The 253,399-nt window shown below is 43.6% G+C and overlaps 4 protein-coding genes and 3 long non-coding RNA genes across 18 annotated transcripts; 2 read left to right on the top strand and 5 right to left on the bottom strand.

Annotated features, from left to right (window-relative positions):
* Positions 1–12,281: 12,281 nt before the first annotated feature.
* Positions 12,282–124,826, bottom strand: KIAA0319L (KIAA0319 like). Of its 8 annotated transcripts, none has more exons than XM_027109132.1 (21): positions 124,722–124,826; positions 120,667–120,833; positions 85,410–85,924; positions 56,650–56,893; positions 53,651–53,752; positions 51,237–51,334; positions 48,243–48,330; positions 47,678–47,770; positions 45,489–45,621; positions 42,216–42,444; positions 40,236–40,359; positions 39,394–39,526; positions 37,494–37,642; positions 35,925–36,076; positions 35,419–35,557; positions 33,715–33,874; positions 28,053–28,195; positions 27,080–27,202; positions 26,258–26,348; positions 23,678–23,769; positions 12,282–13,341 (listed from the first exon to the last, which is right to left on the bottom strand). In XM_027109132.1, exons 2-21 carry the CDS (start codon positions 120,803–120,805, stop codon positions 13,058–13,060), a joined length of 3,231 nt encoding a protein of 1,076 aa, XP_026964933.1. In that variant the 5' UTR covers positions 120,806–120,833; positions 124,722–124,826; the 3' UTR covers positions 12,282–13,057. The 8 variants fall into 8 exon arrangements, 7 of the variants coding, with proteins under 7 accessions (XP_026964933.1, XP_026964934.1, XP_026964932.1 ...); XM_027109133.1 differs by lacking the exon at positions 124,722–124,826 and adding an exon at positions 124,390–124,686 and having other exon boundaries at positions 35,925–36,016; XM_027109131.1 differs by lacking the exon at positions 124,722–124,826 and adding an exon at positions 124,390–124,682.
* Positions 84,761–85,403, bottom strand: LOC113621842 (uncharacterized). The gene is made up of 2 exons (XR_003433325.1): positions 85,138–85,403; positions 84,761–84,949 (listed from the first exon to the last, which is right to left on the bottom strand). It is a non-coding gene; the product is annotated as an uncharacterized LOC113621842 (long non-coding RNA).
* On the bottom strand, positions 112,994–113,377 carry LOC113621843 (uncharacterized). Its single transcript, XR_003433326.1, has 2 exons — positions 113,332–113,377; positions 112,994–113,290 (listed from the first exon to the last, which is right to left on the bottom strand). It is a non-coding gene; the product is annotated as an uncharacterized LOC113621843 (long non-coding RNA).
* A 133-nt stretch (positions 124,827–124,959) lies between the features above and the next one.
* NCDN (neurochondrin) lies at positions 124,960–134,024 on the top strand. Of its 4 annotated transcripts, XM_027109139.1 has the most exons (8): positions 124,960–125,056; positions 125,330–125,397; positions 126,273–126,413; positions 127,520–128,488; positions 129,697–129,938; positions 130,485–130,709; positions 131,113–131,255; positions 132,524–134,021. In XM_027109139.1, the coding sequence occupies exons 2-8, from the start codon at positions 125,365–125,367 to the stop codon at positions 132,958–132,960; spliced, it is 2,190 nt and encodes a 729-aa protein (XP_026964940.1). In that variant the 5' UTR covers positions 124,960–125,056; positions 125,330–125,364; the 3' UTR covers positions 132,961–134,021. The 4 variants fall into 4 exon arrangements, with proteins under 4 accessions (XP_026964940.1, XP_026964941.1, XP_026964943.1 ...); XM_027109140.1 differs by lacking the exon at positions 125,330–125,397 and having other exon boundaries at positions 124,969–125,056; positions 132,524–134,024; XM_027109138.1 differs by having other exon boundaries at positions 125,019–125,397; positions 126,243–126,413; positions 132,524–134,024.
* On the bottom strand, positions 133,663–136,241 carry LOC113621841 (uncharacterized). Its single transcript, XR_003433324.1, has 2 exons — positions 134,755–136,241; positions 133,663–134,418 (listed from the first exon to the last, which is right to left on the bottom strand). It is a non-coding gene; the product is annotated as an uncharacterized LOC113621841 (long non-coding RNA).
* Positions 136,242–140,649: 4,408 nt separating this feature from the next.
* On the top strand, positions 140,650–158,373 carry TFAP2E (transcription factor AP-2 epsilon). 2 transcript variants are annotated; one of them, XM_027109143.1, is made up of 7 exons: positions 140,650–140,931; positions 141,256–141,738; positions 142,328–142,379; positions 153,018–153,240; positions 154,607–154,725; positions 155,268–155,409; positions 157,196–158,373. In XM_027109143.1, exons 1-7 carry the CDS (start codon positions 140,905–140,907, stop codon positions 157,476–157,478), a joined length of 1,329 nt encoding a protein of 442 aa, XP_026964944.1. In that variant the 5' UTR covers positions 140,650–140,904; the 3' UTR covers positions 157,479–158,373. The 2 variants fall into 2 exon arrangements, with proteins under 2 accessions (XP_026964944.1, XP_026964945.1); XM_027109144.1 differs by lacking the exon at positions 153,018–153,240 and having other exon boundaries at positions 154,576–154,725.
* Positions 158,374–163,717: 5,344 nt separating this feature from the next.
* PSMB2 (proteasome 20S subunit beta 2) lies at positions 163,718–200,419 on the bottom strand. Its single transcript, XM_027109130.1, has 6 exons — positions 200,194–200,419; positions 195,692–195,814; positions 192,706–192,776; positions 167,839–168,001; positions 166,270–166,319; positions 163,718–163,952 (listed from the first exon to the last, which is right to left on the bottom strand). The coding sequence occupies exons 1-6, from the start codon at positions 200,282–200,284 to the stop codon at positions 163,845–163,847; spliced, it is 606 nt and encodes a 201-aa protein (XP_026964931.1). The 5' UTR covers positions 200,285–200,419; the 3' UTR covers positions 163,718–163,844.
* Positions 200,420–253,399: the final 52,980 nt, after the last annotated feature.

Here is a 253,399-nt window from a genome sequence, read left to right as displayed (position 1 = left end):
ATATATATATATATATATATATATATATATATATACACACACACACACACTATTGGATTAGATATATAATTTTTATCAAGTTAAGGATATTACCTTCGTAGTTTGCCATCAGTTTTTCTTTAAGTTATGTGTTAAACTTACAAATGCTTTTTTTTTTTGGATTTCTCTATATAGTCATCTTACTAATCTGTCTTTGTTAATGTTGTGAAGTGCATTGAATGGTTCTTGCATCCCTTGGATACACCTTTGTTAATATATATATATACTGATAGATTTGGCTTGCTAATATCTTACTTAGTTTTTGTTTTGTTTTTACATCTATAATCAAAAGTGAAAAATTTTCTTCCCTTGAATTCTCATCTGATTTTGGAATCATTGTTAGAAAAAGAAGTAGGTAAATTTTATCCTTTTTCCATTTTGTGGAACAATTTATATAAAACATATTCTGAAAGTGTAGTCAAACTATAAAACTTTTAATTCAGTTTATTTTTCAAAATTCCTCTAAGGGCATGTCTTTGCCATTTTGGTTTATGTAATGCTCATTGGTCTATTCAAGTTTTTGTTGTCAATTTGGATTTTTTATATTTCTCTATAATTTTCTCAGTTTCATCTGTATGTTCAGGTTTATTAGCATATGGTTCATAATTCCTTATTCCATTCTATATTTTTTGTTCTTCTGTGTTGTTTGCATTTTCTTTTTCCTGATCAGTCTTTTTTCTTTTTCTTTCTTTTTTTCTTCCTTCTTTTTAAATTTTTATTGGAGTGTAGTTGATTTACAATGTTCTGTTAGTTTCTGCTGTATAGCAAAGTGAATCAGTTAAACATATACATATATCCACTCTTTTAGATTCTTTCCCATATAGGTCATCACAGAGTATTGAGTAGAGTTCCCTGTACTATACAGTAGGTCCTTATTATCTATTTTATATATAGTAGTGTGTATATGTCAATCCCAATCTCCCAATTTATCCATCCCCCCCTTCCCCCCCCCCCGTAACTATAAGATTGTTTTCTACATCTGTGGCTCTCTTTCTGTTTTGTAAATAAGTTCATTTTTACCATTTTTTAAGATTTCGTAGATAAGCGATATCATATGGTATTTGTCTTTGTCTGATTTATTTCACTCAGTATAACAATCTCCAGGTCCATCCATGTTGCTGCAGATGGCATTATTTCATTCTTTTTTATGGCTGAGTAACATTCCATCGTATATATGTATCACATCTTCTTTATCCTTTCATCTGTCGGTGGACATCTAGGTTGCTTTCATGTCCTGGCTATTGTAAATAGTGCTGCAATGAACATTGGGGTGCATGTATCTTTTAGAATTATAGTTTTCTCTAGGTATATGCCCAGGAGTGGGATTGCTGGATCATATGTTAGCTCTATTTTTAGTTTTTTAAGGAACCTCCATACTTTTCTCCATAGTGGCTGTACCAATTTACATTCCCACCAACAGTGTAAAAGGGTTCCCTTTTCTTCACACCCTCTCCAGCATTTATCGTTTGTAGATTATTTTATGATGCCCATTCTGACCAGTGTGAGGTGATACCTCACTGTAGTTTTGATTTGCATTTCTCTAATAATTAGTGATGTTGAGCATCTTTTCATTTGCTTTTTAACCATCTGTATGTCTTCTTTGGAGAAATGTCTATTTAGATCTTCTGCCCATTTTTTGATTGGGTTGTTTGTCTTTTTGTTATTGAGCTGCATGAGCTCTTTGTATACTTTGGAGATTAATCCTTTGTCCGTTGATTCATTTGCAACTATTTTCTCCCATTCTGAGGGTTGTCTTTTCATCTTGTTTATGGTTTCCTTTGCTGTGCAAAAGCTTTTACGTTTCATTAGGCCCCATTTGTTTATTTTTGTTTTTATTTTCATTACTCTAGGAGGTGGATCAAAAAAGATCTTGCTTTGATTTATGTCAAAGAGTGTTCTGCCTATGTTTTCCTCTAAGAGTTTTTTTTTTTTTTTTTGGCAGTACGTGGGCCTCTCACTGTTGTGGCCTCTCCCCTTGCGGAGCACAGGCTCCGGACGCGCAGGCTCAGTGGCCATGGCTCACGGGCCCAGCCGCTCCGCGGCATGTGGGATCCTCCCAGACTGGGGCACGAACCCACATCCCCTGCATCAGCAGGCGGACTCTCAACCACTGCGCCACCAGGGAAGCCCCCTCTAAGAGTTTTATAGTGTCCGGCCTTACATTTAGGTCTTTGACCTATTTTGTGTTTATTTCAGTGTATGGTGTTGGTGAGAATTCTAATTTCATTCTTTTACATGTAGTTGTCCAGTTTTCCCAGCACCACTTACTAAACAGGCTGTCTTTTCTCCATTATATATCCTTGCCTCCTTTGTCATGGATTAGTTGACCATAGGTATATGGGTTTATCTCTGGACTTTCTATCCTGTTCCACTGATCTGTGTTTCTGATTTTGTGCCAGTATCATACTATTTTGATTACTGTAGCTTTGTAGTATAGTCTGAAGTCAGGGAGCCAGATTCCTCCAGCTCTGTTTCTCAGAATTGCTTTGGCTATTCGGGGTCTTCTATGTTTCCATACAAATTGTAAAAGTTTTTGTTCTAATTCTATGAAAAATGCTATTGGTAATTTGATAGTGATTGCATTGAATCTGTAGATTGCTTTGTGTATTATAGTCATTTTGATAATATTGATTCTTCCAATCCAAGAACATGGTATATCGCTCCATCTGTTTGTGTCATTTTGATTTTTTTCATTAGTGTTTTATAGTTTTCTGAGTATAGGTGTTTTGCCTCCTGAGGTAGGTTTATTCCTAGGTATTTTAATCTTTTTGTTGTGATGGTAAATAGGATTGTTTCCTTAATTTCTCTTTCTGATCTTTTGTCGTTAGTATATAGGAATGCAAGAGATTTCTGCGCATTAATTTTGTATCCTGCAACTTTACCAAATTCATTGATGAGCTCCAGTAGTTTTCGGGTGGCATCTTTAGGATTTTCTATGTACAGTATCATGTCATCTGCAAACATTGACAGTTTTACTTCTTCTTTTCTAATTTGGATTCCTTTTATTTCTTTATCTTCTCTGATTGCCATGGCTAGGACTTCCCAAACTATGTTGAATAAAAATGCTGAGAGGGGACATCCTTGTCTTGTTCCTGATCTTAGAGGAAATGCGTTCAGTTTTTCACCATTGATAATGGTTTGTCATATATGGCCTTTACTATGTTGAGGTAGGTTCCCTGTATGCCCACTTTCTGGAGAATTTTTTCATAAATCAGTGTTGAATTTTGTCAAAAGCTTTTTCTGCATCTATTGAGATGATCATATGGTTTTTATTTTTTAATTTGTTAACATGGTGTATCAAATTGATTGGCTTGCATATATTGAAAAGTCCTTGCATTCCTGGGATAAATCCCACTTGATCAGTGTGTATGATCTTTTGATGTGTTGTTGGATTTGTCTTGCCTGTATTTTGTTGAGTATTTTTGTGTTTATGTTCATCAGTTATATTGGCCTGTAACTTTCTTTTTTGTGGTATCTGTCTGGTTTTGGTATCCAGGTGATGGTGGCCTCATAGAATGAGCATGGGAGTGTTTCTTCCTCTGCAATTTTTTGAAGAGTTTGAGAAGGATGGGTGTTAATTCTTCTCTAAATGATAGAATTCGCCTGTGAAGCCATCTGCTCCTGGACTTTCGTTTGTTGGAAGTTTTTTTTTTTTTTTTTGCGGTACGCGGGCCTCTTATTGTTATGGCCTCTCCCGTTGCAGAGCACAGGCTCCGGATGCACAGGCTCAGCGGCCATGGCTCATGGGCCTAGCTGCTCTGTGGCATGTGGGATCTTCCCGGACCGGGGCATGAACCCATGTCCCCTGCATTGGCAGGCAGACTCTCAACCATTGCGCCACCAGGGAATCCCTGTTGGAAGTTTTTTAAATTACAGTTTCAATTTCAGTACTCGTTATGGGTCTGTTCATATTTTCTATTTCTTCCTGGTTCAGTCTTGGAAGATTGTACCTTTCTAAGAATTTGTCCATTTCTTCTAGGTTGTCCATTATATTGGTATATAGTTGCTTATAGTAGTCTCTTATCATCCTTTATATTTCTGTGGTGTCAGTTATAACTTCTCCTTTTTCACTTCTGATTTTATTGATTTGAGCCCTCTCCCTTTTTTCTTGATGAGTCTGGCTAAAAGTTTATCAATTTTGTTTATCTTTTTAAAGAACTAGCTTTTAGTTTCATTGATCTTTTCTGTTGTTATCTTCATCTCTAGTTCATTTATTTCTGCTCTGATCTTTATGATTTCTTTCCTTCTACTAACTTTGAGGTTTTTTTTTTTTCTTCTTCTCTAGTTGCTTTAGGTGTAAGGTTAGGTTGCTTATTTGAGACTTTTCTTGTTTCTTGAAGATTGTATTGCTATAAACTTCCCTCTTAGAACTGCTTTTGCTGCATCCCATAGGGTTTTTTTTTTTTTTAAATATTTATTTGGCTGCGCTGGATCTTAGTTGCAGCACTCAGGGTCTTCATCTCTGTTTGCAGGATGTTCGTTGCTGCATGCAGGATCTGTTTTTCTTTTCTTTTTTTTTTTTTAAGTTGTGGCATGTGGGATGTTTCAGTTGTGGCATGTGAGATCTTTAGTTGCAGCATTCAGGATTTAGTTCCCTGAGCAGGGATCGAACGCAGGCCCCCTGAGTTGGGAGCGCAGAGTGTTAAGCCATTGGACCCCCCGGGGAAGTCCCCCCACAGGTTTTTTATCGTGTTTTCATTGTCATTTGTCTCTTGGTATTTTTTGATTTCCTCTTTGATTTCTTCAATGATCCATTGGTTGTTTAATAACATATTGTTTAGTCTCCATGTGTTTGTGTTTTTTACAGTTTTTTTCCCCTGTAATTTATTTCTAATCTCATAGCATTGTGGTTGGAAAAGATGCTTGATATGATTTCAATTTTCTTAAATTTACCAAGCCTTGATTTGTGGCCCAATATGTGATGTATCCTGGAGAATGTTCCAATGTGCATTTGAGAAGAAAGTGTATTCTGCTGCTTTCAGATGGAATGTTCTGTAAATATTAATTAAGTCCATCAAGTCTAATGTGTCATTTAAGGCCTGTGTTTCCTTATTGATTTTCTGTCCAGATGATCTGTCCATTGGTATAAGCAGGGTGTTAAAGTCCCCCACTATTATTGTGTCACTGTCAATCTCCCCTCTTATGGCTGTTAGCATTTGGCTTATATATTGAGGTGCTCCTATGTTGGGTGCATATATATTTACAGTTGTTATATCTTCTTGGATTGATCCCTTGATCATTATGTAGTGTCCTTCCTTGTCTCTTGTAACAGTCCTTTTTTTAAAAAATAAATTTATTTATTTATTTAATCTTTGGCTGTGTTGGGTGTTCGTTGCTGTGCATGGGCTTTCTCTGGTTGAGGCAAGTGGGGGCTACTCTTCGTTGTGGTGCACAGGCTTTTCTCATTGTGGTGGCTTCTCTTGTTGTGGAGCATGGGCTCTAGGTTCACGGGCTTCAGTAGTTGTGGCACGTGGGCTCAGTAGTTGTGGTTCATGGGCTCTAGAGTGCAGGCTCAGTAGTTTTGGCACATGGGCTTAGTTGCTCCACGGCATGTGGGATCTTCCCGGACCAGGGCTCAAACCCGTGTCCCCTGCATTGGCAGGCGGATTCTTAACCACTGCGCCACCAAGGAAGCCCTAACAGTGTTTATTTTAATCTATTTTGTCTGAGTATTGCTACTCCAGCTTTCTTTTGGTTTCCATTTGCATGGAATACCTTTTTCCATTACCTCATTTTCAGTCTGTATGTGGGTCTCTTGTAGACAGCATATATATGGGTCTTGTTTTTGTATCTATTCAGCCAGTCTGTGTCTTTTGGTTGGAGCATTTCATCCATTTACATTTAAGGTAATTATCAATACGTATGTTCCCATTGACATTTCCTTAATTGTTTTCAATTTGTTTTTGTAGGTCTTTTTTCTTCCCTTCCTCTTTTGTTTCCTTTGTGATTTGAATGACTATCTTTGGTGTTTTGTTTGGGTTGCTTTTTCTTTTGTGTGTGTGTATCTCTTGTAGTTTTTTGGTTTGCTGTTCCCATGAGGTTTTTATATAGCCGTCTCTATATATAGAAGGTTGTTTTAAGTTGCTGGTCTCTTTCCTGCCTAGAGAAGTTCCTTTAGCATTTGTTGTAAAGCTGGTTTGGTTGTGCTGAATTCTCTTAGCTTTTGCCTGTCTGTAAAGCTTTTGATTTCTCCATCGAATAGGAATGAGAGCCTTGCTGGGTACAGTATTCTTGGTTGTAGGTTCTTCCATTTCATCACTTTAAATATCGTGCCACTCCCTTCTAGCCTGCAGAGTTTCTGCTGAAAAATCAGCTGATAACCTTATCGGGATTCCCTTGTGTGTTATTTGTTGCTTTTTGATCAGTCTTATCTATCTTAAAATCTTTTTAAAGAACCATCATTTGGTTTTGTCAGTCTTCTCTTTTCCATCTCTGATTTTATGACTGTTTTTCCTCTCTTTTCTTGTTTTTTTCCCCTGTTGTTTATTCTTTTTTTCCATCATTGTTGCCCTAAATTGCTGTTTTTTTTTAAAAAGAATTCATATTGGGTCTTTTAAATTTTTTATACATTTATGTATAGCAGTATAGAGTCATAGATTCCTATTTCATTTATTAGGTTATAATTCAATACTCATTTATTTTGATACTCAAATTGTCCTAGATTTAATCAATGGAAGCCACTTCTGGCTGGCTTCTTCGTCCTTCTGACATGTCCCCATTATTTTTTCAGCATTTAGTTACTCAAAACCAAATGTTCCAGCATTATTTTGTACTTTCCCTTCCCCAGTCTTAGACTCAGCCATGAAGCCCTAATGCCTGAGCAATTGGTACGCTTGTTGCTACTAAGATAAAATTGTTCCTATGCCCTGTCAGTGGATAGACTCAATCCATAAGCAAATATATACACGTTTATATAACTATATACAACTCTACCATCTATCTGCCTATCTGTCATCTATCTATCATCTATCTATCATTTATCTATCATCTGTCTATCATCTATCATCTATCTATCATCTATCATCTATCTGTCTATCTATCTATCTATCAATCATCTGTCATCTATCTGAACCTGTGAGTTCATACCAGTTCTTCCAATTTGAGTTCAATACCTCGGGAGAAAGACTTCTCCCTTTCCATGTTCATAAATCCTTTCTTAAACACTGAGAAATCTGTCTCCCATTATCCTCAATATATATAGTTATTTTCTCAATCAGTTAATGTATTTGCACAACGTAATCAGTCTCCTATTCCAGTCACCCACTGTCTCACTTGCCCTGTTGCTGGGCTGCTTCACTGTGGCCCCCTTCACCAGTGGGCTTCCGTGGGCTCCAGGCCCACCAGTTACTCCCTTTACATGCATTTACTTCCTCAAACACTAATGTCCATTCAGGGAGGGCAAGTGAAGATGGAAAAGAAGGGGTGAGTCTGTCTTCAGTTAAGTTTAAGATGTTTACATTCATTTTAACCACTGCTATTAAACCACATTTCTGCTGTTATTTCACAATTTCTACTTAGTGTACTTTTTTCCCCCTTGCTTTCCACTGAGTAGCAATGGAAAATTTTCTTCTACCTGTTTAAAAGTAATACATTCTACTTTTTTATTGATGTTAATACTAAACATGTGCGTTTACCCCTATTGGTTTCTTTTAACTGTCATCTAAATCTTCTTCCTGGTAAGATTTTGGTCTTCCCAATCCTACCATGTGGATATTGTTTAGAATTTTGGCTCTAGGTTGTTAATTACTTCATTGTTTTCCTTTCCTTCCCCTTCCTCTCTTCTCTTCCCCCTTCCTCTTCTCTCCTCCCCAGTTCCTCTTCTTTCCTTCTAGCTGTTTCAGACTACAGATCTTCCTCAACTTATGATGGTGTTATGTCCCAATAAACCCATCATAAGTTGAAAATATTGTAAGTTAAAAATGCGTTTAATGGGACTTCCCTGGTGGCGCAGTGGTTAGGAATCCGCCTGCCAATGCAGGGGACATGGGTTCAAGCCCTGGTCTGGGAAGATCCCACATGCCACGGAGCAACTAAGCCCGTGCACCACAACTACTGAGCCTGCACTCTAGAGCCTGCAAGCCACAACTACTGAGCCTGTGTGCTACAACTACTGAAGCCTATGCACCTAGAGCCCGTGCTCCGGAACAAGAGAAGCCACCACAATGAGAAGCCCGTGCACTGCAATGAAGAGTAGCCCCCGCTCACCTCAACTAGAGAAAGCCCGCTTGCAGCAATGAAGACCCAATGCAGCCAATAAATAAATTAATTAATTTTAAAAAATGCATTTAACACACCTAACCTGAACATCATAGCTTAGCCTAGCCTACCTTAAAGGTGCCCAGAACACTTAAATTAGCCTGCATTAACATTAATTGGGCAATACCATCTTACACAAAGCCTGTTCTATAATAGTGTTGAATATCTCATGTAATTTATTGAAAATGGTACTGAAAGTGAAAAACAGATGGGTTATATGGATACAAAATAGTTGTGTCGGTGTTTTACCCTTGTGATCGTGTGGCTGACTGGGAGCTGTGGCAGCTGCCACTGCCCAGCATCACGAGAAGGTGTCCTTCCACACACATACTGCTAGCTTAGGAAACGATTAAAATTCAAAATTCAAAAGATGGTTTCTACTGAATCTGTATGACTTTCACACCACCATGAAGTTGAAAAATCTTAAACCATCGTAAGTTGGGGACCATCTGTACAAACTTTGCCAAAGTATTTATTTGCTCACCCTTACTTCCTATATGTCTTCCCATGTCTAAATTTATTTTTCATATTTAACCACTTCTAAGTATATTTTAGGTGGATCTATTGTGAAAAAATTCTGAAGCTTTGTATCCCTGAGAATATTTTTTATTCTACTTTCATCTTTAAATGGGTTTGTTTTGATATAAACTTTGAGTTCAAAATTCTTTCCCTTCGGCATTTTGAAAACGTGATTCCTTTGTTTTCTTTCATCTAAGGATACTGTTAGGAAACCTGATGTCAGTCTGATTCTTGCTCCTTTGTAATTGATCTGCTATTTCTCTCTGGGAGCTTTCAGAATTTTTCATTTTCTTAGGTGGTCTTAAATCTCTTACTACAGTGTTTCTGGTTGTACGTTTTCCTTAATCATCCCTGAGTTCCTTCATCTTTCTTTAATTCTGATCAACCTATTCTCATTATTTCTTCAAATATTTCCTCCTTTTTTCTCTTGTCTTTTTGGACTCCCATTTATTCAGATGTTGGCACTTCTACTCTACTGCTGGACTGCTGTGTGTGTGTGTGTGTCTGTGTGTGTGTCTTCTGACCATTTCCTGCTTCCTTTTGGTAAAGGACCTTGAGATGATGCTCCAACTAATTGGTTTTGACCTGTATCTGTCCCTGTATCCCATTCATTATATTTTTCATAACATTTTCACTTGGTTCTTGTTCCTGCTTCATATTGCTAATATTTTCCTGTATTTTTATTTTGCTTTATTTTCAGTTCTTGGTTAGAGAGTATATGTTTAGTTTGCTGTCTTCGGGGGCCAGAGGTTGTATTCTGGTTATTTTGGCCTGTGAGCTCATGTCCCTCCAGAGCATTAGCTTTTCTGTCTGGTAGTATTTATTGGTGAAAGGTCAAGGCCAAGCTCTGTGCTGTCCCTTTCAATTAAGAAGGGGAAGGTAATGACCTCTGGGTACCTCACAGTCACTGTCAACCACTCTCCCAGTAACTGCTCAAAGATTTACTTTCAGAGCCTTAGGAAGAAGCAGCAATTCCTAATTGTCATCTACCAGGCCTGGGGCTTTGGAGGGGGGAAAGGTTTTAATCCCAAGAGCAGCTGCCTGGCCCACCCCCTCTTTTTACCCCAGCAGAGATTTTGGGCTGACTCGGTAGTGTCCCTCTGACGCCAGTGACTTGACTGTGTGTCTCATGTTCAGCAAGCGTAAACTCACTGATGTCCTACCTGCCCCTACAGTTTCTGATGACCTTCAGTGTCCTAGGGGTTCTTAACAGGATTGGGGGAGATTTCTTGTCAGTTTGGTTTTTGGTGGTGGTTCCTCAGATGTATGCTATTTCCTAAGGTGTATTGTTTTCCTAGGGTTAATTTTTGAGGAAGGGAGCCAGTAGTCTATGCTACTTCATTGTCTTAATAGGAACCAAAACCCCCAGTATATCTTTGCTGTCCTTTTATTTTCAATCTCTGTATGCTATATTTTAGGTGTCTCTTGTGAATATAGTTTTACAGGTATATCCCATCTGTTAACTTCTGTTTGGAGGTGGTAGTGGTAGTTTTAATATCCAATCTAACAACTTCTGCCTATTAAGTGATCAAATTTTTTTTTTTTTTTTTTTGCGGTACGCGGGCCTCTCACTGTTGTGGCCTCTCCTGTTGTGGAGCACAGGCTCCGGACGCGCAGGCTCAGCGGCCATGGCTCACAGGCCCAGCCGCTCCGCGGCATGTGGGATCTTCCCAGACCGGGGCACGAACCCGCGTCCCCTGCATCGGCAGGCGGACTCTCAACCACTACGCTACCAGGGAAGCCCAGTGATCAAATTTTTAATGCTGCGGTTTTACCTCTATTCCTGCTTTCTGTTTGGTTGATTGAAGTATTTTAATTTTTTTTCCTCTTCTGGTTTAGATATTCTAGTTCTGAATTTTTAGTGGCTTACTCAGTATTTATAACAAGAACACCTGACTTCAACTCTAAAGTTAATCAGCATTTTTACTGTCCTTCTATGAAAGGAGCTTAGATTACTTTCATTTCAATTACCACCCTACCTCTATCTTAAATGGCATTCATTGTTTAGTGTTTTAATTCCATCTTTTTATTCTCCCCCTCAAGTAGCACTACCTGGGAGCTTATTCGGCCAGGTTACCTTGGAGTGTCAGCTCAGCGGTGACCAGATCCTCTTCCCTCTTCAGCTGGCGTGTTTTGAGAAGCCAACTCTTCTGCATCCCTGGCTTGGTCAGTCTGTGCTAGGCTCTGTGTTCATCCTAGGCATGCTTTCAAGTGCATGCCAGCCACCATAAGATGACATGGGCACTTTTGGAATGCTGAAGTTGACACTGCTTTTCCAAACAAGAATATGGCATTTTGGGGCTTCCCTGGTGGCTCAGTGGTTAAGAATCCACCTGCCAATGCAGGGGACACGGGTTCGAGCCCTGGTCCGGGAAGATCCCACATGCCGCGGACCAACTAAGCCCGTGTGCCGCAACTACTGAGCCCACATGTCACAACTACTGAAGCCCACGTGCCTAGAGCCCGTGCTCCACAACAAGAGAAGCCACCGCAATAAGCCCATGCACCGCAACGAAGAGTAGTCCCTGCTCACCGCAACTAAAGAAAGCCCGCAGGCAGCAACAAAGACCCAACACAGCCAAAAATAAATAATTAATTAATTTTTAAAAAAAAAGAATATGGCACTTAATAGATCCAAAGAGTACCACATTTAAAAGCGCTTCATGCTTTTGATAGAGATAGCTTGGGATTTTTGAGCGAAGGTAGGGATAGAGTGGTGTCTGTGCTTTCTCCAGAGCTGCCTGTTGTTGGCATTAATCACTGATGAGCACGTGCAGATTATAGGCAGCATGACAGGAACCCTCTTTGTCTGACGCACGGGTGTTTGAGACTTGTGGCTTGTCTCCATGTAACCCACCAGAATCAGAAGAGTGTTATAAAACACGAGATGGCTCCACAGCCTCATGAACCTGTAAGCAAGTAGGAGGCAGGAGGTTGAGTGCTCTATAGAGTGTAGAGGCACATGAGTCACTGTAGCCCCAGATGCAGCCCCGGGTTTTAGAGGAGAGAGATTCTAGGCTGCTAGGAGGCAGCCTACTTGAATCTAGTCTACTTGAAGCCCGGAGGGCATTGCCTGGGGGAAAGCTTAAACTGCTCCAAGGGCGTGGCACTTTATCTGCTTCCATTTATTCAGCCAACTAATAAACGCCAAGAAAAAGCATGTGACTCAGATATTCCCATGATTCAATTCCCCATTTTGGGCTCTACAGTTCAAACTGGGAGCCCAGGTCTGGCTCCAAGTGTATCTTGACATTGTGTTTCTTAAGGGCACTGGACTCCTTCAGAGATTCAGGGTGTGTGTGGTTACCTGCAGATTACAAAGATAATGACTTTCCTCCCTGTAGCCATATTTCCAGTTGAATACTAAAATGCTGTAGTCATTTACAGCACAAAGTTTGAATTAAACACTTTTTGCACTGGATTTGTCCTGGCTCTTCCTTTAAGCTTTTTAAATTTTATTATTATTATTTTTTAATCATAGAAATGGGTGTTTGAAAATCTTCAGTCTTCTGGGCTACAAGATATAGCAACAATTGAGATACCGCCTCTCAACAGATTGGAAGTTCCCACACACCCAGATCTAGTTTAAGTTTCAGATTGCTGCTGATTATTCCTCTCCAAGCCCTCAAATTCCCAAACCACACACCACAGGTAATCATACCCCCGAGGATCCCTAGGCATGTTGCCCTTATCCTAAGGGAGGATCTGAGTTATTACTGTCTGCTCTTCAGAAAACATACAAAGGGCACGTGACCTAGAACTGTATGGCCGCCCCTCCTGCAGCCCACGTGGCTGTCACAGAGCCCTGGGCTGAGGCATCTTTGTCAACCCTGCTAGCTTACTTGGGCCCAGGGAGGCCTGTCAAAGGAGAGCCTGGGCCCACAATCTTAACACCAGCCATTAGTTCGCTTGTTTTTTGGCCGCGCCGCACGTCATGTGGGATCTTAGTTCCCTGACCAGGGATCGAACCCATGCCCCTTGCATTGGGAGTGCAGAGTCTTAACCACTGGACAGCCAGGGAAGCCCCCTACTTTTTTTAAAACAATGCATTGGTTAGTACAATAAAGTTCATTTCTCTCATCACAATCCAACGGTCATTCTGGTAGAGCAGCTCTCTTCTAAACGGTGGATTAGGAACTGGGCTCCCTCCACCATGCATGTCTCTCCCATGGCCTCAGAGTCCCCCGAGTGCTCCTCTGCATCTGGCCAGCAGATGGAGGAGGGGGGCGTCACACAGAAGTTTCTAATGGGTCAGGGCTGAAGATGGAACACCTCTCTTCTGCCCATATTGTGCAGAAGGCTGGAGATGAAGTGATTTGTGTCCCGGAAAAGCACTCTGGTTTGGCAAGCAGCTGATCTCTGCCACACCCAACTTCAAGGGCTTCTCCCTGAGGTGGTTAAGAGGAACTGGGTTGGGTACTTTCCCTCTTTGTCTCCAAATCCAGCTGGTTTGCAAGTCTTTTGGAGCTGAGCTGCTAAGGGCCGTTTTCTCCCTTGTCAAGGGTATGGTATGGGTGCACAAATATTCTGAGGAATTAATAAAAGATCAGTTAAATCACAATAACCTATGGGGTGTGGGTTCCAGGCATCAGTATGTTTTAAAAGTTGGGCAGGTGATTCTAACGTGCAGCCAGTGTGAGAACCACTGATGTCAATACACAAGAACGTGATTTGTTAGAAGTGGGGACCGGGACCTATAGCGTAGCTCAGAAGGTGAGACTAGGGCACGGCAATAACCTGCCAGCCAGCGTTTTGTATCTGCACTGAGAACTGGACAGGAGGCTGGCCTTCCCATGAAAGGTAACTTTAGTTTTCTTCCTTGTGACCAAAGAAGCCTGATCAATACCCTCCAATGGCAAACCCCAGCAACTCAGAGAGGCCCCCGGGGTGGGGGGTTGACCTGTTCGGCAGCACTTGGACACAGAGGCACACACCCCACCTGGGCCTTCGTGGGGAGGCACGAGAGTGGACAGCCCCAGCCCTGGCACTGGAAATCCTGGATATTAAGTAGGCACCACCAGCACCAACCACAAACTGGAGGGTTACGTAGGTGAAAGGGGTCATAATGGTGGCCTGGGTTTTTTGGGTTTTTAAACATTTTTATTTTATTTATTTATTTTGGCTGCGTTGGGTCTTCGTTGCTGCGTGCGGGCTTTCTCTAGTTGTGGTGAGCGGGGGCTACTCTTCGTTGCGGCGCGCGGGCTTCTCACTGCAGTGGCTTCTCATTGTTGCGGAGCACGGGCTCTAGGTGCGCAGGCTCAGTAGTTGTGGCTCACGGGCTTAGTTGCTCCGCGGCACGTGGGATCTTCCCGGACCAGGGCTTGAACCCGTGTCCCCTGCATTGGCAGGCGGATTCTCAACGACTGCGCCACCAGGGAAGCCCGGTGGCCTGGGTTTGACCAGAGACTAAATAGGGGCCTTTAAACCTCAACACAAATTCCACAAAGGAGTCAAGGGCCTGATCCATGCTCCTCAAACCCTCCTTCCCAGGGGCTCACGGCTCCTGACTGCACGCACCTTCTTTCCATACCTGTTTGTTCTCAGAGAACAACTCTCAGTGTGTGTGGCCACCTGTGCTGGCTCCCTTCACTGATCAGATAGGCCAAAGGGAAGCTGGAAGAACAAGATTCAGAGCCTCCCCCACCTTTGCTCCCACAGAAGGAAGGCCGTGCTGCAGCCTTCCAGCCCGAGGGGTTTTCTTTGAGCGTTGCTTCCTGGTGACTAAGTCTCCTCTCCACACATAGCACCTGTGGGCTTCAAGAAATGCGAGGATGCCCTCTACTGGCCTTCCCTCTGGCCATTCTAGAAAACGAAAGATGGAGGCCTTTGAGGGTGGAGGAGTGTTTAGCTAGGTTTGGTCAAGGCAGGGGCTCCCAGGCTCCTGAAATTCAGGATTATTTCAGAAGGGTTCCTTTGGGGTGACAGGGATATATGGAAGTAGCCTAGCTCTCCCTAAGCAAGCCCAAGGATTTCTGGCTCTTTCATGAGTCAGGCAAGAATAGGGACACGGCAGTCTTCTCGATGCAAGACCCCAAGCCAGGAAAGCAGCACTGGTTTCTGGGTTTTGTCCCTTTTTTGGTGGGAGGAGTAGGGGATGAAAAATTCTTTTATTCATCTGAGACTGAGATAAAAATATATCCTTCAATGAGCTGTGGCTGAGATAAGATATAGGAACGAGGCCCAAAGAACACAGAAGAAACCTACAAAGCCAGTAAGTTATCAAGTCCTGTAGCTCCTTCATGGATCCTTCAAAGTTCTTCCAATACACCAACCTCACTAAGTCCCGATCGCCTGCCCACCAGCTGCTCTGGGGCAGCCTGGCCTGCACACCCGAGAACACACGCGGCCCTAGCCCACAGCGCGCCCCGGGCACATTCAAGCTCCCACTCCTCTTGAGCTTCCTGCACCCTCGCTCGGGACGGGTCAGCTGCTGCCTCCTATTCATGACACACTGAATGTGCACTTCTAGACCAGCGGTTCTCAAGAGTGTGGTCCCCAGACCAGCAGAAGAGCATCTCTGGGCACTTATCAGAAAGGCAAATTCTCGTGTTTCGTCACAGTCCTACTCAATCAGAAACACAGAGGTGGGGCCCAGCAACCCATTTTTAAAGGTGGTTTTGATCCAGACCACGCACAGGCTCTGCTGGGCCCGAGTTCTAATTCCGTCATTTACGGTGTGTGGACCGAGTTACTTCTCGTATGCCTCGTTTCTGTTCCTGTAAAAACAGAACCAATACCGCCCACCCTCAGCTGCTTTTTGTGCACAGGGCCTTGGGGAAAGAATGAGTTCCACAGTCCTTCTCTCCCCTCCCTTTCCTGGGAGTCCAAGACCGAACAGCAGCCCTCCTTGTATCCCACAAGCTCAGCAGGCTGTCCCTCCAACACTGCACAGTGTTCTGGGGGCCCGGGCCAAGCCCTACTGCTTTGGAGACCCCAAAGAGAAGGGCAGGGCCCATAAAGGCCAACCTGGGCACTGGGACACGCTGTATCCCCAGCTTGTCCACGGGGTAAGGGTAGGGGTGAGAGGGGGTGGTGGTGTTTGTGTGCGTATGCATCAATTTTGTGTTCACAGAAGGTCGAAGGAAGGACAGAAAACTCCCCTCCCTAAAAGCCACAAGGAGCAGCTGGCCAGCAGGGGCCAGGGCGGTGACTCCTCCATCAACAGCCACTGAGGCAGGGTCCCAGCACCACACATGCTGATGCCAGGCCCATGATCTCCCTGCCGGAGGCCATCATGTCACAGGGACATACAGGTGCCTGGACCCGTGGTAGAGGCCAGCAATGGAGCACAAAGCGGCACACCCAGCAGGCACATGTACAATTAAATAGCATGTTTAATCATCTCACAACAGACTGTAGTGCAGTAGTATAAACTGTAAGTTTCTTTTTAAAAAGCCGCTCCCCCAAAGCTCCCATTCCTCAACACCCAGAAACCATGGCTGAGGAACCAGTGACAGGGCCGGAGGGATTCAGGAAGTCTCTGTTCCATGAAGCTGAAAGTCTTTCCAGGTCAAGGTTGCCTTATGAGTAGCCAAGAGCCCTAGGAGGAGCTGATGCACACACACTCACTCTAACACACACACACACGCAAGGGACACAGAGAGAAGACACTCGGACAGACGGACACAGAGGAGACCGCTGTGGGGCAGTCACACACGTGCACTCTCATGCCATAACATTCCAGTCTGTTTGTGGCTCTCTCCTCTGGGCACAGGGGGTGGTGGCCTGATCCCTGAAGCAGCCAGGGTGGTCAGGAGGAAGAGGGTGGCAGTCTGTTTCCGGCCTGCCTACTCTGACACAACAGTCCAGCAGCCAGAGGGGCCCCTCTGCGTTCCTGAAACAGCCAGCCCTCCCCTAGCCCAGCAGCAGCGGTGAGGAGGGGCACCACTTCCTCTGGGCCTAGCAAGAGGGCGCTCCGCCCCAAAGCCGAGAACAAAGAACGTGCCTGCAGGCAGGCTTTTGGAGCCAGGGGGCTGGCGGTGCTTGTTTCTGTACCCAGGGGTGGAGGACACAGCCAGGCCTCGCTGTGCAGATGCCCCGGAAGCAGCAACCCTGCCAGCAAAGAGCTGGAGAGGAGGCCAGGAGCTGCCAGTGTCCATCCTCGGAGCAGAGGAGGGGTTCCAGAAAAGGAGGCCCTGAGGTGAGGAGGACCTACCAGACAGGTTTAAAGAGGAAACCTCTTCATTCACAGCTTCATTCAGGGGTTCCCGGAGAAGGTCTCTGGATTCAAGTACCAGCAGCTCTAGTTGAGGGTATTAGGGTGGAGTGACCAGCAGACGCTGGGAGAACAGCTGCCCTCAGACATGGGAGGTATGAGAACCAGCCTGGCAATGCCCTGCACCCTAGCACTGCCAACCCCTAACCTGAGGAGACAGACCAGGCGGCTACAAGATCTCCTCCCGTGGGCTCCTGGCCTTAAGCGGGGTCTGCCCGTTGGGCACGGAGCCGTTCTGACCATGCAGGAGTTTGCCCTTCTCTCGGTCTGGCCATGTGAAGATGGCGTCGTCACTGTCCAGCTCCGACTCCGAGTGCATCAGGCTGCTGCTCAGCACCGGGCCTTTGTGTCTGACGCCTGCAAGGGAGTCAAGGGACCCAGCGTCAGAAGCACAAATCTCTTCCTTGAGCCACACCCTGCACCCTCCTCCCAGCCTGAACAGAAGCAGAGGGACAGGGCCAGTCATGGTCCCTCTCCTGAAAAGGAGGCTTCCCAAGTCCTCCCAGCCCTGGCTAGACGGGACAGTCCATCAGGGAAGCCTCAGAGAGCGACCGATCAGGTTCCAATGCGGATTCTTTATTTTCAGCATCTATTAGCTTTGGTTAGTGCCACCCAACGACATTCTCTTTTCTCTCTCTTTTAAATGTAGAATGTTTTATCTCCCTTTATGCAGAGGGTGGAGTTCTGTGGGGGGCAGGAAATACAAGGAACAAGAACTTAGGCTCTAGAGAATGAGTTTTGTCACTGTACCCTGGCTCAGTATGGATGTAAAGTGCCTGCCAGAGGTGCTGACACTGAGTGAGGACACAATTTCATTCTACGCAGACGTTTACCCTGGCTTCGCTGAGAGGGTACAAGGGGTGGGAGAGCAGGCATGTGGCCTGGAGAGGCCTCTGCTGCAGAGCCTGACTGAAGCGGGGACTGTCCCAAGCCGTCAGCTGGTCAGAACACACAAACGAGGACCCATAAGAAGCACCTGAGGTCAGAAAAGATGCCTGAGATTTTTTCTTTTTAATAAATTTATTTATTTCTTTATATTTATTTTTGGCTGTGCTGGGTCTTCGTTGCAGTGTACGGGCTTCCTCTAGTTGCGGTGAGCGGGGGCTACTCTTCGTTGCGGTGCGCGGGCCTCTTATTGCGGTGGCTTCTCTTGTTGTGGAGCATGGGCTCTAGGTGCGCAGGCTTCAGTAGTTGTGGCTCACAGGCTCAGTAGTTGTGGCACACTGGCTTAGTTGCTCCATGGAACTTGGATGTGGAATCTTCCCGGACCAGGGCTCGAACCCGTGTCCCCTGCATTGGCAGGCGGATTCTTACCCACTGTGCCACCAGGGAAGTCCCAAGATGCCTGAGATTCTATAAGTCACTGTAGTTTCCTTCACTATTCATCCTTATGGCTGCAGAGGCCAGACCACACCACAAGGTCTGGTAATAGTTTTAGGGCAGATCCCATCCAACAGCAAGATGGCTGCCCGCTGGCTGGTACAAATACTACTCCAGAGTAAGCAAAAGGTAGGCTGAGACAGCAGAACTAGAAGTGGGAATTGCCAACATCAAGAACCCAGCTTGGGGCTTCCCTCGTGGCGCAGTGGTTGGGAGTCCGCCTGCCGATGCAGGGGACAGGGGTTCGTGCCCCGGTCTGGGAAGATCCCACATGCCACGGAGCGGCTGGGCCCGTGAGCCATGGCCACTGAGCCTGCGCGTCCAGAGCCTGTGCTCCGCGACGAAGAGTAGCCCTCGCTCACTGCAACCAGAGAAAAGCCTGCATGCAGCAACGAAGACACAACACAGCCCGAAATAAATAAATAATAAATAAATCAGTTAAAAAAAAAAAAAGGTGACCAGTCAGGTGAGCTGTGTTTGAACCCTCATCCTCCAACAATCACTCTCCCTCCCCCTGGTCCCATCCAGGTCCCCAATAAACACTGAAAGAAGGTCCTGGGATGATTCTCAGGCATTCTGCCCTTTCCTGGCCAGACATGACTTCAGGCTGTGAACGATGAGGGCATCTAGACTCTGACTGCACCTGTCACTCGGCAACCACAGCCCCACAGACCTTGCCCGTGTGCTGGTCATCTGCGCAGTGTGCTCTGGGGCCCAGCTTGTCCATCTCAGGGGCACGGTTCTGGGACATGACTGTGGACAGCCACAACTCCCACTGATTCTCAGGACTGCAGAGCAGCAGGGCCAGAGAAGAACACCAGCTTCCCAGGCTTTTCCAATGTGGTAGGGGACAGTGGCAACATAAGAAGCGTCAAGACCAGGGGAGCGTCAACGTTCTCAAAACCTCTGTTTTGCCCCTATAGATGAAATACCCTTTGAGGGCTTTCTCCTCCAGCATCCAAGCACTTGAAGCTTCCCTTGTTCCCTAAAGCCCTTCTGGGCCATAGGTGTGGAGGACAGGAGCTTAAGGGGGGACGTGTTGCTGGCTCCAAAGTACACAGCACTCACCCGGGCCCTCCTACCTCTAGCTCCGGCTCTGCTTGAAGAACTGAGTGGGATTCATCCACTAAGCAATACAAGCTAGGAAGCTGGTTATATCAGTGGGTGCTGAACACATACATCTCTGACTCAGCAATCCCGTTCCTAGGTCTACACCTAACAGAAATCCATACACGTGTCCGCCAAAGGACATGGGCAAGAACGTTTACAGCAGCACTCCCCATCACAGCCCCAAATGGAAAGAGCTCAGCTGCCCATCAACAGTATACCTGACAAATAAATATATTCCTACGAGGGAAATTACGCGGCAATGGGAACGGCCGAACGATTGCTCTACCTAACAACACGGATGGATGTCCTAAATGTAATGTTGAGGGACAGGCGCCAAGCCCAATGATTCCATTTATATAAACTACTCCAAGATATTAGAAGTAAATTGGGGGGAGGCAGGCAGTGACTGGGAAGAAGCACAAAGGGGGCGCTTCTGGGGGGCCGATTACATGGGTACATTCACTTATGAAATGTGCTTATGATTTTCTGTACACATTAGACTGAATCACAGAAAACTGCTATTTTTATAGGTCAAAAGTCAATTATCAGTAATCTTATATGGTTCAATCTAATAGACTTCAATAGAAAGTCTTGAAAAAAAGTCAACAGAACAGCAAAACCAAACCAAAGCAAAACCCACAACTGCTGAATGTAAACCACGTCTCCTGAGGGTGGGCACGTGTCCCACTCCGCCTGCTGGCCTTCGGTGCCAGCGGCTCCGAGCTCACTCGGGTGGGCGCACACCACGTCCAGGTCCCCCTCCTCCCGGCGGCATCCACCTCGGCTCACTTCCGCACACGTCACGCTCCACTAAACTCACTCTTCTTCCGGCTGAACTTCAGTTCCACACCTTGTACAGTTTGGTCCTGAATCCCATTCTCCTCATCCTACTGGTGACTCCGCTCTGGGTTGCACCCACGAATCCACTGCAGAGCCCAGAACAAGAGCCGGGACTTCTGGCCTGGTCAGACCCACACCAGATGCAAGGCGACTCTCACCGCCTCCTCACGTGGACACTGTGCACAGAAGGGCCTGCCAACCCTCATCTAGTCTCATCTTGGTTACCTGGGAGCAGCTGGCCACCTGCAGCCCTCCCCACTCCCTCCCTTTCCCCACAAGTCTGCCTTCCCATCCTGCCGTCACCCACCCGCCTGCCTCAGAAGAGGCATCTTAAGCCCTTTACCCACTCCTCCCTCCTCCCTGCCCAGGACCCTCCCCTCTGTCTTCTGCGTCTCTGCCTGCAAACGCGCTCCTGAACCCCATCCACCCTGTCCTGAATCTCCACTTACTGTCGCTCAGCTTCTAAAAGGACTTTTAAGTATTTAGGGCCTCCATTTTCTCACCACCTACATACTTCCTAAATAAACTGCACTTTGACTTCTGCCATCTATCACTCACCATCTACTCCATTTTGTTAGGTGACCAGAAACTTCTCCAGTGTCGTGACTGCCGTCATCACCAATTCTTACCCTTTTCTTCCGCAGCAGCAAGCACGCTGACTGCTCCCTGGTGACACCCCTCCTCCCTCACCTCAGCTCCTTAGCCCTGGACTCTTCTTTTGTCCCTCGACACTCTCCCCAGAAGGGATGTGATCTACTTTTGCGGAGCCGACCGTCACCAGCATACAGAAGATTCCTATCCAGTCCTGTTCTGCTGAGTTCAATTTAATTCGTCTCCTCTTACCCGAACTGCACCGACTGTCCTAATTCTGTCGTCAGGGCTATCAGTCTCTTGTCTCTCATGTCAGAAGGCAGCCTGGACCTTTCCTGTCCCTCCATCCCACTGACACCAAGCTGTCTGAGCCATCATCATCCCTCCTCGGACCGTCACAGAATCTCCTTGCTGGCCTCCACCTGTAATCTCGTCAATGAATGAAATGTTGTCACTAGACTAATTTTACCATGCCAGCATTTTCAAGATGTCACTTCTCATCACCATCAGAACAAATGCTTAACTCCTTAGGCTGATGTTCAAAACTCCCCATAATTTCACCCTCCAGCCTCATTTCCTCAACCCCACTCATAACTGTTCTAAACCAAACGATCCTCTCCAGCGCTGCTCTGCAGTCGTTTGCATCTAGGGTAATAAAAGCACCCAATCCACAGATGCTCAGGCGCCATCCTTTACTTCTCCTTCTCTCTCACCCCCCTTGGAAAACGTAGCATGAACTCAGCAAGCCTTCCCCCCAGATGGATCTGGAACCCGTCTGCCTCTCTCCATCTCATCATCTCTCCACCATAAGGGCATTCTATCTAATCTCCTCTCACCCACTTTTGCCTCTCCAATTCCTTCACATAGCAGCCACAGTTGTCTTTTTAAAATGTAAATCTAACTGCACCATGCACCTCCTTAAAAAAACTACCCATGGCTCCCCATTGCTCTTAGAAGGAACCCACAGCAAGGTCCCTGCTCACCTGTCCAGCCTTGTGCCACTCACCCCATGCTCACCATGTCTTCTTCAAATCCCCTCTGCTCATTCCAGCAGCTGGGCCATCACCAGCTTTGCCTGCAGTCCTATTTCCCAGAGTCTTCACGTGCCTTACTCTCCTTCTCGTCATCCCTTGGGTCTCAGCTTAAGTGTTATTCTTTATAAAGACTTCCATTATCACATTTTGTATATTTGGGAACTTGTTTGTTTATTGTCGGCCCGACATAAACTACACGAGAGCAACGTCTTTCTGTTTAGTTCACTGTAATATAACCAGTATCTGGCATAGGGCCTGGTACACAGTGGTATTAATCCATATTTACAGATGAATAAGGTACAGTCCCTACCTAGTAAGCGGACAATCAATAACATAACTGATATAATACAGTGAGAGAAATGCCAAAACAGACATGTGGGAGAAAGATAAGCACGATTTTAATTGGCAGGTTAAGGGAAGGACGAGAAAGTGCTTTCTGGACAGAAATATGAACCAACAAAATTGGTTTAGAAAAGAGAGATACCAGCAAGGAGGAGGATCTCAGAAAAGCACAGTGACGTAAGCTCACCAGGGCCATGTCTACCAGACCAAAAGTAAGTCGCGAATGACTTCAAGGAGGGGAAAAGCCTTGCCAGAGCAACATAAACACAACCTTGGCTACCCTGTGGACGGTGCTGTACAACGTTCTCCCCTCGAGGCCTCATCCTCAGTATCCTGTGTGCGCTCTGGCTGCGCTTCTGTGGTTCGCTAGGCCCCAGCCTCCAGGCACTGCCCCACAGCGTTCCCTAACCAAGCTGCCTGGGTGCTGACAGAGCCCAGGCTGCCTGTGAGCATTTATTCTCTTCTCATATGTCTTCTCCCTCACTACAGTGAAATTCTGACGGCAGAGCCTACGGTTTAGAACTCTCTATAGTCCCCTTACAGCCTCTCCTAATACGAAGCTTTAAGCATGAGAGATGTTTAATAAATACTTTGTATAAAAATAGTTCTACTAGCAGAGTGTTTAGGAATAGCTCTATATAGAGTCCAGCTCCCCTAAAGAGATGAGGCCTATCCTGTGGCGTCCATGATGAGTGGGAACCTCACCAATGACCTAGTCCAGACAAGGACGGAGGGCCTGCTACCCACCCTGGCCCTCCGAGCCCCATCACTGAAAGCCGTCTTAATGCTTGTGCAGCTGGAAATTCTTTGACAGATGAGCGCAGTGCACCTGGAGCCAGCAGGGGAGCTGCCCTCCACCTGCTCTAAGACAATGATGGAGGCTGGATCTACCTGACAAATACTGGAGAGAGGAAGATGGGAGAGGATGGCTGGCGGCAAGGAGGCCAGCTGGCAGACGCTGGCTTTGATCTCTTCGTGGCCTCACCTTGTCTGCCCAGAAAGGACAGACTGATCAGGAATAAGAGACCAAGGTCCCTGAGCCTGACTACAGGGACAGCTTGAAAAGCTGAACTCCAGGCAGGAATCCTGAGGGGAACGAGCAGGCAAAGGAAAGCAAGGGGCTGAGCCCCTCGGCACAGTCAAAGGACCACTAAGAAGTGAGCCCTGGAGTCTGAGCTTGTCCAGTAGGCAAAGCCGACCCTGAGCCCTCATCAGGGACGGGACAAGATGCTTTTCCAGCACAAAGAGCTGCCGACAAAAACACACTTAGGAGGGACTGTGATGGTGGCGGCTCTTCAGGGAGAGCGCACCAACCTAGACACCCCCGGTTCCCAGTTCCCGGGGCCACTACCTGCTCGGGAGGTTGGCTTCAGCTCCAGGCTTTCCTGATCCGTGGCATCCAGGATCCTGTACTTGCTTTTCCTCTTAGGTTTTCCTTTTTGTCTGAAAAACACAATCCCCCGCTCAGGAAGAGGTTCTCTGTGAGGCGCAGGTAGCCCACTGCAGGGCGGCAGCCAGACTGCAGGTAGAGCCCTGCCTGGGGGACGCTGCTTAACGGAAGGGATGCTTCTCCTTTTTCCTCAGCTGGGAAAGGCAGCAACTGGGATTTGTTATTCAAATAGTCCTCACCGATTTGGGAAAAGGTAAAGGAAACATTATCATTTTATCATGGACTCACCACTCCACAGCGGCAATGAAGGAAGGACAGATGGGTTAAAAATGTAAATAAAATGACGATCCTATGCTGGAAGGGTATAGGGTGGAGGAAAGCATTAAACCAGCAAAACCTTGTTAATGGTGGTTGTCTTAGGCTGGTGGGAATTTTAAAAAATTCTTTTAATTTTCTAAGTTTTATTGTGAGATTATATTGCAGGTTGAATCTCAGTTCTGCCACTTATTAACTGTGTGTCCATGGAAAATGTCATTTTCCTGAGAAAAGGTTGTTATGCATATTAAAAAAGATATTACCTATAAAATGTATAAAATGTTATACACATTTTATACATTTCTGCTTGGTACACAGTAAACATAGAAATGATACTTATTATTAATAATTAAAAACATAATAAATGTTACCATTAAATATTATAAGACTAGATAGGAAGACTAAATGAAAAAACCTGAAAGACTTAATCATGACTAACCTAAGTCTACAATTACGTAAAAACATATACACGTGAGAATCCCAAACTGAAAGGAAGGCAAACAAATTAAGAACCCATGTGCTACAGCTACATGTAAAAGAATGAAATCAGAACACTCCCTAACACCATACACAAAAATAAACTCAAAATGGATTAAACACCTAAATGTAAGACCAGACACTACAAAACTCTTAGAGAAAAACATAGGAAGAACACTCTTGGACATAAATCACAGCAAGATCTTTTTTGACCCACCTCCCAAAGTAATGAAAATGAAAACAAAAATAAACAGATGGGACCTAATGAAACTTAAAAGCTTTTGCAAAGCAAAGGAAACCATAAACAAGACAAAAAGACAACCCTCAGAATGGGAGAAAATATTTGCAAATGGAGCAACGGACAAAGGATTAATCTCCAAAATACACAAACGGCTCATGCAGCTCAATATCAAAAAAAAAAAAAAAAAACAACCCAATCAAAAAACTGGGCAGAAGACCTAAATAGACATTTCTCCAAAGAAGACATACAGATGGCCAAGAAGCACATGAAAAGATGCTCAACATCACTAGTCATTAGAGAAATGCAAATCAAAACTACAATGAGGTATCACCTCACACCAGTCAGAATGGGCATCATCAGAAAATCTACAAACAACAAATTCTGGAGAGGGTGTGGAGAAAGGGATCCTTCTTGCACTGTTGGTGGGAATGTAAATTGATACAGCCACTATGGAAAACAGTATGGAGGTTCCTTAAAAAACTAAAAATAGAATTACCATACAACCCAGCAATCCCACTACTGGGCATATACCCTGAGAAAACCATAATTCAAAAAGACACAGGCATTCCAATGTTCATTGCAGCTCTATTTACAACAGCCAGGTCATGGAAGCAACCTAAATGTCCAACGACAGATGAATGGATAAAGAAGATGTGGCACATATATACAATGGAATATTACTCAGCCATAAAAAGGAACCAAACTGGGTCATTTGTAGAGATGTGGATGGACCTAGAGACTGTCATACAGAGTGAGGTAAGTCAGAAAGAGAAAAACAAATATCGTATATTAACGCACATATGTGGAATTTAGAAAAATGGTACAGATGAACCTGTTTGCAAGGCAGAAATAGAGACACAGACGTAGAGAACAAACATATGGACACCAAGGGGGGAAAGGGGTGGTGGGATGAATTGGGAGATTGGGATCGACATATATACACTAATATGTATAAAACAGATAACTAATGAGAACCTGCTGTACAGCACAGGGAACTTTACTTAATGCTCTGTGGTGACCTAAACAGGAAGGAAATCCAGAAAAGAGGGGGTATATGTATTCATAAAGCTGATTCACTTCGCTGTACAGCAGAAACTAACACGACAATGTAAAGCAACTATACCCCAATTTAAAAAAAAAAGAACCCCTGTGCTAAGGTGGTGAGGCTGAGGTGTGGAGTATTAAAGGCCACACACCCTAGAGATAAGAGCCAGGTCCACACCCCAGGCCCTCCCACTCCCACTCCAGCCACAGCCACGTTTTCCAGGTGGCAAATCACTGCAGTGACAGCCACTCAGCCTACAGGAGTGTGCTTCTGCCCTCAGGAGTGTCAGAGGTAAGAAGAACTTTTCTGTGCATGCCGTGGGTGGGCCATGGCATGTAACAGCGATGGGAAGGGAAGAAACCCAGGACTCAGCGCCCTCAATACAGAAGGTGCCAGATACCTCTCTAATGAATAAATATGTAATTAGAAGCACGAACAAATTTCCAGGGAAAGTCCATCTTACCTCTTACAACAACAGATTACAGTCCAGGAGAGGATTCCCAAGGCAACAACAATGACAAAGGAAGCAATGATAACATATAACACGCTCCACTCTGCCAAGAGAAACAAAATATTAAGGGCAGTGAAAAAAGAGGCTAGAAGGGAGGTCTGGGCTGCCCACCTTGGGTAGGAGATGGCTTCGCTCTGTAAACAAGAAGGCCCCTCGGGCTGCCCAGGGAAGGTGAGACCTTGGAGTTAAAGGCAGCTGAAACTTTAAACCTTATGAATTGCCCCTGTTTTCTAGCTGGTGCTCTGAGATCCTGGGGAAGTGGGGCAGGCTGTAAGGAGCTTTAACAGAGGGAAAGGGGGGAATGGAAACCTACGGGCTTCCCTGGGGCCAGAGTACACAGGCACTCCAAAAAGACAGGAGGCCTTGCGGCTCGTCTGATTTAGGCTGCATTTTGTAGTTGGTCTGATTTAAGCTTGTTTCTTCTTAAACAACTACTTCAGGGGAGTTCCCTGGCAGTCCAGTGGTTAGGACTTGGCGCTTTCACTGCCAGGGCCCAGGTTCAATCCATGGTCGGGGAACTAAGCAACTAAGATCCCGCAAGCTGTGCTGGGAGGCCAAACAAAAACAAAACCAAAAACAAAAAACTGCTTCAGAGCTTTCCTCTAACCTTGAGCAAGTGTGGAGGAAGGAAGTAAACGTCCTCTGCAAACAGAAAATACACAAAGTTCTTCTCCTCGTTGCTCATCTGCCTTGGAAACACCAACACCCACCCACTCAACTCAGAGCCATACTCAACGCCAAACCAGCTGGCACAGTTCCAAGCAGAAAACTCACCACAGTTGCTATCTCCATCCCTCAGCTGCACCTTGATGAAATTCTCCATCCAAAAAGGGTCACAGATACAGCGTTTGGTGAATGAATCACAGTGGCCATGGTCAGAACAGTTCAACTGGCACGCTGAAAGTAGCAGGAAAGGGAAAAAAGTCAAGGGGCGTCAGAGCCGGGGGTTGACCAAATTCCAGTGCCCATGAAGATACGAAGGGATCCCCTGCTCAATGGCCTGTGACGACATTTCCTGGAGACCTGCCCCAAGAACCTTTATAGCTGGACACAGTGCCCATTATTATCATCATGGATAAAACTGGAGCAGTTAGAAAGGCTCCAGACTGTTTTTACTTGCTGTTTCTCCATATCAGCAGTTCTTAATCTTTCATGTCCCACAGACCCCCTTCTCTGAATAACTGCCGAAATAAAACACATAGTATTACAAAGGAAGGCAATTATACTATACATGTTTTTGAAGTATTTAAGAATACAGAACTTTAAAATAATATGTGCGTCTTTATTAAAATATTAAGTAACAAGATCTAGAAGTGTGTCTAACAACTGTCATAATTTTGAAGTGGTGATGAGTAAAAATGCTATTTCATTATGTAGTATGATACAAAATTATCTGAGATTTCTATTGCCTTAAAGTCACATGTTCTGTTAATACTAACTGTAGTTTCTTGCCTACCTTCATGATTGAGGAAAACAATAAATTTCAGTTAGAGGTTCGTGAAAATAAAGATGTAATTTTTTTCCCATTCAAACTCACAGCCCCTCTGAATGCTATCTCAGGGGCCCATGGAAGGTTAAGAAGCTCTGCAATGAGTGGAGACTCTTTCAAGAAAAACTGGTAGTTGAGGAAAGTGATTATCTCCTTGTTCCCAGAGAAGAGGAAATGAAGCCCAAGGACAGCAGGGACTGACAGGTGAGCTGTGGACACTGGGTGGACTCTCATTCCCAACTTCCCAGAATTACTCACTGACAGTATTGATTTCCAGGGCTCTGAATATCAGAAAGTCTGCCTTTTGCTTCCGCAGCTCACTCTTGAGCATCACTGCCACCTCATGGCCTTTGAAGATCTGGTGAGGAGGCTCATTTTGAACAAAAAATACCATCTTGGTGCTGCAGAGACATGGAACAGTATGAACGAGCTGAAGCTGTCAACACGATAGCAGCAGCTATCATTTGCTAAGTACCTTCTGTTTGTGCCAGACCCTGTGCTAAGTGTTATACACATTCACTCACAGGAAGCCCGTGAGAAAGGGGTTATCAGCATCATCTCCATTTTACAGAGGACAACACTGGGGCTCAGAGGGGTTAAGTAACTTGCCCAAGGTCACACAGTTAATTATGGCAGAGCCAGATCCCAACTGATATGTCTGACTCTAAAGGCTATGCTTTTAGAAAAGGCCTAAGCTGCCCCAACTAACAAGAAGACCTATTCCAAAAGCTAACTGGAGGCCAGAAAAATGGGGATTTGGTTATGGGTACATCCCTGCTGTCAGCCTTTTTTTTTTTTTTTTTTTTTTTTTTTTTGCAATACTTGAGCCCCTCACTGCCGTGGCCCCTCCCGCCGCGGAGCAACCGGCTCCGGACGCGCAGGCTCAGTGGCCATGGCTCACGGGCGCAGCCGCTCCACGGCACGGGGGATCCTCCCGGACCGAGGCACGAACCCGCGTCCCCCGCATCGGCAGGCGGACCCTCAACCACTGTGCCACCAGGGAAGCCCTGTCAGCCTTTTAACAGCTAAGAGTGTGGTGCTGTTGGGTTTGTGCCTGGGTTATCTATGAGACAAACCACAGTGCTTTGTAAAATATAAATTGTTGGACAGCATCAAAGCATTATCCGTAGGTCAAAACATAGCCAAAATGATCATTACTATGACAGCAACAATAAAGACCCCACACAATGGTGTGGCCAGTGCAAGATTACGTTATTCTAGGCCCAGAATCTCTTTGTTTTCTGACCGCCAACTTCTGGCCAAGGTAGACCATGTCTGAACTCACTTCTGGGTGGCACAAAATCTGTTCTCTCTGCCCTGGCCTCCATTTTTGGCAGCCTGCTTCGTGACTCCGTGTTAGTCTCACAAACTGAGCTTTCCCGATCAGTGGGTCACGTTGGGTTTATAGGTGAGCCCCAGGTATTGATCCCCACAGTACACAGGGTGGCTGGGTGGGACCTGGGTATCCCAGAGGCCCTGGACCAGCTGCTTCCAGTATAACTGTCTATTTATCCCCAAGTGCCATATAAACAGCATCATTTTCTCTGGGTGACCTGACATGAAAGTTTGGGAAGTCCTGTCCTAAAAGCCTTTTCAATGCTTGCTGCATAGTGAGGCTAACGATGGGGTATTATAAACTCCAGAATCAAGAAACAAACCTCTTCCATAAAAGATTTGTGGTCATTTCTCATACATATACTACTATATATAAAATAGATAACTAATGAGAACCTACTATATAGCACAGGGAACTCTACTCACTGTTCTGTGGTGACCTAAATGGGAAGGAAATCCAAAAAAGAGTGGATATATGTATATGTATAACTGCTTCACTTTGCTGTACAGCAGAAACTAACACAACATTGTAAAGCAACTATACTTCAATAAAAATTAATTTAAAGAAATCTGTGGTCATTTCTCATATTTTCTCCTAGTTACCTAATTCATGCTTACAGGTTTCAATTTCTGTCTATATACAAATAACCCTCAAATCTTTGTCTCCTCTCCCTATGTCCCTCCTGAGTGACCAAATCTGTATCTGCAAATGCTTGCTAGAATATCTATACCAGATCATCCACAGGCATCTCAAATCCAACATGTTCCAAAATAAACTTATAATAATCACTAACTCATTACGTGTTAGAGACTACACAAACATTATCTTATGTAACCTTCAACACCCCTATAACATGGGTGCTAGCATTTTTATAAGTGAAGAACGGGTTCGGAGAGGTGCAATAATCTGCCCACTGTCGCAAAGCTGCCACTAACAGAGCAGGGCTCAGAAGCCAGGACTGCCTGGTGTGAGGCCCATGCTCTTTCCCATTGTAATACACTATCTCCCTGCAATCACATCCTCCTCCTGAATTCCTCAGCTAAGCCAATCTAGGCCAAGCCAGAAACCCAGAGTCACTGTGATGCGTCTCTCTTCCTCGTGTCCCAGAGGCAGTGACGGCAAGTACGCAAGCAAACCCTTCCGCAATGCTCTTACCCGCACTCTCGCTAGTGTCTTCCACTGCTTTGTCCCAGCCAATTCCCACCAGCTTGATGGATCCCAGCAGCCACCTTCCCTTTTCCTATTCCCAGGCTGCTGAGCAGAGGTTAAAAAGAAAGTCCTAATCATCATGCTGTCTCTGACCCACTGAACCCTGACTGCATATTAGATTCACCTGGGGAGTTTTAAAATTTTAGGTGCCCAGACCTCACTCCAGACCAAATGAATCATAATCATAATCATAATCATGTGGGGGTGAGGCTTGGGTAACGGTATGTTCATAAAAGCTCCAGGTGACACTATTATGCAGCTGGAGTTGGGAATCGCTGCTCTCACCTCATGTCTCTAACCTTGGTTGAGACTCCAATATTGCTCAAAGCCAGCATCCTTTCCTGGAGCTGCTGTTCTCAACCTTTACCACTTTCCTCAGACTGCCCACCTCATTCTCACCTTCTCAAAGCAGATGGCCTTGCCTCCAGTTTCAGAGAAAAAACAGGACATTGGTACCAATACTCTCAAATTTCATCCTTCTCTACTTCTAAATTCACCCATAATAGCACATCTTCCCTCCTTTCCTCCTGCCTCCAGGGAAAGTGGTCTCCTGCTCTGCCCACAGCCAGCGCCCCAGACCTACCTCCATTTATAACCCGCCTCCCCAATCTCCACCATCTACCTTTCCTCTGCACCTTCCCCTCAGTCTATAAAAATGTTCAAATATTTCCTATCTTTAAAAGGTGTTCTTCTGAGCTTGTCTCCCATACTGTTTTCAACACCAGCCTCTTCAAAGAGGCATTATACTTACCATCTCTGTATCCTCAAACTATGAAAAAAATTTTCTCCCAGCATCTAAGTAAAATGATCTCACTATAGTTCTGATGATCTTACTAATTACAAACCCAAAAGCCTGTTTTGCGTGCTCACCACACCTGTCTCTATAGCACCTGAATCCTTTGGCAGCGCCCCTTACTGCCAGCTTGTCCCTTAACTTCCAGCAGACAGCTCCCACCTGGTTTTCCTCCCATCTCTCTGACGGCTGTTTCTTAGTTTCCTTTGCTGGCCCTTCTTTCCTTGCCTCCCCCTTAAATATTGATGTTCTCCAGAGCTCTCTCCTCAACCCTCTTGACACTCTCCAAGTGCGACTTATCCGTCCTCACGGCCTTAAAGCCTGCCTGTATGTAGTGACTCCCTATCTCAGGCCTTCCCTTCCACCTCAAGTTCCAGCCTATATGTGCTACTACCTGTCCCTATGTAACCCATAAGATATGCCAAATTCAACAGTCAGAACTGAACTCATTATCTTTTCTTTGAAACTGGATTCCTAATCTCAGTTAATGGCATTCACCATCTATCTAGGCATCCAAGCAAAAATCCTCATACTTGATGGCTCACTCACCTTCATTCCCCAAAGGTCACCGAGTCCTACTGATTTACCTCTGAATTTCTTTTAATTTCCTCTTCTCTTCTGCCATTTCCACCGCCACTACCTCAATTCAGGTGTTATCACCTTTTTTACTAGACTAGTCCAAAAGCATCCTGATTGGTCTCCCAGCCTTTGGTCTCTCCCTACTGTTTTTTTTTTTTGGCTGAGCCGTGCAGCCTGTGGGATCTTAGTTCCCCTCTGTGTGCCATGCGGGATCTTAGTTCCCAAGACCAGGGCCTGAACCTGCACTCCCTACAGTGGAAGCGCGGTGTCTTAACAAATGGACTGCAAGGGATGTCCTGATCTCTCCCTATTTTAGTCTAGCCTCCACACTACCGATCTCCCTAAGGAAAAGAAAAAATCTAACATCCTTGCTTCAAAAACAAAACAAAACAAAAAATTCACACATATAAAACCAACTAACTTGAGTCCTCCTATCCGAAGTATTAACACTAAACTGCTTGGCTTGCTTATGACTGTTCTCTACAGAACAGTCTACAGAGCCAGCCTTATTGTCCCCCATATCCTAGGGCCCGGTAAATGCTCTGAACCCAAGGACTTCTTCCAGAGGAAACTCCGTACTTTCATACCACAGGACCATTGCTCATGCTGTTCCCCTATTCTGAATTTCCTCCTAGTCCTTCTATGCTTCATCAGGGCAAGTTTTACTTCTGGAAAATCTTTGGACTACCTCAACCCTCCTGGAAGAATTAATCGCCCTTGCCTGTGTCTCCATGATTGTGTTACCTGAAAACTGGGTTCTCTACGTGGTGTTGAGCCAAAAGACACAACCAAGTCAAAAACTAGGAGAAGGAAGACTTTTATCACTTGTGGCAAGTAAGGAGAACACCGGGATCTTTCCCAAAGCAGTGTCTCCGCGAGCAGCAAAACTGCGGAAGCTTTAAGCTTAGGGTACGTGCATATTCGTGAAGGGGCTTGAGCAGAGGAGAATTCAGCATAGAATTGGGACAAAAGTCAACAGAGTCCAAGCTTTAGCTGAGGGTCATGAGGGTCAGAAAAGGTCGATATCATCATTCCTTAGGTTCCAGTTGATCTGGTTGTCAAGTGCTTCAGGCTACCTTTACCACTGAAACAGAACTGGGAGTCTTTACAACTGATTTACTATTTTTGCTATTGTTACTTCTCTTGCCTGAAAGAGTCATTTGCTCCTGCATTCCTTTTTGTTTTTTGTTTTGTTTTGGCCACACCATGCGGCTTGTGGGACCTCAGTTCCCCGACCAGGGATTGAACCCAGGCCAAGGCAGTGAAAGCCTGGAATCCTAACCACTAAGCCACCAGGGAACTCCCTGTTCCTGACTTCTTTTTTTCCCCTTAATATCATTCATTACCGAGACCTGTTCAAGGGCAAGTACTGTGGCCAGGCTTAGATCACAAAATGGCTTAGGCCAAAAATGGCTTTGCTTAGGTCAAGAAAGCCATGCCTGGTTCTCTTTCTCTGAGGACCCCCTACACTATCTGCTCACAATAGCACTTATTCTGTCAAATCCACCCTGTACTGATGCTATATGTTAACTTGATTATCTTCCCTACTAGACTATGGTCTTCAAACATCAGGCCTCTTCTGACCTTGCACCCTGCTGCAGTGTCTAGTACAGAGCCCATTACCTGTACTAGAAGAGTACATTTCTTCTTCATTAAAAAAATGAACACTGGGCTTCCCTGGTGGCGCAGTGGTTGAGAGTCCACCTGCCGATGCAGGAGACACGGGTTCGTGCCCCGGTCTGGGAAGATCCCACATGCCGCGGAGCGGCTGGGCCCGTGAGCCATGGCCGCTGAGCCTGCGCGTCCGGAGCCTGTGCTCCGCAACAGGAGAGGCCACAACAGTGAGAGCCCGTGTACCGCAAAAAAAAAAATGAACACCATGAGTGGTTCCTGGTCAGAGAGCCCACCCTTCTCTACCTACCCACACTATTTCTCAGCTCAGTGAAGAAGCCCAGGGGACCCCCTGGTCTTTCCTTTTCTCCCCCCATTCATTGCCCAGCTACCTCTGCTCCGTGTACGGCTGAATCTTTTGCACAATGATGTCGGAATCCAGCACCCCCAGGAGGACCCCAATCTGGCGGATGAACATCCCCTTCAGCCTCTCAGTTAGCTGACTGACGTTGACATCCAAGATGATCTCCACCAGGTTGTTTTTCCTGGGATCTGGAAAGCATGTGGATCAGTCATGGCTTTAGAAGTAGGAGAGTTAACATAGACCTGCCACTGTGCGTGTGCTTTGGCCCAGGAGAGAATGTGGTGAGAGCATTCAGAAATGCAACTGCCCTCCTTCAAAATAGAAAGGCACAATAGTGAATTCCCCATTGCTTTGTCCTGGTCCCCAGCAATCTGGGGCTGGCTTGGAGAGCTTCAGAAGCACTCCTGGTCTCTACACCAACCTGGCAATTACCACACATGTGCTGGGGACCAGGCCGAAGTGATGGGGTTTAGTGAAGGAAGTGGGGAACAGAGAAACACTTGAAGGTTTGTTTTAGAAGTCTCTGCCCAGTTGGCTTTGCTGAACTCTCCAGGCCAAGTGGCAGGTAGCTAGCGATCTCTCCTGATCCCATCTGATTTTCAGTAACTTGCTGTTCTTTGTTTACAACGATGGGAGGGAAATTTTCCATCTCAACAATCTTATGGGAGTGCATCTGCCCTACAGTGTTGAAAACCATAAACACAAAGGAAATACAGGCAGCCAAGAAACAAGGATTTCCTTAAAACAACATCACAGCCGGACGATGTTTTTACAACTCTAGAACTCTAAGACCACTGTGCTTTACGCTTTTGATTATGTCCTAAAGACTATTCTACACTTGCCAAGTTAAGAGTGACTATTCAGAATACCTCTTCACATACTTGGATGCACCACTTGCCTGTCCTGATGTCTAATTTATATAATTAGTAGACTATCTGTGATCTGATTTTAAACACAGAAGAGACTTTATAGTGTCTTGGCTGTTGTCCTTCAGAGGTAGGACAAGGACTGGAAGACCTGCCAAGATCCCTTCCCGTCTAAGACATCTGTACATTAGCTTGGCCTAGATAATAAAGAGTAGGTTTAAAGTTAATACCTTCTCATCAGTTGTTCAGGAATTTATAAAGCTCTACCCCACCCTGTACTCACTGCCTCCCTATTACCAAATTAGCCTTGATACAAAACAAAAACATGGTTCTATTTAAGAAAGAAATTTTATTTCTGCAAATCTTAAAAATGTAAAGGATGCCAGTTACTTTACCTTCCCTGGGGGTTGTCAGATAAAGCCTGAGGCTCAACTTACAAAAATAAATCATTTTCTGCAGCTGGGTGCTGATAAGACACCACGACTCAAGTTATTCCTGTGCTCAGATTCCCAAAGCACCCTGGGCCCTCTCTCATCAGTCACACGCAGAGGAGAAAGTGCTGGAGTAGGGGCCCAAAGGCCTGGCTCTGACACAACTGCTGTGTGAAGCTGAGCAAGCCCTGCCCTCTCTGAGTTTCTGTTTCTCCATCTGAGCTAAGTAGGGGGAGGTCCATATTTCTGCGTGGGTAGGAGAGGTCTTGTTGGAACAGAAAGTCTCTAAGGAGTTCTTAGCTTGGGGGGTTCTAGATTTTTTTAAAGCTGGATATGCCATCTGGCTCTGTCCATGCTGGGGGAAGGGTCTCAAGATCGAGGCCCTGCTAGGCTGATCCAGCAATTCCACCCCGACTCCTCAGTAAGTGAACTCACCAGGTTTCACCTCCACAGTGGTCCGGTCTGTGTCACTCTCACCCTTCGCATCAGTCACTTTCAGGTGAAATGCGTAGGTTCCCTCAACCAGGTTGGAAAGAAAGAGGACAGGGCGGTGGTCAGAGTGATTTAACACCTCCTGTGGGGTTGAACGACATGGCTATACGGCAGAACAAAACCACACTCCTTCCGTGGAGTCAGCTGTTGTGTCTGTCATAACGAAGTCCCCTCTGGGCTAGACGGCTTTGACTCGGGGCAGTTCCTGCTCTGTGATGGCACTACAGCCCACAGCAACCAGGATCAGGGAAAAGAATCACATTCTGTTCCACACTAGCTTGAGGGGTGACCCTAAGCACGTCATCTGACCTCCCTGGATTTCAGAGCACAATCCAGGTTTGACATAAGAGACCGCTTGGTTAAAACAGGTACTGGAGTGTTTAGCCCAGTCTCCTCTCCTCACCGCACCACCATGACCTGTGTAGCTCTCCAGCTGCTGGCACACTCACCCCTGCAGCTGGGCTCCCCTCGTCTCGAGTCCAGAGGTAACTGACTATTCCCTTGTCATCTGAGGACTTGGAGCCGTCCAGCTCTGCCGTGTCTGTGGGCAAGGTAATTACCACATTCCCAGTTATCTTGGCTATAGGTGGTTTGTTCATTTCTAAACAAAGAGAAACCATGGGAAAAAATGTAACATTCAGAAAAAGAAGAAATGCTTCTCGTGATGCTTATAAGGAAATTAAACTTCAAAATTATCTTAAATGGAGAACTGTTTTAAGTGCTTATCCATGCCCATGCCAGCAACTAACAGTGTAGAGCTAACGCCACCAGTGCCACAGGTCCTGAGGCTCCATTCCCACCCAGAGAAATGTTCCCCTGACACCAGTACAGTAGAGGGGACAAGTATAGTTTCCTCTTGCATTCTCATAGCAGCCTCCCGCAAAGGAATCCATTTCTCTGCTTGGGGAAATATGATGATTGGAAACGAAGGCCTAAAGTGGATTAAAGCCCTGAAGTTCAGGTTTCATCAGCTGATACCACAAATTATCTTCAAAATTTGGCTGAAAATGTTATTCCCTGAACATCTTTCTTGACTTCTTCCTTAGCACTTTAATAGAGAAAAAGAAGAGAGACCCTTTTCTTATTCTGGGCCCCACCTGCAGCTTTGTTTACTCAGTGTGTGCTCTCTACTCACTGAGTTCAGTATACTGTGTTTGGGGATCCCCTGCATATCTGATAGTTTTTCCTACCATCAGCTTATAGACCTCTCCTAAGACCATCACTGATCACTGTGCCTGCAAACCAGAGCAAGGCCAATCCACTTTTGCTCAAGTTGGCCTCAGCGTGCAGACTCCTAGGATGAGCATGGGAAACTCCAGTGCAGGGCAGTCATTCTAAGGTCTGACAGCAGGTGTCACTGTAGCTAGCAGGAGAGTCACAGAAACCCCAGCAGCAGAGGCAAAATAAAAATGCAGGGCTTCCCTGGTGGCGCAGTGGTTAAGAATCCGCCTACCAATGCAGGGGACGTGGGTTCGAGCCCTGGTCCGAGAAGATCTCACATGCCACAGAGCAACTAAACCCGTGCGCCACAACTACTGAGCCTGTGCTCTAGAGCCTGCGACCCAAAACTACTGAGCCCGAGTGCCACAACTACTGAAGCCCGCGTGCCAAGAGCCTGTGCTCCGCAGCAAGAGAAGCCACAGCAGTGAGAAGCCCACGCACTGCAACGAAGAGTAGCCCCCGCTGGCCACAACTAGAGAAAGCCTGCACGCAGCAACGAAGACCCATGGCAGCCAAAAATAAATTAATTTATTTATTTTTAAAAAAATACAAAGGAAAAAAACCTTAATTCTCTCCCTATTCAACTGAGAAGGAAGGGAGGGAAAGCAAGAAGTTAAAATTCACCTTAAAAGTCGCTCACTCAAAGGCTGTTGTAGAAAAGCAACTAAGAGCTACCCTAACCTCTAACTTCCTTCCCTACTTTGTCTCTAATCAGTTTCTGCAACCAAACAAGAGATGATGCATTCTTCAGTTATCTGGCCCAGAGGCTGCTGCACCAACCCAAGGCAGTGAGGTACCTTCTTTGACAATGACATTCACAGAGCTCTGGCTTTGCAGGTTCCTCTCATCCTTGACGGTCAAGGTGAACACGTAGGTTCCCACTTGCAGCCCAGTCACAGTGGCGACACTGCTGTTAGCATTCTCAAGCTGTACCCCGTCAGGTCCCCTGGACAAAGAGAGAAACCAGAGGGTGGAATTGTACCTGTCTACTGCTCTCCTGTCCCCGCAGGAGCAGACAATTATTGCCTCAGCTAAGACATGAACTACTGTTTCTCACACCTTGAGAGGGCATGTTTAAAAATATTCCATTTGGACAGAGTGTCATTTGGCCCCAAAATACATGCTACCTGCTGATCAGAAAATTCCATTCACCAGCTTTCAAACACATCTAGCCTTATCCTTTGTAAGAGCTTCTAGAACATTTAAACTCTTTGCTGCTCCAATAAAAGGAAGAAAGTGCTCTGAGCAGGTCTCTGATCAGAAGAATGATTTAAGAGTGATGTTTCTGAAAAGCATTTCTGGCCCAGTGGTTGGTTCAGTTCTTGCCAGAAAAGAAGCAAAATGCATTTCTTAGTCACATGCCAAACTCCCTCTTGCTGAAAAGTCAGGGAAAGGAAATGGGCCAAGGCTATAGAGGAACTCTCAGGGAAAAACCATCCTCTTCTTAGCAGTTCTACAGGCAAAACTCCCTCCAGCTCCTGGACAGGGGCCAGAGGAACCAGGATGCCCTGTATCTTTCCTTCTCCCCTGTGGCCTCACACTGCAGGTGAACGAGCTCTGAGCCAGCATGTAGGCACAACACTGCACATATACCAGACAGCCCTTCTGTTCAAGGGTCAAAATGCCTCAGAGCTTTCCTTAACACTGCAGGACAACCAGAGAAACCTGTAGACTCCCAGGTTTTGCTCTGTTTTGTTTTGCTGTTTAAATGTATAACCCTGACCCTAGCAGCCCCCCTTGAAACAGATTCTCCTCCAAGAAGCTATGCTAAGGATTATTTCTGCTGTAAACACTAATAAAACTCAACTAAAAGGTTTATCTGCTGTATCTTCAATAAACAGTTATAATTAAAACATGCTGGGTTGAGGAAAATTAGGTTCTCCAAAAGATAGAAACGAAAGCTACAGAAAATCATTTCTAGAATCCAACTCACTAATCGTAAGTCAAGTGCTTTTACAAGTCAACTTACAGCCCCTCCCCACCCATCTCTAACATCCTAGTCAAAAACAAAAGCAAAAACAAAAAACCCAGTCTGTCCTATGGCTGCTACCTTTGGAAATTGGGAATGCTTTTAACTCTTCCTTGGGATTGCTTCCTGTGGGATCCTGCATATAATCTGAGTTCCATTTGTTACGGTTTAAAGGAGCTGAAAGAAACTGTGAGAACCAGGAATGGTTCGATTAGGTAATTCCAATTTAATTAGTATTATTTTGGTTATTGCCTTTGGCCTCTGGCTAACATAAATGGTATATGGTATCTACAAGGAAACAATAACAGAGTAATGCTTTCATTTTGGAGATGAATTTTCAATTCCCCTTAAGAGCTGCTCTGTCCCATCCCTCCCGACAGCCTTACCCAGTTAATTTTGAGCAACAGTATTTTTCTGCTCCATTACCCCTTCCATTCTGCCTCTCAAGTGTAATTAAACTATGCATTTCAGCAAATGGATTGTACCTGTAAAAGCATCAGAACCACAAAGTACTACCTGGGGACAGCTAATGGTAAGCATTCTTTTTTTCCTTCTAACAAAAATTATATTTTTCTTAGAGTTGAAGTTTGGGATTGCAAACATTTCTTTCTCAGTAATCCCCCTTGGATAAACTAATAAGAGAAAGTAAACTCTTAAAAGCAAATAAAACCTTGCTCTTCAAAGGTCTGGAGCCCTTGCATACATAAGGATTTTGTGTCAATACTCACTGTGTTTTTTCCCAGAGATATGAGATAATTTTCTGATCATCGGAGCTTTTGCTGCCATCCAGGGTTGTGCTATCCATGGGAAGAGTCAGCTCTTTATCTGGACCTGCATCTGCCTGTGGAGGCTTGTTGTTTTCTAGAAGACAAGAGACTTGGGAGCTCAAAAGCAGGCAGTCCAGCTGGGAAAGGAGAGGAACCAATTGGGACATATGTTCTGGAAGCCTCAAGGACTCTGCCTCTCCACTCATAGAACTGTCAGATACTGTGTGAGGTAGGGGTATGGTCAGGGAGCTCGCATGAAGAATATAAGACTGAAACGTATAAAACAACTCTGAAAGAACATGGATTGAAGTATAATGCTATAGGAGATCAAATGAGAGGGTCTGAAAGATAAGGTAGGGCTTTCTTGAGGAAGTGGGCTTTAAGGTGGCCCTTAAAGCACATGGTGGGAGGAGTTCCCTGGTGGTCTAGTGGTTAGGATTCGGCGCTTTCACTGCTGTGGCTCAGGTTCAATCCCTGGTCGGGGAAGTGAGATCCTGCAAGCTGCAGCCAAAAATAAAATAGGACATGGTAAGATCTGGGCTGGCAGAGACTCTATCTGCTAGCTCCCCTTGAAGGCACAATAACTCGCCAAGAGCAAGGGCACAAGTGAGGCTGTGAAATACTCCTTCTCTCTAGCTATGAAGAAAGCACTAGGGGAATGAACAAGAGCAGCTGCCAGAGGCTTGGTGGATTGGTAACTCCCACTTCCACCCTCATGGAGCTCAGAACCCAAGCCCTCTTCTCCCCCCAAGGGTCAAGGGACCAGCCAACAGAAGAGCCTGCACCACAAGGTTAGAACTTACCAGGCTGCACAATAACAGTCACTTGAGCGGTGGCCTGCTGTCCTATTGTGTCAGTCACTGTGAGTTGGTAAGTATAGTCTCCTTCTTGCATGGCAGAGAGCTGCAGGGTCGGTGTTCTAACACCCTGGATATATAAATACAGACAAGTGGACTCCCGGAATCACATCATACAAGAAGTCCTACTCTGGTCTAAATGATTTACCCAGTTTTCTAAACCTAGGTTGGTAGTGGGCCATTACCTCCCAATTCAACATAATTGCTGAATGCTCAATCAGACACTGTGGGACATCTTGTTAAAAGTTTCACCCTTCAAGGAAATAACCCTCTGACACAGCAACAGTTTCAAATAAAGTCAGAGCTCTCACAAGGTGGACGAGTACAGGAAAATGTGCAGAGATAATCAAGATCAATTTCTATGACCCAAGCAGAAAGAAAACCATTAACATATAGTAAAATAACACAATTTACAAAACAATGTTCTTCCTACTGAAGCTACACAGCGTGACCCTAACAAAGCTGCCTCGATAAAACATGGCAGCAACGACTCAAGATGCTTTGTAATGCTGTGTGTGCCCTTACAGGTCTGTACAGATTCTGCAGCAGTGCAGAAACCTAACCTAACACCTTGCAGACATTTTATTTGGCCTTAGGGTTCTTAAAAGTTGGAAAATTTCACATAGAAGTCTAGGCTTCTGTCTTGTCTTGAAAAGCTGGAGGACCTAGCAACACTGGGACGATACTCCAGCGTGGCAACAACCAGCCTGACTGGAGGGCTGCTGACCCCTTTGGTCAGGGCTTACGCCCTCTGGTTTGCCACAGTCCCCATCCAGTTTTCTTCATTTACTTACGTTACCTACCTGGTGACAGATCTAGTCTCTTCTTAAATATCTCCAGAGAGAAGATGCTCACCATCTAGTCAGGCAATCTCCTCCAATTTGTAATAGAGCTCACTAAGATTTGCACCCTTCAGCAGAAACTAACACATTTTAAAGCAACTACACTCCAATAAAAATTATGGAAATATCTTGCTGCAAGTAGAAAAAGGCCTATGGCCCATTAACCAACTGAAAACTCAGAGAAAACCTCTGTTTGCCTCTGCCAGCAGTAAATCCTAAACACAGAATTGAGAGTTGAGAGCCGTCTTGAGCTTTAACTACTGTTTCCAAATGTTGCTGCTGCATAAATTTGTCATTATGTCATCCAGCCAGCTCCGAGCATGTCACCCGCCGGTGGCCGGAGACAAGGGGGGCTCGATACAAGGTGTTTCTAACATAGCAAGGGTTTGTGGGTTTTGTTTGTTTGTTTTGTTTGAGAAAAACGGAAAGGAAAATGCTGCAGCATCTGAAGCATTCAGATTGGACAACCTGCTTGAATTCTGATCAATGCTTCATTGTTAGCGTTTTGCACATGATTGCAATTTTTATGTCAAAAGAAGCCAAAACTTGCAATACTATTTTTAGCAGACAAGAAAATGAAAGAACTAAATGTAAAATGTACAAATATTTTTGACTTGAACATTTGGATGGCACTGGGTGCAAGGAGACCATTCATCCTTCGGACGGAATGTTTGGGAAAAAAGAGACTTTTGAAAAGGAGACGGTTGCTGTAAAGAGTCCATGGACGGGTTATGTAGTACTGTAACTCACGACTGTTAAAAATAAATCAATAAATTGTCCTCTGCTGTATAAAAAAAAAAAAAAAATTTGCATGCTTGTAGCTTCTAAAGAATTTTACTCCCTGAAATTATCCTAGAGCAGCTACCAGTCTTTTCCTCTAATACTAAACATTTAAGATAAAGTTTTTGCTAATGTGTTAACTAAAGGCCCCTTAATCTTTCTAGATTTTTAAAAAAATTCAAATGTTCTATTCACTAATCTGACTTTGGTTATTAAGATGGGGAAATATAAGCCTTGGATGGGTGACCCAGTCCAGCAGCTCTAATTCCCTGCGCAAGAAAAGACAGAAACTATTCCCTCCTACCTGCATCTCCATCACTTTCCCTTTGCTGTTTGGGCTGAGTGACCACTCATAGCTGGTGATGCCGTGATCATCAGTGCTCTGATTCCCAAAGAGGGTGATGGAGTTTTGGGGCAGGGTGATCACTTGGTTGGGGCCTGCATTGGCCACAGGGGGGTAATCCACAGCCTTGTTCACTGTCAGGCTTGCAGTGGTAGAGTTGGTAGCTCCATCAGAGTCTACTACAGTCAAGCTATCAGGAAAGAGAGAGGAATGCAATCAGGGATGGTCTTAAAGAAAGAGGAATAAACATGGAAGAACTGAAAATCAAGGCTAAAAAATACCAATGTGGCAGGATTACCAATCGGTAACCAATTCTAACGCATTCTTTTTGGAAAGTTAGAGTAATACTAGAAGCTAACACCGACTGAGGGTTTACTGTGTGCCAGGCACTGTTCTAAGCACTTTGTATCTCATTCAATCCTCACAACAGCTCTATAAAGTACTATCCCCATTTTACTCCTTATACATATGAGGCGACCGAGGCAAAAAGAGGTAAAGTAACTTGCCCAAGCTTGAAAGCTTGAAAACAGTGGAGTCAGGATCTAAATCTAGATAGTATATCTCCAGCACCATTTCACTCTGCTGCCTGCAAGTGTCTGTGGCTGGTACCTTTATAAGCATTGTCTGATCTGGCCCTCACAACAATCATATAGAATAGGTATCATCAACCTCACTATTATAGAAGCCTTAGAGAGGTAAGAAACCTGCCCAGAGCTAAATAGTGAGCCAACATGCAAGTCCAGTTCTCTGACTCCAAAGCCCAGAACCAAGTCTTAAGAAGCAATAATCCCTGGCCACTATTCCTATGGGGTTCAAAGACGCTACACTAAATGAAGCAAGCTCTGACTGCAGCAGGCTCTCCTCCCATCATCCTGTTTTGGCTGTGTACACAGCACAAGAATGGACTTCCTGGGCAGACAGCCTCTAGGATGGACCAGGGGGGCTAGCTCCAGTAAGATAGAAGCCTGAGATGGAAATGAATTCTCCTACGCAAGCGTCCCACAGTTTGTGCCAGTGTGAAAGAGAATTTGCAAGAGAAAAAAAAAATGTTCATTTGTAAGAGCAGGCTTCTACCTAAATGATGCCTTCCAGCTGAACAGCCTAAAGCTTCTCTTGCCACCTCAAAATGTGAGCATAAGCAAGCAAGGAGGTTTGGGCTGCTTCCATTTTGCTGACAGAAAGAGGAAAAGCATATAAAAGACATGTCGTTTGTTTAAATCTCACAACCAGCCACCGAAAGAGCCAGACATCTGTGGGGTTTTTAACCCACAATCTCACTTTTTACCTATGATCTTAAGGGGACTTCAGATATTACAGCTTTTAGAAAAAGAACACAAAAACATCAGACACACAGACATGTGCAAATCAGCAAACATCTGAAAAAGAAAAATCCACAGAAGTTTTCCTCTCTTTCCAGTTTCTCTGTTTTCAGTTTTTTTTTTTTTTTTTTAAACATGTCTTATTTGTCTCCTATTTCAGAACAAAAGCAAGCTATAGACAGATGGCAAAATGGCAGCTGCCCATTACGCTGACTTTCACCTCAGACAGTCCCTGGCTTGCACACAAAAGTTCTGGAACCAAACAGCAGCTGACCACAGGGCTGGGGAAAGAGGCCACTGCTGTGTAAAAGCAGGGGAGAGGAAAAGGTAAGTGCAATCAAACAGATTGGACCTTAATGCTAATCAAACCCAATCCCATCATTTCATGGACTGAGGCTTAGAAAAAAAAGAACTGCACCCAATATCCCATTCACCCAAAACACTCTAGGTTAACATTGTGGTTAAAAGCTCAGACTCTGGAATCAGACAACCTGTGTGACCTTGTGCAAGTTACTTAACCTCTCTGTGACAATATTTCCTAATCTGTAAAATAAGAACCATTATAATACCAGGTACAAGGGTTAAATGAGCTACTGCGTGCAAAGAGCTCAGAACAGTACTTAAAACAGAAAATGTTCAAGAAGCAGTAGCTATTATTGTTACTATTTCAAAAAGGATGAACATCGCCCAGGCTAAATTCCATAAATGTTAAAATTCCTATATTAGAAATCCAAGGCGAAAACCAACTCACATTTCCATTTTAACTCAGTGAGAAGGCTCCTACCTGTTGTAATAGCAGCTACCCTTCATTCACTTGAAGTCTTGAGTCAGTGAGAGTCAGAACTTGTATATTTATTTGTATGGTAGGTGCTGTGCTAGGACATTCCTTGCTGCATCTCTGGTAGTGTCTAAAACGTGGTTAATCTCAGATCCAGTGGGGAAGACAGATACCCATGAACAAGCCGTTGCACCATGGCAGGCACCACATAGAGGCACTGAGTGCAACAGGGAAAATGGAGGGACATACCCTCTCCTCTCTGGAGGGATCTCAGAGAGCCTCACAGAAAACTGAGGAGGTTCTTAAAGATAGGCGGAGTCCCAACAGATTGAGAAGGGCATTCAAGGAAGCATAAACAAAATACATATAGGCCAAGTCAAGGAGCAGAGTGGAATGAGTCCTGACTTGGGGATTAGAAAATCTGCATTTCAGCTCTAGCTGTGTGACCTCAGAGAAGTTAGTAAATACACCAAGCCTCATTTTTCTCAGATGTAAAATGAGGATGGTATAGTGTACATATGGTGTTTGCGTGACACTCACGTACGAGTGCTTCGTAGCCTACAGTGAATAATGCAAATATAAGGAGGATTACTCTAGGGTCAGCCTCACACTCATTAATCACAGTCTAGTATATCAACACTAGTTCCCAAAAGAACTATCTTTGAATCAAATTCTCTGAAAAGCCCCAACAGAGAAAGATGCTACAAATCATATTCAAATAAACCACTAAGTCAAAAGTAAAGATTTTGATATATCCTAAGTTGAGGAAGCATTTCCCAAAGGGGAGAGATGAGAGTAGATTCCTTCTAGATTTTTCCTGAGAAAAGACAAAGGAAGATGGGCCCTTTCACTTAATGACAGAAATTCTAAAAAAAGGTTTGGATATATGCCAAATAAGGCTCTGAGAAGGATTAGCTGTGTGGATCCTGATCTATTATGCAAGAACCTTTGCCCTAAAAAGTTATCACTATTGTGACCACAGTTACAACATGGCTCAAAGAACCAGTGGAACCAAAGGCTATATTATCAGCCAACTCTACAGGGAATTTGATATCTGTCAGAGTGACTCCTATAAGAATGTAAAACCCATAAGGGGAAAAAAATGGCCTATGGTAAACTTGAAGGATCCAAATTTACCTGAAAGTGTAGTTCCCAGGGACGAGCTTACTTAGTTTTAATATGGCCGTATCTTCAGAAATCTTCTCTTCTCTCAGAGGTCCCTTAAGTTCTTCCCAGTGGTACTGGACGATCTTATCATCATCCGTGCTTTCTTGACCATAAAGAAATATCAGTTACAGCATGAGAGCACTGGGTCTTAGCACTTATCCAGTTTATACAAACCAGGGCAACTACCCAGAGATTTGAGGCTAGGAAAACTTCATGAAATTACAGACTATCTCCCCAGAGTGTTTCTTCCCTCGGATTATTGGGTCATTCTGCCTCTCTATGAATATTCCACTGCGTAGTTTTCCAAGGACTCCAACACAGGCAACCTCTGGTTAAAACGCTACTGTATTAAGTATATGTATAAAAAAAGGAGAATCAAAAGGTCTTAAACACATGAAAAGATATTCAACCTCACTTAAAAAAGAAATGCAAATTTAAATTACACTTGAGATAGCATTTTTTAACCTCTCAAATTGGTAAACACCAAAGTTTCACAACACATTATGTGGGTAAAAAGTGTGGGGAAAGAGGCCCCCTCATAAGTCATGGTGGAAGCATAAATTGATACAACCTCTATAAGGAGCAATTTGGGAAAATTTATCTTTGTCCCTGCAATTCCTCTTCTAAGAATTTAATCCTTCAGATCTACTTGCACTTGTGTTGTGTATCTGTAGGACATTTAATATTTGTGTTAAATGTCATGCTTACAAGATTATTCACGATAATGTTATTTGTAATAGCAAGTCAAAAATAATCTAAATGGTCATCAATAGAGATTGAAAACAAGTACATATTCATACAATGAAATCATATATTCATATCATGGAAGGTTATATAATCATTAAAGGAAAAAAAGAATGAAGAAGTACTGCATGTATAATTCAGAAAAATTCTCCAACATATAGAAACAAGCACTGTATGTAACAGTGCACGTAATGTGTTGTCATAAGGACTGTATATGTATTTTCTTAAATACGCATCAAATATCTCTGGAAAGATACATAAGATAATACCATTGGTTGCCTGGAGGAAAACTGGACAGTTGGGAGACCGGGAGGGTAGTGATTCTTTTCACTGTGTACCTTTACATATTATTCAACTTTGATCGAATCAAAAATATAAAATAAAATGGTACTAAGTGAACCCTTTCTGCCATTCTCACAAGTGTTTCTTCCTATTCTGCCTCTTCCTCTTGGCCTGCTACTCTTCTGTCCTCCTCTTCTGGCCAGAATCACCTACATGAAAGGTTTAACCCGCTAGAGATCCCTCTGCTAAAGCAGCAGCTGCCTCTGCCACAAGCCCCTGTTGTGCCAAGACACTCAGGGGTGACAGGGCCTTAACGGGCCTCCAGAGAGACCAAGCCAATGCTGGAGGGCGACAGGCCCGAAACCTCTTGCACACACAGAGCCAAGGCCCAGAAATCGTCTCGTGTCACCCATCAGGTGACACTCCTCTGAAGGGTGACATGTTAACAATGGGCCCAGGCAGGGGTGTGTGCTCCATTCTGTGAGTCTCTCCAGGAGAAGGCTAACGAGAATCTTGCTAGGCAGTGATAGCTGAGTGAGAGCTCTTTGTCAAGGCTCTCAGTTACTTATCTTGTCATGATAGGAAGGAGCTTTGTTTCCATAGCTAAGGATGGCAACTCCAGGCAAGCGAATTTGAAAACCAGCAAGTTTCAACTAAAATAATGCTAAACACATGAACAATCCTACTTTCTTACCATCTCAGAGCAGAACTATTACTGCAGACAGGCCACACGGGGATTTTTTTTTTTTTTTTTGTGGTACGCGGGCCTCTCACTGCTGTGGCCTCTCCCGTTGCAGAGCACAGGCTCCGGACGCGCAGGCTCAGTGGCCATAGTTCGTGGGCCTAGCCGCTCTGCGGCATATGGGATCTTCCCAGACCGGGGCACGAACCCGTGTCCCCTGCATCGGCAGGCGGACACTCAACCACTGCGCCACCAGGGAAGCCCCACATGGGGATTTTAAACAGGGCCTGTCTGGTTTTTACTTCCTAATCAATTGCTTCAGATGGTTGGTCTTCACCTAACACGGCCAAGAGGACTGGCCTAAACAGTATGCAGACATAGTTGGCCCCAAACCTTCTACCAGTACACAGTGAAGGCTCTTCTAAAACATCATGCCTAGACAAGTACTCACGGCTGCCATCAATGACTGTAGAAGTGGTTGGCAGAGAGATCTCCTGGAACTGTGGTGACACAATGGCAACAGGAGGCCGATTCTTACGGGGCTCTGCAAGAACATGACCCACAAGAAATTGGAAGAGGGTCTTTATAAATTATAGGAGAAGCAGGCCATATCTGGGTGGAGCATAAGTCATTTTCCATTACATAAGTGAGAGCTGAGCATCACCAAATGGTAAAGTCACAGATCAGGCTGTCATTCTAACCTAAGACACCTGGGAGTGTTAAAGCCTCTTCTAAACCTGACGACTGCTAAGGCCATGCCCTGCGCATTCTTTCAATTTCTTTCAATGCTCATGTCCTATCTACTACATCAGAAGTACTACAGCAGCAACTTCCTGCTTTCAAGCAAGCTGAGTAGAGGTGGACAACAAACAAGCTTTGTGAACTAGGAATTGCCCAATACATAAATATATTACAAAAAAAGAATGAGAATTTAAAACCCCTAACATCAAATCTCCATCTCCTTGGGAATCCTGCAGAAGGAGCAGTGGAGACATGGCCAGGGCTGGGTAACATACCTGGTTTCACTGTCACATTCACATAGCCTTCCCCGTGGGCATTTTGACCATCTACAATCACTTTGAATTCATACAGGCCTGGAGTGAGCTGCAGAAGTGAGAGAAGATCTTTTAGACAACCACAAACAGCAGCATAATATTTAAAATAACACATATATCTGAATTTTCCAATGTTGTTTCTTGAATTCTCCTCTTCTTGCACCATTTCCAAAATGGAGAAAGTAAACTAGCTGAAGATATGAAACAATGAATTATAAACTAAAAAACCACAGCTTTTCATGTGAATCTTATTACTAGCTGACTCGGAACAACAGAAGGGATTTCAACATCTCTGTACTCCCATTTTCTTTTCAGAAGAACATTAAGGGCCCAACCATCCTACTTCACAGTTATGAAATTAAAACAATCATCTCTGCAAAGAAAAACATTTTGTAAAAAACACCAAATAGCTCTCAAATATCTGAATATTTCCCCCTCCTGATTTCCACTAACTGTATGAACATTAAAAAAAATCGCCCACAATCCCATTGTCCTAACACCCCAACTAATCACATTTTTCTTATTTCCTTCTAATCTTTTACCACATCCAAAAAAAGAGCTATAAACAGTATATCTGTCCAACAAACATGTATTGGGAATCAATTATATGTGGTCATTGTCCTAGGCCTGGGGTTTGGAGAGGAATTAGATAAGGTCCCTACCCTTGGGGAGCTCATATTTCAGTGGTATTCAGGGCCTAGCTAAAATCACGATATATCAAACTTTTTATTATTCTTTCTTCCATTCACTTAGCATGAACACTTTCCCCATTAGAACAGTCTCTTAAATAGTCATTTTAATGGCTGCAGAATAGTACATGAATAAATGTGACATGATTCACATAAGCATTTCACATTGTTGGATATTTGGGTTGTTTCCAAAATTTTACTATTATAACTAATGCTGTGGTGAACACCTTTCAGGTAAAATGATTTTTTTCTTTCTTCTGAATTATCTTCTTCGGGTAAACGCTAATTGAATGCATGGAGCATTTTTGACCACTTCCTTCTTCTTGTAATGCTCTCCTTCCTTGGCTTTCACTTCTAGGCCTACTCCTCATTTTCTTCCATCTTCTCTTCCTTCCATACATTTAATGACAGTGTTCCCCAGCATTCCAACTGCAATCCATTTATTACTTCACTCTACACCCTCTCTGGATGTTTTCATCTATTCATGGCTTCAGTTGTCAACTATTTGACGCTGGTGTACAAATTTATCTCTCCAGCCCAGACTTGCATCCTGATCTCTAGCCCCTTACCCCCAACTACTTATTGATCCCTCCACTCAAATGTTTCACAGGTACCTCAAACTCACTCTGTCCCAACATGGATTAATCATCTGAAAACCTCTTCCAAACCTGCTCCTCTATCTATGTTCCTCATTTCAGTGAAGATCACCACAAAGATACCAACATCCAATGAAGTGTCTAAGCCAAAAGGCTAAAATTATCCTGGACTTCTCTTCCTCAACACCTCCACCCAATTAATTGATCACCAAGTTGACCTCCATAATATTTCTCAAATCCACCCACTTCTCTCCATTCACACTGTCATCACCTTAGTTTTTAACCATTCATCATAGCACAGTTGTTAAGAGCATGGGCTTAGAGATGGAAAGTTCCAGTTCAAATCTACCATTTAATAGCTTTGTGCACTTTGGCCAAACCACTTTGTTTTTCTAATTTTTATTTTCGTCATTTGTAAAACAAATACTAATATTTACATCTTGGGGTTGTTAGGAAGATTAAATGAAATAACTGCATAAAATAATTCGCACTGTTTCTGACACACGGTAAGAGCTCAATAGGTGGTTTTTAAGTTTTATTTTATTTATTTAGTTTTTTTTTCACTCAAGACTATTATCATCTCACACCTACATTTTTCAACAGATTCCTCCCTGGTCTCCCTAGTTTGAGTCGTATCTCCTCCAACCTGCAGTCAGGGTGATCTTTCTAAACTGAAAATCTGAACATGTCATTCTCCTGCTTAAAACCTTTCAAAGGCACCATATTCCCTCTGGATAAGAGCCCAAGGCCTCACTCTGGCACACAAGGCTCTGTGCCATCTGGCACCTGCATCTCTCCAACTTACTTGTGCCACTGTTCCTCTCATACCATGGGGTCCCGTCAGGATGAACCACGTAAAATTCCCTTTTTCCCACATTTCTCTCTATTATTTGGCCCAGTGGACATATTGCTTCCTCTGCTTGGGGTATTACCACTCCACCCTTTACCCAGTAAGCCAGTCACCTTTCATGACCCAACTAGGTCAACTCTAAAACATCTACTCTAACTCCCCAGGGCTTCAATACCCCATGCACTGACCTAGTGGACTCCTGTTGTAATTACCTGCTTCTGGTCAGTAGCACCTACTAGACTGTATTTTCCTTAAATGTTAATATTATGATTAATTCACTAGTAAATCCCCAATACCTGCCACATAACTAGTGTACAATGAACAGTTGTTGAAAGAAAGAGAGGAAAGAAAGGAAGGAAGGATGGAAGGAAGGAAGGACGGCAGGGAGGGAGGAAGGAAGAAAGAAAGAAAGAAGGAAGGAAGGAAAAAGCAATTGCTTGGCCAAAGAATATGAACATTTTTATGGCTCTTAATAACTACACTGAATCCCAAAAAAAGACTGAGCCAATTTACACAGTCATGTGGCCACAAATAACCTAGCTTATCTCCCAAATTCTAAAATCCTTATGTTACCCTTAAAAGCTGTTTAGTGTGTATTTTCAGCTATCACCACTATGCTTATACAATATTCTCACCATAAATGAAAATTTGAGAATCATACACTAACAAATACTGGATGTCAGCCAGCCAGACTTTTGGAGGATTCGCTTCTGAAAGACTGTTCCTAAGTTAAGTGTGGACAGAAAATTCTATATTATACATGGTAGAAAATGGTCAGCACCTCTACCCCATCCCTGCAAATGACAGGAAGCAAATTCACCTTGGATAGTTTGAGGATCTGGGAATGTTTCCCTTCCATTTCTCCACTGTAGTCTTTAGGATGAGTAATCAGCTGCCAGTCGTAGGTGTAGGTTTCTCCTATAGAAGGGCAGTTACAAAAATCATGAAAACACACACCTACACACAAAGAGGGCAACCACATAGCCTGTGAATAACAAAATTTTTCTCAATCTTGACAAGACCTTAGTTTTCAAGATTTTACCCCAAAGCCAAAGGGAAACTAAACATTCTGTTGAAAGAAAAGGTGGATTCTGCTGACTCAACTATACTTAGGGCTTCTTCCAACTCTCTCCCAGCAATGCTCATTCCTGCCCCATACCCACGCTGCTTTGGGCCAATCCTCCCCTAAAATACCAGGTTGCTCATGGTATGGCATCCCAGTGAAAATACATGCCCTACAAACCACTATGGATGAACTCACTGGGAATAAAGGCCATTTTCTTGCAAAACTTCTTTTGCAACAAAGAACAGCAATGACTTCTAAATAACATGGTTCAAAAATACCTTTTTAAAGAGTGCTAACAATACTCGTCTCACTGAGGTCATCACACCCTGGTGAGTTAAAAGAGCTACTTCATTCCTGCTGAGCTAATAAATAACACACTGCAGAAGGTGGTAGGGGATGGCCCATTTAAAACAGGCCCCACTGAAATTAATTAAGATCAAATGAAGCATTAAATGGTCCTCAGTTGTAGCTCAGACTGTATCACTGGGTAGCGTGAGGATAGAATCCTGTTATCTAAATGGAATCCCTCCCCAGTTAAAGTTGTCTTAAATATTTTTTGGAACAAGATGCATTTATGGCTAGGAATGGGTGGGATTCAGTAGGAAGGTTTCATTTAATTTACTACCCAAAAAGGGAAAAATAAAAGGGAAAAAAAAAGAAGTCTCAAATGCTTACAGAGCATGGTCACCTTTTTCTTACTTCATGAGTTCAAAAGTTAACACACAGAACTTAATTCCAAACAGTCTTAAGACTAGATTTTACTTTATAAGCCTGAGATACAAGATCTATTACTCTTCCTTCCTCCAGAGAATACTAGCTTTGTTTTGGCCAGTTGTCAGCCCCAGGCAGCTCTCATAAATGTATCTGTAGAAACGTGAGGAGCAGGAAAGAAGAAGTAGAAGTAGGACTGGTGCTAAGACATGACATTTCTTGAACTGTAGTTAGAAATTTTTTTTCCCCACACAGAAAACAGACTCACACTAGCTTGGGAATTGACAATTTTATAACATCTAAGGCTAGCAACACAAATTTCAACAAATGACAATACTCTTAGAACAGAAAAGCTCAGGGGACGAATTATGCCTTACAGACAGGAATTTGCCTAAGGGTAGGAACAACTGAGTACAGGTCTGTTAGACAGAATGATGGTTTTAATGATTTAGGGCAGTGGTTTTCAAATCATGCCTCTGAACCCTAGAGGGATCCTGAGAGGTGCTGCAGGGGCTGCCATAGGAGATGAGAGGAATGAAGAACAGGCAGAGCTGGTCCTGCCTCATCGTCCCCAACCTTTGAAAGTTTGAAACCATCCATCTCATGTATCTGATTAAGACTGAAGAAACTGGGGAGCGGAGAGTTGAAAGAATCTGTTTTTGAACTGATGTGTTTTGGAATACTGATATACAAGGTGATATCAACTCACAGAAATGTATATGCAAATAGGGGTTAGAAAAGAAAATACATCAACATATGCTTCACTTCATGTCACAGATAATCTTAAGAGAATACGTGTTTATAAGTCAAACTTTGGTATATTAACATGTACTTCAAAGGTTAAAAGGATGCGCATATTACAAAAGTTTTCTTAAGTAATAAATTAATCATCCCCTAATTTATATATTTTATAAATTTGAATATTGTATATTACATTGGGCTTATCTTTTTTTTTACATGACAAATCTATATTAGTAGTAGTCTTGAATAACTTCTCTACAAGTTCTATATCTGCTACTTACTAGTTGTTTGGCCAAAATAAACAGGTTAACCTGAGTCCCAGTTTTAAATGGGCATAATAAAATCTACATTTAATGAGCATCAGCTATGTGCTAGGCACTGAGGTATATAGGTACGTTATACCATTTCATTTTGCTCTTAAAGTAACCTTATGAAGTAGGAATTATTATCCTCATTTTACTGAGAAAGAAATGGAAACTTAGAGAAGTTAAATAATTTGCTTAAAATCATTCAGCTAATGACTGACTGAGCTCAGATTTGAACCCAGCCTTGACATCAAAGCCCATGATCTCAAACATTATATTGCCTCTCATATCACATAAATATTTGTGCATGTTCAAGCTATATCTTATTCTCATAGGACTTTTACAGACAGTAAATGTATGTAGATTCCATTATGAATTAAAACATTAACCAAATATAAGTGGATGTTTTACCTGCATCTGGCTCTTGGAGAACATATGCATTTAACTGAACTTCATTCTTAGGCAAGGTAATCTGGACACTGTTTCCAGCAGATACCACCAGTTCCTTTATAACTGGAAGTGAAGAAAATACACAAGAGATAAGAAATTAGATCCAGACTATCTCATTTCTCTCCTTCCTTTTATGGCCAAATTTCTTCTATAAACAATATTCAGCTACTGCCTTCATTTCCTCATTATTTACCCACTCTCTAATCCCCTGAAACGTGACTGTGCCCCCACTTTTCCACCGAAAAGGATCCCTAGAGGTCATCAACAAACTGCTTCTTAGCAAATCTAATAGCTGTTTCTCAACCCTCATCCTTCACCTCTGTGGTATCTAATACTGCTGACTGCCTCCATCTTAAAACTCATGGTTATCATGACACCATATTATTCCACTTTCTTCCTTTCTCTCTGAGTTTTTCTCCACTGTATTTTAACTATGATCTTTCCCTAAGCCCTCTTTATATAGTACTTTCCACAGAATTCAATAAACAGAGTTCAACTCTGTTTCAAGGATCATCTTTATGCTGATACATAACTTTCTAATAAAATATATATATAAAGTTCCTAGAGGAAAAGGCAAGTGTTGGCCGCAAGGCCAGCCTTAATTTTCTTTCCATTTCAATTGATACAGCCATAGACTTAGATAATTCCAAGGATCTTAACTGGTCTTCCCTCTGCTAGCTCTCCCCATTCTAATCCATTCTGTCTCCCTAAAACACCCATCACCATGAATTTTTCTAAAATACTCACCCACCATGATAGTCTCCTACTTAAGACCCCCACTCCCACACCATGTTTCAGTCCAAATTCCTAACCTGGCATCAGAGATCCATCATCATCTGATCACATCATCTCACCCTTCCACCTGATTCTGCCTCTAGTTTTACTCATTTTCCCTCTTGTGCTCCATAGAAGTCTACTCTTGGGGACTTTGCTAAAGCTTTTTTCTTCAATTGGGGTGTGTGCTTACTTTATTATAAATACAGTACTTTGTTTCTAGCTTAAAAGCCAGGCTTCTCTCCAAAAAATCTTCCCAGACCATTTCAGTTCGAAGTGATCTACTTCCTGAACTACTTTAGCATTTTTGGAACATCCATCAGCTAATAGCTAGATACTATATTTCTGCTTTTCACCAGCTATTCCATACATGTCAAAGCTTCTCAACTATGGCACAACCAATTCTTTGGACCAATTCTCTGCACCACGACATTTTGGACCAATTCTTTGTGCGTGTTGGGGTTGGGATGGGGGGAGATTTTCCTGTGCACTCTAAGATGTTTAGTAGTATCCCTAGTCTCTACCCACTAGATGTCAGTAGCACCCCTCCTCCACGGTTGTAACAACGAAAAATGTTTACAGGCTGTTGAGAACCACTGATTATATAAATCTTATTTCTCTAACAATAATTGTTCACTTGGTATGAGACCTAGGAACTAGAGAGCTTAAAGCAAACAACTGGCTGGTTCACCCATATTCCAAGACTGGAAGGTGAAAAGGGTTTCCTAGACAAATAAGAAATTTGAGATTTATCTGTCTGCTTGGGAACACTGCACTTGGGGAGAAATGAAACCATCCATTATGGAAGCTTCAGCATTTAGACACTCCAGCAGGTGGAATAAGAATTGCTGCAGTAACTTTCAAAAAAAAGAAAAGAAAGAAAGAAGGAAATCACTATACTTAGAGAAAGTATAATGGTCAAAAATACAGCGCAGGGCTTCCCTGGTGGCGCAGTGGTCAAGAATCCGCCTGCCAATGCAGGGGACACGGGTTTGAGCCCTGGTCCGGGAAGATCCCACATGCCACGGAGCAACTAAGCCCGTGCACCACAACTACTGAGCCTGAGCTCTAGAGCCCGCGAGCCACAACAACTGAGCCTGCGTGCCACAACTACTGAAGCCTGTGTGCCTAGAGCCTGTGCTCTTCAACGAGAAGCCACTGCAATGAGAAGCCCGCGCACCACAATGAAGAGTAGCCCCCGCTCACCGCAACTAGAGAAAGCCCGCATGCAGCAACAAAGACCCAACACAGCCAAAAATAAATAAATAAATTTATTTTAAAAAATTATATATATACAGCGCAGCCCAAAACTTTCACAATTACACCAAAAATTACAACCATTCTGCCTGAATACAAAAATTACTTTAGTGCCTCAGGACTGAAACACTAAAATTTTATGTTATATTACCACTGAAGGAAACCTTAGGAAATTAAAAATTGGCAAAAATTCGTTTTCACTGGCTTTGCTTCACCCTGTTGACTTTTTCAGGGGATAAAGATCAACTTAGTTCCCTTGATTAAGCATTTCCTCCTAATACCTTAGAACAGAACTTATGAAGCAGACTTGTTGTTAAGGCAACACTCTGTATAAATCTCCTTCCTATGAGTTGCTTTAAAAATAAAAATGCAAAAAATAATAATAATAAAAAAAATAAAGATGCAGAATTCCCTGGCAGTCCAGTGGTTAGGACTCGGTGCTTTCATTGCTGTGGCCCCAGTTTGATCCCTGGCCAAGGAACTAAGATCCCATAAGCCACATGGCACGGCCTAAATAAATAAATAAATAAACATTTAAAAAATAAAAATAAAGATGCTATCGAAATCACAGACACAAATATCTGACCCACAACCACCCATTCAGAAGGCAAACAGTTATACAGATCCGACTCTTTCTTCCCAGTGGCCTCTGCTTGCTTGGCTCCTTGAACATTACTTAATTGAATCTAGGTACAGTGGAATTTGGCTCTGGAAAGAGCCTCAAAATACCCATAGGCCGGAGCTTATTGAAAAAAGGATTGAGAGACCAAGTCCTATGATTACAGGGACATTAACAGGATTATTATTTTTTTAACCTACAGTATTTAAAAGTCATGCCTCCCTCCTTTCTTTCCACGAACAGGGAACGCTTTGATCAAAATCTCTATTTCCCCATCCTATCTCCAAGGACAAGAAGAAAAGGGCCTCACCTGGGTATGGTGCTGAGGTGCTCTGGAAAGAGGCCTGAGGGGTAGGGGTGGCATAACTGTAGGAAGGAGCCACTGGCAGAGGGGTAGCAATCAGGATTTTCCCAGGGATTGTTACTTGCTGAATGCTAGGAGTAGCACCCGGGTCCTCTGATGCCTCAGGTTGAACTGATACATTTGACCAACCAGGAATCTTCGCAGTCAGATCTGTGGTTAAGGGATTAGAAATTGTATCTGTGTTGTGGACCTAGAGAAATGCAAAAATTCATTTGAATAGGCAAAAGTTATACAGCCAGTTTTTTTAGGTCATGTCTCATGAAATAACTGCATGTTAAATTTTTTTTTGAAAAATGCAAAACTGTCAAAAATATTAAAGAAACTAATCTTATCACCCAAAGTGGTGTTAAAATGTTGATATAAATCTTCCCAGTATTTTTTTTCTATGCGAAGAGTTTTGCTCAAAACAAAGTAGTAATAATTACACTATGTATACTTTTACCTTCTTTTCTTACTTAATATTTATATTCAATCTTTTTACAAATATGTATTAAGCAACTATTATAAAACAGGCCTGTGGATCCAAAATATAATTAAAACATAATCACTGTGCTCAACAAGCACACAATCTAGTGGGGAAGAAAGGACTAGAAACGTAATAAGCCAAAATGGTAAATATACCTATAAGAGCCATGACTGAACCAAAGAAACATAATCGGAGTACTTCTCTTTCTTGGAGAGAGGAAGCATGTGAAGAAGGATAGTTTAAATAAGTAAATAAAGACCTTCTGGAGGTGGAGAGTCCTGAGATGCATTTTAAAGGGTAAACTAGGGAAGAGGCTGAGGGGAGAGATGAGTATAAGCACAAGAAATGAGATTAACATGGCTAGTGTTGGGAAATGAGTCATAAGCAAAGTGAGAGGAAGGGAGTAATAGAAGATGAGCTGGGAAGACAGTGAGGGGTCAGACTAAAGAAGACATTAGATGCTACTTTAAGAAGCCAGGTGATGATGACAATTAAAGGGTTATATACAGGGAAGTGACAAGGTAGGTCAGGTTTTTGTTTTAAATGAATCATTCAGGTTGTTGCACAGTGTATGGGTTTGAAGGAGTGAGACAACAGCAGGAATACCCTTTAGGAGGTTACTGCATTCATCCAAATGAGAAATGATGAGTGGTTAAACAGGGTGGTTGTATGGATTTTTTTAAATCAACTAATTGAAGTATAATACACAAAATAAACTGCACACATTTAAAGTGTATAGGTCAATGAGTTTTGACAAGTGTATACACCCACGTAAACACAATCGAGAGAGAATATTTCTATCAGTCACAAAAATTGGTTCATGCCATAGACTAATTTCCAGTAATGAAATTATTAAATCAGTAATTTAAAAAACTCCCAGTGAACAAAAGTCCAGGACCAGACAGTTTCACAGGTGAATTCTACAAAACATTTAAAGAAGAAGTAACATGTATCCTTCTCAAAATATTCCCAAAAATTGAAGAGAAAGGAACACTTTTGAACTCATTCTAGAAGGCCAGTGTCACCCTGATACCAAAAACAGACAAAGCCACCACACAAAAAAAGAAAATTACAGACCAATATCACTGATGAACATAGATGCAAAAATTCTCAACAAAGTACTAGCGTACCAAATTCAACATTACATGAAAAGGATCATACACCACGAGCAAGTGGGATTTATCCCACAATGCAAAGATGATTCAATATCCACAAACCAATCAATGTGATATACCACATTAACAAACTGAAGACTAAAAATCATATGATCTCTCAATAGATGCAGAAAAAGCTTCTGACAAAAATTCAACATCCATTTATGACAAAAACTCTCTAAAACTGGCTATAGACAGAACATGCCTCAACATAATAAAGGCCATATATAACAAACCCACAGCCAACATCATACTCAACAAAAGACAAGGGTGCCCACTCACACTACTTTTATTCAACATAGCACTGGAAGTCCTAGCCACAGCAATCTGACAACAAAAGGAAATCAAAGGAATCCAAACTGGAAAAGAAGTAAAACTGTCACTGTTTGCAGATGATATGACACTATACATAGAAAATCCTAAAGATGCTACCAAAAAACTATTAAAACTAATAAATGAATTCAGTAAAGTTGCAGGATTCAAAATTAATATAGAGAAATCTGGTGCATTTCTATACACTCATAATGATCTATCAGAAAGATAAATTAAGGAAACAATCTCATTTACAACTGCATCAAAAATAATGTAATACCTAGGAATAAATATAACCAAAGAAGTAAAAGACTTATACTCTGAAAACTGTAAGACATTGATGAAAGAGAAAAGGGAGCCCTCATACACTGTTGGTGGGAAGGTAAACTGGGGCTACCACTGTATAAAACAGTATGGAGGTTTCTCAAAGAACTAAAAATAGAATTTCCATACCCAGCAATTCCACTCCTGGGTATATATCCATAAAAACAAAAACAAATTTGAAATGTTCAATGCAGCATTATTTACAATGGCCAAGACATGGAAGCAACCTAAGCGTCCATCAACAGATGAACAGATAAAGAAGATGCGGTATATATATACAATGGAATACTACTCAGCCATAAAAAAGAATGAAATTTTGCCATCTGCAACAACATGGACAGACTTGGAGGGTATTATGCTAAGTGAAATAAGTCAGACAGAGAAAGGCAAATATTGTATGATATCACTTATAAGTTTATGTGGAATCTAAAAAATAAAACAAACTAGTGAATATAACAAAAAATAAAGTCTCATAGATATAGAGAACAAACTAGTGGTTACCAGTGGGGAGAGGGAATGGGGGAGGAGCAAGATAGGGGTAGGGGATAAAGAGGTTCAAAATTCTATGTATTCTATGTATAAAATAAATAAGCTACAAGGATATATTGTACAACACAGGGAATATAGTCAATATTTTATAATAACTATAAATGGAGTATAACCTTTAAAAATTGTGAATCACCTGAAATTTATACAATACTGTACATCAACTATACCTCAATAATAAATAAATACATAAATAAATATTATGAGGATAAAAAAAAGACATTGATAGGAATTCCCTGGTGATTCAGTGGTTAAGATTCTGCACTTCCAGTGTAGGGGGCGTGGGTTCGATCCCTGATCAGGCAACTAAGATCCGACATGCAGCATGGTGTGGCCAAAAAAAAAAAAAAAAAGACATTGATGAAAGAAACTGAAGATGACAAACAAATGTAAAGATATCCCATGCTCATGGACTGGAAGAATTAATATTGTTAAAATAACCATACTACCCAGAACAATCTACAGATTCAATGCAATCCTTATCAAAACAGAACAAAACAAAAAACATTCATTTTTCATAGAACTAGAACAAATAATTCTAGTATTTGTACAGAAACACAAAGACCCTGGATAGCCAAAGCAATTTTGAGAAAGAAGAACAAAGCTGGAGGTATCATGCTCCCTGACTTAAAACTATACCACAAAGCTACAATAATCAAAACAATATGGTACTGGTGCAAAAACAGATACACAGATCAATGAAACAGAACAGAGAGCCCAGAAAAAAGCCCATGCTTATATGATCAATTAATCTACAACAAAGGAGGCAAGAATATACAATGGGGAAAAGACAGCCTTTTCAATAAATGGTGTTGGGAGAACTGGACAGCTAAACACAAAAGAATGAAACTGGACTACTTAATCACACCACATATAAAATTAAACTCAAAATGGATTAAAGACTTAAATGTAATACCTGAAACCATAAAACTCCCTGAAGAAAACACAGGCAGTCAGCTATCTGACCTCAGTCTTTTTTTTTTTTTTTTTAATTGGGGTATAGTTGGTTTACAATGTTGTGTAAGTTTCTGCTGTATAACAAAGTGAATCAGATATATATATATATATCCTCCCTCTTGGACTTCCCTCCCACCCCCTCATCCCACTCATCTAGGTCACCACAGAGCACTGAGCTGAGCTCTCTGTGCTATACAGCAGGTTCCAATAGCTATCTATTTTACACATGGTAGTGTATATATTGACATCAGTCTTAACATAATATTAATATTGATTTTTTTTTTGGATATGTCTCCGCAGGCAAGGGAAACAAAAGCAAAAATAAACAAATAGGACGACATCAAACTAAAAAGCTTTTGCACAGTAAAGGAAACTATCAACAAAATGAAAAGGCAGCCTACTGAATGGTAGAAAATATTTGCAAATGATATCTCTGATAAGGGGTTTACTACCCAAAATATACAAAGAACTCATACAACTCAATATAGAAAAAAAATCCAATTAAAAAGCGTACAGGGGGCTTCCCTGGTGGCGCAGTGGTTGGGGGTCCGCCTGCCGATGTAGGGGACGTGGGTTCGTGCCCCGGTCCGGGAGGATACCACATGCCATGGAGCAGCTGGGCCCGTGAGCCATGGTCGCTGAGCCTGCGCGTCCGGAGCCTGTGCTCTGCGGCGGGAGAGGCCACGACAGGGAGAGGCCCGCGTACCCCAAAAAAAAAAAAAAAAAAAAAATGTACAGAGGACATGAATAGACATTTTTTCCAAAAAAGACATACAGATGGCCAACAGACACATGAAAAGAGGCTCAACATCACTAATCATCAGAGAAATGCAAATCAAACTGCAATGAGATACCACCTCACAACTGTCAGAATGGCTATCATCAAAAAGACAACAAATAGCAGGTGTTGGTGAGGATGTGGAGAAAAGAGAATCTTTGTGCACTGTTGGTGGAATTGTAAATTGGTGCAGCCACTATGAAAACCAGTATGGAGGTTCCTCAAAAAATTGAAAATAGAACTGCCATATAATCCAGGAATTTCATTTCTGTGTATTTACCCAAAGAAAATTAAAACACTAATTTGTGCCAACAAACACATGAAAGGATGCTCAACATCATTAATCATTAGAGAAATGCAGATCAAAACTACAATGAGGTATCACCTCACACCGGTCAGAATGGCCATCATCAAAAAATCTACAAATAATAAATGCTGGAGAGGGTATGGAGAAAAGGGAACCCTCTTGCACTCTTGGTGGGAATGTAAATCGATACAGCCACTATGGAGAACAGTACGGAGGTTCCTTAAAAAACTAAAAACAGAACTACCATACGACCCAGCAATCCCACTACTGGGCATATACCCTGAGAAAACCATAATTCAAAAAGAGTCATGTACCACAATGTTCACTGCAGCTCTATTTACAATAGCCAGGACATGGAAGCAACCTAAGTATCCAACGACAGATGAAAAGATAAAGAAGATGTGGCACATATATACAATGGAATATTACTCAGCCATAAAAAGAAACGAAATTGAGTTATTTGTAGTGAGGTGGATGGACCTAGAGACTGTCATACAGAGTGAAGTAAGTCAGAAAGAGAAAAACAAATACCGAATGCTAACACATACATATAGAATCTGAAAAAAAAAAAAAAGGTTCTGAAGAACCTAGGTGCAGGACAGGAATAAAGATGCAGACGTAGAGAACGGACTTGAGGACACGGGGAGGGGAAAGGGTAAGCTGGGACGAAGTGAGAGAGTGGCATGGACATGTATACACTACCAAATGTAAAATAGATAGCTAGTGGGAAGCAGCCGCATAGCACAGGGAGATCAGCTCCATGCTTTGTGTCCACCTAGAGGGGTGGGATAGGGAGGGTGGGAGGGAGACGCAAGAGGGAGGAGATATGGGGATATATGTATACATATAGCTGATTCACTTTGTTATACAGCAACAACTAACACAACATTGTAAAGCAATTATATTCCAATAAAGATGTTAAAAAAAACCCACTAATTTGAAAAGACATATGCACACCAATGTTCACAGCAGCATTCCTTACAACAGCCAAGTTATGATAGCAACCTAAATGTCCATTGATAGATGAATGAATGAATGAAGAAGTGGTATTATATATACAACGAAATATTACTCGGCCATAAAAAATGACATCTTGCCATTTGTGATAACATGGATACATCTAGAGGGTATTACACTAAGTGAAATACGTCAGACAGAGAAAGGTAAGTATCATGTGACCTCATTTATATGTGGAATCTAAAAAACAAACAGATAAACAAACAAAACAAAGACAGATACAGAGAACAAACATATGGTTGCCAGAGGGAAGTGGGTTGAGGGGTGGGGGTGAAAAGGGTGAAAGGGATCAAGAGGTACAAACCTCCAGTTATAAAATAAATAAGCCATGGGGATGTAATATAAAGCATAAGGAATATGATCAATACTATTGTAATAACTTTGTATGGGGACAGTCTGTCACTAAACATATCATTTCATAAAGCACGCAAATGTCAAATCACTATGTAATACACCCAAAACTAACATAATACTGTATGTCAACTATATTAAAAAAAACAGTTGGTTCATGCCCCTTTGCAGTAAATTCCTGCCTCCAGCCCCAGGCCCAGACAACCACTGATTTGTTTTCTGTCACCATTAGTTAGTTTGGGCATTTTTTGTACTTCATATAAAACGAATCATATACAAACTATTTTTGTTTCTGGCTGCTTTCACTCAACATAACATTTTTAAGATTCATATCAGTATATCAATAGTTCACTCCTTGTTATTACCGAGTAGTATACCATTATACAGATATACCAAAATTTCTTTATCCATTCATCTACTGATGGAGATTTGTTTTCAGTTCTCAGCTCTTATAAATAAAGCTGCTATAAATGTTAGAATACAAAATGTTTCTGTAAACATATCTTATCTTGGGTAAATTCTTAGAAATATTTATTGCTAATTACATATATGTTTAACTTTATAAGAATCAGTTAACTATTGTCCAAAGAAGCTGCTGTACCATTTTGTATTTCCACAAGCAATGTATGAGAGCTCCAGTTGTGCCACAAGTTCACCAATACTTAGTATGCTTGGTCTTTTTTCTGTTTTCTTTTTTTTGTCATTCTCATGGTATCTCACTGAGATTTAACTTATACTTTCCTGATGACTAATGAGGTCAAAATTTTTCTCATATGTTTATTGGCCAGATATATATTTTCTTTGAAGTTTATTCAAATCTTTGTCCATTTTTTTACAACTTTATTAAGATATAATTGACATAGTAAACTGAACATATTTAAAGTATACAATTTGATAAAACTTGACATATGTGTACACTTATGAAACCATCACCACAATCAAAACAATAAACATATCCATCACTCCCAAAGATTCCTCATGCTCCACTGTAGTCACTTCTCCCCACTCTCACCTCCAAACAACTGCTGCTCTGTTTCTTGTCACTATAGATTAGTTTCCATTTTCTAGAATTTTTTATAAGTGGAATCACAAAATACACACTTTTTTTGTTGGTCTGGCTTCTTTCACTCAGCAAAATTATTTTGCTATTAATCTGTTACGGTGTGTACCAACAGTTCTTTCCTTACAATTGCTGAGTAACATTCTACTGAATGCTACAAGTGAATATACAAATATATTTATACAAATAAAATATACAAATATACAATATATTTGAATATACAAATACATGTATTCGTTCAGCAATGATGGACATTTGAGGTGATTCCAGTTTTTGGCTATGACAAATTGAGCTGCTATAGATATTCCTCTACAAGTCTCTGTATGAACATATCCTTTCATTTCTCTTGATTAAATATCTATAAGTAGAATGCTTGGTCATATGGAAGATGTACCTTTAACTTTTTAAAAAACTGCCAAACAATTTTCCAAAGTTGTGCCATTATATAGTCCTACCACCAGTGTGAGCATTCCAGTTGTTCTATAACCTTGCCAGAATTTGTTATAACTCTTTTAATTTTAGCCATTTTAATTTGCATTTTTCTAATGGTGAATGATGTTGAGCACCTTTTCATGTACTTACTGGACACCTGTATAACTTCTTTGGTAGACTATCTGTTGAAATCCTTTGTTTCATTATTAATTTTCTAACTGAGTTACAAGAGCTCTTTATATATTCTATAAACAAGTCCTGTTAGGTATTTAATTTGGAAATACATTTTCCCAGTCTGTTGCTTGCCTTTTCATTTTTCTTAATGGTGTCTTTTAAACAGCAAAAGCTTGTAATTTTGATGAGTTCCAATTTATCAGTTCTTACTTTTATGTTTCATAATGTTAGTGACTTATTTATTTATGTATTTATTGACAAGATCACAAAAATGTGTTCCAGTTTTCTTCTACAAGTTTTATAGTTTTAGCTCTTAAATTTAGGCCTACAATCCATTTTGCACTAGTTTTTCTGTATTGTATGAGGTAAGGGTCAAGGTTCATGTTTTTCCATATCACAATCCAATTGTTCCAGCACCATTTATTGAAAAGATTACCCTTTCCCACTGAATTGCCTGGCCATATTTGTGTGTGTCTTTCTCTGGAGTCTATTCTGTTTCACTGGTTTAGTCTACCTTTACACCAATGCCACTGTATTTTTCCTAGCAGGCAAGTAACTTATCTGGATTTAATCTGTAGAGTGCTTCCCCTGCAATGTGCAGCAACTGATATCTCTTTGTAATTCTTTTTTTTTGGCAGTACGCGGGCCTCTCACTGCTGTGGCCTCTCCCGTTGCGGGACACAGGCTCCGGACGTGCAGGCTCAGCGACCATGGCTCACGGGCCCACGGCATGTGGAATCCTCCCGGACCGGGGCACGGACCCGCATCCCCTGCATTGGCAGGCGGACTCTCAACCACTGCGCCACCAGGGAAGTCCCTCTTTGTAATTCTTGCAGCTACTTTTTTCAGCCCGGTCCCCTGTAGGTTTTCTTGTGAATCTGGTGATTGGCCAAGAATTTGGCCATAGATTATACTCACATTCAGGGCCTGTTCTGACTGAGATTACTCCCTAATTTTTCAGTCTTAGAGTCTGTCCTCTGATACCTCAAGTAAATAAGACATCAGATTTCTGCCACCTGAGTTACACATGGCTGGGTAATGAATTCAGTTAAAAAAAAGCAGCCAACTCACAGAGCTCACCTGGTTTAGGTTCTGTCTTTCAAAGACAGGACTCTGCCTCTCTGATCTCTGTATGCTTTTTCACCAGGCCCTCTGGAATTTCTCCATGTGGGTGTAGTTTAGAGGTTCAGCCAGGGGATTTTAGTGGGGTTTATAGTCAGGTTATGGGTTTCACGTTCTTCTGTGTTGTATTTTTTTAACTTTCAAGATCTCCTCCCCTTATGTTTCCAGGTAATTTTTCTACCCTGAACTCTGTTCTTTGCCACCATAAGAAAGTAAAACTGAGGTTTTCCACTGCCACTTTCCTCTGCTATGGGGGTTGATGAATGCCCTCAGGCAAAAATTTTAAAAAGCTGCAAACTCACAATTCGTATCATTTCCAGTTACTGTTTTTCAAGAGTAAACTCTCCTCTAGCTTCTTTCTGCTTTTGGATACTTTCCACTTTATTTAAATATATTTTTTACATATTTTATAATTATTATCTGTGGGAAGGTTCAAGAGACTGCTTTATTCTCCACCATTACTGGAAATTCCCCCTGTGGGATGGATTTTAAAATATTAAGAATCTAATATTTATGAAGCTGAAATGTATCTTGGGCTTCAGGAAAAAAATCTAAGGTGAATTCCACGTTTCTACAAGGATATTAAAATCATTATTATGATTGGATTCCATATGTTCAAAAAGCTTTAGGAAAGACTGCATATATTAAGTAGAGACATGGAAGATATATTTTTAAAAGACCCAAATAAAGCTTCTGGAGATGAATATTACAGTGTCTAAGGTGAAAAATACACTGTAAGAGATTTAATGGCAAAGTAGACAATGCAGAAGAAAACTCAAAGACATATCAACAGAAACTATTCAAAACAAAACACACAGAGAAAAAAAAAGACTGAAAAGAAATGAACAGAACATCAGCAAATTGTAGAACAAATTCAAGGGGCCAAAATGCTTCTCATTGAGTTCTCAAAGAAAGGAAGCACAGGGACTTCCCTGGTGGCGCAGTGGTTAAGAATCCGCCTGCCAGTGCAGGGGACACGGGTTCAATCCCTGGTCCAGGAAGATCCCACATGCTGTGGAGCAACTAAGCCCATGCACCACAACTACTGAGCCTGCGCTCTAGAGCCCATGAGCCACAACTACCGAGCCCGTGTGCCACAACTACTGAAGTCCATGCGCCTAGAGCCTGTGCTCCACAAGAAGAGAAGCCACCACGTTGAGAAGCCCGTGCATTGCAACAGAGTAGCCCCCACTCGCCGCAATTAGATGAAGCCCACACGCGGCAACAAAGACCCAACGCAGCCAAAAGTAAATTAATAAATTAAAAAAAATTTTTTTTAAAAAGGAAGTACAGAAAAATATTTGAAGAAATAATTTCCACATATGATAAAAACTATAAACCCACATTTGAACCCAGATTTTAGAAGTTCAACAAGTTCCAAGTACAAGAAACATAAAGAAAACTACAAGTAGTAATATAATCAAATTTCTTAAAACACTGATAAAGAGAAAATCTTAACAGGAGCAAGAGAAAAAAGACACACTATACATAGAGGAACAAATGTAAAAATTACAGCAGATTTCTCAATAAACACAAGCAAGAAGAGATTGCTATAATATAATATCTTTAAAGTACTGAAAGCAAAAAAAAAAAAAAAAAGGAACAGAGAACAACAAAAAATAACCCCACAAAAAACCAAAATCCCTGCCAACTTAGATTTACTTAAATAGTGAAAATATTTTTCAAAGACTAAAGTGAAATACTGAATTTTCAGATATACAAAAGTTGAAAGAATTTATCGCCACAAACCTACACTACTTGAAATGATAAGGGAAGTCCTTCAAGACGTAGAAAATTGATACCAGACGGAAACCTGAATCTATACAAAGTAATGAAGAGCACTGGTAATAGTAACTAACTAGGTGTATATTTTTCTTATTTTCAAATCACTTTAAAAGATAATTGACTGTTTAAAGCAAAAAAAGTAACAATATACTGTGGAGGCTACAGCATATATAGAAGTAAAATGTATGACGACAATAGCACAAAGGCCAGGAAGAGAGAACGGAAGCGTACTGTTGTAGGGTCTTTACACTATACACGAGCTAGTAAAGTATCAGTTGAAGTTAGGCCTTGATAAGCTAAAGATGCATGCTACAAACTTCACAGCAACCAGTAACACGATGTAAAGAATTATAACTATGTATTAATTTCTCTGTTGTTGCTGTAAAAAGTTACCACACACGTTAGCAGCTTAGACCACACAACTTTATCATCTTAGAGTTCTATAAGCGAGAAACCCAACAAATACAGACCTCACCGGGCTATACCAAGTGGCTGGCAGGGATGTGCTCCTTTTCGGAGGCTTTAGGACAGAATCCACTTCCTAGCCTTTTCCGGTTTCCAGAGGCCAGGCACTCTCCTTGGCTCAAGGTCCCTTTCCTCCATCTTCAAAGCAAGTAATGCTACATTTCTCTGTGTCCTCTACACATCTTCCTCTTCTACTTTTAGAAGAAGGACCCTTGTGACTAAAATGGGCCTACTCAGAAAATATGATAATCTCCCTATTTCAGAGTCAGCTGTTTGAAAACCTTAATTCTATCTGCAACCCTAATACCTCTTTGCCATGTAATGTGACATATTCACAGGTTCCTGGGATTAGGAAAGTGACATCCTTGGGGTGAGGGGCGGGGGGTCATTTTTTTGTTTTGTTTTGTTAATTAATTAATTTGGCTGTGTTGGGTCTTCGTGTTGCTGCACACAGGCTTTCTCTAGTTGTGGCGAGCAGGGGCTACTCTTCGTTTTGGTGCGTGGGCTTCTCATTGCGGTAGCTTCTCTTGTTGCGGAGCATGGGCTCTAGGTGCATGGGCTTCAGTAGTTGTGGCGCGTGGGCTCAGTAGCTGTGGCTCGCGGGCTCTAGAGCACAGGCTCAGTAGTTGTGGTGCACGCCCTTAGTTGCTCTGCGGCATGTGGGATCTTCCCGAACCAGGGCTTGAACCCGTGTACCCTGCATTGGCGGGTGGATTCTTAACCACTGAGGCACCAGGGAAGCCCGGGGGGTCATTTTTTAACTATCACAACTGATAAGTCAATAAAAAGAGGTAAAATGGAATGAAAAATAATTAATTCAAAGAAAAGCATAAAAATAGGGATAAATGAACAAAGAACACATGGGACAAACAGAAAACTAAGTAGGTAGATTTGAATCCCATCACATCAATAATCACATTAAATGGTCTAAACAATCCAAGTAATTGACAGAGATTGTCAGATTGGATAAAAAGCAACACCCAGCTCTACGAAACCTATAAGAAAGCCACCTTAAATATAAAGACACAAATAGGTTAAAGGTAAAAGCATGGGAAATGATATACCTTGCTAATACTAACCAAAGAAAGCCTGACTGGCTATATTAATATCAGACAAAACAGATTTCAGAGCAAATAATACTACCAGAGATAAACAGGATAAATTTTATCACGATAAAGGGGTTAGTTCATCAAGAAGACAAAACAATCCTAAACATTTATACATCAAATAATAGAACTTCAAAGTACATGAAGCAAAAGCTAATCTAACACTAAGGAAAAACATATATTTACCAATATAGTGTGGTATTTCATCACCTCTCTAAATAACTGATAGAAATTAATAGAAAATAAGCATATAGAAGATCTGAACAACACTAACCAATTTGATCTAATTGACATTTATATAACACTTGCCCAACAATAATAGGATACATATTCTTTTCAAGTACACTTGGAACATTCACAAAGATAGACCATATTCTCAGCATTGAAACAGGTCTCAATAAATTTAAAAGGATTCAAGTCATACAATGTTCACTGGCTACAATGGCATTAAATTTCCAATCAATAATACAATAACATCTGGAAAATCCCCCAAAACATTTGGAAACTACATAATATACTTCTAAATAATCCAAAAGTCAAAGAAGTAGTCAAAAGGGAAATTTAAAAGTATTTTGATCTGAATAAACTGTAAACACAATACCAAAATCTGTAGGATGTGGCTAAAACTATACTTAGAGGGAAATTTATAGCACTAAAATACCCATGTTAGAAAAGAAGCAAGTCTCAAATCAACAACCTCAGATTACACCTTAAGAAACTAGAAAAGAGCAAATGAAATCCAAATTAAACAGCAGAAATGAAACAATAAAAATTAGACAGAAATCAATAAAATAGAAAAGCAATAGAGAAAAAGAAATGAAACCAAAGATTGTCTTTGAGAAAACCTAGCCAGTCTGATCAGAAGGAGGGAGAGAATCCATTTCTTAGCCTTTTCTAGTTTCTATAGGCCATGTACTCTTCTTGGCTAATGGTCCCCTTCCTCCATCTTCTAAGCAAGCAATGTTACATCTCTCTGTGTCCTTCCATAATAGTTACATCTTCCTAAGATACAATAAGTAATTGTATTGCTATATACTAGCAACAAACAGAAACTGAATTTTTAAAAATATCAATTATAATAGTATCAAAAATGAAATACTTAGGGATAATTCTGACAAAAGATGCGTAAAATCTGTACCCTGAAACACATTGCTGAGAGAAGTTAAAGATGACTTAAACAAATGGAAAGATATACTGTGTTCATGGATCAGTAGACAGACTCACTATTATTATAAGGCTATGAATTCTCCCCAGATTGATCTACAGCCTTAACATAACCCCAATCAAAATCCCAGAAAGCTTTTTAAAAAGAAATTGACAAGATGATTCTAAAATGTATACGGAAATATAAAGGACTTAGAAGAGCCAAAACAATTTTGATAACAAAGAACAAAACTGTAAGATTTACATTATCTGATTTAAAGACTTATTACAAAGCTATAGCTAACAAGACAGTGTGGTATTGATGTCAATATAGACAAATAAATCAGTGGAACCAAAGAGTGTCCAGAAATAGATTCATAAACATATGGTTAACTGATTTTCAATAAAAGTGACAAGCAATTCACTTGCTTGAAAATGGATGGTAAAAATACAGTGCTAGCACAATTTGATACTCATATGCCAAAAAACAAAACAAAACCCTCCCATCCACAGCTCTCTCTGTGCACAAAAAAAATTCTAGACCTAAATTTAAAACCTAAAACTATAAAAGCTTTAGAAAACTTAGGAGAACTCTTTCTTAGATACAATATCAAAAGCATGATCCATAAAAAGAAATTGATACACTGGACATCATCAAAATTAATATCTGCTCCTCAAAAGACACTGCTTACAAAATGTCCATTGACAGATGAATGCATAAAGAAGATGTATACAATGGAATATTACTCAGCCATAAAAAGAACAAAATCATGCCATTTGTAGCAACATGGATACAACTAGAGAGTCTCATACTTAAGTGAAGCAAGTCAGAAAGAGAAAGACAAACACCAAATGATATCACTTACATGTGGAACCTAAAATATGGCAAAAATGAACCTATCTATAAAACAGAAACAGACTCACAGACATAGAGATCAGACTTGTGGTTGCCAAGAGGAAGGCACGGAGGGAGAGGGATGAACTGGGAGTTTGAGGTTGGTGATGCAAACTATTACATTTAGAATGGATAAACAAGGTTCTACTGTATAGCACAGGAAGCTATATCCAGTCTCCTGGGATAAACCATACTGGAAAAGAGTATTAAAAAAAGAATGTATCTATCTATATCTATAAATAGATAGATAGATAGATATGTATAACTGAGTCACTTTGCTGTAAAGCAGAGATTGGCACAACATTGTAAATCAACTATATTTCAATTTAAAAATCAATTTAAAAAAAGACACTGCTTACAGAATGAAAAGCAAGTCACAGACTGAGAGAGAATATTTGTAAATCCCTTATCTGATAAATGACTTACATGCAAAATATATATGTGTGTGTGTATATATATATATATATATATGAAAACAGCCCAATTTTTTTTAATGGGGGAAAACATGAACACTTTACCAAAAACATATGGATGGCAAATAAGCACATGAAAAGATGTTCAACATCATTAGTATTTAGGGAAATGCAAATCAAAATCATAATGAGAATATGGGGATATATGTATACATATAGCTGATTCACTTTGTTATACAGCAGGGACTAACACAAAACCGTAAAGCAATTATACTCCAATAAAGATGTTAAAAAATAAATAAATAAAATAAAATGGCACTATAGAGATACCACAAGGGAATAATGAAAGAAGCATTAAAGTACTAAAAAGCAAAGCTTAAAAAAAAAAAAAAAGAAAAAAAAAAAAAAACCTAAAAAAAAAAAAAAAAAAAAAAAAAAAAAAAAAAAAAGAGAGATACTATTACACACCTATTACAGTATCTAAAATGAGAAAGACTCACCATACCAAGTGATGGTGAGAATGCAGAGCAACTGGAACTTTCATACATTACTAATGGGAATGTAAAATGGTACAACTATTTGGGAAACAGTTTGGCAATTTCTTAAAATATTAAATATAGACCTATAAGACCCAGCTATTCCACTCCCAGGTATTTGACCAAGAGAAATTTAAACATATGTACAAACAAAGACCACAGAAATGTTCACAGCAGCTTAAAAACTCTGGAAACAACCCAAATGTCCATCAACAGGTGAACGGATAAACAAACTATGACATGTCCATACAATGGAACACTATTCAGTAATTAAAAGAACCAACTACTGACACATACTACAACAAGGATGAACATCAAGACATTATGCTAAGTGAAAGAAGCCAGACACAAAAGACTACATGTTGCATGGTTCCATTCACATGAAAAGTCCAGAAAAGGCAAAATTTACAGAGACAGCAGATTAGGGGATACCTGGGGTTGGGGGAGGGAGTAGGAATGGCACAAGGGAAGTTTTGGGCAAATGAGCACCAGGGAAGTTTTGGGGGTTATGGAAATGTTAACTAACTGGTTGTGGTTATGATATACAACTCTATACATTTACTAAAGTCACTGAATTGTACACTTAAAAGGAATGGGTTTTATGGTATGTAAATTATACCTCAATAAAATTGTTAAAAAGAAGAGTACATAGGGCTTCCCTGGTGGCACAGTGGTTAAGAATTCGCCTGCCAATGCAGGGGACATGGGTTCGAGCCCTGGTCTGGGAAGATCCCACATGCCGCAGAGCAACTAAGCCCGTGCGCCACAACTACTAAGCCTGCGCTCTAAAGCCTGTGAGCCACAACTACTGAGCCCGTGTGCCACAACTACTGAGCCCGCATGCCACAACTACTGAGCCCACGTGCCACAACTACCGAAGCCTGCACACCTAGAGCCCATGCTCTGCAACAAGAGAAGCCACCACAATGAGAAGCCCGCGCACCACAACGAAGAGTAGCCCGCGCTCGCTGCAACTAGAGGAAGCCTGTGCGCAGCAACGAAGACCCAAAGCAGCCAAAAGTAAATAAATAAAATAAATTTCTAAAAAAAAAAAGAGTACATAATGTAAATATGATTCTGTTTATTTAAAAATCCTAGAAAAAAAAGGAAAAAAAAAAGGAAAAAATAAAAAAAAATAAAAACCCTAGAAAATCTATAATAACCTAAAGCAGATCAGTGGTTGCCTAGGCATAAGGGAGGGAATGTGAAAGACATTACAAAGGAACAGGAGAAAATTTGGGGGTTAATGATATGTTCATTATCTTCCTTGTGGTGATGGTTTTATGGGTATATACATATGTCAAAAATAATCAAATTGTACACTTTAACATATACAGTTTAGGGAATTCTCTAGTGGTCCAGTGGTTAGGACTTTGTGCTTCCACTGCAGGAGGCACAGGTTTGATCCCTGGTCAGGGAACTAAGATCCCACAAGCTGCACAGTGTGGCCGATAAATAAACAAATAAACCATTAAAAAAAAAAAAAAAGGGGGCTTCCCTGGTGGCGCAGTGGTTGAGAGTCCGCCTGCCGATGCAGGGGACACAGGTTCGTGCCCTGGTGCGGGAAGATCCCACATGCCATGGAGCGGCTGGGCCCGTGAGCCATGGCCGCTGAGCCTGCGCGTCCGGAGCCTGTGCTCCGCAACGGGAGAGGCCACAACAGTGAGAGGCCCGCTTACCGATAAAAAAAAAAAAAAAAAAAAGTATGGTATCCACAGAAGACCAAACATTCCATTCAGTGTAGCTGGAGTGGAAAGTAGAAAGGAGTAACAAAAGAGCCATTCATGCAGCCAAAAATGTATTGTTAATGGCTGCACTATGTCACCTTCCCCTTATTAGATAGACTGCTTCCACTTTTTAATTAAATAAATACCAGCTCACCATTGTAAGTGAAGCTCCTTCTTTATTAAGGAATTACTGCTTTAGAATAAATTCTCGGAAGTAGACACATAGGAATATTTTTAAGTAAGGCAGGCAGATTTTTATTTTTAAAGAAAGTTTATTATTATTATTTAGTTATTTTTAAAGAAATAGGAAAAGGAGATATAGAGCAAATTATTTTACTTTAGAAACTATGAAGTAATACTGAAAATTTTCAGAAATGGTATAGGGTCAGGGAGACTTGGGTGGAATTTCCTTGGGACAATTTTTTCTGGCACTTGACAGAAATCATAAAAACTAATCCAATTGTGAACAAACCATAAGTCATAAATCATGCCCCAGATGGATACACCTGTTTTTTCTTCAAGGAAGCTTTATTCAGAATGATGAAAGGTTTCTATTCACATTCTTTTTCTCCATCTCTTCATTTCTCTCTCCCTCTTTCTCCCTCTTCCTCCTCTCTCCTTCTTCCCCGCCTCCACTCTGGGGCTACAAATACGGCAAGCCAGACCCAGTGATTAATACCATAATTCAAAATGACAAAAAATATCCTCCATCATGAGCTATTCTGTTTTGAGTAGGAGCCTGCAGGGCACACACAGGATGTTCATGCTTATCCAGGCAGTATCACCACAGACCAGGTAGGAGCCCTCCTTGGTAAGACACACGGTACACTAGTGCCTACTTAATATTAAAAAATGACTCACAAAATTTCAGCTTTCAACATATTTATATTTGAGACACAAAGGTATTAAAATAAAACAAGGGACTTTCCTGGTAGTGCAGTGGTTAAGAATCCACCTGCCAATGCAGGGAACACGGGTTTGATCCCTGGTCCAGGAAGATCCCACATGCCCATGCACCACAACTACTGAGCCTGCGCTCTAGAGCCCGCGAGCCACAACTACTGAAGCCCTCACACCCTAGAGCCTGCGCACCACAACTACTGAGCCCACGCGCTGCAACTACTGAAGCCTGTGCGCCTCTAGGGCCCGTGTGCCGCAACTACTGAGCCCGCGTGCTGCAACTACTGAAGCCCAAGCACCTAGAGTCCGTGCTCTGCAACAGGAGAAGCCACCACAATGAGAAACCCGCACACTGCAATGAAGAGTAGCCCCCACTCACTGCAACTAGAGAAAGCCTGCATGTGACATTGAAGACTCAATGCAGCCAAAAACAAAACTATTATGGTCACTAACAAAAATCCTACTAGAGGAAAGACAGTAACTTTCTGCGGTAGCAAAGCCAGTGGAGCTGAATGATACATCCCAACCCAATTCTCAGTAACATCCCAACCCATATTCTCAGAATATGGCAGGGTTTATTTTTGTAATAGTTAGTTACAAAGTTATGTCTTCTCAGAATCTCCTTGAGAAACTAAGACCACCCATGAAAGGAGAAAGGGGGAGGGATGACAAGAGTGTTAAATAAGATATGGCTGGTTTTGAGACTGTTTTTCCTGTGGCTCAAGTCCTGCCAATTAGCAAGGAACTGTTAATGGATCCACAACAAAACCCTCTTCACTTCATAACTTAACTTACAAAGTAGTCAACAAACACATTTTCAAATTCATTTCACACAGTAAAAAAACCAGATAATCACATCAACAAAAGACAAAAACCACATGATCATCTCAATAGATGCAGAAAAAGCATTTAATAAAATTCAACATCCATTCATGATAAAAACTCCTACCAAAGTGGATATAAAGGGAACATATCTCAACATAGTAAAAGCCACTTAAGACAAACCCACAGCCAACATAATACTAAACAGTAAAAAGCTGAAAGCCTTCTCATTAAATTCTGGAACAAGACAAGCATGCCCACTCTCATCACTCTATTCAAATAGTATTGGAAGTCCTAGCCACAGCAATCAGACAAGAAAAAGAAATAACACATATCCAAATTGGTAGGGAAGAGGTAAAATTGTTATTATATGCAGGTGACATGATACTCTATATAGAAAACCCTAAAGACTCCACACAAAAACTATTAGAGGGGCTTCCCTGGTGGCGCAGTCTGCCTGTCGAGGCAGGGGACATGGGTTCATGCCCCGGTCCGGGAAGATCCCTCATGCCACGGAGCGGCTGGGCCCGTGAGCCATGGCCTCTGAGCCTGCGCTTCTGGAGCCTGTGCTCCGCAATGGGAGAGGCCACAACAGTGAGAGGCCCGCGTACCGCAAAAAAAAAAAAAAAAAAACTATTAGAACTGATAAATGAATTCAGCAAGGTAGCAGGATACCAGATTAATATACAGAAACCTGTTGCATTTCTTTACACTAACAATGATATTATCAGAAACAGAAAGTTTTAAAAATCCCATTTAAAATCACATCATGTGAAGACCAGATACTATAAAACTCTTAGAGGAAAACATAGGCAGAACACTCTCTGACATAAATTGCAGCAAGATCTTTTTTGATCCACCTCCTAGAGTAATGGAAATAAAAATAAAAATAAACAAATGGGACCTAATGAAACTTAAAAGCTTTTGCATAGCAAAGGAAACCATAAACAAAGCGAAAAGACAACCCACAGAATGGGAGAAAATATTTGCAAATGAAGTGAACAACAAGGGATTAATCTCCAAAATATACAAACAGCTCATGCAGCTCAATATCAAAAAAAACAAACAACCCAATCAAAAAATGGGCGGAAGACCTGAATAGACACTTCTCCAAAGAAGACAAACAGATGGCCAACAGGCATATGAAAAGATGCTCCACATAGCTAATTATTAGAGAAATGCAAATCAAAACTACAATGAGGTATCACCTCACACCAGTCAGAATGGCCATCATCAAAAACTCTAAAATAATAAACGCTGGAGAGGGTGTGGAGAAAAGGGAACCCTCCTCCACTGTTGGTGGGGGGATGTAAATTGGTGCAGCCACTACAGACAGCAGTATGGAGGTTCCTTAAAAAACTAAAAATAGAACTACCATATGATATGATCCAGCAATCCCACTCCTGCGCAGATATCTGGAGAAAACCATAATTCAAAAAGATACATGCACCCCAGTGTTCACTGCAGCACTATTTACAATAGCCAGAACATGGAAGCAACCTAAATGTCCATCGATAGATGAATGGATAAAGAAGATGTGGTACATATATACAATGGAATATTACTCGGCCATTTGCAGCAACATGGATGGACCCAGAGATTGTCATACTGAGTGAAATAAGTCAGACACAGACAAATATCGTATGATGTCGTTTATATGTGGAATCTAAAAAAAAGGGTACGAATGAACTTACTTACAATACAGAAGTAAAGTCATGGATATAGAAAACAGACTTATGGTTACCAGGGGATGGGGAGGGGGATAAACTGGGAGACTGGGATTGACATATATACAACATCTTATAATAAACTATAATGGAAAAGAATTTTTTTTTTTTTTTTTGCGATATGTGGGCCTCTCACTGTTGCGGCCTCTCCCGTTGCGGAGCACAGGCTCCGGACGCGCAGACTCAGCAGCCATGGCTCACGGGCCTAGCCACTCTGCAGCATGTGGGATCTTCCCAGACCGTGGCACGAACCCACGTGTCCGGCAGGCGGACTCTCAACCACTGCGCCACCAGGGAAACCCCGGAAAAGAATTTTAAAAAGAATGTAGATACATTTATTTATACATATATATGTATAGATATATACATTTATACATAACCAACTCACTTTGCTGTACACCTGAAACTAACATGATAAATCAACAGTACTTCAATAAAAAAAAAAACCCCAGATAATCAGATAAAAGAGCCAGAAGATTTAGAAGATTAGAGGAGAAAGAGTGCAGGTATACCGAGAAAAAAATAAGGAAAAAGTATTATGGTTCAGGCACTAATACTTCCGAAAAAGGACACGTACAATAGCAGGGATTTTTGCATACCCACACACAACAAGGCTGCCCAGTTTTTCTCTTGATGCAACAAGCCACTCATGTAAGATCAGAATGGCGGGGGTTGCGGGGCGTTGAGGGGGCACTTAGTGAATATATGCACACAGTACAGGAAGGGTCTAGGTCAGTGAGGGATGAGAAACCCACAAAACTTGTCCAGGCCAGAGGGCTGGAAGGGGGTCTGGGGCTGAAAAATTTTTGGTGTCTGCTGCTCAGATAACTGAGAATGAGAATCTGGAGAAAACTAGGTCCTGAGAGATTCCAAATTTGTCAGGAAGTAATAGCCAGAAGAATAAATGAACCCTTGGTAAAAATTTCACAAGTCTAAAGGATTAAAGGAAAGATTTTAAAACAAAAACCAAAAGAAAGCAACCAAGCAAAAAACCTTAAAAAACAAACCAAAACAAAACAAAAATATGGATGAAGGGAAACAGAACTGCTTGGGTTTCTGTCCTTGGTTATGCAAGGCTCTTCTCTGTTGCTGCCCACACCCCACGCCTCTACCTTGGGATAAGAGCTAAGTAAGTTCCAACCTTCTGTAAAGTCAGCATAAGAGTTTTCCTTGGGGATAAAAGGCAGCAGAGAGGTGTCCAAGAGCTTGGCTCACTTATCCTTCTCAGTCATCTGTTCTACAGAAAGCCACCGGCTTGCAGGGGTTGAAATGCTGTAATATTGACTAGAAACGGGGAAATGGTGCCGGTAGAGAAAGGAGCACCTCAGTCTTTCTAAAGTCAAACCTTACATGTGGGGATACCTAATTGGACCTTCTTTCCCTGGGCTCAAAGAGAACACTCCTCCTTTCACAAAGCAGGACTGGCAGCAATTAATAACCAGTGGCTCAACTCCTCGTACTGTAAATGTGCCAGTACCCAATTAACAAGCCTTCATGCCCCTCCCGCCAACAATTCAGAGGTTCATGATCCAGAAAGGATGAAGTACTTCAACCAAGCAGTACAAGCCTCTCCTTCTCTAAGTTGAGAAAGGGGAATAAATTGATGACATTCCTTTCCACTTCTGGAATTGCTGAAGGTCCACAATACCTACTCTTGAATGCAATATATATATGTTTTCAAAAGAATGAAAAATACTACTGACAACCCCATGCGTTTGCAACTCTGCAAGCATTTCAGGCAAGACAAGAGTAATATATGATACAATTTCTTCCTCCTTTGGATGCAGACTTGCTTGACCTACCTTAGTGAAAACAGTACAAACTAAAATTTTAGTACAAACTACTGCTGCTAGTCAGTCATCCCTAATTAGAAGATCTGCAGTACATACATTTCTCTTACTCTCCCTAATGTATTGAGCAGAAGTTTGAACTCCAAGTCCTCTCCTAAAAGAAATGCCTAGCAATTAACTATTCTGAATGTACAAGAAGTTCCTACCACCCTTCCAGAGCTATCCATGGCCTTCAGCATGAGAATCAAGCTCCTAAGCATGGCATATAAGGTCAAATGTAACTTGTCTGGATCTGAAGACTTCACTTTGCCCCATTTTTCAGCAATGCTTGCAGTTCCCAACATGTGATGCGAAATGCCTATGTGCGACACTGCACAAAGCGCACTCCCACTCCTAGGGCTTCAAAGTTCAAGTTCAATATTCCTCCCCCCATGTCCACCCACTCTCCATGTTAGACCATAAAGCCTGAGACCCTGTTCACTAGCAGCAATTTATTGCCACTGCCTATGACTGGTGAACAACAAGAAAAAGAACTCCCCAGCCAACACAACTTCAGGATCCTCCCTCCAGCATATACCTGAATTTCGTAAGGCCTAAGTTTGAGTTTTTATCATTTTCCAGAAGACCGTCAGGCCTAAATCTACAAAAGTTCTAATTTTACTGGTCCAATTTTATTGATCATCATTATCCTGTGGTGTGCTAGAGCCAGGTCATATGCCGACTGTGTTCATCTCTGCCAACTCTGTGTTCATCTCTGCCAACTCTGTGTTCAGTGACTTCATGTTGGTAGCTTGAAATTGGTCACGGTGGTAGTATTTACACCATGAAAACTGGCAAAGTCTACAACTCAGGGCTTGACTTTGTTTTCTGGGGGAACACCCAGTTGTGAACCATTTACCACACCACACTGTTATCCCTACAATGATCTATATACTTCCTCTCCTTTAAAACCCAACCTCCTTTTCTTCCAAATATTCAGTTCAAATGATCAGAAAGTCACCTGTACACTCAATCATTTCATGTTTTGTTCCCTATACCTCCTGCAGGAGAGGGTATATAAATTTTCAGGATCTGGTGGAAAATGAAAATGTGGGCTTCCATATTCAAAAATTAAGAATTTCAAGATAACGAGAGCAGAGCATTAAATCAAGAACAAGGTCTTTCTAAGTGTGGGGACTGCACAGGTCACATGCCCATAAAGTGATCCCTGATCTCCTACCTTTTTGTTTTTGTTTTTGTTTTGGCCGTACCACATGGCACATGGGATCTTAGTTCCCCGAGCAGGGATCGAACCCAAGCCCCATGCATTGGAAGCTCGGAGTCTTAACCACTGGACTACCGGGGAAGTCCCTGACCTCCAATTTTTTTTTTTTTAAACATTCACAGAATTTTTTAAAATTAATTAATTTATTTTTTATATTTATTTTTGGCTGTGTTGGGTCTTCGTTTCTGTGCGAGGGCTTTCTCCAGTTGCGGCGAGCAGGGGCCACTCTTCATCGCGGTGCACGGGCCTCTCACTGTCGTGGCCTCTCCCGTTGCGGAGCACAGGCTCCAGACGCGCAGGCTCAGTAGTTGTGGTTCATGGGCCTAGCTGCTCTGTGGCATGTGGGATCTTCCCAGACCGGGGCACGAACCCGCGTCCCCTACACTGGCAGGCGGATTCTTAACCACTGCGCCACCAGGGAAGCCCTGACCTCCTATTCTTAAGTGTAAGCCTGCCCTCCCCTGAGGATACTGTTTCCCATTTATCTCTGCAATAGGATGGCTACTTATTCTCCCACACTTTAGGATTAAAGGTAGGTTGCTATTTATTTGCTCCCCTTCTCAATGCCTTTGCAAATCATTACTCTTCTATCTTCTTTGTAAAAACCTCTTCTCCTTTGCTATCTTGCTGCACAATACTTCAACTCTCATCATAGCTGTCATCTCTCAACTTACTCATTACTCCTCCTACTTTACTGATGGCTTTGACATCTGGATCTCAAAATTCCTCTTCACTGCAAGTCTTGCCTCAAGAGTAAGCAGATTAAGAGGACAGACTCCGGATAGAATCAGACTGCTGGGTTCAAGTCTTGGTACTACCACATATAGCTATGTTGCCATGTTCCTTAACCTTTCTTTTCCTGAGTTTCCTCATTTATAAAATAAAGATGGTAATAGTAATTCACAGGATTTGTTGCATAGATTAAAAGGGTTGATTCGTGTACAGGGTTCGAAATAGTACCTGACATAGTACTAAGTACATAGTACTTACTAATAGTAGTAAGTACTCAGTAAACATTAGCTACTACTGCTGTCATCATTATCATCATCCTTATTAAAGTCTATCTCAATGTCTACATGGATAACTCATTCAACATGTTCTATGAGTTCCCTGTCACCAATAAATTTCTTCTCTGCTCTACCCCAGCAACTCTCTTCCATAGCTTCACCCTAGATCCCCTAATCACCATATCTTCTCCACCTCCAGAATATTAAATTCAAATATCTCACTCTCTGATGACTACCTTCTGTCCTTCCAGCACATTTACCTGTCCCCCTATATCTGCTTCCCATCATCGAACCTCTGAATGCCAGACTCCTCTACTGAATCTCCTTCAGCTCCTCCTATTTTTGTCTCTTTTCCTTTCTTCTTACATCTCTCTTTCATCCACTCTCTTGACAACAACCTCAGTCTCAACGCCCCAATTTCCTTCTATACAAAATTGGCAAAGTTCTAATCTTGGAGGAATCAAACTATCAGGCTTTTCCTGACAGGGTTGCTGAGAGCTACTGAGGAGAATCATACAACTATAATTATAAATTCATGGTCTCCACCTTCAATGACACCCAGCAATCTTTCTATTTCCTTACCTAGTTTACAATCTCCTACCCCTCACAATGGCCATTTCAGGCCTTTACCACTCTCTCCAGACCTCTCATTTTCCTGCTTACTACCCACCTAACCCCACTCCACCTACCTCTGCTTCTACTTTCAATAAATGATCTATCCCACTTCAGAAAAAACAAGAATGAGATTAGAACTACCACAATTTCCTCCTATCAAACCTAAAAGTCCACCTTAGCCGCATCTATATCCACCCATCTCTTCCTTCCTATCACAATGAAGGAGATGTCTCTCCTCCTGCTTAAGGCTAATCTTGTGCTCTGGATTCTTTTTTGTTTTTTAATAAATTTATTTATTTATTTATTTTTGGCTGCATTGGGTCTTCATTGCTGTGCACAGGCTTTCTGTGTGTGTGCGTGTGTCAGGCACTGCCTTTTTAAAAACTTTTTATTTTGCAAAGTTGCAAACATAGTATAGAGTTCCTAAATACTCTTCACCTTGTTTCTCCTAAGGCTAACATCTTACATATATATTGAAGCCAGAAAATTAACATTCATATAGTACTGTTAACTAATCACCTTATTTGAATATTGCCTGTTTTCAGTGGAAAAAGTCTTTTTTCTTGTCCATGACTCATCCAGCATCCAACACTGCATTTAGTTGTATCTCCTTTGTTCCCTCCAGTCTATGACAGTTCTGTCTTTCTTTTTCATGATCTTGACATATTTGAAGACTACTAGTTTTGTAGAAGGTCCTTCCATTTGGGTTTTTTTTTTTAACATCTTTATTGGAGTATAATTACTTTACAATGGTGTGTTAGTTTCTGTTTTATAACAAAGTAAATCAGCTATACATACACATATATCCCCATATCTCCTCCCTCTTGTGTCTCCCTCCCACCCTCCCTATCCCACCCCTCTAGTTGGTCACAAAGCACCGCGCTGATCTCCCCATGCTATGTGGCTGCTTCCCACTATCCACTTTACATTTGGTAGTATATATAAGTCCCTGCCACTCTCTCACTTCGTCTCACCTTACCCTTCCCCCTCCCCGTGTCCTCAAGTTCATTCTCTACGTCTGAGTCTTTATTCCTGTTGCGCGGACTTTTTCTCTAGTTGCGGTGAGAGGGGGCTACTCTTCGTTGTGGTGCGGGGGCTTCTCCTTGTGGTGGCTTCTCTTGTTGCGGAGCACAGGCTCTAGGCACGCCAGCTTCAGTAGTTGTGGCTCGCGGGCTCTAGAGCACAGGCTCAGTAATTGTGGCACTCGGGATTAGCTACTCCACGGCACGTGGGATCTTCCCGGACCAGGGCTCAAACCCGTGTCCCCTGCATTGGCAGGCGGATTCTCAACCACTGCGCCACCAGGGAAGCCCTGTGCTCTGGATTCTAACCCACCTGCCTTATAAGGCATGGTTCTCAAAGTGTGGTTCCCAGACTAGCAGCATCAGCACTCTAGGAACTTGTTACAAATGCAAATTCTCAGGCCCCACTCTAAACCTACTGAATCAGAAACTTTGGAGCTTGGGCCCAGCTATCTGTTTTGAATGAGGCCTCCAAGTGATTCTGACACTTGTTAAAGTTTGAGAACCTCAGCTCTGAGGGAGTATTTATCATTTATCCCCTTTCGCGTATCTTCAACTGCCTTCTTTAGTGAGATGGTTCCCTTGCCTGAAGAGCCTCCTACTTGATTGTTCCATGTACATTCTTGCACTTCTCCAGTCTACTCACCACACAAAACATATCTGATCATTTCATTCCCTGCTTAAGATAAACTAATACTTTAAGAAGGCCTCAAGGTTCTGCACACCTCTGAAGCCTGTTCTTTCTCCACTAGCTCTCCTGCTCTGTCTGCCAAGCAAGACCAGTCTCTCCCAACTTCCCGATCTTCCAATTTTCTAGGGCACCTAACCAACTTTGAAACTGTTATTCCTTCTGCCTGAATTACTCTTTGCCTGTTTCTTTTCCGAATTCCTAGTTCTACTTTAAGTCTCAGCTTAAGCTTTCCTTACTTAGGGTGGCCTAACTTTACCCCTCAGTCTCAATTAGGTCTCTGTTAGATGCTCTTAGAGCACTCCACTTACCCTCTCATAATGTGCATCAAGCTTATAATTATTTATCATAAACGTCATGTCTATTTTCCTGGTCAGAGGGTAAGCTCCATTAGCGCAGGAATCATGATCTTATTTCCTATAATATTCCTAGTGCCTTGCTTTTAGTACAGGACCTTGCAGATAGTAAATGTGTAACCAAGCCTTTGCACACACTGGATCTCCCTCCAGAATGTTTTTTATTACCTTTAAACCCCTAGTGAAATCCTCCACATGCTTCAAGAAATAAGTTAAGCATCTCAGTGAAGTCTTCCCTGTACATACACATCACCTGCCTGCTCAGGAGGATCACGTCTTCTTTTGTGCTCCTACTGCTCGTAAATCAACTAATGCAATAATTATACACTATCATAAATACCCATCTTCATGCCTGAGTCTCCACTAGACTGTAAACTCCCTGAGGGACAGATCATGTCTTGTTTACCTTTATCTCTCTAGCGCTTCGAAAAGTACCTGACATTTATAATAAATGTCCATAAATGTTTATGGGCATGTTGAACCTAACACTGTATCTCTAATATTGCACTGAAAGGTTTTTCCTTAATATTAAATCTGGGTTCCAATTCTAACTTTGTTATTCATTAGCTGTATGATCAAATTGTTTAACCTCTTTGGGCCTCAGTTTCCTCACTAGTAAAACGGGGCTAATAATACATACTTGGAAATATTGCTATGAGAATTAAACAAAATGACAAAATATAACGATTAGCACACACAGTGCCTAGCATGCAGTAGCCTCCCTAGTATGGCTTCAACTTGATAGAGACAACTAGGACAAAACAAATACAAAAATAAGTCACAGCAATCAAGGGAGAACGAGCACAGAGTGAGTCATTCCTTTTAATCATTCGCCCAGGAAGATCAACAATGAAGAAACATAATAAGCAGAATAAACTCTACCGGTGGTATCTCCCTTGGCATACAAAGCTTGGTAAGAATTCACCCGACACCTCTTGGCTAATGGCCACATCCAGCTCCCCAGCCCGGCAGGTCAGGTCTTCATCTGTAATACCAGGCATGGTTACTTCAGAGTGGAATAGAAACTACCTCCTAAGGAATGTGTTTACAGGAGGGAGATGGGGGAGGAGGAGGAGAACTTGACTGCAACTACATCAATCAAGTGTTCTGCAATCTGGCAGAAAACACTGCAGAACTGTTGGTGGAGACTAACGCCCACACAACTGCACTCACCTGTAGCCAAGAGCCAGCTGAGACGAGATAATGAGCAGCTTTCTGCTTTTACCAAAACAGTGGTCAGACTTGCAGGGAAAGAACATCTCTGAGGTCAAATTACCTTGAACATCTGGGCAGCAGCACCTACTAAGATGACACCAAGCAGCTTTATACATACACTCCTCAGCCTAGGAGCACCGCCCACAAGCACCAGCTTCATAGCTCATGTATGTGCCAAATGTGAAAGCAGATTAAACAGCTTCTTTGCTCCTTATTCATAATATGCTTACCTCTGCAGAGCTAGTGGTATTCAGATCACCTCGCTCATTCATTTTAGAAGGCTGTGTCACTGTAGCTACTTCTTCACTGGGACTCTCTCTCTTCCGAAGCTTCCTGATGAAGCTCTGCTGGTCACTGGAAGATAAAGTAGGTCTGAGTGGAGTTCTGGGTGGGCTCTGCCTCCTCCAAGATACCCTGCTCCAAGCTAGCCCCAGAATATGTGGTACATCATCTTCAGGTAGAAAGTCCAGGTCATCTGCAGTTTGGAATTTTTTTAAAAACACCAGCACAGAATTGGAAGAGTCTGTCCTAAAAGCCTGGCAGCTCTGGGGCCTGCTGCAGTCTGCCTGAATGCACATCCCTTCTAACCACCAAAAGGCATGACAGGCGGAGTCCTGGCAGCAGGCAGCCCAACATGTCTGCAGAGAGGGGGTTCCTTCAAGAAGCCAGAGGTGATTTTCTCCCCCAGATCTCAGGCCAACTCCAAACTGTGTCTTCGCCTGCTGGCACCTGCTCTCCTTGGCATCTAAAAACAAAGAATGAAAACATTTAAAAATGAAATAAAAACAGAGACTACAGCTCTGTAAAGAGTCCTGAATTCTAACATTTGAGGCTGTTTTGAAGATTGGTTTTTAAGAGGGTGGGAAAGCTGTCTAGTAAGTGGAATAAAAGACACAAAAGAGAGAGTTTTTTGGCTCAGGATATTTTAGCTTGTAGAAGTACTGCTCCACATTCATCACTGGCTCCCCTCCTCAATGAGTCCCTTGCATGTAGACCTTTTAAACAGAACTCCAGTTCTTGAAACAGAAAAAACAAAACAAAAGAGCTCTTCTGATGGAAGTGTACTGAAGGATGGGGGCAGAGTCCCACCACTTGACCTCACATTCACCTCCAAGGCATTTCTCAGGGACAGTATGAAGATTATGGGACCAGAAGAGCAGCCAGCTGAAGAAGATAGTGTACTCTGCCCACTGAACTGGCAGCAACACAAACTGAGTACTCTTGATCTACTGCAGGATTCAGGTTCATCCATTCTCTAATCAATGGTTTACCAAAGTCAGGTGGTTTTGCATATCACAGCATCAACCAGAGCAGTAGTCAGTCAAGCTTACCAAAAATTTTAATCATGAGAGGTACTCTGCTAGAATGAACTTCTAAGTTCTAAGCCGTGTCATAATAAGAAATATTGGAGGCTAACACAACATTGTAAAGCAACCATAGTCCAATAAAAATTAATTAAAAAAAAGAAAAAGAATAAAGGAATAGAAGTACAACAGTGACGTACTGTGGTTAACCTAGATAACATGGTCCAAAATTCCGGCTAACGTCGCTTACAGATAAACTTTTGAGCCATTGAATGTTTTCAGGCATGGTATTGATTTTCCTGAAATATCACCTCATTTCTGTTTTCTTAGATGAAATAAAGTCAAAGCATGTTATGAATTAAAGTTTTTATACAGAGTTCATTTTAAGGTCTTAGTTATATAGGTGTCTGTAACCAACTATGGTCAGGGTTATACAAAGCCAGAACCAGGATGAGGCAAGAGAGATGCCTCAGGCACACTCTTAGAGTGCTCACTCTTAGAGTCATGAAGTACTCACTCTTAGAGTCATGTAAGTGCAGGGCTGGTCTACCCTCACCTTTTCTTTTTTTTAATATTTATTTATTTGGTTATGTTGGGTCTTAGTTGCAGCATGCGAACTCTTAGCTGCTGCATGTGGGATCTAGTTCCCTGACCAGGGATCGAACCCCGGCCCCCTGCATTGGGAGTGCAGAGTCTTAGCCAGTGGACCACCAGGGAAGTCCCAGCTTACCCCCATCTCGAGAGTGAGTGTTTCCTGAAATTTCATACCCTAGGTACCTCTTTCTTCACCCTAGCCCTAGCCCTGGGGTTATAATATAAAATTTTATTGTAGAATTACATATAGAAAATATGTAGTAGAATCAAACCACTGAATAGATGGATAGTCATGTCTGCATGTACACATAACTGAAAAAGGGCTATGACTGACTAAAGCAACAACTGGATAATCTGCCAAAGCCATCGTGACTCCCAGGAAACAATTACTAAATGTGGACACCAGTCAACTGAGAGATAAGAGAAAAACAGGCAGCCTTCTGGATTATGGAGTCAAGCACTATGGAAGCCAATCTGCCACTGTTCTTTCTTTCTTTCTTTTTTAAAATTTATTTATTTTTGGCTGCGTTGGGTCTTCATTGCTGCACGCAGGCTTTCTCTAGTCGCGGCGAGCGGGGGCTACTCCTTGTTGCAGTGTGCGTGCTTCTCACTGCGGTGGCTCCTCTTGTTGTAGAGCAAGGGCTCTAGGTGCATGGGCTTCAGTAGTTGTGGCATGTGGGCTCAGTAGCTGTGCTCGCAGGCTCTAGAGCACAGGCTCAGTAGTTGTGGTGCACAGGCTCAGCTGCTCTGTGGCATGTGGGATCTTCCCAGACCAAGGATCGAACCCGTGTCCCCTGCATTGGCAGGCGGATTCTTAACCACTGTGCCACCAGGGAAGTCCCTGCCATTGCTCGTTAAACAAAAAGAGAGAAACATGGGCACCAACCTAACATCAGACAAGACAATTTAGAGGCCAGAAAAAAACAGAACTTACTTAAGAAAAGATGAATAAATAGAAACTATGAAAAAAATGAAGTTACCAAGAGCTATGGAAATGCTCCTCATTTCCTCATCCACTTTCCTAAGCAATAACCAATGGTATGAATCTTGGTAACAGCTGAGTGTACAGAGTTTGTTGAAATCAGTAAATTGTTACATCAGTAACTACTTTCAGTTACCTTTATATCAACTTTCCATCATTCTTCTCAGAAAAAGTCTCTCATATTTAATATAGTGAAAAGGTCCACAAAGATGAAAATAGCTTGCAGTTTTCTGTAAGCCACTATTTTATTTAAATTTTTTTAATGTACTGTAACCTCCACTTCTGCCCTTGAAGGAGAAATTGCCATAGGACTTGCTTTTCTACCATGAGAAACTAGAAAACTAGACAAAATATATGAAAAAATTGTTTTTGGACACTGAACAACATGTGGTCTGGGACTGTGATCCCAGAGAGAAAGGAAATAAACAAGGGTGAGCCCTAGGACCACCTTGGTTTTCCGTTTACAGGATAGGCATGCTGCAGACTGTGTAACAGGAAGAACCCAAGCAGAGTAGGGTGGTCTTGCTGAGTTGAGGAAACAGAGTTCAGGGTGACTATGATAGCTAGAGACTACCGGAAAGGAGGAAGCTACACAGAGAAAGACCTCCAGACAGCTGGACAGTGGTTCCCTTGGTATAATACAAATTTACACCAAGTGTAGGTTAAAACTGCATGAAAGTTTAGAAAGTATTTTGAACTAAATGAAACTGAAAACAGAACATATTAAAATTAGTGGGATGCAGTTAAAGCAACGTTTAGAGGGACATTTATAGCTTTAAATGCTTATTTTGGAAAAGAAGAAAAGTCTAAAATCAATGATCTAGAAAGACACATAGGGAGAATGCCATGTGATGACAGAAGCGGAGATTGAAATGATACAGCTGCATGGCAAGGAAAGTCAAGGACTGACAGTGATCACCAGAAGCTAGGAAGAGTCAAAGAAGGATTCTACTCAGAGTCTCAGAAGGAACCAACCCTGCCAACACCTTGATTTTGGACTTCTAGCATCCAGAACTATTGGTCTAAGCAGTGTTCTCTGCCCTTGCATGGAAGAATACTTCAGAAGACAGATGGCTCCAAGACTACCAAGAGCCTGGATCTAGGGATCCTTGACATTTGGGGATGAGGCTATGGCCTCTACCCAGATTGAATGAAGATACCTGGATGCCATTCAATGGACATGTACAGAGATATGATGTTGGAAATCTATAGGAATCTGTTGTTATGGGGCTTTTCTCTCTTTCAAACCAAAATTAATAGCCCAACTGGAGCAAGGGGCAGAGCCCTGGATGGAAGTGTGAGAAGTTCCACCAGGTACCTGTGCAGTCCAGGTGTACTGGTTCGAAACAAAGATGTCAGCCCTAAAGCAAAATACTTCTGAACTGTCTGCTCTGAAAGGGCAAACAAAAAGTGTCATAGTTGATATAGGCCTGAAGTGGGAGGACAGAAGCTCCATAGAGAAGTAGTACTATAATGTAGGAAAGTCTTCAAATTCCTCCTTTATTAGACACCAGAGATATCATACTGGTAAGAAATCCCATAAACATAAACGATGTTTGATAGTCATTATGAGCAGCTCATTTCTTTTAATCATCATAAAATTCACATAAGAAAACAACTTTATAGATGTACTGAATGTGGGAAATTCTTCAAGAAGCACTCAACAATTATTAATCATTAGAGAATTCATTCTAGAGACAAACCCTATAAATGCAATGCATGTGGAAAAGCTTTCAGAAAGAACTCTATCCTTTTAGGTCATCAGAGAATTCAGACCAGTCAGAAATCCTTACAAATGTAAAGACTGCGAAAGTCTTTGCTCAGAAGGTAGCCCTTACTCATCATGAGAGAATATATAGTGGACAAAGGCCTTTTGTATGTAATGAATGTGGGAAAGCTTTCAGGGATAACGCAACTGTGTTGGAACATAAGAAAATCCATACTGATGAGAAACCATACTGGTATGATGAATGCAGAAAAGGCTTTAGGAAGAGCTCAACTCTTATTACTCATCAAAGATGCATACAGGAGATAAACCCTATAGCTGTAGTAAATGTGGAAAATCTTTCAGGTATACATCCTTTGCTGGACATCAGAAGACTCATAGTGGAAATAAACCCTACTGATGTAATGACTGTGGGAAAGCCCATATGAAGAGCTAGCTCAGTTTTTATTGGACATCAGAGAAGCCATACCAGAGAAAAGTCTTGTAAACAAAATTAATATAGGAAGAATTTTCCCCAAAGTTCAGTCCTTAAACAACATAAGATAATTCATAGCAAAGAAAGAGCCATGAAATGTAGTTATTGTGGTAAATCACATAGAAGTAGTTTATTCCTTCTGAGCATCAAAGAGAAGACATTCAATAAATTATACATCTAACAAAAATATTCTGTATACCTCTATCCTGGAGAACTTCCCACTTGTGAGGACTTCATTATAGTATAGTTTGTACTGTAAAATATTTGAAGAACCTAAATGTCTATCAATATAGAAATAGTTCCTACAGAATACTATACAGCAAGTGAAAAGAATTAGGTAGAGTTCTGTATACAGCCAAAGAAATATCCCCATGATACCTTGTTAAGTTAAAAAAGAAAGTTGCAGAAAATTTATATATTATGGTCTTATTTATATTCTTTAAAATGAAGCTTTTTTGTTTGTAGATATATGCATTCAAAAAGATCTGGAAAAATAAAGGCCAAACTTTAACAGGAAAAAAAACAATGATCTTATGCTTTCATCATAAAAGACAGAAAAAAAAAAAGAGTAAAATATATCCAAGATAAGCAGAGAAAGGTAAAGATAAGAGTAACCACTGAAACAGAAAACAAACAAAAAACAACAGAGAAAAATCAATGAAACCAAAATCTGGTTGTTTTTGAAAGGTCAATAAAACTGATAAAGCTCCAGTCAGACTGATGACAGAAAAAAAGAGAAAAGTTACAAATTGACAATATCAGGAATGAAAGAAGGGTTATCATTACTGATTTATTAAACCAGGGGAGCCAACTATGGCCCAAGGGCCAACTCCAGCTGCTGCCTATTATAGTAAATAAAGTTTCACTGGAACATAGTCACATTCATTTATTTATGTATTACCTATGGCTGCTTCTGTTCTAATGGCAGAGTTAAGTACCTGCAATAGAGTTATCTTAAGACCAGTAAAGCCTAAAATATTTACTATCTGGCCCTTTAAGAAAGTTTGCCAACCCCTGGTGTAAGAGAATATACTTTTGTTTGACTTACTATTTACTAATGAGTAGAGCCTAAATTTATATGTTAACTTATAGAAGAGATAAGTTCCAAATGACTTTGATTTTTATAGAGATACAAATTATTTCTGTCTGGTGTGAAAGATAACCTCAAAGCTTTAACTAATAAGGAGCCCTTACTTCCCATCTAGCTATTATCCTTATCTCCTTACTCATTCATCCATTCAAAAAAAATTTTTTTTTAGCTTTTTTTTGGCCGCACTGAGCAGCATGTGGGATCTTAGTTCCCTGACCAGGGATTGAACCCGAGCCCCCTGCAGTGGAAGTGCGGACCCTTAACCACTGGACCGCCAGGGAAATCCCCAACAAATATTATTGAGCACCTGTTCCATGCTAGGTATCTCTTTGATGGAGCTTATAATTTAGATGGGGGAGACAGTGATTAAACAGACATAATAAACATAGAACTACAAACTAATGGAGTGCTATGAAGGAAAGAAATTCAGTCTTTACAGAATAAAGGTAGCTAACTTTGGAACTTATTTATCAGATACATTATCATATATGTGACATGATATCAAAGATAGTTACTGTACATTGTTTGATGAAAAATATTGGAAATAACTTACACATCCCTCAACAGAGAACTGGTTAAACAAACTAAGGAAGATTTATGCAGTTGCTGGGATGAATAAGGCCACTCTCTATAGTCCTGATATGAAATGATGTCCAGGAAACATTAAAACATTATGTGGAAAAAGAAAGGTGCATAGCAGTGTGTACAGTATGCTACAATTTGTGTGTGGGGAAAAAAGAATACAATTTGTGTGTGTGTGTGTGTGTGTGTGTGTGTATGCATAGACTATTTTTGGAAGAATATTCAAGAAACTGGCATGGTTGCCTTTAGGAGGGGAAACTAGGTAGATGAGAGACTTGTTTGTTCACTAAATACCCTTTTATACCTTTTGAATTTGTACAATGTATATGTATTATATCTGGAAAAATAAATTTTAAAAATATTAAAATTTTCAACGGTTTCACTCCCTTGAATGAATCAAAATCCTTAACATAACCTAAAAAGATCTTGTATGATCTGGACCCTGCCTACCTTTCTACCCCCACCTTATATCATGCTCTCCCTCCTTCATCATGTTCCACCACCAGACTTCATTCATTCTTCAAATGGACCACGCTCCCTCTCCTAACTGGGCTTTGTACATGCTGCCCCCGCTATTTGGAATTTTCTTGCCTCCTTTCCTTAACCAGTTAACTCCTCATAGGAGGTTGCAGTTCAACCATCATTTCCTCAGAGAAGAAATGTTAAGACAGGTCTTAACTCCATGCTAAGACAGGTCTCTCTAGTACACCCTTTGGGTCCTGTTGCCTCTCTCCTTCAAAGTAATCATAGCACTTATAAAGTTACATGTATTTGTGTGATCATCTGTTCAATGTCCTTCCCCCACAGCTTCACTGTAAGCTCCAGGATGACAGGACCACATTTGGCTTTTCCCCCCCCACCACCACTGTATCTCCAATTCTAGCATAGGACTCGGCACATTACATTGTAGGTGATCAAAAACGCTTTTTGAATGAATGCGCAAATAAATGCATGTATGCATGAAGGAAGTATTGAAAGAATGAACAAAGGAACTGTCAGATGGCCAGGTACTGAGAGGGTCATACTGAAGACATCCAGGCTGATGGCAGGATTTATTTTTTATTATTATTATTTTTTTGGCTGATTGGGTCTTCGTTGCTACGTGCAGGCTTTCTCTAGTTGCAGCAAGCAGGGGCTGCTCTTCATTGTGGTGGCTTCTCTTGTTGTGGAGCATGGGCTCTAGGCGTGCAGGCTTCAGTAGTTGTGGCTTGCAGGCTCAGTATTTGTGGCACACGGGCTTAGCTGCTCTGCGGCATGTGAGATCTTCCTGGACCAGGGCTCGAACCCATGTCCCCTGGATTAGCAGGCAGATTCTTAACCACTGCGCCACCAGGGAAGCCCTGATGGCAGAACTTTGAAAAGAGACGAGGCCCATATGCCACAATAAATGAGAGAGGGTGAATGACAGTTGGTAGGTGAGTAATGATTAGGGGTAAGAAGTGTTATAAACCTCAAAAAGAAGAAGTTTTTACATGGAAGTGGAGGAGTAATGTTCAAGAAATGACAGTGAGGAGTCAGCTCCACCTCCAAACTCAGAGGTAAATGGGATATGGGAGAATGAGCAACCACTGCCTGCAGGCTAGAGAGAAATATGTATTTCCCCAAGAGAAAGCCAGGTCTCAGAACATTCTCTCTATCCAATGTCCTGACTGACGAATTAGAGTATAGAGAGGGTTTAGTAACTCAGTGGATTCTTGTCACAGTTAAAAAGTTAGGAAGGGAGGGGTGGTAAGTGCCAGTGAGTTGAAAAGCACAAATTTATATGGGAACGTCAAATCAGACTCACACAAATCGTAATGGTTAAGGCACTCCACAGCAAGAAAGAAAGAAGATGGAAAAATATGATGAGGAACTGATGACAGGAATGGCTGCCTATCCATCCTTGGTATAAAATGGTGAAAGCTTTCAGGCAAGTTACGGAGGATGTCTTACCAATGGAATGCGGGGGAGAGGGGAACATATTTAGACTCCAGGGAAATGGTCAAGGGGATTTATGGAGATTACAAGGTCGAAGAGAAGGTAGCAAAAAATTCTAATTTCCTAGTTGTTACTAGCAGCTCTGGTTAAATTAAGATCTTGAAAGAGGAGGAGATAAAAGCAGGTGGGGAGGACTTCTTTTGCTTCCACGGCTCCGCAAAGAATGTCGCATAAGCTATACAACTATCTGGTAGTATAAAAGAGAAATGTTTCATAACCCAAACATTCTCCCTGCTTTGTGAGGTGACCTGGAAGCCTCAGTTACAGATCTCATCCACCACTCTGGGCTGGAGAGAACATATTCAATGAGGGAAGGAACAACCTGCGGGTTCATACAGGATGTTCCAGACTCTCCCTACTTCACTTATACCTCTTGATTTCCATATTCTTAAAAGTATTACTGGGCTTCCCTGGTGGCGCAGTGGTTAAGAATCTGCCTGCGAATGCAGGGGACACGGGTTCGAGCCCTGGTCTGGGAAGATCCCACATGCCGCGGAGCAGCTGGGCCCTTGCACCACAACTACTGAAGCCCGCGCGCCTAGAGCCCGTGCTCCGCAACAGGAGAGGACACCGTAATGAGAAGCCTGCACACTGCAACGGAGAGTAGCCCCCGCTCGCCACAACTAGAGAAAGCCCGCACGTAGTAACGATGACCCAACACAGCCAAAAATAAAAATTAAAAAAAAGTATTAGTGGGCTTCCCTGGTGGCGCAGTGGTTGGGAGTCCACCTGCCGATGCAGGGGACATGGGTTCGTGCCCCGGTCCGGGAAGATCCCACATGCCACGGAGTGGCTAGGCCCATGAGCCATGGCCGCTGAGCCTGTGTGTCCGGAGCCTGTGCTCCGCAACGGGAGAGGCCACAACAGTGAGAGGCCCATGTACAGAAAAAAAAAAAAAAAAAAAAGTATTAGTAAAGCTTAGTAATGGGTAAGATCTCTGATTCTTATGAGTCTTATCTGACAATCTGATCCTTTGTATTAGCTCAAAGGAATAGAGCCTGGGAGAGAACAGATGATCAGAAGCACTTATATCTTCAACAGTGACCAGGAATAACTGATGAGGAACTGATGACAGGTAATGTCTGGGGGAGGTTAGCTGGCTTCAGTGTTGCTAAAAAAATTAATCCCAATAGTTCCCAATAAGGGGAGGAGGTACTCTGATCTGTTAGTTCATATGTTCAGTTAATGGGAATTTGAGGGTTTTTTTAAATTAAATGTTATTTAATGTTGCTCCATTATGTGTTCAATAACAAAAATGCGGGAGAGGGAGCAGTTCTTTTTCATCTATTCAGTGGATCATAATTCTTCCTCTTAGATTAAAAGACAAGGGTTCTAGTTTCAGCTCTAGATCTATCATTTACTAGTAATTTAACCTCTGAAAAGTAATTTAACTTCTCTGAGATTCAGTTTTCATTATTGTTACTCTTGAGAAAAAGGATGCATTAGAGGAGGAAGCAGGGAAGCAGTGGAAGAGTCAATATTGGATTCTACAAGTAACTTGGATAAAAGGTAAGATGAAAATAAGCTCCAGTTTTAGATCAGTTCCTCTCCTGCCCACACGGCCATAGCCTGGCTCTGCTCCCAGGGCCTAAACAAAAGTAATACTAAATCCTTATACCAAAAAGGGCTTACAGTTGGTAGAATCTTAGACTTTTCCTTTGGGGAAAGTCTAGAACTCACTGTTAGTAGGAGCACACAGAAAGCTTACCCAGGGTGAAAACGAAGGCAGAGCCAATCCCTTTCTTTCTAAAGTCTTGACAAAGCAGAGAATACAGGTCTCTCATATGAATTACCTGAAGGATCCCCAAAACAGGAGGCTCTGGAACTAACAATGCTTACTTAACATTACCACCTCTCAAAAGATAGAATTCTAATAATCTGGCACAAAATCTAGACCAGGTTTCATAATTCCAAGCAGCAGAGTAGAAAAGCCTATAGAATATAAGAATTACTGCCAGAAGGAAATTCATCAAATACTTTTAGAAAGCTGTGAACAACTCTGGAAATATTTAGACAGTGCTGTTGCCTCCAGCATTCTTAAATCTCAGGTAACAAGCTTGACTTCTCCAGCTAACTTGGAAACTGTGCTGGCTGGCAACCAAGAAGGAAGTAGAGACAGAATGCCTGCTATCTTAGGAACTATACAGTTAAGGTCATTTGGGAATTCATACTTTAACCAAATTCATCGAATGGTATCCCAGTGGGAGGTCTGAGATGGTGGGAATGGGAGTAGAGAGAATGCCCCACTGGTATTATCTGAAAAAAAAAAGCAGCTGACAAATCTCCTGGGAACTGGGGGTGGGGGGGTGCAGGGGGAACCAAGTTTCTGTGGAAAACTATACACGGTTAGGATATTTTATAGGCAAAATTTGCACGTACTTTTTTCTTGGGGGGGTGAATTGCATCTTTATTTTCAATTAAGGTATCAAAGCACTTCCACTGATTATGAATACAGGCAATAAATCACAGTAGTATCAGATGTGTGACTTTGTCACCAAGGGAAACCATAGATGTTCTCGTGTTCCAACTGTCACATCTCAAAATAACATTAAAATTACAGTAGTTATCAGACCTAAAGCTACATCTTTTTTGTTATTACTAGAGCACACATACTGCTGTATCACAAATTAGGCCTTTGAATATTATGCTAACTGTATATGACAAATTGGTTAATTTTCCGTTTTCATTAACTCTTTTTCTTTTATTGGAGTATAATTGCTTTACAATGTTGTGTTAGTTTCTGCTGTACAATGAAGTGAATCAGCTATATGTATACATATATCTCCTCCCTCTTGGACCTCCCTTCCACCCATCCCCCATCCCACCTATCCAGGTCATCAGTGCACCGAGCTGAGCTCCCTGTGCTATACAGCAGGTTCCCACTAGCCACCTATTTTACACATGGTAGTGTATATATGTCAGTCTTAATCTCCCAATTCGTCTACCCCCTCACCCCCCTGGTGTCCACATGTCTGTTCTCTATGTCTGCATCTCTATTCCTGCCCTAGAAATAGGTTCATCTGTACTATTTTTCTTTTTAAAAATTTCTCTGTCTACCTATCTATTTACTTATGGCTGCATTAGGTCTTTGTTGCTGCATGTGGGCTTTCTCTAGTTGCAGTGAGCAGGGGCTACTCTTCGTTGTGGTGCACCGTCTTCTCACTACGGTGGCTTCTTCCACTGCGGAGCACAGACTCTAGGAGTGCAGGCTTCCATAGTTGTGGCACGCAGGCTCAGTAGTTGTGGCTCGTGGGCTCTAGAGCGCAGGCTCAGTAGTTGTGGAACATGGGCTTAGTTGCTCTGCAGCATGTGGGATCTTCCCGGATCAGGGATCGAACCCATGTCCCTTGCATTGGCAGGCAGATTCTTAACCACTGCACCACCAGGGAAGTCCTGTACTATCTTCCTAGATTTCACATATATGCATTAATATACAATATTTGTTTTTCTCTTTCTGACTTACTTCACTCTGTATGACAGACTCTAGCTCCATCCACATCTCTACGAATAACCCAATTGTACTCCTTTTTATGGTTAATATTCCATTGCATATATGTACCACATCTTCTTTATCCATTCATCTGTCATTGGACATTTAGGTTGTTTCCATGTCTTGGCTATTGTAAATAGTGCTGCAGTGAACACAGGGGGTACATGTGTCATTCTGAATTATGGTTTTTCTCAGGGTATATGCCTAGTAGTGGGGTTGCTGGGTCATGTGGTAGATCTATTTTTAGTTTTTTAAGGAACCTCCATACTGTTCTCCATAGTGGCTGTATCAATTTACATTCCTACCAACTGTGCAAGAGGGTTCCCTTTTCTCCACACCCTCTCCAGCATCTACTGTTTGTAGATTTTTTGATGGTGGCCATTCTGACTGGTGTGAGGTGATACCTCATTGTAGTCTTGATTTGCATTTCTCTAATAATTAGTGATGCTGAGCGTCTTTTCATGTGTCTCTTGGCCATCTGTATGTCTTCTTTGCTGAAACGTCTATTTAGGTCTTCCGCCCATTTTTTGATTGAGTTGTTTATTTTTTTGATATTGAGTTCCATGAGCTGTTTGTATATTTTGGAGATTAATCCTTTGTCCGTTGCTTCATTTGCAAATATTTTCTCCCATTCTGAGGGTTGTCTTTTTGTCTTGTTTATGGTTTCCTTTGCTGTGCAAAAGCTTTTTTTTTTTGGTAGGTTCCCTCTATGCCCACTTTCTGGAGAGTTTTTACCATAATTGGGTATTGAATTTTGTCAAAAGCTTTTTCTGCATCTATTGAGATGATCACATGGTTTTTATTCTTCAATTTGTTAATATGGTGTATCACACTGATTGATTTGCGTATATTGAAGAATCCTTGCATCCCTGGGATAAATCCCACTGATCATGGTATATGATCCTTTTAATGTGTTGTTGGATTCTGTTTGCTAGTATTTTGTTGAGGATTTTTGAATCTATATTCATCAGTGATATTGGTCTGTAATTTTCTTTTTTTGTAGTATCTTTGTCTGGTTTTGGTATCAGGGTGATGGCGGCCTCATAGAATGAGTTTGGGAGTGTTCCTTCCTCTGCAATTTTTTGGAAGAGTTTGAGAAGGATAGGTGTTAGCTCTTCTCTAAATGTTCGATAGAATTCACCTGTGAAGCCATCTGGTCCTGGACTTCTGTTTGTTGGAAGATTTTTAATCACAGTTTCAATTTCATTACTTGTGATTAGTCTGTTCATATTTTCTATTTCTTCCTGGTTCAGTCTTGGAAGGTGATACCTTTCTAAGAATTTGTCCATTTCTTCCAGGTTGTCCATTTTATTGGCATAGAGTTGCTTGTAGTAGTCTTTTAGGATGCTTTGTATTTCTGCAGTGTCTGTTGTAACTTCTCCTTCTTCATTTCTAATTTTATTGATTTGAGTCCTCTCCCTCTTTTTCTTGATGAGTCTGGCTAATGGTTTATCAATTTTGTTTATCTTCTCAAAGAACCAGCTTTTAGTTTTATTGATCTTTGCTATTATTTTCTTTGTTTCTATTTCATTTATTTCTGCTCTGATCTTTATGATTTCTTTCCTTCTGCTAACTTTGGGTTTTGTTTGTTCTTCTTTCTCTAGTTCTTTTAGGTGTAAGGTTAGATTGTTTATTTGAGATTTTTCTTGTTTCTTGAGGTAGGCTTGTATAGCTATAAACTTCCCTCTTAGAACTGCTTTTGCTGCAACCCATAGGTTTTGGATTGTTGTGTTTTCATTGTCATTTGTCTCTAGGTATTTTTTGATTTCCTCTTTGATTTCTTCAGTGATCTCTTGGTTATTTAGTAATGTACTGTTTAGCCTCCATGTGTTTGTATTTTTTACGTTTTTTTCCCTGTAATTCATTTCTGATCTCACAGTGTTGTGGTCAGAAAAGATGCTTGATATGATTTCAATTTTGTTAAATTTACTGAGGCTTGATTTGTGACCCAAGATGTGATCTATCCTGGAGAATGTTCCATTCGCACTTGAGAAGAAAGTGTAATCTGTTGTTTTGGGATGGAATGTCCTATAAATATCAATTAAATCTATCTGGTCTATTTTGTCATTTAAAGCTTCTGTTTCCTTATTTACTTTCATTTTGGATGATGTCCATTGGTGTAAGTGAGGTGTTAAAGTCCCCCACTATTATTGTGTTACTGTCGATTTCCTCTTTTATAGCTGTTAGTGGTTGCCTTATGTATTGAGGTGCTCCTATGTTGGGTGCATATATATTTATAATTGTTATATCTTCTTCTTGGGCTGATCCCTTGATCATTATGTAGTTTCCTTCCTTGTCTCTTGTAACATTCTTCATTTTAAAGTCTATTTTACCTGATATGAGTATTGCTACTCCAGGTTTCTTTTGATTTCCATTTGCACGGAATACCTTTTTCCATCCCCTCACTTTCAGTCTGTATGTGTCCCTAGGTCTGAAGTGGGTCTCTTGTAGACAGCATATAGGTTGGTCTTGTTTTTGTATCCATTCAGCAAGCCTGTGTCTTTTGGTTGGAGCATTTAATCCATTCACGTTTAAGGTAATTAGCGATACATATGTTCCTATGACCATTTTCTTAATTGTTTTGGGTGGGGTTTTTTGTAGGTCCTTTTCTTCTCTTGTGTTTCCCACTTAGAGAAGTTCCTTTAGCATTTGTTGTAGAGCTGGTTTGGTGGTGCTGAATTCTCTTAGCTTTTGCTTGTCTGTAAAGCTTTTGATTTCTCCACCGAATCTGAATGAGATCCTTTCTGGGTAATCTTGGTTGTAGGTTCTTCCCTTTCATCACTTTAAGTATATCATGCCACTCCCTTCTGGCTTGTAGAGTTTCTGCTGAGAAATCAGCTGTTAACCTTATGGGAGTTCCCTTGTATGTTGTCATTTTTCCCTTGCTGCTTTCAATAATTTTTCTTTGTCTTTAATTTTTGCCAATTTGATTACCATGTGTCTCGGCGTGTTTCTCCTTGGGTTTCTCCTGTATGGGACTCGCTGAGCTTCCTGGACTTGGGTGACTATTTCCTTTCCCATGTTAGGGAAGTTTTCAACTGTAACCTCTTCAAATATTTTCTCTGGTCCTTTCTCCCTCTCTTCTCCTTCTGGGACCCCTATAATGTGAATGCTGTTGCGTTTAATGTTGTCCCTGAGGTCTCTTAGGCTGTCTTCATTTCTTTTCATTCTTTTTTCTTTATTTGTTCTGCAGCAGTGAATTCCCCCATTCTGTCTTCCAGGTCACTTATCCATTCTTCTGCCTGAGTTATTCTGCTATTGATTCCTTCTAGTGTAGTTTTCATTTCAGTTATTGTGTTGTTCATCTGTTTGTTTGTTCTTTAATTCTTCTAAGTCTTTGTTAAACATTTCTTGCATCTTCTCGATCTTTGCCTCCATTTTTTTTCCGAGGTCCTGGATCATCTTCACTATCATTATTCTGAATTCTTTTTCTGGAAGGTTGTCTATCTCCACTTCATTTAGTTGTTTTTCTGGGGTTTTATCTTGTTCCTTCATTTGGTACATAGCCCTCTGCCTTTTCATCTTGTCTATCTTTCTGTGAATGTGGTTTTTGTTCCACAGGCTGCAGGACTGTAGTTCTTGCTTCTGCTGTCTGCCCTTCTGTGGATGTGGCTTATTGCGTGCAAAAGCTTTTAAGTTTCATTAGGTCTCATTTATTTATTTTTCTTTTTATTTTCATTACTCTAGGAGATGGGTCAAAAAAGATCTTGCTGTGATTTCTGTCAAAGCATGTTTTTCCTATGTTTTCCTCTAAGAGTTTTATAGCATCCTGTCTTACATTTAGGCCTTTAATCCATTTTGAGTTTATTTCTGTGTATGGTGTTGGGAGTGTTCTAATTTCATTCTTTTACATGTAGCTGTCCAGTTTTCCCAGCACCACTTATTGAAGAGGTTGTCTTTTCTCCACTGTATATCCTTGCCTCCTTTGTCATAGATTAGGTGACCACAGGTGCGTTGGTTTATCTCTGGGCTTTCTATCCTGTACCATTGATCTATACTTCTGTTTTTGTTCCAGTACCACACTGTCTTGATTACTGTAGCTTTGTAGTATAGTCTGAATTCGGGGAGCCTGATTCCTCCAGCTCCCTTTTACTTTCTCAAGATTGATTTGGCTATTCAGGGTCTTTTGTGTTTCCATACAAATTGTAAAAATTTTTGTTCTAATTCTGTGAAGAATGCCACTGGTAATTTGATAATGACTGCACTGAACCTGTAGATTGCTTTGGGTATTATAGTCATTTTGATAATATTGATTCTTCCAATCCAAGAACATGGTATATATCTCCACCTGTTTGTGTCATCTTTGATTTCTTTCATCAGTGTTTTATAGTTTTCTGAGTATAGGTCTTTTGCCTCCTTAGGTAGGTTTATTCCTAGGTATTTTAATCTTTTTGTTGTGATGGTAAATGGGATTGTTTCCTTAATTTCTCTTTCTGATCTTCTGCTGTTAGTGTATAGGAATGCAAGAGATTTCTGCGCATTAATTTTGTATCCTGCAACTTTACCAAATTCATTGATGACTAGTTTTCTGGTGGCATCTTTAGGATTTTCTATGTACTGTATCATGTCATCCGCAAACAGTGACAGTTTTACTTCTTCTTTTCCAATTGGGATTCCTTTTATTTCTTTTTCTTCTCTGATTGCCATGGCTAGGACTTCCAAAAGTATGTTGAATAAGAGTGGTGAAAGGGGACATCCTTGTCTTGTTCCTGATCTTAGAGGAAATGCTTTCAGTTTTTCACCATTGAGAATGATGTTTGCTGTGGGTTTGTCGTATATGGCCTTTATTATGTTCAGATAGGTTCCCTCTATTCCCAGTTTCTGGAGAATTTTTTCATAAATCGGTGTTGAATTTTGTCGAAAGCTTTTTCTGCATCTATTGAGATGATCATATGGTTTTTATTTTTTAATTTGTTAACATGGTGTATCAAACTGATTGATTTGCGTATAATGAAGAATCCTTGCATTCCTGGGATAAATCCCACTTGATCATGGTGTATGATCCTTTTAATGTGTTGTTAGATTCTGTTTGCTAGCATTTTGTTGAGGATTTTTGCATCTATGTGCATCAGTGATATTGGTCTGTAATTTTCTTTTTTTGTGATATCTTTGTCTGGTTTTGGTATCAGGGTGATGGCGGCCTCATAGAATGAGTTTGGGAGTGTTCCCCCCTCCGCAATATTTTGGAAGAGTTTGAGAAGGATAGGTGTTAGCTCTTCTCTAAATTTTTGATAAAATTCGCCTGTGAAGCCATCTTGCACTTACTTTTAACATTCACTGAAACTAAAACTCTTTTCTTGAAATTTCACAATTTTACAATATGGTCAAGAATCCATTCAAAGCATTCCTTTGGTAATTATACCTGCAATGAATTATTACCAAGCAGCAAGGCAAAAGCTTTAAATTTGGTGCTTCAGGCAGTGACTGAACTATGGCTCCACACCACCTGTCTTCCTGAAGCTATCATCAGAAGTATGCATTCTCTCAGAAGCAGTAGGTCTCAGCCAATATGGATGCCATATGAAAATGAGACCAGCAGGCATATTATCCATCCCAAAAACAACTCACAGGAACTGTTCAAAAACAAACCACCTCAGGGGGCGGCCTCCACCTTCCTTTTGACTATCAGCATGTCTGTCACCTGCACACCCACTAATAAACAAAGACAAAAATGGTTCCATGTTACTCTCCACACCAGTTCTCTCCTGCAGGGGGTTAGCATATTCAGAAAGCAAGGCAGAGGGAGTAACTAAATCCTTTGAAGGGCACAATCAGGTATGAAGTTTGGAAAAAGCCAGGGTAATGACCATTCCCCTCTCTCTTCCTTTTCAAAAGGGCCAATACTTTTTTCCTCACTGCATACAAGTTAGATTGAAAGGTGGCAGTAGCCTCACAAAGCAGTCCTTAGAAAAGAAAATAATTCCTATCGCCTTTGCTGTGTGCCTAGCTTTGTTAAGAGCACAGTTTGTTAAATGTTATGGTTTAGGTGATTTGTTGGAACTAAACTACTGCTAAAGAAGAATCAGTAATCTTTAAGTCCATATTCTGACTCCTTTCCCTTGACTGGAAAGTTTCCATTTTTCCCAAAGACCATTCTGATCAAAGGCAAAGGCTCCGTGGAACTAGCTGCCCACCAGGTACCTTTCAGCCGCTATTCACATTAACTCTTGATTGTCTGCTAGGTGGAAAAACCAGCTTCCAAGGACTCGATCACAAAACCTGAGCCTTTTAGCACTTCTCTAGTTAAGAATACTTAGAAGAGTAAGCTCTCATCTATAAGACTGTCAATAAAGAAGCCTCAAAGATACTGGATTACAGCAAACTGCTGAGGTGAAAAACAGTACCTTAACGTCTCCTTAGAGGAGGGCAATATTTACAGGCAAAAGAGGGGGGAAATGTTCTTTTAATCTACCTATAACTGTACTTTACAGATTAAAGGAACTATGAAAACCACCCTCATTTAATCTTGGTTTAATAAGAAAATACATCCAGCCTCCAAAGTGAGGTTGGAGGTTCATACAGAACCCTCAGAAAATTACATTAAAAATTTTATATCCAGAAGATAATCCCATACCAAGATTAACACCCTTATTCCATCTCACCCCATATTCTGACCCCCACCCCACAAGTCTGGTTAAGACTTTGGCCTCTGAAATAAGACTGCCTGGGTTTTAATATCAATCCAATCAACTTACTAGCTGTGTCATCTTGGGTCAAATATCTTGTTTTCTTCATGTGTAAAAATAGGAATGATAACAGGTTCATAATAGATATAAAAGGAGATAAGCTATGCAAAGTACTTAACACAATGCCTGGCATGTAGTTAAAGCTCAGTAATTCTCAGCTGCCATTACTTTTTGTTGTCGTTACTGCACTTCATTTCAGCTCAGGCACCACTTCTTCCAGAAAGTCTTCCTTGAAACCTTCACCCAAGATTCCTCTCATCTGCATATCCTACATATACCTCTACCATGGCATTTCTCTCACTGGATCATATTCGTTTGTCTACCTCACACACTCTGCCCTCTTTAAGTGCTAGGGTTGTATCCTGTACCTCTGTATTTGTAGGCCCAGCAAAATGCTTGGCACATAGTAGGCATTCAAAGAATTATGTGTTAATTTTTAAAGTTTACCCAACATTTAAATTAATTTACATTTGTTTTTTTTTTAACTAACAAAATCTGGCAAAAGATGTCAGTTCTAATATGGAATTACTTAAGTTTTAGTCAGATTCTTACTGTTATTTCATTTCCTTGGCTAAAAGAAGGGAGGGACAGGAGAGAAAAGCAAAGTTCCCAGTTCACTAAGAAATGGGAAAGAGCTTTTTGAATCAAATTGGGGAGAGCAATGGGAGGTATGATGGGAGATGTGCAAAATGAGAAACTAACAAAAAGCCAAATGGATTAAAAAGAGATAAAGGAATCTAACATAACCAGCTAGGAAACAGCCTTTCCTGCCTAAACACTGAACTGAAAAATCTTTTCAAATCACAAAGCAATCTTTCCTCATGAAAGGACCAACCAAACTTTAGTTCCCTGAGCTATCTATTTCAGACCACTCCACTTCATCCAAAGGCAAGACAGGCTTTCACCATGGAACTTTCAGAACAAAGCAACAGTGGAGAATAGCTTCCCAGTTCACCCAGGCAAATATTCATCCATCACTGATGACATCTAGATCCATTCAATTTCCCTTCTCCTGAGTAATGAGGAAAAGTAAAAGAAAAAAACACATCTAAGTTCTGGTCACCTGGATGAAAAATGTAAACCAGTCTATCACAATTCTAATGCCTTTAATTTCTACCTGATACTTATTAGTAAATCAGAAGTTTGCCTTAATTGGATATGGTTGCTATAAAGTTTCAAAAGACCTATCTGTTAAGGTTTAGTCCAAAGCCATTTTCACAACCAAGTCATAAGTGAGAGTACTAATCGAAACACTGGTATAGCTGAAAATAGCTCTCCTACCATAAAGTCACCTGCTCAGAACTGAGCCAGTCATCAAGGGCTTTATAATATTTAAAAGCAGATTGAAGGCAAATGAGTAAACCATGTACTTAAAAAACAAAACAAAACAAAAAAAAACTGTGACTGGGGGTTACAATGCTGCATATAATATTCTCAGAATCTGCTGCTTTGCTTTTTCTCCCACCACTTTATGACTAAAAGACTGGAGAATCCTGTCAGCAAGGAGAGCACGCCTCCAAGCCACAGCATGAAGGAGCCCACACCTCTCTATGAAACACTGTCTTTGTACTTCAAAAAGCACAGGTATCAAATGATAACAGATAAACTTTGGCCTGTAAATAAAAGTGGTCCTAACAAGAAAGACTTTTTTTTTCTAAAGAGAAAAGCCCCAGGATAGGATGTCATTAATCTAGCAATTCCCTATATAGCCCACTTGTAGATATTATTGTTAAGAACCTGCAGTTGGGGGGCTTCCCTGGTGGTGCAGTGGTTGAGAGTCCGCCTGCCGAGGCAGGGGACACGGGTTCGTGCCCCGGTCCGGGAAGATTCCACATGCCGTGGAGCGGCTGGACCCGTGAGCCATGGCCGCTGAGCCTGCGCGTCCGGAGCCTGTGCTCCGCAACTGGAGAGGCCACAGCAGTGAGAGGCTCGCGTACCGCAAAAAAAAAAAAAAAAGAACCTGCAGTTGATTCCTGTCTCTGACTGCAGGGCTGATAAATTATTTGCATTCACAATCACACCAACCTTCTTTGTAAATCCACACAATAAACCTTGAAACAGAGCACTGTTTTGTTTCAGGAGAAGGTTTTTTGGGTTTTTGGTGGGGTATTCTTTTTTTTTGGTTTTCTTTTCTTTCCTTTCCTTTTCTTTTTTTTTGCTGGCTGGTTTTGTTGTTTCTAAAGAGAAGGTCATTTAGAGGGCTGAAGCAGAGATATGTAAATTAAATAAAACAGCAGTAAGCTTGAGAAGAAATAAGGAAATAATATAGCAAACCATGAAGTGTTACTTCAACAGATATGGCCAATAGAGGAAAATTTTATGTCAATTTATCCATTAAAAATCTCTCTTTTTGGAGTATTATGTAAGTCTCATAAAAAAAAAAAAAACCTGCAGTGGGCTGAACTGGGACATGCGAGGACTCAATACAACCAAGCTTCAGATACTTAAATATCTCATACCACTTTTTGCTTATAACAAATAAAATGCAGAGCTACAGATGCTTTCTCATCTGTGTGTAAATGAAAGCGAAACTGTACGAGTAGTTAGTATTCTTAGAATTTTTAAGAGCCAGTTTATTTAAATTAAATCAAAGCCAATCTGTATCTGTACAGAAATAAAAATAAAATTTTCTTAGGGCTCTTATTCTCTAGACTTTACAGAGCTGTATATACTCTTCCCTCCACCCCTCCCTCTGTGATAAAGAAATGAAAGAGCTCTGCAGGTTAAAAACCACTTCAAATGAATCCGAGAGAAGGAAGTTCAAAGGGATTAGAATATCACTTGTCTCACCAGTCTGCTATAGAGTAGGGTTCAGCTCTTCCCTGCCCCACTCTTTGTGCTCCCATAACACATCGTGGAGTTTATCATGCTTTTTTATGCTTCTACATCTATCTCTGCCTCCATAGCGTGAACACTCTGATAGCAGGAACTGGGTTTTATTTAGCCAGGGACAGTCCTTGTTGACAGGAATTGTATGTACATAACACCTAGATACTAATTATCATTAAGTGATTTGAATTAAGCATCCTAGAGAAGGTATTAAAAATGCGGTAAGCATATTTTAAGGCACTGAATATGGCCACACATATAAAGCACCAGAGATCACAAATATTAGAAAATTGTAATCTAGTTAGTCATCAACATAGCCTAGCACTGACATTCAGATAATTTGGCATTGTTTGGTTTATTTACTGCAGATGTGTGGCTTTCAATAACTTCATTTTTATGACATGTACACACACGCGCGCACACACACACACACACAATCATTCTTTCTCCTATACTTCCATCTTCAAGTTGATTGTAATTCACACATTCCACACAATGTGTGACAGAAATAAAAATCTTGGCAAAACGGTCAACAAACATTCCTTACTATCCAATTATCTAGTACAGACTCTGTCTAGCCACAGAGAAACTGCCCTTTCCTTATCCTCACCTGTAAAATGCCAATATTTCTCTGCTGCTTAAAAGTGACATTAATTCTAGGCAGGGCAACAAGGATGCCCAAATGCGCCTGGTCTCTCTGTCTCTCTCTCTCACACACACATACACACACCCCGCAAAGGCACACAGAGAAACCCCTAAAGACACACCACACACAGAGGGCCTTCATTCTTTGCCTCTCCCTCCCTCCTGACAGAGGCAGCCGCCGCCACGTGAGACACAAAGGAGTGGGGGCGGAAGAGCTCAATCAAAACAGCTTGGGGAAGGAAAGAAGGGTATGCTCATCAGCGAAAGTCTCCGTGGAAAAGCCAGAAAACCTTCCCTTCCGGCCTGACTATCCTGGGCAAATAACCTTGCTCAAGATCTACTTACTTGAGCTTAGAGGTCAAGCCCTCCCTTAAACCTTTCTGAGAAGGCGTAATATGAAAATTCACCCCATTATTTCAAAAGTGCATTATGAGAAATGTCAGGGTGCAGCTTATACACATACTCTGGGGAGCATAGCTGAGAGCAATTTTGAAAACCAAGCAGTTAGACAGGAAGAGCCAGGAGCTTCTGTCAGGCTGGGACAGGGCCTTTGCAAGAACAGAGTATCTCCCTTCTACCAGGTCCAGAGATGGCTGGTGCCACTGCGGCCTCCAGTAACTGAGCAGAGCAAGCAAGCTCTCACAAACAGAACTTCCTCAGCGATACGCCTGAAACTACAGCCTCAGGTTCACAGTGGTCATCTCTGGCAATGGGATTCGCAGGATGTAGTTATTTCTATCTGGAATAATCGTTTCCTAAACTTTCTACATTAAGCATGTGTGACTTTTAAAATCAAAAAAGAAAGGGTTAAAGAGTAAGGAAGGGACGGAGGGAGGGAGGGAGGGAGGGAGGAAGGAAGCAAGCTAGAGCAGCCAGAGAGACGGAAGAAGTAGAATGCACAGGCAGAAGAGAAGCTTGGCACTGCTTCAGCACAGGGGGCTGTTTTCCTTCAGGCCAAAAGCCACAGACTGACCCAGCAGGATGCAACTTTCTCAGGTGGAACCTAGCTCTTCAGCTTCTCTCTACAAGGTTGCTTCATTTATTCTGATTAAGACTCATTCATTCTACCAGGTCTATTTCCATAAGCTTCCAGCTGACTCAGGTTGCCCACAGTTAAGGACAATAAGCACTGAGTTGTATAAAAAAAACAAAAAACAAAAAACAAAACAAAAACAAAAAAAACAGAGGAACCCTTTCTTAATAGGCAGAATGGCAGTCCCTTTAAAATTTTAAACCTAAATCTGAAATTAGAGTACAGAAGTAAAATCAAATCAATACAAACTTCCCATCTCCCACGTCTGGTAATACGAGTGATTCCCTTTATTACCTAAAAGTGAGAGAATCCATAAGCTTTTACTTTAAATTGCTGCTCGATTAGAATCAAAGCGTAACGTTTAAGCCAGTTGGAAGAAAGAAAGCATTCCTAAAAATCCTGTCATTTGCTGGGAGAGTTTTAAAAGGAGAAATGGGATGAGCTACACTAGGCGTCCATCTTCAGGGGCAGAGTCTGCAGTTGGTGGAGCTGGATAGGCCTTGGCCAGCATTCCTCTCTGCTTTTGTTTCTCCTAGAACAGCGCCTGTGACAGTTAACTCATCATTCAGGGACATTCATAATTCCATCTCATCTCAGGGTATTTTACAGTTTCCTTTTGTGACTGACCAGAGAAGTTAAAAATTTATATAATTTGGTGCTTGCCTTGCACTGGAACTGTTCACCTGAGGGCCTAAAGTAACAAACCTGATGTAAAAAAGAGTTTCAAGAGCTGACTGACTGGGTATATCTAATACCCATGAAATCACCAGAGGACACACATATACTTCCAAATTGGGGCAAGGGCTGCAGCTGTCGCACTTTTTCCAAATCTCCAGATAACCACCCTCGCTGCTTATTCAGGGATGTGGGTTATTAATGGTGGCAAGAGTGGGCTGGATTGAAAGGAAAGCTGGATATACTGCATTAATAGACAGGGGACTCACCTACATAATTCTTAGCAGATGGTTACTCTATTGAGACCAGCTTGAGACATCAAATTCCCTAGTCTCTTAGGATTCTGCAAGTAAAACTGGGTCTCTCCTGTCATTGAATTACCTTGAGACTCTCAGTCTCTTTGAAGGGAACCTTGATACCAGTAACATCATCCCTCTTGAAGAGAACTTCTGTTCCCTAGTAATGGCTAAGGAATCACTAGACTGCAAGCCCCAAGAGGGCAGAGACCATGTCTGTCTTACCACTGCATTTCTAATGCCTAAGATAGTAGGCACCCAATAAATACATTTTGATGGAAGGAACTAACTCTGCAAGCTACTTCTGACATAAAATCCAAAAAATGCTATTGAAGTAGCCCCAGGCAAAACACTGCCCTGACTAAAAGACAAAGCCAATCTGGCCTAGCACAAGAGTTTGCCAAACATGGGCATATCATCAGTGTTGGGGGAAGTGAACCAGGGCTGAGGGCCAGATGGTGTCATGGCAGCAGAACAAAGTCCTCTTCCAGAGGAAAAGTATCCCTGGCTGAAGGAGGAAACAAGTAGCCAACAAGCAGTCGTGCTCCTTAGTGGCATGTTACAATTACAGGAGATGCACAACACAGCCCACACTGTCATGGGCTTCAACCAACCTCAGGCCTGAATGGAGGCCTACTTCTCCTGACAATGCAGAAAGGCCAGCTGCCTACAGTATACTTTAAAAAAATGTGGGGATTGACATCCCACTGGACAGAGGTTTAAGAAGCCAGCAGAGACCTCAAACCTACTGCCTACGGGGTCATCTTGGGATAAGACAAGAGTCTAACCAAACAGGATTTTATGTCATCACATCATAATGACTACTACTAACATTTGCTGAATTGTTATTTATGCACCTGGGAGTAGGCTAAACACTTTGTGTGAACATTTCATTTAATCTTCGTAACAATCCTATCAGAGGTACTGTCATTCTTGTTTTGTAGATGAGAAACCTGATGAGAGGTGGGTTTCAGTAATACCACCCAGTATATAATAGAACCAGGACTCAGATACAGGCGTGTCTGACTCCTGAGTCCATGCTCCATGCTCTTGGCCACTCTGCCTCCTGTTTCTTGCTCAGGTGATGAACTAGGTAGGTGGTCAAGACCAATTCTTACAACTTCTCTCTAAAACATATCCAGTAGTGTCTGGAATCAAAAGTGGTTAAAGGATCTTAACCACACAGGCTGACTTTTCTTACGGAAGCTCTTGGATGGAGGATCAGAAAGAAAGTTCAAAGGGCAGGCCCTCAAACCAAGAGCTGTGCATTTTAACCCAAACTGTTCAATACTACTCACCTGAGAATAGATGTCCAAAGAGTAACCACACACATAGTCTTGATCATGTTCCTGCTGATTTCACACAATGTCTGGACCAAGGCCTTGCTTTGGTCCTGCAATTATTCTGTTTTTATAAATTCCTCCACTACTGTATTATTTCCTCTCTGAGGAATTCCTAAGGAGAGTCAATTTAAGACAGCTTTTAAATTGAACTGGATTTACTGCCCAATTATGCCATTTTCTTAACCCTCTTCACTTTATCACACAAGTTAGGAAGTAAGTCTGTGTTTGCATAATGTTTCTAAAGGGCAAAAAGAACCCACCAAAATTACAGTTTTCCTAGCTAGAGAGAAGGACTTAAGATGATTATCTTTTACTGAAGAGTATTTAAGCAAGAGACAATTACTTCATTTCATTGGGAGAGAAGCTAACTTTAGATAATTCTGATTGGTCTTACCGAAGTCAATTAAATTGTGATATAAAAAGATCCCATAGATTTGCTCAACGCTAGCTGAATTTTAGAATCAAAAAGCTTGCATGGTTTATGTTAACGACCAGAAAACTCTACCTCCCCCAGCTGCGATGTACTCAAGTCATTATCACAATCTGAGGAGACAGATTTAGGATTAATAATTTATTACCTTCCTGTAGTGCAATGTAGTTAAGAATATAAGACAGTTTGGCAGGAGAAAGTTCCTGCGGAAGGCTCATCGCTATGAGGTGTATTCCATTAGTCATCCACCTTAAATGAGGTGCCCAGCAGATACAAGAAGAGCAGGGATATAATGCCACCCAAAAACTCTCTGGAAAATGCTTTTCTCCTAAAGATAAGACTGATGCATGTTCAAAATATATTATTCTCTTCAACGACAAAAGATACCACTTGGTCTGACTGGTACAACAGGGGCTACAGCCCTCGAAGTACAACTAAAAGGTGGGGGCAAAGGAAGAAAGTGAGTTCAGGTGCCTTCTGTCTGCCAGGGGCAAATGCGAGCAGTTGTAAGAACAAAATGAGAATGGCAACTAGTGGAGGAAGACCTCTTGCTAAGCCAGAAGCTGTCTCTGTCCCATCTGCAGTCTCTGTGGGGGCTGAGGGTGATAATTAATCTCTCCCATCCAGAGTTTAGGACTAATTAAAAAAATAAAACCTGGCAGTTAGAGGTAGATGGAGACCAAAATATTATCTTTATAAGTGTAAGGTGACTGGAGAACATAACTTAGATGTACAATCACAAATGGGCTTCCTAATACTCTCCTACACTGAATTACCAATTGGACAAATGCAGGCTGTCTTGGCATGGGCAGACCAGTTAGAGCATGGCAGGGTGAGAATACATGAAAATCCTGAAGACTAGCCATTCCACACAACAGAATTCTTTTCCAGTATCACCAAACAGAAAAATCGCTCTTCCATTCACAGAGAGAGTCAGAGAAAGGTGGGAAAAAAAGAACAAAAATTACCTTCCTGGGAAATGAAGTGGCCACTTAATTGGCCAATACTGAAAAACAGAGTATGAAAGATTGATTCTCCTTAACATGTATATTCCAAGGTGGTCCTATTTCTAGCATTATCTTTAGGTTAACCCAACAAACCTTTATTGCTACCTACTACATGCTATATGTTAGGTATGTAACTATGAGTAAAACAGTTTCATGAAGTAGACACATAAGCAAGTAATCATAGCAGACTTCTGCTCCCAGCCATGATGGAGTAACTGGTACCAGACTCACAATCTACCATAAATGACTATGAAACTGGACAGAATACTTAAGACAATTGTTTTCCATAAGAATATAATAGTCCGTGCAAGATTACAATCTCTGGGAGACGGGAAACTTGAAGTGAGCCCCATAATTGCCCAGTTCTCTTTTAAGGGACAGCTTCTCAACCACAGCACAGGAAACTGGAACCCAAACAGAACAGAGGGTTCTCACCAAGCCCAAGGAGCAGAGATCTGAATCTGGCTAGAATTTGAGTGGCAGGACACTGGAGAAGGAGCTGTGAAAAGAGTGGATCCCAAAAGGCTGAGGGCTGGGACATAAAGGCACAGGTTTGTCATATACTAGATGTTACATCGATGAGAAGGAAACAGGATCACTAGAGGTCAAGCAGTGCTGGGGTAGGAGGTAGGAGCATTTTAGAATTCCTGCTCTGCCAAAGTGAAGAAATCACATTAACAACACAGACCAGCAGACACTAGAAAGGCCTTCAGGAGTAAAGACCACATTCTAGGGCAAAACCTACTCTGAACCTCTCCTCACAAAGCCTAAAACTAACACAGTATGATACGGCAGAATAATAGAGAAATATATAGACGCTTTGAGAACACTAAAGAACAAGTTCAAATCAAGGCTTCAGGGAAAGCACCAGAAAGGAGCTTATGTTGACCTGAATCAGAAAACATCAGGCAGGGACTTCCCTGTTTGCACAGTGGTTAAGAATCCGCCTGCCAGGACTTCCCTGGTGGCGCAGTGGTTAAGAATTCACCTGCCAAAGAAGGGAACATGGGTTCGAGCCCTGGTCCAGGAAGATCCCACATGCCGCAGAGCAACTAAACCCGTGCGCCACAACTACTGAACCTGCGCTCTAGAGCCCGCGAGCCACAACTACTGAGCCCACGTGCCACAACTACTGAAGCCCACACGCCTAGAGCCCGTGCTCTGCAACAAGAAGCCACCACAGTGAGAAGCCCACGCACCACAATGAAGGGTAGCCCCAGCTTGCCGCAACTAGAGAAAGCCCGTGCCCAGCAAAGAAGACCCAACGCAGCCAAAATATATATATATATAAAATAAAATATTTTAAAAAGACCCAACGCAGCCAAAAATAAAAATAAATAAATAAATTTATTTTTTAAGAAAAAAATACATCAGAGAGAATGGTAATGTCATAGGCAGAGGAATGGAGTACTCTGTGGAAACATGAAACGGCACTCTATGAAAAGTGATTTGAATGTGGAAGAGAAAAAGGAGTATAGGATGCTTCAGGGATTTCTACCTAAGAATGTAAGTAGAGGTGATCTTCGCACCACTACAGGGAATAAAGGAGGAAGAAGGGTAAAAGATTGTGAGTTCAGTCTTGATATATTAAGTTGGAGGTAGCTGGGAGACATCCAGTTGGAGATGTGTGACATACAGGTGGCTATGTGGTCTGGGGCCCAGGAGAGAAGTGAATGAACACGTATAGACTTGGGAGTAGTGAGCACACAGGTTACAATTATGGGAAAGAATGAGATTGCCCAGGTAGAGCGCACAGTGTGAGACAAGAAAGGGTAGAAACAGAACCCTGAAGAACAAAACATTTAAGGGACAAGCTGAGAAGAAAGTGTGGGAAGAATTAGAAAGTGCGATGCATCAGCTGTAAGGGAGAGCAAAGAAAAGCATGCTGTAACTTAAGGCAACTGAGGAAAGGGTATCAAGAAAGTAGTCAAAGGTGTCAAATGCAGCAGAGATGTTAAGTAAGGTAAAAAGTAAAGGTGTCAAGCTAGGAAGTCATTGGTTACCTTGGTAAAAGCCAAGGTTTAGGCAGAAGCCAGACGTCACTGGATTCAGAAGAGGACAGAGGTGGGAGAACAGAGACAGCAAATGTGGTCTGCTCATTCAGAAAGCTTCCCTGACTGGGAAGGCTAAGCCAGGAACCTGGCTAGAGGTCCCTCACAAAGAACAGTGCCTGGCTCAATAAATATTTGTTGAATGAATAAGCAATAATAATAAAAATACAACAAATAAATAATCTGTACCCATCTGGTTATTTGACCAGTCCTTGTTTCTAATTGTATCAGTTTGTCTGTCTGCAAAGTGGATATGTATTAGGCCCAAGCCAAGTTCCATTTCCTTCACGAAGCCTTCCCTGATTCTTCTAACCTTCAACAACCTCCTCTATGACAATCAAAAAACAGACAGTAACAAGTGTTGGTGAGGACATGGAGAAATTGGAACCCTAATACATTGCTGGTGGAAATGTAAAACAGTGCAGCAGCTGTAGCAAACAGAAAGTTAAACAAAGAGTTACCATATGATCCAGCAATTCCACTCCTAGGTATAGATACAATGAAATATTATTCAGCTATGAAAAGGAATGAAGTACTGATACATGTTACAACATGAATGAATCTTGAAAACACTACCCTAAGTGAAAGCAGCTAGACATAAAAGGCCACATATTGTATGAATCCATTTATATTAAATGTCCAGAATAGGCAAATCCATAGAGTCCAAAAGTAGCTTAGTGGGGCTTCCCTAGTGGCACAGCGGTTGAGAATCTGCCTGCTAATGCAGGGGACACAGGTTTGAGCCCTGGTCTGGGAGGATCCCACATGCCGCGGAGCAACTAGGCCCGTGAGCCACAACTACTGAGACTGCACAGACGTCTGGAGCCTGTGCTCCGCAACAACAGAGGCTGCAATAGTGAGAGGCCCGCACACCGCGATGAAGAGTGGCCCCCACTTGCCACAACTAGAGAAAGCCCTAGCACAGAAACGAAGACCCAACACAGCAAAAATAAATAAATTAATTAATAAACAACTTTGAGGAACTAATTCATATTAAAAAAAAAAAAGAAAGTAGCTTAGTGGTTTCCAGAAGCTAGCAGAGGGAGAAAGAGGGAATGACTGCTGATGGGTATGAGGTTTCTTTTAGGTGAGTAAACTGTTCTGGAATTAAATAGTGGTATTACATCTCAATTAAAAAAATAAATAACCTCATCTAATCTCTTACTACAGAACTCCTAAATTCTACCCATCTACTTACCCCTAAATCTACTGATTTGCATTGAGTAAAATTACTCTCTCCAGTGAGAGAGAGGTTCCTTGAAGACACAGAGCCTCATCAATTTTCTCCTGGACTACTATTTCATTAGCTTTCTAACAGATATCCTTACATCTAGCCCTGACCTCCCTCCCCTTTCCATCTTTCTCCCATCCCCACCATTACCATTCTTTCATATTCCAGCAAAAATGTTCTAGAAATTTACCAGTATTACTCTTCTGCTTAAAGTTTTCAATAGCTCCCAATTTCCTAAGGCAATTCTCTCCAAAGTAGAGTTTTTGCTTACCAGAAGTGCACAAAACAAATCATTGGGATATGAAAAGAAAATATTAAAACTATTTATATTTGTTTGGGGCATCTCTCAGAAACATAAGACATTAGTACAATGGTGCTTATTATAATGTATAAACAAACAAAAACTGGGGCACATCTTCAACATTTTTTATGGATATAAGTACATAATCAAGAAAATTTGTAGACCATCTGCCTTAAAAGATTAAAAATCAAAGCTTCTTTCCATGGCATACAAGATCCTTCATCACCTGGCCACCATCTACCTCTTCAGGAATTGCCATTCCAGCTTTGCTCTTTGTATTTCAGCAGCACTAAACTGCGTATAGAGTTTCCTTTATTTACCAAGCTGTTTCATAATTTTGTGCTTTTGCTCTTGCAATCCCATTGCCTGGGAATACCCTTCGAATCCTTCAAATTCAACCTTCAAAATTCTGTTCAGGCATCAGCTTCTCTGGAGAGAATTCTTCAGTTCTCTCCCTTCATCTCTAAGCTAAATGCTTCTCTGGTTGCAGTAGCACTCAGGGCATGGTATCCCTCTGTCTTTTCACTTACCACATCGTAGTATTTATACATCTATCTCCCTCATTAAACTGGGAGTTCTTCCAGGGCAGGAATTGTGTTGTACTCATCTTTATTTTATTTTATTTTTAATTTTTATTTTTTTTTGCGGTACACGGGCCTCTCACCGCTGTGGCCTCTCCCGCCGCGGAGCACAGGCTCCAGACGCGCAGGCCCAGCGGCCATGGCTCACGGGCCTAGCATGTGGGATCTTCCCGGACCGGGGCACGAACCCGCAGCCCCTGCATCGGCAGGTGGACTCCCAACCACTGCGCCACCAGGGAAGCCCTGTACTCATCTTTATTACCCTCATGCTTAGCCCAGGACCAAACTCCTAATAAGTTCTCAAAAATTGGTTCTGAATTGGATTCTTTTTCTCTGTACTCAAAATACTTATTAACTAACTCTGTAATCTATTTCCCAGAAAAGCAAGGGAATAACAATAAAAGTTTTCATAGCCAATTGTTAGCTTCTGGAGTACATCAGCCTCAATGACCCTCCTTGGTTTAGGTTTCCAATGCTGGTTCCGGCCCTCTCCTGTGCATGCGCCATATATAACTCTTCAGATGCACACATTCTTTCTTTAGACGTTAAAATATTTGTGAATATTTTAATCAGATCTTGTTGTTCTCAAAGGCATTATGTCTCTTTAAAGTGCCTTCACATACCTTTGCCTCGATTGTGTTCATTTTAAGCTTTAACTCTCAAATGATAGATTGTGTTGATTTTAATTGTTGATTAAATTATTGTGTTATTAAATTATTATTTATTTAAATATTTATTTAAATTATTAAATTATTGTTGATTAAATTGTTGATAGATTGTTGTTGTTTCTCAAAGGATAATTCCCTTATTGCTAAATTATTATTCAATCAACAAATATTTTTATGGTGCATCTACTATAGGTCAAGCCCTTGGTACTTGCTAGGAATAGCTGGCGTGAGCAAGAGGCAAAATCTCTGCTCTCAAGAAGCTGACAATCTATAATAGGAATTTCCAAATTCTTGGGGTCACTTCATGTTTTTCTCCAGATACTGATAATCCCCAGGTCCAAAATGCTATTTTAAGCCATGTAACAATAACGTTAGACAAAAAAATAGTAATTCAATGGCTCACAAGGAAAACACACAGCATCTTTTATCAAATTGTAATCACTGCTTCCTAGCAGTGGGCTCCAGCACTGAACCCAAAGCTGAAATAAAAAATAAGCCCACTATACATAAGTCAGTGGGTACCTGGGGCTCTCCCAAAGATGGAGAAACTGCTAAGTGATAAACAGGAATGGGGATAATTGGAGAGCTGCTTTGTTTTGTTTAGTTTTTCAGGAATAATTTCTATAATCCATGAGCTAAAGACAACAGCAAACAATCAAGAATGTATTTTATCAGGGAAAACGTAAGAGCTCAGATAAAAACTAAACAAATTCATGAGTAGATAAATACTGACTCAGGCTACCAACAATAGGTTTTTGCTGCTGTTATTTTGTTGTTGCTTCTTCAGATAGGTTTTACCCCCCCACTTATAAAAAGAGTTAACATGTACCCTGGAAAACACAGAAAAGTATAAAGAGATAATAATTCCACTACTCAAAAAATGTATAAACATTTAGTTATATATCTTTTCTCAGACCTTCTATTACATAAAAATATTTTTTTCTTTTCACAAAATTGACACCAATTTTGAATATGAATATGCAACTGTATATCATGCTTTTTCATGCTTAACATTAGGAGCATTTCCCATGTACTTGTTCTTCTAAAATGTGAATTTTTTTTTAACATCTTTATTGGGGTATAATTGCTTTATAAAATGTGAATTTTTAAGTCAGGTAATATTCCACCATGTGGACATGCCATAATCTCACCACTCCTATTGTGGGGCAGGTTGTAGCAATGTTTTGCAACACAGAATAAATAAGCGTTGATGACAGCTCTCATTCACAACCATCTAAATATGTCCTTGAGGTAAATTCCTAAAGGGGGAATTACTAAGTCAAAGAATATGAACTTTTTAAGGATCTTGATTTATGCCAGAAAGTTCTCTGTTCAAACTCTCCAGCACAACAGGAGGGCAACCACATCACCCCTTGGCAGCATTAGATATTTTTACTTTGATTTTCATCAATATGATAGGTTATAAAGGATTTCTCATCTTAATCTGCAGCTCTTCCGTTAGTAATGAGAATGAACATTTTTTTTAATGTTTTATAAATCATTTAAATTTCTTATGATACTCTGCTTATGTCTCATTCATTTTTGCTATTAGGACACTGTGTTTTTTAAAAAATTGATGTAAAAGAGCTCTGATAAATTAAAATACATAAAAAATCTGTCTGTCATGTATTGCTTGCATGTTCCCTCAGTTTGAACACATATGGCTCTTGGTTCTTCCATGATAAAAGCTCCAAACTTTTCCAAAATGGAACTGGTACAATCTAATTCCCTTCAGAACCACTCCTACCAATACCACCTTTGCACCTTTATACTCAATCTGTTCCTTAGGGTGCTGTTTTGAAGCACCAGGCTCAAGGGATACTAAAGAATAGCCCAGTGAGACCACAGTGCCATGTTTAACCAACTAGCTTGGCAAACACAGAAACACTCAGCAATGCTTCTTCCTCCCCTATACTCAGAATCCCTCAAATAACAAGCTCATCCTCGTTCAGGGCAAAAAAACTGTCTTTGGTCCTCCAAAAGATCACCTGTGGTTGGAAGGCAGCATAGCAGAAGAAAAAAAGCATGAGCTCTAGAGTAGAAAAAGCTGCATTTAGATTCCTGGCTCTGTCATGTTCTTGCTGTATGACCTTGGTCAAGTCATTTTGCCTCCCTGGGCCTCAATTTCCTAACTACAAAATAAAACTATCTGTTTTCAGGTTATCATAAGGATTAAATGGAACATGTAATGTTTACAACCAGGGGTCTGGTATGTGGTAGGTGAACTCCAAAAAGTGTGGTTTTCCTACTCTGATGGTGCTAAATCAGTTACTTATTTAATTCAAATGATCTTACATAAAATGTTGGCTTGAAATAGTTAGCTGTCCCAGCAAAGCATCATCTGGGTAAAAAACATTTAGGTCAGCTTTCTGTCAACTGCAATTTCCACTGCTATAATTATGCAATCATCAACCACCACCGCAAAACAACAAAAACCCCAAAGCTGATGTTACTGAAATTGTTAAATACAGTAATTACTTGATTCTCAAGATCATGGCCACCAACTCCTTTTGGAAAGCAACAGAAACTTTTCTAATTATGGGGGCAAAAGACGGATTAGTCGTCCCAGACAGTGGTCTCTACAACAGAAGTCTTTCGGTCATTGCCCAGAACAGTAACATACTGAGAAGTCATTCTCAAATTGCTGTTTCCTCACATTTCATACTCTGAAAGGTACAATGTCAACAAAAGAATGAAAAGGAAAAAAAAAGACAGAAAAAAAGGATATTCTTTAGATTTAGCCTTTTTGGCACTTTTTCCTGGCAAGAGGTAACAGACTGGTGAAATAATCTCTAGGAGGAAAGCATACTTTATAAAATCTCTATCAGCATAACCCCATTCTACGGAAGAAGCAAGGAACACATTCTCCCTCTAAGTATAGAGTGTAGATTCCTTCAGGAAAGGAAAGAAAGCCAAGTATCACTTATGTTCAGAGAATTGTACTACACGCTTTAATTATATTATGTTTTAAGTCAAGTTATGAGGTAGAACTTATGTTTCCTTACAGACAATAGGTAACTTGCTCAATGTTTTATAGTTATTAAGTGGAAAGAAACATCCAGCTCCAGGACCCAGGTCCTTCTAACTTTGAAACCTTTTTCTTTTCATTACATCTTCATCAAATCTCAAAATGATCATGCCAATCCTCCTTTATGAGAAATAACCCAGGGACTTCCCTGGCGGTCCAGTGGTTAAGACTCCATGCTTCCACTGCATGGGGCACGGGTTCAATCCCTGGTGGGGGAACTAAGGATCCCACATGCTGAGTGGCAGCGGCCAAAAAAAAAAGAGAGAGAAAGAACCCAATTTAAATTTTGGCTTAAAACAAAACAGACAAATAAACCCAACAAACCAAGTTTCCACCTAAAGGATGACCACTTCTGTCAATTAGCAGGTTGCTTTTCTGGCTCCTACTAGTCTTTAAAATGAACTGAAAGACTCACACCGAGTACGCTTTTTTAAAAATCTTAAATATATAAAGAAAATGGTACCTGCTGACAGCCACAGAGCACTGAAGCAGAAGCAAATATAAAACAGGTACAAGCTTTTCAACCACTTCACAGATGTCTGCCAACAAAATCCTGATAAAATCCAAGAAACACGGCTTGGCTTGATTCCCAGCTTCTCCATGGCCTTCCAGACAGGCAGAACCAGTCCACTAGAAAGACAGAAAAAGAAGAAATTATATGCCAAGTAATTAATAATTGATTCCTCGAAATGCAGAGTGCTAGAGAGTGTGACAGATTAGGGAGAAGGGAATTTTCAAGTTTCTCTTTCACTGCTCATACCTGCCTATAAATTTCAAAGCTGAGCTTTGGCATAGCCTATAATTATCAGGATAAAAACATAGCCAGGGATATGAAATGAATCCACTGTAAAACTGAAACACTTTATATTCCATATTTTCTAATCTAACATCATCTATGTGGAACAATGGAAAGCGTACCAGACTGAAAAAAAAGATCTGAACTTCAGTTCCAGTTCTGCTACTAACAGCTTTGTGACTTTATACAAATATGCTTGCTTTTTTTTTTTTGCGGTACATGGGCCTCTCACTGTTGTGGCCTCTCCCATTGCGAAGCACAGGCTCCAGACGCGCAGGCTCAGCAGCCATGGCTCATGGGCCCAGCTGCTCCGCGGCATGTGGGATCCTCCCAGACCAGGGCACGAACCCGTGTCTCCTGCATCGGCAGGTGGACCCCCAACCACTGCGCCACCAGGAAAGCCCAATACAAATACGTTTTCTTACCCATGAAAAGAAGAGTTTGGAGCATCAGAGGTAAACTAATCTGAAGGCTTTTCTAGCCATGTTTTTGAAAAATTTTAATGTGATTGTCTTTAGGCAGGGCACGCACTCTCCAGTTTGCTACTGTCCCCACCACTCTTATCTTTAAATTCTATCCAGTTTACACTTTGATGTCACCTCCCTGATCCATAGAATCATTAGCAATTCCTGACTTAAATTCATATAGCCATTCAACAAGGATTTATACAGCCCCTATTTTGTACTAGGCATTGTGCTGGCTACTCCATAATCTAGAGACCGAATGATTTCGGTCCCTTCCAGAAGAAAAAATGACTTTCCATCAGTTTCTTCTCTCTTACACAACTTCCCTATATTGTATAGATTATTATATAAACCTTGGCAGTATTACAAGGATTGACTGAGTTCTGAAGAAGCAATTTAAAAATTGCTTCTGTCCCGGGCTTCCCTGGTGGCGCAGTGGTTGAGATCCGCCTGCCAATGCAGGGGACACAGGTTCGAGCCCTTGTCTGGGAGGATCCCACATGCCGCGGAGCAACTGGGCCCGTGAGCCACAACTACTGAGCCTGCGCGTCTGGAGCCTGTGCTCCGCAACAAGAGAGGCCACGATAGTGAGAGGCCCACGCACCGCGATGAAGAGTGGCCCCCACTCGCTGCACCTAGAGAAAGCCCTCGCACAGAAACACAGCAAAAATAGATAAATAAGTAAATAAATTTATTTTAAAAAAAAAACTTAAGCCGCAGTTTCCTCACAAATGTTTAAAAAAAAAAAATCTTCTGTCCCGGACTTCCCTGGCCACACAGTGGTTAAGAATCCGCCTGCCAATGCAGGGGACTCGGGTTCGAGCCCTGGTCCAGGAAGATCCCACATGCCATGGAGCAACTAAGCCTGTGCGCCACAACTACTGAGCCTGCATGCCACAACTACTGAAGCCCGTGCCTAGAGCACGTGCTCCGCAGGAAGAGAAGCCACCGCAATGAGAAGCCCACGCACTGCAATGAAGACTAGCCCCCCTGCTCGCCGCAACTAGAAAAAGCCCGCGCGCAGCAACGAAGACCTAAGGCAGACAAAAATAAATAAATAAAAATCTTCTGTCCTAAATATGCACCTGTCATCCACATCTGGAAAATGGCACAGACTGACAACCCCAGCCCCAGCCAGCACTGTATGGGTTGGATATCAATACTGATTAACACCAGGAAATAGACAAACACACACAGAACTGCAAAACTAAGGTAAAGCCCACCCAAGGAAAAGCTTTCACTGAGCCTTAAGCACCTGAAGGACTTCATCTTTCTCATTCACTTCCATCCATTCCTATTTCTAGCGGTTTGTCATTGTATGTTAGGGAGCAGGGGGCAGAAAGGAAATGTGCAGCTCAGACACATGCTCAAAAGATTATGAAATGGAGCCTAAGTTAGAAAGTATATCCTGCAACTTTTCCAGCCTCCCAAGATGGAATGAATGAGTGTGCATGTGTGCGTGTGTGCGCACGTGTGTGCATAAGAATCTTACCCAACACATTTCTGCCTACCACAAAAGGATTTTAAATTCAAGGTGACTCAACACCTGTCATCAATAGTGTGGCAGGTGGGCGATAGAAGCATAAAAGAAATGAATAGGTTTTGAAATGGGAGTAATAAACACTACTGGATTAGCAAGCTGATTAGAAGGGTAATGTCTCACAAACCATGCATGAGAGAGGCAGTTATTTTCATGTGAACTCCCAACCAGTCATTCCTCTGAAATCTACAATTGCCTAAGGGCACAAATCACTGCTAGGGTCCAGTCAAAGGCTTGCTGACCAGAGGCAGGAACAACACCACATCACCAAGATCCAAATGGCTTGTTATAGAATCAAAGGGAAACAGCCCAGGGAGAGAACACACACCTCCACAATACTTGACAAATGAAAATCTAGAAAAGCTTGCAAGAGTTCTGGCATTTAGGGCGTTACAAGTACACCCGAAATAAAAGCACTCTCTGTTACAGCAGCTGTTCAGACAGCGCAGGGGGTAATGTTTACTTAATGCTTCAGGTTGATGGGGGAATGTATCATAGTTCAGTCTGTCAGCTGCATATGTGGAACTCCATTTATGTACCCAGAGATAAGATATGTTTAAACGACAGAGCAAGTCTGAAACAGCCTATTCAGCTGGCATGAGTAATTAAGAATAAAGCTCTTAAAAAAAAAAGTCTCAGATATTTGGGAAAGTTACAGAACAGACTGCCATGAATAGCTTTGCTTATATTTGTAGACACTGTTTTCCAAATAGCTGGAAAAATGAACAGATTGTTCTGGGAGGTCGTGTTTCCAATTTGTTCCTAGCTTCCAGTCTGTTCATCAGATAAGAAAGCACAAGGAGAGTCAGCTAATACTCTTCACCAACGGCATCTATCTTCGATTGCGCACAACCACAGTAAGAGGAAAGAAAGCAAAGCTTTCCTGGAATCTCGCCTGAGGTCTTTTCTCTTGACTTCCTTTATTTCACCTTTGTGCTCACTGCAGCCACCACAGGACCCCTCGGTAGGGCATAATTTCCAAGTCCTGAATAAGGCAGGTTTCGCATCGTAATTTACTCGTAGTGCTCAGCCCCGCCCCCCTTATTCAGCATCAATTTGCTGTCCTGGTGGGGAGAACAAACACCAGAGACTGAAGCTAGGGGGTAGGGAGGAAGAAGGCCAGCAGCGTCTCGCGGCCGGTCTGTCTGTCTGGGGATGGAGGGAGCCGCAAGACCAGGCCCGGGCCCGAAAGAAGCGGGGGTCAGCCTGAGACTCGAGCTCCGCACCTACAAAGCCAGAAGCAGCTGGCTGCCCTAGCCGGGCCAGGAGCGCCACCTCCGGGTCCCAACACCCGGCCAGCGCACCCCCAGAAACAGCCCGTCCCGCTTGCCCCGCCCCTGAGCTCGTGGTACTCGGCCCGGCAGCCAGCCGCCCCCGGCCACCTACCGGGGCTCAAGGCCACAAAGCGGGGCCCCGGCTCTCGGCGGCCTCCGCCTCCTCCAGGTCCATGGGGTCGGGGCCCCAACCTTCGCTCCCCTCACCCGGGGGAGGAGGAAAAGGAAGAAGGCAATGCGGGCTCCCCACCCGAACAGCTCACTTTGGCCTCAGCCTCCCTGGACAGCGACGGCGGCCGGAAACGCCGCCCCCTCCCACCTCCCGGACTCAACCCGGAAACACACTCTTGATGCTAAACAAGCCCTCCTGTCCCCCCGGAAGCTCAATTCCAGCCGCGAGCCCGAGGGGGAGGAGGGGTAGTGCTGGGGGGTAGAACTACGCACGAGCGAAGGAACCTGCGTCCCCAGGCTGTCGCCTCCCGCTCTCCAGAAGCGGTCTGCACCTTCGCCCGCCCTGCGCGAGCCCCAGGCCCCAGACTCTGGCAATACCCACAAGCAAGATGGCGGCAACGGCAGCACCCCCTACGGCTTAGCGCCCAGCTGTGCCATTGGCTAGAGCCTGGAGTGAGGCCGCCGCGGATTGGCCGAGAGCGCTGCGGGGGTGGGGGTGGAGCTGCAGCAGCCTGGAGCCGGGAGTGGGCAACGCGGCGTGAGCAGCGGCCCCAGGCTCCCGGAGCACCGCGCTCGGAGAAGACTTCGCTGCTCGGGGCCGCAGCCTGGTGAGCTCAGCCCCCTTCAAGCCCTCCCTTACATCCCAGCCGGGGCCACTCCGAGCCGGCGCCTATCGATGCCGACACACCCCGGGGACCCTATCGCGACTCCATCGCGCCATATCGCGACATCATCGTGCCTTGTCGAGACTCCATTTTGCCACAGCCCTTCTCAATATATAGCTATATTTTTTTAAAAAATTTGCTCTGTCATCTTTGGGGGCTGTCCCATGTCGTGATTTTGCCGTGATCTCTCCGTGACATAACCGCGCCATCGTGAAGTGTGATCTCATCGCCGCCCTGTCGTGACTTCATCAATGTCGTGTTGTGACCTGGCTGCGGCGGGACAGGTGGTGACCGTCAGGAACCCTCCTTCCCTTCTCATCTCCCCATCTCAGCTGCCCCTCTTCGATTATCCGGCTTTTGGAGTCTCCGTTGTCCTGGGAGCTACCCGGGACCCCTTCTTGCTTCTCCAGCCCCTGCCGGCGTCCACAGGCTGGTAGCCGGGCGGGGAGGGTGAGGAGAGGGAGCGCAAGGGGTTAATTCTGCTGCTGCTTCTGCTGCTCCGCTGCTGCAGCTTCTGCCCGAGGGAGGGAAAGGAGAGGAGGCAAGGAGCCTGCGGGGGCGACTGAGAGCCCTGGCTGGAGGGATGGGGTCTCCAGAGGGCCCTCTGAGCTTTCCCGGGTTAGCACCTTGCTTCCTCCCTTCTGCTGAAGCTTGTCTCCTGTCTCTGCTGAAGAAGGGAGGGGAAAGGAAACCTAGGATGCCCTTTTCCCTCATGCTAGCCTGAGTCCGGATAATCGAACTTCACCCGTGTATGTCTCCATTCCTCCCTGTCTGTCCTCACCACTCCCTCCCTGTACGCCTGGTGGAGGGAAACAAAACCTGGCCTCTGGTGCCAGGGAGCAGCTGAGCAGTGGGGCCAGCCCCCTCCCACCCCCAGGAGACTGGTGAGGAGAGCTGTCCAGCTGAGCAGCAGGATGCATGGTCCTTCTTTCCCACTTTCCGGAGGTGACCTTGGACCAGGGTCCCTTCTTCATCCCTAAGGACTTGAGGGTCCAGCCCCTTAAAGGGGCTCCCCCAAGGGAGGTCAGTCCTGAGGAGTCCATCCCTTCTGATCCTCCCCTCCCTCTGTGCTAATCCCTCCCTCCCTCCCTCCTCCACTCCCTCCTCCACTCCCACCCCTCCTCTGCAGAGGGATGCTCAGTCCCTCTTGTGTTCACAGTTGGGCAAGGCGGGCATCATGGCCTCGGATTGCGAGCCAGCTCTGAACCAGGCAGAGGGCCGAAACCCCACCCTGGAGCGCTACCTGGGAGCCCTCCGTGAGGCCAAGAATGACAGCGAGCAGTTTGCAGCCCTGCTGCTAGTAAGGAACTGACTGACAGTTGGGAGGTGGGAAGGGCTGGGTGGTTGGGCTCCCTAGGAATGAGGTCAACAAGTCCCCAAGGATATATAGGTGGTGTTGGTAACCCTGGAGGCACCAAAGAAGGCCCAAGGCACCTACCTGTGGACTCATTTTTGCTCCGCTGCGTATGGGAGCAAAGGGGAGAATGGGGGTGAATAAAGCTTGTGGCCCTAAGAGCCTTGGAGGAAGCTGAGTGGGTCTGCTCTCTGGGGCGTCCCAGAGCAGATGGGAGCTGACTCATAGGGTTGCAGCAGCAGGTAGTAACTAGTGCAGAATACCTGAGGGCTGGGGATGTTTGTTCTGGAGGTGGAGAGAGTAGCAGACTGGAAGTGACTGGGAAGGGGTCCTAGGGGATGGCCAGGATGCGTATGTAGGTTGCGGGTGAAGGATCTGGTTCGGGGCTTAGCCCTGGAGGAACCCAAGCTGGGGACAGCAGAACAGGAGCTGCAGTGCTGGGAAGGGGTGGGGGGGGGGGGGGAAGGGAGGAGGGAGTACAGCCTGCTTGTTTGCCATGGCAACAGGGAGAAGGCTCCAGAGTCAAGGGCTCACACTGCAGCAGAGGAGGTGTTTAGGTGAAATGTAAGGGGAAATGTTTTGACAGGCAGAGCAGCGAGACACAGGAGCCATTTCCCCTGAGAAGGTGGCAGGAGTGGATCAGAGACTTCTTTGGAGAGAGCAATTAGGGAGAGACCCCAAATCCTTGGAGAATTTTAAACACTGAGTTCTAAGCCTCTTCCAACTCAGGATGTGTTGGACATCAGGAAGAATTTAGCTTAGACATCAGGAAGAACTTCCCAACTAACCAGGTAATGAAACAGTAGAGTGAGTAGTTGAGGAGGACCTGACCTCCCTTCCACAGGGATCACAGATGAGGGATCCCAGAGGTCACACCTGTCTGCCTCTGGGGAGAAGGAAGGAGCTGGATGAAGTGATCTCTGGGAGACCTCCTGACCCCAGAGTGAATCTTGTTATATAACCTAGTCCTGCTAATGGTCAACCCGCAGAGTGCGGGGACAGTCTTTGCCACCCCTTCCTTTCATCCTGCTGATAGCATATACCTCCCTTAGGTGACCAAGGCAGTCAAAGCAGGTGACATCGATGCCAAAACTAGGCGGCGGATCTTTGATGCTGTCGGCTTCACCTTCCCCAATCGTCTCCTGACTACCAAGGAGGCACCGGATGGCTGCCCCGACCATGTTCTCCGGGCCTTGGGTGTGGCCCTGCTGGCCTGCTTCTGCAGTGACCCTGAACTAGCTGCCCATCCCCAGGTCCTGAACAAGATCCCCATCCTTAGCACCTTCCTCACAGCCCGGGGGGACCCTGACGATGCTGCCCGCCGTTCCATGATTGATGACACCTACCAGTGCCTGACAGCTGTGGCAGGCACACCTCGTGGGCCCCGACACCTCATTGCCGGTGGTACCGTGTCTGCCCTGTGTCAGGCATACCTGGGGCATGGTTATGGCTTTGACCAGGCCCTGGCACTCCTGGTGGGGCTGTTGGCCGCTGCTGAGACACAGTGCTGGAAAGAGGGGGAGCCTGACCTGCTGGCTGTTTTGCGGGGCCTCAGCGAAGATTTCCAGAAAGCCGAGGATGCCAGCAAGTTTGAGCTCTGCCAGCTGCTGCCCCTCTTTCTGCCCCCAACAACTGTGCCCTCTGAATGCCTCCGGGATCTGCAGGCCGGGCTGGCACGGATCCTGGGCAGCAAGCTGAGCTCCTGGCAGCGCAACCCAGCACTGAAGCTGGCAGCCCGCCTGGCGCACGCCTGCGGCTCCGACTGGATCCCAGCGGGCAACTCCGGGAGCAAATTCCTGGCCCTGCTGGTGAATCTGGCATGCGTGGAGGTGCGGCTGGCACTGGAGGAGACAGGCACAGAGGTGAAAGAGGATGTGGTGACCGCTTGCTATGCCCTCATGGAGTTGGGGATCCAGGAGTGCACCCGCTGTGAGCAGTCACTGCTTAAGGAGCCACAGAAGGTGCAACTTGTGAGCGTCATGAAGGAGGCCATCGGGTCTGTCATCCACTACCTGCAGCAGGTGAGGGTGCAGTGCCCCACCCAGAGGGGGCCCAGTGTGGGAGGGGGAGCCAGAAGGCAAGGGAAAGGGGGAAGTGAAACCCTGAAGCTGGGTGTATGGGGAGACAGAGAAGACGTACCTACCTATCTACGGAGGGCTGATCCTGCAGCACTCCAGGGAGTAGTGTGTGGCCAAGCCTCCCTCTCCCTCCCTGAGCCTCCACACAAGCACTATACCACACGCCATATGTGCACTCCCATCACAGTACACACACGCACACACACAACACAGAAACCTCCTACTCACAACCCTCCCCCCGGTCCACACACACGAAAGTGAAGCAGTCTGTTCTGTTCAGTCTGCAGCATGGCCTTACACACATACACATACAAACTTGTAGCAGTACAGGGAAAAGGAGCAGGGCTGCCTGCTTCCTGTCCTCTGTGGAGGGTCTGCTAACTCCATTTGATCACCTGTCCCAACATCCCTCCTGCCTGAGAGTCCAGCTCTCCTGTCCTGCAGGGGTTCCTTCAGCACTCCGGTCTCTTTTTTTTTTTTTGCGGTACGCGGACCTCTCACTGTTGTGGTCTCTCCCGTTGCGGAGCCTGTGCTCTGGACGCGCAGGCTCAGCGGCCATGGCTCACGGGCCCAGCCGCTCTGCGGCATGTGGGATCTTCCTGGACTGGGGCACGAACAGTGTCCCCTGCATCAGCAGGCGGACTCTCAACCACTGCGCCACCAGGGAAGCCCAACACTCCGGTCTCTTTAGTAGCCTGCTCCAGCCGCATACCCCACACACCGTGCCAAGCTCCCATTGTCTCATTCTTTCTGATGTAACCCAAAGTGGGGCTTCTCTCCTGGCCTCCCACCCCAGGTCAGAGCCACTGTAGAGGGAGTGTTTTCTTAGCTTTGGACCTTAGCTTTGGAGACCTGTGGGTCTCCTTCTAGCCTTGAGATGCTTTAGAGGCTGAGTTCCAGCGAGTGCAGGGGCATGTTGTCTAAAGTCCAGTTCCCTCAGCAGGCATGCCCTGAGGGCCTGCTCTGTGCCAGCCCCCGGTTGAGTGTGTCCCAACCATGCGCTGGCTTCTGGGTACACAGGGCCTGCCTTTGCAGGGCTCACAGGCCAGCATTCCCTTCCACTTGTGTTATTCCTAGCCTGGCCGGCACGCTGGCCAGGCAGGGGAGATCCTCTGGTCCTGCTCCATCTCAGGGGAGCCCTTTGGCAACAGGTGGGGCCAGAGAAGCAGAAGGAGCCCTTTGTGTTTGCTTCCGTGCGGATCCTGGGTGCCTGGCTGGCCGAAGAGACCTCATCCCTGCGCAAGGAGGTCTGCCAGCTGCTGCCCTTCCTCGTCCGCTATGCCAAGACCCTCTACGAGGAGGCCGAGGAGGCCAATGACCTCTCCCAGCAGGTGGCCACCTTGGCCATCTCCCCCACCACCCCGGGGCCTACCTGGCCAGGGGATGCTCTCCGGTGAGTTTGTAGTTATGGTCTGTTCAGCCAGAATGTGCTAAAGGAAGGAGTAGCACGGATACCTCCCCTCTCCCCAAACTGGGCTGTGCCGGGCTTCCTGACGGGGGCCTGAGGTGTGGTAGTATTTCTGTTTGTTGGGGGTGGGGTGAGGGGTTGTTCCCTCAGGACACCTGGGCTTCCTAGTCCCACCTGCCAACCCCAGGTTACTCTGTAAAGAGAGAACTGCCATTGAGCATCTGCTGCCTGCCAGGCATTTTACTGTACCCTTTACCATTTTGATCTCATTTGGTCCACGCAGCAAATCTAGGACAGAAGTCTCATCCACATCTTCAGGATGAGGAAACTGAGACTAAAGGAGGTTAAAGTAACTTAGCCACACTCACAGCCCAAGTTTGAGCCCAGGCCTGTGCTCTTTCTGCAGTGCCTACAAAGATGTGTTTTCCTTCTCCTCTACTTCCCTTTCTCTTAGATGGGGTGCCCCCCCAAAAAGGGAATCCTGGTGCCTTCATTTCTCCCCACACACATCTGTCCCTTCTACACCCCCAGGCTCCTCCTGCCCGGCTGGTGCCACCTGACAGTCGAAGATGGGCCCCGGGAGATCCTGATCAAGGAGGGGGCCCCCTCACTTCTGTGCAAGTACTTCCTGCAGCAGTGGGAACTCACATCCCCTGGCCATGACACCTCAGTGCTGCCCGACAGCGTGGAGATCAGCCTGCAGACCTGCTGTCACATCTTCCTCAACCTTGTGGTCACTGCACCGGGGCTGATCAAGTGAGGCCGGGGAGGAATTGGAGGAAGCAGGGGTCCTGCTCAAACTTGCCCCAAATCTCGGTCTCCTGCTTTGCTTCCCTGTGCCCATGGGTTCCTATTAGTGTTAGAATGAAAGGGTCTCAGAATGGAAGAGAGAGCCACCCCACACAGGGATTTGGTATATGTGGATTTGGTATATGTGGAAGCCCTCTGGGCATGTATGTCTACCTGCTCCAGCCATAACCCAGTCTCTGCTCCCCAGATGCCACGGATGGGGCCCAAAGTTAACTGTTCACCCTGCTGCCTAATTTCTTGCCAAACCCTGGCCTGGTAAAGCTGGGAGCCCAGCATCCCAGCTTTCCTCAGGACTTGGTCTGGCTCCACTAATCTCCCGCCTCCCATCTTTCGCTCCCTTTCTCCCCAGGCGAGATGCCTGCTTCACTTCTCTAATGAACACCCTGATGGCGTCGCTGCCCGCGCTAGTACAGCAGCAGGGGAGGCTGCTTCTGGCTGCCAATGTGGCCACCCTGGGCCTCCTCATGGCCCGGCTCCTTAGCACCTCTCCAGGTAAGCCCTGGGGACCCAGTCCTAACAGATGGAAGCAGAAGACCTGGGTGGACCTGCTGTGTTCTGGGCATAAGTCATCCTTTTCTGAAATTCTGAACAGAATTTTCCAGTCAAGGAAATCTCTGAAGTGCGCCTCCCTCCCCCGCCCCACCCCACCCTTCTTCCCCAAATGATAACGTTTTCTTCCTTCTGAAGCCTTTTAAGGCAAGGTCTGGTGGGTGTAAGTACAGGCCCGCTCCGAGGCACAGGCTTAAGCACCTGGAATCCCCAGCAGCCCAAGGAATCTGAATTCTGTGTTTTCAAGGTGGAGCCGCCCCCTCCCAGGCCTTGAGTCAGAAACATGACTTTTCTCCATTGAGGTTTTTCTGTGCTCGGCACCGCACCTCGTGACAGGCTTCGGTGCTCCTGTGCGCTTACCTTCCCCACCTCCCACCTCACTCTGGCTGCATGCGGTAGGGAGGGGCATCCGCTTCAGCCCCCTGCCAGCCCTCTGTGTCTCCCACTTTGGCCGTGGGTGTCTGCTTGGGTCCCTCTGTCCCTGCCTGTTCCCTGTACCCCATCTGTCTGGTTGGAGGAGCGGCACAGATGCCTGGGAACAGGGTGTAATGAGCCTGTACCCTCAGCTGCCTCTGCTCCCTGTGTGTGGGGGCCCCAGTAGGGTACCTGGCAGCTGGAAGGGGAGCACGTCCCAGTAGACCAGGAGCTCCCCCTTCCCTCTAGCCCCCGAGCTCCCTCAGATCCAGGCTGCATGTCCACAGCCGCTGAGTAGAGCCACAGTGCTGGTTCACCCACAAATGCCACCAGGTTAGCCTAACAGCCTCGGGAAAGCATCTGCAGTGCAGGGGGCGAACCCCTGCAGCCGGGCGAGCCAAGCCTGGACCCCAGCCCATGGTCCCCTCTGGCACCCTCTTCTGGCCTGAGAATCAAATTGCTGCACCCTCCTCAGCCTATAAAGTGCTAGGCCCAGCGGAAGCTCCCATCACTACTCAGTCTACAGGAGGGTCCGACCACGAGGTAGTGTCCCAAGATTATTACATTTCATTCTCACCACAGAGTTCTAAGATTAGCACTATTGGCCCCATTTTACTAGTGAAGAAACAAGACCCAGAAAAGTGAATTAACCAAGGTCACACACTGAAGTCAGAGGGAGGGTTTGAACGCAGGCAGGCTGATTCCAGGCTATGCTTCGGCTCCTGAGTATGCCCACCAGGAAGGGAAGGGGCTGGTGAGGCAGCTCGTTCACGCCCCCCTCCCTCCTTGCCTTCCAGCTCTTCAGGGAACACCAGCGTCCCGAGGTTTCTTCGCAGCTGCCATCCTCTTCCTGTCGCAATCCCACGTAGCACGGGCCACGCCTGGCTCAGACCAGGCAGTGCTGGCCCTGTCCCCCGACTACGAGGGCATCTGGGCGGATCTCCAGGAGCTCTGGTTCCTGGGCATGCAGGCCTTCACAGGCTGCGTGCCCCTGCTGCCCTGGCTGGCCCCCGCCGCCCTGCGCTCCCGCTGGCCACAGGAGCTGCTCCAGCTGCTGGGCAGCGTCAGCCCCAACTCTGTCAAGCCTGAAATGGTAGCCGCCTATCAGGGTGTCCTGGTTGAGTTGGCACGGGCCAACCGGCTGTGCCGGGAGGCCATGAGGCTGCAGGCAGGCGAGGAGACGGCCAGCCACTACCACATGGCCGCCCTGGAGCAATGCCTGGCAGAGCCCTGAGGGGGCATCCACTGCGGACAGACCCGGGGGCGGGCGGCAAGGGAAGGAGGGAGGAGGCATCTCCCCTGAAGCCCCCAAGTTGGACCCTCTCCCCCAACTTCCCCCCGCTAAACATCCCAGCTTTCTGGCTTTTCCGAGGGTGAGGGCATGGTGCCCATCCTTCAAGTGTAAGGAACTGCGTCACGCCCCCTGGGCCCGCTCAGGGGCAGGGATTGGCTTGGAAATCAGCATGGCTGTTCCCGCCAGGCCGGGGGAGGTTGGAGCAGCCCGCAGGGAGGGCGGCACTAGGTGTCATTGTGCCCGATGTCTGGCTCCCTCGCAGGAGGGAGGCCCCCAGATGGGACAGGGCTGGCAGGAGCTGGCTGCTTCAGCCCATGTGCCCTGCCGGCCAGGGCGTGGGCTCCCCTAGACTGTGGTGCCCCTCTGGACTTCCAGGTCCACGTCCTTTAAATTGGCCGTTTGGTTTTTGCCCTTGGCCCCCTTGGGCAGAGAGCAGTCTCAGGCCGTTGACATCACAATTCTTCCTATCACTTCAGTGACCCAGGGTCTGAACTGCCCCAGCCTTCCAGGGCAACCTGGGGCAGACAGCCCTGGTGGGGGGGTCGGGAAGCCTTCCACCTGAGCTTCCTTGAGGGGACCCAGGAGCCCTTGGATCCTGGTCTCTAAGCTTTTGTGTTGTGTTGCAGCAGAGTGACCATGAGGGTTGGGGAGTTATTTATTTTGCCTGCCCTTTTCCCTGCTTGGACACCTGAGCATCTGATCCCTGTCCCCTTGGTGCCATATGGCCTGGCTGGAGACAGGAACCGAAGGGATGCTTACCCAGAATCCGCATGTTTCCCTAGTGACTGCACCCCATCACCATCCTAGTGCCTGGCTTTAACTCCCATCCCTGCTTGTGATTCCTCTCTGCAGAGAGACGCGACTGGCGGCTCCAGCAGGGACCACCTTTCTTATGAACCTGATCCCTTGCTTCCCTCTCCCCTTCCCTCCCCCAGTGCGTTCTGTGATCGCCCAGTTCAAAGCTGTGCACATGTGGACACTCAATAAATGTTCATTGGTGACAAGATGGCTTCTGTGTGGTCTGTCCTGCACCTTCTTCCTTCCAGGCCCCAGCAGCTCACAGCACACATGCCCTGCGAAACACACTTCACAAGTGTCCTCTCATTCAGCCCTCCCAAGTATCCAATGAAGCGAGCGTCATCCTGATTCTCCAGGTGAAGACACTCAAGCAGGGGTAGGTGATTTGTTCGAGGTGTTACAGCCAGTACGTGCCAGAGTCGAGGCTCCATGCGGGCCATCCAACTTCTCAGCCCACACGCTTCACTGCCAGGTCAGGTGACACACTCACATGTTGATGTGGCGAGGCCTCTGGGGGGGCGCTCGTGCTCCTGTGTACAAGTGAAGTTCCGCCCCTCCACGTCAGCAGACTCTGGCCAAGTGGCACTGCCACATCCTCCACTGTTTAAAGGGAAGTCAGAAATCTTAGTGTTTCTGTGAAATCTGATTTTGAGTGTGGATATTTTTAATTAAATCAGTACTACCCCAACAGAACAGCTGCAGGCCAAACGTGACTGTCAGGCCACCAGCTGTTTACTTCTGTTCTATGCCAAGTGAGAAGGGGAAGGATCTGAGAGCTTCGGTGGAGACTGGACCCAAGTACCCACGGCCTCACCAGGCCTGAACCAAAGCTGTAAGTCTGGAGGCAGACCAGCCTCTGGCCCAGGTTCTGCAGACTCTTTTCTACCTAGGCCCTCAAGCCTGCGAGCATTGGTTGAGCACATCCTAAGTGCCTACCTGTGGTTGGCTGTGCATAGACAGGAACATTCATTTATCTATTGGATGTACTGAAAGTCATGTCCTCGGCATGAAGTCCCTGAAATCCCTGAAAAATATGAAAAGACAAACCCTGCCTGTGGAGCAGCTTAAAATCTAGAGAGGAAACAGACAAGGCGAAGGACAGCTCCTAAAGATGTAAGCAGTTGCTTCCAGGGGGGTCTGAATAAAGTGTGGCTGGAGCATAAGAGCCCCTCAGCCTGGCTGAGTAAGTCCAGGAAAACTTGGAGGAAGTATTTGCGGCGAGACCTGAAGGGAGAAGGAGCTTGCCAGGTAGACAAGCCTAGAGACCGCAGCTTGGGAACTGCAAGTAGGTCATTACTGCTACAGTGGAGAGTGTGAAGTGGGGAGTGGTGGAAGATGAGGTTGGACCAGTGAGCAAGGACCAGATCTTACAGTTCCTGGTGTGCCAGGCTAAGCAGTTTGGATGTGGGGTCATGTTGAGACTGTGGATTTTTGAGCAGGTGGAATGTGATCCATTTGCATTTCAGAAAGATGACTTCGGCTGCAACAGGGATGACTGAGTCGGGGAGCTCGGAGAGGAGGTAGTAAGTCTGAATTGAGCCAGTGGCGGTGAGGGTGGAGAAAGTATAGGTCAGAGTTAGCTAATTGGGCTTGGTGATTAATTGGAAGTGAAGAGGGATACAGAGCGAAGGATGACTCCCAGGTTCCTGATCTGGGCCAGTGACTGGAGAGTGGGGCCACTCACTGTCACGGGGAACACTGAGAGAAAAACAGGTTTGTGTAAAATATAAGCTCATTTTGGTAAATGGTGAATGCGTATAGCTTATGTCCAGGAGGAAGTGGCTCTCTGCCGTCTGGAACTCAGAGAGAGACCTGGGCAAGTGACAGATTTAGGAGTTGTCAGTATAGGGGGTCCTTAAAGTCAGGGAAGCGACTGAGATCATCTGGGGAAGTGAAAAGAGAATAGAAGGGCCCCAAAGCCAAAGGCAACTACCCTTGGTCCTTGCTCTCAAAGTACTCTTCCTTGTGCGGTCAGGAAGAAAAACCCTGCATAAACCCTCAAAGTGCAAGGCAGACTGAGCTCTGTACTTTGGTGAGGGATGGTCAGAGAGTTCCCGGCTCTGGAATGGGGAGGGGACTAGGCTAGCAGGGTAAGACCAAGTTTGCTCCTGGTAATTCAGCAGCAAGGCAGAAAGGGGGACCTGAGCTGCAGTTGTGAGATCTAACCACGAGGTGGCGCCTCAGCATCTCCTTGTGCCTGATTTCCCCCATCCTGCAAACAGCCCGGCCCAGAGCAGAAGGTTGTCAAAGGCTGGGAGGAGTGGCTGTGTCAACACTAAAGGAGGCCGGCCTGAGCCTTTTCTTAACATAAAGTCCAAACGCAAACTCAGGGCTTTCCTGGTGGCACAGTGGTTAAGATCCCGCCTGCCAATGCAGGGGACACGGGTTTGAGCCCTGGTTCGGGAAGATCCCACATGCTGCGGGGCAACTAAGCCCGTGTGCCACAACTACTGAGCCTGCGCTCTAGAGCCCGCGAGCCACAACTACTGAGACCCGCGTGCCTAGAGTCCATGCTCTGCAACAAGAGAAGCCACTGCAATGAGAAGCCACTGCAATGAGAAGCCCGCTCTCCGCAACTAGAGAAAGCCCGCGCGCAGCAACAAAGACCCAATGCAGCCAAAAATATAGTTAATTAATTAATTTTTTAAAAAACCCCAAAAAACTATGCAAACTCACTTTTTGAAAAGAGAGGGGAAGATTTGAGCCTGGGAGAAGAGCAATAGGGCAAGTATGCCAAATGGGAGCCCATGTATGTTTGAATATGCGTACCTATGTGTCAATATATGTCCTGTGTTCCCATGTGTCCCATAAGTGTCTCTGTGCCCTCTGTGTCCAGGGGTGTCTGCACATGTACCTCTGTGCACATTCCAGGGCTCCACATGTGTGCATGTGTTCCAGAGAGTGGGCAACCAACAATGCCCACCTCCATGCCTCAGAAAGTGAGGAGCCCCTTGGTGAACAAGAAGGGCAATAGAGTCTGCAAGCATAGGACCCGGAAGCTTTGAGGAGCCCCCAAAGCAGCAGCAGACCATGCAGAACATCCATCTCCCTAGTAGCCATAAGTGAAATCATTCATTTATCAGGTGACCTCCCCAGATTATACCTGAGTTCTATGTCTAGCTACCCAGGGTCACGTTCACATGGAGGCTTCCTAAAGGATGCCTCAGTAGGCTGAGGGATTCATAAACTCATCCATTCATTCATTTGTCATTTATTTAATGAGCGTTTGCTGAGCACCTGCCATGTACCAAGCCCAGCACTAGACTAGACATATTTTCTCTTTCTCCTTTCATCTTCTTCTTGTGAACTGGTTCATGAGGCAGGAAAGGAAGATTAGGTTCAGCTGCAAGGAGCCTAAAATGCTGGTTACAGTGTTTAAAATTTTTCTCCCCAAAGATGAGCCATGAGGAGCCGCAGGAGAGTTTTTAGTCAGGAGGTAACATGGTCCAGTCATTTTTGTGGAAGAAGAGATATGAATGAAGGCAGGAGACCATCTGGGGGTGGGGGGTTGTTGCAATGGTCTAGGCAGTGGTATTCAGACTTGACTTTGCTTCTGAGCAACCTTACAGGCAATGGCTGGGCCCCACTCCCAGAGTTACTGATTCAGTGGGTCTGGGTGGGGTCCAAGAACTGGCAAGTTCTTCTAACAAGTTCCCAGATGTCGTAGGTGATGCTGATCCAGGGACCACACTTTGAGAACTACTGGTCTATGAGGAAGAGTATGGTAGCTTAAGATGCTGACAGAGGATGGAGAGAGACGTTTAAGGATTAGAAATGACAACACTCTATGAGGATTAGCTTATGGAGGTGAGGGAAAGGACAGAGGCTGGGATGGCTCTTCTTAATTTGAAGGATGGTGGTGCCACTTAAAGAACTATAGAACACAGGAGGAGAGGCAGGCTGGGGTTGGTGGTGGGGGTGGAGGAAATGTTGAGTTCAGTTTGGGCCTTGGAAAGTCTCAGATGGCTGCAACAAGGTGTCTGGAGGAAAGATCCAACTGGCAAGTGCATCTATGGGTCTGGATTTTTGGTGAGAGATACCGACTGGAGATAACAAGGTTGGGAGATAACAGCAGACAGGTAGTCATTAAAGTCTTGAGAGGGGATGAACTCACTAGTGAAGAGTGTAGATAGGAAGAAAAGGCAAGAGCTGCAACTCTGGGAATGAATAACTGACCTTAAGGATGTGAGTGAAAAGAGGGGAGATAGAAAAGGAGACTGAGGGACTTCCCTGATGGTCCAGTGGTTGAGAATCCACCTTCCAATGCAGGGGACGTGGGTTCGATCCCTGGTTGGGGAACTAAGATCCCACATGCTGCGGGGCAACTAAGCCCACGCTCCACAACTATTGAGCCTGTGCGCTCTGGAGCCCACGCCACAACTAGAGAGAAGCCCACATGCCTCAACGAAGATCCCACATGCCACAACTAAGACCCAAAGCAGCCAAATAAATATTTTTTTTAAAAAAAAAGAAGACTGAGAAATGGTCAGATTAGAAAGGAGGAGAAAGAAGCAAGAAGAGGTTGTCTTAAGCTGCAGGGAAGTAGGGTGAGGAACCCCAAGGAAGCCACTGGGCAGGCAGTTCTTCTGGCCTTCCCAAGCCTACTGGAGAGAGCAGGAGAGCCCCAGAGCTAGGCACAGGCATCATCAGCCTCGCTGCTCCTGGACGTCTCCCAAAGGGGTCCACCGAGCTGCATGCATTCAGTCACACACACACCTGTCCTGGAGCCTGATATCTAATGTCCTGTGGCTGAAGTTGAGGGTCGGGGGAAGAGGGGTCTCACCATTGACTCACATATCCACACATAGAGAGAGAGACACACACACACACACACACACACACACACACACACACACACATACTCCTGACCTCTGATCTGTCCTAGGCATGAGGTTGCAGAGCTGCCCAATTTTGCTTCGTCTACCACCCTAGCTGGTGGTTCCACCTTCTGGAAAGTTCTTAATGATGAAACCTTGCCTGCTTCTAGCCTCCTCATTCCCCCAAAGCCTCCCAGGCTGAGATGACCCAGACCTGAGTTCTGCACCTGCTGTGTGCCTTCTGGGATGCCCTCCTCAAGTCTCCTCCACATACCTCCCATGCGTTAATGGTGTCACCTCTATCTCCCTTTCTCCTCTAATTTAGCTCAATATTTTTACCTTTACTTTCTCATCTTCCACTTCATTAGAAAGGGGCCTAAGAAAACATCTAGTCCTCTCTTCCTTCCCGTACTTTTTTTTAAAAATAATTTAAAAAAAAATTTTGGCCATGCCGCACGGCGTGTGGGATCTTAGTTCCCTGGCCAGCGATTGAACCCACGCCCCTTGCATTGGAAGCACACAGTCTTAACCACTGGACCGCCAGGGAAGTCCCCCTCCCATACTTTTTTATTGTTGCTTGTTGTTGAAGTTGCAGAAACTGAGGTCAGAGGGGAAAAAGTTCTTGCCCAGAATCACACAGTCCATCGGAGTCAGGACTAAATTCTAGGCACCTGAGTCTAAGGCAATATAGAATAGTAATTCTGAACCCAGAAAGAGGCTAGAAGCAGACGACACCAGCTCTGCCACTTAACTAGCACCTTGATCTTGGGAAAGTCATGTCACCTCTCTGTGCCTCACTTGTCTCAACTGAGAATGGGGGTGATGAGGGTTTCTATCTCACAGAGCTGTTGCGAGAGTTAAATAACACTCATCGAATACTTAGCATAGAGTCTGGCACACTCTGTAATGTTTGCTGTGATTATTTCTACTCTGCCCTGGTCTGAGCATCTTCCCTTTTTTCATTTTTATTTTTATTACTTTCTTTTAGCACCTTCCATCTGCTTTCTTAATTCCCATTCCCCTTAGCATTCCTCTCATTTCCCTTTCTTTAATCCTTGTCCCTGTTCCTTAGGAAGGGAGGGTTGGGTTTTGAAGGAAAGAAAGATAGAGTGACTGCAGGAAGTGGAACATGCTTGAGAGCCAGCCAGTGCCTGCCATGGTAACACACAAACACACAGCCTGTGCATGTTAGTGTGATGAGAGCACACGGTCCACATGATGTCAGTTACACACAGCTTCACTCAACATCCTCTGGGAGCCCACACTCAGTCAGCCCAGGCCCTCATGGCTTCAGAAATATCTTGAGCCCTTCTCAGGCGGAACTCATGATGCCCAACCCCAGTGTCAGGCAACTCTCTCTGTCGGGCCAGTTTGTGTCTCCAACTTCCTCAGACCCTGGCTTGGCACTGGGAGTTACCAGCTGGGAGAAGCCTGAGTGAAGTAAGCACCCTCAGAGGGGCTTTGATCCAGAAACGTGCAGAGAGGCTGTGATGGCCCCCAACTCACACACACACACACACACACACAGGTACTAACAAATGTGTGCACATGAGCCAGCAGGCTTGAGTCTGCAGCTCACAAACTTCTTCCACCTTCAAGACTGCCCACCTCATCCATAATCCGGTGAGGCGGTTAGAGAAAGGACTGATACCCATTTTACAGACAGGGGAGCTGAGGCCGAGGAGGAGTAGTGCTTTGCTCAAAGGCAAAGGTGCAATAGAACCGATAGCAAACTAGGGCCCTTATGTCCCAGCCTCGAATCCTTCTCTGTTTCAAGGTGACTGGGAGCTTCGAGCCTAGAAAGCGATCAGACAAGCGCGGGTTGGAATCACAACCCTCTATCCTTCCCAGGGGGTTGCGCCAAAGCTACACCTCCTCTTGGGCTGTCGCTGGGGAGCTGGGAGAAAGCGGCCCTAGCGTATCTCTTTAATGCGCGCCCCCGGAGGCCCGGCGCGCCCCCGCCACTATAACTGGAGTGCATGGAGCAAGCTGCGTTCAGAGGAAGAAGGGCGGGCGCTGGGCGCCCGTTGACCGACTTTTCCAAGTGCGATCAGCGCCCGTCCGGCCTACATCCCGCCCCCATGGACCCGCCCGGGGGCGCCCACTGCTGAGAACCCGATGCCTATTGGGCTCCGGGCTAGGTTGCACCCCGCCACCGCAAAGTGACCCCCCGCGGGCCGTGCAGGCTCCCAGCACCTCTTCCCGCAGAGCTCGCCGTCGGGCGAGGGCTCCACCGCCGCCACGCCTCGCGCCCCGCGCTGCCCGCCCCATGCTGGTGCACACTTACTCCGCCATGGTGAGTAGTCTCGGGCCCGGGGACACCGGGGCGTACCGGGCCGGGGATCCGGGAATCTGAATGCTGGACCTTCCGAACCTCCTCCTCCAACGAAATTTCGGAGGGAGGGGGCCACAGCGACTCCGCCCGCTGAGAACTGTGCGCGCCGGAGACCGCTGTCCCCAGCCCAAGGCTCCCGCGCCCACGGGTCATTCAGAGATAGACCTCGGGCCTTGGGAAGCGGGCAGGACGGCAGCTGGCCCCTCGGGAGCTGAGGAGGGTCCTTTCGGGCCGGGTCCTTTCAGCTGCCAATGGGTCGCCTAACGCGCCCCTTTTCTTCCCCAGGAGCGCCCCGACGGGCTGGGCGCAGCGGCTAGCGGGGCCCGCCTGTCGTCGCTGCCCCAAGCGGCCTACGGGCCGGCGCCGCAGCTCTGCCACACGCCGACCGCCGCCGCCGCCGCTGACTTCCAGCCGCCCTACTTCCCGCCGCCCTACCCGCAGCCGCCACTGCCCTACGGCCAGGCGTCCGACGCCGCCGCCGCCTTTCCCCACCTGGCCGGAGACCCGTACGGTGGCCTGGCGCCCCTGGCACAGCCTCAGCCTCCGCAGGCTGCCTGGACCGCGCCCCGCGCCGCCGCCCGCGCCCACGACGAGCCGCCCGGCCTGCTGGCGCCTCCCGCCCGCGCCCTGGGCCTCGACCCGCGCCGCGACTACACCGCCGCTGTGCCGCGACTCCTGCACGGCCTGGCAGACGGCGCGCACAGCCTGGCCGACGCGCCCCTCGGCCTTCCCGGGCTGGCGGTGCCGCCGGGCCTGGAGGACCTGCAGGTGAGGCCCGAAGGGTCCGGGATGGGCCAGCATCCGCTGCGGTGACTTAGGACCTGGCTGGAGGCAAAGAGTGACCAATGCAGGAACCCGACTTTTCTCCCAGCCTGCCACTTCTTGCTCGTGACTCCCAGGATGCGTCCCACGTCCTGAGTTAGACGCTGCCTGGCCTTTCGGGCGGCCTGACGCTGAGTCCGTGAGCAGGTGCCTGGATGGCGGCGACCCTTCGCCGAGTAAATGGGCAGAGGCCGAACCACCTTTGTCCCTCTCCGCTGGGCAACGTAGGGAACCTATGCCCAGTCGCGGTCTACTGGAGCAGCCTGTACCTGGAGCGAAGCGAAGCGGAGGAGTTGCCTGTCTAAGGTTCCAAAATGCCCTTTTTGCACGGCATGGCGAGGCACCCAGGGCTCCAACTCAGCTGCAAATGGTGGAGCGCCGGTGAATCCTGGTCCCGCCCGTCGCCGGCCGCAGGCGACGGGTGGTGCGCGTTGGATGAGGCAGACAGGACAGGGACCGGGGACAGCAGGGGCTTGGGAAGCGAAAGGAGACTAGATCTACAAGCGCCCTTACCACCACCCTGTCCTATTTGCAGGCCATGGACGAGCCGGGAATGAGCCTCCTGGACCAGTCCGTGATCAAGAAAGGTAAGGAATGGCGTGCATCTGCCAGGGCAGACCCGGGCGAAATGGTGCAGGCCCCGACACACAGACCCAGTTTCTTCCCCTGTGGCGCGTCCCTCCTGTGCGTCGCCAAGCTCACTCTTTACCAAGGCAAGGGCACTCTTTTGGATCTGGAGTTAATTTGCAAAACGAGTTAAACCACTTCTCTGTTTCCTAAGAGGTGTTAATGGGAGTGCTATTCCCATGGATGTCGTTAAATGATTTCCACTTTACCAAGCCTTACCATTTCCTAGCCTGTCTGGTGCTTTCTGCCCCTCCCTTCCTAGCAGGGCCTTGGGGACCTTGAGGTTTCCCTAGGGAATTTTTTCTCCATTTGGGAGCCTCTTTCAGCAGTTTAGGAATAGGGGAGCTGGTGTGTGACTATTGTGTCGGGCTGTGTGCAGGAGGGTCAGGGCTTGGGCGTTGGTGTCTATGTGAGTTTGGGATCCTGTACATGTCTCTATGTTGCTTTCCCAGTATTTCTTGGTGTCTCTTGCTGTGAGTGTGTGACGTGTGTCTGTTATGTTGGTGTAATTTCCACGTGTTTGGGGGTCAGGGTCCCTGTTGTATCCCAGAATTTGTTCTTTGGCACTGAAGATCTTTAAGCATGTAGGGTTGCTCCCTGTGTATTTTCAGGATGTTTGTGTCTCTCTGCCCTTGGAAAAGCCAGGGGTTTGCCCTCCAGTGGATTTTCGGGCCTGTGAGTTCTGACTGTGACAGGGAAAGGTGAGAAAGACAGAGATTCAGAGAGGCCCAGGGATAAATTTGGGGCAGGTGCAGAGAGGAATATGGAGGCACAGACAAGCCCGCTGTACCCGGGGCAAGCGTTTGAGCCGGGATTGGCTCAAGTTGTTTTTCAAACGAGTGAATTCAAGCCTGGGCTCTGTTTGCCCTCCTTGAGTCCCGGGGAGGTGGGGTGGGGGGAGCTGGATTTCAAAAGTTGAGGCTGAGTTACCTGGGGCTGGGAGTTAGCTGGACCACCTGGTGTACCTGTGGGGAAGATGAGGAGACAGGCCTCCCAGAACTTGGGAGAAGGGAGCTCCGGGTATTGGGGCTGTTACCTGGAGCTGGGGGTTTGGGGAGGCTGCCTGCAGTCCGGGCAGGTGTACACTCAGAGCCAGCTCTTTGCTGGCGGCCACTGCCTTGCTTTAGTGGATTATTTGGAAACCGACAGAAGGGAGAGCTCGGTCTGCAGCGGCAAGAGCCTGCCGCTGTGCTGTCCACCCAGAGATTCAACCATGGTCTTGGTCCCCAGTTCTGACTCCTGCCCGGGCTCCACAGGCTACGGGGGCTCGGGCTCACTGACTCCCTCAGGGAGGCCAGGACCTTGCATTTTGGGAAGGAGCTTGGGGATTTCTGCCCTGGGGAAGGGTAGAAGGATCAGGTGGGGCTCTGAGTACCTTAAACCCCAATCCCCTGGCCAGAGCCAGGACAAAAGACTGACTACCAAGAAGGAACCAAAATTGCCTCGAGTTAGTTTCTCTCAAAGGACATCAGCTTTCATAAATCCCGGGTCCTAGGGGTGCGCCGGGATCCCCAAAGAACACAGTGAGTGCAGCCGGGACTGTCCCGAGTGCTGCACACGGGCTCCGGCGGGTGGGGGATGGATGTGGGCGCTGGTGCTGTTCGGGATGTCGCCGACGCGGGCGTGCACACCGGCCGGACACCAGTGTCAGCCCGTCGGTGGCCCAGTGGAGCCCGGCGACCTGAGCTGGGGACTGCGTCCTGGGGGCCCCAACCCGGACGTCGAGTCACAGCCCGGAGCAATGCAGCAAAGGGGGAGGGATGAGAGCCGGGGCTCCCAACGGAAGGAATAGGCTGGTTCCTGAGTCGCGAGCTTGTCCTTCGGCTGGCCTGGCGAGCCTTTGAGGAGGAGAGAGGGTCATTGCGGCAGAGCCGATCTGCGAGGTCCGGACCTCGGGGCGGGGTGCGTGGGCGGGCGACCCAGCTGTGGCTAAGCAGGTGGCCCGGTTGGAGCCCTGCTCCCTGGAGCCTCCACGCCCCACGCGGCGGGTAATTTTCGTTCGGGCCCTCCGCAGTCACTGCGGAACTCCGGCCACGCCGCTAGCCACTTGGGCGCAATTCATTAGCGTCCTTCTTCGCCCTCAGGCCTTCTGAAGGCATCGGGAGCCCCGGTCGAGTCCTGAAGTCCTCCGGCACCTGCCAGGGGCGGTGGAGGACCATCCCACTCAGACCCGGACCCTGGAATTATAGAAGGTCGTTCTTGGCTAGCTGAAGCAAAGGATTCATTCCTCCAGCTCCTCCCGGCCCTGGCGGGAGGGGCAGCTGTGTCACGGGCGGTTGGAGTCCTAGGCTGTGAAAGGGAGGCGGCCCCAGCCCTACACCAGAAGCAGCCTTGCTACCGCAGGGAGGCCTCGGGTCTCGACTTCGACAGTGCGTCCAGGGAGGTTGTAAAATCTTCACTACTCCAGGCAGGGGAGGGGAGGCGAAGTCCCCGCCCCACCACACACTTCCAGGTCGGCAGCCCGTTGTAGCCAGGGCTGCCGGGGCAAGGATGGCAGATGGGGCTGAGGCTGACCCGAAGGGAAGTGGGGAGCCCTCAATTTTCTGCCCACATTTGTCACTTTCAGTTTCGTGACTTGTCCTAGGGGCACGGAAAGCAGGCGGGACTGGCCTGAGAGAGAGACATGGACAGGAATATTTCCCAGCCAAGAAAGGCAGTGAACAGGGTCTGTATGCCTTGTAGTGGGAGCTCAGAAGAGGAGCAGTGAGTGCCTGAACTTGGGAGACTTCCTGAGGGAGAGGCAGCAGGGGGCTCAGTAGGTGTTCAGATTTGTTGAATGAAGGGTTTGGAAGTCTGAGTGCATTTGGAGAGGGGGTGTACAAAGGGCCGAGCTACTTCCGCTCCACTAGGAACAGCACGTGCCTATGCCCTCTCTTTGGAAAGCCAGACAGGTTTAAAAAGGTTAAAAATCTCCGTGGGTTTCAGGCTATACAGTCACAGCTGGAGGGGAGTGGTTTGGGGATGAGAATTGAGATAATCCTCCTTTCCTCCGAGGAGAGTGGGTAGTTGCCTAATTGGGGGTGGGGAATCCCTCTCTGCTGGGTTCTGTTGTCCAGTCTCAGGGCAGGGGATGATGTAAGTTCTCTGCTCTCCCTGGATCTGGGGAAAGAAAAGGGAGATGGGGAGCTTCTGGGCTTCCAAGTGAATCTACAAGCAGGGCCAGGACTGGGGTGAGGTAAGTGAGGAACTCACTTGAGGCAAGATTTAGGAGGGCGCCTAAAAGCTCAGTAATCAAGGTAAATGATACATCTTAGTGCAATATGTTTAAAATTTTTTAATGCAAAAAATATCCACAATAAACGAAATATCAAAATTTACGTAAAGATGGAATCTGACCCTGCACTTCTACAACCCTGCCTCACTTGCCTCCCAGGCTACCATTGGCCCCAGAATGAGACAAAAAAACTGGTGCCCATGCAGATAGACTGGGGACTGTACCTGAGGGCAGCATAGAGCAGGGCAGTGAACGGTAGCAGTTATATTTAAAAGAAACCCTCTAGGGGAGAGGGAAGAGGGGAGGGGGAAGGTAGGAGTAGGGGATTAAGAGGTACAAACTTACTATGTATAAAGTAAATAAGGTACAAGGATATGTTGTACAACACAGGGAACATAGCCGTTATTTTATAATAACTATAAGTGGAATATATCTTTAAAAATTGTCAATCATTATGTTGTACACTTGCAACTTATATAATATTGTACATCAACTATACCTCAATTAAAAAAATAAAAGAAATCCTCTAGCAGTTGGTGAGAAGGAAACTTAACCAGCAGGTCCCACTGGGGAGATGAGGGGACTCAAGTGGGCTGGGAGGAGGGTCACGACCCCTCCTGTCTGCCTTCCTCCTGCTGCCCCTTCCCCCCAGGCTTTGGACCTTAAGTGGTACCTTAAGTGTGGTCTAAGGAACCACATGCATCAAATCCCCAGGGGTGCTTGTTAAAAAATGCAGATTTCCTGGGCACCATTTCACATCTGCTGAATGAGAATCCCTGGAATTATGGCCCTGGAACTTCATTTCTTTAACTGATTGATTGAAGTAAAATGTACATACCTGAAATTCACCCATTGGAAAAGTACAGTTCGATGATTTTTAGTAAATGTATGGAGTTGTGTAACCATTACCACAGTCTGTTTTAAGACATTTCCAACACCCCCCAAAGTTCCTCCATTCCCAGTTGTAATTAATTCCCACTCCAGGCCTTAGGCAACCCCTGATCTGCTTTCTGTCTATACGTTTGCACATACTGGACATGTTATATAAATGGAACATATAAGTATGCTGACTTTTGCATCTAGCTTCTTGTACTTATAATGTGTTTGAGGTTCATCTGTGTTGTAGGCTGTATCAGTAGGTCATTCCTTTTTTATTGGTTAGTAGTACTCCATCGTGTGGATGTAACACATTTTGTTTATTCATTCAGCAGTTGATGGACACTGGGGTTGTTTCCACTTTTTGGCTAGGATAAATAATGCTGCTATGATCATTTACACGCATGTCTTTGTGTGGACATACGTTTTCACCGCTCTTGAACTCCTAGGAGTGGAATGTCTGGATTTTATGCTAAGTTTGTCTTTAATTTTTTAAAGAAACTCCCAAGCTGTTTTCTAAAGTGGCTGTACTGTTTTACATTCCCACCAAGAAAGTGTGAGAGTTCCAGTTTCTCCACATTGTCATCTGCACTTGCACATATGTCTCCTTTTGATTATAGCCTTCCTGATGGTACCTCAGTATCCTTTTAATTTGCATTTTCCTAATGACCAATGATGCTGAGCACTTTTCCACGTGCTTACTAGCCATTCATATATCATTTTAAGTGAAATGTCTACTCACATATTTTGAACACTTTCTAATTGGGTTGTATATCTACTCACATATTTTGAACACTTTCTAATTGGGTTGTATATCTACTCACATAGTTTGAACATTTTCTAATTGGGTTGTATATCTTACTATTGGATTATAAGAATTCTTTATGTATTCTGGATACACATCCCTGATAAGATATAGGATTTGCAAATATTTTCTTCAAGTCTATGGCTTGTCTTTTCATTTTCTTAATAGTGTCTTTTCAGGTGCAAAAGTTTTTGATTTTGAAAAAAAAAAAAAAAAGTTTTTGATTTTGATGAAATCCAGTTTATCATTATTTTCTTTTATGGATCATGCTTTTGGTGTTATATTAGGAACTCTTTGCCTAACCCAAGGTCATGAAGATTTTTCTCCTATATTTTCTTCTAGAAAGACTTGCAATTTTAACCAACTTTCCAACAGAGTCTATTGCACACTCCCCAGAATCAGTGGTCAGACCATATCTACCACCTGTGGACAGAGTGTGTAGACTTGTGTGTGTGTGAGAGTCTTGTCTGATAGATTGGCTAACTAGGAGCTCTGTCTGTAGGACATTCCTATGTCTGTAGGAGTGTGTACATGTGAATGGCTTCTGCGTTCATGACCAGGGGGACACCATGGGTAGACCACTTCAGCTTTAGGACACTGTGGTGTGGGAGACACACTGGTCCCTGCTTTGCAATCCGTGCTAGTTAATTCCCACCTTTGTGACTGCTCCTGTCCCAGGCTACCTGCTTCCCTAACCCTGGCCTCCAAACCTCTGTCATTTTTGAAGGAAGAAGCTGAGGAAAAGGGTACAGACAAGTGGGGAAAGCAACAAAGTCTGTAATTCGTATACACAAACACGTGTCCACCTGTCATGCGCTACATTAGCCGCACCTGTGTTTGCATAAATCTGGCATATACTCTATGTTTAAATATATCAGCAGGAGCAAAAGCACTTGCAGATATCCTTATGCACGTTGCCACATTCTTGCAACAGTCGGGCAGAGCCCATGTGTATATAGCTGGGGCTCGGTATTTGTTGTTGAGTAAGTGTGCATATGCACAGTCTCACCCTCAGTGCTCTATGGCAGGGCATGTAGTTTTTATGTATAGATGTTTGTGTGACACGTGTGCTCACATATGTCCCTGTTTGTACATGCGCAAACAGCTTCACCCAGCTTTGGTCTCTCTCCTCTCTCACAGTGCCTGGCCTCAGGGGTCCCCAGATTTTAATAAAAGCTGGATAGAGGAGGCTGCTGGGGGAGAGAAGAATTTTCTGTTCCTCTGACCATTCCCTCTGGCTAGGAGTCATGGGAGAGAGGACAGTCACTTTGCCCTTCTTGTTAATTTGTTAATTCATAGTTTTAGTTTTTTAAGTCGAGCATGAGGTATAATTTACGTATAGTACAGTTCACCCTTTTTAGATGTGCATTTCTATGAATTTTGACAAATGTAAACATATAGTCAAGATATGAAATATGTTAGAGAATGGTTCCATCACCCCAGAAAGTCCCCTCGAGGCAGAGGGACACAGGTGATGAGGGAGCCCGTGCAGAGGCCTGGGAGACGCTGGGGTGGGGGGTGGCATGGCTGCTATTGTGTGTCCAGTGTTAGTGTGTCTGTTGGGTCAGGACATCCTTGCTCCTCACTCTGAGGCGGAGGCTGGGATTAGGATGAGGGGAGTGAGGCAGGGTCGTGTAAGAGCAGGATCAGAGCCTGCTTCTATTTAAATTTTTGATATTTTGTCACCGTGCATTTTTACATTAATTTTTACTTTTAAAAATATTGCATTAAAATACTGTTTGCCTTGATTGCTGAGTTTTTTGCTGCCTCCTTAAATCTTGCACCCACGACAAGCGCCTCCCCTGCCTCACCCTTGTTTTGGCCCGGCTCTGGGGACAGGGAACTTGCCTGGGGTAGGGCGTGTGCTGCTACTCTTTCCACCTCCCCCCACCTCTTCACTTCTCCCACTCAGCCCCATCCATGACCTGTTGGCCCTTCCCTGGTGCCTGAATAGGGACGACCCAGGGCGGAAGGGCAGTTTTACCATCAATTGCTAAAAAAGGAATGAGGTTCCCTTTCCGACCCTCCCCCACCCCGTGCATATATATATGCACCCCCACCCCGTGCATATATTGGCTGTGAGTCTTCACACTTTCTCCCATTCCAGGTTTCAAGGGCCCTTGCTTCCCTCATTTATTCTACATTCACTGACACCCCCTTGTGCCAAGACTCTGCTCTCAGGCACTCCCAGTTGGTGGGGAAGACAGAGGAGGAAGCAGACATGAGGTTCAGTGTGGTAAGGACAGCGACAGAGGGTGAAAAGGCAGGGGGTGAGGGCTTAGGAAGCTTTGCATTGGGGGTGGTGCCCGGACTGAGGCTTGAGAAGGAGGAGGCCCCGCTTAGTAAAATGGAGAAGGGCGCCTGAGACAGACAGCAAGCAGTTCTGCGGGGCTTAAAGACCCCACACGCTGGTGAGCTAGTCGTCCCGCATCCCACGTGGTGCTTCACATGTTTCATGTGACCTGTCCTGGGTTTTTTAATTTTTGAATCAGTTGCCAATGTTTAAAAATCCAGGGACTTCCCTGGCGGTCCAGTGGTTAGGATGCTTCCATTGCAGGGCGCATGGGTTCAATCCCTGGTCGGGGAACTAAGATCCCACAAGCTGCACAGCGCGGTCAAAAAATAATAATAATAAAGTAATCCAGAGATTTCACCTAGAAATCTCAAATCCTTGTCTCACCAGCAAAAACAAAAACAAAACAAACCAAGAGTTCCGGCAATGTTGGTGTATCCTGCATGGTAACACTCGGCCAAGTAGCAGGTCTCCCACATCTCACTTACTTATGTTAACTCCTGTGCTCCCCACTTTGAAGTCTAGAACTGTGCTGTCCACTGTGGGAGCCACGGGCCACGTGTGGCTATTGAGCACTTGAAATGTGGCTAGTCTGAATTAGGATGGGCTATAACTGTAAAATACGTGTTGAATTTTGAAGACCAAGTACAAGAAAAGAATGTAAAATAGCTCATTAAGGGATTCCCTGGTGGCGCAGTGGTTGAGAATCCGCCTGCCAATGCATGGGGCATGGGTTCAAGCCCTGGTCCAGGAAGATCCCACATGCTGCGGAGAAACTAAGCCCGTGCACCACTACTACTGAGCCTGTGCTCTAGAGCCCACGAGCCACAACTTCTGAAGCCCGCGCACCTAGATCCCGTGCTCCACAACAAGAGAAGCCACCGCAATGAGAAGCTCGCACACAGCAACGAAGAGTAGCCCCCGCTCGCCACAACCAGAGAAAAGCCCACGAGCAGCAATGAAGACCCAACACAGCCAAAAATAAAATAAATTACAAAAAAATAGCTCATTAATAATTTTTAAAATATCGATTGTATGTTTCAGTGATAATATTTTTATTTATTTAAAAAAAAATTAATTTTTATTATTATTTTTTTTGGCTGTGTTGGGTCTTTGTTGCTGCACGCGGGCTTTCCCTAGTTGCAGTGAGCGGGGGCTACTCTTCGTTGCAGTGCGCGGGCTTCTCACTGCGGTGGCTTCTCTTGTTGTGGAGCATGGGCTCTAGGTGCACGGCCTTCAGTAGTTGTGCCTCGCAGGCTCTAGAGCACAGGCTTAGTAGTTATGGCTTAGTTGCTCCACGGCATGTGGGATCTTCCTGGACCAGGGCTCGAACCCGTGTCCCCTGCATGGGCAGGTGTATTCTTAACCACTGTGCCACCAGGGAAGTCCCGATAATATTTTTATATACGGGGTAAGTAAAATATATTAAAATTGGTATTAACATGTTTCTTACTTTTTAAAAATAGAGCTACCAGAAAATATAAATTTATATATGTGGCTTACAGTATATTTGTATTGGTCAGTGTGGGTCGAGAGCCTAAAGGGCAGATGGAGGACCAGGCAAAAGGGGTAGGCAGGGCCGGACCACAAAGGAGGGTGAAGGAGGACATTATGACAGTTAAGAATGTGAACTTTAAAGTCCATTGTCAGAGGTCAAGACCCATGTCTGCTCCTTATTGCTGTACTATCTTAACTTCTTTGAACTTTTAGTTTCTTCATCTTGAAATGGGGACAGAAAATAGCATCTCCACAGAGCTGTTAATGTGAAGCACTTGGTATATAGTTGGCACTCACTGGAGGATAGGCAGCATCATTCTGCTCGGCTATGGAGCTGGAATTTAATTCTCAGGCACTGACGGGTTCTAGGCTGGGGAGTGATGGGTGTTTCAGAAAGATCCCTCTGGAGCAGGGGCTGGGCAGAAATTCAGGTGGGAAATGAGTGAGCGTCCCTGTACACCTGGAGAAGCGGCTGCATCCAGGGCACGTGGAGAAAAGAAAGCCCTAGTACGTGGTGATGGATGGGACGTGGTGGGAGAGGGCAGCGTGGAGGGCCTCACTGAGGTTTCTAGCTGGGCGATGGGATGGAGGGTTTGAATGTGCATCCAGAGAGGGAAAAGCTGGAGGGGCTCTGCCAGGCCAGGGACTGGGCCAGCCTTGCTTACCTCTGCCTTCCCAAGGCCTAGCACGGTTCCTGGCACACAGGTGCTCAGCAAATATTTGCCAAATGACTGGAGGGCCAAGTGCTGCCTTTGATACCATAGTCCAGGGCTTGCTACTGGTACTAAGTCTACGAGCTGTGTGATCTCAGGCACATTACTTCACCCCTCTGGGCTTCAGTCTCCTCATCTGTAAAAGGGGAATAATAACATAGCCCCCTGGTGGGTTGTTCTGAGGATTCAGTGAGGTTATCTGTATGGTGAGTGCTCAGTGACTGTTGGCCTCAGGCTCCCCACTTGATCCCCCTCCCCAAACACACAAGGCCTGCCTTTTCTACCAAGGCTCTCACTTCCTTGGAAGAAGAGAAGCCCAAGGGGAAGCAAGTGCCTCAGTCATTCTCCCTTCCCCCTGAGGCTTAGCAGGAGAATGGAGGTTAGACTGCAGGAAGAACTTTCTTTTAGAGCCAAGAGTGTCCAAATGGGTGTTAAAAAATAAACTTCTCCGATTTCCTTCCCTGTCCTTCATAGATATTAGTAGATAATTAGAAAGCATTTGGGGGAGGGGGTGATAGAGTGTGTCTCTTCATTCTTGGTCTCCTTGAGCATCCCAGAGAGACTTGGCAGGAAAGGGGCCAGGGCTGGAGGCCTAATGGGGCCATAACCTCCCTGTCCCTGGGATGTGGGAGCCCAAGGCCCCCAGGCCTTTCACTGATCTGGGGTTGTGGGTGAGACGTGGGGATCACAAATGAGCGGGGGTAATCAAGGATTGCTTGTGATTGTGCAGATCTGGCTGGGCTCTGCCACAGTGACCCAGGAATCCTGCCTCCAGCTCATATTCCATTTCCTTATTTCCAACTCCCTCTCTGATTACACATGGCAAAACTCCAAGACTGCTGAAGCTGTTTGAGTTTTAACAGGGAACCAGCCTGACTCAGTGAAAGAACAGGGGTTCAAGAGCCAGAGAACTTAGGGTTTAATGTCTACCACCCATTAGCTGAGTGAGCTAGAGTGAGTCACGTTAACCTCATTGTGCTTCAGTCTCTTCCCTTGTAGAGCAGGCATAGTAGGACCTCCTTCCAAAAGGTGCTGGGACATACAGATGCAGCTGTGTGTACACAGCATGCTAGAACGGGGCCCAGCACACAGGCTGGTGCTTCAGCAATGCGCTCTTGCCACAGCTGGCTAGTGCCCGTGTCCGGTGGTCCCTGGCTCAGTGTTGTCTCTCTCTCCCTTGCTCTTACTTCTGCTTCACAGTCCCCATCCCCTCCAAAGCCAGCAGCCTTTCGGCCCTCTCATTGGCCAAAGACAGCTTGGTTGGCGGCATCACGAATCCCAGTGAGGTCTTCTGCTCCGTGCCAGGCCGGCTCTCTCTGCTCAGCTCGACATCCAAGTACAAGGTGACAGTGGGGGAGGTCCAGCGGCGACTCTCACCTCCCGAGTGCCTCAATGCCTCTCTCCTGGGTGGTGTCCTTCGCAGGTAGGAAGGCCAGCCCACAACTTCCTGCACAGTGTCAAAGCTAAAATGTGTGGTCGTTTCAGACTTTCTCAGGGGATCGGAGAGGGGCCGGCCCCACCCCAGGCCACAGGGTCATCTCCACCTCAGTCTCCCTGGGGGATTGTGCATGCTCTCTGGGCAGGCCTAGGTCCTCAGCAGCTCCCATGGGTCTGTGGGCTTGGGGGTCGCGGGTAGAGAGGAGCCTGGGTACAGAGAGTGGATGGAGGACTCACCCACATTGGGCACGACGGACAAGGCTGGGTCTGGGGAAGGGAGAGGGCCATCTCCACCCCATCCCTCAGGAAAAGGGTCCCGAGGACCTAAGGCCCATTACCTGTGTCAGTATAGGCCTCTCTGGTGCGTGTGTTTTGGGGTGGGGAGCATGGGGTGCATGGTTTGTCTTCATAGTTGTGTCTGTCTCTCTGTGTGTGTCCTTGTGCCTGGGTATTTCTGCTTCAGGGCTATGAGCTTTGATATGTTTGAGGATAGTGTTTGTGTGTGTGCACGTGTGCATGTGTGTGTATATGTGGTGTAGGAGTGGCCAGGAGTATATGTTTCCGTGAGTGTGAGTTTCCTGTGTTACCTTTAGTGAGATGTGTTGGTTACAGTGTTCTACTCTGTGTGTGTATGTTGTGTGTGTGACTGCATGCGCACGTGGAGCTAGACATGTGTGTGTTTACCTGTCTGTACCTTTGTGTGGGGCTTCGTCTGTGCAGGTGCGGGAGTATCTCCTTATTCCTGGTCTCTTTGAGCATCCCAGAGCGGCTTGTATGAGTCTGTGAATGTCTGTACAAATGTCCCTGGGATCCTGACTTGGTGTGAACATGTGTCTCTGACTGTGTCCCTGGGTATTTGAGTCTGTGTGTCTGTCTCTATTGGTGTATGTGTCTCTATTCTTGGCCCTCAGTGTGCGTTCATCTGTGTATGTGTCTATGTGCCCCTGGGCAGCTGTGTGTGTAACAGTGTCTCCCCATGTGTCTGTGTTTCCCTGTGTGTTTCAGGGTCTGTGTGTCCCTGGGTAGCTGTGTTGGTGTGCTCAGGTGGGAAAAAGGACCCTAAGATGCTGGTCCATCCTGCTCCACCTTGGGCTGTCCCTGTTATTGAGAGGATTAGGGAGAAGTGAGGGGTTCCTGGAGCTGCGTGCTAGGCCCCCCATTCCCATCTTGGCTGCAAAACCAGTGAGATTAGGAGATTGGGATCAGGTAAATAGAGACTCCAGAGTGTCCCCAGGACCAGACCCAAGCCTCAGCAGGGTTGGTGGAGGCAGCAAGGCCCTGTTGGGTCACTTAGCATACATGCTTCATCTTGTCTTCATAGTGTGTGTCTGTCTTTCTGTGTGCATGGCAAGGGCCAAGTCCAAGAATGGGGGCCGGTGCCTGCGGGAACGGCTGGAGAAGATTGGGCTCAATTTGCCAGCTGGTCGTCGCAAGGCCGCCAATGTGACGCTGCTGACTTCACTAGTAGAGGGTGAGGCCTGAGGGGACCTGTGTCATCCAGCGTGAGTGTGTGTGGCTGTCTCTAATGCAGGAGGGTGTGTTAGTCATGTGTGTGTTCTCTGTGCACCATGTATAAGTAAGGGGTGTGTGTGATATATGTGTACAGTCTTTAAGTGTATATGCAAGCACACATGTGCACGTGCTGGTGCAGTAGAGAGCATGTGTGTGTGTGTGTGTATGGGGGGAAGAGTGGCCAGTGTTTGGATGTGGTAAAGAGATGAGGGGGTCAGAGTCCCTTCCTTGGAGGTTGGTGACTCTCAGCTCGATCATCTTGAGTTCAGGCTCTGGGACTCAAGGGCTCAGCTCCCACCCCTTAGCTCAGAGCCCATCTGAGGTAGCCCCAAGGGAGGGCAGCGGGGTTGCATCTAGAGCTGAGAGGGGAATCGAGAAAAGATATATATAGAGAAGCAGGATGGCCCCGGTCAGGGGTTGGAGTGTCAAGGCCACGCTCCAGGCTCAAAGGTACACCTGGCTGTAGTGACGGCTCATCTCTCTGCCTCCCCTCCCTCCTAGGAGAGGCTGTACACCTGGCCCGAGACTTTGGCTACGTCTGTGAGACCGAGTTCCCAGCCAAGGCGGCTGCCGAGTACCTGTGCCGCCAGCATGCTGACCCGGGGGAGCTGCACAGCCGCAAGAGCATGCTGCTGGCCGCCAAGTGAGCGAGAGCGCCACGCACCGGCTGTCATGGGTGCCGTGTACAGGCACATGTTGGTGCAGTGCACAGACACAGACACCAAGCATGGGCACAATGGATACCACTCGTGTACATGTGATGTACACATGGTACATGCAGCACTGCACACAGGCACACCTAGGTTCCATGCTGTGCACGTGACAGGGCACACATGGATACATGTGAACATAGCTGGGTTCTACACATCAGCAAACACAGTGTCACAGACAGGCTGACGTAAGTCCATGTATGGGCACCACCAGCCCCAGTCCCGTCATGGGTCTGAGGTTCTCTGGCCTTGCTCCCCCTGCCTGAGCCTTGCCAATCAGCCCCTCTGCTCCAGTGACCTCCATCAGGGCACCAACACCCACCCAGACCCCTGGGTTGACCCCCCTTTGTTCTTACTTCACACCTGACCCCTCTGCAAGTCTCACTGATGCCTCCCTCACCACCACTCGCATGCCACCTCAACTCTGGTCTCCCAATCTCACTCCTGGATGTTCACCCCAGCGCCCCTCTGTTCCCCCAGCCTCCCTGCACATGCACTGATCCCTACCCAAGAGCCTTCAATGGCTCCCACTGCTACTGCAGTTGATTTTCAAACTAGGTTCTGTAGGGATGCCGCAGGGCCTGTTTAATGAACTGGTGTTCCATTAAGATTTAGTTTTTAGAAAGGGTCCCATTGCAAGAAGAGACAGACACGGGGGCGGGTTTGAAAACCACCATTCTGTCAAGTCCAGACTCCTTTGAGGGCCCCCATAATCTGGTCTGCACAAACTCCACCCGCTCCAACTAACCCACTTGCTCTCTCCTGCCCTCCTGTCCTTGGGCTTGCTCTTCTGCTTAGAACACCATCCAGTCCCCCCACCTAACAGTCCTTCAAATCACAACTCCATCCTCCCGCCTTCAAGGTTTCCTCAAGTCCCCTAGGCAGAATTGGAATCACAGACTCATGGGACTGCCATGACTCATGGGGCCTTTGAGGCTGCTCATATTGGAGCTGGAGAAACATATCTAGGGCAGGGATCACCTCACTCATTAATCAGCTAACTCATCAAGCACTTTCTGGGTCCCAGTCATGTCTAAGATGCTGACCAGGTTCCTTGGTGACGCAAAGGTGAGACACAAAGTGATTCTCCTGCCTGAGCCATATATCCAGCCACATACTGGAGATGGATTCAAATCCCAGCCTAGTCACTTGGGCAGGTCATCTAACCTGTCTGAAACCACCCAGTTTCCTCTTCCATGTGATGGGAATGATAATAACATTATAGATTTGTTGTGAGGATTAAGTGAGATGATACGTACAGTGTGCTCGGCACAGCATCCAGGCCTCGATTCATGTTCACTGCTAGCTATTATTTCGGTTATTTAAGGCAGATTCTGGATTGTTCCCCAATAATTTCATAGACAAACCTCTTGAAGCATTGGCTGTTTTGGGTGGAGGTGGCAGTAGGAGAGGGAATCAAGGAAAGTTTCCCGGATAAGGTAGGAGTTGAGCTGGACTTGGAACGTGGGCAGGACATCCACAGAAAAGGAAATCGTAGGGTATTGGCATGTGCTATTTATTAGGTGTGTGATATTGGGCAAATCAGTTAACTTCTCTGAACCTTAGTTTACTTTTCTGTAACACGGGTATGATCATCATTTGTAGACTGCTGGGTCAGCAATCATATATATAATGTATATAAAGTACCCAGTATGTGGTGGGTCCTTCCCTGGACTCAGACCTTTGTCCTCTAACCTCTGACCCTCCTTTCCCCACCAGGCAGATCTGCAAGGAGTTTGCAGACTTGATGGCGCAGGACCGTTCACCGCTGGGGAACACCCGCCCAGCACTCATCCTGGAGCCCGGAGTGCAGAGCTGCCTGACACACTTTAGCCTCATCACCCACGGCTTCGGCGGGCCTGCCATCTGTGCTGCCCTCACTGCCTTCCAGAACTACTTGCTGGAGTCACTCAAGGGGCTGGACAAGATGTTTCTAAGCAGTGCAGGCAGTGGGCATGGTGACACCAAGGCTTCGGAGAAGGATGCCAAACTTCGGAAGTAACTGCTTCCCCCACCCCATCCCTAAGGGGCTCCCAAGGTCTGAAATGAGGTCTTTGCTCCTGGGGGTGGGCCTGACAGGATTAAAAGGTGGGGTTGGAGTCAGGCCAGGAAGAGAACATTCCTCCAGAAACCCATGAGTTAGGGGTCTGGGCTTGAGTAAGGGGAGGTGGCCTCTGTGGTGGTTTGTAGATAAGGGCCCAGGCGTCTGCCTCGCGTGTGCAATTTTCTGACCCTTGACTGCTGAGAAAGGCTTGGACAGGAAATTGCATGGAAAAGCCTGGTTTTTGGGGCCAGCGCTGCCCATTAGGGTGCCCATTAGGGTGATGGGTGCTCCTAGAGGCCAAGGCCTTGCTGTTTTTACTAACAGCAGGAGAGGAATTAACAAACCAGGTGCTACTGAGGAGTTGGTGCCCTTCATCCCAGAATCTCCTACCCCCAGAAAAGGGGTGCTGGCAGGAGGCCCCAGTGGGCTCTTTGGACCCCTGCCACTCTTGGAAAGAAGTGGGCAGGAGGGGCCCTCAAGGAACAGAGAAGATAAACACAAATTGGATAACTTGAATCCAGGCTGCACTTCAGTCCTGTTGCTGTGTCCTATTTATTTATGTTGTAATTTAAAGTTTTAAAATGTTCAGTGCGACTTATTTATCCCAATGAGTTGAGGACTCGTTTCAATGTCTTCTGCTTATGCACCAAGATGTCCAGCTGGACCAGGATGGAGAGGGTGTTTTTGCTCGCAAAGGGCTGTTGGTGGGCCGGGAGGGAACAAAGATGTCAGGGACCCCAAGGTTGTTGCTGGGATTTTGTATTTGCTGTTGTTTCTCTTGACCCTGCAGTCAATGTACCTCCCCAACTCTCAGATTGCTTTCTCATTCTCTTAATAAAACCTTTTCATTGGATATGAAGCTCTCCCTGTCCTTCTTCAGCCCAAGGTCACGGGGGAGAGGCAGGGCCTGGGAATTGGGGGTGGGGGTGGAGTGGGAGGGGGACTATAAGGGGGAAACCTCGGAAGGGGCTGTGGGCATCTCTGGGTGAGGGGGTACAGATGGTGGGTCTATCTGGCTTGTCAGTGTGGCTGCTGTGTGTGTGTGTGTGTGTGTGTGTGTGTGTGTGTGTGTGTGTGTGTGTGTGTGTGTGTGTGTGTAGTGAATCCTGGGGGGGCTGTATGTGTATTATTGTGACTTACTGGGCCGTGTGTGTGAATGTGTCAGTCCAGCTATTAGGTCTATGTGATGTGTTAACATGACCGTTGGTGGTGGGTCTGTATGTGTGTCAATATGAATGCTGATGATGATTACGTGTGTCTATCTGGCTCATTCAAATCCAGCTCTTCTGTCTCCTTGAGGATTTCATTCTTGAGGCCACTTTTCTTTCCTGCACCTTTATTCTCTCCCTCTCTACTGAATCATCTATACTAAATCGTTCCCCAAAGGACACATATTCTATGATCTCTTACCTTACAAAACATAAATCCTTTCTCCATTTACTTCTTTTGCAGTTGGAGAGTTTTTAAAAGATTGCTACACCCCTACCTCCATTTCCTCACCCACCCCCAATTCACTCCTCAACCACTTTAATCTGTCTTCTATCCCTACCAGCCTATGGAAATCCACTCAGCAAGGTCTTCAATGGCCACATGTCAAACCCAAAGGCCCTTTTTCTGGACTTAGCAGCATTTGACATGGCTGACCACTTGCTCTTCTCTGAAATTCTCTCTTCTATTTATGTCCAAAATGGAGTACTTGGGCGTCCCTGGTGGCGCAGTGGTTGAGAGTCCGCCTGCCGATGCAGGGGACACGGGTTCGTGCCCCGGTCCGGGAAGATCCCACATGCTGCGGAGCGGCTGGGCCCGTGAGCCATGGCCGCTGAGCCTGTGCGTCTGGAGCCTGTGTTCTGCAACAGGAGAGGCCACAACAGTGAGAGGCCCGCGTACAGCAAAAAAAAAAAAAAAAAAAAGAAAAGGAGTACTTGACTCAAGTACTCAAATCTTGACCTCGCCACCTTCCTGACCCAGTTGCTCAAGCCAGAAATTAGGGAGTCATATTTGATTCTTTTCCTACACCCAATCCGTTAGAAAGTCCACATCCTTTTCTTTCTATCTCCTGTGCTACCACCCTAGTCCTCGAGACTATTACAATAGTCTTCCGACTGGTCCCTCCTGTTTTCACTGGTACACCTTCATACTAAAGCCCTGCAACAATCCAAACTTTGCCTACTTCCTCAACCATATCTTAAACTATTCTCTTCATCACTCACTTTGCTCTAGCCACACTGGTTTCCTTTCTGTTCCTCAAATTACCACTTTTATGCCTCAGGGCCACTGCACTTACCGTTCTCTTTGCCTGGAATTCTCTTCCCCCAGTTCTTTGTAGGTGTGCTGCCAGAGACAGATGGTCAGGTGTTTTGCAGAAATGAAAGGTCTGGGCGTCATCTCCCAGGGGAAAGGTCCAAAGATGTGATTTCTTCTCCCAAGAAGTTTCCCTGCCTCAGCCCACACATATGAAAGGAGGATTGGAGTAAAGGCTGAAAGTATGTTCTGCTTTAACGAAAGCCCTGGGCCTGCAAGAGACATTCTACTACTAAAATTATTTTACACTATGGGAAGTTGAAGGGATTAAATGAGGTAAGACATATGGCACTTAGACTATTTCAGCACCCTCTTCCATCTCTTAAGGGTTCCTTGTCAGCCTCCATAACCTCTTCACTAGTCAGAGCTAAGCTTCCCTACCCTGAGGCAAAACAGGTGCTCTCTTCTCCAACCTATCCCCTCTCACCTCAAGCCTGGGAAGGAATAAATTGTTTTCAGTGTATTAATCACCTGAAAGCAGATGGGAACCAATCGGGAGACCATTCTGAGCAGTGTTTGGCCAGAAGTGTTAAAGCATCAGTGCATTCCCAGTGTTTTTCAAACTTGAAATTGATTTAGGACATAGCTGGCATTAAAAAAAACCAAAATCTGGTAGAAGAAAACAGATTAGAAAATATCAGAGTGCACTACATCACGACTCAGTCATACATATATACATACCTGTAAGAAAAGTTCCAGGAAGCAATGCTTACCCTTCTTACAGTAGGTATATATATATATATAGGCGTGAAGTAAAAAATGTATGCTGAGGCCATATCAATTCAGTTGGGTCATGGCTTTATGAGGTACAGAAGAGGGAAAGGAAATTGGGGACCTGGGTTGGTAAAGGATTATGAAATGTTTAGCATGTCAAACCAAAAAGGTAGGCTTTATTCTATAAGCAATGGAAAACCATCAGAAAAGTTTTAAGTGAGGAGAGGAATGGATGATCCAATTTTTCGAGTACAGAGAAAAAACTGGAGAGGGAGGAGATTAAAGGTAGAGAGCTTCCCTGGTGGCGCAGTGGTTGAGAGTCCGCCTGCCAATGCAGGGGACACAGGTTCGAGCCCTTATCTGGGAAGATCCCACATGCCACGGAGCAACTAAGCCCGTGCGCCACAACTACTGAGTCTGCACTCTAGAGCCCGCAAGCCACAACTACTGAGCCTGTGTGCCTAGAGCCCGTGCTCCACAACAAGAAAAGCCACCACAATGACAGGCCCGCACACCGCAATGAAGAGTAGCCCCTGCTTGACACAACTAGAGAAAGCCTGCACGCAGCAACAAAGACCCAATGCAGCCATAAATAAATAAATAAATGGGGAAAAAAGAAATCCAAGGGAGTTCCCTGGTGGCTTAGTGGTTAGGATTCCAGGCTTTCACTGCCATGGCCTGGGTTCAATCCCTGATCGGGGAATTGAGATAATGGAGATGGAGATTTTCATTAAAAGATTTAGGAAGGTAAAGCAAGCATACTCCAACAAAAATTAATAATAATAAAAAAAGATTTAGAAAGTAAAACTGCCAGAACTTGGTGACTATGTGAAGGTTGGAGATAAAGAAGGCATCAAAAATGATGCCCAGCTAAATGCAATATGGTATCCTGGATCATATCCTAGAACAGAAAAAGGACGTTAGTGGAAAAATCAGTGAAATCTGAATAAAGGCTGGAGTTTAGTTAATATCAATACTAATGTGCCAACCAATGTTGTCTTCTTAGTTTTTACAAATGTTAACATGTTAACATCAGGGGAAACTAGGTAAGGGGTATAAGGAAACTCTGTGTTATCTTTGCAACTTTTCTGCAAAACCAAATTTATTCCAAAATAAGCTTATCAAAGATAAATGATGCCTAGGTTTCTGGCTTGGGCACTTGGGAGCTGGGGGCTGATGTTAAGGCTTAGATTTAGACATGCTGAGTTTGATGTCCCTATGACTAGAGGGTGAGATACCTAGAATTAAGTGTATCTTGAGCTCAGAAAAGAGATCTGGATTGGAGAAAACAGACTGGAAGTCAGGGTGGGCTGGTGGGCTTGCTATGAGACTGCCCTGGGGACACTTATATTCAAAGGCAGAGAACAATTTCATTCCTCGTGAGGCTTGGATGCAGAATAACAAGTTGATCAATAATTATGTACTTATTGAGCACTTACCCCATACCAGGCCCTGTTCCAAATGCTTTATATTTGCACATGGAATCCTCATACAATTTTAACCATTCTACAGATGGGAAAACCATGAAGCAGGACTGCTCATGCCTTAGTAGTGGCACTCAACTGGGGCAAGCCTAAGAATCACCTGTGGAGTTTTAAAATAGATGCCTTGGAAAGAGATTCAGGAATCTAGCCCAAAGCCCACACCTATGCATACTGATGGTGGTGTTTGACGATGAACCAGCTGTGGTCATGTGAATCATCTCTTTTGCCCATTTAGTCAATGATTAGCTTGCCATTGGTAAATGATTAGCATTTACCATTGGTGTATTAAAAAGTGTACGACATTCAATTTGATATTAATCCAATACTGTTAATACAAATGTGCTGATCTATACGGAGTATCTTAAGAGAGATGGTATATTTCGCCTCAGATAAACCCAAAACCTATTGTATGTGGTATTACGAGTAGCACAGAATGGAATAAAGTAGGGCTTACCTTAGTTTAAGACCAAATGGTGCTCACAGTATGGTTCCCAGACCAGCAGCATCAGCATCAATTGGAAATATTAGAAATGTAAAGTCTCAGGCCACACCCTAAACTACAGGAGTAGGACCCAGCAAGCTGTGTTTGTAAGGAAGCTGGGATGCATGCTAAAGTTTGAGGACCACTGCTCCAAAAAAGCTTCAATCTGGTGGTTCTCTATCATCACCTAAGATTAGAAGCTTTAAAAAAATATTCCTAGTTTAGGCCCCAAACCTGTTTGTTAGAATCCGGGAGTGAATGCAGCCTAATCATGTAGACTAAAAAAGAAAACTCCCCAGGTGACTCATACATACATCTGGTTAAGAACCACTGTTTTAGTGGCACCAATCGAAAAACATCTACATTACTCATTTCCAAAAAGCTAGGTTAGGAAGTAAAACAGATACCTGGTTAACCACCTAGAGTACACCAATTTCATGGAATATTATCCAACTGTCAACAACAATAAGGTCGTTATTTAGGTACTGATATAAAAACAATCTCCAACACAGTGTTAAATGAAAAAAAGCAACATGCAGAACATTTAAAAATATTTTTTAAAAGGGACGTGGGCATGCACATATTTTATACAAGAACAGCGTATCTCTTAAAGGTTAGATAAGAAATTAGTAGCTGAAGTTTCCTCTGGGAAGGGAAGAAGGTGATTAAATTATAGGGATGGGAGAAACATTTTTACTGTGTGTTTTTGTACTGTTTACATTTTTTTTTTTAATGGCCCAATAACAATTTTTTTTGGGGGGGGGAGGGTTCTTCTAGACGTTTTACAGTTTTACTTTTTATTTATGTTTCTTTCTTTTTTTTTTTTTAATTGGGGTATAGTTGTTTTACAATGTTGTGTTAGTTTCTACTGTACAGCAAAGTGAAGTAGAGTTCTCTGTGCTATCCACACCTGGTTTTTATTAGTTACTTATTTTATACATATTAGTGTATATATGTCAATCTATAGGTACATGTATTACTTATTCAAATTAATTAAGTTAAAAATGTTTAAGCTTAGGGGCAATAAAGAACCACTGCTTTAGAGGGAATGAAACATTAGCAAGCAAGCTGTCAGCTGCTAAAGGGCAATCAGAGCATTAATGAAGGGAAAGGGGCAGGAGGAAAGACAGTCCTGGCAAAAAGTCCAATGCAGGTAATCCTCCCTCCACTTCCTTCCTGAGGTGATGTTAGGTAAACTGAGACTCAACCCAGAGCACTCAATTTATCCATAGTCAGCTTTATTCTGAAATAACCATCTATGGAGAGCACACGTCAAAAGAGTAGAAAAAAATAAAGGAGCCCATCAAAAAAAGTTCCCTGGCAAGTGGGAGGGAGGGCATGACGTTAGGAGCCCTGTTTAGGGAAGGAAATGTTGTCCAGGTCGTGGATGCCATTCTTGTCAATGATTCGAACGCTGAAGGCTGGCAGATTCAGAATGAAGCGTTTCTGGAGCTGCAGAGAAACATGAAGGAAATCAGTCAACAAGTTTTTATTGAGAACTAACTGTGGTCCAGGCTCTGTTCTAGGCACTGGGCATATAAGCAGATAATAATCTCTGCTTTTGTGCCGCTGGTATCCTATTGGAGGCAGTTGGTACTAGGACACTGAGGAAAGCCGAAACTGCAGGTGGAGGCTGACTGGAAGGTAGTGAGCAAGAGCTGAGGGCTTGACTCTGGTCAGTCAGCTGATGAAGAATGAGACAATCTAATGCTCTATTCCTCACAATTTGCCACTAATTAGCCTGGTAAACACAGACTTCTCTTTTAAAGTGTCTCAAGGTAACAAGCCAACCAAGGAGCGACTGCCCTAGGAATAAGCTTTGGACCAAAGCCATGTACTCCTAGGTCCCAACAGTTTGCTCCAGTCACCCGCCCACATTATAAGGACCAGATGTGTATGTGTTTGTGTGTATAGCTGGGGGGGTGGTGGGAAGGATGGCCTCAGAACTACTCTTGGAACAACTCCTATTTCTGTCTCCTCCAATACAAGCTAACCTGTCATTAAAGAAACACCTCTGGGCTTTCATGAGACTCTCTGCTTGAGAGGCTATTCCAAAGGAGCTGTGGTCTATGTGCATAAAACCAGACGGCCCCCGTTAACCTGGCTGGAGATTATTGAGAAACACAGCTGGAGGAAATCTTTGCTTCTGTGGGCGACTCTTCCTGGACACCTCACTTAATCTCTAGATAGAAGGCACAAAGCTCCATGTGCTCCCTTAGGGGCATATCCTGGACATGTACACCTCTCCAGGCCTAAGCCCTCTCTCTCTTGATGTTTCCCATCGCCTTTACAGATGAGGACTGGACAGCAACAACCATTTCCATTTCTACAGTCCTCTCTGGCTGATGACTCCTGTGTCCAGAAACCAGCTCCAAGATCAAGAAAAGGTGACAATAAGGAAATGTGGGTTTATAAAATAATCATATTTAGGATCCTTGAGGAATAAAGTCTCAAAGCATTCGATATTCCAGTGGCTTCTTCCTGGCAGCCCCTTGCAACACTTGGGGCTGCTGGACTAATACGGCCTCGTGGCTGAATGGTTAATAAGAAAAGCACATGAGTTTATTCTCAGCTTCTGCTTTGGAAAGGGGATTTACAAACAAGAGGAAAAAGGGGCACTATGGACTGAAAATGACAGGCTTGTGTAAGAGGCAAACTGACACTACTGTCCAATGCTACCACCTGCTCTCAACCTCCTACTCTCTTCTCACTAGACCACGAATTCAAGTTCATCCTTAGGCTACAAGAACAGTAAAAGAATTAAAAAGCCTACAGGAGCTGCTTTCTTTTCCTCCTCATCTTCCATTCATACCCCAGAGCCTTAGACTCCTAGGAGTAGTATTGGAATGGGCAGGGCCTGTGCTCCTGGACTCATAAACTAAGGGCTGCTCTCCCCTACTGCCCAAAGCCTCTTAGTTACCTTCTATGGCCTCCTGAATTCCCAGCAGAGGCTTTCCCTCCCAAACTTATGTACTATTAAGGGAACAGACTTTTTTTTTTTTTTTTTGGCCTGCATTTGGTCTTCGTTGCTGTATGCAGGCTCTCTCTAGTTGCAGCGAGTGGGGGCTACTCTTCGTTGAAGAGCAGGGGCTCTAGGCACAAGGACTTCAGTAGTTGTGGCTCACGGGCTCTACAGTGCAGGCTCAGTAGTTGTGGCACACGGACTTAGTTGCTCCACAGCATGTGGGATCTTCCCAGACCAGGGATCAAACCAGTGTCCCCTGAGTTGGCAGGCGGATTCTTAACCACTGCACCACCAGGGAAGTCCCCAAGGGAGCAGACTTTATGACAACTCCAGGTAGCACAAAAATAGAGCAGGTATAAAATCTAGCACAATAGTTCTTAAAGTATGGCTCCAGTTACCACCTGCAGCAAAATCATTTGGGACTGCTGGTTAAAATATTCTCAAGATCTACACCAGGACCACTGAATCAGAACTGGGTGGAGAGTGTGAATCTGCCTTTTTTAAGAAACAAGCTCCCCAGATGATTCTTATACATGCTAAATTTTGAGAAGCACTAGTCTGGATGAACCAAAAAGAAAATTAATTAAATTATAAAATTGACATTGATGAGAAGGTGACCCATGAGAGAAAAAATAAGCTTGTTATGTACCAAACTCTACCCCTGGTAGCAACTTCACATCTGGTTAGTGGATATTTATTATACCTTCTGGCAAGGATCAGAAAAAATGCAACTGAGGAACGGGAACAATATTGGCAAACAGAGAGACAAAACATTCCTTTCAGGATCCCATGGGAGCTACTCACCTCCTCCAGACATTTCCTAAGAAGCTCCACTGCCTTCTCACGTGAGATAGCTGAAAGAGAACACAGAGGCCAGGCACTCAAGGTGCTGACATTAAGTCCAACTTTCTGCTGCAACTTTTGACTAAGTTTCAAACTTTTCCAGGTCAGCATGCCACACAAATGCCACACAACAGAAAAGGCAAAAAAAACAAAAAAAAAAGCCTAGCCTTCTGGCTTTCAACAAACTTATTCCATATGCAGTTGAGGGTGCCCCACACCCAATGTTCAGGCAGCCACAAGCCATTGCAAATTGATTTGCTACAGAGAAGGGAGAGCATGACGGAATTCTGCCTCCCATGGCCAGGGCTTGCCTCTAGAGAAGTCCAGCGGCCTGCCTCTTCGTTATAGCCCATCCCCCAACTCCCAACGCCCCCAGCCCCCCTTTAGACCAGGGCTTAAATCAGCTCCATCTGCCCTAGCCAGCTGCAAATCAGGGAAAGGGAGGCCAGGGCCAGTGTTTTAGCCTCACTTTGCCAGCTGGGCCTCAGTTTAACAATGGAATGAGAATTCATAGGATGGGGCTGAGTCTCTCATAAAATAGGAGCCAAAGGAACTGTCCACAGGCATGGCAAACTGGGATGACATATTACGCAGTTAGGCTTCAGGGGTGGTTGGTGGTTATTCTGGTGGGCAAATCAGCTGGATTACTGACAGACGCCAAATCAAGAGGCAGTCACTAGGAGGCCAGGCTAATTCTTTTTAGGATGTGGCCTGGAGCTCTGGCATGGCTGAGGTTGAATGAGAGGGCAGCACCAAAAAAGGAATGAACAAGCCAGATTCGTACTATACTGACAGGGATGAATGGAATGTAAGGAGAAAACTGGTTATCTGTGCTACATCTATAGCTTGTAAAAGCTGAGAATCCCAACTGCCTACTGCTCACAGTGGCTGAAGTTGAGGTTAGGATTGGGGTCAGAAAATAGAACTTAACACAAAAGCATCCCAGTGTCTGGAGGTTTGCCAAGCGGATGGTTCATGGACAAGTGGAGAGCCAGCTTTTTCTTGTAGGAGGGGGTAGCCATTAGGTGATAAGAACCAAAGGAACAGCTCAGGCTATGGCCTTAGAAAGCTTTGATATTTAAGAAAAGAAACACTCAGTTGTCAAGCTGGAGACCTGTTCATCACCACAAGCTCAAAACAAACATACAAACCACTTGGTTTACTTGCTCATTCTTTACACCTGAGAAGCTAATGAGCACCTAACTAGGGCAAAATGAGTGAAAAAACGGAACTTTTGTAACTGAAGAATTATAGTTTTACTCCAACTCCCCTTTAAAACAAAACAAAACCCAGCTCTGGGCATATGCAATACCTCATTTTATCTGGCAGAAGAGGGAGTTCGATCAGCTTTTCCATAACCCTAATGACCTACAGGAGAAAGCTTCCAGAGGGCACCTGCATGTACTTCTTAGGATCCATCCTCTTTTCAAGCCCTGGCCACCCAACTCCAGGGGGTTGTGCACAAAACCAGGAAACAGCTGAGGACAGGGCTCTGCTACTGCTCCCTACACTTAGAGAGCTGAAACTTACTTGGTGTGTAATACCGGTCCAGGATACTGAGAGTCAGGAAGGCACCATAGCCGTGGGCTGCAAAAGGGGCTTTTGCCAAGGCTGCCAGGTAGTCCATGTAGTAGAGCGCTGGACCCTCATGCTCATCATAGCCAGCCAGGAGGAGGTTGACATGATATGGGGTCTGCAAAGGAAAGACACTGCAAAGTGATGGTCAAAGCGATAACACCAACACCTCTCCTCATGGAAATAGGAACGTTCCAACTCTTGATAAATAAGAAAATAGCAGCAGCTGAGTAAATCATGATGAAAGTAAAGATTTAGACAAATCTAAAGGACCCAGAGTGTGGTCAGAGGTAAAGGGAGGTCAGCTTGTTTTCTCTGAACAGAAGAGTATTTGGAGCACTTTAAGGTATGTGAAAAAGCTGCTTCTTAAAGCCCATGGACCAAAACCTGTTACAAAAGCATTTCAAAGGCAAAGCACGGGTGTTCTTGTATTGTTCCTAATAGCTGAAACCAACACACACAACTCTGAGAGTGTCAGGCCACAGGCTAAAGAAAGCTGCAGCTCCAACCACATCATCCAAAAGATGAAGGCTCAGTCTGGACAACTGGACCAAAATCTCAAATGGTAAACTGGAAGGAAAGGGAACCCTCCAACACTGTTGGTGGGAATGTAAACTGGTGCAGCCACTATGGAAAACAATATGGAAGTTCCTTTAAAAACTAAAAACAGAGCTACCATATGATCCAGCTATTCCACACCCGGGTATATGTCCAGAAAAGACAAAACTCTAATTCAATACATGCACGCCAATGTTCATAGCAGCACTATTTACAATAGCCAAGTCATGGAAACAACCCAAGTACCCATCAAGAGACGACTGGCTTAAGAAGATGTGGTACATATATACAATGGACTATTACTCAGCCATAAAAAAGACTGAATTATTGCCATTTGCAGCAACATGGATGGACCTAGATAATACTTAGTGAAGTAAGTCAGAGAAAGATAAATATTATATGATATCACCTACATGTGGAATTTAAAAAATAATACAAGTGAATCTATATACAAAACAGAAACTAACTCACAGACATAGAAATAGAAAATAAACTTACGGTTACCAAAGGGGAAAGGAAGCGGGGGTATACATTAGGAGTATGGAATGAACAAACTACTACACATAAAATAGATAAGCAACAAGGATTTACCATATAGCATAGGGAACTATATTCAAAATCTTGTAATAACCTATATTGGAAAATAATCTGAAAAAAATAGTATATATAAAACTGAATCTTTTTTTTTTTTTTTTTTTTTTGCGGTAGGCGGGCCTCTCACTGTTGTGGCCTCTCCCGTTGCGGAGCACAGGTTCCGGACGCGCAGGCTCAGCGGCCATGGCTCACGGGCCCAGCCGCTCTGTGGCATGTGGGATCCTCCCAGACCAGGGCACAAACCTGTGTCCCCTGCCTCGGCAGGCAGACTCTCAACCACTGCGCCACCAGGGAAGCCCAAAACTGAATCATTCTGCTGTATACCTGGAACTAACATAATATTGTGTATCAACTATAAAAAAAGAAAAGATTTTTTAAAAAAAGAAAAAAAGAAACAAGTCTTGCAGTAGGGAAGGGTAGAAAGTCTCAAATATTTAAGTCAAATCACTAAACTTTTCTTTTGGCTGTGTCACACATCTTGCAGGATCTTAGTTCCCTGACCAGGGATCGAACCCACGCCCCAGGTGGTGAAAGCTCAAAGTCCTAACCACTGGACCGCCAGGGAATTTCCAAATCATTAAACTTTTAATGCAGACAGTAATAATGGAAGTTCATAAATACAAAGAAATGTGGTAACTCTAGAAGAACTGTAGATTTAGGTGAAATGCTAATATTTTTCTAATATAATAAGGCTCTGCTAAGGTAACTAAGAAGTAATTTTTATCAGTGAGATAAATAAACAGTACTTATAATAACCTATTTATAGGTATCCTTTCTTTGTATTACCTGCAAGTCTAAAAATGCAAGTTTCTACAGAGAACCTTAACTATGTCTGCCTTGCTCTTGATCTCCAAATGGATGATTCTTTTTCTATACCAGGTGGGCCATTTACCATGGCCTGTCTATGCTGCCAGGCATCAGCGGTGAGACTCCCATGTAAAATGTCTTCCTTTTTCTGTGCAAAGTGTGTTTTCCCTCTTGCATTTGGCACAGTGGCTAGTGAGCAGGCCTTGCCCATGGTTATATGCCCCTCCCTAAACTTATACATTCGATTAAATGCACATTAAATGAAATCAAATACATTTATGCATCCTATTATGGGGCATAAAGTAATAACAGCTAATGGTCTTAAAAGTGATGCTTTGTATTCTTTGAACACTGATTAACATGGGCACTTGGCAGCCTGAAGAAACATTCTAACTCATGTTAGAAGAACACATGAAAATATCATGTACTTACTTGGAATTCCAAGCCAGCTGTGCTAAGTAATATTTCCCTTAGACTACAGAGTAGCCCTAACCTGCAAACAAGTTTCTGCCTTGGGGATAAGATGGTGAATAGTCTCAGGGGTTAAGAATTGACCAGCAATAGTCAAGTCTTTAGAGAAAATAATCTGCCTATCACATTTCCCAGTAAGTAGCGTGCTATACTTTGCCAGGCTCTGGAATTCTCTGCCACATTCTGTGACTACATTCTTAGTAAGTCTGACCTTAGGCAAGACATTTAACCCCTATAAGCATATGTTTCCTTATGTGTAAAACTGAGTTAATTAATCCTTCCCCTTTCTGTCTTCTATGAAATATGGTGAGAAAAAAATAATAGAGGTGAGGCATCCCAAAACTCTGGAAGAAAAAAATGCTACCTGAATTCTTAGTATATTAGCTATACCCCAGTCTCCTTTTGACAGCTTACCACTTTAAACAACAACAACAAAAATGTCTAAATTACCTAAAAATAAAAAATATATAATATATATATTTTTAAACTGTGAGAATAGTAATGCAAAGTCAGGCAGACAAAGAATACTGTAGTGTTCTTATAGTTAAAATTCGAATAGCAAAACAGAGAGAAATATACAGCAAGGAGATTCTAACTGGTTTCCTTCCTCAAGAGGTTTAATAATATAGTTTCTTACGTATCACAAAGTAAGTTCATCTTTTTGCTATGAGGATAACTCTACTCTTCTCCATTCACTGGAGAATATTCCTTTTACGGCTAACCAAAACAATTTTATCAAGTTGCAATGGTATATTAAGGATCCACCCAGATAACCAGAGACCTAACCAGCAGAACCCTCATACGCTGTCTCCAGTGAGGCTCTTGCCCACACTTAAACTGTATTTATAACAATTAATGTGATCTTTAAAAGCCACCACCAAAAAATTTTTACATGAAGATGTCAACGGAATTTCAGAAGCAAACTGTATTGCTTAACTGGTCTATATAATATCATTTATTTATGCTTAAGCATCTGACACACACACACATCAAAGCTGGTATTCAGAAGCTGTAACACGTGGTATAGAAGATAACTCATAAATTATTCTGTGACTTCGAATCACCAACTTTTGCATGTGTGAGATGCTTAAGCATAGATAAATGGTGTTGTTTAGACTAATTAAATTAATACATCTGTGCAACAACTTGCAGTTTCTGAAATTCTTTTGACAATGCTCCATCAAAGATCTCTGGCTCACACTTTTTTCTTTTAATTTCAAATAAAGTCTTGTATACTGCCACTCTCTTACTCCTCTAAGAATCATGACATTCAAAGTGACAAAGCCATAGTGATGGGTCTCTTGACTGTTACATTTCCTCATATTCTTGATGCAACAGTGTTTTCCTGGAATAAGACAAATTCCAAGCCGTTCGATTTTGTGAAACTCTTACAGCATATACATGTGTGACTGTGGTGTGTTTAGGAAAACATATAGTATGTGTAAGACACAATCCACCTATTCAAATATTTATACCAATTATAAACTCCATGAAGGCAGGATTGTGTCTGGCTTGTTCAATGATGTATAAGCATACAGTACATGTTCAGTAAATATTTGCTGAGTGAATAATAATCATACCAGAAGGCATTATATATGTTTTTGTTTTGTTTTTTTTTTGTGCTACACAGGCCTCTCACTGTTGTGGCCTCTCCTGTTGCGGAGCACAGGCTCCGGACGCGCAGGCTCAGCAGCCATGGCTCACAGGCCCAGCCGCTCCGTGGCATGTGGGATCTTCCCAGACTGGGGCACGAACCCGCGTCCCCTGCATCGGCAGGCAAACTCTCAACCACTGCGCCACCAGGGAAGTCCTATATATGTTTTAATACATATATGGCTAATGCCTAGTATCACAAGAAGAAAGATTAAGAAAATCACTAAACAAATGTCAGAAAGTGATAGGTCCTACTTCTGAGAACTGGTTGAAGTTTAAGTTGACTGCCAGTATCCTATGATTGCACATAATATTGCTGCTTTTTTCTAGGCTCCTAGGTCCTTCTCTTTCTACTTTTCGTTGCTAAGTAAGTAAAAAAATTATGCTACAGGCATTTAGAATTAAATGAAGAGAACGGTAGCTTAAATATCTCAGGAAGAAACAGCTGGGCTACATTACAGTTAGACCCGAGTTTGAAATCCAGCTCTATTACCAGACGTGTAGCTTTAGAAAAGTTAGTAACCTAACCTCTCTGAAAATGTTTTCATTGAAAACATGGGATGATACCTACTACAAAAAGGCTGCACTGAAGACTCAAGGAGATAATGCATATAAACAAGCATAGTACCCAAAACATAATAAAGCCTCAGTAAATGCTAAAGTAATTACTAGGAAACACAATCACCTATGAAGTTCACAGTGTCCATGAAATAAACAGGGTAAGCACTCAAGAGAAGCCCATCCACTCCTAGTACTGAGATATAAGATAAATTCCTCATACAGTCAAATAGACCCCAAATAGCCAAAACAATCTTGAAAAAGGAGAACAGAGCTGGAGGAATCATGTGCCCTGACTTCAGACTATACTACAAAGCTACAGTAATCAAAACAGTATGGTACTGGCACAAGAACAGACACACAGATTAATAGAACAGAACAGAAAGCCCAGAAATAAACCCATGCACTAAAAGTCAATTAATCTATGACAAAGGAGGCACAATGGAGAAAAGACAGCCTCTTCAAAAAGTGGTGCTGGGGAAACTGGACAGCTACATGTAAAAGAATGAAATTAGAATATTCTCTAACGCCATATACAAAAATAAACTCAAAATGGATTACAGACCTAAATGTAAGACTGGATACTACAAAACTCCTAGAAGAAAATACAGGCAGGACACTCTGACATAAATTGCAGCAATATCTTTTTGGATCCGTCTCCTAGAATAATGGAAACAAAAATTAAAATAAACAAATGGGACCTAAACTTAAAAGCTTTTGCACAGCAAAGGAAACCATATACAAAATGAAAAGATAGCCTATGGAATGGGAGAAAATATTTGCAGAAGATGCTATCAATAAGGGATTAATTTCCAAAACATACAAACAGCTCATACAACTCAACAAAAAATGGGCAGAAGACCTAAAGAGACATTTCTTCAAAGACATACTGATGGGGACTTCCCTGGTGGCACGGTGGTTAAGAATCCACCAGCCAATGCAAGGGACATGAGTTCGAGCCCTGGTCCGGGAAGATGCCACATGCCATGGAGCAACTAAGCCTGTGTGCCACAACTATTGAGCCCGCATGCCACAACTACTGAAGCCTGTGTGCCTAGAGCCCGTGTTCCGCAACAAGGGAAGCCACCGCAATGAGAAGTCCGCGCACCACAATGAAAAGTAGCCCCCACTCACTGCAACTAAAGAAAGCCGGCATGCAGCAACAAAGACCCAACGCAGCCAAAAATAAATAAATTAATTAATTTTTAAAAAATTGGCCATTTTTAATTTTTTTTTGCGGTACGCAGGCCTCTCACTGTTGTGGCCTCTCCCGTTGCGGAGCACAGGCTCCGGACGCACAGGCTCACGGGCCCAGCCACTCCGTGGCATGTGGGATCTTCCCAAACCGGGGCACGAACCCGTGTTCCCTGCATCGGCAGGCGGACTTTCAACCACTGTGCCACCAGGGAAGCCCAAAAATTGGCCATTATTATTATTATATATATATATAAAAAAAAGACATACTGATGGCCAAAAAGCACATGAAAAGATGCTCAACACTGCTAATTATTAGAGAAATGCAAATCAAAACTACAATGAGGTACCACCTCACACCCATCAGAATGGCCATTATTTTAAAATCTACAAATAATAAATGCTGGAGAGGGTGTGAAGAAAAGGAAACCCTCCTACACTGTTGGTGGGAACGTAAATTGGTGCAGTTACGGAGCACAGTATGGAGGTTCCTTAAAAAACTAAAAATAGAGTTGCCATATGATCCGGCAATCCCACTCTTGGGCATATATTCAAAGAAAACTCTAACTTGAAAATATACATGACCCCAATGTTTACAGCAGGACTATTTACAATAGCCAAGATATGGAAGCAACCTAAATGTCTATCAACAGATGAATGGATAAAGAAGATGTGGGGTGTGTGTGTGTGTGTGTGTGTGTGTGTATATACACACACACACACACACGCACATATACATACACACACACAATTATTAATCAGTCATAAAAAAGAATGAAATAATACCATCTGCAGCAACATGGATGGACCCAGAGATTATCACACTAAGTGAAGTCAGTCAGACAGAAAAAGACAAGTATCATATGCTATCACATATATGTGGAATCTAAAAAGATGATACAAATGAACTTATTTACAAAACAGAAACAGACTCAGACATAGAAAACAAGCTTACGGTTACCACAAGGGAAGGGGGGCATATATTTGGAATTTGGGATTAATAGATACAGACATATAAGGATCTACTGTATAGCACAGGAAACTACATTCAGTATCTTTTAATAACCTATAATGGAAAAGAATCTGAAAAAGAATACATATATATATATATATATCTGAATCACTTTGCTGTATACCTGAAACATTATAAATCAACTATACGTCAATAATACTTTTTTTTAATTTTTAAAGGAAAATAAATAAAATTTTAAAGGAAAATAAACAAACACCTCATATACATCTTCCTAAAGGGATATGGTGGGAATTTTATAAAAAGTGCCCAGCACACTGCCTGACACATAGTAGAAATATATGACAGTTTCCTTCTCTCTCCTTCCTGGACTCTTGGAAGGAGCCCTAAGGTGAAGGTATTCATTGTCACAAACATTCATAAGCACTGACACTTCGAGCATATCTACTTCACAGTACACCACCCTAACCTATCTTGTAATTGACACAGGCACAGAGACATTTTCCTGGAAGCCTGAAAAAACAAAAACAACAAATCCTACATCCAGATTTGGAGAGCAAATTGCCACTTATTAACTACCTTCATAGTATTTCCACCCTTACAGATATGTCCATCCTGAGTGCTAAGCCTCACTTTCTAGCTACTTTTTCATCAGTTCCCTTCTTTCCCATGATCAGTACAACATGAGAATTTGCCAATTAACCTGAAGGAATGCGAACACTAATCAATCATGATAACATTGCCAGGAATCCTGTATCTTTTACGAAGTAATCCTTATCCTGTGCGTGATATAATCTGTCTTTGGTTGTCTCCACTATTCTAATCATTTAGATAGTAAGTCTAAGTAATAGAGCAAAGTTATGAGGTCCCCAAGGGGAGGAACAGTATCTATACATAACTCTGAACTAACCTAAACATCCGAGTGACCAATAAATGAATTTAAACATTTAGCTGAGACACTCTCTGTCCAATGGCCATGAGGATCACCATCAATGGTTTGCAGTACAAATGCCAATGTTCTTAGTTTTAAAGTTGTATCTAACTGACAAACAAAGAAAAAAATTTAAATGAACCATCCTGGGAACTCAAAATGAACTTTAGTTTCTAAAATAAAATACCACCAAAATTTTGCCTCTTTTTACAAGTAGAGAAAGAAGAAAAGAAAAAAACCTAGATAAATTGGTATATCTTCCTCCCTTAAAAAAGTACATGAGGTAAGCTTATTTTTAAAATGAAGAGCTTTAAGTCATTTTGAGTTTTCCTCATCTATACAACAGGGATAATAAGAGTATTCATCATTACGGGGTTATGGCAAGGTTTAAATAAATAAATGTAAACTGCTCAATGAAATGCCTGTTCCATAGTAATAACACCATCATCACCACCACCACCACCATCATTTTTAGGATCTGACAGCATTATTAACAGATCTGATTAGATAATAATAAGATCAAGAAGATGCACCAGGGAATTCCCTGGCGGTCCAGTGGTTAGGACTCCAAGCTTTCACTGTCAAGGGACTGGGTTCGGGTTCAATCCCTGGTCGGGGAACTAAGATCCCACAAGCAGCAAGGCGAGGCTCAAAAAAAACGAAGAAGAAGGAGATGTACTAACTACCACAGAGTGCCAATAAATTATCCACCTTTTTTTGGTTGCTAAAAGGAATACAATTTAAGCCAGGGGAATTAGCCAATAAGCACATCTCTTATGTCCCTCTCCCTGGGATTGAAATGGACTTCCTAAGTACCCCTGAGCCCTGCAGAACTGAGTTCAGTTTCACTTTGTACATCTAAGCTCAGTTTCCTTGTACATTTGGGAGTGGGGGGTGTACATGGCACACACATGCAAACTTTCCTTCAGTTTGATGGAGCATTTCCTTCCCTCTAACTCTTGTGCATACAACTCCTTGTATATTCTCTCTCTCATGAAAAAGAAACACTGTAGTGATTAAGAAGAGTGTGAAAAAAAAATAAAAAGAAGAGTGTGAAATTCCATAAATTTTACAGCTCAAGAGAACAGTTGTGATAAATACACTGAAACAACAAAATCAGTGAAGAGAGTCTGGGCGGTGACAAGCAGCGGTGTGACATCTGGCGGAAGCCAAAGTCACAGCAAGGGGGAGAGAGGTGGGCGTGAGGAAGCATCCTGCCGAGCGTGGACACAGAAAAGGAGAGGAATTGACAGTGTTCCTTTGGAGCCAGGCCAGCCTTTGCCACCTCTAATTGAACAGGACGACGTCGCTATGAGTCAGGTGCCTCAGAGAACGATGCGGTTTCTTTTGCAATGTGCTGCACACCTTGGAACATTAAGCGTGTGAAGCATGATCCCATTCCTTGTGGGTCGGGAATTTGGTAGGAGAGGCAGAACCACCAATGGGACAAAGGATTTAGCTAATGATGACAGTGTTTCAATAAACAGACTTCTAAACAGAGACTGGGCTTTGAAGGAAACAGTGCCTGCTCTTTCATTTAGTCCAGCCGATTGCCAAAGCTGCCTAAAATTCCATCTTTGGCACCGAGAATATTTCACAAAAATGCAGTTTACAGAGTTAGAAGGGATCTAAGGGCTCATCTAGTTTATCCAATGTCCCTCTCACAAATGTGGGGACTCGGGTTCAAAGAGGGGACAGTGACTTACCCTAAACCACAGGGCTAATTAGAGTCAGGACCAGAATTCAGGCTTTCTGATCCCAAGACTTGTGTGCTTTTCTAGGAAACGATGCTGCCTCCACAAAATGGAAATTAGTGTGAAAATATGATTCAATATGTAAATGTCAGTTTCACACTCAAATAGTTCAGAATGTACTATTTTGCATACCAGCATCTATTGTCCTCTATTTCACGTACTACATCTTATATGACCAATAATATTTTAAGTTTTAAAAGGGCAGGTTTAACGTCAGACCATTATGACTCCTCTAAAGGGTCTACAACTATGCAAGATATGTAGTAGGTACTAAATAAATAGATGCCAACACCTTAACTGCTTTGCCAATGCCCAGTTTTTCAACTTTGTTAATAAATAAAATGGATCCACTGTTATTTTCTTACACTGGTGCTCTGAACTCTGAATCAGGAGCTTGTTTCCAATAACCAACAGAATTTATTAGCTATCTCCTTTGGCTGGGTTTGGTGGTATAACTTTAAAATTTCAATGTCAATTTTGCCATTTTAATTAAAGAAAGACTTTGTACCTATACTGGAATTTCAATGTTCACTATTTAACACTTTTAAAAAATCTAAAAGATTTCAGCAGCTTCCAACTGTCCTTGTGACCAAGTACTTTTCCCAGCTCTAAGAGATTATGGTTCTATGGATGGGGATAGGGCTGGGCAGGGGAAGAACTACTTATCCCTAATGCCTAAGCAATACAGAATCATTTGCACCTTGATTTTAATCCTCTCTGACAAAGTCCTTTTTAAGGAAACCCATCAATCTCTTTTTCTAATAACAGTGGTGACTATGCCTTAAGCAAAAACATAGAGTTTACAAAAGGCCTCAACCAAATCCTGCAAGAGTTCTCCGAGACTGCACAGGATAATTATGAAATGAGTAAATGCCCCAACCAACTTCACTTTTGCATGTGGAATGTGAATACATTATAAATTCAATAAATGTTATTGAGCGTTTACTATGTGAGAAGCATTGTGCCAGGTGACAAAGATGGAAACCTGGATCTGGAAGGAGCTGAGAAGGTAGACTGGAGTAGGAAAGATTTCAGATGGAGGAAACAGCATATGTGAAGGTAAAGAAACATGGAGGAACATGGAATATTTGGGTATTGGTGAATATGGGACATGTATACTTAGTGAATTAGGTGATTTCAGTAAGAAGCAGAGAGGAAGTGGGGTAACAGGAATTGAAACGATACTGTCACTGGCTTCCTAGACTAAAGAACGTGAACTTCAGGGGAGTTCCCTGCTGGCCTAGTGATTAGGATTCTGGGCTTTCACTACTGTGGCCCAGGTCCGATCCCTGGTTGGGGAACTGAGATCCTGCTAGCCATGCGGCTCAGCCAAAAAAAAAAAAAAAAAAAGAATATGAACATCAGTATGTAAACCATGGAGAAACCAGTGAAAACTGCTCCCATTCCCATGACAATACAAGCCTTTTTCATGTGTTAGAAAATTGCAGAAGCAGTAGGGATGGAGGGGGAGATATGGAATATAAGATATATCAATATTTAGAAAGTAGAATAGATAGGAGTTAATGAATAGTAGAACAGAAGATGAGGGAAAAAGAGGAGTTAAGAGAATGTGCAATAAACGGAAAGGTGGAGGAGCAATGTAAAAAACTCAACTGAGACCGAAAGAGGCTTAAGTTGAGCTGTTCAGAAGTAGCTGGAAAGAAAAAATAATGTATAGCTGAAATCATGAGACTGAATGAAGAGTCAGCCAGTTGGTAGGTTTTATTTATACAAACACACCTTCCTAAGTTCACATGTGGAAGACAATAAAGGAAACAATTACAACAGGACACTATGGCAGAGGTATTCGTAGGTTGCCGTGAGAGCACAAAGAAGCCCTCACGAGTGACGAACATATGTGGAGAAATACAGTTTCCCTGGAAAATGATAAATTGAGTTTTAACCAGCAATTAAGAGTTAGCCTTTTGGGCTTCCCTGGTGGTGCAGTGCTTGAGAGTCCGCCTGCCGATGCAGGGGACACGGGTTCATGCCCCGGTCCGGGAAGATCCCACATGCCGCTGAGCAGCTGGGCCCGTGAGCCATGGCCGCTGAGCCTGCGCGTCCGGAGCCTGTGCTCCGCAACGGGAGAGGCCACAACAGCGAGAGGCCCGCGTACCGCAAAAAAAAAAAAAAAAACAGTTAGCCTTTGGAGATGTGGAAGTACATTCAGGGGAGAATGACCAGCAAAGTGCTGGAGTAGGCAAAGGCAGAGATACAAGAGAGAACACACAGCAGGTTAGGGGAGGTACAAGTAATTCAGTATGAAACAGAGAATGCCAGTGAGAAAGGGGTGACAGGTAGGTCTGGAGACAAAGCAGAGGAATAAGTGAAAGAAGAGAGATGAAGCAGAGAGGCTAATTTCGAAGACTGTGTACACCTAAGTTGAAGAGAGCAGTTCTGGGAGCTGAGAAAAAACTGGCCTATTGTTCCTTCATGATCACAAGCTGGGACCAGTCCTGTTACCTACTGTTACCACTCAGAGGAAAAAAAGGAGGTACAATGTTGGAAGTTGAAAATAGTTTCCTCTTAATCTTGTGATGGAAAAAATAGTATGAGTTTAAACTGATCAGAATCGGAATACTAGACTGAGCTTCACCACAGAGAAGTTAAATTAAACTGACTGACTTTCCTCGTTCTTTCCTGCTTCAGATACACTCATCTTCTGTTGCACTAAAACACAAACCAGCCCATGTTTATAAATTCTCACACTAAATTAAAAAATAAGGAAGCAAGTGTGCCTCAAATGAAGCAAACCTTTTATTTCCAGAAGCCCAAGACAAAATAAAAGAAACTTACTCTGAAAATGAGACTGTCTAACCAAGGTTTCCCATTTCTTTTGCCTGCCTTAGTTCATTCTCTGAAAGTGTATTTGGCATACTCGTTTGACGCTGGCAGATGCAAAAGCATAATATAAAAATTGTGTTCATTCTCCTTTAACAATGATTAGCTCATGTACAAATATTTTTGCTTAACATACTGGCAAAAATTCTTATAATGGATGATTTCTTGAACTTAAGCTCAGGAACGTCACTGCATTTACAACCAACATTTTATTTTATTTTTATTTTTGGCCGCCCCGCGCAATTCCCTGACCAGGGACTGAACCTGTGCCCCTGGCAGTGAAAGTGCAGAGTCCTAACCACTGGACCACCAGGGAATTCCCACAACCAACATTTTCAACTTTAAAAGCAAAACACCTTTTAAATTATTATTTGAAAAACCTATGTTTTTAAAATGCCGTTAAGTCAAAAGTTAGGCATGTGTTTTTGTGAAAAAAAATAATAAAGGCTCAAGGTCAAAAGTGGCTTTATCGCTTTACGGTTGTGCTACAAAAGACAGTCCACTTGGTCTTGAAGTCTCAAGTGCCCCATCTGAACGTGGAGGACAGTATTGCTTGCCTGATAGCTGTGAGGAATGAAAAGTACTCATCTGTGTTAAAGTTCCTAGAAGAAGGCCTAGGAAGTAGTAGGTGCCCAATAAATGTCAAATGAATCTGAATTTTAGAAGCAAAAAATTAAACATTGTGTATATTTCAATTTTTAGCAAAATTATATTTTAAAGTTACTCCACAATAATTATGAAATTTCTGTAAATTTTACTTTCTAAAACCATCACTAACCCCAAGTTTGAATGGTTCTTCTATGAAAGTTGTAATCTTCTCGTAATTAAAAGTTTAGAAATTTAATGAGTTGAAATGCAACAAGGCACAGATGCCTTATTATACCAACTAGTTAACACAGTATTTGTTTTCTACATTAACTTTACTTGCTAATCAAAAATACTGCTTTCTCCCAAACATCAAAATAAAATCGCTGATTGTGCAATGGTAAAACCAACAATACCATGTCCGCAACAAGGCCACCTGAATTTTTTTTCATGAGCTGGCAGTGTCCAGGGAAAATATAAGACTCCATATACCTTTAAGTCAGTTCTCAAAAAATTCAAGTGCAGAAGCCATGCTCTGTACACCCCAAGGCATATGTATATTAAGTTGTACATGCTAAGCATGCCCATGAATATCTTTGTTTTGGGGGCGGGGGTTTGTGTTTTTTGGAGGGGGGAGTTTGGCTATGACACTCGGCTTACGGGATCTCAGTTCCCCAACCAGGGACTGAACCTGGGCCACAGCAGTGAAAGCCCGGAATCCTAACCACTAGGCCACCAGGGAACTCACACCCATGAATATCTTTGCATGTTGAACATCTAAGCTGATTCATCTCCCTGAGTTAAGAAGTAAGTCTGCTGCTAAAGACTATTTAGGACTATATATAATTGTATATGTTTTCAGATGTCCATAGCAACTAGGAAATCCTGGGGAAAAGACTATTTAGAAGCCCTTCTAGGGACTTCCCTGGCGGTCCAGTGGTTAGGACTCTGTGCTCCCAATGCAGGGGGCACAGGTTCAATCCCTGGTCGGGGAACTAAGATCCCGCATGCCGCACAGTGCAGCCTAAAAAAAAAAAGCCCTTCTATTAGAACACAGTGCTCCCCGTTAGCAGCCTAGGTCCAACACAAGTTACTCCTACCTCTTCAATGGACATGAAAGCTCCACATTGGTCTCCCTGCTTTCTTCTACTTTCCCTAAATGCTCTACCAAAGAGTAGCCAATGATCTAACCAAATCTCATCTGATCATGTTAACCCCCTCTTAGCCAACAAGCTTCCAGAGAGGCCCATTGCTTTTAGCACAATGCTTTTTCATCAAAGTCCTCGTAACATGGACTACCTCTCTAGTTTCAATCTCTTACCATTCCCCTAAAACCCTGAGCCATATTTAACAAACTACTTTAGATTATGGATTTTGTATATGTGTTTATAGTAAAAACTATATAAGGCTATTTATTTCTATTTGTTTTCCCATCAATAGAGCCCTACTTTGTATTATGTACTCCACTAGTTAAAACAGATAAAAAATTAGGAATAGGAGGTTCAGAGAACTATTTGTGCCTGCCCCAAACATCATTAGAAAAATCACTGTGCCTAACCTAACCTGCTCTCTCACACTCCTTCAGGTCTGTGCCTCCAGTTTTCCTTTCTGTTTCATCTTTGCTTTAATGACAGCTGGTCCTTCAAAGCTCAAGTTAGGCTCTATTCGCAGAGCAACTACCTGTAAGGCTACTGCAGTACTTGTCACTCTGCAGTACAGTTGACTATTTACTTCTCTATTGCCCCATCTGAAGGCACACACTGCGCTTTGCACCTCTGTTTCCTCAGCCCCAAGGACAATGCAGGCTGTAGATTTGTTGAATGGATGGCTATCAGCACCTATGGAACTTCTCAGCTGTACAAAACTGTACAAATTAGGAGGCATCAGAAAGGGAAATGTGGAATTCTGGCAGGGCATTTCAGTTTATAAGGATTCAGAGATTATTTCCTCTCCCTTCCCTTTTTCTTTCCAATCTAGTTCATGCTATCTGCTCTATTGTCTACACTCAAAAGTAATGGTAAATCTGAACTCTTTTTCATTTTTAGCTCTTAAAAAATGTGTTACGCTTTCCTACCCCTTTACTCTTCCGTTTTATTCTCTTAAACTTTTTTGGTGGAACAACATGCTCACATAAAAGTATATAAAATATACATGTACAGCTTAATGAATAAAGTGAATATACATTTAACTACAACCAAGGTCAAGAAATAGAACAGTCAACTATTTCTCCCTCCAAAGGCTTTCCATTCCCCTTCATTTTAGATAACTGTGGGAGAGAATAAAGAACACCTCACAGTTTTTTGGATCAGCCCCTGAATTCATATCTCTGCATGATCCTGGGCTACGGCAGGTAAAGAGAAGCACTAAGATGCCAGGGTACATGTGTATTTCTATCTGTGAGTATGTGTGAGGGCATGCCCCCACAGGCCAAGGCACTGGTTTAAAGCAATCTTAAAAGGTAGGGTAAATCTATATTTCTAATGGTAAACACTCTGCTGCTTAGTAAAACAGTACTCTGCTGCTTACAGCTTAAACCAAACCTTAACAGGAAACCACATAATTTTCAAGACACAAGTTGCAAAACAACACAAATTTAAGACCAATTACCTATATTTGCTTCATCCCCATTGTGGATAGGAAAGATGCTTTAAGTGAAAAGTTGGCATTATGGGGTCACACAGTCCCAGCCACCCAATAGGCTCATTCCATTCAACCAGAAGAGGGGTTCTCTATGCTCACAGCAGGCATACAACAGGGTAGCACATATATGCTCTCTGAGTGAGAAAGCAACACCTTCTCACATACAACCCCCTGGAGAGAGATGGGGAAGGGGAGGGGGGAGGGCTTTACACCTGCAAACTCCTAACTCTATCAGCGCCAGGACTGGGAAAAACAGCACATATTTTAAAAAAAGAAAAAAGGTTTCCTGATAAAGCCAGTAACTTTTTTTTTTTTTTTTGGCTCACGGGCCCAGCTGCTCCGCAGCATGCGGGATCCTCCCGGACTGGGGCACGAACCCGTGTCCCCTGCATGGGCAGGCGGACTCCCAACCACTGTGCCACCAGGGAAGCCCCAAAGCCAGTAACTTTTAAAGAAGGATGTTCTTAAGCCATTTTTTTCTAGGAGACTAGTAAGTGTAATGACTCAACATCCAAGTCTTTGTCTCCTTAATGGACTGAGTCAAGCCCTAATGACTGTATAAGCAAACTGCTTAAAAGGGCAGGTGTCAGAATTCTTATTCTTGGCAGAAAAACACTATAAGCACAAAGTGTTGTCATACTAATTAAGGCATCTCAACTTCAAGGCACATCTGTCCCTGGGCCTTTGGATAATCAAAATGACCACTAAAAATAGAACAGTGGTATCTCCAATGGGGCAGATATGAGCCACTCCCAATCCTAAGAGATTCCAGCGAGATGTGACCTGGGATGCACATGTCTTACAATACCATTGAATGTCCATCTATATGTAGCCATATGTTTTAAGTTTTTACTCTATGTTCTATTAAGGTTAGTAGACAAAAGTAATTAACAGACATTTAACTCTTGGCCCATAGTGAAAATCCAGCTAGCTGACTAGCTAACTGAGGTCTGGCAGGGAAGAAAACTGCTCTCCAGGTCTAAAAAAAACACTGCTTGCGTTGAAACTCCCAGAGTTTCATGATGAACATCTTGGTATTTTTTTTCGATTTCCTCATCACCAAAAGTAAGCCAGCTCTGTCTGTCAAGATGCCCAGGCTGCATGGCAGCAGTGTCAAAGGCTGCCATTTGTTTCAAGGCACTGCCATATGCAGGAGCACAACATTTTGTCTCTGGAAAATAAACACATCTGCCTTTGCCAGTGTCCTCCCACTGTGCCACCCATCTGGAGCAGGTGAGCTGGAAGGCAAGCCTGGGCATGGGTGAGACGGGGGTGAGCAGGGGAGATGAGGCCTCAAGGGAGATGGCACATGGAGGAAGAAGGCAGTGCTGTGTCATGTCACATCCTGCTAACCACGTTTGCCAAAGCTTGTGAAATTACCCTTGTTAGTGATATTTTAATCACATGTAACAAATGGTTGGTTGTTTTTAGGGGACAAGACCTGCAAAGTCAAGGTTCCACCTGGGCCATCTGTTCACAAGGGCACATGACCTCACTGATACCAATAAACAGATAGCTTTGGGCCAGCCACCAAAGGCACGAGGACAATATTGTCCTTTGAATAGAAGGCTCAAAGCAACAGGGTTCTTCTAGGACAGGACCACACAATACCTGCCTACTATTAACCAGACCAAACACACTCAAATTCAGGCCAGAGTGCTGAGACGAGTCACGTCTGGAAATGACTGATACCTGAAATTCTCTCCTTCACATTCTTTCCCTTTCACTGAAAAAAATAAATTCAAGTCAGGTTATGGTCCTGACATCAGATCTTTTTTTTTTTTTAAATTGAAGTATAGTTCTGATTTACAAGATTGTATTCATTTCAGGTATACAGCAAAGTGATTCAGCTATATATATATTTTTTTCAGATTGTTTTTCATCATAGGTTATTACAAGACCTTGAATATAGTTCCCTGTGTTATATAGTAAATCCTTGTTCCTTACCTGTTCTATGTAGAGTAGTTTATGTCTGTTAATCCCATACTTCTAATTTAACCCCCACTCGTCCCCTTCTCCTTTGGTAACCATAGTTTGTTTTCTAAGTCTGTGAGTCTGTTTCTATTTTGTATATAGGTTCATTTGTATTATTTTTTTAGATTCCACATATAAATGATATCATAAAATATTTGTCTTTCTCCACCTGACTTACTTCACTTAATATGATATTCTCTAGGTCCATCATTGTTGCTGTGAATGGCATTATTTCATTGTTTTTTTACGGTTGAGTAATATTCCACTGTGTATATATACCACATCTTCTTAAACCAGTTGTCTGTTGATGGGCACTTGGGCTGTTTCCATGTTTTGGCTGTTGTAAATAGTGCTGCTATGAACATCGGGGTACATGTATCTTTTCGAATTAGAGCTTTTGTCTTTTCTGGAAATATGCCCAGGAGTGGGATTGCTGGATCATATGGCAACTCTATTTTTAATTTTTTAAGGAACCTCCATAGTGTTTTCCATAGTGTCTGCACCAATTTACATTCCCACCAACAGTGTACAAGGGTTCCCTTTTCTCCACACGCTCTCCAGCATTTTATTATTTGTAGACTTTTTGATGATAGCCATTCTGACTGGTGTGAGGTAATACCTCATTATAGTTTTGATTTGCATTTCTCTAATAATTAACAATGTTGAGGGCTGCCCTGGTGGCACAGTAGTTGAGAATCTGCCTGCCAATGCAGGGGACACAGGTTCAAGCCCTGGTCTGGGAAGATCCCACATGCCGAGGAGCAAGTAAGCCCATGCACCACAACTACTGAGCCCGTGCTCTAGAGCCCGCGAACCGCAACTACTGAGCCCGTGTGCTGCAACTACTGAAGCACGTGTGCCCAGAGCCTGTGCTCCACAACAAGAGAAGCCACCACAATGAGAAGCCCATGCACCACAACCAAGAGTAGCCCCCGCTCGCCTCAATTAGAGAAGCCCGTCCGCAGCAACAAAGACCCAACACAGCCAAAATTAAATAAATACAATAAAGAAATTTATAACAAACAAACAAACGAAAAAACAATGTTGAGCATCTTTTCATGTGCCTGTTGGTCATCTGTATGTCTTCTCTGGAGAAATGTCTATTTAAGCCTTCTGGCCACTTTTTAATTGGGTTGTTTGTTTTTGTGATATTGAGTTTTATGAGCTGTTAGTATATTTTGGCTATTAACCCCTTGTCAGTAGCATCATTTGTAAATATTTTCTCCCATTCCGTACTTTGTCTTTTTGTTTTGTTAATGGTTTCCTTCACTGTGCAAAAGCTTTTAAGTTTGATTAGGTCCCATTTCTTTATTTTTGCTTTTATTTCTTTTGCCTTGGGAGACTGACCTAAGAAAATATTGCCACAATTTATGTCCAAGAATGTTTTGCTTATGTTCTCTTACAGGAGTTTTATGGTGGCATGTCCTGTATTTAGGTCTTTAAACCATTTTGAGTTTATTTTTGTACGTGGTGAGAGGGAGTGTTCTAATTTCACTGATGTACATGTAACTGTCCAGCTTTCCCAATACCACTTGCTAAAGATTGTCTTTTCTCCATTGTATATTCTTGCCTCCTTTGTCATTGATTAATTGACCATAGGTATGTGGGTTTATTTCTGGCTCTCTATTCTGTTCCATTGATCTATATGTCTGTTTTTGTGCCAATACCACGTTGTTTTGATTACTGTAGCTTTGTAGTATTTGACATCAGATCTTTAAATCATGCTATTTGGGAGCTGGAAGAAACCATAAAAATTACCCATATGCTTTTTCTCCCAAGGTTTTTCATCTAGCTCATGGGAGAGCTAGTGCTATACCTCCTGCAGCAGGGATCTTTCAATTATACTAGTTTTCAAACTTCAGTAGGAAAGGGACAGAGAAGTCACTTTTTCAAATAAAATCTTACATGGAATTCCTATATATAAAATAGATAAAAGTTGGGAATGCTCTGGTGGTCCAGTGGTTAGGACTTGGTGTTTTCACTGCCAGAGCCCGGGTTCAATACATGGCCAGGGAACTAAGATCCCACAAGTCATGCGGCATGGCCAAACAAGAAAAAAACAAAGCAAAAAAATTAAAATAGATAAAAATTCAGCTGATTTATATGAAACAGAGCTAAAGTTTCATTACACTGGTCTGCCTTGGTGAGTTTCCTGAGGCAGCTTCATGTAATAAAGTTTGAAAACCACCATACCAGGCTGGATGATATTTTTCCAACATTATTTCTATTGTTTGCTTGCTAAACATTTACAGGTATAGCCCCATAAGAAGATAAATTACCAAAGGCTCATCAAGCACTTCAGAAAAGGTTCTCTGAAAACACTTTGGCCAGTGAATAGCAGTATAGTAAAGCCCCGAAGATTACACACCATGGAGGCCAGGATTCTACTCTAAGTCTTGTCACAAACTCTGCGTTCCCCAAGTATATCAAATCCGGCTGGTTCATCTCTCAGCTCCCACATACGTAAAACGGAGATCTCCATGGATAATAACAGATAATTTTAGGGCATTCATATGGACTACACCAAATGTGCCACATAATTCATTTCAAGCAAGAAATAGCTCCATAATTCATCACTCTCCCTTCTGTAGTCCATTAATCAAATCATAAGAAGTTAAACAAGCATCATGCAAACTATGCCTGTAAGTCATTACAAATTTTTCAAAATAATCCTGTTAAAAATCTAGCAGTTCCTTAATGATGGAGTCATTTATTAAATACTTATTATTTTTCAGGGAGTTACCATTCACTCATTCAAAATATATTTTATTAAATTTATTAAACCAATGGCATATATAATTTGCCACAACTGATCACTCCTTCCTTCTTAACAGATGAAGAAAGTGAGGCTCAGGAAACATAAGTAACTTATTCAAGATTACACAAGCTAGTACATACCAGAGAAGAGACCAGAACTTTGGTATATCTGACTCCAAAATCCATGCTCAAAGAAGCCTCATAAGCATTTAAGATTGCGGGAAAGGGCTTCCCTGGTGGCGCAGTGGTTGAGAGTCCACCTGCCGATGCAGGGGACACGGGTTCGTGCCCCGGTCCAGGAAGATCCCACATGCTGTGGAGCAGCTAGGCCCGTGAGCCATGGCCGCTGAGCCTGCGCGTCCGGAGCCTGTGCTCCGCAACGGGAAAGGCCGCCACAGTGAGAGGCCCACATACCGCAAAAAAAAAAAAAAAAGATTGGGGGGAAAAAAATATTTGAGATTGGGGAGTCAAACCTATAGCAAAATCCTAATAAGCCCTTTCTCGTTCGTTGGGGTCTAACCAGGAGCAGACCAACTTAATTGTACACATGGGTCTAAATAAAAACTAAAACGAAGGCTCTTGATTTTTTCCTCCAATCTGTGTGTCTTTTTCATCTTCTCCTGCTGATTTCATATCTTTAATTCTTACATGAAGAAGTAACACCTATTCATTAAGAATACTTTAATAAAATTCCCTTCCAGTGTATAAATGCACAATAACATTTTCAATGGTATATGTGGACCTAACTGGATGACATTTATTCAGCAAACATTTACTGAACACCTACCATGGGCACATATTTATACCTTAACTGTATAATCCTATGTGGAAATCTTGACTTTTTAGTAGAACTGAACATTTCATGCCTCCCCAAATGAACAAGCACACTTGTACGTTAGTCCAGTAACTAATAAAGGAGACAGTATGAAAGAGTATGGTATTTGAAGTTAAGAGTCTTACTTCAGCCTTTTATAGATGATATATGTGCCTCTGGTATACTTGGACACATAAGAGAAATATTTAACCCTTCTATTAACCAGTCTTAGCATCTCTGTAAGCAAAATGGGACTAACTCATCTTATGGTATCATAAGAAGCATTAAATAAGGTCCCATATATGGTTATCTAGGATAGCACTGTCCAAGAAAACTTTCTATGATGATGAAAATGCTCTATACCTGTAATGTCCATTATGGTAGCCATTAGCCACATGTGGCTATTGAGCACTTGAAATGTGGCTAATGTGACTGAGGAACCAAAGCTTTTTAAAGAAACAAAAATTTATTTCTCTTTCAAAGTCCAGGAGACTCTCACCTAGGAACTGAATTTTAAATTAAATTGAAATAAAATTTTTTATTGAAACATAGTTGATTTACAATATTATATTAGTTTCAAGTATCTAACACAGGGATTCAATATTTTTATATATTATACTCCATTTAAAGTTATTACAAAATAATGGCTATACTTCCCTGTGCTGTACAATATATCCTTGTCGCTCATTTATTTTATACATAGTAGTCTGTCTCTTAATCCCATACTTCTATCTTGCCTCTCCTCTCTTCCCTCTCCCCACTGGTAAGCACTAGTTTGTTCTCTGTATCTGTGAATCTGTTTCTGTTTTGTTATATACATTTGTTTTATTTTTTAGATTCCACATATAAATGATAAGAGTACTTGTCTTTCTCTGACTTATTTCACTAAGCTTAGTACCCTCTGGGTCCATCCACATTGTTGCAAATGGCAGAATTTCATTCTTTTTTATGGCTGAGTAATATTCCATTTTATATATATATATATATATATATATATATATATACACACACACACACACACACACACACACATATGCCATATCTTTTTTATCCATTCATCTATTGATAATTTTAATTATTTTAAATTTAATTAGCCACATATGACTAGTGGCTACCATACTGGACTGCGTCAATCTAGAAAAAAGCCTAGCACATAATAGATGGTCAATGTTGGTTTATTTCTATTTTCCTTATCAATATCAGTATCCCACTCTTTACCAGCAAAGCAGTTCAACTAAAATAGCACAACAATCTCCGATAGGAAAATAACTTATAGCTATTAAATTGCTTCTTTGACCAAACAGTAAGAGCAGCATAAAAACAAAAGTGAATTTATTAATTAGGTCTATGTGCCATACACTGTGCTAACAACTTCGCATGATTACCTCATTTAATCTTTATAAACTCTATGAAGTAGGTGCCATTATCTTATAAGTAGGGAAATTAAGCTTAGAATTTGTCCAAAGACACGTAGCTAGCAAGTCAGTGGGCAGATTTAAACCCAGGCAATGTAATTCCAGACACTGTGTTTAACCAACAAGCTAAACCACCTACATCTTAAAGAACCAATTTACAAACAATTGGCAAACAGCACAGTACACAGCAAACCGGAAATCAAACAATTTGAGCTACAGACACAAAGTTACACATGCTAACTGGCTGACTTAAAGTAAGTCTCATGTGCCAACTGGTGTGACTATACTAATGTACCAAATCTAGTGACTTTTTAGTTATTAGGAAGACTGAAAAACTACCATCACCTCTCTCCCCATGATAAAATGACTGAAATATGAATTAGTATTTTAGAACTAACAATCTATTTTGACTGGAGGGTGGGGGAGCAGGGATTGGACCTAGAAGCACAAGGCAGAGGTAATCAATATTTACAAGAGCCCCATGTCACTGTCTACAAGGGATATTTATTTGTTAAGACATCAAACATTTCTGCTAGGAGATTACCCGGATTCACTACAGTTGCATGAAGCACATTGCCACTCTTACCTCAATTCTAAAAGAAGCTTAACTCACTTATGTCTGTAGCATTTAAGACAAGTGTTTATTGTGCCCAAAGCTGGAATTCTTATTCCAATTCTGCCTGAGAAGTCAGAGGAATATTCTACACAACAAGCCACAGCACACTTTTTACTGAATACCACAGGAAATTCTAAGTGGCAGTAAAGGTCATATGTGATTCATTTTCCTCTCTGGTGGAGAAATGAACAAAAAAGGCCACTGACCTTTCACCCAGATCAAAACAATGCATGTAAATTTGTCTCCTCTCCCCTACCCATCATGTTTCTAGCTTCTCTTCAAACTTCATAATCCTTCATATTGCACAAACCCCTTGGTCAAAGACAGAAAAAGAGATCCTATTTATTGAAGATAACTAATGAGAACCTATTGTATAGTTCAGGGAACTTGACTCAATGCTCTGTGGTGACCTAAATGGGAAGGAAATCCAAAAAAGAGAGGATATATGTATATGTATAGCTGATTCACTTTGCTGTACAGTAGAAACTGCAACAACATTGTAAAGCAACTATACTCCAATAAAAATTAATTAATTAAAAAAAGAGATTCTATTTATTGAGTTCTCAGTTCAGCATTATTAGGCACTAGAAAATAAACTGCTTTAAAGATCTGTAAAAAATAACTAAAATAAACCAAAAGCCTGTACTTGTTTTGATTTCTGTCATAACTCAGCTTAATCAAGTCCAGATGGAAAAAAAAAACAACAAACTATGTTCTATAAACATTACTGAAAAACCAAGGAGCTGTCAAGGCAGAGCAGGCAAGTAATTATGGCACCATTAGTGTAGCTTTTGCCTGACCTGCTGTGTGACCTGCAGCTAATCCCTTTGCCACTTTATGCTTTTCATTCCCTATCACTGATAGAGAATTAACTGCTATATATCTCAGCGGACTAGTGAGTAGATTAAATTATTAAGCAAAATGCTTTGGGCAAAAGTCACATGAATGTTAAATATTATGATTTACAAGCATTCATTTTCCTAGCACTCCTGCGGGGTTAGGAAGTTATCTCGATTTCATAGATGAGTAAACAGGCACAGGGGGTAAGGTCACATGGTAAAGCTCCCTTTACAAAGTCCCTGTGGGAAGGGAATACACACCTTTAGCAATCATAGGAACATTCTTAGCACATCCTATACAATCTTTAATACAGTCAAGCCTTTTTTTCCCCTTTCTTTCTTTTTTCATTCAATCCTTAACTTAATGTTGCATCTTTTAACATGCTGTCAATGGAACAGTGACAGCTCTAAGGTAACAACAAGGCCAGAATAAGTGAGAAAGAATAATTCTGTGTGCATAGGCAAGAAGAGTCATTGAAAGACACAGTTAATCTCAAAATGAAATTTGCATTATTATTTTTAAGGTTTTATCTCTACTACCGAGTAATTCAACCATGGAAATAAGAAACATGGTTTGCTATGAAAACACTGAAAAAAAATTAAAAGGTCATCACAGGGCCTTCCTGTTGGTGTACCCCATCCAAATACTCTGCAATGTATATTCACCCTCTGGGCTTTAATTAGCAACTATGCAGAAAGAAAAAACAAATCCAACAAGACTGAAAAATAACAAGTAGCAATGGTAAGGGCTCACGAAGGCCAAATAGGGCAAAAATACTACTCGTGTGTAACAGGAACAGAAAAGAAGCACAGATTTCTCTGCTCCTAAGGCTGCTTGCTATATTGCTTACCCGACTCCGAAGATAGTCAGCCAGGTTTCGGCGAGTGAAATTAGCTGCTGCTGTGGGAGACAATTCATAACCTGGTATGAAAGATAAATAATCATATTTAAAGTGAAGCAGAAGGAATATCAGTACCCAAATCCTTCCACTACTCCTGTTCTTACAGCCTACCACCCTCTGGACATTCAGAGTATACACCGAATAAAGAGTACAATCATACTTCTTGTCAACGGCTGTGAAATAGCTAGTTAGTACTGGCAGTAATTACTGTTCATAAAACAGAACCAAGGTAATTATTCTACAGTGAGATCAAATTCATAGCCTTGCTCAAGCTATTCCTTCATCAACAGACTGTGGTTTCCTCTGTAGAAGGAAAGAGGTACAAATACACAGGTGTTGGAAAAAAAGAAAGAGGTCTTGAGATGACAATTTTTAAAATTTATATAAAAAGGGATATCGGGAAAAGAGAGGCTGGAAATTAGGATAGCCTCAGAGACATACTTTATAAGGTTTTCTTTTCTTTAAAAAAAAAGACATTTTATTAAGAAGTGTAATATTTTCGAAAGTACAAGCCACAGGGAAAAAATGTTTCTATCACTATCTACAATATTTTAAAAATAGAGGATCTCGGGCTTCCCTGGTGGCGCAGTGGTTGAGGGTCCGCCTGCCGATGCAGGGGACACGGGTTCATGCCCCGGTCCGGGAAGATCCCACATGCCGCGGAGCGGCTAGGTCCATGAGCCATGGCCACTGAGCCTGCGCGTCCGGAGCCTGTGCTCCGCCATGGGAGAGGCCACAACAGAGAGAGGCCCGCGTACCGCAAAAAAAAAAAAAAAATAGAGGATCTCCAGCATAAAACCTCTAAATAAAGTTGTAATGCCAGCAAAAGTACAGCCCAGAGGAATGGCGTCAGGTGTGCATTAACAATGCACTCACTTTGGGAATTAATTCCCCAGTAAAATGGGGCTAGTGCCAAAAGACACAAGAATGACCCACAATTCAGTAGACCCACACAGAATATGCCAGTTTGGAAAGAGAGCATGTGGTTATTTCCTACAACATTCCAAACACCAGTGTCACAGCAGGTAAGATGTAGATTAAAATTCTAACAAATATTTATACAACAGCTACTATGTTTCAGGGTCTATGCTAGGTGCTTTCACATACATTACTGAATTTCATCCTTATAAAAAGTCTACTAGTACATGTTAAACTATGATGGAAGCAATTCTGAATAAGCAGGAATGCTTTTCAATTCTCTACCTAACCCTCTACAAACAGTACTAAGGATTTGACAATTATCTTAAAGGCAGAAAAGTCTGATGCCTGATCATCTGCATATAGATTTTTCTTTCTTTCCCTTATTTTGGCTTAGTTCTTAAATTTTAATATGCATAAGAGTTACTGTGTAAGGATACATGCACAAAACTATACTTGACAGGTAACTTAAGGGTTTTTTTTTTTTTGGCTGCACCACACAGCATATGGGATCTTAGTTCCCCGACGAGGGATCGAACCCACGCTCCCTGCATTGGAAGCGTGGAGTCTTAACCACTGGACCACCAGGGAAGTCCCCTGCTTAAGGGGTTTAGTCATATACAATTTTTAGTATATGACTTACCTTAATTTTAGTCACATACAATTTTTGTTTTATGCACTGACTTTAGACCCTGACAGCTACGTAACAGAACCTCTCTTGTTTATTCCTCCTCCCTCTCCTGGGACAGGACAGTGAAGTATTGCTCTACTGACTGTAGTTCAGAAACACTGGCATCCTTTGCAGGCCATGCAGGCAATAAGTAGAGTCGTTAAAAAATAATTATTAAACTATTCTAAACTTGCTTAAACCTAAACACCATGTACTTTAGGTTCCTGAATGGCAGGAACTGAACCATATTCATCTTTGGATTCTCTGTGGTACTAGGCAGAGTGCTTAACATAGATGAGGCCCTCAAAAATATTTACAGAATTTAATGCATGATGCTAAGTCTGCTGCCTAAAAAACTATACAAATAGATCATATCTAGTCATTTTACACATACAATTATATTCAAATTAAGCTCCTTCACAGTGCCACATTATAGCAGTGCTGTGTATAACAGTATTATTGCACTGTGAAGTAAGTAACTGGAAGGAAGGTTCTTTCTGCTGGAGCATCACTATACACTTCCCTGGATCAGAGGGCTAGTGGCTAGTATTATTTCACAGGGAGGCTTTCCCAGTGGATAAGAGTTCATTAGCCGCAGAGAGAGCTCACAAAATATCTCACAAAAACCCTAATTATCTCCCTAGACAAGAACCTACCAGAGAGGCAAGGCAGAACCCTTTTATGACACAGTAAATCTCCTACAATTACACAGAGTTTAAATTTTGTTTAAAAACAAATATGCATTTGCATACATATTATTCATTAATATTATTATAATACCATTTTATTTGTTTGTTTGTTTGGTTTTTGGCCATACCACACGGCTTGCAGGATCTTAATTCCTCGACCAGGGACTGAACCCGTGCCCCCTGCAATGGAAGCATGGAGCCCTAACCACTGGACCGTCAGGGAATTCCCACTAATACCATTTTAGAGATAAGGAAAATAAAGGTTCAGAGAGGATAAGTGATTTGTCACATTAAAAAAAATAGTAAAACCAAGTTTAACTTAGGTCTTTTAGCTCTGAGATTTCAGATATACTTTAGCTCAAATCACATTCTGTAACACTTAAAAAGTCTGATATTAACATGCTCATTTTTCAAGATGGTATTAGTTTTATCCCCCAAGTATTAGTGTTGTAATGGTTCTCTTTTCTGCTCTGGAATTTTTGTAGAAAATCTTTAGGATCAGAAGGAGGATCTAGCTAAGGCTTCAAAAATAAGAAGACTCAAATAAAAATAAGACCACATTGGTTTGCTCATGTATAGAACTGCCAGTAGAGAATATTCTCTTTCAATACAAATTTAAAGACAAACCCACCAAAGCCATTTTCTAAGTATTACCCACCATTTCGCATCTTATAGAGCTGCACATTTTTCTGAATATATTCTGCAAACTGTACAGTGTCTCCAGCCTCTCCAACACATAGGAGTAAGATTTTTTCACTCATCTTAAACATCTTGTCATGATCTGCTCAAAGAAAAAAACACACACTGTTAGAAACTGCCTGATCAGAAATTTATTCTTATTACATAGGCAACCATAAACAGGTTTAACAATTACTATACTGAATAATTTTATGAATCACTGTCTTTAGAAGACTTTAATGGGCAACTGTATCAATTACTCTCACTCTGCATGTTAAATTCATCTGCATATTTTATTAATATCAATTTCAGCTGGAGAATATATGTAAAAGCTGATAACTGAAAATATACATAAAAACATCAAGGCACTTGAAATACAATGAACAACAATTAAAGAAACTGAAGGAATCAAGCCAATGGCCATTATCTTTAGGCTCATGATTACAAAGCCCTGAAATGTCTCCACAAATACAAACGTTAATTATTACATATACACATACAAAAACATATATGAAAACTACCGGTGCTACAATTAAGGAACCATGTCAAGAAAGAACAAAAAATCAACTGAGAATATAAATCACCATAGAAAGTAAACCAACTCCATTTCCAAAGCAAAGAGAAAGTTAAAATGAATACCAAAGCAAAAATTCTAACAAATATTGTAATACTAAGCTATTTAAAAATACCTCAAAAATCCCAATGCTCTAATCTTATCTAACTGAACCAGACTCATTCAGATTAAACAGATAAATAAATATTCAGATAGCAATTAATGCCCAAGGAAGAAAACTCCATATTCAGTCTGTAGCTTCAGAAAAAGGCTAAATCTCCCTATCTTACTCTCACTTTCACTTTTCATTTTTCAAATAGTGCTGAATAATCTTCCCTGGGAGACATGCTTCCTGTTTGAAAGCTTCTGAAATGTCAAAATCTCTTAATAGGATTTTAAAAACAGAATGCTACAGTTAAGTACTTTACAAGTGTTTGAGAGTTGTAGATACCAGTAATTTGGTTTCCTAGACTTTGCGGGGTGGGGGGGGACCCACATAAAATGTGCCTGTAGATAGTATCAAATTGCCTTGAAACTCCTAAATAAACACACTTTTATTTGTTATAGGCTACAGGAGACTTAAAGACTATTAATTTGCAAAACTGTTTATGAAAGAAAAAAATTCACTTATAAATATATTATTTATGCAAAGAAAAAGAACCAAAAGAGAATTAGATGCCACTGGCATCTGAGTTCTTGCCAGTGGCAAAAGTACAGGCAATTTTTATTTCCTTCATTATGCTTATGAGTATTTCCTAAAATGTCTATACTTAATATGCATCATCTTTGTAAGAAAATATTACTTAATAAGTTTATTATCATAATGAGAAAAAAAGCTGTTCTTATTTCAGGGGGGCGGGGGGAGCTTGTTTACAAAGAATTTATGTTACAATTAGAAGAAATGCTAAATTTTGAGACAGTAAACTGTTCAATTTTGAAATGAACTTAATTCAAGGCCAAAAGTGTTTTTTAAACATCTATTGTGTGGCCAGTGATTGGTGAAGGGGGATATAAAAAAAAAAAAGTGATAGATGCTAATTACTCCTTGAGTTATGCAGGAAATAGCCTATGTAGCTCTAGGAAATTTCTGATCCTTGACAAAGAACTTAAAAGATCCACATACATGATACAAACGGACAACAAAATAAGCAACATGAGTGTACAATACTCTAGACTGGAACCCAACAGACCTTGGTTATAATCTGGGTTCAGCACTCTGAACTCGGGCAAATTATTTGCCCTTTCTAAGCCAGTTTCCAAGTGTGTAACATGGTAATACTATCACTTACACTTGCCTAACTCATAGGTGGGGAAAACTGTACATGTACAATATTATCATACTCAGTGTGAGACAATGTAGTTCAGATTATACATGTTACAGGAATTCAGAAAAAAGAGCAATCTGTGTGGGCTGAGGTACTGTAATTTAAAAGCAATTCTATACAGGCCATAAGAGAAATGAAATGTGGCATATAACCAAACTGAAGAATTGTGCCATTTTAATAAGCAAGCAACCTCTGGGAAATAGCTCCTCTATAGTATCAAAATATCTTACAAAGTGACAAACCAAAAAACTGATTGGAAGTATCACTCTCATTTCATACCTGGAGAAAAATGAATCTCAAAAGGTTATTCATTTTCAGCATTCTTGCCTACTCTACACAGTTCCTTCATGAAAAGAAAGGTAGGAAAAAGTCCTCATGCTACTCCAAAGCTTCTACCGTAAATATTTTTTTTTTCCCCCCCCCGGTAACCGGGCCTCTCACTGCTGTGGCCTCTCCCGTTGCGGAGCACAGGCTCCGGACACGCAGGCTCAGCGGCCATGGCTCACGGGCCTAGCCACTCCGCGGCATGTGGGATCTTCCCGGACCGGGGCACGAACCCGTGTCCCCTGAATCGGCAGGCGGACTCTCTACCACTGCGCCATCAGGGAAGCCCCATAAACATTTTTATATCGTAAAACACTATAGGGAAAATCAGAGCTGAGTACAGTTATTTCCAACCATTTTCAAGAACTAGCTCAAATTCATCTTTCTTCTATAGACCACAGTGATTTCTTTTCTCTGAATACCATAAGGATTTACTTTTGAAACCACTGATTTAAAAATTAACCTAATACTTACTAGTGATACTTCTTTCATCATATAAAATCATCTTGTAGTATTTATTTCCTGTTTTTTTAATGTCTTAGATACCTTTATGGATTATACCCAATACACTGCATACCCTATAACACCTAGAAGTACTGTGTATGTAGGTAGGCTTAAAACACATTTTATTTTTCAAAATGATTTCATATTCATTAATGTGATGAAACAGAACACCTATAAACGTAATGACTTTGTTATCGCTCTATCTAGACACTACTTCACGCTAAACTCACTTGCATGTCAAAGGTCTTAATATTCAAAATAATGGACAGATTTACCCTCAAAAAAACAAATTGACTCTTTTGGAAAACATGGTTTACAAATAAAACTTCTACAAACTAATCATGGAATTTCATAATTTGACTTGAGGAACAATCCATACCATAAATGTTTTAAAATTTAATAATTTTTCTTTCTTTAAGCCCAAAATGAACTGTTATCTGCTCTCAAAGCTTTCCCTAGTCTCTACAACTAGAATCTCTTCTTCCTCTGGAGTACCTAAAAACAACTCTGCTTCCTCTGCACTACCTGAGAAGCTTGATTGTACTTTTCATATGCAGCATCATTTTCTAGCTTGTGTCATAATTATCTGTACTAATATCTGAATCCCTTATTAAACTGTAACTTCTAAGATAAGGACCACATCTTATTCTTCTTTGCATCCCTTTAGCACCTAGCACTGTAATGGACACATAGGTGCCCAAAACCTATTTATCAAATGAACATTAAATCATCTGAGCCAAAGTATAATACTCTTTTAACAGCAGTATGCCTATGATCAGTCACGAAAACCCACTCTTCAATTCCACAGATCAGCAACCAAAATCTTTTTAAAATTATTTATTGAGTACTGACTGTAGGGAGACAGTATAGTATAGCAGTTATGGCAAAAGATATGGAGTCAAACTGCATAGGTTTGAACCTGGGTTCTGCCACTTGTGGCCTTAGGCAAGTTTCTTAACCTCTATGCCTCAGAACTGTCATCTGTAAAGTGGCAATGCAATAGCACCCATTTCAAAAGGGTAAATTAATTAATGTAAATTGCTTAAAATAATACATACTTAAGTGCTTAGTATGTTTACTACTAAGTATTTGTCATGGTGTTAAACATTTGCACAAAACTCTTTCACTCAATCCTCCCAACAAGCTTTTGAGGTTGGTATTACTAACCCGATTTAGCAGATGAGGAAATCTGGGCACTGAGAAAAAACTTGTACAAAGTCATAAAGCAAGTAAGTGACAGGGCTCGTTTCCTAACTCCCCTAGCTACATAAATGTAAGGAAAACTAGGCAGCCAGTGCCCTGGAAAAGAAGGATCAGAGCTAAGACTCGGGAAGATACAGGCCGCGGAAGGCAAATGCCAGGTTTCTAGCCCCACAGTCTCTCACTCTCCCCAAGATCCCACCTTATGCTGCCAGCAAACTAACGTCATCAGCCCGACAACAGGTAATTTATCAGAGATTAGGGGATCTAGGAATCCTGGAGCCAGGCTGGCGCTTAGACACTTAAAAACTTAATTCCCTTAAGCAATTCTCGCCCAGCAAGCATTCAGCAAAAGCCAGAGAAGAGTAGTGACCCAGGAGCCCTGGGAGGAGCGAAAGTCAAGGCCCTAAATTTGTCTTCCTGTTTCCTAATTCTAAAACTAAGCAAGTGCAGACCAGGGCAGTCGGGGTTCCACCTCCCAGACCTCCCTGGTACTCACCCAACCGCCCCCCCGCCCCACGAACTCCTCCCGGCTGCCCCTATACCCAGGCCCGGGCCTCCCCTGTTTCCTCTCACCGTCCTTCATCTGGACAATATTGCTAGCGGCCACCCGGTCGGAGGCGACAAGGACATAGTCAGGGCCCTGGATGCCGATGAGGTACTCCATGGTGGCAGGAGGCCGGGGACTGCAGGTTCGATGGAGCCCGGGACTGGCGGACTTCTCGGCCTCACCGGTGAGACAGCACAACCGAGCAAAGATCCGCGCGACGCAGACCTCGCTAGCGTCCCGGCCAACGGCGCTCTTGGATGACGTACAACTGTCGCGAGAGTTTGGAAAGTGGGCGTGTGTGAAAAATCTTTCCTCGCCTCTTGGCCATGTCCAGGTCTCTTGCAATCCCGGCAGTACAGACCACTTCACTTATGTAATGCCTAGTTTCTTTATTTATAACTGAGAGTTTAAAACTCGCTTGAGGAGGGAATCATGCACTATATATAAAGTGCCGAACACACGTGTGTGCCAAAAGGCATGCGTCTCTGGATGGCCGTTTCCCGTCGGTGCTCGGTAGAATATCGCCAGAAACCCCTTACCTGCAAGCTAGTAGGAAAAATAAAAACGTGAAAGGACCCCTTTTTACATGTTTCATAAAAGTAAAATATGAATGCGTTAAAGATCTAAGCATGAAGACTAAAATCGTAAAAGATCTTTTTATGATGTTCCAACCTCAAATTGTATGTAGTTGCTACCTCTGGTAACGGTGATTTGAAGGGAGCACTTTCACTTTTTATTTTGTACACATCTGTATTATTTGAATGTTTCACAATGCTCACGTATTACTCATATTTTAATAGGAAAAAGCACAGCCATCCCTTTATATGTTGCAGCCATTCCGGGGAAAGCTGATATATTCCATGATTAGTTTCTGACATTTGAATGGTTTCACAATTGAGTCTTCATACTAGCCATACTAGCTGCCTCAGAAATGGAAAACCGGTTGCAATTGTATCTCCAGACACAACCGTGCAATTCACTTGCTTCTGCAGAAATGTGTAGTCCTTACTCCCTTCTGAATGTCTCTTCCAGCTCTCTGCCCATGAAGGAACACAGAGCCTGAGGAGTTTGGGGCAGCCCATCTATCACGGGATGATGCCAGAGGCAAGTGAGGTCATTAAGTCAAGCATTCCACTATGAACACAGATGCATCCATCATCCTAGAAAGATCCTTTTTTAAACACCACTGGGAAAGAAGTCTCTCAAGCCTCTCTCCCTTTCTCTTTCTCTGTCATTTTGCTTGCGTTTTACAATTGCAAAAATTACATAGTTATACTATACACACACACAAAAAAATAATACAAAAGCGAAGAGTGAAATATTTCTCCTCCCACTCAAGGTAACTACTCAACAAATGTCTGTATCCTTCCAGACCTTTTTTCCTTTGTATATACCAATATTCATTCATTCATTCATAAAGTCTGCAGAATTCTGAATTGGAAAATCTAATTTTTAAAAAGGACCCAAGTTGGGCTTCCCTGGTGGCGCAGTGGTTGGGAGTCCGCCTGCCAATGCAGGGGACACGGGTTCGTGCCCCGGTCTGGGAAGATCCCACATGCCGTGGAGTGCCTAGGCCTGTGAGCCATGGCCGCTGAGCCTGCGTGTCCGGAGCCTGTGCTCCGCAACGGGAGAGGCCACAACAGTGAGAGGCCCACATACCGCAAAAAAAAAAAAAAAAAAAGGACCCAAGTATCTTTTAAACCGGCTCTTTCCTCCTCTTCCCCAGGATTCTTGAAATCCCCTCTAGCTAAGTCAAACTAAAGATTCTCTAACTTCTCATTAATATAAAAGAAAGTAAATTTTCAAGACATAACTTGTTCTATTTTACTAAGAATTAGGGAGAATCCCTCCTTCAATTAAAGTCTTAGAATAACCAAATCTTAGATTAGAAAAAGTGTCTGTGGAGGTTCCAGAAACAGCATGATGTAGTCAGTTTTTCTGTAAAGGGCCAGATAGTAAATATTTTGGGCTTTGTAGGCCATAAGGTATCTGCCACAACTACTCAATGATGCCATTGTAGTGCAAAAGCAGCCATAGCCAATATATAAATCAGTGAACATGCAATGTTCCAATAAAACTTTATTTACAAAAACAGGTGAGGGGGAGAGGTGGATTTGGCTCATGCAACATAGTTTTCAGACCCCTGAAGTAGTGGGAGACCTGTAAATCAACAAATAACTCTGGTCCCAGCTCCACCTCTTCCAACCTTGGTGCAAAATTCATTGAGCCTCAGTTTCCTTATTTATAAAAGGGACATTTAGGAGAGAGATTTGCTTTGTATTTCTCTTGAGATGGGAAGGAGTTGCAGGTTTGGTTGGCTTCATGAGTATAAGAAATCATATCCTGCTCCTTCATGAACCCTGGGAAGTTTAGCAGGACCATAAAGAAGAACGACCACATTGTACCTAGGGAATGTGGCCATACTATGGGAGGCTACCAGCCTTGCCAAGACTCCCAAGCTTGACATGGAAGCATCAGCACACCCCATACTCAAAAGACTCTGTGAGCTTAGATAGTAAGGTTGAGACAAAGATAGACTGGAGATCAGTGGCCCACCCCTAAATATTCAGAGATGTTAATGTATCAGATACTGTTGATGCCCTGCCCATAACCTTTTTACCTATTTATGGTAGCTGCCATCCCCTAGCTGCTGTAAATCTTCATTAATAAAAACTCACAGCTTTGCCTTTCTTCAGAGAATTTCCCTTAACCACATGAGAAGCATCTTCACCTGCGAGTGAAGATATGCACCTATAGTGAATATGCACCTATTCCCACTCCCCAGCCATTGACTGACTGACACAGGGATAAAAGGTCAATTCCCTTAACTTAAAGTGGGATATAATTTGTCCTCCAGAGTTTCCCTGTGGATCAGTCTAAAGCTAAGCTCCAGCCAAGATCACATTCTTGCTTAGCTTTATTCCCTGCCCTATCTTGCTTCTGTTACTCCCCTTCTCCTACTACAGAAGCTAAAAGGAATTCTTTAGCAGATATTAATGTTAACAAGCTGCTGTGTCTAAAGTCCTTAGGCAAGAATCTCTTATAGAACAGAAAAACAAAATTATGGAGAGGTTCACATATTACATCATAGGTACACAAAATCTGGCCCCCAACTTCATATTTTACATCAATTAACATCACAGGGAAATGGAACAATTTACATCTAAGCTAAAAGAAAACACAGCCTGGCTATCTAAGGTAGACTCAAGGAGTTGTTTGAACATGTTTGCTTGGTAAAGCCTGAGAAATCTTGGATCACATTTCTCCAGTGACTTCAAAATTCCTTTTATGAGTTTTGGCTGAGTGAAAATCAAAAGGGAAAACAGAATTTAAAAGTTCCCACATTATTATGAAAAGACTGATTGTTTTCTGAGGTGATGGTATCAAGCAAGAATCTGTTTCAAACCTGTCTAATCAATAAATGAGAGTTCTATACCCTTGGTAACAAATCACCAGAATGGTTTTTTTAAATCCATCAATATTGATATATCAATTACCTAATGCACATGTTTTTGCAAGCCAACCACTCAGTGACAACTCCTTATCTCTAAAAGTCAGCCAATCAAGATTTGACTGATTCCAATGAACATACTTCTGAATGCCAACTAATGAACAGACTCACCCAAGTAACCACACTTATTAGGATTATGTCAACCCCCTCATGCCTCTGAAAAGCCACCCATCTCTGAATTCCATGCTTTCCCAAAACTCTAAGATCAGCAGTCTGCTCTTCTTGGAGAAACTAAGCCTGATCAGCATGTACTTAAGTAAGCAATACATTAAGCTTTGTATTTTTTGTTTTAGATGTTGATTGGTGGTCTCATCTATCGACATGTGGAGGGTCTCTAGCTTTGAGTGGGTCCAGAACAAGAAAGTGCTCTTCAGCAGTGTCAAGCTACAATATAAGCAGCCTGGCTACTTGGGCCATTTGCTCTCAGTTGACTGCATGTTACTAGAGTTGTCTTTGGTAAAGAAATATGCCATCTGGAACTTCTGTTAATCCACAGTGGGAGAGTTGTAGCTCAGACCTCTATGATTCTAGAGCAAGGGCATACCATCTTGGTAGAAGTGTCTGATCATAGGACATCAAATGACCATATAGTTAGAACTTCTCGTTATGACCTGAGTTCTATCTAACCATCCAGATTATAAGGTGAAGTGGGCCCAGCAGTAATACATCATAAAATGAAAGTGATACATCTAGGATCACGTCTGAGCAGGTCCAGAGATTGCAAGTAAACTGCAAAAATAGTTGGCAGGGATAATTGATCCTAATCATCATGAGGAGGTAGGGCTGCTGCTACATAATGAGGGCACAGAGGAATATGTTTAGCACTCAGGTGATCTACTGGGGCATCTCTTGGTACTCCTATGCCCAGTTGAACTATAAGTGGGCAATTATAGCAACCATGGCCTGGTAAGAGTCTGGTGACCAGGAGACAAGACACCTTAGAAATGAGAGTGTGGACGTGTATCAAATTATCACATTATACACCTTAGACTTAAACAATATTATATGTCAATTATATCTCAATGAAGCTGGAGGGAAAAAGAAATTAGGAGATGGGTCAACTTACCAGGTAAGCCAAAGGGGAGGGAGATCTAAAATGAGTGGTGGTGGGACTTCCCTGGTAGCACAGTGGTTAAGAACCTGCCTGCCAATGCAGGGGTCGTGGCCTTACGCCCTGGTCCGGGAAGATCCCACATGCTGCCTAGCAACTAAGCCTGTGCGCCACAACTACTGAGCCTGCACTCTAGAGCCCGTGAGCCACAACTACTGAAGCCAGCGTGCCTGGAGCCATGCTCCGCAACAAGAGAAGCTACCACAATGAGAAGCCTGTGCACGGCAACGAAGAGTAGCCCCCGCTCGCCGCAACTAGAGAAAGCCCGCGCACAGCAATGAAGACCCAACACAGCCAAAAAAAAAAATAATAAATTATTTTTAATTCTTAATAATAATAAAAAATAAAATGAGTGATGGTAGAGGGAGATGATGAGTGTCAGTTACAGCTCATGGACCAAATGCAGCAACAGGGGCTATCGTTCATTCCACTAACCCTCCTCTTGTAAGTTTCCTCAGATTTGTGACCAACCAGGGTCCTGGAGAAGCTATGCCTGGACAGAGTGAAATTAATATGAGAAAAAAGTAGAGCTGACTGGGGCAAGGGATGGACTATAGAGGCTTTATTAGGGTAAACATCCCCCAGCTATGTTGGTTAATAACAACTCACAGCTGCTGTATTAATTTGCTTGGGCTACCATACAAAATATTACGGCCTGGGTAGCTTAAACAACATAAATTTATTTTCTCACTTCTGGAAGCCAGTAAGTCCAAGATCAAGGTGCCAACACGGTTCAGTTCCTGGTGAGAGCTCTTTTCCAGGGTTACAGATGACTGACTTCTCACTGTCTCCTTACATGGCCTTTCCTCTGTGTGGAGAGAGAGAGAATCTTCCTCTTCTCTTCTCATAAGACCTCTCAGCCCATCATGAAGGCAAACACTCATGACCTAATCTAACCCTAATTACCTCCGTGCAAAGGTTCTGTCTCCAAGTATAATCACATTGGGGGTTAGGGCTTTAACATATGAATTTTGTGGGGGACACAAACATTCAGCCCAGAACAGCTGCCCTCTCTTCTAGAGAACTGTCTTCCCCTCACTCGGGAGACTGCATCGCACCTTGAGCAATAACTCATTGACACAGGGATACAAAAGACTGGCTCTTTTGCCTCAATGGGTAACTAATTCTGAGTTCTATTTTGTGCTCCAGAGCTTTCTTGTAGAATCAGCTGAGACCACATTCTTTCCAGCTCTTTACTCTCTGTCCCATCCTGCTTCTCTCACACCCTCTCTCCCGAAATCACTCCCCGAATAAGTCACTTAAACAAGAATCCCTGTCTCAGACTCTGCTTCTAGGAAACCTAATCCAAGCCACTGTACATTGCTCAGAATTTTTGTGTGGTCTTAGGGAGAGGGAGAGTCCCCAAAAACATTTCTGAAATTGAATTTCTTATTAACCAGGGTGAGTGAGGGCTCACGTGATATTTATCTAATGTAGAAAAATGCACCGCTTCTTACGTGTGACAGTTGTAGGGTAAAATTCACACCCATTACAGGTGTATATCTCTTGTCCTGTGGTTTGCACCACACCCCTTCCAGCAGATGAATTTATTCTGAACAAGGTACATCCTTCCATTGCCAGATGCAAGTCAGCACTTTTAAAACAATCCACAATGTGATAGGAAACTGTCTCTTAATAGCAAGGCACCATCTACCAGAACCATGCTTAACTGAATGACTGTCCCCCTCTTCAGTCTTCCATGTTTCCTGTTTCATTTTCTTCTGCCAGTCAGAGCCCATTCCCTTGGTACATTCTGACTGACCTTCAGTGACTATAGCTTCCCCTTTGGCCCTACCTTTGCCTCATAGGTTGGTCGCGATATTCAGCCACTGATATTCATTAGTTATCCTTGGCTTCACCTCTCAATGATGCCCTTGCCTCCTTGATTACATCTGGCATATGCTCCCTGCCCCTCTGGAACGGGCCCTGATACTCCCAAGGTTCTGGGCTTATCGGGCCCACTCTGTATAAACCACTCTCTTACACATTCAAGTCCCATTCTTCTCAGCCTTGGTGGTACTTCTGAGGTTGTCCACCCCAGATGGATAAATATGTCATTTAAATAGTTCATTTTTTGTCATCCATATTTTATTGATGATTAGACACTTGAAATCATAAGCAGCATTTCTAAATCCTCGTCCTTTTCTACAAGGCACCTTTCTATGTCACATCTTTGGCCTTCGTGGTATCTACTTTTACTTCAGCCTGGATGTTCATCTCTCCTCATCACATTTCTGTTTAGCACCTTCTGCATCAGGTCAGGAAGATTTCTTCCAAACACATGTTTCCATAAAATGGTCTCTATGCTTTTACCACTGATGTTTGTCACGTTCCAGAAAACTCAATTCCTCCAACTTGGATAGACAGTGCAAATGGTGGTTAAAAGCTTATATTTAGAAATAAAACAAACCCAAGTTTCAATCCTGACTCTACCACTTACAAGCTGGATCATCTTGACAAAGATGTTCAACTTTTTTGACTCTTAATTTCATTACCTATAAAATGGGGAATGAACGTGATAGTACTTACCTCAGAGAGCTGTTGTGAGGATGAAATGAGATAAAACAAAGTGTTTAGCCTAGTGTCTGGCATACAGTATGCATTTAATAAATGATATCATTATTACGTATTCACCATCTTCAAAGTTAGCTGTTCAAGTCCCAGAGCGGTCTGGTAGTTATGCAAATGGCCCATCAATGCATAGTAAGAACTATCCATCAGGGCTTCCCTGGTGGCGCAGTGGTTGAGAGTCCGCCTGCCGATGCAGGGGACGCGGGTTCATGCCCCGGTCCGGGAAGATCCCACATGCCGCGGAGTGGCTGGGCCCGTGAGCCATGGCCACTGAGCCTGCGCATCCGGAGCCTGTGCTCCGCAACGGGAGAGGCCACAACAGTGAGAGGGCCGCGTACTGTAAAAAAAAAAAAAAGAAAAAAAAAAGAACTATCCATCAGAGCCATTCACCACTGTGGGAGGTAGATGTACCAAGGATGTACCAGAAGGAAGGTCATTACAGGAGAGGTTAGGCCAGAGGGGAGTCAGTCCAGACAGAATGCAGGGTACCAACCAAAGCATAGAAGGCAGAAGGCAGCCCACCCAAGCCTCAACTGGAGAGGCAGGGCAGGGGAGAAGGCCAGGGATGAATGAGGGTATGTTTGGGGTAAACAGAGAAAGATTAAAGTACAAATGGGTGAACTGCACGGATTTGGAATGAAAACCCCAAAAAGCAATGTCCTTCCTGGGCAAGGTACCCTAAGGTGATAGAAGCAATCTTAGAGAAAAAGATGCAGGACAGATAAGAACCTTCTCAAATTTCAAATTCTCTTTCCTGCTTCCCCACTACTGACCTGGGAAAAAGAAGTTTCGCTTTCAGTTAGAAGGCTTTGGGATGGAGCCAGTCCTAGGGAAGAGGTTAAATTAAAAATAAGGAACCTAGGGACTGGACAAAATCTATGAATACATCTTTGTTCCAGGCCTTAGCTTCTCCATCTGGAAAGAAAGAATTTTTCCTGGAAAATCTCCCATACCTCCCCATCCCTGGGTTGTGTGATTGGCCTAAAACACAAACACCAGGGCTGGCTGGTGTTTTCAGAAGCAGGCTCCAGCATCCTGGAAGCTGTCAGACAAATGACACCTTTCTCCTCCTTGCATTACCCCCAGGGACCAAAGTGGTCACATCTGCTGATGGCCAAAAACACAACTCTTCTTTTAGGTCCCACAGGAGCTGACGCAGCCCCAGTAGAATTGAAGTGGTCCATAATCAGAGACCTGTTGCTGTCTTGTACTGTCTGAAACTGACAGCACCAAGCATGTCCCTGGCACATAATTTCTATTTACCACCTATAACTGTTTTAACCTCTTGCCCAGAGGCAGGGGAAAGGACCTGATGACTTTTAGAGAATTCCAGTGACCCAAGAAGCCTGTAATCATTAAATACAGTGATTCTGGGATCCTTTAGGAAAAGTCATAGAGGACTTATGAGAATTCTGCATAAACATCAGAAGTATCATTTGTGCCATCTGATTTTTCATCCCCAAGGAGATTAAACAGAAGCAGGAAGCCTGGTGTATCTCCTCCCAGGGCTTGGAAAGATAAAGGAATTCAGGACCATGTTAAGCTCTGCCTTACCTGTCCCCCTCCCATTCTCATCCCAAATCCATCTTCCACCTGGAGCCCACCCCTAACTATCCCATCACCCACTCAGGCTCTGAGTCAATGAAAGTTGATGAGCTCTCTTGATTAGGGCCCTTTAATCTAATGGTTCCTGCTCCAAAGCACCCCCTTCTGTATTCCTGCTCTCTGATATATCTAGGGCTTTGGACTGTGGAGCCAAGAGTAAGATACAAATGTGCCCTGACTCCAGCCACCCAGAACTGATGTTTGGATTGTTGAGACTCTGGGCTAAAAGCCCTTCCTGAGCCTGGTCCTCCTTGCTGCTCATCTTCTGAAAGCATTTGCTTCCCTGATGCTTCTCCTGCCATGAGGAAGTATGGCAGGCCAACTTGCTGCTGGTACCTGCCACACTGTAGCATAACACAAACACTAATGGCAGAAATAATCACAGTGACAACGGCTTGGTCTACACGCAGAAGGTACTTGTCATCTCCCCAGGAGCCTCTTGGCCTAGGGCTCAACTGTGATGATGTACCTGGCCCCTGGCCCACACTGTCATAGTCACACACCAGATTCACACACTGAATGGTTGACATTATCATTACTGTCAGCACCATTCTTGATAACTATTCATTTATTCCTGCGAAACACATTTGCTGAGGACAAACTGCCTGCCAGGTACTGTGCAAGATTCTAAAGGAGTTACAAACACGAACAGTTTCAAGGAGGAGGCACCAGAGAAGACAGAGATCAACAAATAATTCCAATAGAGGATTGTACAGATTGCTGTTGTAGGTGGATGGATTCTCAGTGCCTAGAAAAATGATTGGCCATAGTGAGTGCTCAATAAATATGTTTCAATGAAGAATAAATAAATGAGTGAATGGATTGATTGATTAATTAATTAACTGATTAAGAACATGGAGTCTAGATTCAGAGTGCCTGAGTCTGAATACCAACTCTATGTGGTTTGGGACAGGTTACTTGACTTCTCTATGCCTTAGTTCCCTTATCTGTAAAATGGGTTCATAACAGTACCTTCCTTATGGGGGTGTTGTAAAGATTATTTGTAAGGTGTTTAGAACATAGCACTATTACTGCATAAGTAGTAACACACAATACTACATAAGTGTTTGGTAAGTAAAAACAATTGGCTAAGATCTCATCAGGTTGACAGGGTAGAAAGTCAAGGGTGTAAAGAAAAACATTCCAAACAATGTAATGGTATTGAGGTTTCCAACAGATGGCATCTTCAAGAAATGTTTCCACTAAAGGGAACATCCTAAAGGGAGGCATTGCTTTTAAAGCAAGAGCATGACTCAGTCAAGGATGCATTTGAGAAAAGTTGTTGTGCCTGTTGTGAAGAGGAAGAATTGGAGGGAAAGAGACTTGACCCCAGAAGACCAATGAGGGGGCTGTTAGCATCACCCGGTGGGAAACAATGCAGTCAGGACAGAGGCTGATAAGGAAGGCATGGATGTGAGAAAACTTCTGAATCAGAGCAGCTGGCAATAAATGCTCTGGAAGAAAAAGAAGCAAGAGCACAGTCAGAAGATGCAGGCCCTGGGCTGGGCAGCCTGCTCTTTGAGGCATTTGCCAAGCAGCTATCCATGTGAGTGATTTAGCATCTCTCACCAGGAAGCTCCCTGGAGAGATCAGCATGCAGGCAGATCTGGGAGTTCAGATGGCTGTGCAGAGCCCAAGGTAGGATGAGCAGTGGCCAGAGCTCCTTTCCAGTACCCTGGACCCAAGTTTTGTGCACTGCTTTGGCTCCAGAGGTAGCTGATGAAGCGCTCTGCTCTTCACGACCTGTTAGATCTGCTCAGCTTCCTGACTCTCATCTGGGGAAATGGGCCCAGGTGAGACCAGGGGAACTGATGCAGATTCATCTGTGACTTAGGATGTTATTCATTTGTACTGATAGTATGATGTAATGGTTAAGTGCATGGGTGATTAGCACCAAGCAGATTGGGTTCAAATCCCAGATTCAACACTTAACTGTGTGACCTTGGGTAGGTTACTTAAGTTCTCTGTGCCTCCATTTTCTAATCTGTAAAACAGAGATGATAATAGTATCTACCTGTAAGGATGATGTAAGAATTAAATGAGGTAATTTGTTTATGAAGAGAACCTATTACAGCTTTTAAGATATATTAAGTCGTATGTATGTATTTAAATTGTTTGATTATAGTGTTTAAATCAAATGTGTTTTGGTTATTTAATACTGCTACTATTTCCATTTTCTATATGAGAAAAAGTGAGCCCAACAGAATGCAAGCTTCATATGAACAGAGAGTTTGTATCGCTCTCATTGTATCCCCAGTCCATAGTAGGGTACCTGGAACTGTATTACTTGGTATTTACTGAATACTTTTTGAATGAGTGAATGATTGGTACTCCACCTCCAGGATACATGGGGTGTACAGATGCTAATTCAGAAGCACTTTGGTAGAGTTGTTCCACGGCCAAACAACTTCCATTTCGGTTTTTAGTAATTGTCCCACTTAACGTGTCAATATTAGCAGTAGGTGTCTAAAAAAGAAAAAGTTAGGGCACTGGTTGCACAGTTGAGGTCTGCTCTAGAGGGCTATTTGGCAGCAAGGAAGAGAAATCTGCCCAATCCAGCTTAATAAAATGTGTTTTTACGTTGGAAGAACACAGGAGAAACTCATTGAACCCACCTCCAACAAGTCCAGTCAATATGATTGGTAACTAAGAAATCAACAGTAACCCCCCCATTTCTGTCTCTTAGAGCCTCCTAATTTTCTGCCTCTATGGTTTTCTGCATGTCTGCTCCATTCTTCTCCCAGAGACTGGCTTCCTGTTTCCACATACACTATTATGGCTGCCCCAATACACGGGAAGCGAGAAAGAATCTGACTGGCCCAGCTTTAAGCAACTGTTCCCTACTCCCATCTAATCATCTATGACTAGGAGGTAGGATTGAGGGATTCAGAGGACTCCTGCTTTTGGAAGAGGATATCCACGAGAAGAATATGAAGGGCACCTCTAGAACATGGTCCTTTCCCCAGAAATTAAATAAAACTGATGAGTACTGACAAAGTATCTGTCCTTATGGGTGAGATTTCTTTTTTGTGAGTAGGCTGTAAGCCCAGAAATTTACCCAGAGTCTTAGACACATCCTTTCCACAGGCACTCCACCAGGCTTAGCTGAGTTCAGCTCCTGCCTGGTTTCTGCTACTTCCAATCTCAGTTTCCAGAACCCAGTGGCCCTCACCAGAAGATCTGACCATGCCAGGAAAACAAGGACCCAAGAGCTGTTTTTGACCACTTAACATAACCCAAGAGAGGAGATAAGCCTCTCCTAGAGCTGTGTCAATAGACCTTCCCTCCCAGAATTGTCAGATCTCAAGCATAGGGCTTGGGGTGAAGGGGGAAGACCAGGTTTGGGAAAATAACCTATTCTTCTAGCCTGTGCCTTATATTAGCTACATTTTGCAGTGTTTCCCAACTTTACATTCAGTAGATATAGCTGGGATCCTCACAATGACCCTGCAGATCGGAAATTTTTATCCTCATTACACAGCTGAGAAATATTGAAGTTGGAAGAGGTGAGGTGACTTGTCCAAAGTCACACAGTTAGGTGCTGATCTGAAACTGGAACCCAGGTCTGTTGGATGCCCAGCCCAGAGTTCCACTGTACTGCTACCTGGCAATGGTAGCAGTGAGTGAGATTGTATCTGGGGAAAATATAGAGAAGGCCAAAGCTTGCAGGTGGCTGGAGATGCAGAGAGTTAATTCAGCATCTCAGCTCCTCAGGGATGGATGGCCTGATGAAGCTGGTCAGGGACTGCAGAGAATGAGGAATTGATCTGCCATTTCATGTGAAAATGGATTGTAGCCCCAACCTGTGTGTGTCAATGGAGCTGATTAGCACTTGTGTGAGTCTCCGGCCATCGACTGGCAGGTGAGAATCATTCTGGGAGCAGCAGGGAACCAGTCCTCTCCCACCTCCATCCCCACCAGCTTCCTCCCTCCACAGAGGTTTCCTCCCCCTCCCTGCTACCTGAAGTCTCCAAACCTCCTCCAGCTGCCAGGCCTAATGTGTGCTCAGAGCTCCTCTACCTGCTTTTGACCAAAAGAGGAGGCATGGCTGGTACTTACCTCATTCAGCTATGCTAGGTGCAGCTGGTAGAAAGGCAGCTGGCCTTTCCAAAATGCACTGCCTGCTTGGAGGATAAAGTGTGAGTGAGTGGGTGCAGGGTTCAAGTTGGAGCTTACACCATGCAATGGAAAAAGCAAGGGCTCTGACACATATTGACCGTGTGACCTTAGGCAAATCATTTACCCCTCTGGGCTCCGGTTTCCCTATGTATATGTGTGAAGGTTAATTTTGTGTGTCAACTTGACTGGGCTAAGAGATGCCCAGATAGCTGGTAAAACATTTCTGAGTAAGCCTGTGAGGGTGTTTACAGAAGAGATTAGCATTTGAATCAGTAGACTGAGTAAACAGGGTCTACCTTCACCAGCATGGGTGGACATCATCCAATCTGTTGATAGGCGCAAATAGAACAGAAAGATGGAGGAAGGGTAAATTCTCTCTCTCTCTCTCTCTCTCTCTCTCTCTCTCTCTCTTCTTGATTTGAGACATCCATTTTCTCCTGCCCTTAGACATCAGAGCTCTTGGTTCTCAGGCCTTCGGACTCAGGCTGAATTATACCACCAGCATTCCTGGTGGTTCAGCTTGCAAACAACATATTGTGGGACTTCTCGGCCTCCATAACCATGTGAGCCAATTACTATAATAAATATCCTCATATATGTGAATATGTATATCCTATTGTTTCTGTTCTTGGAGAGCCCTGACTAATACAGTACGGGATAAAAATAGCTTTCTCACTGGATTGTTTGGATTAAAAAAGGAAGTGTGTGGGGACTTCCCTAGTGGCGCAGTGGTTAAAAATCCACCTGCCAATGCAGGAGACACAGGTTCGAGCCCTGGTCCGGGAAGATCCCACATGCGGCTGAGCAACTAAGCCCGTGCACCACAACTACTGAGCCTGTGCTCTAGAGCCTGCGAGCCACAACTAATGAGCCCACATGCCACAACTACTGAAGCCCGTGCGCCTAGAGCCCGTGCTCTGCAACAAGTGAAACCACTGCAACGAGAATCCCATGCACCACAATTAAGAGTAGCCCCCGCTTGCTGCAACTAGAGAAAACCCGCGCACAGCAACAAAGACCCAACGCAGCCAAAAATAAATAATAAAATAAATTTATAAAAAAAAAAAAAAGAAAGTGTGTGAAAAAGTATTTTGCAGTCCCTGACACATAGTAGGAATGTTATTTGGAAATTGACTCTCCACTCTCCTCAAGAGGCACCCACTCTGGGAAGCCTTCTCTGGTTGATCCAACTTCTATCTCTCTTTTCATCATTTGAGTGTCATGCGCAAGTGACAACAAAAGCCTCAGTGTTTTCCCTGACCTGGAGAAGTTCTGCCTCCAAGGCAGCTCAGCCCATAGTATTGAGCTGCCTTTGGGTGAGTGAACAGTCAAGTTCCAGCAAGGGAACCAAACAGGCTCAGATTCATCACCCCCCACACACACCCCGCACCACCAGTCTATCTGGAATTAGAGGTTCTATCCTAAGCTTGTCACATGGTATCTAGGGATACCCTGGGCGTTCTTGTACCTGTCAGGCTGTGACCTCTTTCACTGCCTCCAGGTGTACTTGGTCCACATGGCAGACTTCCTTCATTAGTTTTCTCTCCTGTTCCTCCAAGGCTGGAGCTCTGCCCAGTTGGTAGTGGCCTTGATTTTCTGCCTCGATCTTGCCAGACTTCTCCTTAGGGGCCTGGACTTGCCTACTGATGGCTGGCCTTCTGCCCCAAGTTGTTTATGCCTTCTGTTACCAGAGCTTGGCCTCAGCCTTGCCTGAATTGGGCACTTCAGGACCATCACAGGTGGCTACAGCCAGAGAGTGGGGGGTTCTTGAGTTCCCAAATTTGGAAAGTGTGACTAAGCTCTGTTACTGACTCCTAGGGCTGTAGTGGCAAATGAGGATTGTGGTCAGGACCATGGACAGAGCCCACAGTGTCCAGAGTGCCTGTGGTTGAGGATGAATTTCATGTCCCTGACTCCATGCTGAAGAAGTGAATAGGGGCACACAGTCAGCACCACGAACAGATGCCAGAGGCTCTGTTGTCCTGGAAGTAGTCTTTAAGACGGTAGATTAGTCAAGATTCTTCTGACTACAAGAAATGGAGGCCTATTTCAAACTAGCTTAAGCTAGTCTTTGAATGAGCCAGATGAGTGAGATGGTGGAACTGAGTGCTGAGACTTGATGAAACCAACAGTGGGAAGTAATAGGCACATCCCCCTTTACCTTAAAACAAGATGTGGTTTCTTTTTTTTTTTAATTAATTAATTTATTTATTTATTTTTGACTGTGTTGGGTCTTCGTTTCTGTGAGAGGGCTTTCTCTAGTTGTAGCAAGCGGGGGCCACTCTTCATCGCGGTGCACAGGCCCCTCACTATCGCGGCCTCTCTTGTTGCGGAGCACAGGCTCCAGACGCGCAGGCTCAATAGTTGTGGCTCACGGGCCTAGTTGCTCCGTGGCATGTGGGATCTTCCCAGACCAGGGCTCGAACCCGTGTCCCCTGCATTAGCAGGCAGATTCTCAACCACTGCGCCACCAGGGAAGCCCAAGTTGTCGTTTCTTTAACAGACATGGGGCTATTCAAGCTATCTATTTCTTCTTGAGTAATTCAAGGAAATCGTATTTTTATCCAAGTTGTCAAATTTATTGGTGTAAGGTTGTTCATGGTACCCCCTTATTATTCTTTTAATTTTTCTAGGATTTGTAGTGATTAACCTTTCTCTGTTTCCTGATATTGCTGTTGGTAATTTGTATACTCTCTCCATTTTTTCTGATTAGTCTGACTAGAGGTTTATAAATTTCATTTATTTTTTCATTATTCCTGCCACTGCCTCCATCATGCCAGTAGAACATTATCATTTCATCGTGGCAACCTCCTAAGAAGTGTTTATGTCCCAGCCTCCCACTCCAGTACACTCTGCACACTGCTGCCAAATGAAGCATCCTAAAAGGCCTTTCATAGGAAGATTTTCAATGACTCTACATTGCTTTTGAATAATTTCCAGGCCCCTTCACTTGACATTCAAGTCCCTCCCCCGCCATCTGACAAGCATTCACATCTCCAGAGTTGTTGCCCACTCCTCCCCTGCATGAGTCCTCCTCTTTTCCAGCCAAACAGATCCATTTGTCATTCCCATTAAATCTAGGTGATTTCTCAGCTCTGTGCTTCTACAATTCTTCAACTGTCGGCTGCTGAAGGAAGAACACCAGACTTGGAGTCTGAACACCAAGATTGGAATCCCATTTATGGGCTATATGACCTCAATTTCTTCATCTGAAAAATGGGATAATGCTTGTCTTGCAGAGTCATTCCTAATTCGTTCAGCAAGTACTTGAAGGAATATGCCCTGAGACTTACTGCATACTTGTGTGCATGTGTGTGCACATGTGCACATGCATGATAAGAAGTAATGCTATTGCTCCAGCATGAAGGGATGTGCCCTGAAGACAAATACAGAGAATAAAATAGATAGCATTTGTTGACTACTTACTGTACTTGTTTATTGAGTCACTACTATACTAGGCTCCAGGGACATAGCAGTGAGCAACAGACAAAACTCCCTATTCTCTTGGAGTTTACATTTAATCCCTACATTCTAATCCTACACTTAACCTTTTGGAAATCTAAGTCAAAGGCTGCATTCTTTATTTTAATTAAAAATTTATTTGTAGTAAAATATATATAACAAAATTTACCATATTAACCAATTTAAAAATTACTTATATATTTTACATTGTGGCAAAATAAACATAAAATTTACTATCTTAATCATTTTTAAGTGTGCAATTCAGCAGTATTAAGTACATTCACATTGTTGTGTGACCATTACCACCATCCATCTCTAGAACTCTTTTCACCTTGCAAAACTGAAACTCCATACTCATTGAACAATAACCCCATTCCCCCTGCCCCCTAGCCCCTGGCAGCCAGCATTCTACTTTCTGTCTCTGTGAATTTGACTACTCTACCTCATATAAGTGGCATTACACAGTATTTGTCTTTTATTGTAACTGACTTATTTCACTTAGAGTAATGTCCTCAAGGTTCATCAATATTGTAGCATTGTCAGGATTTTCTTCTTTTTTAAGGCTGAATAATATTCCATCGTATGTTTCTTTTTTTTTTTAAAGTAAATCAATACATGTACATAGTTTTAAAAAGCCAACCAGTACTACAAGTCTTATCACAAAAGACAGTAGTCCATACCCCACACACAAGTCTTACTCCTCAAGGCAACCATTTAAAATCACTTTAGCTGTGCCTACTGGTATTTACCTCTGAGCATCTAAATAATATGCTTTTTATGTTAGTTCTTAATCTACTATAAAAGATAATAATTTAATTATTCTTGTAGCACACCCACACCTCTCCCTCTTGCATCCTTCTAGTATAATTATATAACAATTTTCATCAAATCAACATTCAGGATTTGCCTTATTGATTTTGCACACATGGTTCACTGCCAAAACTAATGCTGTGTAACGTTTCTTGTACAGATTTTTCTGTCTTTCCTTATGTTAATGGCTTTTTTCTTTCTCCCATTTTCTTTTTTTTAAAGATTCTTTTTTTATTTAATTTAATTAATTAATTTATTTATTTTTGGCTGCACTGGTTCTTTGTTGCCACGTGTGGGCTATCTCTAGTTGTGGCAAGCAGGGGCTACTCTTCATTGTTGTGTGCAGGCTCTAGACGCGCAGGCTTCAGTAGTTGTGGCGCACGGGCTTAGCTGCTCTACAACATGTGGGATCTTCCCGGACCAGGGCTCGATTCCGAGTTCCCTGCACCGTCACCAGGGAAGTCCCTCTTTCTCCCATTTTCTTAGTTTTCTATATCCTTATCATGAATTCTTCCCAAACTCCTTAACAGAATGCAAAACCTTCTAAATGCTAATTTCCACATGGTGAAACACATCAAGTAATCTACTAATTCCACGGTTTTGTTTTTCCTAAAGGCATCCTTCCTGGAGTCTTCCATCTCCCTGCTCAATGTGTACAGCTATTCCTTGAGGGATTGGTTCAACAATCCCCACAGATACCAAAATCCACCAATGCTTAATAAATGGCACTGTATAAAATGGCACAGTATTTGTATTTAACCCATGCATGTTTCCCACATACTTTAAATCATCTCTAGATTATTACCTTAATACAATGTAAATGATATATAAACAGTTGTAAATACAGTGTACATGCTATTCAGGTTTTGCTTTTTGGAACTTTTTGGAACTTATTTTTTTCAAATATTTTTGATCTGCAGTTGGTTGAATCCACAGATGTGGAACCCTCGGATATGGAGGGCTGACTGTAGTTAATCTCTGGTCCTTCTGCACAGCCATCATTCAGGGGGGTGTCTTTGTAATTTTTCTGGGCTGTATCCCTTTTCCAGAACCCACAACTTTTTTTTTTTCTTGGCTTAGTCCTTCATTTTGATGGAGCACATCCTTCAGTAACTTCCTGAGGAAGAAAGACGAAAAGTAAAACATTTGAAATCTTGAATTTCAGAAATTTCTTTACTCTACCACACGGTTGATTCATAGCTAGGCTGGTGTAAGAATTCTTTAGAATTTGGAAGGCATTGGTCCAGTATGGTTATTGAGAAGTCCATTGCCATTACTGGCTTTACGTTATACTTTGTGTGTACCCTGTCCTTTCCGAACGGAAACTTTTAAGATTTTATCTGTATCCTTGCCCATCTAAAAGTTCATGCTAATGAGACTTGGTATGTGCCTATTTTCATTTAATTTATTTGTCACACCTGTTTCAGGCCTTTTCATTCTGGAAGCTCATGTCTTTGAGCTCTGAGAAATTTTCTTCTATTATTTCTGTGAATCTCTTCTCTCCATTTTATCTGATCTCTCTTTTAATATCTAAAGATATTTTCTATGCTCAGTTTCTCCAGTGAAGAATCCACGATTCCCCACCTGAGAGGTTATGCACCTGAGCATAAGCATTCTAGAAACTGTGTCTCATGGGCCCTAGAGCCTCACTGTTCACATACCCCCCCCCAGTGTCCCTCTTTTTATTATGACATTCTCCCCTGATTTCCACTGTGCCCAGTGTTCCTGGCTGAAGTCTTTGTGGTTCACTTTTTTTAAATTGAAGTATAGTTGATGTACAATATTATGTTACAGGTTTATAATATAGTGATTCACAGTTTTTTGTTTTATGGGTTTTTTTTTTTTTGCGGTACGCGGGCCTCTCACTGTTGTGGCCTCTCCCGTTGCGGAGCACAGGCTCCGGATGCGCAGGCTCAGCGGCCATGGCTCACAGGCCCAGCCGCTCTGCGACATGTGGGATCTTCCTGGACTGGGGCACGAACCCATGTCCCCTGCATCAGCAGGCGGACTCTCAACCACTGCGCCACCAGGGAAGCCCGATTCACAGTTTTTAAAGGTTACACTCCATCTATAGTTATTATAAAATATTGGCTATATTCCCCGTGTTGGCTATGTCCCCGTATATATATACTTGTAGCTTATTTTATACATAATAGTTTGTATTTCTAGTTCACTTTTTAAGCAGAATAAAACCTCCAGTCCCTCCCAGAGTGTGGAAGATATAGTCAGCTGTCCGTGTGTGATAGGGAAGGGACTTGCTTCTTATGCAGACTTTCAACCCATTCCCATGTTCTTAGCCCCATGCCTCATTCCCACCTTCTGTGATAAGTGTTGCCTCCAATTCCTTTGTTGTTCCACTGGTTCTGGGTCTCTAATTGGCTGACTCCTCTTTGGCATCCTTTGCTGTAGCACTTAGTATGTAGCTATCTCAGCTCTGCCAACTCTTCCATCCACTTGCCGTCTTCCAAAAATGTGTTGACATCTGTGGTCCACCACGGCCTCTTTTATATTCCTTTACTTTTATTTTAGCGAGGTTTTTAAAAAGGAGCAGATATAAATGCATGTATTCCATCTGCCACATTTAACCAGAAATCCAAGGACGGCACTCTTAATTACTACGCTATATTGTCTCTCAAATGAGACAGTACCTCTGGGATCCTACATTCCCAATGAGGATGAAATGAGACTACACATGTGAGCATACTTTGTAAGCTCTGAAGAGCTATGTGAACGAGAGGGTCTATATTAAATTCCTCTACAAAGTGCCCTCCTTCTTTTTCTCTGCTCTCTGATTCTTCCCCTTCTCCAAGGTACAACTCAAGCTTTTCTTCTCCTTGGGGGCTTCTCTGATCAACCCAGCTAACAAGGATGTCCCTGAGCCCTGAGCCACCACAGGAGTCTCTGTGCACCTCTCTTGGCCCTAAGCAAAGCTGCTTTATTTGACTATGGCCACAGAGTTCCTGGCCAAGATACATAGTCAAATTTGGATCTTTCAGTGTGCAAGAAAAAAGCTTTCCTTGGACACCAGGTGTGTGTGCACACAGAGGAAAAATGCCATATGAGGACACAGCGAAAAGGCAGCCATCTGCAAGCCAAGGAGAGAGGCCTCAGGAGAAAACCTTCCAACACCTTGATCTTGGACTTGATTTTGGATCTTGATCTTGGACAGGATTGAGAGAGAGGAACCAAGATGGAGGAGTAGAAGGATACGCTCTCACTCCCTCTTGGTGAGAACACCAGAATCACAACTAGCTGCTGGACAATCATCAACAGGAAGACACTGGAACTCACCAAAAAGGATACCCCTCATCCAAAGACAAAGGAGAAGCCACAATGAGATGGCAGGAGGGGTGCAATCACAATAAAATCAAATCCCATAACCACTGGGTGGGTGACTCACAGACTGGAGAACACTTATACCACAGAAGTCCACCCACTGGATGAAGGTTCTGAGCCCCACATCAGGCTTCCCAACCTGGGGGTCTGGCAACAGGAGGAGGAATTGCTAGAGAATCAGACTTTGAAGCCTAGTGGGATTTGATTGCAGGACTTCAACAGGACGGGGGGAAACAGAGACTCCACTCTTAGAAGGCACACACAAAGGAGTGTGCTCATCGGGACCCAGGGAAAGGAGCAGTGACCCCAGGGGAGACTGAACCAGACCTACCTGCTAGTGTTGGAGGGTCTCCTGCAGAGGCGGGGGAAGTCTGTGGCTCACCGTAGGGACAAGGGCACTGGCAGCAGAAGTTCTGGGAAGTACTCCTTGGCGTGAGCCCTCCCAGAGTCTGTCATCAGCCACACCAAAGAGCCCAGGTAGGCTCCAGGGTTGCCTCAGGCCAAAAAATCAACAGGGAGGGATCCCAGCCCCACCCATCAACAGTCAAGTGGATTAAACTTTTACTGAGCTCTGCTCACTAGAGCAACAGTCAGCTCTACCAGCCACCAGTCCCTCCCATCAGGAAACTTACACAAGCCTCTTAGATAGCCTCATCCACCAGAGGGCAGACAGCAGAAGCAAGAAGAACTAATATTCTGCAGCCTGTGGAACAAAAACCACATTCACCAAAAGATAGACAAGATGAAAAGGCAGAGGGCTATGTACCAGATGAAGGAACAAGATAAAACCCCAGAAAAAAACAAATAAATGAAGTGGAGATAGGCAACCTTCCAGAAAAAGAATTCAGAATAATGATAGTGAAGATGATCCAGGACCTCGGAAAAAGAATGGAGGCAAAGATCAAGAAGATGCAAGAAAGGTTTAACAAAGACCTAGAAGAATTAAAGAACAAACAAACAGAAATGAATAATACAAAAACTGAAATGAAAACTACATTAGAAGGAATCAATAGCAGAATAACTGAGGCAGAAGAATGGATAAGTGACCTGGAAGACAGAATGGGGGAATTCACTGCTGCGGAACAGAATAAAGAAAAAAGAATGAAAAGAAATGAAGACAGCCTAAGAGACCTCTGGGGCAACATTAAATGCAACAACGTTCACCTTATAGGGGTCCCAGAAGGAGAAGAGAGAAAGAAAGGACCAGAGAAAATATTTGAAGAGATTATAGTCAAAAACTTCCCTAACATGGGAAAGGAAATAGCCACCCAAATCCAGGAAGCACAGCGAGTCCCATACAGGATAAACCCAAGGAGAAACACGCCGAGACACACAGTAATGAAATTGGCAAAAATTAAAGACAAACAAAAATTATTGAAAACAGCAAGAGAAAAACGACAAATAACATACAAGGGAACTCCCATAAGGTTAACAGCTGATTTCTCAGCAGAAATTCTACAAGCCAGAAGGGAGTGGCATGATATACTTAAAGTGATGAAAGGAAAGAACCTACAACCAAGATTACTCTACCAGGCAAGGATCTCATTCAGATTCCATGGAGAAATCAAAAGATTTACAGACAAGCAAAAGCTAAGAGAATTCAGCACCACCAAACCAGCTCTACAACAAATGCTAAAGGAACTTCTCTAAGTGGGAAACACAAGAGAAGAAAAGGACCTACAAAAACAAACCCAAAACAATTAAGAAAATGGTCATAGGAACATACATATTGATAATTACCTTAGACGTGAATGGATTAAATGCTCCAACCAAAAGACACAGGCTTGCTGAATGGATACAAAAACAAGACCCATATATATGCTGTCTACAAGAGACCCACTCCAGACCTAGGGAGACATACAGACTAAAAGTGAGGGGATGGAAAAAGATATTCCATACAAATGGAAATCAAAAGAAACCTGGAGCAGCAATACTCATATCAGATAAAATAGACTTTAAAATAAAGAATGTTACAAGAGACAAGGAAGGACACTACATAATGATCAAGGGATCAATCCAAGAAGAAGATATAACAATTATATATGCACCCAACATAGGAGCACCTCAATACATAAGGCAACCACTAACAGCTATAAAAGAGGAAATCGACAGTAACACAATAATAGTGGGGGACTTTAACACCTCACTTACACCAATGGACATCATCCAAAATGAAAGTAAATAAGGAAACAGAAGCTTTAAATGACAAAATAGACCAGATAGATTTAATTGATATTTATAGGACATTCCATCCCAAAACAACAGATTACACTTTCTTCTCAAGTGCGCATGGAACATTCTCCAGGATAGATCACATCTTGGGTCACAAATCAAGCCTCAGTAAATTTAACAAAATTGAAATCATATCAAGCATCTTTTCTGACTACAATGCTATGAAATTAGAAATGAATTACAGGGAAAAAAACGTAAAAGACACAAACACATGGAGGCTAAACAATACATTACTAAATAACCAAGAGATCACTGAAGAAATCAAAGAGGAAATCAAAAAATACCTATAGCCTTCCCTGGCGCAGTGGTTAAGAGTCCGCCTGCAGATGCACGGGACACGAGTTCGTGCCCCGGTCCGGGAAGATCCCACCTGCCGCGGAGCAGCTGGGCCCATGAGCCATGGCCTCTGAGCCTGTGCGTCCGGAGCCTGTGCTCTGCAACAGAAGAGGCAACAACAGTGAGAGGCCCGTGTACGGCAAAAAAAAAAAAAAAAAAAACCTAGAGACAAATGACAATAAAAACACAACAATCCAAAACCTATGGGATGCAGCAAAAGCAGTTCTAAGAGGGAAGTTTATAGCTATCCAAGCCTACCTCAAGAAACAAGAAAAATCTCAAATAAACAATCTAACCTTACACCTAAAGAAATTAGAGAAAGAAGAACAAACAAAACCCAAAGTTAGCAGAAGGAAAGAAATTATAAAGATCAGAGCACAAATAAATGAAATAGAAACAAAGAAAACAATAGCAAAGATCAATAAAACTAAAAGCTGGTTCTCTGAGAAGATAAACAAAATTGATAAACCATTAGCCAGACTCATCAAGAAAAAGAGGGAGAGGACTCAAATCAATAAAATTAGAAATGAAGAAGGAGAAGTTACAACAGACACCGCAGAAATACAAAGCATCCTAAGAGACTACTACAAGCAACTCTATGCCAACAAAATGGACAACCTGGAAGAAATGGACAAATTCTTAGAAAGGTATAACCTTCCAAGACTGAACCAGGAAGAAATAGAAAATATGAACAGACTAATCACAAGTAATGAAATTGAAACTGTGATTAAAAATCTTCCAACAAACAAAAGTCCAGGACCAGATGGCTTCACAGGTGAATTCTATCAAACATTTAGAGAAGAGCTAACACCCATCCTTCTCAAACTCTTCCAAAACATTACAGAGGAAGGAACACTCCCAAACTCATTCTATGAGGCCACCATCACCCTGATACCAAAACCAGACAAAGATACTACAGAAAAAGAAAATTACAGACCAATAACACTGATGAATATAGATTCAAAAATCCTCAACAAAATACTAGCAAACAGAATCCAACAACACATTAAAAGGATCATACACCATGATCAAGTGGGATTTATCCCAAGGATGCAAGGATTCTTTGATATACGCAAATCAATGTGATACACCATATTAACAAATTGAAGAATAAAAACCATGTGATCATCTCAATAGATGCAGAAAAAGCTTTTGACAAAATTCAACACCCAATTATGATAAAAACTCTCCAGAAAGCGGGCATAGAGGGAACCTACAAAAAAAAAAAAAAAAAAAAAGCTTTTGCACAGCAAAGGAAACCATAAACAAGACGAAAAGACAACCCTCAGAATGGGAGAAAATATTTACAAATGAATCAACGGACAAAGGATTAATCTCCAAAATATATAAACAGCTCATTCAGCTCAATATTAAAGAAACAAACAACCCAGTCCAAAAATGGGCAGAAGACCTAAATAGACATTTCTCCAAATAAGACATACAGATGGCCAAGAGGCACATGAAAAGCTGCTCAGCATCACTAATTATTAGAGAAATGCAAAACAAAACTACATGAGATATCACCTCACACCAGTTAGAATGGGCATCATTAGAAAATCTACAAACAACAAATGCTGGAGAGGGTGTGGAGAAAAGGGAACCCTCTTGTACTGTTGGTGGGAATGTAAATTGATACAGCCACTATGGAGAACAGTATGGAGGTTCCTTAAAAAACTAAAAATAGAATTACCATATGATCCAGCAATCCCACTACTGGGCATATACCCAGAGAAAACCGTAATTCAAAAAGACACATGCACCCCAGTGTTCATATTGTAAATAACAGCACTATTTACAGTAGCCAGGTCATGGAAGCAACCTAAATGCCCGTCAACAGACGAATGGATAAAGAAGATGTGGTACATGTATACTATGGAATATTACTCAGCCATAAAAAGGAACGAAATTGAGTCATTTGTTGAGACATGGATGAATCTAGAGACTGTCATACAGAAAGTCAGAAAGAGAAAAACAAATATTGTATATTAACGCATGTATGTGGGACCTAGAAAAACGGTACAGATGAACCGGTTTGCAGGAGAGAAGTTGAGACACAGATGTAGAGAACAAACGTATGGACACCAAGGGGGGAAAGCCACGGGGGGGTGGGGATGGTGGTGTGCTGAATTGGGCGATTGGGATTGACATGTATAAACTGATGTGTATAAAATTGATGACTAATAAGAAGCTGCTGTATAAAAAACAAAATAAGGGGCTTCCCTGGTGGCGCAGTGGTTGAGAGTCCGCCTGCCGATGCAGGGGACATGGGTTCATGCCCCAGTCCGGGAAGATTCCACATGCCGCGAAGCGGCTAGGCCCGTGAGCCATGGCCACTGGGCCTGTGCGTCCGGAGCCTGTGCTCCTCAACGGGAGAGGCCACAACAGTGAGAGGCCCACGTACCACAAAAAAAATAATAAAATAAAATTAAATTAAAAAAAAAAAATAAAAGCTTTCCTTCTTCTTCCTATGGGTAGGAGCTTTGCTAAACAATGGCGAGCTTTGGGGGTAGAGAAGTGTTTTGTATCTTTGGTAGTGAGTTTAAGGGTTACAGTGGCTTCTGTTGTCCTGCAGTCTGAGCTGTGGCCATGGCCCTCAAAGCTCACCTTCTTCCTCTCGCCTCCTCTTCCCTCTCCAGACCTCTCCTCCAAGCAGTGAGGGCAGTGTCAGCGACTGCACCAAGTCTGTGCCACTGGTCCAGAGGCTGTGTCCTTTCACTCCCTCCCTTTTACCAGAGCTTCCATGTGCATTCTGAGAGATTCAATTCATATTCGCAGAGAGCTTAAGCCAGAATGGCAGTGGAAACAGATGGGTCTCTGGCTAGAAGCAGTTGATCTTTGCCTCAAAAAAAATTTCTGCTTTTTTTTTTCTTATTTATTTATTTTTTTATTTATGGCTGTGTTGGGTCTTCCTTGCTGTGTGGGTTTTCTCTAGTTGCGGCGAGCAGGGGCTACTCTTCGTTGCGGTGCGTGGGCTTCTCATTGAGGTGGCTTCTCTCGTTGCAGAGCACAGGCTCTAGGCGCACGGGCTTCAGTAGTTGCGACTTTCAGGCTCACTAGTTGTGGCTTGCAGGCTCCAGAGCATAGGCTCAGTAGTTGTGGCGCTCCGGCTTAGTTGCTCCGCAGCATGTGGGATCTTCCCTGACCAGGGCTCGAACGCATGTCCTCTGCATTGGCAGGCAGATTCTTAACCACTGCGCCACCAGGGAAGCCCCCGATTAGCTATTATTGACAATAACTAAAATGTGAAAGCAAGCCAAGTGTCCACTGATGGATGAATGAATAAGCAAAATGTGTATATACATATTGGAATATTATTCAGCCTTAAAAAGGAATGCTACAACAGGGAACCTTGAGGACATTATGCTAAGTGAAGTAAGCTGGTCACAAAAAGGCAAAAACTGTATGATTCCATGTATATGAAGTACCTAGATTAGTCAAATTCATAAAGACAGAAAGTACAATGGTGGTTGCCAGGGGCTGGGGGAATGGGGAGTTATTGCTTAATGAGTAATTGAAGAGTTTACAAGATGAAAAAGTTCTGGAGGTGGATAATAGTGATGGTTGCACAACAATATAAATGTACTTAATACCACTTAAGTGTACACTTAAAAGTGGTTAAGATGGTAAGTTTTATGTTATATATTTTTTACCACAATAAAATAATTGGAAAGAGAAAAGATCCTGATTATTTTCTAAGAGACAGTTTCCATCTGACAGTCCTTACAGAACATTCCACTGAAGTGAAATGTGCCATCTCTTGTACATTGCCTGATATGATTATTATGAAGGAAACAGCTTTTCACAAGGACTGCAGCTGCAGGGAGCTTTCTGAGGGTCAGTGCTCATGTCCTGGAGCACCTCTGAAACACACAGGTGCATACATGCACTCCCACTCGCAGACAGCAGGGCACAGCTCTGTGTATAGCAGTGGCACTGCCCTGCCCCAGGTTGTATGCACCAGGGCAGAAATCCAGTCCCTCTGGATTCTCCTCTGTCCTTCCCAGACCCTTCATCTTGGAGACCCGTGAAGCTAAGGCTGATTGGGCTGGAAATTTCCAGGAGGCGCGGCTAGGTGGGAGAATGGCCAAGGAGAGAAAAACAATGAGGAGGTCATGTCACTTGGGTCTGCCTCCACCCTGCTGCAGATTGCTCCAGGGCTTAGGATCTCAGTCCCCCACTTTTTTTTTCTGTCTAGAGCTGTATCGTCCAATATGGGAGCAACTAAGCCTGTGTGGCTATTGAGCGCTTGAAATACAATTATTCCGAATTGAAAGGGGCTGTAAGTGTAAAATACATACCAGAATTTAAAGACTTAATGCAAAAAAAGGTAAAATAGGGCTTCCCTGGTGGCGCAGTGGTTGAGAGTCCGCCTGCCGATGCAAGGGACACGGGTTCATGCCCCGGTCCGGGAAGATCCCATGGCCCGTGTACCACAAAACAAACAAACAAACAAACAAACAAAAATGTAAAATATCTCATGAAAAAATATTTTATATTAATTATATGCTGAATGATAGCCTTTTGGGTCAAATAAAATATATTACTAAAATTAATTCCATCTGTTTATTTTTACTTTATTTAATTACATTTGTGGTTTGCATTATATTGCTGTTGGAAGCACTCGTCTGCAGCCTGTCCTGATCCCAGACTGCTTGTCTGGGCCCTGATCCCCCACTTGAACCTTATTCCTTTCCACACAAATTGGGACCCTTGTCACTGTTGGGGTCCCTTGTTGAATGGAATAATAAATGGAATAATGTACCCACCTGATGTGACATCACCTCCTACCTGGACTCCTTCCCACTGTTCCTTCTGGTTTGGGGGCCAGAGCACTCCCTCCCCTCCTCCCCAGCATCTATTCTGTTTGAAGTCCCAGCAGATGCAGGGTTGCTGGACTAGACACAGGTCCAGAACTCTCCATGAAGCCCCGTATAGGCTGGACCCACCTATCTGCCAGGGTAAGGGCAGGTGGCCAGAAAAGCCACGTCTCTTTCTTATTTTTCCTCCTTCCCTCTTATTTGCCCTCTCCTCCTCCCAACCTTCTCTTTTTTAAAAGTCTAATTCTGAGCAGCCGGCTCTGTTCAGCCTGACTGGTTTGTTATGACTTCTAATCTGCGCCAGGATTAATTAGCTAATTACTGACAAATATCCGCTGGCAAGATCCTGCTGCAGCTTGTCAGCTTGAAGTGTTGAATTATTTTAATCATTGACTTTCATCTTCAAAATTGATGCTGCCTAGAGACTTGTAGGGCATCTTTTAATTATGATTTGCAGTTTCTGCTGGGCTACGTTCTGTTCCTGGGGATAGGGGATAGTTGTTTTTTTTTTTACTAGTCTTCCACCAAGGCCTGAACACCTTCTACCCCAGAGCCTGGAGTCACGCTCCATGGATGGGAGGTGAAGAGGGAACCCAGATCATCTCTGGACACCGCCCCTTCTGTATCCCCAGAACACATGCATGGGAGCATAATGTAAATTTGCATTTTGTAAGTTGCTATTGTGTGTTGGACACCATGCTAGTCATTTCTTCTTTTTTTTTTAAATTTATATATTTTTGGCTGCGTTGGGTCTTCGTTGCTGTGTGCCGGCTTTCTCTAGTTGCGGCCAGCAGGGCCTGCCCTTCATTGCAGTGCGCGGGCTTCTCATTGCGGTGGTTTATCTTGTTGCGGAGCACGAGCTCTAGGCGCAAGGGCTTCAGTAGTTGCAGCACACGGGCTCAGTTGTTGTGGCTCGTGGGCTTAGTTGCTCCACGGCATGTGGGATCTCCCCAGACCAGGGCTCGAACCCATGTCCCCTACATTGGCAGGCAGATTCTTAACCACTGCACCACCAGGGAAGTCCCTAGTCATTTCTATTATTTCACATTTGTGAGCATTTGTGAGCACAGAGAGTATGGAAACAGCCTGAGAGCTGGACAGAGTGGCCTGGAGTGATCAGTGGTGAGAAGAAAAGTAAGGAATGGGTTTATTTACTTGTTTGCCTATGGCCTAATTTAATTATAGTAAAGTGAGATTATCTTAAATGTAAAACTCGGGTATACATATGTGTACACCCCCCACCATGTCAAGGTAGCCTAAAGACTCCCTCACGCCCCCCCACCAAAATCGATACCTCCCAAAGGTAAGCACTTCTGACTCCTTTCACCATAGATTTGTTTTTTCTAGTCTTTCACTTTCATATAAATGGAATTATATGGTATATCCTCTTTTATGTGTGACTCCTTTCACTCAACGTTTTGACTGTGAAAGGAAAGGTTCTTTAATATAAATCATCTTACCTGACCAAGATTTTGGTTTGGGTCCAACTAAGAGATTCAACCCAAGTCCTTAGAGACTTTGCCTCTGACTCCTTGCTTACTAGCATGGTCCTGAAATCAGTTTGGATGTGACTTTTCTCCCACATTCCCTCTCCTCCTCTACTTCTTCTTTCCTCTCTTCCTCCTCCTCTCCTTTCTCTCCCCACTGGCAATAGACATGTCTATCACCATGTTGTACTAGGAAGTCATTTCTGAGCTTTAGTTCTTGCCATTCTGGATGCAAAGGTGTTTCCTAAAGACACACGGTGTTCAGAGCGGGATTGAGAAGGGCAAAAGATTGTCCGCTGTTTATAGGTTGGATTCTGTCCTCCAAAAGAGGGATGTTGAAGTGCTAGCCCCAGTATGTCAGAATGTGACCTTGTCTGGAAATAGGGTCTTCACAGAGGTAACCAAGTTAGAAGGAGATCATTAGGGTGGGTCCTAATTCGGTAAGACAGGTGTCCTTATAAAAGGGGGAAATTTGGACACAGACACACTCAGGGAGAATGCCATGTGAAGATGAAAGAAGAGATGGGGTGATATCTCAAGCCAAGGAATATCAAAGATTACCAGCAAAGCATCAGAAGCTGGGAAAGAGGCATGGAACAGATTCTCCCTCACAGTGCTCAGAAGGAACAATCCTGCCTATACCTTGATCACAGACTTCTAGCCTCCAGGACTCTGAGACCATAAATTTCAGTTGTAGAAGCCAGTCAGTCTGTGGTACTTTGTTAAGGTAGCCCTAGCGAACTAATATACCCCCAAAGGGAGCTCTGATCATTTTTTTTTCTAAATGTGTGTCATGGGGCCAGCAGCAATCTCTGCAGAATCCTCTGTGCTGGAGCCACCAAACGTTAACTCAGCCCCAGGATGGGAGTGACTGAGGCGACAGCTCAGAGCTGGGAGACTGAGGAGAGGAGAAAGATCAATTTAATGAGCTCAGCAATGCCATTAATGAGGCACCAGGCAACATCCAGGGGGCTTCCGTGAAGGCTTACACCAGGGCAGGACAAGCTGAAGGATGCCACGAGCCAGGCCATGCCGGGTTCTGATGTGATGTGATCTGTCCTCTTGATGCCTTCCTTCCACAGGGCCCAGGATGGAGATGGGAGTGGACACAGAAAGTCCAGATGCATTGGGACTCCCGTCCCATTCTCTGGATTTGGGGCCTGGTCCTGTGCATCACACTCTCTAATACATCTCATACCTGAGTCCACCCTCATACACACCTGCACGCAACCGTGCCAGGCTTGGCAAAGGCAACTCCGCTCTGTATGTGTTTGCCTCCTCCCACTCCCACCCACCTTTGAAGTTCCATCTGCAACAGTTTGCTTCATAGGAGTGTGACTGAGTATCTTGCTAGCCTGTCTGGCAAATGCATAGGGAGCTTCCTGCCCAAATCCTACACCTTCTTTTTTTTTTTTTAATTTATTTATTTTATTTATTTATTTTTGGCTGTATTGGGTCTTCCTTGCTGTGCAAGGGCTTTCTCTAATTGCAGCTAGTGAGGGCTCTCTTCGTTGTGGTGCGCCGGCTCCTCACTGCAGTGGCTTCTCTTGTTGCGGAGCACGGGCTCTAGGCACGCAGGCTTCAGTAGTTGCAGCACGCAGGCTCAGTAGTTGTGGCTCACGGGCTCTAGAGAACAGGCTCAGTAGTTGTGGCGCATGGGCTTAGTTGCTCCGCGCATGTGGGATCTTTCCGGACCAGGGCTCGATCCCGTGTCCCCTGCATTGGCAGGCGGATTCTCAACCACTGTGCCACCAGGGAAGCCCTACACCTTCCTTCCCTGCTATTTCATACTAGAAATCCCACCCCCATCTTCAGAGCCAGGTCTCACTGCTTTCTGCCAGAGCCAGAGACTCTGACCAACAACCTCCCTCCTCACCTACAGCTAAGGGCTCCCCCTATTCTGTCCCTGGAGGTCTGAGTGGGGTCTGAGTCCCTGTCTCAGGCTGTGTCTCCTATAACTGAATCTAGCCTATGATGATTTGCATGATGAGGGGGCGTGGGGCAGACCCCCACCATGAGCTATCTTAGAATCTCGATCACAGGTGAGCCTGAGGCCTGTGCCTGGGGTCCTTATAATGAAGTAAGCAGTGAGGAGAGAAGCAGGCTGGGACCTGAGTTCTAGCCCTGGTTCTGCCTTTAGGGAAAGCCACTTCCCTTCAAAGTCTCAGATGATTTCTAAGTCTCACCTGAAAAATTGGGACAATAATCTCTACTATATAGAATTATGCAGATTAAATAAGTATATAAAATATAAGTTGCATGTGGTGTACACATACATAGAATATTATTCAGCCTTAAGAAGGAAGGAGATTTTGACACATGTCACAACATGAATGACCCTTAAGGATATTATGCTAAGTGAAATAAGTCAGTTATATGAGGTACCTAGAGTAGTCAAATCCATGGAGACAGGATGTAGGATGGTGGTTGTCAGGGGCTGAGAGGAGAGGGGAATGGAGAGTTATTGTTTAATAGGTACAGAGGGTTTTATGCAAGATGAAAAGAGTTCTGGGGCTTCCCTGGTGGCGCAGTGGTTAAGAATCTGCCTGCCAATGCAGGGGACACGGGTTCGAGCCCTCATCCAGGAAGATCCCACATGCGGCGGAGCAACTAAGCCCATGCACCACAACTACTGAGCCTGGGCTCTAGAGCCCGCGAGCCACAACTACTGAGCCCACGTGCCACAACTACTGAGGCCTGCGCACCTAGAGCCCATGCTCCGCAACAAGAGAAGCCACCACAAGAAGCCCGCGTACCGCAATGAAGAGTAGCTCCCGCTCGCTGCAACTAGAGAAAGCGCATGCACAGCAACAAAGACCCAACGCAACCAAAAATAAAAATAAATAAAATAAATAAATTTATAAAAATAAAAAAAGAGTCCTGGAGCTGGATGGTGGTGATGGTTACATGACAATGTGAATATGAGAAGGGGGAGTGGAGTCCAATAGGAACAGGATAAAAGTGTCCAGATTGCAAGTGAGACATCTGGGCAGCAGACAGACTAGTGAGTTGGAAGAACGTGACTTGGACATAGGTGAGATTTATAGATAAAAGGAGAAGCAAATTGGAGCCCACCCCAATATTTGAAGGGTGGGTGGAGGAAATGGAGCACAGGACCAAGAATGAGGTCTCACAAAGGAGGAAGAGGATGAGCATAGAACATTGTCATAGAAGGTAAGGGAGGAGAGGGTCTCAGGAGAAACACAGGCATCTGCAGTGTCAGATGTTTCCGACAGGTGGTGAGAAAGGCCATCAGGATGGATATTTGTACTTACTGACAACTCTATCAAGAGTGGTGGGGCAGAAGTCAGGTAGCCAGGTGCGGAAGAGAGAACGGAAGGGGAGGAAGTGTATCCATTGACCGCAACTATTCTTGCAAGAATTTTGGTAACAAAGGGAAGGGGGGGATTTGAAATGATGGCTTGAGGAGAGATAAGCCTGTTTGTAATGGAGAAAACCTAGGCAAGTTTATAGGCTAAAGAAGGGGCAATAGATCAGGAGAAGGTGAAGATACAGATTGAAGGCACAGAAGAGTAAAGGGCCAGATATGTCCAGGCTTCCTACAAGCATCCCCTGCCCACCCTGTGTGTGCAGTGAGAATATCCAGACCAACCCAGGCTCCACCTGTGCTGACAAGAGGGCACCCCTTTGCTCTTTTTTTTTTTTTTGCGGTACGCGGGCCTCTCACTGTTGTGGCCTCTCCCGTTGCGGAGCACAGGCTCCGGACGCGCAGGCTCAGCGGCCATGGCTCACGGGCCCAGCCGCTCCGCGGCATGTGGGATCTTCCCAGACCGGGGCACGAACCTGTGTCCCCTGCATCGGCAGGCGGACTCTCAACCACTGCGCCACCAGAAGCCCCCCCTTTGCTCTTTGACAAGGACAGATGTGGGTGTGTCGAGACTATGAATGGGGTGTGCTTGTGTCAGTGGCTACAGTGTCCACACTGAGGTTGACCACAGACACCCTCCCTCCCACACCCGGCCTCACATACACCCTTTCCAACACACTACTGGTACATAGCAGACATAACTAATTTACATGAGATTTTTGTTGAATATTCTATCTTATGGTCTTCACAAGGTTGTGAGGATCAAGTGAAAAGCATATCTAAATACTCTGTAAAACTATGAATAATACAAATATTAGGAATTATTATTATTGAGAAACAAGCTTCACACACGTAAGCCCGTGAACACACACTGAGGTTCTCATACATCAGCCTTGCACACACAGACTCACAAGCTCATACTGTTTGGCTAGGGCATGTATGCTCACATGGGTCCATGAATCCACTAAGACACACTCACACACTCCCCTGGAGGCCTACACAAATATGTTTGGGCTCCTACACACAGTCCACCAAATTGCCCTACAGACTCACACACACCCAAGTTCATAAGCACACTCTCACAGACAACACACTCATATATGCCCACTTAGGTTCACGTATGTGCAAGTACGTACACACACACACACACACACACACACACTGGAAGAATGACAATCTTCCAGCCCGAAGAGGGCTGAGTTAACTCGACATCCATGAGCCAGAGGAGGACTTCTCAGTTAGTAAATGATTTTGCCAACATGCTGCTTTGCTCCAAGACATCAGTATCAGCAGAGAATCAATCTGTCTGGGGCCAAGGCAGGCAGGGAGGCAGAAAGAGAGGAAGGGGTTTGGAAGAACAGACCTCTCCCCTCTCCCTCCTTGTCTGTCTCTCTCCAGATGCCCACGGCACCTCCCCCCATGTCCCTGAGCAGAAGCTGGGGATGCTCTGAGCCACAGTTCCTGTCTTTGGAGAGCCCTCAGCCCTCAGGCCAATGCCACACTCATCAAAAACATCTCATAGGACATCTGCACAAACTCAGCCGCCCCAAGCCCCTTTCTCCTTTCCTGGTTTCACTGCTGCATGCCCCACAGGTGGGCAGTGCACAGATGGGTCCCCACTTGGGTGATGCAAACACCGAATTCGGGAAGAGGAAGAGCTTTATCCAGGGAGCACGTGTTTGTTGTGCTGTCATCAGGGCCTCAGCCTTGCACGTGGCCTTTCGCAAGCCCCAGTCAGTTAACAGCCATTCTCCATAACAGCTGCTTCAAACCTTCTTGTCCAGCCCACATCTCACCGCCCCCTGGCTTCACTCTCAGGACATCATTCTCTTGAATGATGAGGGAGAACATCACCTCTTTCTTTACAGAAAACATAAATAGATTAGGGACCATCAGAAGCAAAACTTTTAACTTCATGAACCCCTTCCAGTAGAAACCCAGTCACATTTGTTCTCATCCTTATCGCCTCCCATCTCAGCAATGTCCACAGCTAATTGCTTACTGTTGCTCTGTATCCCACTCCCACCTCTTCTAGAAACCTTCTCCATCAACTATCCCCCCGTCTCCTGTATCTTCAGTCTCTTGCTCTTTATTAGATCTTTCCCTTCACATATAAATATGCTCACCATCTCTTCCATCTTAAGAAATATGTTATTCTTCTATACAGCATTTCACTATCTGTCACTCTGTCTCTCTCCTTCTGTTCATTGACAATATTCTTGAGTTGTCTCCACTCACTTCTCCTCTTCTTATTACACTCTTTCTTTTCCCAACTCACTGCTGTCTTCTGCACAAGATCCCATCCCCTTTCCACCCGCGTACAACTGTCCCTCCAAGGGCACCAGCCATCTCGTTTGAGTTAGACCCAGTGTCCACTTCCCAGTCCCTATAGTTGGGACCTCTTGGCGACATGGGATGTTGTTGACCATTCCCCAATTCTTGAGACTCTCTCCCCGTTGGCTGTCTTCTCTCTTGGCAAGTATTGACTCTTTCTCATCTTCTTCTTACCTCTCTGAACACCCATTATTGGCCTCTTCTTCCTCTACCTTATTCTTAAACTTCCCATGTCCAATCAATATCAATTCTGTAGCTTCTACCTTCTAAAGATTTCTAAAAGAAATCCACTTCTCTTCTTCACAACTGAGACTCTCAGCTTTAATCTGAATTCAAACAAAACCTCCCTAACTGGGTTCCCTGGACCTGCTCTTGCTTTTTCTAACTTACGCTTGCGGGATCTCAGTTCCCTGACCAGAGACTGAACCTGGGCCATGGCAGTGAAAGCCCGAAATCCTAACCACTAAGCCACCAGGGAACACCCTAAGTGATCCTTTCAAAGTGCAAATCTGGGACTTCCCTGGTGGCGCAATGGTTAAGCATCTGCCTGCCAACGCAGGAGACACGGGTTTGAGCCCTGGCCTGGGAAGATCCTACATGCTGCGGAGCAACTAAGCCTGTGCGCCACAACTACTCAGCCTGTGCTCTAGAGCCCGTGAGCCACGACTACTGAGCCCGCGTGCTGCAACTACTGAAGCCCGTGCACCTAGAGCCTGTGCTCCGCAAGCCCCCGCTTGCCACAACTAGAGGAAGCCCGCGCACAGCAACGAAGACCCAACACAGCCAATAAATTAATAAATAAATAAACTTATTTTTTAAATAAATAAATAAAGTGAAAATCTGACTGTATCTTTTGTTGCATAAAATCTTTCGTTTGCCCATAGGATAAAACCCAAACTCTGAGAGAGTGCTTAAGGAGACCCTCTATTCTCAGACCCCACCTTCCTCTATACCTCATCTCTCACACCTACCCCTTTGCCTTCTACATGCCTTCTCTGTTCAGCTGAACCATTTTCAGCTCTTCAAATACAGCAGGATTTGGGCTTTTAAACACTTCTGGGCATTTAAACATGGTATTATCTCTGCCTAGAACACCCTCCCCTCCCCTTGCTTCCCCTTTGTACCTAAGCATTGTCCTTCTGGACTCAATCCAGCCATCAATTCCTCCTTAAAGCCACGCCTCCCATCCATCCATTTATTCACGTGTCCATTTATTCAGTAAGGGTAGCCACTTGTAAACTTTAAGAGCCTCAAGAAGAATGCTCAGTCCACCCATGGACCGTCTAGCGAAGTGAGGAAAGTGGAGGAAGAGGACTGTAGGGTCCTAAGAATTTGACGGGAGTCAAAGCTACTGAGAAAACAAGGGTTCACTGAACATAGAATGATAGTACTACATAGAAAAATAGAAAGCCAATAAGGAGAGCTATGGGATCCCTCCCGTGTATGTTTTAGTTAAAGGTTCTCCTCTGGCTGTAATGAACTTACAAAGGGCGTAGAGAATCCTACACTGACCAGGAAAGCAGATTTAATAACAAGTCATAGTTATTGGGCACTACAGGTACTAGATGAAGCATGTAATGTACATTATCTAACAATCCTTGGGACAAGGTAAGTATTACTATTCTCATTTTGCAGAGGAGGAAAGTAAGATTCAGAAGGTTAAGTGGTTTGCACAAATTCTCACAGCGAATTAATGGCAGAGTCAAAGTTCAAATGCAAAGTCTGTTTGAACCGAAAGCCAAGTTCCTGACCTTGACATTCTTCTGCCTGTGATTACTTACCGGGGTGGGTTTGGAGGGAGGTTCAGATATGGAGATGGGGAGCCCATCGGTAATTCCCACACTTAATGTCCCCATGGCACCCATCCTGTGTGTGCTGACAGTTTGACAACTTACACAGCTGCTGGTTTGCTTGGAGGAGATCTCTGTTAATTAAAATAGCACAAAGGGAGAGCAGCACACAAACCATGTCAGTGGGTAATTAATGCAAAGGAGGGCCCAGGCACACAGGAATGCTCAGCCTTTACCTGCCAAAACCCATCTTCACTCGCATCTCCCAGCCTAAAGTTGCCACTTTGTCCCTCTGGCCATGAGCTGCTGCCTGCTTGCCTACCTCCATGGATGGGGAAGGGAGGACCTGTCCTCTGGGGACAGAACCTGGGCTTCTACTCTTACTGGACTCTGATCCCTCAACCTCCTCTTAACTATCCATGTCTCCCAGGAGATCCAGAAGGACAGGATGAGCCAGAGATAAGCCATCCATGGCCCAAGGCTTTGGGGCATCGTTTCTGAGGAAGTGTTAGTCTCTACCTGCCCCTGCCCCAACAAGAAGATCACTGCCTTATCTCCCACGGCAGGGGTCCTGAGTCAGCCTGCTTCTGTATACAGTGTATTGGGATGAACTGAACCCATCTTCTCCACTGCCTCTGCCAGGGTTTGTGCTTGCTTCCCTACGGGACCTACAGCCTGGTGCTGAATCTCACTGCTCTGCTGGGGTCCTGACCTCCTTCCTGTCCCTTCTCTCATTTCATTATCACCATATCCCCAGCAAGTACACTTCAAAAGGATGTTTCTCCATTACACAGATGAAGTTCAGGGCAGCAAGGTAGCTTGTTCAAAGGCAACAGAAGTTTTCCTTTCTTTGTTCAGATGCTGCACTCTTCTGGGTTTCCAGCTTATCCAACAGATAAGCATTCTTGCTTATCTGTTTTTAACAAACTTTTTATTTTGGAATAACTTTAGATTTACAGAACAGTTACAAAAGATAGTACAGAGAGTTCCTGTATACCCCTCACGCAATGTCCCCATTATAACATTTTATATTGCCATGTTGTATCTGTCAAAACTAAGAAATTGATGGTGTGTACCTAGTTTTGAATCAGGCATTTTTTTTCTCCCTAGGAGATGAGCTCTAAATTTCTCTCTTCTCCATCCAGAGATCCAATGAAGAGTGTGGATGCTTGCAATGTGACCCCTTCCGTGCCAGCACAGCCCCCCTGCACCCCTACGCTGCCCAAACCACCTCCCCCCAAATAAAACCAGAAAGACCGTCCAAGGAGAAACACCTACCAGGACCAGAGGCTCAAACTCCCAGGCAGTGTCTTCCAGGTGCCCGACTCATCAAGTTCCTCTTTCCATAAGTCCCCAAAGCTACCTCTTGCCCATACACACTCCTTTTTCTGCTAATTTCTTCACTAACTCTACCGTGAATCCTCGTGAGCATCCACCCAATACCAGCTCTATCTTCAAAGCTCTCAATCAGATTCAATGCAGCGAATATTTACCGAAGCACAGAAACAATTCCAATCCAGTCCCTGACCTTGAGCAGCTCTTGCTCTCTTGGGAGAATTAGACATCTCTGCCTGTGATTAAAACAGCAGTTAGTAAGTGAAGCAGTGGAGCACTGTGGTTAAGTGCTTGAAGTCTTCAGTCAGAAGGCTGTGTGACTTCGGGTTAGTGATGTTAGTTTCCATGAGCATCAGTTTCCTTAACTCTAAAATAAGAACAATAGTAGAACCTACTTCGTAAAGTGTTTATAACCGTTTAATTACAAAAAGTTACCTATCGGGCTTCCCTGGTGGCACAGTGGTTGGGAGTCCGCCTGCCGATGCAGGGGACGCGGGTTCGTGCCCCGGTCCGGGAGGATCCCGCGTGCCGCGGAGCGGCTGGGCCCGTGGGCCACGGCCGCTGAGCCTGCGCGTCCGAAGCCTGTGCTCCGCAGCGGGAGAGGCCACAGCAGTGAGAGGCCCGCGTACCGCAAAAAAAAAAAAAAAGTTACCTATCATTTATTGAGTAGTTACTATGTGCCAGGCACTGTGCTAATTGTTTTGCCTTTTTATTTATTTATTTATTTTTGTGGTACGTAGGCCTCTCACTGTTGTGGCCTCTCCTGTTGTGGAGCACAGGCTCCGGACGCGCAGGCTTAGCGGCCATGGCTCACGGGCCCAGCCGCTCCGCAGCATGTGGGATCTTCCCGGACCGGGGCACGAACCCGTGTCCCCTGCATCGGCAGGCGGACTCTCAACCACTGTGCCACCAGGGAAGCCCTGTTTTGCCTTTTTAAAGTCAAGGCTTACAAATAAAAGCTTACTTGCCTTTACAGTCAAAGCTAGAGGTGATGGTGGCCTGAATCAAGGCAATGACTTGAGGAAGGAAAGATGGATTTAATAAACATTTTACAAGTAAGTAACCTATAGTATTTAGGGAGAGTGAGTTGAGCATGATGTCCAGTTATGTAGCTTAGGCCCCTGAGCAGATGCTGGTGCCATTTATTGTGAGAAGGAAACTGGAGGAGGAGGAGGTTTGGAGATGGTGGTGAATTCTGCTTGAGCATGATGCAGTGAAGGAGTCTTTGGGACATTGAAATAGAGATTCCTTCAGACAGTTGCATATATGTGCCCAAAGTCAAGAATAGAAATAAAGTCTTTGAGGGACTGCTCTGGTGGTCCAGTGGTTAAGAATCCGCCTGCCAATGCAGGGGACATGGGTTCGAGCCCTGGTCCGGGAAGATCCCACATGCCGTAGAGCAACTAAGCCTGTGCATCACAACTACTGAGCCTGCACTCTAGAGCCCGTGTGCCACAACTACTGAGCCCACGTGCCTAGAGCCCGTGCTCCACAACAAGAGAAGCCGCCGCAATGAGAAGTCCACGCACCATGACGAAGAGTAGCCCCCCCTCGCCGCAACTAGAGAAAGCCCACGCACAGCAATGAAGACCCAACGCAGCCAAATAACTAAATAAATACATAAATAAATTAATAAAAAAAAAATCCACCTTCCAATGCAGCGGGGCACGGGTTCAATCCCTGGTGGTAGAACTAAGATCCCACATGCCACAGGGCAACTAAGCCCGCTCACCGCAACTACTGAGTCCCTGCACCCTGGAGCCCACACGCTGCAAACAGAGAGAAGCCCTCATGCTGCAACTAGAGAAGCCCACGCGCCGCAGCTAAGACCTGACACGGCCAAATAGATAAATAAATAAAATTTTTTAAGAAGTCTTTTGACACATCAGTTTATAGATGATAGTTGACAGCATCTGTGTGGATATGATTGCTCAAGTAGAATCAGGAAAAAAAAAAGAATTTGAAGCAGCAAGAATATTTAAGAAGTAAATAGAAGAGCAGTCTGTCAAGAGGTGAAAAGTTCTTTTTGATATTTGGAAACATTTTTAACATTATTGCTTCTTGCATCCTACACCTTCTTTCTGGATTTAATGTCTTTCTTGCTGACATATATCCTTTAAAAATTATTTTAGAAAGATTGTCTGTGTCTTCATGTGACTGAAATAACTTTATTTTGCTCTCACCTTGCTGTGACAGGTCAGTGAGGTATAGAACTCTAAGTAGACAGTTGTTTTCTTTCAGCACTTTGATATTATTCCATCGCCTTCCAACATCTATTGTTGCTGTTGGGAAGTCTACTGTTGGTCAGAGAGCCATTCCTTCCCACCCCCCACCCCCTGCCACGCAGGCGGCTTGTGGGATCTCAGCTCCCCAACCAGGGATTGAACCCAGGGCACAGCAGTGAAAGCGCCGAATCCTAACCACTAGACCACCAGGGAACCCCCATGATTGCCATTCCTTCTTATATAATATATTTATCTTCTCTTTTTGGTAGCTTTTAAGATTTTCTGTTTTTTCTTAATGTTCTCTAGTTTCACTGTGATGTACTGGGTATGACTCTGTATTCATTTATTCTGCTTGAGACACAAAGTTTAATTTCAATCTGAGAATTCATAACATTCATCCGATTCTAGAGAATTATTAGCCATTATCTCTCCTAATGTCTTTCCTTCACTCTCTCTGTTCTCTGCTTCTGGAGGTCCTATTGGATGTATTTTGAAGCTTACCATCCTTTTATCTGAGTCTCTTAACTTTTTTCTCCAGATCTTTATCTTTTTGTGATAAATCCTGTTCTTTTCCCACTGATCTATATATTAGAATTCAACAATTCTCTCTTGAGTTATGTCTAGTCAACTGTTTAACTCAACTATTGAATTTTTTTTCAAAGACTACAATTTCTATTTTTAGAATTTATTTCCAATTCAGTTAACTTTTTTTTTTTTTTTTTTTTTGGCTGCATTGGGTCTTCGTTGCTGCACACGGGCTTTTTCTAGTTGCAGCGAGCAGGGGCCACTCTTTGTTGTGGTGCGTGGGCTTCTCATTGCGGTGTCTCGTCTTGTTGCAGAACATGGGCTCTAGGAGTGCGGGCCTCAGCAGTTGTACCACACAGGCTCAGTAGTTGTGGCTTGCAGGCTCTAGAGCGCAGGCTCAGTAGTTGTGACACACGGGCTTAGTTGCTCCGCGGCATGTGGGATCTTCTTGGACCAGGGTTCGAAACCGTGACCCCTGCATTGGCAGGCAGATTCTTAACCACTGCGCCACCAGGGAAGCCCCCACTGTTATTTTTTTATAATGTTGTATATATGCCTCAAATATTTTCTTTCTCTATTTGAACACTTAAAAATCCTATGAGATTATTCTATTACCTCTGCTTCGCAGACTATCTCTTATGATATTTGATTTCCTTACTTGCTTTGTAATTTTTATTTATGACATCTTCTGGGAAATTTTCTCCCATGGGAGTCTATAAACACCCTGGGTTGTGCACTAGGTTGTGGATTACCTATGACCAAGGTGGTTCATTGGATCTGGATCAATTTTTTTTCTTGGGCTGGGGCTATTTTGAGGTTAGGCTTTCTGTATCAGGAAGATAATGCAGAATTGTAGTCCTCTACTCACATATTGCTCAGGCCAGGGGTTCAGAGTTCTCAGGGTTGACATGAATACCTCACCTAAGCTGGACTAAGTGGCCCATTTCCACTTCTGTCCATATCCCCCAGGCAATGGGCAGGTAGAGAGTTTGTAAGTCCAAATTAACAGACCGTACAACCCTTTCCTGCCTCCAGTTTTATGCAGAGAGCCCAATTCTCGCCTATGGTCTTGCCTCCTGCCCCAGCATGCAGTGTTGTAAGCCCAGCCCCAAAGCTTAGATCTCAACATCTTCATGGGCAACAGAGCTTTGGCTCCAACTCACCCCTGAAGGAATTGTAGTGCTGTTCTGGTATTTGAAATTTTGCCTTTGTTGCTTTCAAGCTCAGCTATACACTCTTTATAACTGGAAGAAAAAAAAAACCAAAAAAAACCTAAAAGCTTCTGTCTCACATTTCTATGTTTTTGGAGCAAAATGCCAGATCAGTCTGACATCTTAAGCAGAAATGCTGGGAAGAAACTATTACAAAGGTACATCATTACAATGATGTCCCGGAAGACAACAGATAAAAAGGTTTCAAGAAAGGGAATCAAATGTATCATATTGATGGGCTTCCCTGGTGGCGCAGTGGTTGAGAGTCCTCCTGCCTATGCAGGGGACGCGGGTTCGTGCCCCGGTCCGGGAAGATCCCACGTGCCGCGGAACGGCTGGGCCCGTGAGCCATGGCCGCTGAGCCTGCGTGTCCGGAGCCTGTGCTCCACAACGGGAGAGGCCACAGCAGTGAGAGGTCTGCGTACCGCAAAAAAAAAAAAAAAAAAAAAAAGTATCATATTGAATATTGCATTGTGGACAAGTGAAATAAGGACTGAATGAAAACCATTAAATTTGAAGACATGAAGCTCATTGATTACCCTGGTGAGAACTATTTCATGGAGTAGTGGGAGACAAAAGCCTAATTAATTGTAGTGATCTAAAAAGTGAGAGGGAAGAAATAGAGAGAGGGAGATAAGAGGTTCTTCTGAAGTGGGACTTTGCAGAGAGAAGACGGGGCCGGTGGCAGTGGGAGAGGGGGAGCAGGAAGGTGTTTTTGGGCTGAGGGAAGGAAACAGTGGAGGCAGAAGATACAGGAAAGAAAAGAAGCCCACAAAGGCTAGAGAAGTCAAGGGTCAAATCCAAAGCTGTTGGTGGCCTTTCGCAGAAGGAGAAATCAGAATTCAGAGGGAAAGAAGGATGGGGAGAGCTCAAAGATCACTTGATGGGGGGGTGGGGTTGAGGGGTTGGGCAAAGTGGGAGCTTGGCCCTGGTTGATGGAATAAGGAGGAGCAGAATGGGTAGGGGCTTAGGGAAGGAGAGTGGGGAGGGTCTGAACATGTGGAATGGTGTGGGAATAGGCAAGGGAGCATCACTGAGTGCCCCTCAAGAGCACCCTCCCACAATCCTCAGTGGGCAGTCTAGTGTGGATATTAGTCAAGCAGGTGTTGCAGGAAGCCAAGGGTGAGGGATTTGGGTGCTAGTGAGAATGTAGAACCAGTACAGGTGGGGCTGGGTGGCATAAGGGTTCGGAAAGAGAGAGAGAGAGACAGGGGGGATGGTACAAACCATCCCTGGGCAGAGAATGGAAGCAAGAGAGGGAGTATTGGATGAAAGTTAAAGTTCCCAAAAGTAGAGCTTGGAAGTTTTTTCTTGTATGTAAATTGTTTTGCAAGCCTACTTGACTGGGGTTTGATCAGTAAATGAAGAATGAATGAAAAATATAGATCAAAGGAGAACTCGGAGAGAGAGGAGTGGGGAAGAGAGACAGGCAGGTGGGCAGGTGGCTGGGGGAGTAGGTGAGTATAAAATAGCTGGACAGGGCTTCCCTGGTGGCGCAGGGTCTGCCTGCCGATGCAGGGGACACGGGTTCGTGCCCCGGTCCGGGAAGACCCCACGTGCCGCGGAGCAGCTGGGCCCGTGAGCCATGGCCGCTGAGCCTGCGCGTCCGGAGCCTGTGCTCCACAACGGGAGAGGCCACAACAGTGAGAGGCCTGCGTACCGCAAAAAAAGAAAAAAAAAAAAGCTGGACAGACAGACCGACTCTCTTCTCCCTAAACTTGATCTTTCTAGACCCAGTTATATTCTCTGCATTTCTCTTCTGTTTCCTTCCTCTGCCTCCTCCTGTTCTCTAGGAGCTCAGCGCCAAGGCTGGAGTGGGGCTGGGAAGTTATTTTGTGGAGGGCTGGTTCTGAGGGCTGGCACTGGGGTGGGAGGGAGCAGCTTCAGGGATGCTGGAGTGCGGTAGGCAGCTGAGACAGAGAGGGAGAGGGGGAGGGAGGCAGAGGTGCCCTAGGCATGGAAGCTGCACAGGTGTCAGAGACAGAGACTTAATGATGAGCCCCAGGTCCACCTGCACAGATGAGCAGGGCTGGGAGGTGGAAGCGGTGGGGAAACTGGAAAAGGGACACATTCATTTTTCAGTGCACTTCTCTCTCCTTACACAACACACACACACACACACACACACACACACACACACACACACACACACACACACACACACACACACCCCTTTAATAAAGAGCCAGAGACTTACTCTGTTCTGGCTCTCACTCCATTTCCGCAAAGGACCCTCTGGGAAAGAGGTTGTAAAAAGGGGCCAAGAGGATCTTGGGGAAGGAATGGAGCTGCTCTCTCCCCTGGGCTTTGCCTGTCTATGCACCTGCCTGGGAGAGACCCAGCCAGTCAGGTCTCTGGTGAGCTGGGGTTGCAGCGAGGGAGGGTTAGAGCACCCAGAGCAAGGCCAGGAGGCTGACTGGGTGCTCAGCTCAGGAGCAGGCACTTGGCCAGAACCCTAAGCCTCTGGAGCCCCAGCTCAGCCCCTCCGAAGAGGCCTAACCGCAGCCTGGGAAGCTCCTCAGCGCCCCCTCCCCAACCCTAACACACTAGCGTCATGGGAACCCAGGACACCCACTGAACCCAGGGCCATTAGCTTCTCTTCTGGGTCCTCCTTCTCTGACCCTGGAATTGGGACAGTGGGGGCAGGGCTGAGCTAAACCACTGCACAAGCAAGGGGCTCAGCTGCCTGTAAGGTCAGGTTCTCAGAACCCCAATTCCAACCCTCACAGCCCACAGTCATTCACATCTGTTCTGGAAGAGCGACTAATCTATGGGAGTTGTACAAACACCATCCTAACAACCAAGGGTGTCACGCCCAGTTCCTGGCCCTAGGGATAAAGACCTTCCCTCTGCTCTCACCTGCTTGAGGAGCGGTCCAGCAGATACACATCTGCCCACCCATAAGCTGGAGACTCCCTTATGTAACACCTGTGCCTTCGAGGCTATATTCAAATAACAATAATCCCAGCCCCTATCCTGGGTGACCACAGAAGTCCATCCCCTCGCTCTTGTATTTCTGAGCTTTCTGGGAAGTGTTTACATGTTCCTCTACCTCATTGCTGGCCACTGAGGTAGCTAAGTATGGTTGTGAGATTGTGGACTGTACAACTCTAGTGTACCATTCACATAGACTATGATGATCATATAACCATCTTTGTACTTCTTCCAGTCACCACTGGCTGTCAAGTCCACTGACACCAGTTCAGGTTCTTCTCTCTCTCTCTCTCTCTCTCTTTTTTTTTTCCCAAAAGGCACTGATTACCCAAGTCAAAGAGGTGAATCCTTCCAAAATCAGAATTTGAGTTTTTGTAACAGCTGATTCGAGCTGTCCATGCTCATTACTTGTAGACTTGTTTTTTGGTAGTGGGTATAAGCTAATTATTTTGTTAGTCACCAACCACAAGTAATTCATTTTTCAATTATGACTTATAAAGCGCCACATCACCTAAAGAGTTTTTTGGTCCCTAGGCTCAGATGGCTGGTGTAACTTGTGTGCTACTTGCTTGCAAATTGTGATGATGCTGAGTGTGGATTGCGTGAAGTCACTTAGGTCTGATTTGTCCAGGCAAGTCAGGGATGGATGCACTCTCACAAGAGTGGAGCTTGTGGCAATCACTTTTTTGGTTTGTTTTTATGAATGTGGTAAAATACACATAACATAAAATTTACCTTCCTCACAATTTTTTTGTTTTCGGTATGCAGGCCTCCCACTGTTGTGGCCTCTTCCGTTGCGGAGCACAGGCTCCGGACACACAGGCTCCGGACGCACAGGCTCAGCGGCCATGACTCACAGGCCCAGCCGCTCCGCGGCATGTGGGATCCTCCCGGACCGGCGCACGAACCCGTGTCCCCTGCATCGGCAGGCGGACTCTCAACCACTGCGCCACCAGGGAAGCCCCTCTTCATCTTTTTTTTTAATCTTAATCATTTTTAAGTGTACAGTCCTGTGGCATTAGGTACATTCACATTGTTGTGTACCTAAAACCACCATTCATCTCTAGAACTCTATTTTCATCTTGTGAAACTGAAACCCCTTACCCACTACACAGTAACACCCCATTCCTCCTGCTCCTTGGCCCCTGCCAATCACCGTTCTACTTTCTGAATTTGACTGTCCTACATTATCTAAGTGGAATCATATTTGCCATTTAGTGACTGGTTTATTTCACTTAGCGTAATGTCCTCTAGTTTCCTCCGTGTTTTTGCATGTATCAAAATTTCCTTCTTCTTTAATGCTGAATTATATTCCATTGTACGTATAGACCACATTTTGTTTATCTATTCACCCACTGATGGACACTTGTGTTGCTTCCACCTTTTGGCTACTGTGAGTAATGCTGCTATGAACATCTTTGAGTTCTTGCTTTCAGTTCTTTTGGGCACTTACCCAGAGGCAAAATTTTCTGGATAGTATGCTAATTCTATGCATATTGTTTTGAGGAATTGCCCTATCATTTTCCACAGCAGCTGCACCATTTTATATTCCCATTAGCAATATACAGAGACTCCAATTTCTACACATCTTCACCAACATTTGTTCTTTCCTGGTTTTGTTTTCCAAATTCTGATGAGGTCAGCCTCTGCTGACTGTAGGGCCTAGTGCAGGGAAAGGTAGAACAATCAGTAGCCTGGAGAGACTTTTGGAACAGGCTTCACATTTATGAAGAGCCTAAATTTTGTACTTCTAGTTCCAATGAGATTATATATAGGTTTGGGGTTTTTTTGGTATCACTATTAAAATAATTAATTTATTAATGGAAGCATTTAAATTATATCACATTTGGGAGTTCCCTGGTGGCCCACTGGTTAGGATTCTGGGCTTTCACTGCCATGGCCCAGGTTCAATCCCTGGTCGGGGAAATGAGATCCCGCAAGTCTTGTTGCGTGGCCAAAATAAATAAATAAAACAAACCTTTGGAAAAAAAACAATAAATTATATCACATTTAAAGCACACTGCTTTGGTATTAGACATTTTTTAATATACCCTGGACCCTCATATAAACAAAAGTGGCCTGGGCTCAGTCAGCCTCGGAGAGGCCCTGATTGGTGGCCCTTTAGAAAACACTAGTCTCGAGCTTCCCTGGTGGTGCAGTGGTTAAGAATCCGCCTGCCAATGCAGGGGACACGGGTTCGAGCCCTGGTCCGGGAAGATCCCGCATGCCGCCCGGGCACCACAACTACTGAAGCTCGCGCTCCTAGAGCCTGTGCTCCGCAACAAGAGAAGCCACCGCAATGAGAAGCCACCGCAATGAGAAGTCCACGCACAGCAATGAAGTAGCCCCTGCTCTCTTCAACTAGAGAAAACCCACTTGCAGCAACAAAGACCCAACACAGCCCAAAATAAATTAATTAAAAAGAAAAAAGAGGGCTTCCCTGGTGGCGCAGTGGTTGAGAGTCTGCCTGCCAATGCAGGGGACACGGGTTCGGGCCTTGGTCCAGGAAGATCCCACATGCCGCGGAGCAGCTGGGCCCGTGAGCCATGGCCGCTGAGCCTGTGCTCCACAATGGGAGAGGCCCATGTACGCAAAAAAAAAAAAAAAAAAAGAAAAAAGAAAACACTAGTCTCAACTTATGTTGTCATGCCTCTGTTCCCTTTTCTGTCTATTCTTCCTTTTCCACCCCCTCCATGTAGGCCTTTATTCCCTCGGATGCAGTCTCTGCTCTCTGGCCTCTCATCTCCCATCATCTTGCCTACTGCCCCACGTCCACCTTGATACAACAAACTGTCCCCAAATCTTCATCTCTCAAACAAACTTTTCTCCCAAGCCCAGATATGTGCTTCCAACTGTCTAAAGTTGGTTCCCAGAAAATAGAATCTGAGGTGGAGCTCTGCAAGCAGGAGGTTTATTGGGGAGGGCTCTTGGGGTCAACATCAGTGGGGAAGGGGAGGAGGTAGAATTGGGCAGTTGAAAGAACCTAATGGTCAAAACAAAAGCCACAATCAATCCTAAAATGAGTTCTGGAATGTGGTCCTGCCTTGAGGAAGGGTGCCTGGCCTTTGTATCCCCACGTTGGTCAGTCGTTGATGTTGGCTGCCTGGGAAGGCAGTGTGACCTTGGGCCAGGTGACTCTGTTAGTAGAGGGCAAATATAGAGAAGGACTCAGCTGAGAGCTCTCAGCCACCCACACTTCCAGAAATGGGGGAATGACTGTTTTGGCCCTGAAAGAGGGATCCGGGGGATGTACCACAACAGTCACCACTTGGACATCCTTGGGTACCTCAAAATCAATATGCCCCAGATTGAACTGAACCTGCTTCTTTTCTGGGTTTCTCTCATGTTATGACCAAACTCCTAGGCTTCTCAGGTCTGAGTCAGTTATCCTCCCTCGCCGTTACCCTGCAACCAACTGGTACTTCATCTCAGAGAGGGTATTAGACTTTGCCTAAAGTCTCTTGAATTCATCCCCATCTCCTCCTTTCCCACTATCACTGGCTTGGCTCAGGCCCTCACAACCTTACGGCTTCAACTGCCTTCCAAAAGGTTCAGTGGAAAGAGCCAGTTAGCACGGAATAGGTGCTACATTAAAGGTTTATTGAGATACTGTTTAAAAAAAGAGAGATACTCAACCTCACTAGAAATCAGGAAGAAAGGAAGGGAAAAAGGAAGGAGGAAATGAAAATAACAGTTTAATGATATATAGTTAATTGTAGTATTATATATAACAATATATAACATAGTTTATTAATTGTTATGTATACAATCATATCTAATATTATTAATTTTGTATTCATTAAATTTGCAAATTTTTTTTTTTTTTTTTGGCTGTGCCACAGGGCATGCGGGATCTTAGTTCCCCAACCAGGAATGCAACCCGTGCCCTCTGCAATTGAAGCGCAGGGTCTTAACCACTGGACCACCAGGGAAGTCCCTGCAAAGATGTCTTTGAAAATGACTCCACGATATCTCTCAAGAGCAAAAAAGACACTTTGATCCAGGAATTCTAACCCTGAGAATCTACGCCAAACACAGTTGGCCCTTGAGCAATGTGGGGGTGTTTCATGGCGCTGACCCTCTGAGCAGTAGAAAATCTGCATGTAACTTACAGTCATCCCTTCCTGTTCATGGTTCCTCTGTATCTGCAGTTCTTCATGAAGGGATTCAGTCAATCACATGGTCCTATAGTATTTACTATTGAAAAAAATCTGCATTTAAGTGCACCTGTGCAGTTCAGACCTATTTTGTTCAAGGGTCAATTGTAGTTTGAAATATGAGGGGCAACGTGAGGGAAAATAGGAACAAAGATGTTAATCATAAGCATTATTCGTTAGAGTGAAAAAAAATGTTGGAGGCAACTTAAATGTCTAATAGAGGATGAGTTAAGTAAGTTGTGGTTTGTTCTATGTAACGTTATAAAATCATTAAAAATAATGGTCAAAAAGTCTGTGCAACAGCATGGAAAGTGATTACTGCAAGGTTAAGTCAAAAAATTAGGATTCATCAGGCTTATACATTACGATTGCATGTAAAAAAATACGATCAGGGAAAACAATCTGAAAGAAAATACACCAGCATGATAAGAGTCCTTGTATTAGAGAAAAGTCATGCCTGATATCTTTAGCCCCTCTCCCCTCACCATAATCTCCCCCTCATTCTTAGATGTTGACAACGTTGTTTTCTTAGTATGTAAAGTACTACAGAAATGCAACTTCAAGCCATCTATATGGAGCCATCCATAATCCTACAACCTTATTTTTCAAACTTGTAGTTGGTGGCCTTATTACTTTTATAATATGAGATGATATGATATATAATGTAATATAATTATAATATAATAAATTAAAAAAAAATGCATCCGTATTTTTTATTGCTGGGTAGCAGTCCATTGTATAGGTATGCCACATTTGTTTATCCACTTATCAGTTAATGGACATTTGGGTTGTTTCCACTTTTGGCTATTATAAATAATGCTGCTATGAACATTCGTATACGTGTTTTTGTGTGAATATATGTTTTCAATTCTCTTGGGTGTATATGTTCTAGGAGTGACATTGCTGGGTTGTGGAATCATGGTAACTCTATGTTTAACCTTTTGAGGAACTACCAGATTGTTTTCCAAGCAGCTGCATCATTTTACATTCCCACCAGCGGGTCATGAGGGTTCCAATTTCTCCACATCTTCACCAACATTTGTTATTATCCGTTGTTTTGGTTATAGCCATCCTTGTGGGTGTGAAGTGATTATATCACTGGCGTTTGATTTGCGTTTTTCTGATGACCGATGATGTTCACCATTATTCATTTATAACCAAAAGCACTGTTTTTTTTTTTAACAAAAGAAGCTTGAACCCCTACCATTATAAAAGTAATTCATGCACATTATTAGATATTTTGGAAACAGATTTTTTAAAAATTAAACTACACCCAAATAGCACCATCTAGAGGTAAAACCACTGTAAATATTTCAGTGTATTTCCTTTGAATATTTTTTCCTCTCTATTCTTTCTAGAATATGGTTGAAGTCATATAACATTTTCAATTTTGCTTCTGGCTTTTTCACCTAATATGATAAAATGGGGATTTTCCCAACCTCTTCCTGAACATTACTAGATATTACAACTTCCTTAGCCATTCCCCCATTGATGGACCTTCGTTGTTTCCAGCTGTATTTAATACTGCAAAAATACAGTGTTTTGATATTGTTTTTGGTCTGTGTTCCATCTGTCCAGTAAAGCTGAGATCTTTCTCTTCCCTTTCAATCCATCCACATCCTTCCAGAATGGTGCTTGGTACAGAGTAAGACTTCTTTTTTTTCTTGTTATTGAGCCATAATTGACGTACAACACTGTGTACGTTTAAGGTGTACAACATAATGATTTGGCTTATAGACATCACGAAATAAGTTTAGTGAACATTAAGTTCACAATAAGTTTACTGAACATTCATCATCTCATATGGATACAAAATAAAAGAAATACAAACAAATTTTTCCTTGTGATGAGAACTCTTAGGACTACTCTCTTAATAACATTTGTATATATCATACAGCAGCATTAATTATATTTATCATGTTATACATTACATCCCTAGTACTTATTTATCCAATAACTGGAAGTTTGTACCTACTGACTACCTTCTTCCAATTCCCACCCCCCCACCTCTGGTATCCACAAATCTGATCTCTTTCTATTAGTTAGTTAGCTTGTTTTTAAAGTATAATTGACCTACAACACTATGTTGGTTCCTGGTGTGCAGTATAGTGATTCAGTATTTCTGTACATTTCAAAATGATCACCATGATAAGTCTAGTTACCATCTGTAACCATACGAAGATATCACATAATTATTGACTACATTCCCTACACTGTACAGTTCACACTCATGAGTCATTTATTTTGTGACTGGAAGTTTGTGCCCCTTAATCTCCCTCACCTATTTCAGAGTAGATTTATTGAGACCTTATTACAGGTCAGGCACTGTTCTAAGCACTGGGTATATATCAATGCATTTAATCCTCACAACTTCCCTGTGACGTAAGTAGTATTATTATCATCCCCACTTTATACATGAGGAAGTTGAGGTGAAGAAATGTGTCCAAGGTCATCAGCTAGAAAGGGACCGAAGTAGAATTTGAATCCAGGCAGCCTGGCCCCAGAGTCTGAACTCTTAACCGTCAGCCATACAGCTTCCCTATGATGGTGAAGGTAACGGGAATTGGAGATAGGATGACAACCAACAGGGCTTTAAGGATGGGTTGGTCCCAGGTTTGAAATTTGGCACCCAAGCTCTGTCCCTTAGTTGGGAAGGGAAGGTCAGGAAGGCTCGGGAGAGGGAAGCGATTCAGGTGCAACTCTCAGGACAGGAGTTTCCAACAGTCCCCAGCCTGGCACCTTCCTATTAGCCCACAAAGCACCGGGGTGGTCTTTCTCAAATGCAAATCTGATCCTGTCACTTCCCTGCTTAAAGCTCTCTATTGCCCTTGGGATAAAACACCCAAGCCCTTAGCTGGACTGCAAGGTCCTCATTAGCTCCATCTCAACTCCCCACCTGGCCTCTCCTCTCCACCTGGCTTCTCCTTTCTGCCTCACTTGGGGTCCTGCACACTCCACCACACTGCATCTCACTCTTGTACCTTTTGGACCATTGGCCTAGAGAGCTCTTCCTTACCTCACCCCTACTCAACCCCGCTTTGGCCCTGCTCACGCTGAGTCTCTGCTCAAACGCTCCTCTCTTCTAGAAAGCCTGCTCCAAACCCCTCAGACTGGACTGTGTTCCCCTGCTAGACCCATACTTCCCTTCTAACACTCACCACATTTCTTGTAATTGCTTTTCCTAAAAACAACAATACTTTTAATTATAGAAAATTCAAATATAAGAAAACAAAGAGAACGTTTTCACCACACAACTTGAATTATTAGCTCACGCCAATCAGGTTCCACCTGAACTCCCAACAACCTCCCTCCTCCTATATTATTGTTAAGCAAATAATACAGATCATTTAATTTCATCTGAAAATGTTTTATTTAGCCAGTGTCTCGAAAAGATAAGGACTTTAAAAAAATCATAGTTACAATATCATTATCATGCTTTTAAAAAGCCAATTACATTTTTTTCCTTTTTCAACGTTTTATTTTGAAAAATTTCAAACCTACAGAAAAGTTGCAAGAATAATTCAGTGAACAAACCTAAATTTCTCACCTAATTCACCCATTGTTAATATTTTGCTACATTTGTTCGCTGAACCATCTGAGATTAAGTTGCAAATATGAGATTTTACCCCCATACATTTCCATATAGATTTCCCCCAAACAAGGAGACTCTTCTATGTAACCATAATATGATGACCATATTCAGGAAACTTAAGTAGATACAATAAAATATGTATAATACAGGGACTTCCCTGGTGGTCCAGTGGTTAAGACTCTGCTCTTCCACTGCAGGAGGCACGGGTTTGATCCCTGAGGGGGAATTGGGATCTAGCATGCCTCACGCGTTGCCAAAATTTTAAATAAATAAATAAATAAATGGTTAATTCATGTTAAAAAAAATATGTATAATGTAATCCATATTCACATTTTGCCAAATCGTCCCAATGCTGTGCTTCGCAGACATTGTCCTTTTTTCAGTCTGATCCAGAATCATGCATT

This window comes from Aethalodelphis obliquidens, unplaced genomic scaffold (assembly GCF_003676395.1).
Source record: "Aethalodelphis obliquidens isolate GAN/ISIS:26980383/991018 unplaced genomic scaffold, ASM367639v1 scaffold9, whole genome shotgun sequence".
In the NCBI taxonomy this organism is placed as follows: domain Eukaryota; kingdom Metazoa; phylum Chordata; class Mammalia; order Artiodactyla; family Delphinidae; genus Aethalodelphis; species Aethalodelphis obliquidens.
The sequence above is the reverse complement of the archived record's forward strand: the minus strand, read 5'-3'. Positions and strand labels throughout refer to the sequence as shown.

Coding starts and splice junctions, on each gene's coding strand:
- KIAA0319L (XM_027109132.1), bottom strand. CDS start 120,805: ATGGAGAAGCTGGGAATCAAGCCAAGCCGTGTTTCTTGGATTTTATCA. Junction 40,360..42,215: donor GGAAAGTGATGGAGATGCAG/GTAGGAGGGAAT, acceptor TTATATATCCAG/GGTGTTAGAACACCGACCCT. Junction 28,196..33,714: donor CAGCCGTACACGGAGCAGAG/GTAGCTGGGCAA, acceptor ATGTCTCTGCAG/CACCAAGATGGTATTTTTTG.
- NCDN (XM_027109138.1), top strand. CDS start 125,365: ATGTCGTGTTGTGACCTGGCTGCGGCGGGACAG. Junction 125,398..126,242: donor ACCTGGCTGCGGCGGGACAG/GTGGTGACCGTC, acceptor CCTCCTCTGCAG/AGGGATGCTCAGTCCCTCTT. Junction 129,939..130,484: donor TGGCCAGGGGATGCTCTCCG/GTGAGTTTGTAG, acceptor CTACACCCCCAG/GCTCCTCCTGCCCGGCTGGT.
- TFAP2E (XM_027109143.1), top strand. CDS start 140,905: ATGCTGGTGCACACTTACTCCGCCATG. Junction 140,932..141,255: donor TGCACACTTACTCCGCCATG/GTGAGTAGTCTC, acceptor TTTCTTCCCCAG/GAGCGCCCCGACGGGCTGGG. Junction 141,739..142,327: donor CGGGCCTGGAGGACCTGCAG/GTGAGGCCCGAA, acceptor TCCTATTTGCAG/GCCATGGACGAGCCGGGAAT.
- PSMB2 (XM_027109130.1), bottom strand. CDS start 200,284: ATGGAGTACCTCATCGGCATCCAGGGCCCTGACTATGTCCTTGTCGCC. Junction 195,815..200,193: donor TATTGTCCAGATGAAGGACG/GTGAGAGGAAAC, acceptor TTCTTTGAGCAG/ATCATGACAAGATGTTTAAG. Junction 192,777..195,691: donor GCTCTATAAGATGCGAAATG/GTGGGTAATACT, acceptor CTTTCATACCAG/GTTATGAATTGTCTCCCACA.